Here is a 286436-nt window from a genome sequence, read left to right as displayed (position 1 = left end):
TCCTCTCAAAGTTATTGATGATTTTATTAGAGTCAGTCACTTGGACTAGGATTGACATGTTTAATGTAAGCACAGATTGCGCCAGAGACATTGGTGCAAATAAGGAATTGTACATACTGTATTCAAACTGATATTCTGAAAGTAGAATTGACTCGGACTTGTGTACACAGGTAAGCACTTGCTGCCCAGGACATAGCTGCAGAACTAAAGCACATGTTTGATGATGCCATTAATGTTGTCAGTTTTGTGAAAGACCTGCCACTGAATTCCTGGCTTTCTGCTTAAGTTTTGTGATGAGGGCTGTACACAGCACCTATTTCATACCACTAGTCCATCGATTTTAATGTGGAAAAAGTCTTAATTTTCCCGTTTGTTCCTTAAAAACATCAGGTTTTATTGCTGAAATCTCTAAACTTTGACCATATGCATTACTAAATGGATGTGTAAGCACATTCCAAATATATCTTTGCTAATTTGATCAGTCAGAATTTATCCTTGCAAATTAAGGTGTTATGTATTCTTTGTTCAAGAGAAATGAGCACAATGATCACAGAACTGAAGATGTGGGACTGGATGCCTTAGTTGCGATTAATTGATTTCCTTTCTGCCCCATTATGACTTCTTGGTCAGATTGAATGAAGACCTCAGTGTTACAAGCCATTACAGACCCTGCTCTGTGAAGAGCAAGGTCTGTAATGGTTTTGTGTTATTGTGGATGAAAGTTCCATTTGTTTTGTTACCTATGAATAAAAATACATTAGTACAACTTAGTGTTTTTATTTCTAAACTTTTTTTTTTTATGTCTTCAGAACAGTATTTTTGATAAGTTCGAAAGTGTCCGAACTACCCTGGTCCCAGTTAGTTCGGATTATGAAAGAAACGAAATTTTGGATTAACTCCAAAATTTTATTTCATCCGGTTAACTGTGCCCATATTTTCCTATATTAATAGAAGGTATTGCATTTTTTGGGCATAGCCTCATTCTGTGTAGCTATGAGTAAACAGAGTTTTTTCCTACTTAGTGCTTTGATCTCATACTGTGGAGGCAATCATCCGTGATTCACTTTAGTATTGCACCATGAAAAAGGCACTACTAAATGGAGAAGTATATTGCTTTTCATTTGAAGTGTGAATACTTTGATAGTTCTGCTGCCTTACAGAATAAACAAAAGATTACACATTGACAAAGCCTCTTCCTGTAACAAAAATATATAACAAGGTTTATGGCAGTATGTCTTCAGGGATTGAGTGGCATTCTTATAGAGTAGAGCATAGACAATCTGAATGAGCCAGCATTTATTTTTTTTTTATGCTGGTGCCATAAAATAATTACAGTAAGCGCCAGTTATTGTGATCACTTCTCCGAATTGGATTTTGATTCTATTAAACAGCAATTCTAATAAGTGAAAATCTGAGAAATATTTCCGCAGGCTATAAAAATGAAGAAAAAGCACAAATTTACACTTTTATTACCTTACCAATTAACAAAATTAAATGATACATGAAAATTGACAAATGGTCAACAAACTGAATTCTGTCCAACTCAACTAATCTTGCTGAAAAGAGAGAGAACTGGCAGCAAAGAAACAAAGTTCGAAAATAGTGCAGCAAAAAATAAGTAATTATCTTCGTTAAAGGCTTATACATAAGTGTTATTTATTGTGAATGAAAGTTCCATTTGTTTTGTACCTATGAATAAAAATACGTGAGTACAACTTACGTGTTTTTATTTTGAAACTTTTAGTCTCCAGAACAGTACTTTTCATAAGTTTGAAAATCCAAACCACTCCCAGTCCCAATTAGTTCACATTTTCGACACTGCACTGTACATCCAAGGTTTTGTTTTGTCCAGTTATAGCCAATATTTTTCTAAATTAATAGAAGGTATTACATGTATTGGGCATTGTGTCTTTCTATGTAGCTATGAGTAAACCAAGTTTTTTCATACTGTGGAGGCAATCTGCCAATCTGCCATGAGTTGCCTTGGTGTGGCACTGCTCGTACATGTTGGGAATAGTCGTGTACAAATTGGGTTTTCTACTTAGAGCAGCGATCTCATTGTAGAGGCACTTCACCATGAGTTTCCTTAGTATTGCACTAAGTAGAAAACCAGTTTTCTCATATCTGTGTATAAAAAGAGACTGCCCAATATGTACAGTGACGACATAGCTTTCATAGCTTGAGACTTTTGCTTAGTGTGCCCCCTTGCATCTCGAATATCATGGATATCTTGTCACTGGGTTGCTCAGGGCTTCACATTTGGAGTCTCATTGAAAGCCAGGTCTAGGTAGTGGCAAAAAACTGTACTTCTCCATTAGAGTAGTGCCTTTTATGTAGCGTACTGCAATACTTGAGGCAACTTGTAGCAAAGTGTCTCCACAAAATGAGATCAATTCACTAAGTAGCAAACACTGTTTACACTAACTGTGTACATAAAAGGCTCTTGCCATAGACATAACTAGAAAAACGTATTTATTTGTTCAATTTTGTGCCCATTAGCATTAGTAGAGGCATATGATGCAACATTCCCATTTCACCCATCCATTCCCCATTCAAATGCTTGTCTAGTTCTGCCTTGAACTCATTTCAGTTGTCAACCTCCACTACAACAGATGGAAGTTTGTTCCAGCAATCAACCACCTACTGGCTAAAGGCAAATTTCCACACATCTATTCTACAATTGTCTTTCCTCAATTTGAATTTATTTCCCCTCAGGGAGTAATCTGAACCAGAGGAAGAATCCCATTAGAATTGAGCTTGCTCACCCCATTCAGTGACTTATACACCTCAATCAGATCACCTCATAGGTGCCTAGTATCCAGACACTGCAATTTGCAGAACTTAAAGCTTTTCTTTGTAAAAGGACTGCTTCGTTCCCCCTCACCAATCTTGTTGCCCGTCTCTGTACTCGTTCCAGCAGCTCTACGTCCATCCTAAAACGAAGCCTCCAGACCTGTATGCAGTACTTAAGGTGTGGCCTGACCACTGTGTTATGCAAGGGGATAATCACCTCCTTATTCCTGCTAGCAAAATTTCTGTATATCATTGACAAGGCACCATGGGCTACTCTGGTAGCCACTCTCCACTGCTCAGAAAACTTCATATCTGACTGCACAATTACCCCCAGGCCCTTTTCATTCTCCACTTCCTCGAGTGTAGTATCACACAGTATGTTACTGCAGGGTTACTACTACCCATATGCAATACTTTACATTCGTCAATGATAAACTCCAGTTGCCACCTCTCAGCCCATATGCTTAACTTTTCTGGATCATGTTGCAGTAGTGTAGCATCATTAACAACCCTGCCAACCTTCATATAGTCTGCAAACTTCGACATTAACCCTGATGTACTTTCACCACTATCATTGAAAAATACAGAAAACAATAGTCCCAACACCAAACCTTGGGGGACTCCACTAATAACATTTGTGCATTTACGAGCAGTGTCCATTGATTACCTACTCTCTGTCTACTCCTACTCAACCATCCCTTTATCCATAGCAGCAACTTGCTTTTAATGCCAAAGTGCTCCAATTTGTACAGTAGTCTTCCTTTTGCATCAGAATCAAAAGCTTTCCTAAAATTCAAGTATATGATATCAAAATTATTTTTTTTGCATCCAGTTCCTTTGTGATCACATCGTAGTATTCAATCAAATTGGTCAGAAAGGACCTGTCATAAACATCCATGCTGTGTCGGAATTATTACTACAGTCTTGCCTAGATGATCCTGCAATGCTACTTTAGCCAGTGACTCCATTATTTTCCCTTGAACAGAAGTTAAACTAACAGGTCTGTAATTACTCGTGTCACCCTTCTTATTTATTATTATTATTAGCCATATAGTGCAAGGAATCCTGAGGCTTATACTGCACCAGCCAAAAAAAAAAATTCTGAATTACCCCAAGAGAGAGAAGTAGAAGGGAATCACCAAGGAAGAGAAGAATGATGATATCCAGCCCAGGACCCTGGGTGTGCCAAGCCAATGCTTTGAACCCCCTTTGCAAATTGCGGATATTTGCACATCTATAGTCTGTATGGACCTCCACTGAGTGCAAGGACGCTTTCATAATTATGACTACGGGTTTGCTTACTTCCTTTGCTGTCACCTTTAAAATAACTGGATAGATCTCATCCACCTCAGGTGCCTTTCTTATGTTCAACTTCAATTTCTCCTCCATTTTGCTCTTGGTTATTGCAGTCATTTAGCTCCCTGTTAGTCTGATAAACTTCTGGCCTCCTCTTCCCTAAAGAATTCCTCGCGTGTGAATGTAGATGCAAAATACTCATTCAGTTTGTCAGCTGGATCATCAACAGTCGAACCATCGATATCAATTGGACCAATCTGATTCATCCCTTTCCTTCTAGAGTTTACATTAGTAAAGAAGTCTTTGCTATTTTTCTTTGCATCCTTTGCCATAGATTTCTCGTAATTTGCCTTTGCTTGCCTAACCTGCTTTGTGTCTTGATTACAGACTAGCTTATATCTACCATAGTCTTCTTTATCACCTGATAATTTATATGTATCCCATGCATTTTTCTTCTCTGCCAGGAGTCTCATTAACTTCATCTGACATCCATTTGGGCCTAAACCTTGAACAGTATTTCTTAGTTGGGACAAAAAGTTTAGTAGCTTCCAAGATTGCATCCCATTTAGAATTTGCTGTTGGTAACATCATCAGTTGGTACCATTGTATAGAATTTCAAAACTGTCTGAAACCACTGTAGTCACCTTTACAAAAGCAAAAACCCTTCCTTTTACCTCTTTGAGTAAATCTTATATCTAGTTACATCTTTGAGTAAATCTCATGTCAGCACACTGATCACTGGCATCTAGTGGTTCCTTTACCTGCTGATTTTTAATGCATGAAGAATCACTGCTGATATCAGATCAAGAGTATTACTCCCTCCAGTTGCCTCTTGAACATGCTGCTGTAGAAAACAGTCATCCAGTATATTTACAAAAGCCTTGTTGGTGTGCGAGTGACCACCCCACTAGTTCCGTTCAATATCTGGGAAGTTAAAATCCCCCATATAAGACAATCTGATTTACTGGTGTAGTATTTCTCTGTACATCATTGTATTCATCAGAGTCATTAGGCCTATAACAAACTCCTATTCTTAATTTTGCTTTCCCAGTGCTTATGTCACACCGAACTGACTCAACATTGCACTGTCCACCCACGTTAACTGGATGCACTTCCTTAGATTTTTTTTGTTTCTTAACTAACAGCATAACGCCCTCCTCCCTTCCTATCCTTTCTGTGCACATTGTACTCCCCAAATTCCAATTCTGCATTCCTTATATCTATGTGATATGCTAAGCGTATCTACCTTTGATGTCTCGACTAGCATTCATGTACATGCACCTGTTCTTATTCTTAGTTATCCTAACACAGTCCATGTATTTATTTGTTCCATGATGACTCCCAGCAGTCCTGTACATCTCCAGCACCCTGCTTTCCAGGCTGCTGCTCATTCCAATAAAAGCAGTGCAAGAATCTCTTTCACCTCTGCCTGCGGCTACTGTTAATCTATTAGTCTGTGAATCTCTCCCAGCTACCAGTTTTCCGACCCACTTAACACGCCTCGATAGCATTAGCAAATATTTTTGCACCATTTCTATTTAAGTGTGTCCCATCCTTGTAGAGGTGATCCTCCTGTTAACAAGCAAAACTTTCAAATTTAACCCTAACTCACTACTTATATTTTCAACATTGACCTGTGCTTGTTAAGTAAGCCCGCAGATCTTCTGTTAATGTCATCGGTACCAACGTGCGAGGGTGTGTTCAGGAGGAAGCAGAGAGGAGATAAGCCCCATTACCTGTGCATATGTCTATTTAAAAAAAACAAAAACCTGGTTGTCATCCCCCCCCCCCACAATGATACCTGGATACTCCACTGCCAATGTGTACAACAATATCTGTTGTGTCCTTAAAAAACATGTTTTACAACATTGTAGAAAAATTCTACCCCATGAACCTTGCACAATCTCTCTAGGGCCGAATTGATTGATAAGGCTCTCATCATATGCTCCCTCCTATTGTGTGGGAAGAATTGCAGACTTTCAAATTTAATCCTAACTCCTACCTTTTTTACAACATTGACTTGTGCTTGTTAAGTAAGGCTGGAGATCTGCTCTTTAATTTCATTAGTACCAACATGCAAGAGCGTATTTGGGGGGGGAATATTCCCCCTTACCCATGCACATCAGTTCCTAGGTCCATCTAAAAAAACACTCAAAAACCTGGTCATGCCCCCTTACGATGATACCCAGATATGCCTTTGCCGACGTGTACAACAATATTACCTTTTGTGCCCTTAAGAATCACCGATAATAACTAGCTCTTGTGGAACCAGTGTATTTTGCCACTGTGTTGCTTGATGCACAAGAGAGCTGTAGTGCTGAGTTGGGCAGTGAGAGCTTGATGGGTCCGCCATTTTAATTTCTTCGAGGGGGATCCACCCTATTCTTAAAGCTCCCGTAGATGCCCATCAGCACTCACACTACTTTGTGCTTGTTGCTTTGCTGCTCTAGTCTGGGGCATGCTTTCCGTTTAAATACTATATAATTGATTAACAATGAAAATTAATAAGGTAAATAAATATCGAGAATACTACGCTAGGCTGATGCAGTGATAAGTATTATACTATCTGGTTTTCACATTATACCTTATGCTATACAGTAATGATCACAATGTTAAATTAGTTATATCCTTAGATATATGCCCAACAAGTGATGAAAACTTTCAAACTATTTATTTATCACAATTAAAACCCTACTATTCTTCTGGGCTACTGGTTACATTCTATGATATTCATGCCAAAACACCGATGCAATGAAAGACCTGACAAAAACTACCAAAACATGGCTAAGAAAATTTATTTAGGAGGCATCCTCTGTGTAGCAATAACTTGCACTGCAGTTAAAAGATAGAATTCAATCTGAAAATCAAAAACAAACACATTCAGGATCCTGCATTCTGCCACCTTTATTGGTAGTGGAAAACATTTAACAGTTATAAATAAAAAGACTTAAAATGAATTCAGCGAGGACTGCTAGCTAATTGCATTACAGTGTGGTCTCCATATTTGCGGGTGTGCCTAAACACGCAACCATTTACAATTAAAACAGAAAAGGGTTTTAATTGTTTTACAATAATGAGCAACAGCCATAGCCTAGTGGTCAGGCGCGCGGGTGCATAAGTACACGTGCCTTGAGTGACCGGGGTTCAAACCCGTGACTGCTGAATACGGTGCTGTTTCTTGTATTCTATCTATCTTGTGAACTCCTCTGACCATTTGGTCGTCCAGGAGTATAAACAGAAAATTTATTTATTTATTTTAGGCCCATGTTTTGAAAATACTGTACTAAAATTTATTATATAGTTAAGAACAAGGTATTCACCACAGGATTCAGTGGTAAGGGTCTCAGAGGCTCGAGAAGAAGCAGTGTTTGCTGATGTCGAGACTTCTGCCTTGAATCCTGGGCTGTCTTCTCTTCGAAAGCTATATAGGTGCGCTGAGGCATCTTCTCAGAATAATTCCATCTCGTTGGCATTGAAAACCTGTTCAGGTTTATATCCCTTCTCTATGAGCTTCTTGAGTTGTGCATGCTAGACCTTAGCAGCTTCGTGATCAGCTGAAGCAGACATGCCCGTAATCTTTACATTACAGAGTGAAGAATGCCTCTTGAATTTCTGGAACCAGCCTTTGCTGGCAATGAAAGTGGTTTCTGCATTGCTTCTGGTACAGGGGGCTTAAATCTGTTGTAAAGAACAAGGGCCTTAGCAGAAATCATACCAATGTTCACAGGCAGATTGTTGTTGTGCTGGTCTTCAATCCAAACGAACAGTGCATTCTCCATTTTAACATCACTATATCACCTACATAAGCCGCTTATTTAGCAGTAAGAATTCCACCACTTTGCACTGTCTCTCTGATCTCAGTTTTTTATTTCCTTATGTATTGTATGGTACTTTCGTTGATACCAAACATGCAGCCTACTGCCACATATGTGAGCCCTTGACATTTATCTAGAATCTGCACTTTCTCGTTCAAAGTCATTATTTTCTTGGCCCTTTTAGGCTTTTGTCCATCACTAGATGTACTTCATTTAGAATCCATGGGGGTATTCACATAAGCACAGTAATATTTTAAGCACAAGTATCCTAACACACACACAGGTAACAAGCACTTCCTGCACTTCATTTAGAATCCATGGGGGTATTCACATAATCACAGTAATATATTAAGCACAAGTAGCCTAACACAGACACACAGGTAACAAGCCTTCCTACTCGGATGTTGCTCACTGGATGAATGCTGTGAGCAGCAACCAAATTTTTAGTATGTAAATTTAGCAACTGCCAACATGAAAACACAAATCTGCAAATATGCAGAACTGACTACTTTGTTTTTCATTCCGTTTTTTCATATTCTCAAGAGAAACTTACTGTAACAGTTAACAACCAATGCAACAGATACAATGAAAATCCAGAACTCGTCAGTTTTTTGTTCAACTGTGTTGAGTGAGGTGGTAGATGTGCCATTCTCAGCAAGTGGTTAAAGGATTCATTTATATAATGCCTTAAGGACTAACAAAATCCTTAAGGCATTAAGGACTTTGTTAGTCCTTTGTGGTATAAAGATATATGTGCATATAACATTTTTTGCCTTCATTTTAGTTAAGGAAAATCGATATTTATAACAATGAAACTAAAGAATGAATAGTCCTATGTGACAGTAATTGAATAACCAGTCAGCAAAAAATTTGCCTTTCACAAATGTTATGAGGAAACAGATCACTATATTACGAAAGAAGGAAATTTTGCAATTATATACATAATATCAAATCCCTAACTCAAATATTTCTAGGTGAGGGCAAATACTTAAAGACCGATCTTCATATTTGATTAAAATTCTTCATATTTCCCCGCGTTTTAGAACCGCATCATGCTAACTAGGGAAACCACCCTATACTCTAGGAACCACCATCTTTAAGGGGCAGGTATTTTATTTCATGTAACAAAAACAGATTGATGGTATATTATTATCACTATTATTAAACTATTTAAAAAAAAGTACCAAAATTTATTTCTTGGAGACAGTTTATCATCGACAAACAGCTTACGGCGTATGTCCGTTATACATGAAAAGGCTGAAAATCCTTTCGTCTATGTCCAAAAATTTCAAAATAACTTCAAACTTCAGAAAAGAATAGCTCTCGAAGATCACTTGCAAATTACTTTCTGAGAAGTGTTTCCATAAAAGACGCATTGTTTTGGTTGAGCGTTCCCAACCTCATTCATTTGTAAGTTGATTCTTAGTACTGTTTGACATTAAAACAAAAAAAAAAAAAATTTATTCATGTGGAGCCAGATCTCTATTAGGCTCACCATCATCTGGATATCCTTTTCTACTGTCAGGTCATATGGAGTTTCACTCCAACAATTTATTTCCAGGTATTTATATGATTCCTAAGTTTCTGTGCGTTTTTGTCTTACGTCAGTATATTTTAAATTTTTACCTAAAGTTTCATCATAATGTGTTGTGGCTGCTTAAGAATTAAAGAAAAAAAAAGATAAAATTAAGGGAGGGGAAGGGACAATTTGAAAAGTCCAATGCTCCAAAAGTAGTATACAAAATGTTTTAGTTGAGAAACACCATGATAAATAAAATTCCATAACTTCCTCAAAATAGCTATTAACATTGACTGCATCATCTGGAAATCTGTTATAGTATGCTTAGAAACTATACTTGTACATAGATGCATTGTTAAATTTCATGTGCCCTGCTATGCAGCCAGTTTTAACTGTGTACATTCTTTTTGGTGTTAATACCACTGTGGATGTCACCACATCCACAGTGGAATTAACCACATCCACATTTGATGTGGGATTTACTTAAAAAGGTAACTACCATCAGGGGTAAAGGAAAAGGTTTTTGCTTCCGTAAAGGTGAGTACAGTGGTCTCAGACAGTTTTTAAATTCTGTACAGTGGAATCAACTGATGATGTTACCAACAGTAAATTCTAAGTGGGAAGCATTCAAGGAATTAATCATGGCAGCTACTAAACGTTCCATACCTATTAAGAAATATTGTTCAAGGTTTAGGCCTAAATGGTTATCAAATGAACTAATGAGACTTGTGACAGAGAAGAAAAATGCATGGGATGCATATAAATTATCAAGCGACTCTAGAAGCCTATGGCAGATATAAGCTAGTCTGTAATCGGGTCACAAAGGAGGTTAGGCAGGCAAAGGCAGATTACGAGAAATCTTTGGCAAAAGATGCTAAGAAAAACAGCAAGGATTTCTTTACTTATATAAACTCTAAAAGGAAGGGGATGAATCTGATTGGTCCACTTGACATTGATGGTTCGACTGTTGATGATCCTGCTCAGATAGCAAACAAACTGAATGAGTATTTTGCATCTACATTCACACGTGAGGAATTATTACGGTTTGAAAATGGAAGAAGGTTATCAAATTGTAGCAGTGTGCTTAATGATTTTGTAATAAACTGAGAGCAAAGTGGAGGAGAAATTGTTGAAGTTAAACATAAGAAAGGCACCTGGAGTGGATGGGATCTATCCAGTTATATTACAGGAGGCGGCAAAGCAACTAAGCAAACCCTTAGCCATAATTATGAGAGCATCCTTGGACTCGGGAGGTTCCCACGGACTGGAGATGTGCAAATGTATCCCCAATTCACAAAGGTGGATCGAAGGGTGACACGAGTAATTACAGACCAGTTAGTTTAACTTCAGTTCCGGGTAAAATAATGGAGTCACTGGTAAAAGATGCATTGCAGGATCATCTAGACAAGACTGCAGCAATAATTCAGACACAGCATGGGTTTGTTAAGGGAAAGTCTTGTCTGACAAATTTGATTGGTTATTATGATGTGGTCACAAAGGAACTGGATGCAAAAATAATTTTGATATCATATACTTGGATTTCAGGAAAGCTTTTGACACAGTTGCGCATGGAAGACTACTGTACAAATTGGAGCAGAATGGTATTAAGGATAAGTTGCTACAATGGATAAAAGGATGGTTAAGTGGGAGAAGACAGAGGGTGGTAATCAATGGGTGCTGCTCTTCGTGGACTAATGTTATTAGTGGAGTCCCACAGGGTTCGGTGTTGTGTCCACTGTTGTTTTGTATATTTATCAATGATATTGATGAAGGTATATCAGGCTTAATGTCGAAGTTTGCAGATGATACAAAGGTTGGCAGGGTTGTTAATGACAGTAATGGCAGTGTGCTACTGCAACAGGATCTAGATAATTTGGGCAGATGGGCTAAGAAGTGGCAACTGAAGTTTAACCTTGACAAATGCAAAGTACTGCATATGGGTAGAAGTAACCCCAGAGAAACGTACCAACTGTGTGGTACTACACTTAAGGTGGTAAAAAATGAAAAAGACCTGGGAGTAATTGTGCAGTCAGATATGAAGTTTTCTGAGCAATGCAGACAGGCTACTAGGGCAGGTCATGGGGTTTTGTCAATGATGTCAATAATAGGAATTTTGCTAGCAGGGAAAAGGAGGTGATTGTCCCTCTGTATAAGGCAATGGTCAGGCCACGTCTTGAGTACTGCATACAGGTCTGGAGGCCTCATTTTAGGAAGGATGTAGATTTGCTTGAGCGTGTACAGAGAAGAGCAACACGATTGGTGAGGGGAATGAAGGGATCCTCTTACCAAGAGAGGCTTAAGTTCTGCAAATTGCAGTGGCTGGAGACTAGGCACCTGTGCGGTGATCTGATTGAGGTCTATAAGGCCTTGAATGGGTTGAGCATGCTGAATTCTGATGTGATCCTTCCACTTGTTCAGATTAAGAACCTACGGGGGCATAAATTCAAATTGAGAAAGGACAGATGTAGAATAGATGTGTGGAAATTTGCCTTTAGCCAGCGGGTGGTTAATTGCTGGAACAAACTTCCATCTGTCGTTGTGGAAGTTGATAGGTTAAATAAATTTAAGGAGGAACTGGACAGGCATTTGGAGGGAATGGTGTGATTTTTTTTTTTTTGGCTGATGCTGCATAAGCTCCTACACTTGCTTTCTTGCATCACGTACCACTACTACTACTACTACTGCATTGGTATTAACACATTCAGGATAAGTTCCGTTTGTCAATATGCTGTAGCCTTTATGCATAAATCGTAATTGATATTTTAGTAATTTTTATACAATAGCAAGTTTAAGTATTGATATTAGATTGTATGTTCTACACCTTTGATCATTTTCAGTTGATTTCTGAAGATCTTTCTACCAGTGCAGAAGAAGAAAATGCATTACATTGAAGGAATACTTTCTTCACAGCCGGATATTTTTTAAATTTTATATCAGTGCCCAGGTCATTTAAAAAGTGCAGTATTTCCAGTTCTCCACTTGATGTCAATTTTTTCCTATTCTCTACATGATGATTTACATCTAACCCGAAATCAAAAAAGTCGTCATCTCTACTTTCTGTTGAAGAATGTATACTCTCTCTTTGGTTTGTATTGTGATTCCTGCAGCTGTAGTTTGCTTAAAAGAGAGTAAGTCAATTGTCTTTGTATAGGAGGGTCCACGCAGTCTAACCATTTATCCTTAAGACCAGGATAAGAAAATGCAACAAAAGCTGCATTTTCTACCTCGCACTTGAAAAACTGAAAAATCGTTAAATTGGCAATTGACACTATTAATTAAAAGATTTTGCAATTTCCTGCAAAATGCTAAAAGGCACGGTGTGAAAATTTCCATAGTATGTATTTTTTTCCCCTGAAAGATGTCCAGGACTTCTGCTAGTACCTATGTGCGTGTTCTGATATGTAATCGAATTCAAAGTCTCGAGGAATTTTGTAAAATTTAATGCTTTATGTAATCAAACAGTTCTTTCTCGAGTGCTTAAGATTTATTTAAGTGACGTGTAAGGAATTCTTTCTGGTCTGGAAAGAATAACTCAATACTCTCCAAAATTTCGTCTGATTTTAGGTGTCCTGCTGCTAATTACATTTCTTTATCACTTCCTTGTGTATGGCATGCAGTTGTGCTAAATTTCTTCACCTTGCATCACCCGAAGCAAGCTACACTATTAGGGTCACCCGGAAAGTTATTTCATCTACCCATGTGTGTTCTCTGGTAGGTTTGCATACTTTGCTGGAGAAAAACCCTAGGTTCCCGGGGGGGGGGGGGGGGACCTTGTTCTATGCCTGAGACGAAAGAAGTCCATAAAGGTTCCTCGTGTCATCGATGGGATTCGAACCTGGGCCTTTCCCACCCAGTGTGAGGAAGATACCAGACAGCTGAAGCATAATGATTTAAAGTGTTAGCACTACACCTTAGATGTCTAGGTAATATTTGTTACTATGAGTTGTTCACATCACTGCCACTGGCCGACTCGCCAGCATCAGTTGTGAAATATTTGTCTTCATCATTCAAAATTGTATTTTCTGAGAGGTTTAAAACTTCTTCAGATTTTTCCAAGTATTTGCTTTTTACCCCAAAATATTTAAATACTTTAAGGAAATTGCTTGCATTATTGGTGATTGTTGTTACGATTTTTATTGCATTTAGATCGAAATTAGAATGAATCTCATCTAAAAGGTCGGCAATTTGGTCAAAGAAATGTGTCCTGCAAAATCTACGACATGCTAGTGTAACTGATTTCCTTTCTAAATCTGCTGTAATCCAAGTGAGCAATTATACCTAAAAAGTTAACCAAGTGTCAGCTGTCATACAAAATTTACTTCAAGTTCCTGTTTCATTTGAGAAATATTGCAGTTGAATAAATCATCAATATGACATCTGAGATTGCGATGGCTAATAACCAGCTTTAGAAATATTTAAGTTCTCGAACATTTTTAAAAAAAGTACGAATCATCAACAATTCATGAATTTTGTAATGTTATCGTTAAAAGATTTTACAAATACTTATCTTCATATTCATTGATACTGTTTTCTTTTCACAGCAAAGTCACTTCTTTTATGTGCATTTTTGGCTTGCTTTATTCCTCATAATCTTGGAAAGCCTTAGTTCCATGCTGTCTCTGAAGGTGAGAAATAAAATTAGACGGGGAATTTGGGGAACTTTAATTTTTACTGTCTTCAGTTCGGACTTAATGTTGGACGCAGCAATCCTATTTTCTGCAGATGAACTTTCTTCAGCCAAAACTTTTAAAAAAACATGCCATCCACAATGGCTAATCAGAACTGTGAGTCACTTTCATATTCATTTCTAATGGATTTGTTTGTTCTCGAAGGTTCAGGTCTCACAGATGTTTCGAGGCTCAGAAGGCCTAATCGAGGCCTTTTGTGGTTACTTGATCGAGTAACACTGTCACTTTGGTCCATTGTATATATATAAAGAGTTTAATTCACATTTAAATAAATGTGAATTAAAAAACGCAACTAAGTCAACACAGAAATTATCACAAAGAAATAAATACTAAACATATCAAAAATAAATGCCACTTAAAAAAATAAAATTTTCCAACTTTATGCTATATGTATGTAATTTACATACAGCATCCCTTTACATAATGTAATTGTGTTTCAATGTCACTAACTACAGCCAGTCTTCGCATAACACAAGTTCGATTAACACGTGTTTCAGCTACTGCTATTTGAAAATAATTATACCACTTTTCACTTTACATGATGCAAATTACCAGTTAACATGACCTTTTTTTATATGATAGTTGAAAAAGATTTGAATACAGTGCATCAGACAGGCATATAAACAAGCGTTATCCACCTCAATGTGTTCCATCAAACATCAGAAGCAAACGTGTTACTTGTTTGTCTCCCGCTAATAAAGTCACATTCAGACTTGCCTTTAAAAGTTCTAATTTTTAAATGCAAAAAAATTTTTAATGAGCCAGATGAAAATGTTATCACAAAGAACATAACGGTAAAAGAACTAGATGAAATCTTTCGTATCGCAAAGAACCTCAAACATAAGGTTTGAGATTCTTTGCAAAATTTATTTTGCCAGGGCCTAGCGAAGATTGTTGTCCGGAAATTGATTGATATAAAAAAGAAAGCCAACACTATTATCACGAAAGAGCCTGGTGTACTGGGGTCCATGGTTTAGAAAAATATACCGTATAATCCAGTGAATATAATTTAATAACACAAATAGCGCTGTATATTTGTTGTGTTATTAAATTACATTCACTGGATTATACTGTATATTTTTCTAAAGCCAACACTTCAAATATTTCCTTAACAAATAGTATCTTTATTGTGTATTTTATGCAATAAACATTTAATTCTATAATTATTTTCATTATCTTTTACATGGTATACAGTTAAAAAGTTGTTTAAAAGGTATTTTTAAAATTCTCTATGGACATTCCTTGAAGTTCACTGACTAATAATTTTTCCTCTTGATTATTATATTTGATTAACGCATTTCCGTTTTGCACGATGTGCTTGCAGGACAAATTAATTGTGTTAATCGAGGCTAACCTGTACACTGTTAGCATTAGTAAAGGCACATGATGCAAGAAAGCAAGCTAATATGTAGCATCAGTCAAAAAAAACCTCATTTCACTCATCCACTTGCTCCAAATGTTTATCTAGTTTTGCCTTGAATCTATTTAAGCTATCAGCTTCTATGACAGATGAAGTTTGTTCCAGCAATCAACCACATGCTGGCTAAAGGCAAACTTCTGCACTTCTATCCTACAACTGTGTTCAATTTGAATTTATGCCCTCTCAGGCGGTGATTCTGAGCAAGAGGAAGAATCCCATCAGCCTTGAGCATGCTGAAACCATTCAAGGCTTTATACACGTCAGTCTTATCACCTCACAGGTGCCTAGTCTCCAGACGCAATTTACAAAACGTAAGCCCTTTGCAATAGCAACCCTTTGTTCCATTCACTAATCTTGCCCTTCTCTGTACTCGTTCCAGCAGCCTTAAAATGAGGCCTCCAAACCTGCAAACAGTACTCAAGGTGTGGCCTGACCATTGCCTTATACACTGCTGTGCAAAATTTAAAACCTAACACTATTGCTAAAGGTTACAACCACAAAATCTTTACTTAGGTACACTTTACTGATGAGAGTAGATTGAGTCACAGCAGCGATTCTGGATGTCAGCTAATCTGGCGAGAGGTTGGCACACAGTATCACCCCTGCAAACGTCACTTAAAGGGATCGATATGGCTGGCGAGGCGTTATCTTGGCTGGACGTACCCAACTCCAGATACTGGAAGGCGGTACTGTAACCGATGCACGCTACTGTACTGAGGTAATCCTTCCCATGTGCATCTGTTCCGAGGTGCAGTTGGCCCTGAGTTTGTGTTTATGGATGATAACGCCACACCCCATCGCATGCAGCTGTGATATGCTTTTGTTATTACTTCGCTGTAATAAGTTCTAAATATGAACCCTGCAATGTTTTACGGGAAAAGAAAACAACCGACTAGTGATAAAGAAAATAGTTCTGAGGATGTTTTTTTATGATGGCCAATATTCCGACAATGGCAGTGATGATGAATATGTACAGTCTAATGAAGAAAGCGAATCAAACAATTCTTTCTCTTCTTCAGAGTCATCTCTAGATGAAAATATACAGCTTAACCGCAATAATCCACAAAATGTGGCTACGTGGGGAGGCAATTTTCAAGAATCACCAAGAATTAATTTCACGGGAAATTCTGGTTTGAAAATATGTATTTCTCCAACCAATGGTATCGTGCAACCATTTGATATTTTTGAGCAGTTTATTGACGAGGAAATTATAAAACTAATGGTAATCAAAACAAATAAGTATGCACAGCAGGATTTAGCAGATATCCTCTTCGACGTACATCACATATGCAAAGATGGTCTGATGTAACAGAAGAAGAAATTAGATCATTTCTTGGCGTGATTTTTGCCACGGGCCTTGTTAGGTATCCAAATCTAGAAGAAAGATGAGTTATCATCCTTGCGCAAGTACAGTTAAGGTCATGCTATGGGCTACTTTTGGGCAAAGGGGCTCTTGTAAAACCCCCCAGTAAGCTCTATTGAAGTGCTTTGATTTTGGTAAGTAAATATAGAATTACTTATTTTTGAGATTTTTGGGGCGTCTCTTACTGGCTAGTTTTTATATTGTATTTGAAATATACAAACTGGTTAAGTTGACCACAGATACTATGTATTGCCTTTGTACGTAAGTATATGATTCGTGAAAAACTGATTCTAGGTCCTACAAACAATTTAAATTGAACTTATTTTTGACCTCAAATGTTAAATTTTTTTATAGATTTGTGCTTGAGGACTTTCTGGTTAATTGATTTACTGTATAAAGTTTTTCATCCCTAAATTTAGTAAATAACATGGTGTTTCAAAAATTATGGTCAATAATTTAAAGGTGAAAAGTACAAACTAAAATAAGCAAAAAAGTCCCAGTGAACATTGGGCTGCAAATGAACCGTTTTCGAGATAACGCAAATTTTCTGTTAAGATCCACCACTGATTATGGGAGCTCTAGCAAAAAGCTGTGAATCCTTTGCTAAGGGTGGTTTTATTAAACGTAAGATAATACAATTTGAATTTTTGGTTTTCACAGGATGTTCTTTCTAACACCCTTTCCTCAACATCAGGGTTTATGCTTCTGGGCCTGCCTGCTCATACTCCATGAGCAGGCAGGCCCAGAAGGCATTGATGTACCCTGATAAATGTGCGCCTGTTGGGCTGCCTTCAGTAGTGAAATGCTTCTTGGTACAAACGTGCAGCCTTGAGTGCACTGTTGTTGGCTTTACCATACATGAAGTGCATGACTGCATACTCTTCATTGTTGTAACCACTTTCCATGTTGACTATCCTTTGATGAGTACTAGTATGCCTGCTATGTCTCAGAGCATTGAGAGGGGAAAGAGAGAGAATGAGCATAACCTAACCTAAACAAACAAGTCAGTGGTGGATCCCAACTAAAAATGTGCAATATCTTGAAAACGATTCACTTAAGGAAACATGTTTACTTGGCTTTTTTCCCCATGTTCTAGTCTGTACAGTTCACCTTTCAATTATTTACCATCACATTTGAAACACCATGTATAGTGTTTAAAACCTGAAATATTGGAGATTGAAGTTTATCCTCTTCATTGGCTACAAAAAAAAAAAAATAATAATAACATTCCCCCAGAAGAGTTGGAGGCTGGGTTGCACTACTTACAGCAACCTTCTATTCAATTTGTAAATATTCTAGAGCAGTGGTTCCCAAACTACTGAGATCTATGGACCCTTTCATAAATCAAAACGTTTACGGACCCCTTACAAAATCCAAAAAACTTTGCGGACCTCTGTATGTAACATATGCATCTGGTGAGTATGGGCTTGGCACACTGAGTCCTGAGCTGAATATCATCATTCTTCTCTTTTTTTTGGTGATTTCCTTCTACTTCTCTCTCTCTCAGGGTAACTCGGGAATTATTATTATTATTTTTATTTTTTTGTTTTTTGGCTGGTGCAGCATAAGCCTTGGGCTTCCTTGCACCATATATCTAATAATAATAATAATATGGTCGACCAACGTTTTGTGGATCCCCTCGAACTGGTCGACGGACAGGGGTCCACGAACCCCAGTTTGGGAAACGCTGTTCCATTGCCAAAGGACCGGTCGTCAGATTGATTGTTGCCTGATGCACATGTAATGTTTAGTGGCCCTGATATTTTGGTTCATTAGTGCGATTATATTTGGATTTACTTGCGGATATTGGTCTCATCTTAACTGGCGCCTCCGTAGCCAGGTGGGAGCAGGAGCAGCAGTGCATAGCACACGCTTCTTGATTAGATCGGGGTTCGAGCTCGTGACGACCAAATGCGGAGGATGCGGAAAGGTCAGGGAATGACCACCACATATCCTGGAGCAATATGGAATTAGTTGCTAATGCTCATAAAAACCAAACAACAACATCATCTTGGAATGTCTGTATGTAAACATAAGATACACCTAGATTGCCCAAGGGGTTATCAAGATATCAACGTGTTTTGAAAACTGTCAAAACGAAAAATTGCTCTTCTAGACTTGCATGTAGTTACTATGTCCATAGGAATACATTATGCAGCCATTTTGACAAGTACTTGTATGGCTGTTACTGTGAGATAGAATTATTTTTCTTCTTGGGTTGGTAACAACACCCAGTTTGCTGTGAAAGTGATAAATTTAGGACAGTTGAGAAGACGAAATTTTCTTCATCTTACTAGATATACTGCCTTTGATTTAATTAAGTTTTTTGACTTCAAATTCGAAAAAACTATTTAATATCGTAAATACAAATTAAAATATGCTGGTTTAATGGCAGCCATGGCGTCTTCCTTCTAAGGTTTTTGGAGGGAAAATTGACCGGCCATATTGAGCACTACAGTTGAAGAAATAATATTGAAAATAATAATATATAATATTAAAATATGTGTTGTTTATTTGGTTTTTAGGAGCATTAGCAAGTAAGGGAATATGCGGTGGTCACGGGCTCGAACCCCGGTCTAATCAAGAAGCGTGTGTTACGCACTGCTGCTCCTGCCCACCTGGCTATGGAGGCGGCGGCCATTAAAATATATATTGTACACTATAAACTGATAGTGCAACCATAGAAGAGGGCGTTCACAAAATTGCTTTTAAACTTGTGACTATCTAAAATATTCGTTGGCATGGTTGTTGAGCCTAACCAATTCATAAATTGGCCATTTATCATACAGAAAATACCAAAAAAAAAATCTAAATTCTAATACTATTGAATCACCATGGATCCAGAACATTTGGATAAATCTGGAGATGTTTCCTTTACCAACCTCTTCACAGACTGCTGATGAAAGTGTTTCAGTGACATCAGTTAGTTCCTCTGTTCGTAAGGAACCCAGAGTATAATTATAAAGACCTACCACCAACTGTTGATAAGGTCTCTGTGAGATTGTCTGTTAACAATGATTCTCCATCACTTGATGAATCTATTCAGATTGCTGGCCAATTTCAATCCAGTTTAAATATTCGTGCCCATATGGAACAAGTGTTTACATTGAGGTCTGCTATTATTTCAGATGGGGATAGATTAACCAAACAAGTCACAACGGAGATCCAGGATACATGGTCTGCCATGCAGCAGATTCTTACCAATGTAATATTAGAAAATGAACGTTTAAAGGCCAAACTTGGAGAAAAGGAGTTCCAGTTAATAAACTACAGGAGACTTACAACAGATGTTCGGATTCTCATTCTTCATCTGCCTTGTCTTCTATGTCTTATGCTCAGGCAGCATAGCTGTATACTTCGACTTATAGCGTTGCAACTAAATAAGCAGTAGCTAGTAAGCCATCACAGCATCAACATGTGATCTTTATAAAGGCTCAGGAGGGCAGTACCTTGCAATAGCGAGGAGGTCAAGCAATAAATAAAAACCAAGTTGTCTACTTATATTAAAGATGTAAATATTAAGTACATGCGTAAAATTCGGGCAAATAGAGTTGATTGAGACGGCAACATCTCAAGACTTGGAAAACATTAAAAACTCTCTCTCTCTCTCTCTCTCTCTCTCAGGGTAACTCAGGAAATTTTTGGCTGGTGCAGCATAAGCCTCAGGCTTCCTTGCACCATATAGCTAATAATAATAACTACTAGATTATTACAAGAATGTGGGTTTAAGCCTGAAACGTCCAGGAAATTTCGCCCAACTGTGGTGATATACGATATTCATAAAGATGTCAAGATTGATGAAATAATAGAGGATATCTACCAAAAAGAATTTGAAGGACCTGGTTTTACACTGGAGATTAGTGATCAGGTTAAACCACGATTCTCAATGAAGCCGAAACCTAACAAGTCCAGTGTGAAGTGGATTTTTGAAGTTACAGGTACAAGACGTAAGATTTTTCTAACAGCACGTCGGATTTATTTGGGATTGACATCTCATACAGTTAAAGATTACACAATTGTTTTAAATGCCTGGGATATGGTTATTCGGCAAGAGTATGTACTCAAGAATCACAAACAAGTGGGTATTGTGGAAATACGGCATAATCTGATTGTCCGAGTGGTCAAATTGTAGGAAAAGAAACTGTGCACATTCTTTTAAAATACCAAGAATATCTAAAAGCCTTTGAAGCGATTCGTTCCAAGATCTTTTATGAATAATATAATAGAACACCTACAAGTAATGATTCAGGAACTATATAAATTTAAAATTAAATTGTCAGTGGTGTAAAGCAGTAACATTATCTGACTACGATCACTCAGGAGCACTTAATCCACGTTCTTGCTCTACAGGAGCCTTATTGTTATAAGGGGCTTCCCATCCGTTATCGTATTATCCAGGCTAATCCCACTACAGTTCGAACTGGCGCAAATGCTCAGTGCAGAATCTGGGTTGCAATTGCCATTTTGGATCCAGCCTTAACCGTTACAAAAATTTCTAGTCTTTGTACTATGCTGTGCGTGTTTGTTCGGAAGGTTGATTTAGCCAGATTCATGTAGCATCCCTGTATTGCAAGTGTTCTCAATATGGGGATTCTATACAGCCTTTTGTAGATTATTATTATTATTATTATTATAATAATAATAATAATAATAATAATAATAATAATCTACAAAATAATCTTGACAACTTTGCGATCAATTAACGACAAACACATCATCATAATGATGGATGCTAATGCTGAATCTACGCTCTAGAATATGCTCGTACAAATGAAGGTGAATTGCTGTAAGATATTTTGTCTCATTGATTAACTATCTTAAACACATAAGGCCATCCTCCAACGTGTGTGGCGCCATTAGGTCATTCGTACATTGATGTCACTCTGGCAACTGCTGCTTCCAGACTCAGCAATTGGAATTTGCATACAATCTGATCGGCTAGTGACCACAATGTTATAACATTTCACCTTGGCAGTGATGTCATTCAATCAAGATTGCATTCTACAGATGAAAATTATACGAAAAATGCAAATTGCCAAACCTTTGATATGCTACCTTAGGGAGTCTTTTACACAGAAACAGCTGAACTCTATGAAATCTTTACCTGTCGATGATCAGGTGGATTTTTTATAAACGAAAATCTTAATAGCTTGTAAAATGTCAATGCATTATAGAAAAGGGAAACCTTATCATGTCCCCTGTTCTATCTCAGTTGAAATCGTTGACCAGGCAAACAAGGCGAGAGTATCAAAGAGCGAAAAGAGATAACTGTTACAGAATAGGTATAAACAGGCAAGAAGGAAATAGCAGGAGATTTCTAAACAGAAGAAAGCCTCCTGGGAAAACTTGGTGAGTACTCAGGGAAATGCTGATCCCTGGGGACTTATCTATAAGCTGTTGAACAAGTTCCACCTGGAGAGGTATTTGCTTCGGTCAGAGAGGCAGATGATCAGGGTACTTTGTCTTGGGCACCCACACCTATTATCCATCAGGATAATGAGGATTGTGTTCATCCCACGCAAGCAGAATTCAAAACGAAAAACTGCCTATACCGGTTCTGACGAATCTCCTTTTTCAATAGAGGAGATTGACTGCTATCAAATCAATGCACTCTGGAAAATGCCCAGATAATGATGGCTTCGAGGTTGATGTGGTGATCAAACGGGTTTGGAAGATTGTTCCTGCTGTAATCCTTGCTTTATTTAACTCTTGCCTTTTGCAGGGCGTTTTTCCTAGGGCATGGAAGATTGCTAATTAGAAGATTTTACTAAGAAAACCAGAAAAGCCAGAGTCTGATCCGCCTATTGCTCCTTGTTTTGGGCAAGGCACTTGAGGTTATTGCTGGACGTGTTTTGATTGCTTACACTAAAAAAAAGACTTCCGTCTCCAGTGCAATATGGATTTACACGTGGCAAGGGTACGGAGGATGCAATTGCTTCTATTCTAGAATCACAGGCGGAGACTACAACTAAATATTTGCTTGGCCTCTTTGTGGACTTCAAAGGGGCCTTTGACACTTTGGTGGCAAAGTGTCCTGGAGAGGTTCTGAGAGGCCGAAGTGTCAAGAGCATTATACAATCTTTTGTCAAGATATTTCTCACATCGTTCCATAAATGTCTAGTGTATCTGTACAGGTCTCCATGAATGTTTCACCTGGATGTCGACAGGGGTCAATATTGGGGGCCCTATGTTGGAATCTAGTATTTGACACATGGCTTAACAGAAAATTTGAAGCCATCACCATGATTGCATATGCTGATGACCTTACCATTCCTGTGCAGGGAAACTCAAGGAGACATCTTTGGGAAGTTATGACCAATCGTGTACTGCAGGAACTTTCCACTTGGAAAGTTCCTGCAGTACGTGATAGGGGGCGCCCTCCACTGATCAAGTATCGAGGGCAATCCGGTAAGTATAATTCCACAACTAAGTATTTAGGTATCTATCTTAATGACACCTTAAGTTTTTTGCCTCATATAAGGTACACAAAGGAAAAATGTAAATCAATTCTAGCAAGATTACGATTAGTAACCAGAAAGGAGTGAGGTCTGAGAGGTACTTTCTCAGACTATATTACAATTGTCTTTTTGTCTATTATTACCTATGGTGCTGGTGCTTGGGGCTATAGAGCTACTAAGTGTGCTGTGATTAAACAGTTGTTACAGGCCCAGCGTGCTGCCCTTCTGATGATGTCTGGAGCATGTAGTACTACATCTACTGTGGCTTTACAGGTTCTGTTGGGAAAACTACCAGTACATGAGATCCAATATAGATATATGAATTATCGTCTGAAGAAAGCATGTCATTTCTTTGGAAGATGTGCAGCTTGATTTGAGTGCCTCTTTGGCTTCTGAAAGGAAAGACTGCATTCCATCTACATTGAAAAGTGGAAAAGAGATTGGAACACTTCAGATTTGGTAGTGTAACGAGAGAATTTTTACCTTTAGTTAGAGAGTTCAAGAAGAAAGAATTTTTATGGTTTTCTCCAGGATTGCACTGTGCATTCCAGCTATCGGGTAATGGCAGCATTAATAGTAAACTGTTTAAACTAGGACTGTCTCCACTGCACTGTCTGTGTAGGTCTGAAGAGAACGTGGGTCATATCTTATTTGATTGTCACTACTATTTGGACTACAGACAACCGCAACTTACTGCAGGAGAACACTTCACTAGTGAAAATAAACCTTTTAATTGTTCGATATCAGGTTGTATTTAATGCTCTTAATACATTTGCTACACGTGTCTTCAACAGGAGAGATGAACTTCGATCACTTAACTCAAGATTTGTTCTTGTGATACTTTGTACTTCAGGGTTGGTGTACAGAAAAGTGACTAACTACGAGATCTCACAGTGATTACTTGTATTAGATGTTATTGTTATGTATTAGAACTACCGAATTTCTACTGCCGCTGAAGATTCTACTTTTTGTTCTTTGGCAATGCTACTCCAGTGGATTATCCTTTTGGACTTGTATTGTTTGGTGTACTGTTGAAGTCAATTAAGACTTGATATTGATTGTATATAGTACATATTTGTTAATGATGAATCTTTCCATATTAATAATTTGATGGGGTGAAATTTGGTCCATGATAATTGGACTCTTTCCTCATCGAAGAAAAGAAAAGAATGTCTTGAGGAGCTTTCTCTGTTTACTGATCCTGATACCAGGATGGGACTTTTGGTAAGATGGCAGGCGCCCGTCACGATGACGGCAGAACACAGCACAACATTTAAACTCAAAACACTACACACACACATACGACCAGTTGTGATGCAAGCCTCACCACAAGAACTATAAAAGTGGCTAATGGGGGGAACCCTGGGGTCTGCAACAACTACACATAAATATTTAAATTAATACTTAATTGGCAAAAGACCTATCACTCTATTGCCCACCCTCAGTAGATTTCACTGAACCTGGAGTTTGCTCTCAACTTTCTGGACAGGAAATCTGTTCTCATTGTCTGCGATGTAAATGCCAAGTCATCGTTCTGGCACAGTACCATCTCTGATGCTCGAGGCCACTTGTTGGAGGACTTCATTGTCTCCCACTTTATAGTTCATAATCTACCACAGCAATATTTCATATATAGTAGCTCTATAGGAGAGTCCAACATCGATGTCAAAGTAACGACCAGTGATCTCAGTACCCGGATCTCTGACTGGAAGACAATCCCAGACTGGCCTCTCAGAGACCATAGTGATTACCTTCTACATGGGGACACACTCAGCCGCTCCCTCCAGGGGCCCTAGACAGCTTGCTCTTGTGAGGTTCTCAATCAAGGATGTCGATTAGCAGACGTTTGACTCAATTACCAGGGATTTTCCCTCACGCAATCCTAACCACCCTAATTCATCTGCTGCTAATGAATTGGTCGACATACTTCAGTAAGCACTAATGAAGGCCTTGTATAAGTCAGCAAGGAAAAATCCACCCGTTCCATTGTTTGCTCATGGTGGTGTAATGAGCTAGCAACGATGCGTAAGGAGGCTTACCGACCGCGACGATTTTATGAGCGCCATCATAACTGGTCCCCCTCTGAGGTGGCAAGATTACACAGTAGCTACATTGCCAAAACGGATGAATACACAAAAGCCATTGCCGCTAAGAAGAGAGCAACCTGGACTACATTTGTTAATGACTCAGGGCATTCCAATCTATGGGGCCTTCTTTATAAAATAGCGAGGGAGAAAACATTCATGCCTGATATCTTTGGCACAGTTACGACCGAAACTACAGAGACCTCGAACTGGGCTGACACAATTAATCAAATACTAGACAAATTGTTTCCTGGGGATGATTCTGCAGGGATCTACCACAGCATTCGGCTATATGAATGGCCAACAAAACCTATGACACTAAGGCAACTACCAACCCCTTCACCATTGATGAAGTGTCGGCAGTGATTAATAGGATCAATCCCAAAAAAATGCCCTGGGATGGACCTAATAGAATGTTTTTATTCTGCGCTTCTTTAAGCTTAGACTGCCGTACTTACAATTACTGAACAATAAATGCCTGCAAGATGGAATATTTTCCAAAATTTGGAAAGTAGTTCTCCTTCGGCTCATCAGGAAACTTGGTAAACCCCCGCTCCCTCAGACCTATTACCCTCCTGGCCAATCTCGGGAAAATACTGGAAAGAATCATGCAGTGCTCAGTGAACAAAACCTCTTCTGAGGAGACACTGTTTGACCTGGTCCTCCACAGAAAATTCTGCATCCAAATATGAACTGCCTATCTTTGTTGATTTCGATGGTGCCTTTGACACTGTCTGGTGGGAGGAGCATGCATTGGCCCACCTCTGCCAGGCTGTGCTCCCTCCATCTATATCAACTGTTTCGAAATTATTTCAGTGTGAGATAGTTAAATCCAACTTCGTGCGGGTAACCAGACCGACGGCTCGAGGGTGCCCACAGGATTCTGTCCTAGGGCTCCTTGTCTGGAATATGGTCCTCTACAGCTGGCTGACGAAGCCCTTGGATGATTGTAAAATAGTGGCTTTCGCAGATGATCTCACTATCGTTGTTCCCGATGGATCGCTAATATGGCTGCCGTTGTTACTGCCACGCTGAAACATCGCTCCGCGATTTATGGATAAAATTATGAGTTCTTAGTGCTTTTATTTCAGGAAAAGTGTATCCAGTGATTTATAAACTACAGTGGACTCTCTAGGTGAGGAACTTTTGCTTTGAGTATTTAACTGGAATTTTGCAAGTTACCAGCGTTTTTTATCTGTTTCCTTTGTTTGCCAGACCTACACTGGTCACCATGTGGCTGGCAGCAGGGATATAGAGAGGCACCGATTTTAACGGGGAGGCCACGTTGGTACCTTGTACTTGACTGGGGAGGGTGCCACGATCTGTGATATATCCGGAGCAAAAGCTGCTCCAACAACCTGTGCTTACAACTGTTTAAAAAGACAGTGAATTATGTTTTTAGTGACTCCCCCCCACCATAAACTTTCCATGATGTTGTGGAATCTTCTCTCACGTGCCTTTTTCAACATTTTAGATGTCACCATAATCTACGGTATCCGCAGGAAACCCCATACGGAGGTAATCCCACTGCTCTAGGGGAATTTTAACACTTGACTTCCCCCCTCCCTCAACGATTTGACCTTGGGGATAGCTCAAATCGTTGCCAAGGTATTGTGTGACAACCATACAACGCACGAACTTGTGTGACCCACCAAACTTCGTCTTTTTAAATCAGCTACAAGAATACATAAACAGAATCCCGCTAATCCGAATATTCCGATTTTCCGAAATGCCATCGGAAGACCCCAACCAAACAGAAGAAAACATCGGGAAAGAACCTGAACTCATCCTGATTGATGGCAATAGGGATAACACTGAGGAACAAAAGCCGGTCCCACTTTCAAAAAAAAAGAACAAGAAACCGGGCGTCCCGAAATTCGAACGGGAAACCAGGTCGCAATCTGACCCGAGCAAAAGTAATTTGGAACAACAAAACCAACTGACTGAGATGACTGAAGAAACGCAAACCCTAGACCCCACCTTACTCAGGTCTGCCCTGGAGGAAATTTTCGCAAAGCAGAACAATCGAGTGACAACAACAATTCGAGCAGACATTGTCTCACTGTGGACAAAACTGGAGACTATCCTGTACAAAACCCACATAGAGAACGAAAAAATAAACGCCACATTAGAGGCATACCTGCAAGGCGGGGCAAGAGAAATGCCACAGCGCGCCCCGACCTACACAGAAGCGCTGAGGAGCAAAACCACCACTGCAAACATAAATGAACCTGCCACCAAACCTGCAACAGTGTCCTCGAGAAGAACACTCCTACCAACACCCAACATAGTCATCCTAAAGTCAACAGGACAAGACGAACATACAAGCGAAGAAATAAAGAAGAAGGTAATGGAAAACCTGCGGAAAGACCTCGGAGCTACCCGAATTAAAGCAATAAGGAAAACGAGAAACCCAGGGATTGTAATAGAAACGGAGACCAAGGAAGAAGCGGAAATAATCATGTCCAATGCAAAGATCCCAACCTTGGGCCTTACTGCGGAAACCCTAAGAAGAAAAGGGCCATCTGTCATAATATTTGACGTGGACCAAGACATCACCCCCGAGACTCTAACCGGGGAAATCTATAGGAAAAACCTACAGAGAGGACTACCAGAGAGGGATGAAAAACTAATGGTAATGCCCAAGTATAAAACAAGGGCCAGAAGCAGCGGAAACTGTAACTGGGTAGTGGAGCTGGCCCCAGAGGCCTGGCAAGTCCTTCGGGAACAGCGATCAATTTATATAGAGTGGAGTAGCCACAGGTACAGAGAACACGTGGCTATAGTAAAGTGTTTTAGGTGCTGCAAATATGGGCACACGACACACACATGTAATCAAATGGAACTAACCTGCGGCCACTGCTCCGAAAAGGGACACAACTTTAGTAGCTGCCCAAACAAAACAAAAGACCCTGTATGCGTCAACTGCAAGCTACTAAGGCTAGATCATATGCATTCCATAAGAGATCCAAAAGGTCCGACATATCAAAAGTTCAAGTGTATATATCAACTCAGAACCGATTATGGGTACGCAACCTAAAAAATATAACGATGGAGTGCTAAAAATTCACCAAATAAATGCGCAACGTGCGAAAGCAGTAGTCGCCCAAGTATGCCTAAAAGCAGAAGAAGACAATGCTGATCTCATCCTTATTCAAGAGCCCTACACTCACATGAAGAAAGTTAGGGGATACCCGCTCAGGTTTAAAATAGTACAGAGTGACGAAGATACGCCGTGGGCAGCAATTATAGTCCGCAACCCAGAAATTACAGTAACCAAGATCCCGCAGTTATGCACGCCATGGGCAGCATGTGCTCATATAATCAGCTCTGTCGGCTGCCTATATGCAGTCTCTCTCTCTACTGCAGACCCGGCGTCGAGATTGACTTCGCCATTACATATCTCAAGGATGTCCAAACTACCCTAGCAGGACAGAGGATCATAATAGGTGCCGACGTCAACTGCCGATCCCCAGTCTGGCACAGCGCCACGCCGGACCGGCAAGGCACCAGAAACGGCCAAAGACTGGAAGAGTTCCTGGCTAACTCAATACTGACGGTTAAAAATCAACCTTTCTGCCTCCCAACCTTCTGTAATACACTTTGGGAGGCGACCATTGACATCACCCTAACCACAAGAAATATCGATTCCCACGTGACTGACTGGACGGTGCAAAATGCTTGGACCACGTCGGATCACCGTACCATCACCTACGGGATACAGAGAACCACAGCAAGAACCGCAACAGAAAGGACGATGCTAAACAGATTTGCAATCTCCAAAGCCAATTGGGAACTCTACCGAGAACAGCTTATTAGTAGAGCCCAACATGATAGAAGAGGGCAAACCAGACAGGATGGCCAAGAAATAAGAGAGGACCCAGACGAACTGCAACAAATAATAACAAACATTATAACCAAGGCAGCTGAAGTCGCCATAAAAAGAAAAACGCTTTCGAGCAAGACCATGCCCTGGTGGACCCCAGAGCTCCAACGACAAAGGAGATTAGTCCAACAAAAAAGGAAGGAATATCAGAGAGCACGGAGGTCGTGGCCGCCCGCTGAGGTCACTTACCTGCGCCGCCAATATACAGTACTGAGAAATACTTATACCGAGAGTATAAAGAAAAGTAAAAAGTCCTCCTGGGAACGTCTGGTCTCAACTGAAGGTAATGAGAATCCCTGGGGAGTGGTCTACAAGATCACAACAAATAAACTCCCCAGGGGGGAAATAACCACAGCAACTATAACGCCGCAACGCACCCTCACCACAACATGGGACGACTCAGTGGCCAACATTTTGAACATCATTATAAAAGACACACCGAATATACTCACGGAAGATCAACAAGCTATCATACAGGCAAACGAGACTTATAACACCCAACAAATGGAGCCGCCAATTACCATGGATGAGCTACAGGAAGCCGCAACACAAATGCGCAACAAGAAATGCCCTGGCCCTGACCTCCTGGACCCAGAACTCGTTAAGAGGGCGGTGGAGCACATACCGGAACCCCTGCTGCACCTCTTCAACTGCTGCCTCAGAGTGGGCCATTTCCCAACTAGCTGGAAAACAGCACATCTCAAGCTCATCCTGAAAAACCCAACTAAACCACCTGAACAACCAAACTCTTACCGTCCCATAGCGCTGCTATCAACACTAAGTAAACTCCTGGAGAGAATACTACATCGAAGAATACTCAGCCACTACAAAGAAGTTAACCTAGAGTCACCCAGACAATATGGGTTCAAACCCGGACTCTCCACGATTGAAGCAATTCGGAACCTCCTAGAAAGCGCAGCACAATGTAACGAAAAGTACTTCCTGGTAATTGCGGTCGACTTCGCCGGGGCGTTCGACACCCTCTGGTGGCCGAGCGTCCTGGGCAGACTCCGCAAGGCAAAAATCCCCATGAATTTATATAATTGCATTAGATCCTACCTCTCAGATAGAAAAATCAGGGTAATGGCACCGTTCCGGAGCCTGACAAGATCAGTCCGCAGGGACTGCCCGCAGGGATCTGTCCTGGGGCCGCTCCTGTGGAACATCGTTTTTGATGAATTCCTGGCACTCGACTTGGGTGATGTCAACGCACAAGCTTTCGCGGATGATCTCGTCCTAACGGTGGCAGCGAGCTCTAGATCACAGTTAGAAGCCCGTGCGAACCATGCACTGCAAGTACTCCAGGACTGGGCAAACCTGCATACACTGGAGATTTCCCCGACCAAAACGAACTCAATTCTACTGAGAGGAACACTCAACATCAGACGGCCGCCCCAGATAAAAGTAAGGGGAAGAACAATCAAACTAGCAAAACAGATGAAATACCTAGGCATTATCCTAGATTCCAACCTGTCCTTTAAACAACACCTCTTATATCTGAAGGAGAAGCTGAGAAAATATGCAGCACTAGTAGTCAGAGTAACACGCAGAGACTGGGGACTAAACAAAAGAACATTATCCCTCTACTATAAAGCGATTTTCGTTCCAGCAATTACTTATGGAGCCCCAATATGGTACACCAAAGCAAGAACCGCAGTAAATAAAAGAATCCTTGAAACAATACAGCGAAAAATACTCCTCACCATCACCAGGGCGTGTAACACGGTGAGTACCTATGCGCTGCAGGTCCTGGCGGGAACTCTCCCTCTGGACCTGGAGGTGGCGAGATGTGGGCTGATGTATTACCTGGCAAAGGGAACACCGACCACGTTTGATACTTTTACACTGGACCCTACAAACAACCACCGAACGGAAAAACAGAAAATCATGGAACACCTGAAAGAAACTTGGCAGAGAAGATGGCAAGAGACGACCAAGGGTGAAGTCACACGGAAATTTATACCCTACATAGACAAGACCTATCCAAAAGCCCCCAAGTGGTTCTACCCAGGACTGAACACCACCTTCCTCCTGACGGGCCATGGGCCCTTTAACGCAAAACTGAATGCATTCGGACTGACCGAGGACCCAACTTGCACCTGTGGTAATATGGAGACGTGGCAACATATCATGCACAAATGTGAATGCTATGAGGAACAAAGATCAGTACTCATCACCAGTATAAAGTTTGTACCAAAAGACAATGAGCATCACCTCCTGGATTCGGAAGACGAGTACACCGCGTTCAGCCGCTACGCCCAGGACATCTTTAACAGACGGAGAATGGAAATCGCTATCCGCAACAATATGGAAACATCTGAATAGAAGAACTCCACTGAAATTAACCAAGGAGGAGACATTCAAGACTACAGCATGAACATACCGCATGACTACAACCGATCAGAAGAAATTAGCAACAAAGATAACTCTCCATTCATGACCTGGTGCAAGTGGCCAGGACTGATGCTCTCTAAGAATATGACTACCTGAATTGACATCAAAACAGTACGACAAACTGACCAGAGTCATCACTCCTCTTCCTGACCCTATAAGACGAACACGAGACAAGTGAGACTGAACCAAGACTGTGACCTACCTGAAGTGACACTGAACTGAACATTCAAAAACCATGACTGTGACCGCAGCTACGCTGTTGCCTCGCCTGTTGGCGATCTGGGTTGGACACCTAGTCTGGCCCACTTTCTCTCCATATCCTGGCGGGGGGAGGGGCCGGGACCGTCCCCCCGTTTACTTCTCCTGGTGCGGCATGGGCATGCCGCACTGATATCTGGGGTCGTCTTCCCTATTGGCCTCATACTTCTGTCTTTCCCCTCCAGTCTTCAGTCTTTCCCCCACTCTCTCTATACATCACAGTGTAAGCCCCACACGACAAAAACTTAAATAAACTTCCAAATTATAACAGCCAAATCGTGCATAAATTCCGAAACTTAACCGCATTAGCGAACCACCCCTTAAAATCGCGTTATTATTATTATTATTATCATTTTTTTTTTTTTTTTTTTTTTAAGGCCCTAGCCACTGAAACTCAGGAAATTAGGTGACAGGGCCTGCCAGAGTAAATAATTATGCTGGGTGTACCTGGTCTGCCTCCACGGGGCTGAGTGTGGGCAACGTTGGGCCCCAGCAGGGGTCTAGCGGCTAAATGGCCAGAGGAACAACGATACACAACACAATACTTCCAAATCCCATACACTTTTAAATCTCTGGCCTTAACAGTGAACTGTTACACCCACAATGAAAGCAACGCGGAGATGGGGGAAACTCCTGGTGCCGTTTGACACGAACACACTTTACACTTTTATCGTTGTTCCCGGAAAATCCTGCTTTGATCTAGAGTGTAAAGCAAACTGTATCTGTCTAATCTCAAATCCTGGACGGTGCTCAACAAACTACGAATCAATCCGAATAAAACAAAAATGATGCTCTTCAAATCCAAGCTAGACCTCAAATTCCCACCACAAATTAAGATCTTTGGAAAGCAACTCCCGATCGTAACACAGACAAAAGTCCTGAAAGGTGATTATTGATCATAAGCTGAGTTTCCACCAACTTAAGGACCAAGGTAAAAGATTATCAGCGTCCATCATTAGAATTTCCAGATGTGACTGGGGGCTCTCATATAAAACTCTGTCCTTATACACCGGTGTACAAACTTCAAGGACCAATCAGGTTTTCAGCTGTAACTTCCCATAAGAGTGGCCTGGATATCGGAAAAGCATACCAAAGGAGCCTTGTGAGGTACAGAAATGATGAAGGAAACAACACCGACTCAACAACGGAAACAAAATGGTACAGAGGGACTTTATTCAAAAATGGCACCATAGCACTGGCTGCCATGATACAGATGCATCACTGCCAAAGATGGAACAAATGGAAGCGGTGGTCCTCAGTAGAAGATATGGCCACCGCTAATGTCGATGCAGGGTTTGCCCCCCTGTCCATACTTAGAAAAATGTTGTTGATTAATTCTTGTGTAACATCGTCCCTTCCTCTGTCAGTAGGAGATATAACCACCCCCTAATGTCGATGCAGGCTTGGCTTTGCACCCCCTGTTCATACTTAGAAAAATGTTGATTAATTCTTGCGTAACATCGTCCATCTTCAGCTGGTGAACATTTTCTGGTGGGTGTGGAAGTGCCGCTAGCGTCTTCCCAGAGCGTCTCATATGTGTTCGATGGGATTTAGACAAAGGGAACGAGCGCCAATCCATACGAACAATGTCCTCACTTTCCAAAATCATATCAACAGATGCAGTGCGATGAGGTGTGGCGTTATCATCCATAAACACAAACTCTGGGCCAATGGGACCTCAGAACAGACGCCCATGGGGAAGGATTACCTCAGTACAGTAGCATGCATCGGTTACAGTACCGCCTTACAGTATCTGCAGTTGTGTACGTCCATCCAAGATAACGCCTCCCCAGACAAGAACACCTCGACCGCCATATCGATCCATTGCAGTGGTGTTTGCGGGGTGATACCTTGTGCCAACCTCTCGCCAGATTAGCTGACGTCCAGAATTGCTGCTGAGACTGAATCTACTCTCATCAGTAAAGAGTACCTTAAGTAAAGATTTTATGATTGTAACCTTTAGAAATAGTTCTGGTCCTTAAGTTTTGCACACCAGTGTACTACAGAGCGGTCTTTTTGCCTATTGCGACATATGCGGCTGGAGCGTGGTTTCATAGATTGAAGCATGTTGACTTGGTTGTCTTCAATCTATGAAAAATGAGAGGCAAACTTAACTCCATCCATCGAAGCATGCTGTTGTCTACTCATAGAATTTGCCGGACAGTGTCCACAGCTGCCAATCAAGTGATTGCCGGAACATTACCATTGGATTTGTACGTCATCTATCGAGGTCTAAACTTCAGGATCAAGAAGAAAATTCCAACTAAAATCCTTGAAATTGAATGGATCTAAACAGCAATCCCAAAGCTGAAAGACTCAGGTGCTACAATGAACTAATAAACATTTGGCAGACAAGATGGAATACCTCTGTAACAGGCACAGTCACTAGAAAATTTCTTCCTTAGATCTCGTTTACTGCAACGGAAACTGTTAAGTTCTGGCTGGCGCTGACCTTGAAACCCTCCTTCTAGGTCAGTGGACATGGCTTCTCTCAACGAGAAGCTTTTTCAGCTAGGACTGTCTACAATAGATAACTCTTTCTGCGGAGAAAAGGAGAACTGGAAGCATCTCCTTCTTGAATGTCCACTGTACGAAGACATAAGAACTTACACATGCAAACATCAACCAGACCTCCTACTCCGAACACCAGAAAATCTCTCAGCACTGCAGACTTATGCTGCACAGGTCTTCGAGCGTAGTAGGCAAATCAATGCTGAAGCTTGTTTGTTTGTTTTAGGATTTTATGGCGCATTAGCATCTAAGGCTATAATGCGCCAAGTCAACATGCTGAAGCAAGACATGTTAGAAATACTCATGCACCGAGCTGAAAGTCCACAGTGAAATATTTTTATTTATTATTATTTTCCTGATTATTATTATTTTTTTTTTCGTCGCGTTCTGCCTGGAGTTAGTTAATCCGGCCAGCTTGTTTTTTTTTTTTTTTCAAACGCACCAAATTGTTTTTTTTTTTATTTCATTATTTATTTATTTTTTCTACTTAATTTGCCATTTAGATATGGCCTTATTGAAATTTCTCTATTTTTATTAATTACTCTTTTTTTTTAAAATAGTACCTTTAATTTATTTTTTTTAATCAGTACCACTAGTTATTATTATCTATTATTATTTTATAATTTTTTTCTTATTTTACTTTTTATGTGTTTATTTAATCTTTTTATTTATTTATTCTTTTTTGTTTATTTATGTAATCTTTTTATTTATTTATTCTTTTTTATTTGTTTATTTAATCTTTTTATTTATTTATCCTTTTTTATTTGTTTATTTATTTTATTATTATTTTTTCTTCATAACCAGCACCACAGGTGGTTTTCTTTGTTTTTTTTCTCTCCATCCCCTATGGAATGGGTCCCCAGAGGATTCTGTCCCACCTTCTGACAACACTAGGTGGATCAGCGTCTCTTTGAGACAAGGTATAAGGTATGTTCGTGTCAGACGGCACCTGGGATTTCTCCCATCTCCGCGTGTGTTTCACTGTATCGAGGACAGTACACTGTCAAGCCAGAGACTTGAAAGTGTGTGGGTCGTGTCTGTGCAGTGTGATATGTTGTGCCCATTGTTTATCCGGCTAATTGGCCGCCAGGCCCCTAGTGGGGCCTGTCTCTTTGAGACAGTGTGTTTTACTGGGACTGGCCCACCTTCCTGTGGTATGGACGAGTACCCAAATCATCTGTCCAGGTGACTGATGCTTCTGGTTACAAGAGGCCAGAACAGAACACACACAACGCACAAACCTACGTCACTCACATATCTGTAGCGATACTGTTCTTCACAGTGAAACGAGGCGGAGTTGAACAAACGTTCTAGGTGCCACCCATTACATATACACATGTCCACATCCATGTCCATTGCCAAAGGACCAGGTTGAGCTTAGCTCCTTAAATGTACATATTTTAGATAATTCTAGCAACTCACTTCAGTCAGATGAGTTTACTTCACTTGATTTCATCTTTGCACTAAAGAATTTGCTTGATGTGGCCAAAATTGGTGGAAAAGTCACTCCTGAAATGATTGCAGAAATGAATAAGATATTTAACTCCATGGAAAGAATGGTACTAGACGTTACCATGGAAGTTAGGACTAAACTTCAAACCAAAATAGAAGGCAAAACCACGCCTACAGATTTAACGGCAGCCAGTTATGCTAATGTTGCTGCCTCAAATGGTGACGGACAAGTGAAAGTTAATGCTGTCCCTGCGGGAATGCAAGAAATTGTCGTCAAACGGAACATACATGTGATCACTGTGGTGAGTTAGGACATCAAATTGACGACTGTACAAGAAAGGATTCCCGAACAGTTTCCCAAACTGCAGAGGAAGATGCGCGCAGATCACTCTTATCGATACATGAAATGACCTGTGTGGCCTGTATAAGGGCATAAGAATCAACCAAACTTAGGACCAGTTATGTACAGTGGCGGACAAAAAAACTGCATCACCTTAAAAAAAAAAAAAAAATTAACATTTGTACTGAAACGTATAAGATGTTGTTTGATTACAGTCATTTTGTTTGCCGCAAGATATGGTGAATAGGGGAAACCCTGGAGCCCGCCAAAAAAAATAATAAAATACTTTGACTTGTTTGCCGCAAGAGGGTTAGAACCTGACCCCTACTGTTCATGCGGTGAGGTTGAATCTTGGAAACGTCATCCTTGAATGCGGACTGTATACTTCAGACAGGCAGAAATTACTAAATAGGTTACCAAACCTCACAGAGAAAAATTTACCTCTCTTGGTTCAGAGGTGGGACATCTTTGCTTTGCTTCAGGAATTTTCGGCAAAACTTTTTTAAAAGAAGACAGGATTTAAGAAAACTATTACAGGATACCAATTAACAGAAGTGCTGCACATTTGACGACAGAATGCTTCGTGTACTGTCATCTTCATAGGATGTTTCTGGTTTATAGTGTGAGTTGATCTTCCGCTCCTGGATACCCAAATGCAGGCTTGCATTTATGGATGGACTCTAAGAGGAGATAATGTTAATGTTTTCTAAATGTTAATGTTTTCTAAGTGTTAATGTTAAGTTAATGTCATTCTAAGTGTATGTATGTATTTGCTATTTACATGTAAATAATTGTATAATGTTGCTTTTGTTTCAACAAGTATACATTGTTCCTAGTTGGAATTTTTTATTTATTATTAATTATTCTTTTTCGCTGGCCTTCAAATCTGGGCAGACTTGGGGGTGGGATTGCTGGCACCTACCAGTATAGCACTACATCCGGTAGGTGCGGGATTTGTGCATTACAGCACACAGAGAATGGTTGATCCAGGTGTTGGTTGTTCCCTGGTGGCGAAATGGCCTGACACAACATTCTTTTTTTCAGGCCTGTTTTGCAGAGGTTCTGAGCTATTACAGGAGTAATAGCTCAGAACCTCTGTAGTCGGCCGGTACCTGCTAAGAGCCAGGTACCGGCCGACTACAGAACAAATCTTAACATTTACACACCCAACACACTACATACAAATGGCCTGTTTTGGTGTGAGCCTCAACACAAGGAGTTCAATAGCGGCTAATGGACCCTGGGGTCTGCCACAACAACACATGAATATCCCCTGTTGCAAAGCAAAGATGAATTGTTTGTGTATGATACTGAGGAACAAAGGAAAATTAGGGTTGATAATTTTAGTTATGTAGGAAATAATTACATATAATTGTTCACTACTCAGGAGTTATTAATGATATGTTCTAAATTAAATGAAAATAAAACTCCAGGCATGGATATGATAGAAAATAATTGTACAACTAAGATGAATGAATATTATCCTGAGATATTGGTAGTTATGTATAATAAGTGTTTGTTGGAGGGTAGTTTTCCAGGGTTCTGGAAAATTGCCCTTCTAAAGTTTACGCATTAACCTGGTAATCCTGTTAGTGATTCTACAGGATATAGACCTATTTCGCTGTTGGCAAATTTGGGAAAAATTTTTGAGAAGTTAAGAGAGAGAGAGAGATAGAGAGAGATAATCTTTAATGCCCTTCACAGCCAAAAAGCCAGGGGTTTACATTTTTACAGCCTCCCGAAACTTCCGGGAAAACAGAACAATGAATTTACAAGCTCAGGTAATTTTACAAAATACAAGTTGTTACTTTTAAGATTAGAATATGTGTTTATTAAGTCTAAAATGGAATTTATAGGTCAGTTTGGATTTAGAAAAGGTCTTTCAACCAAAGATGCTATAGATACATTAGTGAGTTATAGTTCACAATCAAAAAGTAAATATGTTTTGGCATTATTTATAGATTTTGAAGGTGCATTTGACAAGGTGTGGTACGAGAGCATTTTATGCTCATTAAGAAAAGTAAATTGTCCTCAAATATTGTATCAAACATTAAGAAGTTATTTAAGTGGTAGGAGAGTTCAAGTGTATTTACAACATTTGAAATTTGGTAGATCTATTAATAGAGGCTGTCTGCAAGGATCGGTGCTCGGTCCGGTGTTTTGGAATTTGGTGTTAACTCAGGGGCTGGAGAAAGAAATTCCGCATTGTAAGTTGGTTGCGTATGCAGATGATTTAGTAATATGTACTGAGGGTAAATCCAGGTTAGTATTAGAGCAGACGATGGGAGTTGTAGTAAAAGATCTCAGTATGTGGGCAGGTGTAAATAAACTTGAGATCTCAGATAGTAAGACAGTAATGATGTTGCTGAAAGGCAAATTAGATAATGGAAGGCCACTGAAATTAATAATTAATGGAAAGCAAATACCTTTGAGATCTCAATTTAAATACTTAAGAATTTTACTAGATGACAAATTGTCATTTTTTCCCGCATCTTGATTATATAAGTAATAAGATCAAAAAATTTACATCAGCAATTATTAGAGTAACAAAAACTGTTTGGGGACTTGGTAAAAGGGTCTTGAGTTTATATTATAAGGCGGTATTTCTCCCAATTGTAGTATACGCTGTCTTTGTATGGTTTAAACGTGTAAATATTGTTAAGTTTAGACAAAAATTATCCCTACAGAGAGTAATATATATAAGAGCATGCAAGACCGTTTCAACAAATGCTTTACAGGTAATTGGAGGGGTATTGCCTTTAGATTTATATGCTATTTAAAGAGCATTTTGTTATTTCTTGAGAAAAAGGGTAAGAACAAGTTTTTGGGAGATAAATTTTACTTGTATGGATGATGTTAAAAAAGAAATGGAAGTGACCAGAAGTAGATTAGTAGAGATGTGGCAATATCGTTGGGAGCAGAGTTTAACGCAGAGTTAATTGCGGTTTAATCACAATGTCAAAAAATTAAGAAATGGTTTTATCCAAATATGGAAACATATTTAATTACGGGGCATGGGTCTTTGAACCAAAAGTTGTTTTATTTTGGGTTAGAAACTCATCCTAATTGTACATGCACATTGACGGTATCGTGGGACCATATTTTATATATGAGGACTACAGGAGGGAGTTAATGGCTCGTTGTGCCACACCTTGACAGAGGACAAGAGTACTTACGTATGTTTAGATAATAAAGACAATATTATATTAAGTTTATATTACATTAATATTATATTATAATAATGAAGATAATATATTACCTTCAATATATTTTCAGGCCTTACAAAATTTTGCAAGATTAGTTTTTAAGAAGAGAACTCTCTTTTCTGTGTTTTCAGTTCATAAATGCTGTACACTTTTTTTTCTTTTTCTCCCTGGCTTAATTTGGCCTTGTGGAGGGGAGAATTTTTATTTTATTTATTTTTGAATTTTTTATTGTTATTTACTTATTTTTATTTTATATATATATATATATATATTTTTCTTTTTTCTGGCAAATTACTAGAACGCGGGATACTGGCACTAATATAATTAGTATTGACTACTTGGTGCAGAATTGCAATGTGTTTTACCATAAATGGCAGGTTGTTTGTGTATGTTTTTTTTTTTCCTGGCTTACTTTGGCTATGTGGGGAGAAATTTAATAGAATTTTTTTTGTTTGTTTAATTATTTTTATTTTTTATTTTATTTATTTATTATTTTTTTTGCTGCACTCTGGTTTGGGTAGCCTGGGTGCGGGGGTATTGGCACAAACCTGTATAGCACTACCTCAGGTGGGTGCGGGATTGGTGCAAATTCGCCCAATAAGACCCAGGTTGGAAAACGTGCGTGTGACGGGTGCCAGGAAGCAGCTGCCCAGGTGTGACTGCTTTCTGGTGTAAGGTGGCCTGAACATAATGTTTAGGCCACCTGTAATATTCGTAGAGTACATGTTTGACTATAATTCTAGGTGGATTTGGACAAGTCTTGGGGCCAACCTAGAACAGAAACAAAGATGAAGAAAATGATGTCGCAAAGCAAATGTTAACTGTTTAGGTTATGGGCACTCTTCTGCATTTTGTTCTCATAAAACTGTGACTTGTGGGCATGTTGATTATTATTATTCTTATTAGTCATTTGGTGCAAGGAAGCCTGAGGCTTATGCTGCACCACCAAAAAAAAAAAAAAAAAAATTCCCGAGAGAGAGAGAGAGAGAGAGAATCACCAAGAAACAGAAAAATGATGATATCCAGCTCAGGACCCTGGGTTTGCCAAGCCCATACTCACCAGATGTGAGCCCCTGGTTTTTTACAAGGATTGCCAGAGTAAGGATCCGCCAGCAAATTGCATTAATTGTAAAAGACGTGGAAGGATAAGTGATCATGCTATTAGAAATCCCAAATGTCCTGAATTTCTCAGAGCTATGGGGGTTCTTCAAGTACGTGTATCTGTAATGAGTAGTTTAAATTCAGCAACTGTTAGTGTGATATTTCAGGAGTATATTTGAAATGTATACAACTAAATGGACAGAGAGCTCGCAATGTAATGGATGAAGCTAGGGTAGTCATGATTGAAAACCGTTTCGATATATTGTTTGCAGTAGTCTTATGTGGGAGTATTTGCTGGCTCATATAGGGTGACAGGTTTTCCAATAACTTGGCAATGTGATTCACACCAAGAGGGCCAAGCCTAAAACTTCAATAGTGATCTTAAATAAAAATTTAAATGTGACAGTGATTTTAGTCTCTGTACTGAGTTAGTTACATGTATTCATATTAATACAGCGGTTGTATTTTTATATAGTCTCAGCTTATTGTCCTCCAAGTGTGAGTATCGACTTTTTCATCCAACTATTGGATTGTTCTGGATTTTATTGCTGGAGGGAATGTTCTTCTAGCTACGGATGTTAATGCTAAATTCCATATGTGGTATAGTAACACTGCTGATACTAGGGGAGTTCAAATGGAGGAATTTATTCTGTCAGAATTTGAATATATTAAATTTACCTGACAAACCATACACTTTTAATAATGTTCATGGAAGCTCTAATATTGATATTACCTTGGCTTCTTACCAATTAAGTAGGAGGTTATTTCAATGGGATGTAATTACTGTACTAATTTTACTAGTAGTGATCATAGGTCAATTGTATTTTATATTAATTTGATGGCTGGACAGTTGGTTGAGACACATTTGCAGGAGTGCTCAAGGTTTAATTTCAGGAAAATTAATTGGGATTGATTTGATAGTATAATTAGGAGTGATATTACAAATGAAGTTAAACTCAGTTTCTATAAATTGAATGCACTTGAGTTAATTTTTTTCAATCAGTTATGCATAATACCATGAGCTTTGCTGCAAGAAGGAGACGAGATAGGGTATACAATGTACCATGGTGGTCTGATGAGTTACCTACATTAAGATCAGAGATGTTTAATCTGAGGAAACGGCATCAGAGATTGAGAAGTCGGGGTATGGCTGAGGCCCTTGTTAGTAGGGAATTTTTTAGAATTAAAAGGCAATAGTATCATAAGGCAATATATGTATTCTCATAAACTCAAGGGCATGGCAAGATTTAGTGATTGGGAATGACTTGTTTCTACATATTTAAAATATGCAGAAACAAGTTAAATATTAATAATCTGATAAGTACTGTCATAATGGATGATATGGAATCCTGTGATTGGCACACAACTATCAAGTCTATTACTGATCAGTTATTAGCTGACTGTGAAGCACAGGATACTGCGTATCAGGCTATGGTTAAGGGGAGAAACAGAGCGTATCAGGGTTCTAACGACACAGACGTGTTTAATTTAAGTGAGTTGATGGTGGTGTGCTCTAAGTTAAATATAAATAAGCCCCCCGGATTGGATAAAATTGAAAATAATTGTATTATTACAGCCGCACAGTTGGGTCCCGATGTGTCATTAAATGTATTTCATGGAAGTTTTCTTGAAGGGATTTTTCGCTTATTTTGGAAGGTTGCTTTATTGAAGTTGGTTCAGAAACCGGGAAAGCCTTTAACTGATCCCAGGGGGTTTCGTCCAATCTCATGACGAGCAAATTTAGGTAAAGTTTTTGAGAAATTAATAAATTTTGAATAGAAATTTCGACTTCAAGTTTCAGTATGGTTTTAAAAGGGGTTGCTCTACTGCGAACACCATCAATGATTCAGTGAATTTCAGTAAGCAATCTAATAGAAAGTATGTATTGGCCTTATTTATTTAGTAGGAGCATTCGATACTGTTTGGTTTGAAAGTGTTCTATTAGCATTAAGGTTATTAAAATGCCCGGATATGCTATATAAAATAATAAGCTATTTAAGTGAAAGGAAATTCATAGTAAGGTCCCAGCATTTGAAATATGAGAGAGTTATAAACCGCGGGATGTCCTCAGGGATCATCGTTGGGCCCGGTTTTTTGCAACTTAGTTTTAAACTTGTTGTTAGGCTTTGATAAGTCTGTCAAAGATAGCTTTTGCAGACGATTTGGTTTTGTTGGTAGAGGGTAAATTTAGACAAAAAATTGAACTTAAAATTGGAATAGTGGCGAACAGTCTTGCTCATTGGGCTTCGAATAACAAACTCAAGATTTCTCTTTCTAAAACAGTGATGATGCTTGCGAAAGGTAAACTTGATTACAATCCTCCAACGAAGGTAGTTATTGATAATAAACAGATACCTCTTGTTCCTCAGATTAAATATCTTGGAGTTGATTTGGATGATAAATTTACATTTACTGCTCATTTAGAATACTTAGCTAGTAAGGTTAAAAATTTTACAGCCTCTATTGTCAGAATTATAAGAAAAGATTGGGGGTTCAGTAGAAGAGTTCTTTTGTACTAGAAAGCTATATTTTTTGCCTATTGTGTCATATGCTTTATCTGTTTGGTTTTTGCATTAGCATTAATAGAGGCATACGATGCAAGAAAGCAAGCTTATGCATCATCAGCCATTTCACCCATCCGTTCGTTCAAAATACCTGTCCAGCGAAGCCTTACATTTATTTAGGCTATCAACTTCCACAACAAAAGATGGAAGTCTGTTCCACCAATCAACTACCCGCTGGCTAAAGGCAAACTTCCGCACATCTATCCTACAACTGTCTTTCCTCAATTTGAATTTATGCCCTCTCAGGTGATTATTCTGAGCAAGAGGGAGAATCCCAACAGCATTGAGCATGCTCAAACCATTCAAGGCTTTATACACCTCAATCAGATCACCTCGCAGGTGCCTAGTCTCCAGCCACTGTAATCTGCAAAACTTAAGCCTTTCTTTCTTCGTAAGAGCAACCCATCGTTCCATTTACTAATCTTGTTGCCCTTCTCTGTACTCGTTCCAGCAGCTCTACATCCTTCTTAAAATGAGACCTCCAGAACTGTATACAGTACTCAAGGTGTGGCCTGACCATTGCCTTATACAAGGGGATAATCACCTCCTTATCCCTGCTAGAAAAATTTCTGTATATCATTGACAAGACACCATGAGCTAGCTACTTTGTCTTGCAGACCGTCTGCACTGCTCAGAAAACTTCATATCTCCCTGCACAATTACCCCCAGGTCCTTTCCATTCTCATAACTATGGCTAAGGGTTTGCTTACTTCCTTTGCTGCCTCCTTTACTATAACTGGATAGATCCCATCTACCCCGGGTGCCTTTTTTATGTTTATCTTCAACAATTTCCCTTCCACTTTCCTCTGTTATTGCAAAATCATTTAGCTCACTGCCAGAGTTTAATTCACCTCTGGCATTCCCCTCCCTGAATAACTCCTCATGTGTGAATGTAGATGCAAAATACTCATTTAGTTTGTTAGCCACCCGTGCAGGATCATCAACAGTTGAACCATCAATATCCAGTGGACCAATCTGATTCATCCCTTTCCTTCTAGAGTTTACATAGGTAAAGAACTCTTTGCTGTTTTTCTTTGCATTCTTTGCAAAAGATTTCTCATAATCTCCCTTTGCCTGCCCAATCATCGCGAGTGAGTACTGTGAAATTTAGGAATAAGTTAAATTCACTACAAAGATTCACTGTTATTAATTATATTACGGGTGTGTAAAACGGTATCTACGAGAGCGCAATACTGGTTATTGCATTGGATTTGTTTATAATTTTTAGGGCATTTTATTTTACCAGGAAGTGTAGGCCAGTTACTATTATTGATATTCAGGTTGATCGAAAGATATCTAATAGGAATATTGTCAAAACTAATAGAAATTTAGCACGAAAGATGGAATTTCAGTGTGACCAGGAGGTTTATTCCTGATGTAACTTTTAATATAGATTATAAGAAAAATAAGTGGTTTTTATTTGAGAATGGAGACTTCTTACTTAATAATTGGTCACGATCCTTGAAGGGCAAGTTGTGCGAGCTAGGGATAGAGTCTGATCCGTATTGTGTTAGTCAGGCTTTATAGACTTGGGACCATGTGTTATTTGATTGTTCTGTTTACGATCGGATGAGAATTAATCTTGTAAATGTGGTGGTTAAAACAGAGGCAGAATTTATGCAGAGACAATGAACATAAATTATCTAGTTTTGAGTATTTTTAGACATTTCAGGAGTTTGCCAAAAGAGCTTTTCAGAAAAGGAGGCAGCTTAATGTTTTGATTGACAGTGATTAAGTGTACTGCACTTTTTTTTTTTTTCTATCTATGCTGTCTCAGCCTCCCCCCCTTTTTTTTTCTGGCATCTTATAATGCTAAGATGCGGGATTATTGCTGAATCAGCCTAGATGTTTTTTTTTTTTTTTTCCTGGCATCAAAAACTGATGATGCGGGATTTACTCCTGACTGCTTGCATACCTTTTTTTTTTTTGTGCTTCCTGGTGTGGGCAGCCAGGATGCGGGGAAGGTGACACCTATCGGTATTGCACTTCATCCGATGGGTGTGGAGTTCGTGAATTGTGCACAGACAGGAAAAGTTGACCCAGGCTTGGCTCTAGGAATGCGCACCAGGAAGCAATCGCCAATTTGGTGTTTGCTCTCCAGTGGCAGAGTGACTTTTTTGTTTTTTTGTGCTATTGGTAGATGTTCTGCTTGATACTGATCAGACGGTGGAGATGGACTTTAAGTTTAGGTGCCACCTTACATACATTAATATACTATGACGCAAAGCAAAAGTATTGCGTCAGATAACGCTTCTGTTGCATCAGACTAATTCAGGATACTAAATAGGCTACTAATGAGCGTATACACGCTAATTAGTATCCTGTTTTGCGGAAGTGTAAGCATGGCTACATATGTTCAGTTGGCATCAAGAAAACACAGTGTAGCTGTTGCTCTGTCCCAGGAAGAGCTTTCAACCAGGGGCGGCTCGTTGGTAGGCACTGCGGAACTGCAGTACCCCCAGATTTTTACATCTAAATATACAGTGAATGGAGTTATATGAAATTCTGCGAAGAACAATGCAACACAATGAATATTTTTATTAACAGCTCCCGCATATAGTATACTCTTTCTTTTTCCAATAATCATTTCAAAATAAAAGAATCAAAAACACGAAATCGTTTTCAACGTTGAAGTTTAACCGTAAGAGGAACTGTGCGCTACTTTGTTCTACATTTTGGTCCCAGTGGGCGAGTCAATGCCTAGTTGGCAGGTTGCCAATACACATTTTTCAGAGTGACAAAACAAGTCAAAGGAACTGCAGAGTGAGCAGTTCCTATTCGAACAGTGCACCAAACTAGTTATTAATCTATTTTCAACAAATAAAAATCGAAGAATGGATTTTATTTTTAAATAAAATTAAAGGTTACCCAAGTCTATTAATGGTAAGTGTCCAGTTAATGTTTTGTAGTATTTTTAACTTTCGCATTATTATTATATATGTCTACATGTCCTATTAGTAAAATAATAAGAGGAGTTTACCTCAATATAGTGCGTAGAACACTTCCGTATGATACTCTCCAGAAATTAAAACGGAAAAAACGAAAAAATCGACAACTTATCGGTACATTAGAGTAAAATATAAATAATTATATAATCAATTTACCACAATTCAAATCAATTTAAAACAATTAAAAATCAAATTAACGCAATTAAAAGAATCTAACGAAAATATTCAAAACGATTTTCCTTCTTGAAGCTGACACCGCTTTTCGACCGTATGTCGTGATCACAGGAATGAAAATTACCGAATCGGGTTAAACCTGGTACTTAAATAGAGATTATTTGTCTTCGCGCATGCACGTAAAGGTCCACGCATGGGAGATCAAATATGGCCGCCGAACATTAAAAGAATTCTGGTGTAATTTAATTTCAACGGTTTCTGAAATTAATAGTCGCGTATAATTACGTTGAACGTTAAGTATTTTGGCTTCGTTAAATAAAAAATATGTTTTTCGTTAATGGCATGAAAGGCTAATTCTGACGCTGCTGAACGAGAAGCACGAACTGAGGCTTCATGTTGATTTACACGAATATTAAGAGAAAATCGGGTCGACCCCTGATAAGACGAGTCGCAATCACCGCAAGAAATGTTGTATACCAGATCATTAATTTGTGTTGCGAACGCTGAAAGAACCGAGCGATTTTTCAGTATAGTGTGTAACTTCCGTATTGGCCTAGCTACAATTTTAAATTCGGTATCTTTAAAGAATCTGTTAAGCTGTTTGTGCCACTGTTCAACATATGGGGCAGAAATAAAGTATTTTTTTTGATATTACTATTGTTGATTGGTGTAGTATTTTGTATCCTATCCTTAGCTTGTACCCTAATTCGGTTTATTGTGGTAATGGTATAATATTATTATCAACGTAGAACATACTGAGTAGTACAGCTCTGATTCATACTGTCTACATGTCCTAGAACCAAGGCAATTTTGTAACTTTAAGAAGCAGCACTCTCATAATCAGAGGCACGAGTCGCCACTGCTTTCTATGCGTGCTATCGCTGATAAAATAGGCTGCCACCAGTCAACAGTATTCCAGTTGCTGAAATAAAAGCATGAAACCGGTGATGTGAAGAGAAGACCTGGATCAGGCTGTAAGAGAGTGACGCCTTTCCAAGATCGATATTTGAAACGGCTGTGCCTTCGTAATCGCCATGCTAGTGCTCCTCATATAAAACTGGACTTTGAGATGGCCTCTGGTATTGAAACAAGTGCACCAACTATCCAAAGACGGCTTTCGGAATGTGGTCTGCATGCCTATCGGCCGAAGAAATGAGGATTAACAACTTCCGTGGGCTAAAATGTATGTTTCATGGACAAAAGAGCAATGGGACACCAGCCATGCAGGTTGAATCGAAATTCAACCTGCATGACTCGGAGGGGAAGCGATATGTGAGAAGACGAAATTCGGAGGAATACCATCCAGATTTCTTAACACCGATTGTAAAGTTCCCCGTCGGTCAGATGGGCTGGGGATGCATAACAAGCAAAGGGGTGGGACGAATTAAGTTTATTAACGGGACGGTGAATGCTGAAACCTACACTGCTAATAACAGGTTTCAGGAGTGCCTGAAATCTGTTATTAGAGATCACCAGAGACATCCAAAACTGCATTTTTCGACAGGACTCAGCACCTTGCCACACAGCAAAATTGGTAAGTTTATGCTATTTAGATTTAACAAGTTTGTTTACTTGTGTCACAAGGCTTAAAACATACACTAATGTTTTCTCTCGTTTTTCTCCATTAAGGTGCAGTTATACCTCAGAAATGCTGGCATTACAGTGGTGGACTGGCCCGGCAACAGTTCAGTTTTGAACCCTATTGAAAATTGCTGGTACATAGTCATCTAAAATTGCTCAGAAGAAGCCAACAAGTAAGATTCTGCTGCAGGAGAGCATTGTAAGGGTGTGGTACCACGAAATTGGGCAACTGTATATCCAGTAGTTGATTAACCCTATGCTATATCTATTGCCAGGCTGTAATTGCAGCTCGAGGAGGAACAACAAAATATTGAGGACTTATTTTGCTGATTTACAGTATTATGTACTGTAAATCAGCAAAATGACAAGTGAAATGAAATGACAAGTTATGTTAACTTTGTCATTTCAGTTTGTACACGTAAATGCAATAAAATGTGTGTTTGGTTGTCATGATTTCCATTTGCATGATTTCTCATATTTCCATTAATTTCGCATTTTACCCTTTGGGAAGATATTTATGGCAATTAGGAACATCTGATGGAGTCCTTTTATTGGATTTCATTCAGAGATATACGTCCCATCTACCAAACGCATTTCAACAACGCAACCCACAATGCAGTGCAAAACACATTATTTGCAAATTCACAAGTGATGCATTTTTTTTGTCTGCCACTGTTTATACAGTGCATATCTGGAAACAATATTAGTGTAAAGGTCAAAGTGTAGCATTTAAATTTTCAGAGAAGTGATGATTTCTTCAAATCATCACTTCTCTGAATGAATAAAGGGTTTAACTTTTAGATCTAAAATTGTTCAATCTAATACTGAGATAACTGGGGTGGGAGGAAATGTGGTGGCTAGAGTCTGGGCAGCCTTTGCTGTTCTGGATCCTACCATCACTGTAACTAAAATCATGGGACTTTGCTGAAGTCATTCAGCATGTGCTTGCCTTGATAGATGTTTCAGGCAGATTTATTTTATTTCAACTTACTTTCAATGTAGCTAGTAACGACCTATTGAACCTTTCATAAACTATTTGGGGAATGCTCTTCATAGACTTGCTGGAAAGTGATAGTATGCATGGACTCTAACGCTTCTTCTAGGATGTGGAGCAGCCCAGTTTCTAACCCCAAAGGTAATCTGTTAGAGGAATTTATTCTAACCCTATGAAATACAGCAAGGCACCCACCAACCTTTGTTACAGCTAATGGACAATCATATATCGATATCAGTTTCGAACATGCCTCTTAGCATTAATAGAGGCATATGATGCAAAAAGCAGGCTTATACAGCATCAGCCAAAAAAAAAAAAAACCCTTCCCATTTTACTGATCCATTCATTCCAAATGTTTGTCTAGTTCTGCCTTGAACTAGATCCCACATCAGTACACTGTGATCACTGCCACCTAGTGGTTCCTTTATCTGCAAATTCTTAATACACGAATGATCACTGCTGATAACCAGATCAAGAGTATTACTTTCTCTGGTTGCCTCTCGAACATGCTGCTGCAGAAAACAATCATCCAATAAATCCACAAAAGTCTGACTAGTGTGTGAGTGACCAACCCACAAGTTCCAGTCAATATCTGGGAAGTTAAACTCCCCCATTACAAGACATTCCGATTTACTAGCCCACTATTTCTCTGTAAAATTGTTCATTGTACTCATTCGAGTCATTAGGTCTATAACATACCCCTACTCTTAATTTTGCTTTCGCAGTGCTTATTTCACACCAAACTGACTCAACAGTGCACTGTTCATCTATATCAACTGGATGCACTTTTGATTTTGTTTTTCTTAATTAACAGCATAACACCTCCTCCCTTTCTGTACACATTGTACTCCCCAAATTCCAGTTCAGCATTCCTTATATCTGTGTGACACCACTTCTCTGATATCCCAACAATATCCGCCTTTGATGTCTTGACCAACACTTCAAATTCATCAAATTTATTTACTATACTTCTAGCATTGGTATACATGCTCCTACTCCTATTCTTAGTTACCCTAACACATCCCATATACCAACCTATTTCAGGATGGCTGCCACCCATCCCTGAAACCCCCAACACCCCACGCTCCAAGTCGCTACTTATTCTAATAGAAGTTGTGCAAGAATCACTTTCACCTCTGCCTACGGCTACTGTTAAACTATTAGTCCTTGTATCCCCCCCCCAAGCTATCAGTTTTCTGACCCACCTAACACTGCCTCGATAGCATCAGCAAATATTCTTGCACCCTTTCTATTTAAGTGTATCCCATCCCTATAGAAGCAGTCTCTCCTGTTAACAAGTACAGTCCAGGCTGAAAAAAATTCTACCCCTTGAGCCTTGCACATTCTTTCCAGGGCCGAATTGATTGACACGGCTCTCATCATATACTCTCTTCTATCGTGTCTGGGCAGAATTGCAGACACTTTCAAATTCAACCCTAATTCTCGGCTTTTGTTCAACAGTGACCTGTACTTGTTAAGTAATTCTGCCGGTCTCCTACTCTTAATATTATTAGTCCCAACGTGTACAACTATATCACCTTTTGTGCCCTTAAAAGATGATATTCGCTCTACAACGTCATCAACCTTTGCCCCTGGCAGACATACCCTGGTCCTGTTCCACCTTTCTTTTTTACAAAGCATGTTCCCCGTTTCCCTGACAATAGAGTCACCAACAACTACTAGTTCCTTCGGGACCAGCGCATTCTGCCTTGGGGGTTGTCTCTGTGTCACGCGATGCCCAAGTGCAAGCTCTGGCGTCGATGTGGGCAGCTGAGAGCTTGATGGGCCCCTCAATTTAGTTTCTTCGAGGGCATCCACCCTGTCCTTCAAGCTCTCATATAGGCCCATAACAACACTGAGTTGTCGCCTTATTTCCTTACACTCCTTACATCGCGCACACACAAAGACATCCCCCATGGCAATATCAGGTTCCGTTCCAGAGAGTTCGCCAAACATTTTACAAGTCGCACATTTTTTTTAGGCTCTGATGTGTTGGAGAATCGCCCCCCGAATCACAGCACTCCTGTCATTTTGTGCCCGCTGCTTTGCTTCTCTAGTTTGGGGCATGATACTTTAAATTAATAAAATCAATAAATTAAATTAATTAAATGTCAATACTACGCTATCTAATAGAAACAGTGAAGCGTGTTACTCTAAATTATACGTTAGAGCTACCTAACTACCTCAATTAAAAATTTGAATTCCCTACCACTATATACAAAAACAATGGCTGCAAGATTTGAACAAAATAACGGTTTTACGTATATCTACAAAAACTGTTTATCTAAATTAAAATAAAAATAACCTGCGTAACTATAACTATAAGACTACGTATTAAGTACAATATAAAATAACAATTATGTAAATAAAAAGGCAAACACGTCGTTTTTTTTGGAGCCTGCAACTGACAGCTGTAATTTTTAAAGAGTCAGCGCCCTCTTTTGGTAGCAGTAGTAAAAGGCAAAGGAATGTGTTTTAATTTCAGAAAAGGAAATTACGATGCCTTAAGGTGCTACATGGCCTCTATTAACTGGGTAGATATCGCGCAGAGAATGAATACAATTGAACTGTGGTATGCTTTTAAAACAATCACATTATGAGTTCAGGGTTTACGTGTTTTTTTTCTTTTCAAGTATCAAGTGTCAACAAAATCAAAAATATAAACACTAAAATATGAATGTTAAACATTCGTAAATACCGCATTTCAAACCACGCGTGTAATTATACAATACAGTGAACCCTGCCTTACAATATTAATCCGTTACCATCGTATTGCAAAAATATCGTAATGTGAACCCAATAACACATGTTTTTTGGTAATTCATTCCACGACCCTGGAAGTTCAAATTTTTGCTATATAACTCATTAAAGGTCGTTTTTATAGTGTAAATTGTATTAATTACCAATTCAAATCATTAAACGCACTACACTTTCATTTTTATCATATGTGATAACCAATTTTGAACGACTTTGTGATATTTTTCTAAAGCACATTTCGGGAAGTCATGACTATAAAACAATTTGCACTTTCCGGTTTATTGGGCTTTTCTGTTACTGCAAGCAATTATAAATGAGCAGTAAACTCGATGTTATTGCATTTGTGAAAATACCGACAGCTGGAATTGTGTGGGTTTTTATGTTATTATGGTGAAATGTGTTTGACCTTTACTGAAACCTTCAATCATATAAAAAACAAATAAATTTTCAGAATCTTCTCTTCATTCCTTTTTTTTAAGCTTCGTAAACTTGTTACTCCATGCAAATCGTGTTAGTTGCAATTTGTGCATTTTGTTAAAAATGCACAAATTGCAACTAACACGATTTGAAGTATTTCTGAAGAAGACTCCTTGTGCAACAAACCAATGAGTGCCAAGCCAGTAATGAGTGATCGAGTGTGCATTTAGTCGATGATGATGAAGAAGAATAAACATTCTTTAACATCTGTAAGTCATAAATAATTTCTCTATTATTATAATTTGCTTGATTTACAGGATACGTTTTCATTTCTTTGGATAAATCAATCATTGTTTAAACAAACTAATTAGCTATCTAATTTCATTGTTGATAACGTAACCCCTATTTTTAACATAGGGTCTATGGGAAATAAATTCCCACTTTACGAGTACGCGCTAGGAACGAATTAACTCGTAAAGTAGAGCACTACCTGTATATATCAAAATTATTTTTGTATCTAGTTCCTTTATGAGTGCAGCAATGTATCCAATAAAATTGGCCAGATAAGATTTCTCCTTCACAAACCCATGTTGTGTCTGATGTATAACTGCACTCCTGTCTAGATGGTCTTACATTACTTTTTTTTACCAGTGACTTCATTATTTTCTGGGAAGAGAAGTTAAGCTAACAGGTAATTGCCTGTATCACCCGTTGTGAAGTGGGGATACATTTGCACATCTCCAGTCTGCAGGGACTTTCCCTGGATCCAAAGATGCTCTCATAATTATGGCTAATGGTTTGCTTACCTCCTTGGCTGCCTCCCTTAATATAACTGTATAGATCCCATCCATCCGAAGTGTCTTTTTATGTTTAACTGCAACAGTTTCTCTTCCATTTTCTTCTGTTCAAAATCATTTAGTGCCAGTTAGAGTTTGATAATCTTCTGGAATCCACTTTCCTAAAGAATTCCTCGACTGTGAATGTAAATGCAAAATATTTATTCAGTTTGTCAGCAACCTGAGCAGGATCATCAAAGTTGAACATTGATATCAAGTGGACAAATGTAATTCATCCCCTTTCTTCTAGTGTTTATATAAATAAAGAAGTCTGCTGTTTTTCTTTGCATCCTTCGGCAAAGATTTTCTATAAGCTGCCTTAGCTTGCCTAATCTCCTTTGTGACTTGATATATATATTCTTTCAATAATGTGCCAACCGATGGAGGATTATATGAGTGGATTATGAGTAGAATGGGAAAATTCATTTACGTAACAGAACGTAAAGTAGTTTCAATAATAATTTATATTAATGTTTTATATTAAAATTGTTTGTTATTTAAATATGGTATTGTTGGTCTTTATGCTCTGCTGACTAGACATTTCACCCCTCCCTTCTCCAGAACTTAAATTCAGAGAAATCAGCAGTCAGAACTGTTTTTTTGTTTGTCTATGGCTTCGATAGGGTGGAAGCCATTTTACACAAGATATTTGCATTATCTTGAGATTATCAAGTATGCAAAAATAAATACGGGTGACCACAGAACAATGCAGAGTCCATCTATGTTGATTTTTGTGAGTGGCAGTAAACTGAATAAATGAACAATTTATATTAGAAGTTCTAGGAGTGGTTTATTTACAAACAACAAAAAGCAGCAATCTGAAAGTTCCAGTTGCATCATTGCAGTTAGCTACTGTGATTTTTTTGTATTCTGGTATTACAGGCTTTGCTTTCTTTGCCATGGGTTTTGTAGGTAACATCTTATAATTTAGATTCATTTTGTCATTACTGTAGAGCTGTTATACAATAAATTTTTCTCAGTTTGTAAATAACCTTAAATATTCTGTAAAGTTTTCAACAGCATGCTAATCAGCAATCTCTCCCAGCTAATACCATGTTATTTTCTTTGACGTCCAAGCTATCTGTCACTTATAAAAGTTTCTGCATCTGAAAAGGCTTAGTACATCAATCTTGATGTATTAAGGCCTTTTCTTTGCTGCTGCTGCTACTGCTGTTTTGTGTAAACTGACAGGATTTCCATGTCACCTTGCTTGCAGAAACCATAGTCATAATGCATTGCCTAACTATCTTTAATTTTTTGTTTCTTAAGGTGGAGCAAGAACTTAACTACCCTTGTGAAAACAGAGTGCAAAATCCTTTTTGATTTTTTATCATTTTTTCCACCTTTACAGTTGTACTGTCCATGCCTAATTCAACAACAATTGTTTTAGAGACTTTTCTCAATTCTTTCTTGAGCGCTAAACTTGATTTTCATGGAAGCAACAACTCTCACCCATATTTCATTAATTTTAATTACAATTATTGTAATTAGAATAATAAACAATTTTACTGGTGCAACACACAACACCTCTCAGGAAGTACACCTTGGCAGGCAAACATGCAAGGTGTACTACCAGTTGCATGTATACTGGTATACTGCCCAGAGCAGTGTGCTGTGGGCTTCAGACAGTATGTTTTAAAGAAGGAGGGGGAAAGAGATCAGTTAATCCAGTGATTTGGTTAAGCAGGCTTTACTGTAAAAATAAAAGTAAATAATACTGCACGCTAAATTTAAACAAAGTGCGATTTTCTGGCTTCTAATAATGAAAATTGTGTGTTAATTATTACAGAATGTAAGACAGACTGAAAATGATTTTTTATTAATTTTAATTAAGAAGAATGACATTCCACAGTGGCATTAGACAAAAAAATAAAGTTAAAAGAATTCATGAAGAAATTGGGATATTTTAAAACGTACAAGAACATCATCATTCAAAGTCATCATTATTGAAAAATTTTGGCACAAAGGTGGTGAAGCCTATGTATGCCTCTCAATGTCCATATTAAAACTGGGAGAATATATTAATTCTTTCAGAATGGATGAAGAATTCAATGACATTGGTTTTCCCTCCAATGATATGCTGTACTGTCAAAGGTTCATCTAAGTTTGAAATGGATAATAAAAATATTGTGATCATTCAATAAGCACATGCTTAACTGTAATGGCAGTGATTACATTGAGGCAGATCATTTCCAGTAAGCAGGTAGAAGTGTGCGAGATGACAAGTATGTATGTGCAATATGTATGTGCAAGTATGTGCTCTTGCAAGGACAACATTCTGATGGTTTGGGCATGACACAGATATCCATATTTGTGGATCTTGCTTGATTTGCATGACTGTTATTGCATGCCATATTTGTTTTCACTGTCTATGATGAACTCCTCATAGATAGTGAAATAGCACATGTCAATAAACAGCACAGCAAGATGGGTCAATGTCATTACATCTATTAGATTTTTGGCTGCCTCATCAGCATACAGGTTTCTCTGCCTCTGGACAGCAGGACAATGGATGAGCTCTACAGGAGAGGAGAATGGTTTGGAGAGAATTGAGTTGCAGCCTGGCACACAATGTAGTAAACAATCGTTTGGTCCCAAGAAACAGTCTTGCTTTCACCACTCCATATTGAGCTGGGGCTGGTCAAACAATTTGTAAAAGCACTGGATACTCAAGGTTTACACCTTCAAGCATATACAATCTGTTTCCAAAATTGTCTGATGCAATTTTGGAACAGAAAATGAGGTGAAATATTTTTTGGTGACAAGTTAAGCATGTATTGGTTTCATAAGAACTGAAACAAAATGAACAACACTGAGTGAACACCAATAAATATTTCACCTCTCATTTTCTGTTCCAAAATTGCATAAGACAAGTTGAATGAAAATTAGAGGAAAATGGTATGCAGAAGGTTAATCAATCCTTACTACTTGCATTGTCTCTCTCTGAATTTTGTCAGACAGAATCTAGGCAATTTTAGTGAAGAACATGGGAAGAAATTCCAGCCGGACATACAGCCAATGGAGAAGAGATACCAAGGAAGGTGGGACGAAGCTATGATATCTACTGTGCAGTAACAACTGGTTCTTGGTTCAATATGATCAAACTGATCACAAAAGAATAAGATGTTCAAATTTACAATTTTAAGGAAAATTTTTTTTTTGTAAACTCAAGGAGGGTTTCTACTTTTTAATCTTAATTTTTTAGCTTGTTCTTTACTCATAGCAAAGATTAATATATTAATACTGTATTCTGCACAGGACTTGAGCATTATTTACAAACTGATATATACTATTGCATATTTACTTATTTTTTTGTTGCTGGACAAACCAATGGATTTTCATTTCCATGGAGGATATAGATCTGTTAGATCTATATCCTCCATGGAAATGAAAGGATAATCTTACCAGGAAAGATTGGAGTTCTGTAAATTGCAGTCTCTGGAAAGTAGGCATCTTTGGGTGACCTAAATTGAAATTGAAAAAGAATAGTTGCAGCTTAGATGCAGAAATTTGTATTCTCCACAGCATTTAGTGGAATACTATTCCACTAAATGCTGTGGAGGGAGGCAGTTGAGTAGGTTTAAGCAAAGTATGGTTCAAGTCCACGTAACTACTAAACACAGTGCTGTTTCTTGTATTGTCTCAATCTTTTGAACTCCTCTGACCATGTAGTCATCCCAGAGTATAAACAGAAATTTATACTTAGTGGTGTGCTGCTTGTTAAGCAATAGATTAATTAGTACATACATTGATGTTTTACTTTATGTGCATCATAAGTAAAGATACTCATGCATGAAGGTATAAAGAATGCTTTCAATAAGATAAGAGGCATCTTAATTAACATTATTAATGTAAGCTAAGCAAAATAATTGTAGAAACCATTGCTACATGGTACTAAATGGGCATTATGTACTTTATACCAACATCGAAACATGTTTGTCTGTTTATAAGAAGAACATGTTTCAATGTTTGCACATCATAAGAAGTAAGCTGTTTTACTTATTTTCCTGTTTTAGCTTCTGTGCAGGATGTATACTTACTAAAAAAAAAAAAAAAAAACACACACACATGCTGGAAAATAGTTTAGAATACAGATTTGTTTTCAAGTTAAACTCTTCGGGGAGGGGGGGGGGAGAAACACTTAATTTTTTCAATAAGACAAGAATCATATCAATATAATTTTCATATTTATTTCCAGATGGCTTTAAGCAAAAATTTTAATATATATGGAGCGAGGTTTTTGTAATCTATTGTGGTGTTCCAACTATTTGTTTTACTTTTTCTGCAAATGCAAGATACAAATGTATACTTAATTACTGTTGTAACGAGAATTATGCAAAGCAAACAATACTTCCAAACATGTTTCTGGTGAATTTTTGAAAAATAGATAATAAATATAAAATATACACAATACTCTCTCTCTCTCTCTCTTTTTTGTAAAGCTGTGAAGTAAGCAAGCAAACTAAGACAACAGTATAATACAAATAACAAATTCTTATATATTTATGAATTTCAATCTTCTCATTAATTAACCTTCAACAAACTTGGTTTGGAATCTTCTTTGTTTGGGAACACAAGATGCCATCCCAAAACCAGACGGTCAAAGCCACACGTATATAAATTACTTTGTAATAAACCTTGATCATCTGCCCATGTTACAGAGCATACCATTCTACGGTGGCCCTACAAAAGAAACAACTAAATTAATGATTCTGAATGTTATTTACAAATCTTGAATTCTTTCACATTAGTGTAACAAAATATAAAAATAATGCAAATTAATCATTTGGTGAAGGAAGTGGTGGAGGAAATGAAGCAGTATGTCACAAAGGCATTATTATATCATTTACAATTTGTGGAAAGGCCAATCTATAAAGAGCATTTTAAAAAATGCCTAAAACCAGAATAAATGAAAGCTGTTCAGGCATTTTATGCATCATATACTGCACTGATGATTATACTCTGTGCTTTTTTTTTGGACGGTACGCAACAGTACAGCGTACCAGCACCTTTATTAACAGTGACATGTGACATTTGGATGCAGTGCACTTCGAAATTCGTAATATTCCATAAATTTTTTTCACATGTTTACCTACTATTCAAATAAGCTTAAAATTATTTAACTAAATTTGCAGTTTTTACTGTCTATTGTTAAGATATTTTCTATATAAAATACAGATATACAGATATTTTCTGTATAACCTTTTTTATAATTCTAAATTACTCAGTCAGACCTCCGTTTAACGAAGTGTTTTTATAGCGAATTATCTTGAATTCCCCTTGGAAGTTACATTTAAAATAGTTTCCGTTGAGCAAAAAAAATTTTCATATAGTGAACGGATTAGGAGAGAATTAACTCTGTACGCACTGTTCGCATTTTTGGCCTTCAGGCAATTTAGGTAATTAGTGTTGCTGCACGAATTAAGAGAGCTAAAGCATTCTACAACTTAGTGGTACTTGGTAAAACCTATCCGACTATCTGTCCCACATACGGAGGAGTCGCTCTAGTCAAAAGTGAGCAGATCATTGGGAATACCAGGGGTATTCCCAATGGGCTCTGCCCACCTTCTACTGCAGTGGTGTCCAACCGTTTCCCATACAGGGGCCATATTCAAAAAAAATTCAAAGTTAGATTTCTTTAGTGTGTTACATTTTCCATATCTTGTTGCAAGTAAAAGTAAAATTGAAAATATTCGAAAATTTTATTAAGTACAATACACAATTACATTTACTGAACAAAACATTTGAGAATTTTTTTGATAATTAACAAAATTTAAAATGCTCTTTTAGTTCACTTTCCTTGGTTGGACACCTTTGTGAATCAACTGTAAGCACCCCGTTCGAGAATTATGAAAGTGATTTTCTTTTACCCCGGCAAATAATCATCTGTTGTTTCACGGAAGTGCATTATCCACTTTTTTCTGTAAATTTTCCTTATCTCTGTTTACATGATTACAGTAACTGAATATCCAAATGACACTGACATTTTGGACAGTTTCAAAAAAAAAAAAAATTCAAATTTAAGAACTAGTGCAATACCGATGATGAGAGATGGAAAACGAGGACTACAAAAGGTATTAATCCTTCTAAACATGAATTGTTGGCATTTGGTGAAAGTGAAGTTAGAAAATTGTCAGTTAGGTTACAGTTAAATGAAAGAGTTGCAATTCGTGGATACCTAATTGATAAGAAGGTTTCGGAAGAATTTGATGAACTCTCTGAGTAAGATTTCATCGAGTGAATGTGAATGACGATTTTCACAAATGAATTTGATCGCCAGCCCAACCAGTGCTTCGTTGATGACAAAAATAGTTTCTTCACTACTGTTTCTTAAAATTGTAGGCCCACCGCTGACCCACTTCTATCCAGCAAAATATGTCAATTCGTGGCTACTTCGGAAACGCATTCAGCAACTGACACACAAAGAGGAGGAGGAAAAGAAGTCGTCATAGGACAGGAGTCGGCAACCTGCGGCTCGTGAGCCGCATGCAGCTCTTTTAACATGTAACTGCAGTTCTTTAACTTTACAGCTCACATGAAGCACAATTTGAAATGGAGTCAGAGGACTTAAAAATCAAGGACATGTGCAGTGCAAGACTAAAAATGCCTTAAAACTGAAATTGAGGATTTAGAGAGGCAAAAGGCTATCCTTGCAATTCTACACAAATGAACGGTGATAGACGAGTTTAAAATGCTGACCAAATTGTGTTCGATGAGTGGAGTAGCTTACCGGACCCATATATAAATTTGAAAATATTTGCTTTTGGACTTCTCTTCAGTTTTTGGTTCGATGTATTTCTGCGAGCAAATATATCTGAACGTGAACTATATTAAAAATAAATCAAGAAACTGTCGTCTGAACAATGCGAGAATGTTTAAAGCGCAGCATGTTTAATTATGACATACTCATATGATATTGAGAAACTCACTCAAGAAGTTCGTCAGCAAAAGTCACAGTTTATATCTAATTGGATGTTTGTTACATTTTTTTCAGTATTAATAAATAATATTTCAAAAAATATATATATATATTATTCCATTTCTTAAAAAAACTCTCGCCTCCCCCCCAGCTTGAGCTGAGGTGCAGCTCTTCGGATCCCCCCCCCCCCCCCCCAATTAGATCAAAAATGGCTCTTCATTCAAAAAAGGTTGCCGCCGGCCCCTAGCATAAGGTGTCGGATGAGAACTTAATAAAAATTTGAAATATTCTATAAAAACTATTATGAAATTATTTTTACTTATGTTATTATTTTTTACTTATTTTACTCACATTTTACTTATTTTTTTATATACTGGAATAATAAATTTATGGTTAATGAGCTGCGTTAATATACTTAATTTGTTGTTCTTATTCTAAATACATTATTACCAAAGTAACAATATCAGGAGAAAAAAAAAATTTAGAGTACTTTTCATATCCTTTTAATTTTCAATTTTTCCTGATAGCAAAGAATGATTACTGGCACCTATTTTTTTTTTACAAAAAAAGCACTGATTATAGTTAATCCCTATGCACTACACATACTTGCCAACTTCTAAAATTTTGCAGGTCTTTTTAAAAATCAGAAACTGAAAATTTAATACTCAGCTTTCAGCCATAAGGGTAAGCCAAAAGCGTAGAATGCAGGTAACTGCTTACCGGAAACCAGCAGCAACATAAAGCGGAAGCTTCTAGGCTATGAACATATAGAAAGCAATTGACCAGTGCAAAACTGTACCCCACTGCATACCAAGAAGTTTCACTGTCAACTGCTTTCTATGTGTTCATAGCCAGTGAGAAGCTTCCGCTTTATGTCGCTGCTTGTTTCCGATAAGCAGCTACCTGCAGTCTACGTGTAGGCTGCAGGTAGAAACCAGACAATACAAAAGGTTTTGTGAAAACTGTATTTTAACAATAACACTAGCCAACACTATTTTTACCTCCAAAAACTTAAATGCTGTTTTTAACTATTTTTTATGCATAGATTTCAAAAATCACCATGGTAGTTTCACATCACGTCACAGTTATTAAATATAGAGGAAGTTGCGTTTTACCAAAATATGCCAATTTTGCATAATCTAGCCAGTAATGTATGACATACTGATTTATTTTTTTTTTAAACAGATATAAGTTAATTCTCTTAATTTTAGCAATCGATCCTGGCCTCAGTTTTCTTGTGATAAACATAATCAAGCTTCTACCTATAGTTCTTAGGTTCAAATTTCGATGTAACAATTTACAATTTGAAGAGAGCACACTTAAGGTTTTTAGTGTGCCAAGGTTTTCCAAGTATTAACTGATCGTGACATGTTCTCAGGGTTGTAAATCTATCCTCCAAACATATAATAGAACGTATAATTTTTTTTGCACCAGTATCACAAACTTGAATTATACGTATATATCCCTTTATTTTGACATTAAACGTTGGTACATCTTTCGATGTAGACATGATAGACTTTTTATGGTGATTTTGGGAATCAGCACATTTATTTCCTTTAGAATCTCATATTTTCATTGCATATTTTCATGACAAAAAATATTTTTTTGTTGGCTAGTGTAATTGTTGATATACTCTTTAATGTAAGTTACGTAATATCATCAAGGTTGTGCTAATTATATTAACAGAGAAATATAAAAAAAAACAAAAAACCCAGAAATACAGGTATTTTAATAGCTGTTATTTGCATGCATCATTTAAGACTGATCATATTCAATCAATTTCAGAAAATGATTGTAATATTACTACTGTTTATTCACAGATGCATCTGAAAAGCAAAAAACTCTTAAGTGAAACATTTTTGAATTCAAATGAGAATTTTATGAGCTTTAAATTGGATTATATATATTTTCGTGCCACAGGAGAGAATAAGTTGTTGTAGTAGTAGTGGCATGTGATGCAAGAAAGCAAGTATATGAACTTATGCAGCATCAGCCAAAAAAAAAAAAACACACCATTCCCTCCAAATGCCTGTCCAGTTCCTCCTTAAATTTATTTAACCTATCCACTTCCACAACGACAGATGGAAGTTTGTTCCAGCAATTAACCACCCGCTGGCTAAAGGCAAATTTCTACACATCTATTCTACATCTGTCTTTTCTTAATTTGAATTTATGCCCCCTTATGTTCGTAATCTGAACAAGTGGAACGATCCCATCAGAATTCAGCGTGCTCAACCCATTCAAGGTCTTATACACCTCAATCAGATCACCATGCAGGTGCCTAGTCTCCAGCCACTGCAATTTGCAGAACTTAAGCCTCTCTTGGTAAGAGGATCCCTTCATTCCCCTCACCAATCCTGTTGCCCTTCTCTGTACACGCTCAAGCAAATCTACATCCTTCCTAAAATGAGGCCACCAGACCTGTACGCAATACTCAAGGCATGGCCTGACCATTGCCTTATACAGAGGGACAATCACCTCCTTTTCCCTGCTAGCAAAATTCCTATATATCATTGACAAAACCCCATGACCTGTCCTGGCAGCCTGTCTGCATTGCTCAGAAAACTTCACATCTGACTGCACAATTACTCCCAGGTCTTTTTCATTTTCTACCACGTTAAGCGTAGTACCACACAGTTGGTACGTTTCTCTGGGGTTACTTTTACCCATATGCAGTACTTCAGTTGCCACTTCTTAGCCCATCTGCCCAAATTATCTAGATCCTGTTGCAGTAGCACACTGCCATTACTGTAATTAACAACCCTGCCAACCTTTGTATCATCTGCAAACTTCGACACTAAGCCTGATATACCTTCATCAATATTACTGATAAATATACAAACCAACAGAGGACCCAACACCGAACCCTATGGGACTCCACTAATAACATTAGTCCATGAAGAGCAGCACACATTAATTACCACCCTCTGTCTTCTCCCACTCAACCATCCTTTTATCCATTGTTGCAACTTACCCTTAATACCATTCTGCTCTAATTTGTACAATAGTCTTCCATGCGCAACAGTGTCAAAAGCTTTCCTGAAATCCAAAAATATACCAAAATTATTTTTTGCATCCAGTTCCTTTGTAACCACATCAAATTTGTCAGACAAGACTTTCCCTTAAGAAACCCATGCTGTGTCTGAATTATTGCTGCAGTCTTGTCTAGATAATCTTGCAATGCATCTTTAACCAGGACTCCATTATTTTACCCGGAACAGAAGTTAAACTAACTGGTCTGTAATTACTCACCCTTTGTGAATTGGGGATACATTTGCACATCTCCAGTCTGTGGGGACCTCCCTTGAATCCAAGAATGCTCTCATAATTATGGCCAAGGGTTTGCTTACTTCCTTTGCTGCCTCCTTTAATATAACTTGATAGATCCCATCCACCCCAGGTGCCTTTCTTATGTGTAACTTCAACAATTTCTCCTCCACTTCGCTCTCAGTTATTACAAAATCATTAAGCACCATGCTACAATTTGATAACCTTCTGCCATTTTCAAACCTTAATAACTCCTCATGTGTGAATGTAGATGCAAAATACTCATTCAGTTTGTTTGCTATCTGAGCAGGATCATCAACAGTCGAACCATCGATATCAAGTGGACCAATCATATTCATCCCCTTCCTTTTAGAGTTTATATAAGTAAAGAAATCCTTGCTGTTTTACTTAGCATCTTTTGCCAAAGATTTCTCGTAATCTGCCTTCGCCTGCCTAACCTCCTTTGAGACCCGATTACAGACTAGCTTATATCTGCGATGGGCTTCTAGAGTCGCTTGATAATTTATATGCATCCCATGCATTTTTCTTCTCTGTCACAAGTCTCATTAGTTCATCTGATAACCATTTAGGCCTAAACCTTGAACAATATTTCTTAATAGGTATGGAACGTTTAGTAGCTGCCATGATTAATTCCTTGAATGCTTCCGGCTTAGAATTTGCTGTTGGTAACATCATCGGTTAATCCCACTGTACAGAATTTAAAAACTGTCTGAGACCACTGTAGTCACCTTTACGGAAGCAAAAACCCTTTCCTTTACCTCTGATAGTAATTATATCTTTAAGTAAATCCCACATCAGTATACTGTGATCACTGCCACCTAATGGTTCCTTTATCTGCAAATTCTTAATACACAAATGATCACTGCTGATAACCAGATCAAGAGTATTACTCTCTATGGTTGCCTCTCGAACATGCTGCTGCAGAAAACAATCATCCAATAAATCCACAAAAGTCTTACTAGTGTGTGAGTGACCAACCCACAAGTTCCAGTCAATATCTGGGAAGTTAAAATCCTTCATTATAAGACATTCTGATTTACTAGCCCACTCTATTTCTCCGTACAATTGTTCTTCATTGTACTCATTCGAGTCATTAGGTCTATAACATACTCCTACTCTTATTTTTGCTTTCGCAGTGCTTATGTCATTGTTGTTGGATGTTTTACGGCACAATGGCAGCTAAAGGCCATTATGCACCAAACAATGGTAGGAGAGAGAATAAGCCAGGCTGTTATTAAATATGAGTAATGCTAATGCAGCTGAAGTAGTTTTCTGTCCATTACAGCAATTATTAAATACATAATATATAAATTTATGTGTAATATATTTCATCTGTTTTTTCCTCTCCTAAAACAGATTGTGATAGAAGTGTATTGGAAAATGATATCAAGTAGACTTCTATGAATTCGATATCATTATATCTTTCTAAAACGGTTGGTTTTAACCTTCCAATGACCAGGTGGGGGTCAGTATGTGACCCAACGCTACTTTTTTTTACAATTTTTTCTCAATTAATGTCTTAGAGGCTTCATTATTTTTTAGCAAAGTTTTTCACCTTTTTCTGATCTCTATGGGGTAATTGCTTGAAAAATTTAATTACCTAACTTAGAAAAAATAATTTCTTGATTGGGATCACGTAGTGACCCCACATGGCTGTCAATGTTATAACATTGTTAACCATTATAGAGTGCAATTATTCGTTTGTGCACATTTTGTACTGGTCTGAACATGCTTCAAAGCCTGCTAGGGCATGTTTCCTTTGTTGCTCACAGCATAATATTCTCACGTGCTTGATTTCGACAGTCCGTAGCTAGACGATTCCGCATAACTATCTCACTGAAGCCGAACTTGAAAAGTTAGTAACGAAGAGTTTGGGGATATTCCTAATGAACTGGAATTGTTAGAAGATGTGTTATTGGAAGACATTTCACAAAGCCAAAGGCAACAAATTAGCAGTTCATCCGATGAAGACAGTGAAAGTGATAATTCTGCACATGCTGGTAAAAAATTATCTGATGACGGCAGTGAAAATAATAATTCTGCAAATACAATTTCGACTACAGATGGCACTCAGTGGTTAAAAAATCAACCATCTTCAAGAAGACATCTTGAAGATGGTTGTAGGAAGAACACAGTGGTGTATAGACAAGTGATACTGTAGTGAGGTCCACCCTTTATAACACATCTTCACCATGCTTGTTCACAAAACAGTTTAAGTATCATTGAATGCATGTAAATGTTGTGACACCACACAAATGATGAAGTGCATTTTTTGCAACTTAGAGACAGCTTTTTTTTTTGAATGAAGAGTTTAAAAGTACTATGTATAATTTATTAATATTATTAAAAATTTAGAACATTATATATTCAATACTATTAGTGTAGATGCCATGTAGAACTTACATTGTGCACATTAAAGATAATACAGGTTTACAATTATTTGTCTGAAGAGCTTTCCTGCACTCAAGCTCCAATGTGTATAAATAAAATCTCTTTTGCATATATAGATCTCACTCACACACCTCATCATTGGAAAATAGTTATAAAAATATTAGTAGATAATAATCAAGGGTGAGAACTTTGTTTTAGAATGAGTGAAGTAAATCGTTTATTTTTGTTGACAGAAGAGGAATTTTATTTTGATTACCAAGATTTTGCTTGGACCCCACCATCCCAAAAGCCGTATCCCCCCCCCCTCTCAGCCAAAGTAGTTTTCGGTCCATCACAGAAATTAATATATACATAGTATATAAATTTATGCTTAATAGTTTCATCTCACTTTTTTTTTTCTGTTCTAAAAGATTTCTACCATCTTTCTTGCATAAACAAAAATAAACTGATTTTTTTTCAAATTTAATTTATAATGCCAATCTGCCAAATAGCAACATGTGGTTGTTTGTACATCACAATCTAATTACAGGACAGTAAAGAAAATTAATGAAATTCACAACAAACCATAACACTACTTTTAGGATATTACAATCTAAAAGTACAATAAAACTTAATGGAAATGTGTTTTAATGGATCTACAATTAAATTTTTGGAAAATAAAATATTGCACTGAAATTGCAAAGAAAATAAATTTTAATATAGCAATTTTTTTTGTTTTTTTTAACTTTTTGCTTAAGTAGCCATTACCGTATATTTATTAACCTATTAGACTATAGAAGTTGGTTGGTTGGGTTTTATTGGTGCATTAGCAACTAAAGCTATAATGTGCCAAAACCTGGTCATAAAAAAGTAAAACTTTCAGTGGCCTAATGAATTAGGTCACTAAGTCAAGGCATAAAAACAAGTATAAACTGTAAAAGACAAATATCAATAAACAAGTAACAATAACAAGGTAGATTTTTTAAATATGAGTAAAAAGTTTTACTGATTTAAGAAAGCTAAAAATAGCAAACATGTCACTGTCGGATAAAATCTGACTGAGTGTACACGGCTCAGTCAGATGGTTAAAAGTGGTAAAACGTATATTGCTAAAAACTGGACAGTCAATTAAAATTGTGTCTGATTGATAAAATTGTCACAGGATTCACACATAGGAGAATCATCAGCCCTCAGCAAATACGAAACTATGAAGCTATAGAAGTGAATTATATTTACCTGTCTGTTACTACGTGGAAGTCTAGCCAGGCGCACACCATTTAAGTCATACAATCTGACATGTCTATTATCATGGGGAATGGCTATGATGTGTTGCTGACTTGATACTGATAACCTGTTTTGGAAAAAAATTATGAACTGTAAATTAATATCAAATTTAGTTGCTCCTTAAGCTGTATCAATAATTGGTATTATTGATGCCATCCAAAGATAGCCAAACAGCTAAGAAGAAATGGGAAGACACCTATTTAATCTTATTAATGAAAAGAAAGACTAGTATTACACCGTGTATAAATGCTATGTATGTTTACGGCAATGGTTACAAGAGAACAAGTTCACCACCACAACTGCAATTTATTTTTTTTTTTCATTTTTTGATTATTAACTTGAAAATGGTTGTATCCACAGTTGGTGGTGCAGCAAAAATGGTGGTGGGTAACGTAACAGGTACCCAACTTTATTTTTAATTTCTGGAAAATATTTTTGGTTTTTGAATTATGCTTAACAATACTCATATTTCATCTGTTCTTAATGAATTGCAGTACTTATTGTATATGCTTTAAGATTAATAAAAAAATAAATATTAAAACATGTATTTTACACCTTTTTTTTTTTTTTTTCAAAAAAATAAAATAATTTTGTTTAAAATTGCAGAAAATGTTTAAAAATATGTAATGTCCATTTCCTAGTCTCTTCTATTTTCCTTTTTAAAAGACCATTAAGTGTGCAAAATTACATGCACATTTCTTATTATGTGTATAAATATCATTTAAAAAAAAAAAAAAACCATATATTCAATACTATTAGTTACATCCATTTTCAAGTTTATTTCAATTAGTGTGACTCACAGCATGTGAAATTTGAAACTATATATTGCTTTCTGAGTATAATAGCCATTTTCAGAGAATTTCTGGGTTTTTTTCGGTCTTTACTATGTGAAAGCAATAATAAATCTTTCAAAAACAACCTGGGTAAGACAGCAGATTTTTAGTGAAGTAATGGAAGAAGAAAAACAAGGAACCTGAAACTATAAACAAACAGCATTGGCAATTGTCTAGTATTCCTCTTCAAGCAAAAAGCAAAATAGTTGCAGACAGTGGCAGGTCACCTGGCAGTTCCTTGCACACAACTTCTGCATGAAAACCATAAAAAAATTACTTCAGAAACTACTGCAGTAAAAGTTTGACTGTATTTAGGTAGGTAGAAAAAATTTCATATTTTTAAAATCACTGATTAATGGTTAATGTGGGAATATTTTTAACCCACTACCAACCACTATGGTTAAAATTCATGGTAAAATCTGATAACAAAGGGACTTTAATAAGAGTTGGGAACACTATGCTTGAAACTTGCAATCACAGAAAATTGAAGATAAGCAGCTGGTGAAACAGAACTATGCAGAACTTCACCCCATATTCTCAGCCCCTTGGCTTCTGAAATGTTCTCCCACTCCCCACAGTTTCCAAAGTAGCATATATCAATAACACACATCACAACAATATCATAATTTGGAAAACTGCTGTTTACTCCCTAAGAGAAAAACTGCAACTAATAAGTAAATTCAGCTATCTTTTCAATAAGTTTGTAGACTTTGGTACTTTCTGTTCTTCTGAAAATTGTCAGAATATACTAGTTGTGGTGATATCACAAGAATATCATTATATACTTCACAAGAATAATAAATAACATTTAAATACAATTCTTATATTTAAATACCCTTTCATTAAAGATTCAGATCTCAATCATCTCATGATACGTTACAACTCATAAAATAAGGTTGATTCACACACGTGTGATCATCTAACAAAAGATTTATACTAGGCAAAGTGAAATGTCAAGTAATGATAAGTAAAATTCTGAAAAAGTGGTTATATATACTAGCACAATAGTGCTAGTATATAAAATGAACAGGTGCTGTGTCAAACACAGTAGCAAAATTTAATTTTGGAGCACTGGATTCATGACCCTTAGTCAGGACAGTAGATGAAACTTTCTTGCATTGCTCTAAGATCCCAAAGTAATGTATCTTTTCAACTTTCTAGTCCAGGAAAAAGTCACAATGAATTTCTTTAAATTCATTTAGTGTGATTATATGGAAAACAGAGCATTTTAAAACATGTTTTAAATAGAGTGGGGCTCTGAAAGTATGAGAAATGGTATATCCCAGGGCTTTCCAACTGGTGACATGTGGGCCACATCTAGTGCATGAAACAATTTTTGTGGCCTGTGAATGAAAACAAAATTTAATAAAAATTAGGTAATTCTGTAATCTGTGTTTTGAAGCTTTGTTTGGTAACATACAAAATACTTTCCTTAACATATTTTTCTTCCTTCATTCAGTATGTACAATTCCCAAAAGAAATATTTAACACTGCTACTCCCAGCATGTTAAATTAAATATTTTTTAATTAAATGTTTTTTTTCAAAATGAACAGTCGTTGATACTTAACCCTAATAAAACTAGTGACAACCAATATAGCATGACAAATATCTAATAATGCAAAGCAGGAAATAGTGCACAGATGCATAGTCTACAGCAGTCTGTGCTAGAATGAGATCCCCACTACCACCTTTTGTTAATGACTGGTAGGTGGCATTGGTAGTGGTCTATCTTCATGTGTTCAGTATTCGATAGCAGTTTTGTCTTCGTTGTGGTATGTTCTGTGAATTTTCCATGTGGTGCATTAATATTATATGTTTAAAGAACTGTTCATTTAATGGCCAATTAAATTAACCCAAAAATATGGATGTGCATAAAAAAAAAAAAAAAAGATTAACAGTGAAAATCGCTCATTTCAAGACCGATAGGAAAGTGAATACCTGTTTATTCTTCACAAAGGAAAGCCATAGTATTTGGAGTGTTTACAGACTGTTGCTGTATGTAAGGAATACAATTTAAAGCATCATTATCTTCCATTGTGTCGAAAACTGTATTCTTCCTGCACAGGCAATACTAGAATAGCACTGGTAAAAAAAAGCTGAAAAATTAACAGAACAAACAAACAAACAACATTTTTTTAATAAGATATCAAAATAACAAGCATCAGTAACTGCTTCATTTGCTGTCTCCCTAGAAACAGCAAAAGCAAAAAAGCTACTTTCTTATGGAGAATTAATTTTTTTTTTTTTTTTTTTTATGTGAACCCCAAACACGAGAGGTATTAGAACCTATAGTACTTAGTACCGTGCTTGGGTTGGAGGTTGAGAAGACGAAAGAAGATATTTGTTGACATTGGACTTGAACTTCTGTAGATTGTAATTTTCAGGAAATACGTATGAAGGAAGGTTGTTCCAGAAAACGGCAGTTGAATGAATAAATGAGGAAGATGAAAAGTTGGTTCTGTGGGTTTGAAGTTGGACAGTAAATGGATGTTGGCTGGTGGCGGCACATGTTCGGACTGTTTTGAAAGAGAGAGCGGGAATTATAGAAGCCAATTCAGAAGAACAGTGCCCATGGAAATATCTGTAGAAGAGGCATGCAGCAGAAACAGTACGTCTATGAGAAAGCGAGTGGAGAGACTCCGTTAGAGATGAATCATTAATTAACCTAACTGCCCTCTTCTGAATGGAATCAAGAAGCCTGAGAGAGGTTTTGGGGGCACCACCCCAAATGTGGGAACAATATTCCATGGCAGGGCGGATTTGCGATTTATACAGAGTGAGCAGCTGTTTGGAAGAAAAGTAACACTGAGAGCGAAAGAGAAAACCAAGTTTTTTAGATGCAGAGGAAGCAATATTTGTAATGTGCTTGTGCCAAGAGAGATTAGAAGTCAGGGTAATCCCCAAAAGAGATATATCCTTTTGCCTAGAAATTGGAGTGTCACTAAAGATAAGCATAGGAGCAGAAGAATCCTTTTTGCGAGATATAAGACAAGACTGAGTTTTAGAAGGGTTGAAATCAACTAAGTTGTCTTTGCCCCACTGGAGAATTACCTGAAGATCGGCATTTAAGGAATTGGTAGCAGATTTTCGAGAAGTTGAAGCTGATTGAGCAGGGCAAGGTTTCTCAAAATGGAAAGTTGAATGCAATGTGCTATCATCGGCAAAACTATGGATAGGATTTCCAGTCAATGGAAGAAGGTCATTGATATACAAGAGGAAAAGAGTGGGGGAAAGAACTGAACCTTGGGGGACACCGGCATTAGTGGAGAAGTTAGAAGACAGAGAGCCATCTACCATCACCCTCAGTGAACGATCAGAGAGAAAACTGGATAACCAATTACTAAAAACAGTTGGCAAACCATAAGATGGAAGCTTGTTTAGAAGACCTTTATGCCAAACACGATCGAAAGCCTTTGAGATGTCAAGAGCAACTGCTTGTGTTTCACCGAACCTTTCCATTGAAGTAGTCCATAAATGGGTAACATAAGCCAGAATATCACCAGTGGATCGACACCGACGGAATCCATACTGGCGATCGTTGATCAGACGGAAGGTTTCTAGGTAGTTTAAGAGTTGGCGGTTAATTGATTTCTCCATTACTTTAGAAAGAGTAGAAGTAATTGCAATGGGACGATAATTGGATGGGAGGGATTTGTCACCCTTTTTAGGAACTGGCTGGATATGAGCAAATTTCCAAGCAGAAGGAAAAACACCTTTGGAATAAGAAAGTGAAAAAAGGCGGCAAAGAATAGGAGTAAGTTCAGGAGCACAGATTTTGAGAACAAGTGGAGAAATACCATCAGGACCTGGAGCTTTCTTAGCATCAAGATTCATCAAAATCCTTCTGATATCCTTTTGACGGAAGACCACAGGAGGCATTGAATGGACCGTGTTGGGAATGGTGGGAGGTGTTTTACCAAGTTCATTAATACATGAGCTGGAAGAAAAATGGGATGCTAGCAGGTCAGCTTTATCCTTGGCTGAAGTGACAACAGAACCATCTGGTTTGGACAGAGGTGGAAGCAGAGATGGGCAAAATTTGCGGCCAATAGCTTTGGCAAGAGACCAGAATGCTCGGCTACCATTAGGGCAAGAAGCAAGTTTTCTACTCTTAGCCTGTTCAAACTCTAGTTTGGACTGATTAATAACTGCTTTACAATTGTTGCGAGCTTTGGTGTAGGCAGAAAATGAAACTGAAGAATTAGAAACAAGCCAATTACGATATGCAACATTCTTCTCTTGAACAGCCTTAGCACATTTATTGGAAAACCAAGGTTTAGATAAAGGACGAGATTTTAAAGTGGAGTGTGGGATAAAGGATTCCATTCCTGCAAGAATAATTTCACTGACACGATCTGAGCAAACGTTGATATCAGGAGTTTTGAAACAGTAATCTGACCAAGGAAAAGAAGAAAAGAAGTCTCGCAGGTCATCCCATTTTGCATTCTTGTAATGCCAAACAACACGAGGTTGGGAATAGCCATGAGATAAAGGTTCCATTGGAGAAGAGACAATCACCAAGTTGTGATCTGAAGTGCCTAAAGGACCTCTCACTTCGACCGTGTACTTAGAAGGGTTGTTTGTGAGAAAAAGATCAAGCGTATTGGCTGTATGATTCGGATTGTCCGGTATTCTTGTAGGTAAATGAACAATCTGTGCTAGGTCATTAGTAATTGCAAAAGCCTCAGCATCTTTACCTGCTGGGTCGGTGTGACTAGAAAACGGAAGCCAGCTGGAGTTGTGAACATTAAAATCACCAAGGAAAATTACCTCACTGTTAGGAAAGTTGGACTGGAGAAAGTCAAGTTGCAACGAGAGGAAGTCAAAGAGCTCCAAGTGATTAGTGGAGTTGGGAGAACGGTAGAGACAACAGATGAATTTGACACAATGAGGTAGAGAGATTTTAAGCCAGAGAAGATCAAAGAGAGGAGATTCCAAATTGCCAAGTCTCTGACAGGGAATATCAGAACGGACATATGCACAAGTACCACCTTTGAGGCGAAAGGAATCATACAGCGAATAATTTGGGCATCTGAGATGAACAGTAGTTGAATCAACCGATAACTGAGATTCTGTCAGAAAAAGTACATGGGGTTTGGCAGACTGCAAGTGGAAATGGACATCGTTGAGATTAGAATTGAGACCACGTATATTTGTGAAATGAATTAGGAAATCCTTGGGAGGTTTAGATCTTTTCGCAGATAAGCTTGTTCTATTAGTTTGACAATTCATGGTGTATTCAATAGTAAGAAAAAGTGGGTGGGACATGCTGTATGAAGTAATGAAATTTTTGGATATGGCGTACATGTGGGAAGAATATACCCAGATCCTTGACATAACGTGGCCTCGACAATGCTCCCCGCATACACACTACTCGGACTCCCTCCAGTCACTATCTGGCAGAGTAGAGGTAGCAAGATTATACACTAGCTGATCCGGAAGCCTCCTAGAGAGTTACCAATAGGTTCGGTCCGGTGTACTAACTAGCGGCCGGCTTGCGAAAACCGTTTTAGAGCTGTACCCTTGAAATGTAAGGAATATTGGATCTCGCCACAACGTTCATCATAACCTCAAGAGTCATCAATCATACTGCATGATGGAAGAGATAGGGAAGGGTTGACCGGAACTTAGCTCTAGAGACTAAACATGGGTTCCACCACTTCAAGCCTCCAATAAGCAAAGTGGTGGTATTTCACCGGTTGATGAGAGTCATCTACCACCTAGTACTGCCTGGTAACATAGAGGGGCGGCATTCCTCCATGTGGTGTGGGCGCCACACCTCGACCCCTGCTTACGTTGGTTCACACCTGGGTGGTCACCCACCATGTGCTTGTGCATGGAGGTTATACCCAGGATTACTAACAGTCCCACCATCGTGAAGGTGCAAACAGAGGATTTGGTTGTCACAGACCGTCCGGACTTCGCCGAAATTGGGTCCACTTGACTTGAGTGTCACCCGAATATCAGTTCCATCAGCGTTTTAGACTCCCAGGTAGCAAGTACAGCTTGTCTGGCATATCTGAGAGAATGTCTGTGACAACCTCAAGGACCATTTTCATGACAAATTAAAAAATTTGTCATGAAAATGGCTGAAACTTTTGGAAAAGAACAAATAGTTATTAAATTTCTAACCATTTTGCTCTCTCATCAGACATTAAGTAGATGTAATGTAGGGATAAATATGAATGTCAGTAAAAAATTTTTAAAAAATTATCAAGTGTAACTATTTTCTGTTACTTAAGATGAAAGCAAGGACATATCTGATATAAGCCAATTGCTTATTTTTATAAGGACTGCTGATGACAAATTTTAATTATTCTGAAGAGCTTTTAAAATTTGCATCATAGCAAAAGGAGAGAACATTTATACTGAATTAAAATGTGAATTATAGTGGAATATGGCAGTTTTGATAAATGCACTCTCATTATAACTGATGTTGCCAAATCCAAGACTGGTCAAAATATGGGACTTGCAGGATTGCTGCAAAAAGAAGGAATTAAATGTTGAATGTTGCATTTCACCAGGAAGCTTTGTGTGGAGCTTTGCTGAAATTAAGTGGCACAAGAGAAAGGGTTCTTAAAATTACCATTTTTATTCAGGGCAGAAATTCTTACACAGAAAATTAAAAATATTTTTGCATGAACTCAATGTTCAGTATACCGATATACTTTTACACAGCAGAATTTGCTGGTTAAGTTCAGAAAAATGCTTAAAAAAGTTTTTTTAAACTTTGAAAAGAAATTCATATTTTTTTTTAACAGAAATGGAATATGATGATGTTTTAAAGCAAGCCTTGTTGATGTCAATTTTGAAGTTCTCTTGCTTTCTTAATAGATATTACAAGTTATTCATATGACTTGAATAAATCCTGACAAGGAAAAGATCAAAACATTTGTCATCTTTATGGCAATAATGCTGGATTTAGAAGTGTAAACCACTAGTGTTAAAACTAAATTTGTAAAAAAAAATAATTTAATTTTTAATCTTGCAGAGTTTTTTGATGAAATGAAAATAGATAAAATTATAAATTCTGAATTATTTGTTACAAAGTTATAGGTTCCAACTGAAGATTTTAACAAAGGGTTTGCTCAATTTGATGTACTTAAACATAAGATTATTCAACAATCCATTTATAGTTGACATTGAAACAGAAAGCCCTGAATATCAAATAGAATTATGTGAGCTTCAGGCAGACCCATTCATTGTATTTAGTACAGAAACTGGAACGGAATTATTCAAACAAACACATCCCAACTTGAGAGATTTTAGACTACAAATAACATCTATGTTTGGTAGTACATATATCTGCAAGTGAGCATTTTCTGATACGAAATTTTTAAAATCACAATACAGGAACTGCACGAAGGACACCACACTTGAACATATACTTTGACTTGCAACAACAAACATCCAAGTAAATATAAAAGAACTTGTTGCCAAGCAGCTTCAACCACAATGCTCCTATTAAATTGATTTCAAAAAAGGATTTGTTAAAATTGTGCTGTCCCTATTGAGGTAGGCAGACCACTTGCCTCTTCAACATACATATGCTATGTCGTGCATGTACTTCGACTTCTTTTATTTACTTATTAAATATACGTATTTTGGTAATAGGTACATAAAATTAGGTATTAATATTATCTACTATTTTAAGACATAAATAAAGAAAGAATTTATGCCCTACCATGAATTGTTTTTATTATTTTTAGAAAATGACTTTTTTTTAATCATTATTTCCTGTGGTCCACAAAAGAATTTCAAGACAAAAATTGGTCCAGTGGCTTAAGTTGAATAGTGCTGGTATATCCTGTACTTTTGTCTGTGCTCCTTCATCAAGCCAATATAAGACTTGTCAGGGTGTTTTAGTGTGTTGCACCAGTTCACCACATATACACTACACCTGTGGTCAAACAACTATTTTTAGGCATGTTAGTACATATGCATAATGCATCTATTGTCTTAACCATATCTGTCTGTCTGTCCACATCTAACAACTCTACTACCAGTGGAAGATTTATGAAATTTTATATTTTGGCATTTTAAAATGATTTCAAGCAATTAAAATTTGTCAAGCCATTAAAATTGGACCAATACAAATGTGACAATTATTATTTCTTTGTCAGTCTGCCTACACGTAACTGAACTTCCAGTGAATGGATTTTCATAAAATTTTATTTTTCACTCTTTAGAAAGATTTGTTAACCCTCCCCAGATTTCATTAAAATCAAATTAGAAGAAATCCAACAGTGTGTGCTACGCACTGCCATTTCTGCCCACCTGGCTACGGAGGCACCACATCCAAAGTAACCAGAATACCATTACATAACTTAATAGTCAATTCCTAGTCCTAAGCACTGTTACACACACAACCTTTATCTTGACAATATATATTATTTAAACCAGCACACTTTAACAAAATACACCAATTTGTCATTTAAAAAAATGAAATATATACACCATAAAAACTGAACTGAAATAACTTTCCAGATGTGTGAACTAATTAAGTATACAGTTAAACCTCATCCACAGTATTGTACACATTTGGGAAAGAATTATTTGTTTCCAAAGTTTATATAAATTATTAGTGCATATAAATTATACTTAATTATAATATATATTACAATTATATATAAAAATTATACTAATAGTTTATATAAATTATTAGTGCAAAAATGCCTTATTGCAAAATGACATTTTTTAAGAATGCTATAATTTCACATAATTACCTATTTACAGGAGAATCTAGCCTGATAGTTGTGAGAGGAGAACGCATATTCTTGAGATCCCACACTTTGACAGTTCGATCATCACTCCCAGATACAACTTTGTCACCGCTGGTGAATGTAGCTGATGTAACAGAGCTGTATAAATATATACGATGCATTATCTGATAAATATGATATTCTCACAAATGAAATGTTTTTATATTGCAAGCAAGGTTTAAACACAACTCTTTCTATAAATATAGTCCCTTTCAATGTATCTTTTTACCCATAATTAACATAATTTAATCTTTTAATTTAATTTTAATTGTAATTTTTACTTCGCTTTGTATTCCATATGTTTTCAAGAATGGCCATTGGTGCCGGCATAGGCTATTATATATTGCTTGGGTTTGTTGTTACGTTGTTCGTCGTCTGCACGTTATTATCTGTAATCGTACTTCAATATAGATTCAGTATCTTACACATTAGCCTCCTCTAAATAGATAAATTACTTAGACTATATTAAATAATATACAGACTGATGTAATGTTCAATCTCTTATATAGATGGCATTAATCTGTTCTGGTTAATTTATTTACTTATACTATTATAATCATCTTATAATAATCCTATAATTTATTCTTAAATTCATATATACATTTTGCGTATCACGGAAAAAAAAAAAAAAATTTATATATATATATATATATATATAGTATAAATGAGAGTAGCAATAGCATTCAGATGATTAATTATGTTCAGATTTAAATGCATTGGGATATGAAAATACACCTTAAAGCTAAAATATAAAATTGTGAATTAGAAATTGAAATACATGTAAAGATGGTAGGTTGAGGTGTTTATTGCGCAAGATGCCAACATAAGTGAAGTAAAGTATTTTGTAATATTCTGCTTCCCGTCTTCTCGGTATTGATCTTTAAATCTTTTTCACCTTTCCTTGGCTTTTATATTAAAATAGTCATTTTTTCTTTGAACAACAAATTTCCTAATCTGTGCATCAATACTGATACAGTATAATTTAATGGTTTCCCCACCTCCTTTAAGCTTTGTAAATTCTTCTTTTCTTATATTTCTACTTTTCTTTATTTCATTTACTTTGGCATCCTACACAACCCACCATCTTTACATGTACTTCAATTTCTCATTCACTATTTTATAAACATACAGAAATAATTTGAATATAAATGAAGAATATGCCAGTTGTGAGGCAAGCCAAGTAAGTGGGGAATAGAAAATAAACCAGTACAACTATAGCAACAAACAAAGAGGTGGAGAGGAATAAATCAAGATAAAGGGTGTTGCAGAAGGAATGCACTCCAAAAATAATTTAGAAAGAATGCAAATCAATTCAAATTTAGCAGCATCTCCCTTGATGGCATCAGGTCTAAATTATGTGAAATATCACTATAAATGGAGACAGAAAACCAACCATATGACCAACAACAGGGTAAAACAAAAATAAAATATTGTTCACAAAGGCCAATAGCTGGGATACAAACTTTTATTCAATACCAAATCGGGCCACCTAACTTTTGAATACCAGCAAGTGGTGGTGCAGCATGGATGCTGCAATTTTAACCATTCATCTAGCAAAATATCGCATAGATGCAACAAAGTTGAAGGAAGAGAACTCTGTTGCCCAAATAGCTCACTCTCACATGTACAACACATTCTCAATAGGACTGAGATCAGGAGAATGTGGAGGGAGCTGTGGAAGATGGTGGAAATCCATGTAATATTCTCCAAGCCATTCTTGCATGATTCACTATTGCACTGTCATCCATAAAGTGGCCATCACCTTCAGGATAAAAGTAGCATTGCAGGGTGCAGAAGATCTGATACAACATTCTGGTACGGTTCGAGCCCGTCACCACCAAATATGGAAAGGTCAGGGAATGACAACCGCATATCCCAGAGCAATATGGCCTTAGTTGCTAATGCTCCTAAAAACCAAATAACAACAACAACTCCCTGGATGACATTTGATCTTCCACTAATATCAATGGACACAATCTGAACCAACAAGACATTCTCTATACCACAATACTACCTCCAGATGCTTGGGTTGTCTTCACAAGGCAAGCAGGGTCCATCGTCTTATGAGGTTCTTGCCACACACTTTGCCTACCATCAGTGTAAAACAGTGTATCGTGATTTGTCTGACCACAACTTTCTTCCACTGTTCAACCAAAATATTCTCGGCATCACTACAAGCAGGTTTTTCCACATTTCTCTGAAACAAGTGGCTTCTGAATGGGCAGGTGACTACCAATACCCAGTTTCTTCAATTCCCTGCATCACTGCAAGCGGGTTTTTCCATATTTCTCTGAAACAAGTGGCTTCTGAATGGGCAGGTGACTACCAATACCCAGTTTCTTCAATTCCGTGCATATGGTAGAGGTTGAAATAGGGCAGTTTTGGGCTTGGCTGAATTCTGATCTTATTTGCTGCACAATGGTTGTCCTATTTTACTGTACAATAATCCTTAAGAGTACGGTAACTTTGCTCTTAAAGTGCTGATTTTCTGCAACATTTATGCCTTTGAGATGTGGAAGAACTGCTCGTTTTCCAGCCATTAAAAACCTTTGAGATGGATGCTTTTGAGAAACCAGCTGTCTTTTGTTTCTTGAATCATGGCTGTCTGTTAAACGTGCACCCACAATAAGACCTTTTTCAAAGTCTGATAAATCATGCATTTTCCCCATTCCGGCTTCAGATTACTGCAATCGAACAGCCTGTGCAGTCTTTATACTCAACAAGGCTACATGTTACCATCACGTCACTCTTTTTTTTTTTTTTTTTTGCATCTATTTATATATAAAGGTTCCAGTTTTTTGGCCAGTATGTGTATTTTATTTTTGTTTCATCCCATTAGTCATGTTTTTGTCTCCGGTTATAGTGGTGTTTCACATAATTTTGACTTGGTGCCACCAAGGAAGAGCCACTAAATTTGAATTAATTGACATTCTTTATAAATTATTTTAGGTGCACATTCCTTCTGCAACACACTTTATCTCAATTTAATTTCCCTCCTTCATTTGTTGCTATAATTACATACTAGTTTTACTTTCTATTTGCCACTTGAATATGCCAGTTGTATGGCAAGCCTTCATTTATATTCAAAATTGTTTCTACAACTTTTTCCTGTTTTGATTTCCTTAATTACTTATTTAGTTAAAGTTCATTTTTATATATGCAGAAAACACAGAGAGAGAGAGAGAGAGAGAGAGAGAGAGAGAGGTCGTAAGCAATAAGTAAAACATTATTTCCTAACAATGTTGCATGTTTTTGTCATTTACTTAAATATCAACTATACAAGGTGGGATCAAATATACAAAGTAGGATCAGAAAGTTCAGAAACTGAACTAATGTTTGGGAAATGAAGCTTACCTGATATCTCTTTCAAAGTAGTCTCCTTAACATCGTACACACCACTTCCAATGGCTCTGCAAATTCTGGAAGCATTCTTGATAGGCTTTTTTTTTTTGCATTGTGTTCTGAACAGTTTCCCAAGTCATTAAAAGTCTGTGCTTTTCCAAGGGGGAGTTATGCCATTGTGTGGGGGGTAAATCTAGTATGGAAAGCACTGAGTGTGTAGGGATGTTGTCATATGTAAGTGCCAATTCCCAGTACAGTCAGTCCTCGTATAACACGTGTTCACACTACAGGAATTCGATCATACATGATTTATAAATAGGGGAACAATATCTTATATAACATGAACCGAATTCGCCTATGCACGATTTGCCTTTGTGTTTACAAGAAATGGCAGTCGAATGCAGAATCACCCCAACCGAACACAAACGATAGGAATGAAGAGACGATTCTGAAAATGTATTTATGTTTTTTATATCAGTGAAGGGTTTTGTTTTGCTTTTGTTTTAGTTAGTTGTTGGCGCATCGGCTTCTGTGGCCACAATGCACCTCCCAAGGTTTTTGCAGTACTCTGATCCAAGCCCGAGGCGGGATTCGAACCCGTGACCTTTGGGTTGTCAGGCAGGCAACTTTACCCACCCGGCCAGCCCGGTCGGCTCAGTGAAGGGGAAACACATTTCACCATAATAACGTAAAAACCAACACAATTCCAGCTATAGGTATTATCGCAAATGCAATTAGATCGAGTTTACTACCAGTTTATAACAGATTCCACTAGCAGAAACGCAACTGGAAATTGTTTTTATTGTTTTATGGTAGTAACCCCTAGAAATGGCGCCTCCGTAGCCAGGTGGGAAGGAGCAGCAGTGCATAGCACACGCTTCTTGATTAGACCGGGGGTTCGAGCCCGTCACCACCAAATACGGAGGATGCGGAAAGGTCAGGGAATGACCACTGCATATCCCGGAGCAATATGGCATTAGTTGCTAATGCTCCTAAAAACCAAATAACCAACCAATCCCTAGAAATGTGCTTTAGTAAAATGTGAGGTGTTAATCTCTGCCTTTACGGTGTTGTTTATTCAGTTGCTACACGCATGCAGCTTTGTTTATGTGTAACAAGCGTGCATCCTCGTTTTGTAATTGTGCTTTATTTCCTAAAAATGAGTAAAATACTTAAAAAGGTGTGAAAAGAAAGTGTCCTGGTGAAGATACTGCAGATTCAGAGAGAAAAAGAAAAGCAATATCGATAAACAGAGGCGGACTGGGTCAAAAATTCTTACCCGGGAAAATTTATAGTGGCCTCATATATATATATGAGGCCACTATAAAATGTTTATAGCCAAAATCACACCGGCCTCCGGCCCACCGGGGTTTCCCCGGGAAGGCTTATGGCCAGTCCACCTCTATCAATAGAGAAAAAATATGAAATTGTGAAACGCTTTGAGCGAAATGAAAGACCATGTGATACTGCACGTGACACGGACTGAAATGAGGCAACACCGAGAATTAGAAAGAATGCAGAGAAAATAAAAACAACTTTGATAGCAGGAACAACTCAAAGTGTAATTAAAATCCATTAGATTAAGACAAAAAGAATTGGAAGAGATGGAACAGCTGTCATCTGTTTGGATAGAAAATCAAACAAAAAACAAGTTTGCTTAGGATAGAAGCAAAAGCATTAGCAATATTTTATTACGTAATAGTCGTAATAAAATAAGTAAGTATTTTATTATGATTATTTATTGTGTTTGGTAATGTTTTGGTTACAAATGTATGTTCAATCTTGGGTGGTTGGCACCTAACCCTATTTCTCCCATAGGGCCTGTTGTTTATATTGCATGATTTTGCATTGCACGAGGATTTCTAGGAACACAACTATCATGCTATACGAGGACTGACTGTATTAATAATATAAACAGCCAGAAAGCCCACTTTTCTGGAAATTTTCTCCAAACAGTATCGTGCAATCATCATAGACCTGTTTTGTAATATTACTGGTTTTGCCCTGTGGATCAAAAAATACAGCAGGCATGATTTTTCACATCTTACTGAGACTGTCTTGCTTTTATTTGGGGGGGGGGGGGTCTTGGGGAAGAGGGAGTCTTTCGTAGAGGGTTAAGCTTTTGTTTCCGAGATATTCACCAGTAATTTCAGGAGAAGCAAAACACAGGTCAGCATCAGTACATTGACAAACATCCTGACATGTGACAACTTACTGCTCTCTCTGATTACACTACCCGACAATTTTTTTTCTGTCATACCTCTAGAATGGAAGTTGTTTATTCTGAACAAAATTAATGTCCTGATTATGAAAATATCAATCTTTTACTTCTGTCATGTCTACATCAAAAGATGTACGAATTTTTTAAATTCCCTGTTTTTATACAATATCAGCATACGTGGTTGTAATTATTACACAAAATATATGTTACTTAGAAATGTATCCCACTCAGTGATTTCCTTTTATACTCCAGATTGCTTTCCCATTTAAGGAACCAACAGTAATCCCCCATCATGGCAGAGTCCCAGTGACCTTGGTATCATTTTTCCATTGCAGATACATCCTGGTGGAAGCACTCTCCTTGTTCATCACTAGCATTAGCATTTAACATTAGTAGAGGCATTTGATGCAAGAAAGCAAGCTTAAGTAGCATCAGCCAAAAAAAAAAAAAAAAAAAACCACTTCCACTTCACCCCTCTGTTCGTTCAAAATACCTGTCCAGCTGAGCCTTAAACTTATTTAGGCTATCAACCTCCACCACAAGGGATGGGAGTCTGTTCCACCAACCAACCAGCCGCTGGCTAAAGGCAAATTTCCGCACATCTATCCTACATCTGTCTTTCCTCAATTTGAATTTATGCCCTCTCAGGTGATTATTCTGAGCTAAAGGAAGAATCCCATCAGCATTGAGCATGCTTAAACCATTCAAGGCTTTATACACCTCTATCAGATCACCTCGCTGGTGCTTAGTCTCCAGACACTGTAATTTGCAAAACTTAAGCCTTTCTTCGTAAGAGCACCCATTTGTTCCATTTACTAATCTCGTTGCCCTTCTCTGTACTCGTTCCAGCAGCTCTACATCCTTCTTGAAATGAGGCCTCCAGACCTGTATACAGTACTCTAGGTGTGGCCTGACCATTGCCTTATAACAATGGAATAATCACCTCCTTATCCCTGCTGGAAAAATTCCTGTATATCATTGACAATACTCCATAAGCTACTCTTGCAGCCCATCTGCACTGCTCAGAGAACTTCATATCTGCCTGCACAACCACACCCAAGTCCCTTTCATTCTCTAACACTGTCAGTGTAGTACCACAGAGTTGATACGTTGCTCTGGGGTTGCTGTTTCCCATGTGTAGTACTTTACATTTGTCAATGTTAAACTTCATTTGCCACCTCTCAGCCCATCTGCTCAACCTTTCCAGATCCTGTTGCAGCAGCATAGTGTCAGTAGTGTCCTTGACAACCCTGCCAACCTTTGTATCATCTGCAAACTTGGACATTAAGCTTGATATACCATCATCAATATCATTTATAAATACAGAAAACAATAATGGACCCAACACTGAGCCCTGAGGGACTCCATTAATAACATTAGTCCACGATGAGCAGTGTCCATTGATTACCACTCTCTGTCTTCTCCCCCTCAACCACCCCTTTATCCATAGCAGCAATTTGGCTCCAATGTCACACTGCTCCAATTTGTGTAGCAGTCTTCCATGTGCAACAGTATCAAAAGCCTTTCTAAGATCCAAGTATATAATATCAAAGTTATTCCCTGCATCCAGTTCTTTTGTGACTGCATCATAGTATCCAATCAAGTTGGTCAGGCAAGACTTCCCCTTAACAAAACCATGCTGTGTCTGAGCTATAACTGAAGTCTTGTCTAAATGATCCTGCAGTGCTTCTTTAACCAGTGCCTCCATTAATTTTCCTGGAACAGAAGTTAAACTCACAGGTCTATAATTACTTGTGTCAGCCTTTGATCCTCCTTTGTGAATTGGGGTCACATTTGCACATTTCCAGTCTATGGGTACCTCCCCTGAGTCCAAGGAAGCTCTCATAATTATGGCTAAGGGTTTGCTTACTTCCTTTGCTGCCTCCTTTAATATAACTGGATAGATCCCATCCACCCTGTGTGCCTTTCTTGTGTTTATCTTCAACAGTTTCTCCTCCACTTTACTCCCAGTTATTTCAAGATTCTGTAGCTTACTGCTAGAGTTGAATACACCTCTGGCATTCCTCTTGCTGAATAACTCCTCATGTGTGAATGTCGATGCAAAATATTCATTTAGTTTGTTAGCTACCTGAGCAGGATCATCAACAGTTGACCCATCAATATCAAGTGGACCAATCTGATTCATCCCCTTCCTTCTAGAGTTTACATAAGTAAAGAACTCTTTGCTGTTTTTCTTTGCATCCCTTGCCAAAGATTTTTCGTAATCTGCCTTTGCCTGTCTAACCTCCTTTGTAACTTGGTTGCATATCAACTTGTATCTATCATAGGCTTCTGTGTCATGTGTTAATTTGTAAGTATCCCATGCATTTTTCTTCTCTGCCATATGCCTCATTAGTTCATCTGACATCCATTTAGGCCTAAACCTTGAACAATATTTCTTAGTTGGTATGTAAAGCCTAGTAGCTTCCAAGATAAGTTCTTTGAATGCTTCCCACTTTGAATTTGCTGTTGGTAACATCATCAGTTGGTCCCACTGTATAGAATTTAAATACTGTCTCAGTCCATCGTAGTCGCCTTTACGGAAGCAATAACCCTTCCCTTTACCCCTAATAGTAGTTACCTCTTTGAGTAAATCCCACTTCAGCACACTGTGTTCACTGCCACCTAGTGGTTCATTTATCTGCAGATTCCTAATGCATGAAGAATCACTGCTGATAATCAAATCAAGAGTATTCCTCCCTCTAGTTGCCTCCCGAACATGCTGATGTAGAAAACAATCATCCAATAAATCCACAAAAGCCCTGCTAGTGCGTGAGTAACCAGCCCCCAAATTCCAGTCAATATCTGGGAAATTAAAATCTCCCATTATAAGACTCTCTGATTTACTGGCCCACTCTATTTCCCTGTACAGTTCCTTATTATACTCATCAGAGTCATTAGGCCTATAGCACACTCCTACTCTCAATTTTGATTTTGATCTCCCAATGCTTATGTCACACCAAACTGACTCAACACTGCACTGTCCAGCGATGTCGACTGGCTTCACTTCCTTGGTTTTTATGTGTTTCTTAACTAATAGCATAACCCCTCCCCCCTTCCTATCCTGTCTATCCTTTCTGTAGACGTTGTACTCCCCAAATTGCAGTTCTGCATCCCTTATATCTGTGTGACACCACGTCTCCGATATCCCAAAAATATCTGCCTTTGATGTTTTGAGCAATACCTCAAATTCATCAAATTTATTTACTAAACTCCTAGCATTGGTGTACACACAAGTATACCTGCACCTGTTTCTATTCTTAGCTACCCTAACACAACCCATGTGTTTACTTGTACCGCAATGGCTCCCAGCAGTCTCTGAAATACCATGCATCTTGTTTTTCAGGCTTCTGCTCATTCTAATAGAAGCAGTGCAAGAATCTCTTTCACCTCTGCCAGTGGCTACTGTCAATCTATTGGTCTTTGTCTCCCCCCAAGCTAGCAGTTTTCCGACCCACCTAACACTGCCTCGATAGCATCAGCAAATATTCTTGCACCCTTTCTATTTAAGTGTATCCCATCCCTGTAGAAGCAATCTCTCCCTGTAGAAGCAAAACTTAGCAGACTAACATCTGTTAAGTTCTCAGGAAAGAAATCCAGATGGGAATGAAGGAAATGCATTTTCAATGACATTCGGCACTCCATGTTCTTGTAACATTTCAGCAAGTTCATCACCAGTTGCTCATAGTTCTCTTTTCTCCTTCCAAGGAATCCGTGTACCACAGCCTTGAAAGATCATCCCGCACCCAGTTCAACATCATTCAAGTTTCTTTGAAATTCTTCATCTTTTAGGAGCTTTCTTATTTGAGGACCTATGAAAATTCCTTCCTTCAGTTTTGCATGAGATAAATTTGGAAACATTTTCAGTAAATAAGCAAATCCTTTACTTTCTTTATCCAGTGCCTTAGCAAAATTCTTAATCAGTTCAAGCTTAATGTATAAAGGGGGAAGAAAAACCTTTTGTAGATCAACCAATGGAACATAGTTTACATTGCTTTTGCCAGGAATATATTCATCTCTCTTGTCCCAGTGTTGTACGACGTAGTGTTTGGCTGTTGCACGACTATCCCACAAACACAGAAAACAACAGTATTTAGTGAAACCACCTTGCAACCCAACAAGCATCCAATCACTTTAAGACCACCACAAATATTCCAACTATAGTCATTGTAATGTACAGCAGCAAGAATCTGGGACATACTGTCATAAGTTTCTTTCAGGCCAACAGCATGAACAAGAGGAACTGATGGTAAAGTATTTCCATTATGAAGCAATACTGCTTTCAAACTTAGCTTTGACGCATCAATGAACAAATGCCATTCAGAGTTACTGTAATCAATGTTCAGTTCATGCATAAGACCAACAAAGTCTTTGCAGACCCACATGTTGTTTTCCATTAAAAATATCTTGAAAACTCTTCATTTCTCTTACGGTATATTGCAATGTTTGTACCTTTGGCGAGTAAGTTCCACTGTTGTGTTTGTACCTTTGGCGAGTAAGTTCCACTGTTGTAGTCTGGATCCGAGTAATTCAGCCTTCTCTTTGGGTAAGCCCAAGTCTCTGATCAAGTCGCTTAATTCTTCTTGTTCAATGTAGTGTGGGGCCTTTTCTTTTTCTGGCTCATAGTCCAAATCATGTGAAGTACATGGTTCTGTGACATCTGTTAAAACGATTTCTTCTGTACCTTCATCACTACTTCCAATACCCCAAGATTTTGGTGGCACAGGTACTGGCAGTTCTTTACTGTGTGGCACTGGCCTAATTGCTGATGGAATATTTGATGCAGTGCTTGCTCTTTTTGGAAATACCTTTTATTTTTGTCATGGTGAAATAGCAGTCATCAAAATGATTCTTGGGCTCGTGCCAAACCATAGGGATGGCAAAAGGTAATGCGCTCAGCTTGCCATATAACCACAGCCTTAATTTCGTTGTACAAGTAATACAACAGATATGTGGTAAACAACAACAATGAATATGCAATTTTTGTGACATTGTATATTTTATTCCTCTGAGTTTTTGAGGTTAAGTGTCCATAAACATAGCAGAAGTTGTCTGGGTGATTGATGCAAGGTCTGGTTTTGTCTTCTGCATTTTAACAATGCATTAACCTAAAATCAGTAAAAGCAATTGGTAAATTTGAACAGAAGGTGAATTCTTGTAGCGTAGTTTATCACACACTATATATTGAACAGTTGAATAGTGTAATAAAATTAATAAAACTGACTTGTCTGGAAAAGTGCATCAAAATCAAAATATACTATATTGCAAGAACAGTAATGATGTACTTGCTTAACTTTTAGCCCAATAAACAAAACCAACCAAAAGTTAATAAGTTTAAAAATTGTATTTCAAACAGTAATGATATCTTTGTACAGAATCCAGTTATCTTTATCTCAAAACTGAGACATGATAGGAAATTTTTATGATTGATTTTAAATTCTATAGGTAAAACTTGACCAGAAACAACCACTGATTTGCTGGAGGTAAAAATGGGTAGTGTTATCAATGAGGATGTGAGGCACAAACTTTGCTGAAATACTTTGCATTTGTAAACCTTGTTAAAATTGACTGATGTGTCCCATAAGAAATATCAGATTCATTAGCAACTTAGCTGAAAGTTAAATGTCAATTGCTCCTAATCAGATTGTGAACATCAGTGACTGAATGATTGATTTTTGAAGCTAAAGGATTTTAGAAGCTACAGTGAGCATCATCTTTGATGGACAAGTTTTTCTCTTTAAACTTTGAAAACCACTGAAGTATTCATACAAAAGCTCTTTGTCTGAAAGCTGTTCTTAACATATTTTGTGGGTTTTTGTTGCACTTTTCCCTAACTTGAGATAAAATTTGATGAAAATTCACTGTTCTTTTTCACTTGTTTTATAAAATGAAGCACACAAAAGGCTTTCTATTTGACAAGTGCTAATTCAGACTATCTACAGATAAATAGATGATTCATGCATTACCATCTATATGAGTCAAACATATTACAAATTGCAACTCAATACAATGCCTTAATTTTGAGATAAAGTCAGCCCCCTGATCTTTTCGATATTTTTCATAAACATTATAATAAAGTAACCTGGACATCATTTCTCTATCCAAAATTAAAAAAAAAAAAAAAAAATTAGACTAATACCTAAACCTAATCTAGCTAAAATTAAATATACTTTCACCTAGATATGCTTTGGTATTATATCAAAACCTCTAATAATTGTAATATACCATTAGAAGCCTACCAGTGTTGTTAATTACTATAACTAAGATGTATAGAGATATATCATATACATAATCCTAGTTATAATAATATCAGAATAATCAAATATTAGAATTGCAATCCCAGTTACTGACAAAGCTAATAATAACTTTACCCTTTCAAGTGATTTTATGCAGATTTACTAAGGAATGAATTAAAAACCTGATGTTAATCAAAACATAAGCAAAGAGGAAGTACATAAACATATCAAAATTAAAAATTATAAAAAGAATTTTTCTTATATATATATATATATATATATATATATATGGTATACTAAATTTCCTATCACATTTAGATTATTTATTGCAATAACAGCTATTCCAAATATACCGGGAAAAAGTTTTGAATCTTTACTTGACAAAATATATTTAATTATGACAAACTATAATTATAACACTTGGATCACTGGAAATAATAAGCCAGTAATTGATGCATTTGAAACATTATTAATATAGACATAACAGATTAATTTATGTATACAATGGTAAAAAAAATGCTTCTACAAAAATCAAGGAATTGCTATGGGCTTGTTCTACCAAACAACATGAGTTAACTTCTGCTGGCACAGTTTCAATGAAGATTATACTGATTAACTAGTACACAATAACAGAGTTATCTTTAGTTATGCTGTTGATCTAATTAATATCAATAGTGTAGAGTTTAGTAATTCACAATGACAGTCTCTAGAGCAGTGGTTCTTAACCATTTTTTTTGGGTCACAGACTCAAACCCCCTTTTAGATTTGATGAAAGCTAACCCCCTTCCTCAAAATTAATTTCTTTCACATTGAAAAAATTCAGTTTTTACAAAATTTGTCTCTCTTGCTCTCGTATTTTCATGTAATAATTTAATGGGTACTTCCTGAAAAAAAATAAATAATAAATAAATTTCAATGAGAAGGCTGCTACTGTTTAGCTTGAATAAGAAGTTAAAACTGTGGAATAGTCTTTGACATAGCGATGTGGATCATCTACTGGTTACACATCAACTTTGATTTCTTCATATATTAATTATGTAATAAAACTCTTATTCCACTTGAATAATTCAAAGTTAGTTTATTAATTGCTTATGACGTAACTACACCAAATCCATCAAGGGTTTTGAAAAATCAAAGGTGATGTTTCAGAACCCTTGCCAGATCCTATTATCTCACCAATACATGAGCTGAAACTAAATAGAATAAAAGGGACAAATTAATATACGAACATACAATGGTAGTGCTGAAGCCTGCTAAAAATTATAAAAGACACTGTTACACAAATAAAGAAATACAGTAAAATAATAATAATAAATTAATTGATTATTTTGAATCTAAAAAAACATACCTGATAATAGCTCCTTACTCCCTGGTTGCCAGACTAAGATTGTTGCATAAGGATGCAAAGTGCTGTGTTTAAGAAACATATCTGGGGCATAATTTCATTAAACTTGTGTATCTGCTGAATCAGCTACTGGCCAAACATCAACTTTGATTTATTTGTATTACACTGTAAATACATCCTATTTCGTTGCCTACCTAACATCGAGCAACCATAAATATTAAACAAAATTATAATAACTAGTCTGGAATGAAAAAATTAAATGAACACTCAAAAAGACTAAATTATAACCTTAAAATTCACAGTAACTCCCTGTAAACAAAAGAGATGTCCGTAACCATAATGGCAGGGTATTTTTCTTTTAATTCTTATCAACAAGAAACTACTGTGGACACAATAACATGATGACAAGGAGAGCTGTACATTACCTGACTGTGTTCTGCAGCATCCCATTCCACTCTATACTTATTCATTGTGAAACAATACCTTAATAACATAATGTGACATAAAAAAAAAAAAAAAATTCACAAAGACAATTCTCCAAGTAACAGAAATAAAACTGAAGTTTTTTTTTTTTTTTTTGCACCCAGTTCACGATTCATTGAAGCCCATCCATGGACCACAGGTTAAGAACCCCTGCACTAGAGTTAAGTTAATTAAAACTAATACTTCCAATTATCGTTGTAGTTCTGAAATTCTAAATTTGCTAAAAATATAATTACATGATAAAAGAATCAAAGTTTAACTTAGATAAATTTTACACACTAGGATTTTAATATATGTGGGTATTTTATAATGTATAAATTTACAAATTCTTCACTTAGCCAAAGTTTGCTCATGCAGAATGACTAGTAATATTATTACAATAATTAATGCAAAATTTTTTAAAAATGGTTTCCCTAAAAAAAGTTTGTAATACACCATTCAGGCAAATTGTTCAAGCAATATTAATAATATTAAAAATTTTAGTCTTAGTATCATATACATTACTTGTATTTATCTTAATTAGATTCACTTTAATCTATTAGTGTATGCAATTAAATATTTATTCACTATGATTTTTGATCATTTAGATCCACTTTTTCTTGTAACATTATCAAATATATTCATTTTACAGGCCATATATATTCATTTTATAACAGGCCATATATATTCATTTTACTACGTGAGACTATCTGCTACATCAAATAGTAAAGTGAACTGAAATATAAATGGGGTGTTACATGGCCTAACGATATAAAAGGTGTGTCTCGTGGCAATTAACGTGCTAAATATCACATTCCTAAAATCATGGGAAATGGGTATATCTTTAGGAGTTGTCCTCAGCACATGTGCTACCTTTTGCATGCATGATTATACACATAGCCTTTATAACAAGCAGGCTTAAACAAGTTTACCACTGAGAGATGGAATCTATACTCTTAATCAACCAGCATTATTAAATATTCCACATAATTAAATTCTAAAATTAGCATTTAGGTTACACATTACATACTCTTTTGGTCTTATAATTTTATAAGAAGTTTTTAATGCATTATATAATGATGAGAGACATTAAAATGTAATAGCTGGTGAGCTACTTTGTAATTTGTTTATTTTTATAGATTTCCTTTTGCAGTAATGTACCATTTTGTATAATATATCACTAAGTATTTTGATATAAGACTGAGGATGAACTGTGGCCTGACTTTTGAACTTGGAAACTATTTTGGAATCAATAAATGGAACTGAGCGACTAAGTAACCTTAAGCATACAGATAATAAATATAATATTTAATATATATATATATATAAATACAAGGTAGGGTCAAACAGTAAAGTAAATTTAGGCCGTAGAAATTATTATTGAAGTGGTAAAAAAGCCCCATCAAGAAGTAAGATATCTTAATGGTATAAGCACTTCAAAAATGGATGGTGATATCAATGAGGATAATACAAAATTGTGTAAGACTGCATTGTCACCTAACTTGTCCCTTGTGTCAGAAGAATTATTTAGGTTGACTGTTAAATAAGAATTGAAGAAAGACTTTCTAAGTAGAATACTGTATGGTAACTGCTAAGCTATATCTGATGTCTTAAACTTGAAAGATTAGATGACTTTTTTGTTCCCAAATTTTAAACTGCAGATCAGATAAAAACAAACGTTGAACTTTCAAAAGGAATTGGCCCAGATCTTGATCCAGTGTTTCTAAAAGCAGCAGGATATAAAATGTGGTATCTTTAGGATCCACAGAGAAACTGTCTGAGTTAAAGTCTATCCTGCTTCCCAGAAATAAAAATATTAGGATTGATTAAAAAACTAGAATTATGTTTTTAGTATAAAGGTGTAAGTCTATGAATTTTTACCAAGAGGCCATACTGTTAAAAAGACTATATACTCTTAGAAATCATTAAGTGCTTGAGAGATGTAATCAGAGGGAAAAGATCTGATCTGTCAAGCACTTAATGACCCACAGAGAAAATAAGTGGAGTGAATAAGGAGGATGTCATAAGGTAATGGCATACTGCAATTGCCTTTTGACATCCTCCTTATTCACTCAACTTTGTACCATGTGATCTTTATTTTATTCCCAAAATAAAAAAACTTATTCGACAATTTTCTGGTGAAGCAGAAAATATGGTATCTACAGCAAAAGTACTTATAAGAAATGTTTTTGCAATTACAGGATAATCTAATTAATAAAAGTTCAAGGGACCTAAATTTTTGGGTTTTGTGATAACAAGGTTTACCAAAATGCCAAGACTTGACTATTTTAGATGATACATATCTATTAATATTAACAGCCTCACCTTTTCCCTACAACTGGTCTTTTTTATAACTTTTAGCAGTGGGTTATAAGTTATGTGCTAAATTAGTGGGTTATGTATTAAATAACATTTATAAGACACTGTGAAAGTAGTCTTAAATGTCATTTTAAGAAAAGAAAAGAAAAGAAAAAAAAAAAAATCACATAGTGAGAGGTCAAGCAAGTAAGAAGGGGATACAGTAATACCAAAAGAATTTTGCTTAGTGAGTTTTTTTGCATGAGAAATGAGCAGTGTACAGGTGAGTTGTGTTTAAGAAACTCCCAGTCTTTCATTGTCCAATGTTATGAATGCTTTGTGAACCATCTCTCACACCCAGCACAACATCTGCACTGTATCTTTCCTTATTCAAAGTAATACAAAAGGTATTGTGGCTCTGCTTCAAAGACACATGGAAAGCCTTGGAATTAAACACAAAGTCCAAAAAAATGCACTGCATAAGCCACCAGTAAGCACTATGTGCTAAGGCTTCAAATTTGACGGACGTGATGTACGTAGTGGTAAGGGCAGTAAACTTGATCTTGTCTTGGGGATTAAACCATTGACAGTTTCAACAACTTTCGTCGGAAGCAGAGACTCAGTACGGGGACCTGCTCTACTTTTGTGATGTTTGTTGGCTCAGACGAGGCACAATGTTAGGAAGAGTATATGCTCTGAGGGAAAAAATAGCTACATTCCTTGAAAATAAAACTGTGAATGCCTCAGAATTTCGTGATCCCAAATGGCACTCACGTCTGTCATTTCTGATGGATTTAACATCCCATTTAAACAACCTGAACTTGCAGCTTCAGGAGAGAAATCTGCTGATACATAAGATATGTGGATACATCATTGCCTTTGAAACAAAATTACAACTGTGGGAATGCCAGCTTGAGAAATCAAACTAAGCTCATTTCCCTAAACTCAAGGAGTCCAAACCAACAGACGCCAACATATATGACTGTGATAGTGACTTGAGAAGCGAGCTTTCTTCCCATTTTGCTGACATTCGTTTGCACAAAGGTGATTTCAGGCTTTTTGCCTTAGAAGTGGATACTGTACCAAAAAATGTTCAAATGGAACTTAGTGAGATGCAGTGCAGTGATCTATTAAGATCCAAATTTCATGCAGAGGGCATATCTCTACTAGAGTTTTACAAGAAATATCTTCTTGAATCTGGGAAATATACCAACTTGACCGGTAGTACTTACAAGTGCGAGCAACTCTTTTCAAAAATGAAATACATGAAGAGCAAGTTAAGAACCCAACTGACTGATACCCATTTAGATGACATCCTGCATCTGGTCTCATCCAGCTTGTTGCCTAATGTTGAGAGACTACTGAGTAATAAGGTGCCTCCGTAGCAAGGTGGGCAGGAGCAGCAGTGTGTAGCACACGGTTCTTGATTAGACCGGGGTTCGAGCGTGTGCCCACCAAATACGGAAAGGTCAGGGAATGACTACCGCATATCCCCGGAGCAATATGACCTTAGTTGCTAACGCTCCTAAAAACCAAATAACAACAACATTGAGCAATAAACAGCATCAACTCTCATTATTTTATTTAAGTAATATTATGTCCTTAAGACATAATATTACTTAAATAAAATAAACATAATATGAAAGTATTCAATGAAAAAATGAAATTCACTGTAACCAGTTTGCTCATTCACAGACATGGCCCCAGGCCCCTATGCAGAAGAAGGGTGCCAACCCCTGCCTTAAGGGATGCATTTATAGGGCATGGTACCACCATGGCATCACTTTCCCTTTCTGCCTGTCTTGCCAAAATTTGCTTTTATTTTATATTAAAAACAAACATACAGTATGAAAAAAATCTAACAATGAGCAAAAGAGCACATGTCAATCTATAAAAATATAAATACATGATAACAATATAGCAAGTATGGAATAATCATTAAAACAACATAAAAATTATTAATCAAGTGATATTTATAATATTTGATGTAAAAACATGATTGAAACGTGATTTTTACTGCAGACACTGTAAAAATAGACTATTTCTTTTTTATTCAAGAGCTCAGCAATATAAACATTAGTTATTAAAGATTTTATTACTAATTAAACATTAGTAATAAAAATGTAACGATTGTAGCAAATGAGATGATTTCCAAATCTATGATTTACTCTGTTTTAGAGTCAGAGAAAATTTAAAGGTCATTTGCTGTTCTGAGATTGCTACAATTCACCACCTGTTCACTACAATGATAGTTAGTAAGCATCTTGGGTGACACATGCTGAGCAACCCTACATGTTCAAATCATCACTTAAAATTCCACGACGACTTCCATGTGAAATGTTCATAAAGTTTTTGTAAATTTATCAACAATTGAACAGCAGCTGAAATATACAAACTGTTTGCCTGTTTCAATTTTTTTTTTTTCCCCCGGTGCATAAACAGTTAAAGGTCTTATGGTCATCATCTACTAAACCTTCTATTATAAAAAATCCTTTCCATAAATCTGATGCATCATTTCCAATGTTTCAGAAACCAATTTTCAAAAGTATTGAGAAACATTTACATTTGTATGATGCTATAAATTTTACATTTTTCAGGCCCAGAAATAGTAAAAAAAAATAAATGCATTTTTCATAATATTTGTATACAAAATAAAGTAAGTAATGTGCAAAATAATATTTGAATATACAAAAAGATAAAAAGAAAAATTAAAAAAAAATTCTATATGTTAGGAACACGGTAATGGGAAATGCATTTAATAAGCATAAAACAGATTTTTTATATTATATTTAGTACTTATGACAGATATATATTCGGTTTAACAGTGAGATAAAAGGGATCGGTATTCTCTTCCCCAATATATGCCTTTGTATAAAAGTCTGAACTGTGATTCACTTAAATAGTATCATAGGATGATAAAGAACCGTTTATTTCATACTTTGCCAGCCATTCTATACAACTGTTTGTTTGTTATTCGGTTTTTAGGAGCATTAGCAACTAAGGCCATATTGCTTCGGGAATATGCGGTGGTCATTCCCTGACCTTTCCGCATCCTCTGTATTTGGTGGTGACGGGATCGAACCCGGGTCTAATCAAGAAGCGTGTGTTACATTCTATACAATGCCTGGATTCCACACTTTGTCAGTAACATATAAACTAATTCTCCTGTACACATATAAAAATAGTTACAAAATAATATTTTATATTTCTGTATACAGCAAAACCTCTCTGAAGTAGACACCACTAGATCAGATGAAGTATTCACTTTGCAGAGATCAGTGTAGCCAATTTCAGTAATTCAGAAAAATGAAATTCATTGTAACCGGTTGCTCACCCAGCTTTTTTTTTTATTAATTATCATTGTACATGTGTCTCAATTAATTAACTTTTTAATAAATAACTTTTAGTAGAAATGAATGGTTTTGTTTGGAGCACTTTATTTTGAAAATTTTCATTTTTATTATGGATGACACTAACCAGTTTTAGTCCATATTCATCATTTCTGTTTGCACAGAAATTATTTTTAATGTAATAGGAGATCCCTCCCCTTTAATACATCAAACTCTTCCCCTTTTAAATTTCTGCATACAACCCTGCCACAAACAGCAAAAAATTTCATTTCATAAAACAAATAGCATTCATTGATTGCCTAGGAAAATTTTGACTAGGATCCTAACGGAAAATCTGCAGACATGAAAAAACTTCATATGTAGCTACTTAAATGACAACCAATTCTCACTGCTAAGTGAAAGTGGTAAGTGACAGCATGAAAAATTGTCATCATCCTTCAGTCAAAAAAATATACACCACTGTCACTAAAGTAGTTATGAAGATAATGTTAAGCATCACAGTGTTTTTATCATATATACAGGAATATGGAATGTACAGGGTGTCTGCAAACCTCCTTTCAAAACTAAAAGTTATTACATAAATAGGATATATGTAAAAAAATCTGAAACCACTTACAAGTGATAGAGGATATCTCCAAGTTTTTATTTACCAATCAGAAAATGTGCATGCTACAGTTGATGACATAATTGCAAAACTGTAATCACTGAGAAATTTACTAACAAAATTCCATTCTCTTGGTTTTGTCATTGATCAGCAGCTTCTGTATGAGCTGTAACCTGTATGGTTTCATCCTCAGATGGCAATGTAACATTTTACACACTGCTAACCATGACATGTTAAGCTCACAAATGCCACATCATATGGATTTCACTGGGTTTCGCATAAAATTTTCTTGAACAAGTTCCACTGCATCCTCTTGTTTAGCTATAACTTCTGCTGGGGTGAATGCACAAACATGCATCTTTTATAAATTTTCTGTGCCACTGCATAACTGTGGGTCAACTTAGTGGTTTTTTTTAAGCTGTGTTCAAAATTTACCCATAACAGCAGTAGCAGATTTCAGCTCATTGAATCAAAGTACGTAATGTACCTTCTCGGGGTTGGCAAGTTCTGCTGTGATTACTGTTTTGCGATTATGATGCCATCTACTGCAGAGCACTTTTCCAGTTCGTGAATAAAACCTTGAAGATATCTTCTAACACCTGGAAGTGGTTTCAGATTTGTATCATGTACTCTATGTACGACAGCTCTATTTTCACACTTTTATCTCAGTTTGGAAATTTTATTTCCTTGCTAAGTGATGCACAACTGTCCAACTGCATCAGACAACCAAAATAAGTTTGTAAACATTCCTTACCAGCAGTAGTGAGTGTATTAATGACAAATTGTGCCATCTACTCTGAGTAATCCATGGTCATCACAAGTCTAATTAGTAATATACTGTAATGACCTTCACTTGCCTTTAGTGCAAATGCTTGTTGACCAACAAAAAAAAAAAAAAAAGTATGCATCAATTACTCTTGGAAGTGTCCCATTACTCTAGGGAGGTTGAAAATAATTGAGGTATCCTTATCTGTATTGTCCGTTTTAGAGAGTTCATCTAGCATGTAATTTCTAATACTTTTGGCCAGGACCAAGCCTGAATGTCCAAAACAAGAGGTGTTCATTAAGGGAGATTTCACTATGTGTGCATGTATGTAGCCGACTGGGCTAGCCAGGTGGGTAAAGTGCCTGCCTGGCAACCCAAAGGTCGTGGGTTCAAATCCCGCCTCAGGCTTGGATCAGAGTAGAAAATGCAAAAACTTTGGGAGGTGCATTGCATTATGCCACAGAAGCCGATGCGCCAACAATTAACAAAAAAAAAAAAAAAAAAAATGTATGTATGTACCGGGTGGCTATAAAATAAGGTTTTCCCTATTCAGGAGTCCCCATTTCAAAACAGTTAGAGATAGCGCTGTGAAAAATTAGTGGATATGTCATTTAGGGTATGGGGAAGTGATTTGTAGAATAAAAACAAATTAGTTCAAATTTCTGCTACCAGGGGAGAAATTAGCACTGTAAGCACGAGATGGAATACTTAACTTAGGATTACATTTTAATATCAGAACTTAGAAATCTACAGATATTGTTCTATGTGCTTTCCTTCACTTGAGATGACATTCTGAAAACAGAGGACTGCATGCGACAGTTTTGCATAGCATCTCATTGGGGATGTTGGCTACATGCTGTTTAATGCTTACTTTTAAATCAACAAACATCTGTATGCCGCCACAGTATACTCTGTCTTTCAGATATCCCCCCCATAGCCAGAATCATAGGGATTGAGATCTGCTGATCGGGCTGGCCAGAACTGCAGAAATGATGTAATCATTTCCGAATGTTGAACGGAGAAGTTCCTTCACTTGTTGACCAACGTGGGAAGGCACCATCTTGCATGAACAGTACAGTCTCCAAGCATTGCCTTTCTTGCAGAGTGGGAATAATGCAATCTCTTAGAAGAGTGCAGTACCATGCACTAGTTACTGTACACCTTATGGGGCCATGAGGTGTAGACTAAAGAAAAATGGTCCGATTATAAACTCTGCTGTGAATCAATACCATACTGTAACGTATAGACTTTGTAGTGGTCTTTCATGCACAGCAGATGGATGAGAAGTTCCCCATATTCAGCAGTTTTGTGCATTTACAGCACCACGAAGAGTGAAATGTGCCTCATCAGAACACAAGATCATTAAAGCTCACGTATCATCAAGTTCCATACGAGCCAGAAATCAGAGCAAAGTCTATTTGTTGTTGCTGAACACAAGACTTTAGTTCTTGCACTATGTGAATCTTGTACAGGAACCAGCGTAAAATTATTCGAAGCACTTTATGTACAGTAAACCAAGGAAGGTGTCTCTCGATACACCTCTGACACTACTGACGGGTAATGTTTTGCATTCTGACCTGGAGGCCACTGCCACTTCATCCACTACCTCTGTTCTGATATGTGGTTGTCCCCTGCCTGGAATTACACCTAACTCCCTGGTCGCTTCAAATTTCTTTATTAGTTTTCGAAGCCCCACTGATGTCAAAGGTACTTGAAGTTTCCGATATTCACGTAGTGCTGCATTAGGGTTACTATTATTCTGGTAGAACAGTTTTAATAAAAGAGTAAGTCCCTTTTTTTGTAAGAGCCATAATGGTTATTGATGGTGGCATTGACCTTTCTGCTTTTATCTAACAGGATGTCATTTGCATAAGCAGCGTGTTTTGAAGTAAATGACAACTTTTACATATGTACAGTGCCATTTTTTCTCCTGGTGGCAGAAATTTGAACAAACATTTTTTTCCTTCTACAAATCGCTTCCCCATACCCTAAATGACATACCCGCCGATTTTCACAGTGCTAACTCTAACTGTTTTGACACTAGGATCTCCTGAATAGGGAAACTTATTTTATAACTACCCAGTGTGTGTGTATTGAATTCCGGTTATTTCGGCCACCGGTTAATTGGGGCAGCCATTTATTTGGGACAAATCTTAAAGAACAGAACCCAATCAAGAAAATAGCCAGGGCTTACTTTGCTTAATTGGGACAACATGCCGTTTAATCGGGGAAGGAGACCACAGCACTCGAGATTACCCTACGATCGTCTCAGACCATACCATGTGGTTCGGTCGGATTTCTGGAGGTCACAACCATAAAACAATAAAAACAGTTAGCAGTCCTCTGTTTATTGAGCTTTTCTGTTAGTGCAATCTATATAAATGGATAGTAAACTCATCTTATTGAATTTGCGATAATACAGACAGCTGGAATTCTGTGGGTTATTATGGCAAAATGTGTTCACACTTCCATGAAATCTTCAATCACATAAAAAAATAAATTTTCAGAATCTTCTCTTCATTCCTATTTTTTAAGTTCGTAACTTGTTATTTCGTTCTCACTTGCGCGTATCGTGTTACTTGCGATCTGTGTGTGCCGTGTTCTTTGTTTTTGATTGCTCATCTTTTTTACTGTTTTAAATTTTAACCCTCACTCAGGTCAGGGCCATGCCAGGCCATTTTAGTACCGGAGGCAAGAATGGAAAATTGCACCCTACTGTTAATGATGGCAACATTGGCAATTATTTAATCCTTCTTTTGGCACCCCTTTCAGCTTTTAACCTGAGGCAGGAACCTCGTTTGCCTCACCCTCAGCACGGCGCTGCCAACCACAAATGTTAGTGAACAGAAATATCAACTTGTTAGTATGTACATATTACAGTACGTATTAATTAAGCTATGCACGCAAGCATAAATTTATTTTTATTCTGCTAACCTGTGGAAAATATTCTGATTTTCACGTGTCATTTAATTTTTTAATTGGTAAGGTAATAAAGTGTAAATTTGTGCTTGATATATATTTACTTTTATAGCCTGTGGATAATATTCCTCCTATTTTTGCTAATTAGAATCGCTGTTTAATAGAATTAAAATTCAATTCACAAACGTGATCACAATGACTGGCACTTACTACATATCGTATAGTGAACAGTACTTTACTATGGTGAGTCCATCATAATGTGATTTAATCGTACAGCTATATTTTTAACTATTTACGTAAAACTTCGCATAATTGGGGCAGCCGCTTAATTGGGCCAAAATGCACTATCCCGATGTGTCCCAAATAACCAGAATTGACTGTATATATATATATATATATATTTTTTTTTTTTTTTTTTTTTGAAAATGCATACTTTTAATGTTCCTAATAATCAATAATTCTAAAGACAGTGCATGGAGATAAAATATTTTAATGGAATGCCTATTTATTATAAATATAACAAATTCCTATTTTCAGGATCATAATACATCAAGCACTGGTCAATGAATAACGAATAATTTAGCTAGAAAGTTATAAACTGATATTTGCCTACTAAAATGTTAATTGATACATGCTAGTATTACAATCATGGGTATAGTTTTGAAATTTGTCATTTCATCCAAAGCACAGTTTGTGTAAAGTTGATGTTGAGAAAACTGCTCAATCATGACATATCCTTCTTATCCATTTTGTAATATATAGATGGCTAAAAATCAACAGAAAAAGATGGCAGTCGCTAAAAATCAACAGAAAAACCTGCAATGTAGGATGTAGTGAGACTTTCTATTTTATCTTCTTTGAAGTTAGGATCTACATAGAAGAATTGGGTTGTTCATGGTAAGCTATTAACAGACATGTATTTAAGAAATGTACTTAATATACAGGGTCCGGCAGAATGATCTGACTATTTTGTTTTGACTGCGAAAAAGAAATAAGTCATCATATTCAAACTTTTAATGTGTCATTGTATAGAGTAATTATTACAATTTTATTTACAATATTTTACTTCATCTTAAAAACTACATCATCCAAACATTTTCCCTCTTTTCTCACACTCATGTAGCCTCAATTCCTGTGGTATTGCTGTGGTCATTTCCTGTGGTATTGCTGCAATTTCTTGTTGGATAGCATCCTTGAGTTCATCAAGAGATGTCAATCTGCTTTTAAACACTTTATATTTTTGAGGTAGCCCCAAAGAAAGAAGTCACACAGGCCATGGAAGGTCACCATGACATGAAATGAGACGCCAGGGGAAGAATTCTCTGATAACATCCATAGAAGCTTTTGCCGTATGGGCAGTGGCACCATCTTGTTGGAACCAAACAGACTGATCTCCAAATTCATTGAGCTTTGGTCTTAAAAAGTCACACAACATTTGCACATATCGATTCAAAGTCACTGTCACGACATGATTGTCCTCCTCAAAAAAGTATGGGCCTATGATTCCGTAGCTTGAAATTGCACACCAAACAGTCACACGTTCACTGTGAAGTGGACATTGGTGAAGTTCCTGTGGGTTAGTGTCAGACCAATAATGAAAATTTTGCTTATTTACACATCCTGAGAGGTGAACACTAGCTTCATCACTGGAAAGAACAATGGCGTCAGCTTCAACGTTTGAGAATGGTCTCACAAGCTGCTCTGCAAGAAACAAATCATTTGCACTTAACTCCTGTACAACCATCAATTTGTACGGATGAAACTTCAGAGCTGCGTGTAAAATTTGCCTTGCACTTTGATCTGAAATCCCTAGCATGCTTTGCAACTGAACGACGTGGAGAACGCCTTTTTGGCTAAACTGACGGCTTCAATGTTTTCGGGCGTTCTTACACTACATTTTCATCCACGAGATTTCTTTTTCAAAGCCGAACCTGTATTTCTGAAATTATTTACCCACAGCAATATCGTATTCCTACTAGGAACACCCACGTTTCGATCTAAGTTTAAATGTTTTCGGAATAAATGCTGTGTTACAACAACAGAATCATTAATTTTGAAATATGTTTCAATAGCGAAAGCTTGGCATTCACCCGACCAAGCCACGTTTGCAATTGAAATGGTATATGTAGCACTAACCATTATCACTACCTCACCCCTCCACATGCAATAGTACCTATGTTACAACATTTACAAAACTGTCAGATCATTCTGCTGGACCCTGTATTAAGGCATTTAATATTTATATCTACAAAAGGTTGCATCAGGTACACCATCTCCTCCCCAATACCCACCAACCACTATATCATTGTTTATAAGGAAAAACAGATGGACATATCTTTTATAGGTACATAATTTGCTAATAATTTGCAATATAAGGACAGCCTGTACTTACATCACAGCCAAGAAATCTTAGCCAGAATATGCAATAATACATATGCTTAAAATAATCTTGATCAAGTGAATCTAAATATATTATTAAAATAAAAGAAAAAAAAAAAATCTGGGGAAGTAAAAAAAATGCATCCTCACTCAGTATGTCCTTGAAACACACTAACAGAATGGATAGCTTCTCGGAAATCCCACAATCGAAATGTTGTGTCTTTGGCAGATGTCACCACTAACCTCTGTGTTGGATGGGTACTTGTATTGGTTAGTTCCTGATCATGGCCTATTGAGAAAATTTTTTAAAATATGAACAATGGCTAGAGTGAAATTTTTGTAAGTACAACCAATATACTATTACAGTGAAGTCTTTTAATAATTTCACAAGTATGTGCATATGTACATAAGTCTATATTTTCTGTGTGAAAGTATGTACACATTATTCCCTAAGGTCATTTCATGTACCTTTCAAATAATGTCTATTTATATATGAATTGCCTTAATTTCTAATACATGCTGCCCTTCTTATCTGTGTTTAAAACTGATACTATTTTTAATAGATGGAAGTATGAAACAACTTTAAAAAAAATCTGAAGAAGACATCACACACCTGATTGTGGCTGTTTGTCTAATTTTGGTTCACAAAAGCTGTAATTGAAAATATTTCAGAATTTAGATCCAGAAGTTAATGCAATCAAATTAAGTGATAATAAATAAATGTAGAGGCTATTATTACTTAAAAAAAAAAAAAAAAAAAAAAAGCCTCCAGACCTGTATGCAGTACTCAAGCTGTGGCCTGACACATCATACAATGGAATAATCACCTCCTTATCTCTGCTAGTAAAATTCCTGTATATCATTGACAAAACCCCATGTCTTGTCCACTGGCAGCCTTTCTGCACTGCTTAGAGAATCTCATATTTGACTGCACAATTACCTTACCTCCAAGTCTTTTTCATTTTCCACTACCCTGGGTGTAGTACCACACAGTCTGTATGTTAATCTGGGATTACTGCTACCCATATGAAGTACACTGCAACTGTCAATTTGAAACCTCAATTGCATTTCTCAGCCCAACCACCTAATTTTTCTAGATCTTGTTGCAGTAGCATAGCAACTGCAACACTTATTCTGATATTTATTCTGACAAGAATAAATGATACGATGGTTGGCACAGTGCCAGCCATTGCATCATCTGCAAACTTAGCCATTAAGCCTAATATACCTTTATCAAAGTCATTAATAAATACAGAAAACAACAATGGGCCTAGCATTGAACCCTGGAGGACTACACTGATAACATTCGTCCACAATAAGCAGTGTCCATTAACAACAACTCTGTCTTCTCCCGCTCAACCATCCCTTTTTCCATAGCAATAACTTGCACTTAATGCCACACTGCTCCAATTTTTACAGCAGTGTATTATATGCAACAGTATCAAATGTTTTCTTGAAATCCAAGTATATGATATCAAAATTATTTTGTGCATCAAGTTTCTTTATTACTGCATCATAGTATCTAATAAAATTGGTCAGAAAAACTGCCCCTTGACAAACCCAAGGTGTGACTGAAGTATAACTGCACTCCTGTCTAGATGGTCCTGCATTACTGCATTAATCAGTGACTCCATTATTTTGCCTGGAAGAGAATTTAAGCTACCAGCTCTGTAATTACTCATGTCACTCTCTGATCCGACTTGGTGAATTTTGGATACATTCTCACATCTCCAGTCCACGGGCACTTCCGCTGAATCCAAGGATGCTCTCATAATTATGGCATTATTACTAAGGATCTGCTTTCCTCCTTTCCTGCCTCCCTTAATATAATTGGATAGATCCCATCCACCCTAGGAGTCTTCCTTATATTTAACTTTAGCAATTTCTCTTCCACTTTCCTCTCAGTTATTACAAAATCCTTTAGCCCCCTTTATACCAGTGGATACCAGAAGTTTGATAAACTTCTGGTATCCACTCCCTTACAGAATTCTTCGAATGTGAATGTAGATGCAAAGTATTTATTCAGCTTGTCAGAAACGTGAACAGGATTATTAACAGTTGAATCACTGATATCAAGTTGACCTATGTGATTCATCCCCTTCTTTCTAGTGTTCACATAAGAAAAGTCTTTGCTATTTTTCTTTGCATCCTTTGCCAAAGATTTCTCATAATATGCCTCAGTTTGGCTAACATCATTCGTAACTTGATGCAGAATAGCTTATATCTACTATAGGCTTTTGTATCACCTGATGATTATATGCATCCCGTGCATTTTTTCCCTCTGAACTAATTAGTATCATTAGTTCATCTGACATTAATAGAGGTCTAAGCCTTGAACGGTATTTCTTAGTTGGCATGAAAAGTCTAGTAGCTTCTATGATTATACCCCTTGAATGCTTCCCATTTAGAATTTTCTGATGGCAACATCATCAGTTGCCCAATTGTATAGAATTTAAAAACTGTCTGTCTGAGACCACTATAGTTGCCTTTACAACATTATTAGTGTAATTAACATATTTAAGTCTATAAATTTATGACAATATGAGATTTTATAGCATAATATTTATACTGACAAAAACTATTACAGTCAAACCTTCCCAAATCCAGCATCCTTGCAAGATCCTGAATGTTTTCATATTTTGAACAGTCATGATGTAGTCATAAAACAGCATACAAACTATTGCATGCATACGGCAACTGATTGTTTATTGTACTTCAAAAAGTACTTTTTTTTTTTTGAGTGAGAGAGAGAGAGAGAGAGAGAGAGAGAGAGAGAGAGAGAGAGAAACATAGTATACAATACATGAAAATGTACCAAAAAGTTACTATATTGAATATCCCAGACTAAAAGAAATTGCTTTGCTTTTCTTTGCTAGCAAACAAGCAAAGAAAAGCAAAGCAATGGCCTTATATGATACATAATTACCTCCTTGTCCCTGCTGACAAAATTCCTGTATATTACTGACAGAACCATATGAGCTGTCCAAGCAGCCTCCTGTCGTTGCTGTTCAGAGAATTTCATGTTGGACTGTACAATTACTCCTAGGTTTACCGTTGCTCATATGCAGTATCCTGCATTTATCAACATTAAACCTCAATTGCCACTTCTCAACTCATCTGGACAAATCATTAACCACCCTGCTAACCTTTGTATCATCTGCAAACTTAGATAACAGCTTGATATACCTTCATCAATATTGTTAATAAATATTGAAATCAGAAAGAAACCAGCACTGAAACTTTAGGCACTCCACTAATAACGTTGTTCCAAGAAAAGCAGTGTCCATTTACAATCCCTCTGTCTTCTCCCACTCAATTATCCCTTTATCCATAGCAGTAACTTTCCCTTAATGCCACGCTACTTCAATTTATACAGCAGTCTTCTTTGTGCAACAGTATCAAAGTACATGATATCAAAATTATTTATAGCATCCAGTTCCTCTGTCACTGCATCATAGTATCCAATTAAATTGGTCAGACAAGATCTTTCCTTAACAAACCCATGCTGTGACTGAAATATAATTGCATTCCTGTCTAGATGGTCTTGCATGACTTCTTTAATCAGTGACTCAATTATTTTTCTTGAAACAGAAGTTAAGCTAACAAGTCTGTAATTACTCGTCACCCTTTGATTCCCCTTTGTGAATTGGACAGACATCTGCAACAGCTCCAATCCACAGGGAACTCACTCAAATCCAAGGATGCTCTAGTAATTATGGCTAAAGGCTTACCTCTTTTGTTGCTGTTTGTGTTTGTTTTTGGTTTTTAGGAGCATTAGCAACTAAGGCCATATTGCTCTGGGATATGTGGTGGTCCTTCCCTGACCTTTCCACATCCTCCATATTTGGTGGTGACTGGCTTGAACTGCGGTCTAATCAAGAAGCGCGTGCTATGCACTGCTGCTCCTTCCCACCTGGCTACGGAGGCTCCCCTCTTTTGTTGCCTCTCTTAATATAATTGAATAGATCCCATCCACTCAAGGTGCCTTACTTACTTTTAGCTTCAGAAATTAAATAATTTTGCAATAGATAAATGATTTTGTATTAACTGAGATGAAAGTGGAAGAGAAATTGTTGAATTTAAACATAAGAAAGGGTTGCATTGAATCTATCCAATTATATTAAGGGAGGCAACAAAGAAGGTAAGCAAACCCTTAGCCATAATTATGAAAGCATCTTTGAATTCAGGGAAATCTCTGCAGACTGGAGTTGTACAAATGCATCCTCAATTCACAAGGGCGTTGGGGGGTGGATCAAAAGGTGACATAAGTAATTATGGACCTATTAGCTTAACTAACATTCTGGGAAAATAATGGAGTCTCTGGTTAAAGAAGTAATGCAGGATAATCTAGACAGGAATACACTTTTACTGCAATCACAGCATGAATTTGTTAAGAAGCAACTTTGACTGACTAATCTGATTGGATATTATAATAGAGTAACTGAGAGCATTTTTTTCAATTACTTGAAAAAAATAATTAAAATTATTTTTTTTCAAGTAATTGAAAAAAAATAATTTTAATATCGTACTAGGGGGCTTTGCCTGCCAACCCCCGCATACACTTTTCAACCTAAAATATAGAGGTAAGACTAGTAAGTCAAATCTTTTCTGTGTAAAAGACAACTGTCGATATCTAATCAGGAAATTACCTATGTAATTATTTATCTATGCATTTGTAGTGACATAATTGTCCCCCCCCCCACTTATACCACATGACCCATATACCCCTTCTCCCATTGACTATCCCACCATGCAGCATTCTCAAGGTGGAATAAATATTACTAATTATTTACTTGCGTTTACATAGGTCACTTAGGAAAAAGCCTTTTGCTTCGGGTTCCATAATGCATGAGGAATACTGTTGCGTCCAAAAGAGCAGGACTAAAATATTTACAAACTACATAAATATTTAAAACATTTACAAAACATTAAACTATTTACAAATATCCAAACTATATTGGGTACTTTCATCTGCTGACATTACAATGGACATCAAATGATGCCGGGCATGGTCATGTATTAGACAGGGAAGCATGTGCACAAGGTTGGTGAAAGTTATGGAGGCAGTTGTCTTTCAATGGAAAACAACAATGTAATTATTTATACGTACATTTGTAGTGACGTAATTGACCTGCCCTTTTCTCCCATTGTCTCAAATAAATATCACTAGGAGGAAAACTTTTTTAATGTACAGAGAGATACTCTGTTTCACACAGACTGCTGTACAAATTGGAACAGTGTGGCATTAAGGGCAAGTTACTGCTCTAGATAAAGGGATGGCTCAGTGGGAGAAGTCAGAGGTGTTATCAGTGGGCATTGCTTTGTGTGAACTAATGTTATTAGTGGAGTCCCCCAAATTTAAGTGTTGGGCACAATGTTGTTTTCTATATTTATTAATGATACTGATTAAGGTATTTCAGGCCTAATGTGCAGATGATACAAAGGTTGGCAGGATAGTTAATCACAGTAATGCCGGTATGTTACAGTAACAGGATCTGGCATTTCAATCCTTAATAACTCCTCATGTGTGAATGTAAATACAAAATACTCATTCAGTTTGTTTGTTATCTGAGTAGGATCATCAACAGTCGAACCATCGATATCAAATGGACCAATCTGATTCATCCCCTTACTTTTAGAGTTTATATAAGTAAAGAAATCAAATCCTTGCTGTTTTTCTTAACATCCTTTGCCAAAGATTTCTCGAAGTCTGCCTTCACCTGCCTAACTTCCTTTGTGACTTGATTAGACTCTGCTTATATTTGACATAGGTTTCTGTGTCGCCTGATAATTTATATGCATCCCATGCATTTTTTTTCTCTGCCACGAGTCTCATTAGTTCATTTGACCACCATTTAGGCCTAAACATTGAACAATATTTCTTAACAGGTATGAAACGTTTAGTAGCTCCCACGATTAATTCCTTGAATGCTTCCGACTTATAATTTGCTGTTGGTAACATTATCGGTTGATCCCACTGTACAGAATTTAAAAACTGTCTGAGACCACTGTAGTCACCTTTAAGGAAGCAAAAACCCTTTCCTTTACCTCTGATGGTAATTATATCTTTAAGTAAATCCCACATCAGTACACTGTGATCACTGCCACCTAGTGGTTCCTTTATCTGCAAATTCTTAATACACGAATGATCACTACTGATAACCAGATCAAGAGTATTACCCTCTCTGGTTGCTTTTTGGGGGAGATGTTTAGAATAGATTGCAGGAAGTTATTTTTTGCCAGCGAGTTATAAATTACTGGAATAAGTTACCTACATGGGTGGTAGAGGCTGTCAGTTTGGGGAAATTCAAAGGTCAGCTGGATAATTACCTATGGGAGAAGGAAAACACATAGGTTGTCTATTTCCTTTTCTCTTATTAATTATTATTTTTTAAATTTGCTTATTATTATTATTTATTTTATTATTTTTTTTTATTGGCTGGTGCAGCATAAGCCATAGGCTTCCTTGCGCCATGTGGTCATTGCTAATACTATGACAGCTAATGGATGGGTTTTGTCAATGATATACAGGAATTTTGCTAGCAAGGATAAGGAGGTGATTATCCCATTGTATAAGGTCAGGCCACAGCTTGAGTACTTCATACAGCTATGGAGGCCTCATTTTAAGAAGGATGTAGAGCTATTGGAACAGATACAGTGAAGGGCAATGAGATTAGTGAGGGGAACAAAGGGGTGCTCTTACCAAGAAAGGCTTCAGTCCTGCAAATTGTTGCATCTGGAAACCAGGCAACTGCGAAGTGATCTGATTGATGTGTTTAAGGCTTTGAATGGATTGAGCAAACTCGATGCTGATGGAATTCTTCCTCTTGGCCAAACTATGTACACAAAGGGGACACAAATTCAAATTGAGGAAGGACAGTTGCAGAATAGATGTATGGAAGTTTGCTTTTAGCCAGCAGGTAGTTGATTGCTAGAACAAATTTTCATCTGCTATTGTGGAAGCGGATAGCTTAAAAAAAATTCAAAGAACTACACAAATTATTGGAATGGAATAGATAAGTGTAATGGGAAGTTTTTTTTTGTTTTTTTTTGGCTGGTGCCAAGTTTGCTTTTTTTTTCACCATTTGCCACTACTACACTAATATTAATTTCTCCTTCCACTTTTTTCTCAGTTATCACAAAATCATTTAGCTTCCTATTAGAATCTGATATACTTCTGGCATTCTCATCTCTAAAAAATTCCTCATTTGTGAATGTAGATGCAAAATATCTATTCAGTATGTCAGCAACCCAAATAGGAACACAGGTAACTTTTATATTTCATAATTGTTTTAAAAAGAATCTATAATTTAGTGAACAAGTTAACTCATATTTATTCTAATAAAAATACTTGCCTACTAGTTGGGTAATAAGTTCCCCTGTTTGAATATCATAAACATTGGCAGTTCTATCCCAAGAAGCAGTTATTACCTGCTCTCCTCCAGCCAACCAATCTGCAGCAATAACTACACCAGAATGACCTTGCAATTCAATTACAGCTGTCTTTAGTAAAGATGCATTTAACATTTGGTCATAATCTAGTATGTACAATAAATGTAAAGAGAACAAATTAGAAGGTGTAAAAAATGAAAGTATTATAAGTAGTTATAATTCAGTGCTAACAAACCTCAACAAATTTAAAAATATATATATAATTTAAATTTTCTTATTTTTTTTTATAAAAGACAGCAAAAAAGTTAACTCTTGGCATTACTACCAAGCAGGTTTTTTTGAAAAGGTTTCAGCAAAATGGTAGTTCTGTTAGTGTTGTGCGAGTTTAATGTATGATTTGGGGGGGGGGTTATAAATATCAACAATTTTCAGTTTAGTAATGAAGTTTGAAGAAGATGGGCAAGACCACATATGACAAATGTAGTTCTTACATATTAATTTTTTAGCTGCTCAGGTAAGTTTACTTTCATCATCAGTTATATAAATTTGCAATTTACAGTTCTTCCAACATGCAGAAATGTGCAAATTTCAATACCATTTTTTATGCCATTTTACTTTCAGTTAAAATGTGTTCTATTTGAATGCCATTCTATTCTTAGGGCCCTCCACTTTTTTTTTTTTTTTTTTTTTTTAAATTCTTATATCAAGATATAATTTTCTTGAAAATTATAATTATACCATGATTTCCTGATACAAGAGCAATTTCAAAAAAAAATTTAAAAAAAAAATCATTTGGGTCTGCCAAGCCATCTAGATTCATAATACATTTTGAGCAACATTACTCTGTGTAATGTTGCTCAAACAGTATAAGTGAATTGTAATATAAATGTGTATTATATCTGTGTTTCAGAAAAGTGAGATGCAAATGCTATGCTGTCTCATGATGATCAGCATAATTATCACAATGTATCCTTTACTTTTTTTTACTGTACAGTGAAAATTAAACCTTTTTATTTGTTTCTGTCTTATTGGCTGGAGATAACTGAAGATATTAATTATAATGAATGGTTTTCATAGCCAATAAAGTATGTTTAGTAGAAATGGATCTCTGGATATCAAACAATAATCTTTCCAATATACAGAGCAGTTATAATTAATATGTGTTACTTTAGCTAACTGTAGATGAAAAACTGTTAATGGAGAAAGATTACATCTGGAATGGATACAGTTCACTGCATGCAGAAATAGAAAGTGAAAAAAAAAAAAATTTCCAAACTTTAATACCAAGAGCAATTGGCACTATGTGCACCAGATTGCAAATCTAATCTCCTCAAGTGAACATCATTGATATTTTTGATAGAATTTAAAAACTCAGATGGTGAATGTAGTCAAGAGATCTTGAAATGGTAATCAAACAGAAGAATCATTTAAGAGGAGGAGGACCACTTTCCCAAAATGGTCTGCACAAAAGGATGAGAAAATATGAAGAAATGGGCAACTTATATGTAGCTTGCTTTAGAGGATGTTCCCCATAATGGTAGCTGTTGACATTACTATTGCAAATTGCAGCATGAAGTCAATATTTGCCCATTAATACTAGGAAGTATCTCAACAGCTTAATATTCCACAATGAACTACATGTAAACTTCTTTGACATCCATATATCCATGTGGTGCAACAGCTAACATGAACTGATCCACATCAAGGAAACAACTTTGCTTTAAGGTTTCTTGCAAGGATATAACAAGCAGCCAAGAAACATCTGGACAGATGAAGCTAATTTCCAGTAAGAAGAGTGAATACCCATAATCATCAGATATGGAGATCAACAATGTGCTTCCCCACTGTCCATGTGCTACCATTTTGGTGTGGGTTTACATCAAATTTTGTAACTGGACCATTTTTCTTTAAGGAGGTTTGAGCTCATTGTCCAGAAATGTGCACAGGGATAGCCAAACATTACTGCAATCTCCATCATCACGTGATTCATGCAGGATGGGGCTACTCCTCCACACATTAGTGTGTGGAGGAGTCCCATCCTACTAACAAAATTCGGATGCTTCTTAACATATTTTCAATGATAATCACTTTAGGAACATTCAGCCGCTTAATCTCTTGACCGTAATCCTCATAACTTTTGGTTACTGTGATATCTCTCAAGAACAGGGTGTGTCGATGATATGTTCAATCTGTGGCTGACAAAGTAAAGCAGCATCACAAGGCATTTTGTTAACATTCCCCATTATATGCTTTAGGCAACAATTTACCATGCTATAAGCACTTCCAGCATAGTCGGCATAAATGCCCACCATAAAGAACGTCTCAATCTTCATATCTAACAGTTCATCCAAATAACACTCCATCAGTTATTTAATCTTTCTATCATTAACTCTTTTCCACCTATAGTCAGCTGAAGTGATGCACTTTAATTATAGCCATTCATATATTCAACCACCGGATAGTGGTTGAATATATGAATGGTTACAAATGACAATTTCTTGCTAGCAAGGATAAAGAGGTGATTATCCCATAGTATAAAGTCAGGCCACAGCTTGAGTACTTCATACAGCTATGGAGGCCTCATTTTAAGAAGGATGTAGAGCTGTTGGACGCTAGCATTTTTTTTTATATAATAAAAAATTCTTTTAGCATTTTTGTTGAATTGAAAAAAACTGTTTTATTAATTTTAACCTGACAGATTGTGTGCAGAGTCTCAAAGACCCTACAGAAATTTTAGCAATATCACTCACTTCATTTATTCTGTCTCAGCTGAAACTCCCAATACCTAAAAAAAAAAAAGTTCTTTGACTTCTCTATTGAAAATTCTAGAAATACCCATCATCGTGCAAAGAGGAAAAATGCAGAATCAAATATGAAATGCTACAAAGCCTTTTTAGGTTATTCCTAACGTAAATATGTAGCAGTTGCCTTCACTAAGGCTCTCTTCTGAATAAGGGCTACCTCATTTGGTGAATTATTAATGTGGTAGCCATTAGCGATTCGCTCAACTAAAGCAATTGCATGCTCCAACTTCGTTACATTGGGAATAGAAAAGAATTAGACTATAAATGTCTTTTTGGGTGCAAAGAAAACAGCATGCACTCCTCACAATGAATTGTTTTAAAAGAAAATTATTGTATATTCTTTCTTCAGTGCGTGTCTACTAACAAAATTTCAAGGAAATTGTGTTGGCAGCTGCATTATAAATTGCAAAAACTGGTGTCAAATAGAGAATATATTGCACACTGGAAAAAAAAAAAAAAAAAAAATTTACATAAAATAAAAAAATAAAAAATTTGAAAAAGATACTGCTACAGCATTTTTCCTGGATGTGTATTTGATCAAATTCTGAAAAGTAGTATCAAGTTGAAACCTTTACATCCAACTTACCTTGCATGCAACTGAGTGCTGCTCATAACTGATTGTTTTCATTTTTGAAAATTTTATTGTTACAAAATCTTTCTTTGATATATATTTGACTTAATAACAAAATATCAAGGAAAAATTATCTATTTGAAAGCTATGTTATAAACTTCCAAAAATGCATCAAATCAAAAATGAACCAGAATAAATAACTACTGTATTTATTAATAAGGTATTTTAATTTTGCCAAGTAGATAGTATTAATAACTAGGTAAAAAAAAATTTAAGAAATTTTCATGTCAATGCATTTATGAAACTGGGTTTTTAAAACTGGGATCCTTGAGATTGTAAAGTAGCTGTATCTATATGTTTGGAGGAGTAGAAACAGCAGGGGGAACAGCCTGACTGGGAGAAGATTCGGGAAAATATGAGAGGAGTATCTGGGTGGTCCTTTCCGTTTTTATTTATGTTGGAAAGATTGAAGAGAATTTTGAAGTTTTCAGGGTTGAAACTGAGGGCTTCAGAAACACTGTGGAATGTCACATCACTGGATGCAAGATTGCCGAGCTTGGTGTGGTTGTGTGGTTTTTTTGTGCATGCTTTCAGTTTCTTCTAGGATTGGTCGACATATGTTTGCACTTATTACCTTGGAACTTGACCTGGACCTTTTATTTCTTGACTAGCTTGATGAACTTCTCACCACCCAGGATGGTAGAGAAGGGTTACATGCCATAAAATGGCATGCCTCCCTTTCCACCATAAAAACCTTAGCCAGAAGGGAGAACAGGAGGTTCCCTCCATCCAGTATGACCCTGAAATGGCAGGCTTCTAGTTAGACTCTGACCAAGGACAAACCCTGGGCAATTAAGACATTTTTTTGGGAAACAACTCTTGTCTCCCTCTATTACTTATCACTCATCGTTTGTTCCTTCTTAGTATCAGTGTATTTCCTCAGTTTTTCAAGTGATGAAATCTGTTTGGTTTTTTTTTTTTTTAGGAGCATTAGCAACTAAGGCCATATTGCTCCGGGGATATGCGGTGGTCATTCCCTGACCTTTTCTGATCAAGAAGCAAGTGCTTCGCACTGCTGTTCCTGCCCACCTGGCTATGGAGACGCCGATGAAATCTGTTAATTAATCAGTCTGTATATATCATGTAACCTACAAATTATAATAAAGTAGCTGTAAGTAGTCTAATCTCAAACTGCTGATGAAACTCCCAAGACAGGGATATGCAACATATGGTCTATTAATACAATTTTTTTTAAAAATTTTGATTGTGCCTTTACGTATCTCTTACCAGGATACTATCACATAGAAGGCAGCAATATTGGATCCAGTCTATGTCACGAGGTGGGCTGACAACTGTACTAAGCTTCTGCCATTCTAGGGTCTTGGAAGGCAAGTCCTGATGGCGAGTGAAAAGGAAAGGAGGATAGGATTAGATGAGGGCAGAAGGGGGAAGGTAGTGGAAGACTTATCCCATAGGAAATGCTATTAAGAGAGTAGAGGGAGAATAGTAAGAGGGGATATAAAGTTTGGCATAGAGCAGGAGTAGAAAGGAGATGGTTACTTTGAGGTACGGATAGTGTGGGTAAGTCTATGCAGAGGGGGATGGAGTAGTATAGAGGCAGCCTTTGAAGGAATGAAATAAATCATACACCTTGAAGGTGTCAGCTAGGGTAGGTGCAGTCCCACTCACTGGGAGGGGGGGTCAGCAAAGGTTAGAAGTTAATGTGTTGTACATGGTAGTCCAAGCAGCTCAGTTCCAGATTACATCTAAGATAATAGAAAGATGTTCTTAGAATGGATATAATTTTTTAAAAAGGTGAAGAATGCAGTGTACATGCATGATATACTGTATTTGGGGGGGGGGGGGGTGAAGCACATAGAAGTCACCATCAGGCCCTAGTGCCAGAGGAATGAGAGTCACCAAGGCAAGTGGGATTGGGCAAAGGAACCAAAGAACAAAGAGAGAGATGGCAATTCCACATACACCATTCTAGGCTTGGAAGAGGAAGCCAAAAGGAAGAAAAGTCACTTCCCCTGAATCAATCTGCAGGGCCAAAAGGTAGAGGGAAGTTTTGGAAGAGCATCGCTGCAATGCTAGGAGACACCCAGAAAGATTATGAAAACAAAAAGGACATGCCTCCAATTGGACTTTGCCAGCACATGTGCAGAAAAGTGCATGGAGAACATCATGCACTTTTGTTTCAGGAAATTTATCTTCCTGATTCTGAGAGAGGGGAGATAAACCTAAGTTGGGATGGTCCACAGGTAAATCAAAATGGAGAATAGTGATAAATTAAGAACTTGAACCTGCAAAGTGTAATCTGCCTTTAATTTCTTAAAGGAATACAGATTATTCTCAAATGTATTTGGTACTTTCTGTATTTGAATGACGCTGAAGGCAGCAAAACAGGTAAATATTAGAAATTAAATTAGGCAGCATTCTGTTCTTTGAGAGCATCTTAATTGTGTAGGTGGATCAAGGATTATATTAGAAGGAAAAGTCAGGAGGTCTCTATTGTAGTTATTGCCATTTTTGAATATATTATTATTATTTTGTTTTTGATTTGTTTTAAAACACTGCTTTCGAAGATTTGAATGTGGTTGTTATCTATAAATAAATAGTGATATCCTCAAAAGCAGGATTTTAGAACAAATTAAAAAAAAATAATAATGATAAGACTCAGGAATGGAAATAATTGCAGTAAAGGATTTCTCACTATCTCTTCTAACATAATTCATGAAGCCCTTACACAGCTAGGACATTCTCAAAGAACAGTGTTGAGAATGTGGGTTAGCCTCTAATCACTTACGAGGTGCGTTCAATAAATGATCTACCTAAGATACTTTTAGAACCGCTGTTATATATTGGTGATACATTGTCACTTCTCCAATCCAAAGGAATCTCCTGAGAGTCCAAAAATGGCCTTGTAATTAACCTCAATAGTTCAATACACTCCCTCAAAACTACAGGGTATATGTCATCAACTCTGGGAGCCTTACTTGCCTTTATGCTCAAACGTTTTTCTAATAATCAATCATCTACAATTACGACATCACTAATTTCATATAGCTCAGTCTCACTTTCACAGCTTCTTCTCAGCATAAAGGTCTTTCATTAGTAAAGACAGATGCCAAGTACCTGCTCAATTCATCCACGTCAGCTGGGTTGTCTAAGACATTTTCACACCCAGTGCACAAGGGTCTAAACTGATTTGTTTTTTTCTTCCTTGTATTCACATACATGAAAAATTCCTTCTCCCTATTCTTTGCCCTCTTAGCCAATGCTTTCTCATACACAGCCTTGGCCTTCCTGACTTTATTTGTGGTGCTATTACAGATCAACTTGTACCTGTTGTTGGCTCCTGTACTTTTTACTGCTTTGTAACTGTCCCATGCTATATTTTTCTGCTCTATTTCACCAGTCATCCATTTCAGCATCCCCCCACCCCTGCAATATTTTCTTAAAGGTATGTATGCATTCATGGCTTCTATGATTTTTTCTTTAAAAGTATTCCATAATTCAAATGTATTTGTCATCCCTTGGTAAGCCACCTAGTTCACAGATGCCATATAGTGGCTTAAACTGTCAAAGTCCCCTCTTCTGAAGTTAAAATTCGTGAATTTACCAGTAATACAGGAAGCAATTAATGTTTAGTAAAAGGATTCTATTGATAGCTTTATATATATAAGGAGGTATTATTTATTTTATTTTTTTTTTTTTGAGATACTGATTGTAGACAATACACAAAATTATTTACATTCATGAATTTTAGCTCTCGGGAAATAAGTTATAACCAAAACTCCCATACAAATTAATAAAAGTGTACCCATCCTCTGTTAATCAGACTATGCAAATGTAATAATAAAATAGAATACGGATATGTAATGATAAAATTAGCTATTTTATCATTTTAATAGACTTGTCTTGTTGACATCTGATTCAAATTGGTTATACTTTTCCATATTCTCATGTTAATGGTCGATGAGTGCTCTTTCATTGGTTTGGATGGGAGCATGGGTTGTAACTTGTTTCCTGAGCACTACAATTCAATTCACATTATTATATTTAGAAATAATTCATATTCTTATATTTAGGAAGCTGTTAATTAAGTAAGTGTTTTTATCTGTCACAGTTAAGCATTGTTTTATTATGATTATTGTCTACCTGCATATATAACCATACCCTTCACTGAATAAATAAGAAAAAAAAAAAAAAAAAAAAAATACTATATCATTATTTACAGAGAGCATTGGTGGGAAAAGGTACCCGACAGGAACTGATTTTATTTCCCCCTGTTAAAATAATATTAAAAAAAAAAAAAAAAAAAGTGGTCTTTTAGATGTCAAATGATGATCTAAGGGTTTTATGTGGAGAACCTAATGTGAAGCTTGATTAAAAAAAATATATGATTCTTGCAATTTACATGCAAACAGGGATTTTTTTTATATTATTTGGAAATTTGTTTCCCATTAGTTTAATTATTACTGATTTACTCTTTCAGTTGTAATAAAATTCACTCAAAATTCAATTTTATTACTTGCAAGGCTTAACGTAGTCATTTGTTAAAAAAAAAAAGTTCCATTAATTTGAATAGTTTCAATAACTTATTTTGACATTAAAAGCATCAGCGGAAGAACCAGTGTGGAGTTATGATGGATGATTAGTCACAGGAATGACTAGGTTCATGATTATACAGTCATACCTCTGATAATGAAGCTCGAATATAACGAAGTCCACAATTTCAAGCCCCATTTAACATAAAAAAATATTCCAATTTAAGGCCAACGCCTGACAATCATCCGATTGGTGACTGACGGCGACTCGTTATGTACTCTCAAGCCGTGGATGTGTCTGTTATAACAGTTTTGTGCATCATTCACCTAATTAGTATTTGTTTACACTTCATAGGGTGTTTCAGTGTAGTGAACTGCAGCGATCCGTATCTGTCAGTTTTCTTGGTATGCCAGATCATGATTTTTAACTGTCCTCCATTTCGTTTACACAATTGACGTTGTTTCAGTGTGGCGCATTGCAATAATTGACATAGGTTCTTTGATAGCATTACATAACGTAGATTTTGTAAATTTTAACAGAAATATTTTTGTTTTAGTTAAAATGTCAGAATCAAAGAAAAGAAAAGAAAAGCAATTTCTTTGGAAACTAAACTAAATATCGTACGAAGTGTTGAAAGTGGCAAAAGAAAATCCGATGTGGCACATTCTTCAGGATTAGTGCAATCAACTTTAACAACCATACTAAGTCAATCAGAAAAAATAAAACAGTCTGCTCAGAATTGTACAGATGTTACAGCGGCAAAATTAATTCTAAATTTTAGAAAAAAATGGAGAAAATGTTAAGTTTGTGGATAGATGATATGTCACATTGTCATATGCCTTTAAGTCAAATGGTAATTCAAGAAAAAGCATTATTTTTGTTTAATCACCTGAAATCTAAACAAACTGAAGAAATTACGGAAACTTTTGGGGCTTCTCGTGGTTGGTTCCAGAAATTTAAAAAAACAGGCCAGGATTCATAGTGTAAAATTAACAGGAGACACTGCAAGTGCAGATGTTGAAGCTCCAAATAAGTTTCCAGAAAAACTAAAGGAAATAACTGAACGTGAAAATTTTCCACCAAATTTGGTGTTCAATGTTGACGAAAGCAGTTTGTTCTGGAAATGGCTACCAACAAAAAACTTCATTCCTATTGAAGAAAAATCAGTGCTGGGTTCAAAGCAGCCAAAGACCGTTTAACGTTACTCTTTGGATCAAATGCCTCTGGCGATTATAAATTAAAATTGTTATTAGTTTACCATTCAGAAAATCCGAGGGCGTTAAAAGGTAACATAAAAATGAATTTACCTGTAATATGGAAAACAAATAGCGTGGAGTTACCAAGGAGTTATTTACTGATTGGTTTGTTAACCACTTTTGTCCTGAAGTAAAATGGTATTGTCAAAAAAAACAACTTTGAAGAAAAAGCTCTTTTGTTGTTAGACAATGTTCGGGGACATCCTACTGATCTTAACACGTTGGACACATGCATTACTGTCAAAGTTGTGTTTCTTCCAGCAAACACAACTTTCTTGATTCAACCATTGGATCAGGGAGTAATAGCATCATTTAAAGCTTATTATCTGCGTCGAACATTAAGCAATTTAACCGAACTAGATGATAAAGAGGAAATGACAGTTAAAACTTTTTGGAAAAACTACACCATTAAAAATGCAACTGAAAACATTGGTAGTTCTTGGAAAGAAGGCACTAAGAAATGCTTAAATGGAGTTTGGCACAAAATATGGCCAGAAGTTGTACTAGAAGAAGAAAATAACATCCAAGAAATTAGAAATTAAGTTATCCAGTTGGCTAAATGAATAGGTTTCGAAAATGTTGATGAAGAGGATGTTAGAAATTTATCGAATGCAGAAGATGATAGTTTTTCAGTGGAAGATTTAGAAAACCTTGTTAGCAACGAAGACAAAGATAATGAAGACAAAGTTAAAGAAGTTCCTACCGAAAAAGTGTTAACAACCAAAGATTTAAAAAGGTGCTTAAATGACATTGAAAACGTTTTAAATTTTTTTAATGAAAATGATCCTGATTTAGGAAGAAGTGTTATTGTTAAGCGATCAGTGTTAAATGCAATAACTCTGTATAGGCAATTGTTAAATGAAAGAGAAAAAAAGCATAAACAATCAACTTTAGACTCATATTTTAAAATGTGATTTCACTTTGTATGTAGGTGGTAGATGACTTTCATCAACCGGTGAAATACCACTACTTTGCTTATTGGAGGCTTGAAGTGGTGAAACCCATGTTTAGTCTCTAGAGCAAAGTTTCCGGCATCCCCCTCCCCACATACTTTTCCTTTAACCCATGCATGGTATTAAGTACTATAGGTTTTAATACCTTTCGTGTTTGGGGTTTTCATAAAAAAAAAAAAAAAAAAAAAAAAGAAAAAAGTTGACTGTTTATTTAATAAAACTTATCTTTGTTCGAAAAAAACCTTTTCATTTTCTTTATGTAGGAACGTATCCCTATTCTGGCCATAGTATTTTTACCTCTGAAACGAAGTAATTTCGTGGAACGCATCGTATTCGTTAATCGAGGTATGCCTGTATACGAATAAAAAACAATGCACTGATTAAGAGTAGCAAATTATTAGTTTACTGGGCATTCCATAAAATTGTTACAATAGTTCCAGTTAAGTGGCCTGTCTCCATTTTTAAATATCTAATTCATTCTGGAATTCAATTTCAAGTCTAAAAACACATACAAATACCCTAACTTGTAGAATATCAACCACTTCCAAACAATCTTAAAAGGATGATAATGGAGCTCTCAAATTTAGCTTTCTCAAACTTGTAATACAAGAAAATTAATAGCCCAAGCTTTACATAATTTTTAAACAAACTTGGCAAAGAATCCAGCACATTTCAGTCTGCATTTTACAGTAAAATCTCGTTAATACAAACTCTGTTTATAAAGTACTCATTTATATGAAGCACAGACCAATCCCCTGTTAAAGGTTAGGTTTTTCTTTGTATATTTGTTTATTACAAAATTTGGTTAATATGTATTACAAAAAGTTTGTTTTCACCCCCAAAGAAATAAATATTGCTATTTTATGTTTAATACAAACCTTGGTACAGTTGCCCAATTACTGCCCTATTATTGCTTCTGGCCACCCAGTTCCCTGCTTCCCAAAGGATGGCAATGACTTGTTAGAATTTACTTTTTTGTAAAAAAAACCAGTTTATAGTAGCTACAACTTAAGTGCATTATGAAAGATGAGATGTTAAATTAACAAAAGAATAAAAACAGTTTTTCTAAGTTGTTTACTCCCTCGCTCTGCATGGGAAAAGGTAAGTTGCAATTGCTACGCCAGTTCATTGTTACACCAGTTCAAAGAGTCTTTCGCTACAGTATAATCTATTTTTGTGCCATTTTATCTGAGCTACTGTCTTTGCTTAAAAATTGTCTTTAAATTAATTTAAAGTTTGTTTATATTAAACCTCATCTAGCAGTGTTATGGCAACAAAATGTAAATGGAAGGAATTAAGCCTGGAAATGAAACTGAAAATTATACAAGAGGCTGATAGGATGGAACGAAGCAAAACAGACATTGCAAAGGAATACAACAACCCTTTACCTACTTTATCTACAATACTGAAAAACCAAAAAAAAAAAAAAAAAATTTGAAGTACACGATACTATAGCAGCAATAAAAAACAGGAAATGAATTTATGGTTCAAAACACGAGGAACTTGAAACAAAACTTTGAGTGGTACCAACAAATGCATGCATCTAATTTGCCAACAAAGTCTGATTTTGCAAGGAAAGGCAAATGCAGCAGTGTCTGGCTCCAAATGTTTAAAAACAGGAATAACTTGGTTTTGCGAAATGTTTACGGCGAGCCTAGATTTGTCAACCAAGAAAGGGCTACAGACTGGTTGTGTTCTCTACCATACATTCTTGAAAAATATGAGGCAAAGGATATTTTTAATCTTGACGACACAGGTTTATTTTATATTTTGCTGCCAAAGAAAACATTTGTTGTTTGAGGAGAGTCTTGTCACGGTGGAAAATTAAGTAAAAAGAGACTCTCTGTTCTGTTATGCTGCAATTCAGATGGCAGTACAAAACTATGCCCATTTGTGACTGGTAAGTTTTCCAAGCCAAGATGTTTTAAGAAGTTAACCAACTTTCCTATGGTAATGAGGCCAATAGAAGCACTTGGCTTACAGTCAAAATTTTTTCCTTGGTTATCAAAAGTGAACAGAAGAATGGCTTCAGAAAAATATAACATTTTGATGATTCTGGATTGTTGTACAGCAAGTTCTGCTAAGACACTTAAGTGGATAAATATGCAGCTGTTGTTTTTACCTCCCATTACCATTAGTTTTATGCAGCCACTAGATCAAGGCATTATTTATAACCTCCTGAGAGCATATAGAGCCTGCCTGATAATGTACTTGATCTGCAATGTAGGAGGAGGAAACAATTTGCAGCCAAATTGGAATGTCTTGGATGTTATTTGTAATCTTTTTATTACTTGGGACAGTACTGCATTAAGTATAATAATCAACTGCTTCAGAAAGAGTGGCTTCGAAGAGAATATCATCGAAAAACCTAGTACAGCAGATAAATGTGATAGCAACATTGAGGAATGGGGGAATTTGAAGGAGCATATGGATTTTGTTGGTGAATATGAAAAGTTTGTGAAAGTGGATGAAGTTTCTACCACAGCAATGCAACACAAGTAGAGCTGCTGAGGATAAAGCAAAATGATGTTTTTGTTACCAACAAAAGTGAAAGTGAAGAAGCACATACATGTGCAAACTCACTGCCATCTAAAAAAAAAAAAAAAATGCCCAAAATGCATTGAGCATAATAGAGAATGTGTTGGCATGCAGTAACATTGATAAAGAAACAACTGTTGCATTTAATAATGTCTGTGCTGTAGTTAAAAATGCATATAGGACAAAAACTGTGCAAAGAACATTGGACTCTTTCTTAGATTAATTTATCAAAAAGTTAAATGGTTTGTGTCTCCTTTTATAATATTAAGATTAATTCTTTTTACTGTGATACTAAAATATTGTATATATCAAAATATATACTGTACAACATTCTCATTTCATTTCCATTAATTACTTTTCTTAGTTTATCTTACAAATACAATAAAATCTTTAAAAAGTGTGTTATTCCTATTACTGTATTGTTAGAGAGGGCTTTTGTTTTTAATATTTTATTCATTTAAATTAATTTATATTTTTTATTAATTTTTGATATTATTACTTATTGTTAGATATATAGTATGTGGGGAAAAAAAAAAAAAAAAAGTAAAATTGATTCTTTTGGGGGACCTCATTACTACAAAAAAGTGAAAATTTTGGTCCCTCGAACTTTGTATTAATGAGATTCAACTGTATATACATAATTTTCTGTTAGATGTAGTTAGCTTGTATCTGCTTAAAAGAAGACACAGCAGAATGGTCAATGTAAGAGTACAGTAATGCATATGTTTGAGCACACATGACTGCTAAATATGGTAATGTACTTGTATTCTCTACCTTGTAAACTCTGCTAACCCTATAAGACAGTTTAGAGTATAAACAGATTTTTTTTTAAACTTTTACCAATTACAAAAGACAGTTATTTTTCTATTCTAAGTGTCCTGTCTGATAACAATTAAATAAAATATATATATATATATATATATATATATTGCAGTGATATCTAAACAAACAAACTATGGAAGTAACATGGTTTGAAGATGATTATCTCTCATTTTTAATGTATTTTACACGTTAATACACTGGTTTTGAAATTTAATCTTGAAGTTCTTAATTTAATTAATTCACCACATTAGCAGGAATTGGGAGATCTCATAGACAAATACAAAAATAGATAAATTACATACATTACCATCAGGGTATTCCTCTTTCTCAGGTATATCAACATCTTCCTCAGAGGAATGGCACTTCTTTTAAGAAAAAAGAAAAAGAATAATATTATGCATATTTCAATAATCCCATATTTATCGAATTAAAATCATCATCATTCCACTCAATTTGTTTAAATATACTGCAAACAATATCCAATACATTATGCATTGTATACAGTATGCACATATATTAAACCCAGTTGATGATAAACAAGTCTTCATATCCCAACTTTAAGAAGTCTGAATCTAGAAAACTTTTAATGCAGACAGCTTTCAGCCAAAATGAACTATAACAGCGTTCTATGAAATTTCTTTTAAATAACAATAATAAGCAATTAATATATTCCATGATGCAATGATAAAATTATACATCATTATGAAATGCATAAACAATATTTTAAAATAAATAATTTGATTTTTCACATATGCTAAGAAATAAATTAATTTTATTTTTGTCAGTTATAACCATATTTTAATACAAGACCTTGTTTTAAGCACCAGAAGGGGGGAAAAAAAAAAAGTGTAAATAATAACATTAACATTTGTAAAAAGGCCAAAATAACCGATTAATGCTACTAACAAAACCAAATATTGAATGCACATACAAAGCACAAGATTATTTCTTTACCTACTGTCCTAATGTGAAATTTACACTTGAAACTTACAGTAGTCTTTAAAATATAACTTTCTGCATTTCATTTTAAGTCAAAAATATTTAATATTTTATTTAACATAGATGATCTGAATTGCATTCTGCTCTTTCTCTCAAAATTAGAAACACTTTTTCTGAATTAGTGCAAGAAGCAGTGAGAATCAATAAAACAATAATAAATTTTATTTTTGGTGAAAGACATATACAAATAATATGAATCCATATTTATTTTAGATTTTTTTTTTTTTTTTTTAATTCATTGTATCTTGAGTGGGGAACTGAGCAAAAGCAGGCTGAATTAATTGAAAACAATCTATTTTCAGAAAGAAATTCAGATCCTTTTTTTTTTTTTTTTTTTTTTAGTTGTTGGCGCATCAGCTTCTATGGCCATATTGCACATCCCAAAGTTTTTGCATTTTACTGTGATCCAAGCCCAAGGCGAGAATCGAACTCGCGACCTTTGGGTTACCAGGCAGGCAATTTACCTACCTGGCTAGCCCGGTCGGCCAGATCCTCTTTAGGGATTCACTAAAGTCAATAACATTGTGAAACAAAAAACTTGTTTTTATTTATTTATTTATAAATATATATTATATATATATATATAATAATAAATAAATAAATAAAAACAAGTTTTTTGTTTCACAATGTATATATATATATATATATATATTTTTTTTTTTTTCAGTTTGCTATAGCTACCAAGTGAAGGCAACTATCTCCAAACTTGTTCTGATATGTCAGTGTTTGTTGATGCACAAAGTTTCAATGCATATGAAGCCTATTTTGGAATGACAGCAGATGATCAAGACAAGTCATTGCAAGTCATTTCTGTTACGGTAGTTGAAGGTCAACATTACAGGGATGCAATATAGTTGGGGAATGATGTTACGTAGTGAATTATTCTTTTAGTTGGGGAATGATGTTACGTAGTGAATTATTCTTTTAGTAACGATCACTCTTATACCACTTGAATAGTGCGATTTTTTTAGTTTATTATGTATTTGTAACAAAGATTAATGGTCTGTTCTATACAAAAGTTAAAGTGTTAATAAATTTGATATAATATTATTGATTAATATTATTCACATGGTATAAGAGTGGTCATTACTAAAAGTATGATTACAGGGATGGTTTCATGTTAGTCATAAGTATATGCTAGCTTGGGGGTAAACAGATTAAAAGGTTAACAGTGGCCGCAGGCAGAGGCAAAAGTGATTCTTGCACTGCTTCTATTAGAATGAGTAGCAGCATGGAAGGCAAGACAATGGAAATTTCCAGGACTGCTGGGAGTCACAGTGGAACAAATAAACACATGGGCTGTGTTAGGGTAACTAAGAGTAGAAACAGGTGCATGTTAGGAGTATAGTTAATAAATTTGATGAGCTTGAAGTGCTAGTCAAGACATCAAAGGCAAATATTGTTGGGATATCAGAGACGTGGTGTCACACAGATATAAGCAGTGCAGAATTGGAATTAGGGGAGTGCAATGTGTACAGAAAGGATAGACAGGACAGGAAGGGAGGGAGGAGGGGGTTATGTTGTTAGTTAAGAAACACAAAATCTAAGGAAGCGCATCCAATTGATGTTGGTGGACAATGCAATGTTGAGTCTGTTTGATGTGACAAACACTGGGAAAGGAAAAATGAGAGTAGGTGTGTGTTATAGGCCTAACAAACCTGACGAGTATAGTGAGCAATTATGCAGAGAAACAGAGTGGGCCAGTAAATCAGAATGTCTTATAATGGGGGATTTTAACTTTCCAGGTATTGACTGGAACTTGTGGATTGGTCACTCGTACACTAGCAAGACTTTTGTGGATTTATTGGATGACTGTTTTCTACAGAACATGTTCGAGAGGCAATCAGGAGTAATACTCCTGATCTGATTATTCATGCATTAAGAATTTGCAGATAAAGGAAGCACTGGGTGACAGTGCTTCCTTTATCTGCATCAGTCACAATGTACTGATGTGGGAATTACTTAAAGATGTAACTACCATCAAGGCTAAAGGAAGGGCTATTGTTTTTGCAAAGGTGACTACAGGGGTCTCAGAAAGTTTTTAAATTGTGTACAGTGGAATCAACGGGTGATGTTATCTATGTTGAATTCTAAATGGAAAGCCTTCAGGGACTTAATTTTGGAGGCTACTAGGCTTTTCATTCCAATTAAGAAATAATGTTCAAGGTTTAGGCCTAAATGGATGTCAGATGAACTAATGCATACAGACTTGGGAGTCTGTCTTCGACTGTAAACTGAGCTTCAACCCCCACATTGACAAGCTCATAGCAAAATTCTGTCAAATGCGCTGGACCACAAAACAACAACTGCTCCACGTTAGGGATCTGGATGTGACTCGTCGGTACATATACACCTCAGTATACTCCGTCGTACTGTATGCCTCAGAAATTTGGGGGTCCGCGGCCCCTACCAACATCAAGCGCGTGTACTCAGCCGAATACTGGCTCCTTCGTTGGATCATGCAAAAACATCGTCGTCCACTCCAGCAAAGGACAACTGCGATGGCGACGTCACTTCACTTTGCCCGACTTCCAGATCTTGTATTTGAAAAACACCTTGTTGTCACTGTCAAGATGACAACCGGAATGGTCTCGGAGCCAAGCATCTGTGAACTGTGTGGCTGGAGGATCCCTCTACCCGGACTGAGGTCAGCTCCCACGCTCAGAGCTCACTATAACAGACTAGCACTCAGTGACCGCTTTCTCCCCAGGGAGATGCTCCCCACAATCCTTTCAATTGACAACGACCTCTGTAGGTTTGTGAAGGATCAGAGGTACCGAAAACAGATCCTTAAGAGCCTGACCTTGGCCAGGCAAAGTGCACATTGATAAGGGCAGAATAATAATGCCCAATATATTGTAAATAATGTTCAAAGCACGATGTCTTTATGAATATGTTGTAAATAAAGTCAAGAATATCTTTATGAATATAAATATCAATATAACATAATGTAAATCTGAATATCTTTATTATTTCATTGTAAATATTGTGAAAAGCATAATATCCTGTAAATAATCTGACACTGATTCTATTTTATTGTTGGCTCTGGGGGATGAGCCCAAACTTCGATGTGGGGCCCGTCTTCCCAAGGCTATTACTATCCACCATCCAATGTAAAACCCCTGGCATTGCTGCTGTGAAGAGTCTATTGTATATACCACGTTTGTATACAATAAAGATTATATATATATATAATGAAGCTCGTGGCAGAGTAAAAAAGTGTATGGGATGCATATGAAGTATCAGGTGACACAGAAGCCTATGGCAGATTATGAGAAATCCTAGGCAAAGGATGCAAAGAAAAACAGCAAAGAGTTCTTTACTTATGTAAACTCTAGAAGGTAAGGGATGAATCAGATTGGACCACTTAACATAGATGGGTTTGACTATTGATAATCATGCTCAGGTAGCTGATAAACTGAATGAGTATTTTGCGTCTACATTTACACATGAGGAGTTATTCAATGAGGGGAGTGCCAAAAAAAAAAAGCACCTGTGGTGGATGGGATCTATCCAGTTATATTAAAGGAGGCAGCAAAGGAAGTAAGCAAACCCTTAGCCATAATTATGAGAGCTTCCTTGGACTCAGGGAGGTCCCCATGGACTGGAGATGTGCAAATGTGACCCCAATCCACAAAGGATGATCAAAGGAAGACACAAGTAACTACTGACCTGTTAGTTTAACTTGTGTTCCGGGAAAAATAATGGATTCACTGGTTAAAGAAGCATTTCAGGATCATCTAGACAAGATTGCAGTAATAGTTAAGACACAGTATGGATTTGTTAAAGGGAGGTCTTGTCTGACCAATCTGATTGGATACTAAGATGTGGTCACAAAAGAACTGAATGCCAAAAATAATTTTGATATCATATACTTGGATTTCAGAAAAGCTTTTGATACTGTTGCACATGGAAGACTGCTGAACAAATTGGAGGATATGGCATTAAGGGTAAGTTGCTACAATGGATAAAGGGATGGTTGGGTGGGAGACGACAGAGAGTGGTAATCGATGGACACTGCTCTTCGTGGACAAATGTTATTAGTGGAGTTGCCCAGGGTTTGATGCTGGGAGCATTGTTGTTTTGTGTATTTATCAATGATATTGATGAAGGTATATATCAGGCTTAATGTCCAAGTTTGCCGATGATACAAAGATTGGCAGGGTTGTTAATGACAGTAAAGATAGTATGCTACTGCAACAGGATCTAGAAAAGTTAAGCAGATGGGATGAGAAGTGGCAACTGAAGTTTAACATTGACAAATGCAAAGTACTACATATGGGTTGCAGGAACTCAAGAGAAACTTACCAACTGTGCAGCATTTCTAGGAAGCAGAGAATGAAAATGACTTGGTGATAATTGTTCAGTCAGATATGAAGTTCTTTGAGCAGTGCAGACAGGATGTCAAAGCAGCTCAAGGAATCTTTTCAATGATATATAGGAATTTTGCTAGTAGGGATAAGGAGGTAATTATACCCTTATAAGGCAACGGTCAGGGCACACAATGAGTACTGCGTACAGGTCTGAAGGCCTCATTTTAGGAAGGGTGTAGAGTTGCTAGAACAATTACAGAGAAGGGCACCAAGATTGGTAAGAGGAACAAAGGGTTGCTCTTACAAAGAAAGGCTTAAGTTCTGCAAATTGCAGTGTTTGGAGATTATGCACCTGTGAGGTGATCTGATTGAGGTGTATAAGGCCTTGAATTGTTCGAGCAGGCTCAATGCTGATGGGATTCCTCGGCTTGCTCAGATTAAGAACATGAGGGGGCATAGATTCAAACTGAGGAAAGACAGTTGTAGAATAGATGTGCAGAAGTCTGTTCCAGCAATCAACACCCCACTGGTTAAAGTTTGCCTTTAGCCAGGGGTAGTTGATTGCTGGAACAGACTTCCATCTGTTGTTGTGGAAGGTAATAGCTTAAATAAATTTAAGGCTGAACTAGACAAACTTTTTGGAGTGACCGGATGGTTGAAATGGAAAGGGTTTTTTTTTTTTTTTTTTTGCTGATGCTGCATAAGCTTGCTTTCTTGCATCATATATGTCAACTAATGCTAATTATGTGCTTTCCCCTGATTCTGCTGTTCCATCTTCATGCACTTTCTTACAGCTTGAATTAATAAGATTTTCCATCAGAAACACTAACTGGAATGCTTATAACTCTTCCACTGTTCTGGACACTGACGGAACAGAAACTTGCTTCTTTTGTAACCTCACCCATTTTCATCTAGTGAACTATATTCAAAATGTTATAATAAAAGCGTCATATAAATAAATCTTGTAGAAAAAAAGAGGGTTAATCAGAAGACATGTTCATGGTGGATGCAGGAGTTATCCCAGTTGAGAAGACAAGTTCATCGAGCCTGTGGGTATTACCAAAGCCATAGAGATTGGCCCCAAAGATGACATTAATCATTTTTGCCAGCAGTATTCTTCATTGAGGAAAAGCTAAGTGAAGACCATTGCCTCTGAAAAGCATGAAATGTGGACGAATTTAGTGCACACCTCTGGAAATGCTAACCCTTGAGGTTTTCTATTCAAGATTTTTAGAGGAATGACCTTTGATTCTAAAATCTTTGGCTTATTGTGGCTGACTATGTGGAAACACTGAACTGGCATGATTCGGCAAATGTGATCTTAGATACTCTTTTTCCATTGGATGGTCCTACCACAGACTTTGCTGTTCGTTCTAAAATTCAATCAGATAATGAATTTTATGTGCCATCAATTACCACCGAACCTTTTATAGTGGATGAACTTCAGTCTGTCTCTCAAAAAAGTTAATGTACAGAATAACCAGGACTAGATCTTGTAGAAAACATTTTTATTAATCGAGTAGCGAAATTAAAACCTGATGTTCTTCTTAACTTATTCAACAGATGCCTTCAGGAAGAAACTTTTCCGGAAATTTAGAAGGTCACTCGTTAAGTTGATCAGAAAGCTGGATAAGCTTTCTGGAGCTTCTAGATTGTACAGGCTGATTGCTCTGCTGGCCAATTTAGATAAATTGCTAGAGTGACTAATGGCCATTAGATTGAATAACCTACTGGTATAACAGGATCTGATTTCAAGGAGGCTATATGGGCTTTGTCCCGGATATTCCTGCGAGGATGCTCTTGTGGACTTTGTCTCTTCAGTTCAAAACTCAGTACATAAACATACCCTGGCTGTTTTCATCGACTTCGACTCCCTTTGGTGGGAGAGCATCATCGAGCTATCAGCTAGGTGTTCCAACCACCTTTACTTTTCAATCCATAATTACTTTGCCAATAGAACTATAATAGTCGAGGCAAAACATAGCCAACTAGTAAGATCAGTATCTATAGGGTGCCCACACAGCTGTATATTGGGTCCTTTTACATGGAACTGCAGCAGTGGATCAGCCGATCTTTCAATAACACCAAAATAATACCGTATGTGAACGACCTCACCATTTTGTTACCATTGTGGTAACTCTAGTGCCGCTCTTGAAACTACTGCAAATTTTGTCCTCCGGGATCTTAACGATTGGACTGTTACCAATAAGTTTAAAATCAGCTTGTCAAAAACAAAGATGATGATTCTTGGCTCAAAGTTGGATATCTCTTGTACTCCGTTTGTCAAGAACAAGAATATTAGTCTGCTCATAGTTAAAGAGAACAAGCTTCTAGGAAAGGCAATTGATTCCAGTCTCAATTTTATTCCTCACTTGACAAACTTATCATCTAAAATACGTAGCAATTGTTAGTCTCTCTAGAAAAACTTCACGAATCTATAGGCCTGACGTAGCCCAGTGGTCAGGAGCGAGAGTGCATAGCACGCGTTCCTTGAGTGTACCGGGGTTCAAGCCCGTAACTACTAAATACAATAAATATTTGTATTGACAATTTATTGTAAACTCTACTGACTTGGTTGTCGTGCCGGAGTATAAACTGAAAATTAATTTTTTTATTACAATGCAGTTTTCCTTCACCTGGTCACGTATGCTGCTGGTGTGTGATTTCACAGGGCACAGCTCAATCACTTCATCTAAACATGTCTCTTCGCATCTTGCATCTATAGTTAAGGCGTACAGGATGGTCTTGACGCATGTTCTGCAGGTACTGACCGGAACATTACCTTTAGACTTGCAAGTTATTTACAGAGGATTTTATACAGACTGAAAAAACAGATTGAGACTGAATTTTTGGGAATAACCATCAACCTTCAAGATGATACTAAAAGAGAAAGGAGACTGTAGAACAAGTTAGTTAATATCTGGCAGTCCCGATGGGATACAGCTCCCATTGGCACAATAACAAGAAAATTTATACCAGAAGTCTCATTTCTCCTGGATAAACATGTTCAATTGTGGTTCTGCATGGATATTTGCAGATCTTACCTATTGGATTGATGAACCAGAGCCTTTTTAGGTTCAATTTATCTCAACCAAACCTCTGTTCTTGTGGATCACCAGAGAGTTGGGATCACATCTTGTTTCATTGCTTCCCCGTATGATCTTAGACTTCCTCTTCATGCAGTTACTAATTTTCAACCAGGACAGAAGTTGTTTCTGCTTCAAAGCTCGGAGTCATATCAGATTCATCAGGCTTTCACTCTAGGCTTATTTCTGTGAAGGCATTCAGTATCGTCAGATTTCAACAGGATACAGCACAACAGCCCTGTTGATAACTGTTGAATGTGTAAACCCAAATCAAATCATCAAGAAGTATAATTGTTCCTCTGGATTAGGCTCCCAGACAAAATAAATTTTTTGTGTGTGTGTGTGTGTGTGTGTTTTTATTTATTTATTTTTTATTTATCTTTTTATTTATTTTTTATCCATTTCTTTTATTTTTTTACTCTTATTTTCTTCCATTTTATTATTTCATTTTTATTCATTTCTTTTACATTTTATTTTCCATATCCAGCACCATGAGTGGTTTTTTCCCCTCTGGAATGGGGTCCCAGAGGATCCTGGCCCACCTTCTGGCAACACTAGGTGTTGCCGAGTCTCTTTTGAGATGGTCCGTGCTTTACATGGACTGGCCCACCTTCCTGTGGTGTGGACAAGTACTCAGAATCACCTCTCCAAAAGACTGATGCTTCTGGGTAGCCAAGTGGCCAGAACAGAACACACACACACACACACAAACCTACACTAATCATTTTTCTGGCCCTTTTATATTAGTACTATTCTTCACAGAGAGTACTTTTATAGTGGTACTATTCTTCTCTGCCTCTTAGCTTCCTAAGAGGCCGAGTTGAACTGATGTTCTAGGAGCAGCTATTTACATATGCACATGTCCACATCCACCCTAACTAAGAAATACTGGTCAAGGCTCAGACCTAATTGGAGGTCAGATGAACTAATGAGACTCGTGACAGAGAAAAAAAAATTCACTGGAAGCATATAAATTATCACAATACAGAAGCCTATGATAGATATAAACCAGTCTGCAATCAAGTCACAAAGGAGATTAGGCAAGCAAAGGCAGATTACGAGAAATCTTTGGCAAAGGATGGAAAGAAAAAAAAAAAAAGTAAAGACTTCTTTACTTACGTAAACTCTAGAAGGAAGGGGATGAATCAGATTGGTCCACTTGATATCGATGGTTCAACTGTTGATGATCCTGCTCAAGTAGCTAACAAACTGAACGAGTATTTTGTACCAACATTTACACATAAAAGTTATTCAGGGAGGGAAATGCCAGCAGTGTATTAAACTGTAACAGAATGCTTAATGACTTTGTAATAACTGAGAGCAAAGTGGAGGAGAACTTGAAGTTAAACATACGGCACCTGAGGTGGATGGGATCTATTCAGTTATAATAAAGGAGGCAGCAAACACTTAGCCATAATTATAGAAGCTTCCTTGGACTCAGGGGAGCTCCCCACGGACTGGAGATGTGCAAATGTATCCCCAATTCACAAAGGGGGATCGAAAGGTGATATGAGTAATTACAGACCTATTAATTTAACTTCTGTTCCAGGGAAAATAATGGAGTCGCTGGTTAAAGAAGCAATGCAGGATCATCTAGACAAGACTGCAATTATAGTTCAGACACAGCATGGGTTTGTTAAGGGATGGTCTTGTCTGACAAATTTTAATGAATACTATGATGTAGTTACAAAGGAACTGGAGCAAAGATTAATTTTTATATCATATGCTTGAATTTCAGGAAAGCTTTTGATACTGTTGCACATGGAAGACTACTGTACAAATTGGAGCAGTATGGCATTAAGGACAAGTTGCTACAATGAATAAAAGGGCGGTTGAGTGGTAATCAATGGACACTGCTCTTCATGGACTAATGTTATTAGTGGAGTTCTCCAGGGGTCAGTGTTGGGCCCATTGTTCTTTTCTGTATTTATCAGTGATATTGATGAAGGTATCTCAGGCTTAATGTCCAAGTTTGCAGATGATGTGAAGGTTGGTAGAAATGTTAATGACAGTAAGGATGGTAATGCTACTGCAACATGATCTAGAAAGGTTATGTAGATGGGCTGAGAGGGGGCAACTGAAGTTTAATATTGACAAATGTAAAGTACTGCATACAGGTAGCAGTAACCCCAGAATAACGTACCAACTGGGAGTTACTACACTAAGAGTAGAGGAGAATGAAATGAAAAAGACCTGGGGTAATTGTGCAGCCAGATATGAAGTTTTCTGAGGAGTGTAGACTGGCTGCGAGAGTAGCTCATTGGGGTCTTGTCAATGATATATAGGAATTTTGCTAGCATTGATAAGGAGGTGATTATCCCCTTGTATGAGGCAATGATCAGGCCACACCTTGAGTACTGCATATAGGTCTGGAGGCCTCATTTTAGGAAAGATGTTGAGTCATTAGAACAAGTACAGAGAAGGGCAACAAGATTTGTGAGGGGAACAAAGGGTTGCTGTTACCAAGATAGGCTTAAGTTCTGTAAATTGCAGCATCTGGAGACTTGGCACCAGTGAAGTATCTGATTGAGGTGTATACGCCTTGAATGGTTTGAGCAAGCACACTGCTGATAGGACAAATTCAAATCGAGGAAAGACAGATGTAGAATAGATGTGTGGAAATTTGCCTTTAGCCAGCAGGTGGTTGATTGCTCAAACTTCCATCTGTCATTGTGGAAGTTGACAGCTTAAATAAATTCAAGGCTTAACTAGACAAGACAAACATTTGGAGTGAATGGATGTGTGAAATGGGAAGGGTACTTATTTTTTTTTTGTTTTTGGCTGATGCTATATAACCTTGCTTTCCTGCATCATATGCCTCTACTCGGGGCTGCACCAGGATATATAGCTGCCATGGTGCAAACTTCTTATGAGCAAGGATGGTTGCAGAATAGATGTGCAGAAGCTTGCCTTTAGCCAGCAGGTACAGTCGGTCCCCAGTATCCGAGTATTCATTATCTGAGTCCCTGCAGTTACAAGGATTGTGTGAACAAAGTTCCATTTGTTGCTGTGGAAGTGGATAGCTTAAATAAATTCATGGAAGAACTAAAACTATTGGAGGGAATGGGCAGGTGAAGTGGGAAGTTTTTTTCTATATAAGCTTGCATTATTTGCCACTACTAATACTACCTTCCCTTTCATAATTTGCATTAGTTTGTCTCATCAACTGATGAACTTGATGAATAAAGAAACATTTGCTTCATTAATTTTATCCACTTTATCTTGTATACATCACAGTGCAGTATGATTTATACTACACTGATGTATATGTGATAAAATTTTGTGGGCGGGGGAAGCACATTGCATGAGATTCAGATAAGCTGTATACAGGGAAAGCACACCTAGCTTCATAATTTGGCATGGTCTTGGAAGATCCATTTTCCGTCCCAATCCAACATACACAATGTTCGTGCTCCTTCCAGTCAAGCTGGCAGCAGAGCAGAGACAGAAAAAATATTCACTAGCTGATCCAGATGCCTACTAGACTAACAACAAGTTCACTTCAGAGGACTATCTAATAGGTGGCAAGTGAAAACAGTTTTAATATATAATGTTTGGAGAACGTGCAGTATTGCCATAGTGCTGTCATAACCTCAAAAGATGTGACTCATATTGCATGACATCTTGAAAATAACAAAAATATGTTAACTGAGACCTTTCAGTATATACATAAATGAATGAATAGGAAATATTGGTACTTGCATTTAGTTCCCCAACAGTTGGAGAATAAGTTGCTCTCCAAACATGTGCACTCTGATCACCAGATGATGTAACTACTAAATCCTGGGACGGATGGAATCGAACAGAATTTACAGATCCTTTGTGACCTACATACTGCATAAGACAAGATCCAGTTTGTATATCCCATATTCGAGCTGTATGATCTAGAAAATAAATTTAAAAAGTAGTAGTTGCTTCAAAAGAACAATTAAGCAAAAGTTCATTTTCTACAAAGAAAATATTTCATATTTTAAGAGCATGAATAGGTAAATATTACACCTATTACAGGAGAGTATGAATAATTTCATTATACAGCAGACTTTCAGAATAACAGCGCCTTCGAGGTGCCGTTATTTTGATTTTTCAGTTATCTAGAAAGTTTTATTTTTAATATATTTAATACAGAAATAATGAGACCAAATAAAAAATAGAGAAATTAAGAATGCAATTTTGTTAACTGCACATAAAAAACAAACATGTTGAAGATCCAACGTTATATTCTGCCATCAATACACTGCTGCTTATGCCCCATTCTATTTTCTTTATTATATCAAGTTTAGTCTGCACGGGTAGCACAGTGGCATTGTCCTCCCCGCACTGGGTGGAAAAGGCCTGGCTGGGTTCAGGTCCCAAAGTTTTCGGGTGACCCTAATGTAATAGTTTGGATTATATCAAGTTTGCCACTAAGAGTTAATGCTGTTGTTCTTTTCTTCTCTGTATGAGGTTTATTAACTTTAGGAGTCAAAGTGAGGGGTTTTAATTTAAAATAAATGTAAAACAGCGGTATAATCTGTGATACAGAAATTGGGTGACTTGCTGTTTTCTTTTTCGCCACACTGCAAGACATCTGTGCTGTATGTAAACATCCGATCTCAAATGTACCGTTATTTCGACAGGCCACTGTATCAATTCCCCCCCCCCCTAACTACTGCTTAATATTATTTTAGAAGGAACATTATTTATTCAAATAAGTTTTGCTGCAGTTTTCTAATATAGAGAGGCAGTAATTTCACATAATTTTACTTAAATATAGACTTTAAAAAATAATATATAAATTAAATGACAAAGGCATTCTACAAACATACTTGCACAAATTAATGTGGACCGTGATACTTTTTCAAAAAAGATTTAATGTTGTAATTTCAGAATTCAAGCACAAAAACCAAAGAAATACAAATTAATATTGTGGCCTCCTTTATAACCATCTTTACTTGTTTTGACATGAAATATTTTGAAAGTTTCATTTTTTTTTGATGAAAACACCTTTATCACAGCACAAATCATCTTCTCTTACACTGTACAGGCCATTCATTTTTTTGAGCCTATCCTTATGGATAGACCAGAGTTTCAAAGGGACTAAGGTCAGGTAGTGTCCACACCATTCCAAGCACTTTGTTTCCTCTAAAAAATTGCAAGACTTTTTTTTGGATGAATGGCAGGGAGCAAGGCCCTGCTGAAGAATGGCATTCCTAGTTGCAACTAGATTATTCAAATCTCACAACACTTCTGTTGCTACAATTGTTATGCATTCATAACTACTGATCAATCCATCTATAGGCACAAGGGATTCTGTACCTTGATACAAAGAACCATAAAACATTTTTTTAATAAGGTATTTATTAGTTTGCTGCATGTACACTTTCTCCATCTGACCTCTTTATATGTGAAAGTCTCATACCTGCACCTAAAATTGGCTCTCATCAGAAAAGAAAACATTTTTGTTTTACAACTTTTTTTAACCACAGCTTGAATCAAAAGTTGGTTTTTGATTGGCTGTATGACTCTTAGGCCAACCTATCTGAAGCAGAGTACTGAATCATATTTTTGCATCAGTTCCATCAGAACTTGGGAGTCTGCGGACAAGGCTAGTGGGGGCCATATGTGTTCAAAGCTGCTAAGTGGATTTTCTTATTTATTGATTTGAAATTGTTTTTCTATAAATTTTGATTTAAATTTAGTAGTATATATTTTAATTTGGTGTACAGGTAACTCTCGTATAACACAGCAGTTAGATTCCTATAAAATCTCGTGTAGTGCGTACCGTGTTATATGGGACTAAGAACCAGTACAAAAAGGATTACATTCCAAAAGCTAGAGAAAAATACACCATTTCATTAACAAAATGTTAACAAACATACACCATTCTAGATTTCGCATATCTTCTGCTCTCTCTAAAAATTCAGTAATCTGGGTTTGTTTGCTTGATAGATCTTTGTAAATTTCATCATATGGAACTAAACAATGCCCCTGCCCATTGTGCGCTTGTGAACTTTGGGCTCCTTTCAGTCAAAGAATCTGCATTCAAAAAATGAGATCCTAATTGCTCGGCAAACTTTATGCTTTCCCGTATGCTGTTTATTGTAAAATTTGGAACTTCAGAATTTTCATCTGCGCTATCATCCTCTGAATTGATTTGTTTTACCTTGGATGCCATTTCCACCACATCCGCTTCACCAGCATCTTTTTCTACCAGTACTTCTTGAACGTCTTCAGTAGCCATAACATCAAAACCTGATCCTCTACTGACTTAGCAAGTTCTATTATCACACCAATTCCGTTTTCTGCCGGGTAAACCATATTTCTTGAATGAACTGACTCTGGCCATACATTTTGCCAACACTCATTTAATGCTGACGGTTTTACTTCTTTGAGCTATAAAGCTATAATTCGATACACTCACAATTGAAAAATGTTTCCATGCCTCAGTTACTTCAGACAATTTTTTCCAAAATCAATTGTAACGATTTTCTGATATAATGAATTTTAAAGGTAGATGTAATGCCTCGATCTAATGGATGAATTAAAGAAGTTGTATTAGGTGGTAAGAACGTTATTTCAATGTCTGGATAACTTAAAATCTTTTGGATGGCCTGGGACATTATTCAATAGTAATAAACATTTAAAATCTAGATTTTTCCACAAGATCAACAAGCATAAGTTCAATAGCACAGAACTTAACATGGGGATTTCCCAATAATATTTTTTTCCTCAACAACTGGCAAATCAACAGCGGGGATTCACAAAAGACTGAAATGTTGAAAAATTGCATCCAACATAATAGCAGGGCTTTTTCCTGCTCAAAATTACCGTATTATGCAAGGTCTGATGCAATTCTCTAACCGTGTTAAAGTGAAACCACATTATATACACTGGTGTTCAAAGAAAGTGCATCACCCCTTAAAATTGTAATTGTCGTCCAAATAACATAAGTTTATGGCAATATTTCTTACAGATTGCATCAGATAAGATTGACATGCATAGGTGATGACATAATATTGTATCAGCTGTTACTTTCAGCTATACAAGCATGCTCTGCAAGAGTTGCAGTCATTCCTTGACTGTGTCAGGATGGCGAGTTATGTACGGTTGACGCCACAAAGAAAGAATGCTATTGTTGCTTTACATGAGGAAGGATGTTCTTCCCGTCACATTGCTTATAGAGTGTCTTGTAAACAGTCGACGGTGAGATTTCTTTCCAAACTTAAGAATACTGGTTCTCATGATAGGAAAAAAAGGAACCGGATGCAAATGAGTCTACGCCAAAACAGGACGGAGTTTTGAAACACTTATGCTTTAAAAACCATAAAGCTTCTTCGTCTGAGCTGAAAAGAGAATGGGAAGAACTTACAGGAGTGGTAACAAGTGCAGTTACAGTCAGAAGAAGCGTCTTCAAAAATGGACTTTTAGCCTTCATCCTAAGAAGAAGCCCCTCCTCACACAAAAAATGAAAAAGGCCCGATTAATTTGGTGTAGGGAGAATGTCAAATGGACCCCTGAGCAGTGGAAGTCAGTTATTTTCTCGGATGAGAAGAAATTCAACCTGCATGGCTCTGATGGGAGACAAACGATTCACCGTAGACATGGTGAAGAATACCTCCAGACTGTATGGTGTTTACAGTGAAATTCCCTACCAGCCAAATGATATGGGAGTGCATTTCGTATCGCGGGGTAGATCACCTGCAGTTTATAAAAGGTTCCATAAATACCAATGGATACCTGGCTATATTCGAAAGCAAATTGCTGCCAACCATTAGAGACCATTTCAACTTGCCAAGTAACTGCATCTTTCAGGATGACTCTGCTCCTTGTCATCAGGCAAAATGTGAGTAGGCACTTCTGTAGTTACTTTAACTTCATTTCTGCATTAGCGGTTTGACAGTAATGTATTTACATTTGTTACAGGTGAAAAAATTATTGGAAGAATGGTCCATTACAACTCTTAGCTGGCCAGGAAACAGACTGAACTGAATCCTATAGAGAACTGTTGGCATTGTTTGGAATCTGCAGTTGCCAGAAAGAAACCAAAGACCCTTCGTGAACTTCAGGAAGTAATAATTCGTGTTTGGAATCACAAACTATCAGTTGATTATCTTCAGAAATTTATCTTGTCAATGCCTTGACGGTGTGCTGTTGCTGTTTGTTTATTATTTGGATTTTAGGAGCATTAGCAACTAAGGCCATATTGCTCCGGGATATGCAGTGGTCATTCCCTGACCTTTCCGCATCCTCCGTATTTGGTGGTGACGGACTCGAACCCCAGTCTAATCAAGAAGCATGTGCTATGCACTGCTGCTCCTTTCCACCTGGCTACGGAGGAACCTATATGCTGCTGTCATCAGGCCAGAGGTGGTTCAACTAAATATTAGTTTGCACCTGGTGAACTTTTATTTTGTTTTCCATTTAAAATGATAAACTGAAGCAAACTGAGGGCTTCTGATAACATTTCAGCCATAATTGTCGTGTTTACCAAAACTGTTTTATAAAGGTTGCAAATGGAATATATCATTTTGGAATATTTTGTGAGCACCTGTCAAATATTACTTATCTATGCCTTAACTATTAATAAATATCTTTTACTTACATTTCTATTTGTGATGCTAGTCATTAATGTAACATACCATCACAAAAAAAAGGGTTAGAAATGTGAAATTCTTAGGTGATGCACTTTCTTTGAACACCAGTGTTAGTACCGTATTATGTGAGGATTGCTGCAATTTATCAATTGTTAGAGTGAAAGTGTTGTTGAAGTACCATGTTATACAGGGGTTGCCTGTATTTATTCTTTACTAGGCCTTGTAATTGCATAAAAATCCACAGTCTACTTCTGCCGTCATTGTATCGATAGTAGCTTTCGAATTCTGCCACCACTGTTTTCTTATCGATATAGCAGATACTAGAAGTTTCTATGTAACTTGTAGCAGCATAATCAGTATCAGCAGAGGATTATAAACTATAAATTTTAGCACTACTTATGTATTTTAATAATTTAACTTGTCATGTTGGCTGTAACGTATGACAGCAATATTTGTAGGGCTTTTAGAATTGATGATTTGGCATAGATATAATATCGCAAATAGCTAGCCTGTGAGAATTTTACTATCTGTTGCCACATAGGTGGCAACAGATAGTAAAATTTATTATCTATTATAACTACTTAGATTTTATTAACATTACATTTCAATGTAATACATATAACCAATTAGATTTCACAAACGTAACGTGATAACTTAAACTAGATAGGAGATACAAAATTCATAAAACATTAACTAGGGGTAGAAGATAAAACTGATACTGAAATATATCTGCATAGTGTCATTACTGCATTGAAATACAAGTTTAGCATAATATTTTTAATTGTATTGAAATTGAATCAAAATCATGCTTCTGACTACAGCAACAAAGCAGAAGACTCAAGGTAGAGAAACTGCTGTAGCTCGGGGGAGAAACTGAAGGGGTAATTGTCCTCTGAATCACAGCCTTTTGAAATGTATTGCTTTGATGTATAATACTTGTCTGAGCATGCACTCACTTGTTTGTACAGTCCACTCAACCACAGAGCCTATATAAGTGGCACATCCCTTATGCAGTCATAGTACACCTGTAAAAACCGTTGTGAGCTCTCACGGCGTGTTAGTTTTCTTTTAGTATGGCAACCAGAAAGTGTATAAACAGTCCCGACATATTTTGTCACATACATGGTATTTCTGTTCCTGTAAAGCAGATTCGAAATATTACCGATTTTGTAAAAAAAATCGTATTATGCATACTTTGACATAAAACTAGGGGATCAGGATAAATCGTGGGCACTGCACAAAGTATGGCATACATGTGTCGAACATCTTAGAAAATGGAGTCAAGGAAAAAAAGGGTGTGCATGCCATTTGCTATTCCTATGGTGTGGTACAAGCCATGGCAAATGTTACTTTGGTGTATGTGACATTAAAGGTTACAATTCAAAAAATAAAAAGGACATCAAATATCCAGTTCTACTGTCAACCATAAGACTGGTTCCGCATGGACCTGATCTGCCTGTAAAATAAAACCTCCACCAGAAACTTTCGAGTCCACATCTTGTTGTTGTTGTTATTTGGTTTTTAGGAGCATTAGCAACTAAGGCCATATTGCTCTGGGGATATGCGGTGGTTATTCCCTGACCTTTCCGTATCCTCCATATTTGGTGGTCACGGGCTCGAACCCCAGTCTAATCAAGAAGTGCGTGCTACGCGCTGCTGCTCATGCCCACAGAGGTGCCCCACATCTTCTTCCACCGAAGCAGAAGCTAAAGAGGTTAGTGAAGAGGAATGTTATCAACCAGAAAATATTTTAACGCCACAGCAATTCACGCAAGTCTAACTGAATGATTTAGTAAGGGACTTAGGTCTTCCAAAGTATGCTGCTGAAATTCTGGGATCCAGACTTCAAGCGAAGAACTTACTTGCTCCAGGTACATCATTTTCCTGGTACAGAAATCGTGAAAGGGAGTTTATACAGTATTTTTCACAAGAAGGTCCTCTCGTATATTGCAGTGATATCGCTGGTTTAATAAGTGCCTTAGGAGCTCCATCATATGTTCCTAGTCAATGGAGACTATTTATAGACTAAGACTAGTTTAAAAGGTGTTCTCTTGTATAATGGAGATAAGTACACATCTGTTGCTCATTCAGTCTACTTAAAAGAAACTTATAACAATCTAAAGTTGCTTCTGGAGAAAATTAAATATCAAGATTACGAATGGCAACTATGTGGAGACTTAAGTGTTATGTATGTTGTTGGGGCAACAGGGTAGGTACACTAAAATGCCATGCTTTATTTGTGAATGGGATAGCAGAGCTAAACCTTACACCAGGGTCAAAAAGAATATTGTGCACGAAAGTTTGGTGAAGCCAGATAAAATACTTTTACCTCCACTGCATATCAAGTTAGGCATAATGAAGCAATTTGTTAAAGCACTGAATAAGGATGGCAACTGCTTTAAGTAACTTTGCAGTAAATTTCTTGGTTTATCTGATGCAAAACTTAAGGAGGGTATCTTCATTGGTCCCCAAATTAGAAAATTGGCTTTAGGCTGTCAGTTTGAAACTACTATGACTAACATTGAAAGGGAAGCCTGGATTGCTTTTAAAAGCACCATGGAAAATTTTCTAGGAAATCATAAATCACAGGATTATGAGAAAATTGTTCAAAATATGCTTGAAAAGCTTCGCAATTTAGGTTGCAATATGAGCATCAAAATTCACTTTTTGCATGCCCATCTTGATTTTTCCCCCGAAAATCTTGCACAGTTGAGAACGAAGAACAAGGGGAGAGATTCCATCAGGACATAATGGAGCAGAGGTACCAGGGAAGGTGGAATACAAGCATGATGGCCAACTACTGCTGGTGTTTAAAAAGAGAGAAACCTAGCACTGTACATAAAAGAAAAACGATTAAAGGTTCTTTTCAAACAAAGAGACAAAGGTCTGATTAATGAAAGTTTCAGAATTTTGATTAATACTTGTTAGTATTTACGTATTTTTTGATATATGAAAATGTAATTCATTCAATTTGTCATTACTAAATATAATAAAGTTATATACTTTCATAAAAAACAATACTTTTTTATTTGTTAAATTGTGATGTATCTGGATGTGATAGAAAAAAATCCAAGTGATCTGAAATCACAGCAACACATTTCGGCAGTAGGACCTATTGAAATTCAAACCCCAGTGAACAAACTTAAAATTGTAAACTAGTTGCACATGGAAGACTGCTGCACAAATTGGAGCAGTGTGGCATTGAAGGCAAATTGCTGGTAAGGATAAACAGACGGTTGAGTGGGCGAAGACAGAGCGTTAATCAATAGACACTGCTCTTCGTGGACTAATGTTGTTAGTGGAGTACCCCAGGGTCCACTGTTGCATCCCTTGTCGTTTTCTGTATTTATAAATGATATGGATGATGGTATATCAGGCTTAATGTCCAAGTTTGCAGACGATACAAAGGTCGGCAGGGTTGTTAATGACACTAATGACAGTACACTGCTGCAACAGGATAAAGAAAAGTTGAGCAGATGGGTTGAGAGGTGGCAAATGAAGTTTAACATTGACAAATGTTAAGTACTGCATATGGGAAGCAGTAACCCCAGAGTAATGTATGAACTGTGTGGTAATACACTGACAGTGGTAGAGAGTGAAAAGGACCTGGGGTAATTGTGCAGTCAGATATGAAGTTTTCTGAGCAGTGCAGACAGTCTGCAAGAGTAGTTCATGGTGTCTTGTCAAGTTAATGATATACAGGAATTTTTCTAGCAGGGATAAGGAGGTGATTGTCCCCTTGTATAAGGCAATGGTTAGACCACACCTTGAGTACTGTATAACAGGTATGGAGGCCTCATTTTAAGAAGGATGTAGAGCTGTTGGAACGAGTACAGAGAAGGGCAACAAGATTAGTGAATGGAACAAAGGGTTGCTCTTACGAAGAAAGGCTTAAATTTTGCAAATCATTGTGTCTGGAGACTAGGCCCCTGCGAGGTGATCTGATTGAGATGTATAAAGCTTTGAATGGTTTGAGCAAGCTCAATGCTGATGGGATTCTTCTTCTTGCTCAGAATAATCGCCTGAGAGGGCACAAATTCAAATTAAGGAAAGACAGTTGTAGGATAGATGTGCAGATGTTTGTCTTTAGCCAGTAGGTGGTTGATTGCTGGAACAAACTTCCATCTGTCATTGTAGAAGTTGATAGCTTAAACAGATTCAAGGCAGAACTAGACAAACATTTAGAGCAAGTGAATGGGTGAAATGAGAAGGGGATGTGTGTTTTTTTTTTTTCTTCGTGGCTGATGCTATATAAGCTTGCTTTCTTGCATATGTGCCCTTGCTAATGTGAAGACTTCATCCAGACTTGTCAAGAAAGTCAATTTTTGGACTGTATTGCTACTGGGATGTGTTGGGTGTTTCAGTATAACCTATAGACAAAGCATCAAGCATGCAGTGGACTTCAAAATCATCACCAAGGCCCAAAAAGTTTTGTTTACATTAGTCCAAGATCAAGATGCTGCTGCTGATCATGTTTTTCTACAAACAGGGTGCAAGTCACAAGTAATTTGTACCTGAAGAGGATAGAGTCATTGTTATTTTCTAAACACAAGTGTTTCAAGGACTACTGAAATGCATTCTCCAAGTGAGGCCAGAATTTCAAGAGAAAAGAGGCTGGTTCTTGCTGCACAACGCTGCCCCTGCCCACTGTGTGCTTGTCAAGACAATTCTGATAAAACATGGCATTATACAGATCAAATATCTACCCTACTCAACTAATCCGGCACCAGCAGAACTCTTCCTCTTTCCCAAGGTGAAAACTACCCTCAACAGGAATGATATTTCAGAATGTTGAGGTCTCTTTGGTTGCACTCACTGACTCTTTTCAGAAACTTTTAAGGACAGCATAATAAGTGCATTCAATCAGGTGGTGATTACTTTGAATTAAAATAAAACCATTTTTGAGCTCCTTCACTCTGTGTTCTTTTTATTGCACTAGTCTGGGAACTTTATTGCCATACCTCATAAATTTTATGAATCTGAAGTACTGCCGAAGTCATCAAATGCAGATATTGTTGGGATATCAGAGACGTGGTGTCACTGAGATAAGGATTCAGAATTTGAATATGAGGAATATAATGTGTACAGAAAGGGAGGTAGTGGGGGGGGGGGTTATGCATATAATTCAAAAGCACATAAAATCTAAGGCAATGCATCCAGTAGCCATGGGTGGCCAGTGCAACATTAAATCAGTGTGGTGTGACATAAGCACTGGGATCATTCTTCTTTCTTTCTTTTTCTCTCTCTCTCTCTCTCAGGGTAACTCAATTTTTTTTTGGCTGGTGCAGCATAACCCTTAGGCTTCCTTGTACCATTTTGCTAATAATAGAACAAAATGAGAGTAGGCGTGTGTTATAGGATTAATGACAGTAATGAGTATAACAAACAACTGTGACAAAGCAGAGGAGCCAATAATTTCCAGATATTGAGTGGGCCATGTGAGTTGTCACTCACACAGTAGCAAAACTTGTGTATTTATTAGATGAATGTTTTCTAAACCAGAAAGTCAGAGAGGCTACGAAAGAAAGCAATACTGTTGATCTGATTATTAGCAGTGACCCTTCATGCATTAAGAATTTGCAGATAAGATGCCAAATGGTCTCTGACAGTTTTTAAATTCTATGCAGAGAGACCAGCCAATGAAATTACCAAAAACAAATTCAAAATGGGAAGCATTCAAGAAGGTAATCATGGAAGCTATTAGACTTCCTATAATAACCAAGAGATTTCTAATCAATACATTATATTCCTAAAAGAATCAATGATTAGTGAATTTGTATAAAATATATTCAGTAGTGTATACTGCTATTGCGAGTTGCAGTTTTGGGAACATTTTTGGAAATAGTAATTTCTGCGAGGAGGAGGAGGAGGTGTGTGTGTGTGTGTGTGTGTGTGTGTGTGTGTGTGTGTGTGTGTGTGTGTGTGTGTGTGTTGAATGAATTTCTTTTCCAATGAAATCAAAATCTTCATTTGTTCTTGAAGGACAGGAATGTCAGATCTAGCACAAACAGTTAAACAAAAATAACGTTGAGTTTAAAAGTGATATTTGCCATTAAAAATCTCTCCCTCATCCACCTGTAACTGCTTTGTATGTATATATGTAAATAACAACAAATCCACTTTAAATACATGACTCCATGTCTTAAAGAAACTTTCCAAGTAATAAATTTACCTGCAGAAGCTGTTGCTAGTATAGGCTGCCCATGTTTACAGTAACTCACTTCCCATACTCCATCACGGTGTCCTCTAAACTCAGTAACTAATCTACACCCAACTGCAGGTGTTTTAAATGTAGACACAATTCTGCTGGTTGATGCTTTCAATTTATATGTGCTTTTAATTTTTTGAGATAAATGGCTGGCTGTAAAGAAAATATATCTGTTAAGTCAACAATTTTCAAAATAAATATTCTGAAATATTTAATGCTTACAATCCACAAAATAAAAATTACCTGAAGAAAAGTTACACTGAGAAATACCCATAAACAAATGACCAGAAAAGATCCAGCAAAAATCAACATGATATATCAATTACTATTATGAACACAAATTAGATCTCAGACAGAACAGAACAGAACATAGATCTATTAGTATTCAAGTCATTTCTGCTGGTTATCTGCACACGTTAGCAGTTAATATGAAAAAAATAATACGAGTGCAGTTAATACTTTTGATACTTTTACTCCTATAATAAAAAGGGATACTTGTAATTTCACCCAAGTCCCTTGAAAAATTGTATAATGAATTCGGTGACCAGTAAATACACATGAAAAAAGCCCACACGAAAATTCCACACAGAAAAAACCCCCACTGTCATAAATGCTCACAAGAAAAATGCTCATTATTTTTAGTTTACAAAAAACAAATTATTTCATATTTCAAAATAAAACAAAATATTGAATTCATATATTTTATTTCTACTTCTATACGAAGTATTTTAATATAACTTTTGATATAAAACTTTTGCTTTTAATATAAAATAGAATATTTGGATGTAAATGTTTGTAAGGGAAATTACAGGAAATAAAATGTTCTGGTTTTATTGCAACTAAAGCTTTTTATTTTATTTATAAAAATAAATTATATTTTCTCTGTTTTACAAAGTGAACAGTCAACACTTTCGTTTTTTATCAACAAACAACTAATTCAGACATATTTCAGCGATTTATTAATTTTTAAGGATTTGAATAGAATTTTCATTACTGTAAAGTATTTCAGTTTGTCTTCTACCTGCTCATATTCTGCACAAATGTGGAAACAAAGTCATGAGTACATCATATTTTCTCTTTTTTAACCTCTAGACAACCTGCCTGTGCATTAGCCAGTATCAATTTGTGGCAAGCCAAGTCCCTCTTCAGTCCATCAAACAAAAACCACACGTTGAGATGACTGCAGTGGAATAGGGAATTAAGTGCATTGTGAAAACCCTCACAGCAGTTTGTAGTTTTAGGCGACCATTCAAGAACTGCAGCTTGATGATTCCATATTCTTATTGGAAACTGGGGATCTCTACCTGATGCACCCTCAATGTATGTGGAAAAGAAGTACGTGAGTACCTCATTATAGCTATCTTCATCTGGAAATGTGGTGGCAAGCTCATCAAAGACACTCCTCACATTATGGACTGGGACAAAGGTTAATGCAGCAAGAGACTTCAGCTTGAGCTTTATATCAGTTTCAAATTCAGTCTTCAAGTCAAAATTGCTGAGTTTCCTGATGTGACTCTCACACAGATGGAAATAGCACCCTTTGACCTCAGCGTGTGGAAAGGCAATACTCACCACATTCATTCGGTCAATGATATACAGGAATTTTTCTAGCAGGGATAAGGAGGTGATTATTCAATTGTATAAGGCAATGGTCAGGCCACACCTTGAGTACTGTCTGGAGGCCTCATTTCAAGAAGGATGTAGAGCTGCTGGAACGAGTACAGAGAAGGACAAGATTAGTGAATGGAACAAAGGGTTGCTTTTACGAAGAAAGGCTTAAGTTTTGCAAATTACAGTGTCTGGAGACTAGGCACTGGCGAGGTGATCTGATAGAGGTGTATAAAGCCTTGAATGGTTTGAGCATGCTCAATGCTGATGGGATTCTTCTTCTTGCTCAGAATAATCACCTGAGAGGGCATAAATTCAAATTGAGGAAAGACAGATGTAGGATAGACGTGCAGAAATTTGCCTTTAGCCAGCGGGTAGTTGATTGGTGGAACAGACTTCCATCCCTTGTTGTGGAAGTTGATAGCCTAAATAAATTTAAGGTTCAGCTGGACAGGTATTTCGAATGAACAGAGGGGTGAAATGGGAGTGGTTTTTTTTTTTTTTTTTGGCTGATGCTGCATAAGCTTGCTTTCTTGTATCATATGCCTCTGCTAATGCAAGCCTTCTCAAAATCCACTAAAACCTTTTGAGGCACCAGATTTGGAACTAACATCTTCATGATTTCAAACATGCTATTATAAATATCCCAGTTCTTTTTCTGTAACAAAATGTAAATACATGGCAGATATGATTTGCCCACCTTGTCATGCCACGTATTCAGTTGGTAAAACATGTTTGGAACTTTATCAAACGTGCCATCTCCATAAATTGTATCTTTGTTCAATTCAACCAAGAGTTCTTTATCACATAAAACCAGAATTCTGTCTGAATCATCCACACCTGAATCATGAAGTATCAATTTACGGTACTTCTCAGGAATGTCAAAATTTATTATTGTTGGATTAGGCAAATGCCCGTCTTTTCTGTGATTGAGAAGATTTCTCGCAAGGGATGATTGTTTGGGTATATAGGCCAGTACATCGTTACTCAACTCTGACAACGCATTCCCCACCACACTGCGAGGAGTAGAACTAACTACTCTCATGTATTCCATCATTTTGCTTCTGGCAAAGTTGGCTTCTGCTTTTTGAGGACAGGAACCATGACAATGTGCAGCGCTTACGGACTCATTTCAAAAAGAGTAGGGGAACAGCAAATGCCAATTCAGAAGAGCAATGTGCATAGAAATATCTATAGTGAAAGCAAGCAAAATTTGTAACTAAACATCCATAAGATAAAGAAGTGGGGAGATTAATCTGACTGCCTCTTTTGAACAGAATCAAGGAGAGAGGATTTTCAGGCACGCCACCCCAGATGACAAAACAATATTCCATGGTAGGGTGGATTTAGATTTGTAAAGAGAAAGTAGTTGCTTAGAAAAGTTACACTGAGACAACAAAAGAAAACCCAGTTTTTTTTATGCAGAGGAAACAATATTTGTGACATGCCTGTGACAAGAAAGATTAGCATTGAGAAATATGTATCCCTAATAGAAATATGTGATCTCGTCTAGAAATCTGAATCCGAAAATGAGCACAGAAACAGTACTCTTTTTGGTGAAAAAGAAGACAGGACTGGGTGCTTGGAGGATCAAAGTTAATTAAGTTTGCTTCATCCCAAAGGAGAATTATATGAAGATCAGCATTTAAGGAATTGGTGATGGATATTCCAGACATTAAAGATGTTTGTGGAGTGCAAAGTTTCTCAAACTGGAATGTGTAATGTATCATGCTGTCATCAGAAAAAGTATAGATAGGATTTCTAGTCACTGGAAGAAAGTCATTAATATACACAAGGAGAAGTGTGAGTAAAAGAACTGAACCTTAGGGAACACCAGCATTAGTGGATCATACTCAAAGGCAGAGAGTCATCTACCACTGCCTATAGCAGTCAGAGAGAAAACAGAAGATGGGCATTTAGAAGCCCTACACAAAGATAGACATTTAGAAGTCCTTAATGCCAAACATGATCAGGAATGTCAAGCGCAACTGCTTGAAAGTTTCAAAAACTTTATCATGTCGGTTCAAATATAAGTAACATAAGCCAATATATCACCAGTGGATCAGCATCGAATGAATCCAAATTGGAGACCACTAATCAGATGGAAGGTTGAGACAGCTTAAGAGTTGCTGGAATTCTCCATTACCTCAGAAACAGTAGAGGTAAGTGCAATAGAGCAATAATTAGACCAGAAGAATTTGTCATACTTTTCAGGAACTGTTAGGATATTAGCAAAACTCATAATCAGAAGGAAAAACATCAGTGTGGAATAAGGAAGCGTTAAAAAAACAAAAAAAAGTTCTCACATCAAGAGGGCAAAGAATGGGGACAAGGAGTTTTTCAGGGAGGAAGAGGGCAAGTCAGATGTGTGTGGGAGAGTCTTGGACAGCCCAGCTGGTGTTGCAGATGAATTGAATGGGTGCTTTGCATCTGTCTTTACTGATGAGGGACCCTTCACGATGAGAGGAGGCTGTGAGGGTGGGGCTGAGCCATATGAAATTAGTGAGTGATGTTGAAATTATAGATGAGTGTTTATTGGAAACATTTTTGAGCATAAAGGCCAGTAGGGCTCCCAGAGTTAAAGGCACATACCCTGTGGTTTTGAGGGAGAGCATGAGGGAGGGTATTGAGCCATTAAGGTTAGTTATGAGGACACCTTTGGACTCACAGGAGATTCCTTTGAATTGGATGGGTGCCAATTAGGGCTTGCATAAAACCGAGTTTAACCGAAGATTACTCTTAAAACCGATTTTCTCAGATTTAGGGAAAATAATTAAAAATTTATAACACATGTATTTATTTTATCTTGGGTAGATTGTACAAATTGTAATCAAATCTTTTAAACAAAATCTATCACCTCTTATAGTAAAAAAAAATAAAAAAATTAAAATGCTCCAAAAAAATAACCAGCTTGAGATTAATACAAAATTACAAATTGTATTCAAATCTTTTGAATAAAAACTATCTTCTCGTATAGTAAACAAAAAAATAATAATCCCTATAATAATAATAATAAATAAATAAAAATAATGTGAAAAAAAACAGCTTGGGGAAATTACTATTTATTGCTCAGCTTCTTCCTGAAAACGATGCTTTAAAAAACACAGTATATTAAGCATTTTTCCTGATAGACTTGACCTTATTTTTGTGTTAAAGAGACCAGTGATCAAAACACTCTCTCAGATTGGACACTTGGTTTAATGGTCAGCAGTGCTCTATAAACTTTCTCCAGTTTTTCACTTCTACTGCTAGTTGCCTCCAAAATTTTAAATTCTTTGCTGATTTCCAATTCACTCAGATATTTTGAAGGCTCTTCAGTTAGTCTCTTTATTACACTATCATACTCTCGCATGAGTGTATCTCCAACATCAGAACTAGTCGAGTCTGTTTTCTTCTAAAAGAAGAGTTCGTTTATTTTCAGTTTCTTCTTCAACGCTAAGACTCCTTCGGAATGTTTTGCAAATAATCTCTGATAAATCTCTTCAGCATGCTTTTTCAAAACTTGCTTACTCGGAAAATCAAAAGTTCTTGAACCTGAATCTTCTTTCCTAAACTTTTTTGGGGTTGTGTAGATAGCTCAGCAAAGCCACAGTTTGACAATTTCGTCTTGCATTGTAATGCTGCAAAAGGCTTTGGTGAAACTTTAAAGCAAATGGGTTTTCTGCTGTATCAAGTTTAGCAAGCAGAAATTCTATTGAAGACTCTGCTTTAAGTATCTTCTGAGGTTATAGCCTTCAGAATCATTTCAACTGGTCGCAAAGTTTCACATAGCAATTCAAGTGTTTTCCAGTCATCGTCAGAGATAGTTTCAGTTGACAGTACTGCACATAGAGAATTTGTAATGCAATTTTTCAATTTCAAATATCTCTCAATCATGTAGAATGTGCTATCCCATCTAGTCTTGCAATCTAATATAAGTTTATATTCTTTCCCATTAAATTTTGCTTTAACAAAATTTTATATGTCATTTTTGGTAGGAGATTTTCGAAAAAGCTTGCAAATTTTTCTGACTTTGTTAATAGTTTGTGCAATATTGGCCATTGGATTGAAGAAATAAATGAGCTCATCGGTAAAGTCGGTTTGATAAAGCATGCCTTGCTATCTTTCTTCAACTTCTTCATCATCACTACTTTCTTCATTATTTTCATTTTCTTCATTGTCTTTGGGAGACTCAGAGACTGTGGCACCATAATTGATTACTTTTTCATAAAGTACATCTATAATTGACAGATGTATACAATGGGCTATATATTGTTGATGATTAGGCATAATTTGCTTGCCAAACTTAATAATCATTGCTGCTCCATCGGTGGTGCAGGCAACAATATCCTCATCCAAGTTCGAACCAAATTCCTTCAAGTGTTCATTCACAATTTGCTCAGTTCTTCTGCTATCAAGTGAACCATTAATCTCAAATAAGACCTAACAACCAATGATTGTCTTTTGAATGCACATTTATATTCATATACCTTTTATTTTGTATAGACGTATATTCGTCTAGAGTCAATGAATACCGTGCACCCAAAACCAATGAATTTTTGAAATGCTGAATGAGGAGTTCTTTCTTAGTTTTATAATAATTCAGAACCACATTTTTAATTCCCTTCACTGAGGCTGGCGGTAATTTATCGTATTTATTTCTCTGAAGGTGAAGGCTTGATTGTATAAACTCACTCTTGGCAATTGAATTAAAAGAAAATCCATCAAAAGCAGCTAATTTTGAAATCTCTTCTTCCATAGATTTTTTTAATGATAAAAGTTTTCTAATGTTTTTACCATTTTTATGAGAGGTTCACTGTTATCTTGTTTAATGTCAATCTGATGCATTTTCTTTAAATGCAACATCAAAGATGATGTAGATCCTCCAGACGACTTTATTATCTTCTGACATTTCGAACATTGTACTTCATCTTTGCTTTTTCGAGCAAAATAATTCCATACATTTGATTTCATCTTAGACATATTAAGAGTAATAAATATTAATTAGTGGGAATTTATATCACCGACAATAAAAATACTGAAGATAACAAAGGCACAATACTATGTATCACTCCCGCAAGCACTGAATGAAGAGTCTAAACAAGGCAAGTTTAAAAATTTTCACGAAAGAAATTTTTTATTTATTTACTTGCAATTTTTTTTCCCCCAATTAAATTATTGTATTTTCAAAATTACATAAAAGCTAAATTTGGTGAAGCTGCTTTTTGGAGAACATTTGATCGCAAATTTAACAGGAATAAAGAAGCAAAAAAACTTTCTACGATTGAAATTTGATGCAATAGTCAGTGAATCTTTTTCTAGTGGGTAACAATCAATAAGGCGCGTTCCATAACTTGCCTGGCGAACAAGATAGATGGAATGGAGAAATGTTGAGCATTTTCTTTTACGCTATCACTCCGACTCACTCAGTCGTAAATGAGTACACCTGCATCGTGCCATGATACAGTTGGGAAGATAAAAGGTACCCCTCCTAGATTTGGGCCACTTGCCCATGAGATTCGTACCTAAACATAAAATAAAATAAAAAAACATGTTTAAAACAAAGCAGTTGAACGATCCAGACAAACGAACGAAAAAAAGAAAATGTTCGAGGGCTAACTAAGAAAATATTCGAATCCGGTTTTAGAAGCTCGGTTTCGGTTTTAACAACTCAATATGAAAACCGGTTTGCAAGCCCTAGTGCCAATGTATCACAAATATAAAAAGCTTCCAAGAGTGAAGTTGTAATATGGACTGGTAGTCTGACTTCAGTGGTGGGGCAAGTTTTGAGGACAATGATTGAGAGTGCAGTCCAGGGACATTTGGATGGATATGGCATTCTGAACAATGCACAGCATGGTTTTGATGAGGGTGAATCATGCATAACTAACTTAGTGGGCTATTTTGGCATAGTTGCTCATGAGCTTGATTTAGGGAATAATTTCAACACAGTTTATTTGTATTTTGGCAAGCCATTTAACTCGGTCCCTCGTGAGAGGTTGCTTGAACAGGTTGGGATTATTGGTGGGATTCTGGGATGGATTGCTGGGTGGCCGCAAGGCAGAAGATTCTGATCGGTGGATATCCTTCAGATTGGTGTGGCATCAGGAGTGGGGTCGCTCAGGGATTGGTTCTTGGACCACTGTTGTTCCTCATTTTCATAGATGACATCGATGAGGGGATAGTGGGCATGATGTCAAAATTGGCAAAGTCATTGGTGATCGATCCTGGGCAGCACTCCCAGGATGACTTAGACAGACTTTGGAGGTGGCTGGCAGCTATGTTTGGTGCTGCTGAAAATTTCTGCATATAACGGAGAGTCCCACGAACTGCCCTAGCAGCCTGTGTGCACTACTCAGATAACTTCATGTCTACTGTACAATCATCCACTGGTCTTTTTCTTTCTCCACCATACTCAGTATGGTACCAATCAGTTTAATGTTATTTTGAGATTACTTCCATCCATAAGTAGTACCTCGCATTTGTCAATGTTAAATCTCAATTGCCACTTCTCAGCCCATCTGCCTAATTTTTCTCAATTTTGTTGCAGTAGCATATCCTAATACTTGTCATTAACCATCCAGCCAACTTTTGTATCTACATATATTTATTAGTGCACTATCATTAATAAATAATGGAAATAGTAAGGGACACAGCACTGAACTCTGACAGACTCCTCTAATAACATTCATCCAAGAAGAATAGTGCCCATTAATGACCACTGTCTTCTGCCACTCAACCAGCCATAGCAGTAACTTGCTCACAATGTCACAATTCCAGGTTTCTTAATCAATGAAGATACTGCTGATAATCAGATCAAGAGAGCTGCTTTCGTTTGTTACCTCTCGAACATGCTGATGTAGTAAATAGTCATCCAATAAATACAGAAAAGTCCTGCTACTGCATTTTGGGTGACCAACCAATAAGTTCCAAATATCTAGAGTTAAAATACCCCACAAGACATTCTGATTTACTGGCTCACTATTTGTTTGCATAGCTTTTCTTTACACTCATCACAGTTTATTGGCATATAAACACACATGCTCTCATTTTTGCATTCCCAGTGTATTTTATGTCAAGACCTAAATGACTGAACACTGTGTATTCCAACTCATGTCAAATGAGTGGACTGCCTTAGATTCTAGGTGCCTCTTTCTCCTCCTCCCTTCCTGTCCAATTACACATACGTACTCACTACATTTGCATTCCACAACCCCGTGTGAGAGTGACACCATGTATCTGATATCACTATGTCTGCATTTGATGATTGAACCAATACTTCAGATTCATCAAAACTGTTTAACATACTCCTTGCATTAGTGTAGAATGCAAACATACATGCACTTGCTTTTGCGCCTAGTAATTCTAACACACCCCATTGTCTTTCCTTGTCTTATGAGGAATCGGACAGGCATTACAATCCCTGACACTTTGCTTCCAGGTTACTGCACATCGCAATAGAAAAGATGCAAGAAGCAATTTCACTCTGCTCGCGGCTACTGTTAATCTATCAGTTTTCCAAACCCACCTAACAGCTAAGGTGAACGCTAAGCTTTTATATATATTTGGTAGTTTTATTGACTTAATTGTTATGCTAAATTATTTTCTATAAGTAGCTTTATAGTCCTAGTCAAGCTCCTTGATTTATTTGAATTTAGATTTAAATTGTACAAATTGGAGCAGAATGGTATTAAGGGTAAGTTGCTACAATGGATAAAAGGATGGTTAAGTGGGAGAAGACAGAGGGTGGTAATTATTGGGTGCTGCTCTTCATGGACTAATGTTATTAGTGGAGTCCCACAGGGTTCTGTGTTGGGTCCACTGTTGTTTTGTATATTTATCAATGATATATCTTTATCAATGCGGAAAGGTTGGCAGGGTTGTTAATGACAGTAATAACAGTGTGCTACTGCAACAGGATCTAGATAATTTGGGCAGATGGGCTAAGAAGTGGCAACTGAAGTTTAACCTTGATAAATGCAAAGTACTGCATATGGGTAGAAGTAACCCCAGAGAAATGTACCAACTGTGTGGTACTACACTTAACGTGGTAGAAAATGAAAGACCTGGGAGTAATTGTGTAGTCAGATGTGAAGTTTTCTGAGCAATGCAGACATGCTGCCAGGGCAGGTCATGGGGTTTTGTCAATGATATATAGGAATTTTGCTAGCAGGGAAAAGGAGGTGATTGTCCCTCTGTATAAGGCAATGGTCAGGCCACGCCTTGAGTACTGCGTACAGGTCTGGAGTCCTCATTTTAGGAAGGATGTCGATTTGCTTGAGTGTGTACAGAGAAGGGCAACAAGATTGGTGAGGAGAATGAAGGGATCCTCTTACCAAGAGAAGCTAAAGTTCTGAAAATTGCTTATACACCTCAATCAGATCACCTGCATGGTGATCTGATTGAGGTGTATAAGTCCTTGAATGGGTTGATGCTGAATTCTGATGGGATCCTTCCACTTGTTCAGATTACGAACCTAAGGGGGCATAAATTCAAATTAAGAAAACACAGATGAAGAATAGATGTGCGGAAATTTGCCTTTAGCCAGCGGGTGGTTAATTGCTGGAACAAACTTCCATCTGTCGTTGTGGAAGTTGATAGGCTGAATAAATTTAAGGAGGAACTGGACAGGCTTTTGGAGGGAATGGTGTGATTTTTATTTTTTTTATTTTTTTTTTGGCTGATTCCACTACTACTACCACTACTACTACTACACCTGCAGTAGTGTGTACAGTGGCAATGCAGCCGGTTCTAAGTCTAAGATAGGGATTTTGAAAGTTAATACTTAGTGTCCACAGACACTATTGTTTGCAACTTGCTGCCATTGTTATACGATACAGAATAGCATAACATAAATCCCGAACTTCATAGTGTAAGGTGTAACGTAAAACTAAACAGCGAAATACATAGCACTATATTAGAGATCTGTTAGATTAGTATAGTATTATCGATTAATTGGTAAAATTTATTAATCTTATTAAAATTTCATTTTTAATTAAATTAAACAGAATCATGACCCCAGAATAGAGCAGCAAAGTAGCAGTAGTACTGTGGCTCGTGGGAAAAATGAAGGTGGTGATTCTCCAATGCATCACAGTCTAAAAAAAATGTACGTAATGTGAAATGTTTGCAGACCTAGACATATCTAGAACAGGACAAGATCTAGCCAAGGAGGATGTCTTTGTGTGTGTGCTAGTTGCAGAGACTGAAGAAATTAGTCGCCAAGTTAGTGCACTGATGGGTGCTTATGACAGTTTGAGGTGTAGGGTATATGCCCACAGAGAAATTAAAATGATGGGCCCATGAAGCTCTCAGCTGCCCAACTCAATGTCAGAGCTCACTACTGTGCATCAGGCAACACAGCGGCAATCTCCAAGGCAGAATGCGCTGGTCCCACAGGAAGTAGCTATTGTTGGTAATTCCATTATCGGGGAGACAGGGAATATATTATGCAAAAATGATAGGTGGAACAGCACCAGGGTATGTCTACCAGGGGCAAAAGTTGATGATGTTGTAGGGCAAATATCATCTTTTAAGGGCACAAAGGTGATATTGTTGTATACGTTGGCACTCATGACCTTAAGAGTAGGAGATTTGCAGATTTACTTAACAAGTACAGGTCAATGCTGAAAAAATGTCGCCAGTTAGGGTTAAATTTGGAAGTGTCTGCAATTCTGCCCAGACACGCTAGGAGAGAGTATGTGATGAGAGCCTTGTCAATAAATTTGGCCCTGGACAGATTGTGCAAGGCTCACGGTGTAGAATATTTTTCAGCATGGTCTGTGCTTGCTAACAGGAGAGACTTGCTTCTACAGGGATGGGATACCTTTCAATAGAAAGGGTACAAGAATATTTGCTGATGCTATCGAGGCAATGTTAGGTGGGTCGGAAAACTGCTAGCTTGGAGGGGATTCACAGACTAAAAGAAACAGTAGTCGCAGGCAGAGGCAAAAGTGTGTGCTAGTTGCAGTGCTGTCTTCCACTGCTTCCATTAGAATGAGCACCAGCCTGTAAAGCAAGGCGCTGGGGATTTCAAGAGCTGCTGGAAGTCATCATGGATCAAGTGACATGGGTTGTTTTAGGGAAACTAAGAGTAAGTACAAGTGGATGTATACTTGCATGTACACCAATGCTACAAGTATAGTAAATAAATTTGATGCATTTTAAGTGCTGATCAAGGCATCAAAAGGCAGATATTGTAGGGATATCAGAGACATGGTGTCAAACAGATATAAGCAGGAAAGAATCTGAATTTGGGGAGTGCAATGTGTACAGAAAAGAAAGAAAAGGTACGAGGGGTTATGCTGTTAGTTAAGAAACAAAATCTAAGGAAGTGCATCTAGTTGACATGGGTGGACAGTGCAATGTTGAGTCTGTTTGGTGTAACATAAACACTGGGAAAGGAATATGAGAGTAGGAGTGTGACATAGGCCTAATGACTCTGATGAGTACAATGAACAGTTGTGTAAAGAAATAAAATAGGCCAGTAAATCAGAATGTCTTGTAATTAGCATATGATGAAAGAAAGCAAACTTATGCAGCATCATCCAAAAAAAAACAATCCCAATTCACCCCTTCGTTCGTTGCAAATACCTAACCAGCCAGCCTTAAATTTATTTAGGCAATCAACTTCCACAACAAATATTGGAAGTGTGTTCCACCAATGATCTACCCGCTGGCTAAAGGCAAACTTCTGCACATCGATCCTACATCTGTCTTTCCTCAATTTGAATTTATGCGTCTCAGGTGATTATTCTGAGCAAGAATCCCATCAGCATCGAGTATGCTCACACCTTTCAACGCTTTATATACCTCAATCAGATCACCTCGCAAATGCCCAGTCTCCAGCCACTATAATTTGCAAAACTTAAGCCTTTCTTCGTAAGAGCAACCCTTAGTTCCATTCACTAATCTTGTTGCCCTTCTCTGTATTTGTTCCAACAGCTCTACATCCTTCTTAAAATGAGGCATCCAGACATGTATACAGTACTCAAGGTGTGGCCTGACCATTGCCTTATACAAAGGGATAATCACCTCCTTATCCCTGCTAGAAAAATTCCTGTATATCATTGACAAGACACCATGCAGTGCAGATGGTCTTGCAGACTGTCTGCACTGCTCAGAAAACTTCATATCTGCCTGCACAATTACCCACAGATCTTTTTTGTTCTCTACCACTGTCAGTGTAGTACCACAGAGTTGATATGCTACTCTGGCGTTACTGCTTCCCATATGTAGTTCTTTACATTTGTCAATGTTAAACTTCATTTGCCACCTCTTAGCCCATCTGCTCAACTTTTCTAGACCCTGCTGCAGCAGTGTACTGTCATTAGTGTCCTTAACAACGCTGCCAACCTTCGTATCATCTGCAAACTTGGACATTAAGCTTGATATACCATCATCAATATCATTTATAAATAGAGAAAACAATGGACCCAACACTGAGGGACTCCACTAATAACATTAGTCCATGGTGAGAATGGGCTTGACACACCCAGGGTCCTGAGCTAGATATCATCATTCTTCTCTTTCTTGATGATTCCTTTCTACTTCTCTCTCTCTCTCTCAGGGTAACTCGGGAATTTTTTTTTTGCTGGTTCAGCATAAGCTTCAGGCTTCCTTGAACCATACGGCTAATAATAATAATAATAATAATAATAATGAGCAGTGACCACTGATTACCATTTTCTGTCTTCTCCCACTCAACCATCCCTTCATCCATAGCAGAAATTTGCCTCCAATGCCACAATGCTCTATTTTTGTTGAGCAGTCTTCCATGTGCAACAGTATTAAAAGCCTTTCTAAGATCCAAATATATGATATCAAAGTTATTCTCTGCATCCAGTTCCTTTGTAACCACATTATAGTATCCAATCAAATTGGTCAGGCAAGACTTTCCTTTAACGAAACCATGCTGTGTCCGAGCTATAACTCAAGTTTTGTCTACATGATCCTGCACTGCTTATTTAACCAGTACGTCCATTAATTTTCCTGGAACAGAAGTTAAACTAACAGGCCTATAATTACTTGTGTCGCCCTTTGATCGTCCTTTGTGAATTGGGGTCACATTTGCAGATCTCCAGTCCCTGGGTACCTCTCCCCCGAGTCTAAAAAAGCTCTCAGAATTATGGCTAAAGGTTTGATTACTTCCTTTGCTCCCTCCTTTAATATAACTGGATAGATTCCATCCACCCCGGGTGCATTTTTTATGTTTATCTTCAACAATTTCTATACCACTTTCCTCTCAGTTCTTACAAAATCATCTAGCTCACTGCCAGAGTTCAATTCACCTCTGGCATTGCTCTCCTTGAATAACTCCTCATGTGTGAATGTAGATGCAAAATACTCAGTTTGTTAGCCACCTAAGCAGGATCATCAACAGTTGAATCATCAATATCCAGTGGACCAATCTCATTTATCTCTTTGCTTCTAGAGTTTACATAGGTAAAGAACTCTTTGCTGTTTTTTTTTTTGCATCCTTTGCCAAACATTTCTCATTATTTGCCTTTGCCTGCCTAATCTCCTTTGTGACTTGGTTACAGACCAGCTTATATCTATCATAGGCTTCCATGTCACCCATTAATTTATATGCATCCCATGAATTTTTCTTTTCTCCCATATGTCTCATTAGTTCATCTGACATCCATTTAGGCCTAAACCTTGAACAATATTTCTTAGTTGGTATGTGAAGCCTAGTAGCTTCCAAGATAAATTCTTTGAATGCTTCCCATTTTGAATTTGCTGTTGGTCCCACTGTATAGAATTTAAATACTGTCTCAGACCACCGTAGTCGCCTTTACAAAAGCAAAAACCTTTTCCTTTACCCCTGATGGTATTTACCTCTTTGAGTAAATCTCACTTCAGCACACTGATCACTGCCACCCAGTGGTTCCTTTATCAGCAGATTCTTAATGCATGAAGAATCACTAATGATAATCAGATCAAGAGTATGCTCCCTCTAGTTGCTTCCCGAACATGCTGATGTAGAAAACAATAATCCAATAAAGCCTTGCTAGTGTGTGAGTGACCAACCCACAAATTCCAGTCAATATCTGAGAAATTAAAATCCCCCATTATAAGACTCTGATTTACTGGCCCACTCTATTTCCCTGTATAGTTTCTTATTATACTCAGAGTCATTTGGCCTATAACACACTCCTACTCTCAATTTTGATCTCCCAATGCTTATGTCACACCAAACTGACTCGACACTGCACTGTCAGCAATGTCGACCAGTTTCACTTCCTTGGATTTGGTGTGTTTCTTAACTAATAGCATAACAAATTCCAGTTCTGCATTCCTTATATCTGCATGACACCACGTCTCTGATATCCCAACAATATCTGCCTTTGATGTTTTGAGCAATACCTCAAATTCATCAAATTTATTTACCAAACTCCTAGCATTGGTGTATACGCAAGTATACCTGCACCTGTTCCTATTCTTAGCTACCCTAATACAACCCATGTGTTGACTCCCAGGAGTCTCTGAAATACCCTGCATCTTGTTTTCCAGGCTGCTGCTCATTCCAATAGAAGCAGTGCAAACATCTCTTTCACCTCTGCCAGTGGCTACTGTAAATCTATTAGTCCTTGATTCCCCCCCCCCCAAAGCTAGCAGTTTTCTGACCCACCTAACACTGGCTCGATAGCATCAGCAAATATTCTTGCACCCTTTCTATTTAAGTGTATCCCATCCCCGTAGAAGCAGTCTCTCCTGTTAACAAGTACAGACCAGATTGAAAAAAAAATTGGGGATTTTAGCTTTCCAGATATTGACTGGAACTTGTGGGTTGATCACTCACACGCTAGCAAGATGTTTGTACATTTATTGGAGGATTGTTTTCTACAAGATGTTCGAGGGGCAACCAGAGGGAGTAATACTCTTTATCTGATTATCAGCAGTGATTTTTCATGCATTAAGAATTTGCAGATAAAGACTAGGTGATAGTGACCACAATGTACTGAAGTGGGATTTACTTAAAGATGCAACTACCATCTAGGGTAAAGGGAAGGGTTTTTGCTTTCGTAAAGGTGACTACAGTTGTCTCAGACAGTTTTTAAATCCTACACAGTGGGATCAACTGATGATGTTACCAACAGTGAATTCCAAATGGTAAGCCTTCAGGGACTTAATCTTGGAGGCTACTAGGCTTTTCATATCAACTAAGAAATACTGTTCAAGCCTAAATGGATGTCAGATGAATTAATGAGGCTCGCAGCAGAGAAGAAAAATGCATGGGATGCGTATAAATTTTCAGCCAGCACAGAAGCCTACGGCAGATATAAACTAATCTGTAATCATGTCACAAAGGAGGTTAGGCAGGCAAAGGCAGATTATAAGAAATCTTTGGCAAAGGATGCAAAGAAAAATAGCAATGAGTTCTTTACTTATGGAAACTCTAGAAGGTAGGGGATGAATCAGATTGGTCCACTTAACATAGATGATTCAACTATTGATGATTCAACTATTGATGATCTTGCTCAAGCAGCTGATAAATTGAACGAGTATTTTGAATTTACATTCACACATGAGGAGTTATTCAAGGAGGGAATTGCCAGAAATTTATCAAACTCTAACAGGGAGCTAAGTGATTTTGTAATAACTGAGAGCAAAGCGGAGGAGAAATTGTTGAAGTTATATATAAAAAAGGCAACTGGGGTGGATGGAATCTATCCAGTTATACTGAAGGAGGCAGCAAGGGAAGTTAGCAAACCCTTAGCCATAATTATGAGATCATCCTTAGATTCAGGAGAGGTCCCCATGGACTGCAGATGTGCAAATGTATCCCCAATTCACAAACTGGGTTCAAAGGGTGACAAAAATAATTATAGCCCTGTTAGCTTACCTTCTGTTCCAGAGAAAATAATGGAGTCACTGGTTAAAGAGGATTTTTTTTTTTTTTTTTTGATTTGGTAGTTGTTGGCGCATCGGCTTCTGTGGCCATATTGCACCTCCCAAGGTTTTTGCAGTACTTTGACCCAAGCCCGAGGCGGGAATCGAACCCGCGACCTTTGGGTTGCCGGGCAGGTACTTTACCCACTCGGCTAGCCCGGTCGGCCGGTTAAAGAGGTGATAGAGTATTACCCAGACAAGACTGCAGTAATAGTTCAGACACAGCACGGGTTTGTTAAGGGGAAGTCTTTGTCTGACCAATTTGATTGAATACTACGATATGGTCACAAAGGAACTTGATGAAAAATATTTTGATATCATATACTTGGCTTTTAGGAAAGCTTTTGATACTGCTGCACATGGAAGACTGCTGTACAGATTGGAGAGGTATGGCATTAAGGGTAAGTTGCTACAATGGATAAAGGGATGGTTGAGTGACAGATGACACACAGTTGTAATAAATTGACACTGCTCTTTGTGGACAAATGTTATTAGTGTAGTTCCCCAGGGTTCAGTGTTATGCCCATTGTTGTTTTGTGTATTTATGAATGATATCAATGAAGGTATATCAGGCTTAATGTCCAAGTTTGCAGATGACACAACAGTTGGCAGGGTTGTTAACGACAGCCCAGACAGTATGCTACATCAACAGGAAGGATCTAGAAAAGTTGGACAAATGGGCTGAGAAGTGGCAAATGAAGTTTAACATTGACAAATGCAAAGTACTGCATATGGGTAGCAATAACCCAAGAGTAATGTACCAAGTATGTGTTACTACACTCAGGGAGGTGGAGAATGAGAAAAAAAAAAACAGTGAGGGTAATTGTACAGTCAGATATGAGGTTCTCTGGGCAGTGCAATCAGGCTGCAAGAGCAGGTCATGCAGTTTTGTCAATGATATACAAGGAGATGATTATCCCTTTGTATAAGGCAATGGTCAGGCCACACCTTGAGTACTACGTACTTTGTATTTTAGGAAGGGAAGGGCAACAAGATTGGTGAGAGGAACAAAGAGGTGAGCTTATGAAGAAAGGTTTAAGTTCTGCAACTTGCAGCATCTGCAGACTAGGCACCTGAGAAGTGATCTTTTTGAGGTATAAGGTCTTGAATGGTTTGAGCAGGCTCAATCCTGACGGGATACTTCCCCTTGCTCAAACTAAGGTGAGGGGTCATAGATTCAAATTGAGGAAAGACGGTTGTTGAACAGATGTGTGGAGGTTTGCCTTTAGCCAGCGGGAACAGACTTCCATCAGTAGTTGAAGTTGATAGCTTAAATAAATTTCAGGCTAAATTATACAAACATTTGGAGTGTGCAGATAGATAGGGGTTTTTTTTTTTCTTTGGCTGATGCTGTATAAGCTTTCTTTCTTGCATCATATGCCTCAACTAATGCTAAAACAGTGCCTTGATAGCATTTGCAAATATTCTTGTACTTCTATTTAATTGTATCTCATCACTGCAAAAACAACAAACAAAGTCTCTCCTATTAACAAGCACAGACCATGTAGAGAAAAATTCTACTCTGTGAGCCTTGCACAGTCTTTGCAGGGCTGAATTGATTGAGATGGCTCTTATCATATATTCACTCCTATCATGTCATGTCTTGAAAGAATTGCAGACACTTCTGAATTTAATCTCAACTCATGACATTTTCTCAAAATTACTCTATACCTGCTAAGTATCTTCAGATTTATTATTCTTAATGTCATTATTATCAACAAGTACAACAATATCAATCTTTAGTGCCTTTAACTCGGCAGTAGTGGTGGTAATCTGACAGTTGACACTCGAAAATAATGATCTGCATTGACAATTAATCAATTATTAAAAATTTTTTATACCATCCTAAATGTAGTCAAACTTCTTATTGCAATAGTTAATAAAGCACATTTTTATGGTTTTTGTGCAGAAATCTTTCACGAGAACTTGTCAGGTTAAAGACAATAACTGGATGAGATCTATCCAGTTACATTAAAGGAGGCGGCAGAGGAAGTAAGCAAACCCTTAGCCATATTTATGAGAGCATCCTTGGACTCAGAGGAGGTCCCCACGGACTGGAAATGTGCAAATGTATCCCCAATTCACAAAGAGGATTGAAGGGTGACACGAATAATTACAGACCAGTTAGTTTAACTTCTGTTCCAGGTAAAATAATGGAGTCACTGGTTAAAGATGCATTGCAGGATCATCTAGACAAGACTGCAGCAATAATTCAGATACAGCATGGCTTTGTTAAGGGAAAATCTTGTCTGACAAATTTGATTGGGTATTATGATGTGGTTACAAAGGAACTGAATGCAAAATATAATTTGGTATCATATACTTGGATTTCAGGAAAGCTTTTGACCCTGTTGCACATGGACTATACAAATTGGAGCAGAATGGTTTTAAGGCTAAGTTGCTACAATGGATAAAAGGATGGTTCAGTGGGAAAAGACAGAGGGCGGTAATCAATGGGTGCTGCTCTTCGTGGACTAATGTTATTAATAGAGTCCCACAGGATTTGGTGCTGGGTCCACTGTTTTTTTGTATATTTATCACTGATATTGATGAAGGTATATCAGTCTTAGTGTTGATGTTACAGATGATAAAAAGGTTGGCAGGGTTGTTAATAAGAGTGATGGCAGTGTGCTACTGCAACAGGATCTATAAAATTTGGGCAGATGGGCTGAGAAGTGGCAACTGAAGTTCAAACATTAACAAATGCAAAGTACTGCATATGGGTAGAATAAACCCCAGAGAAACGTACCAACTGTGTGGTACTACACTTAAGGTGGTAGAAAATGAAAAAGACCTCGGAGTAATTTTGTAGTCAGATATGAAGTTTTCTGAGCAATCCAGACAGGCTGCCAGGACAGATCATTGGGTTTTGTCAATGATATACAGGAATTTTTCTAGCAGGGAAAAGGAGGTGATTGTCCCTCTGTATAAGGACATGGTCAGGCTACAACTTGAGTACTGCGTACAGGTCTGGAGGCCTCATTTTAGGAAGGATGTAGATTTGCTTGAACGTGTACAGAGAAGGGCAACAAGATTGGTGAGGGGAATGAAGGGATCCTCCTACCAAGGGAGGCTTAAGTTCTCCAAATTGCAGAGGCTGGAGACTAGGCACTTGCGAGGTGATCTGATTGAGGTGTATAAGGCCTTAAATGGGTTGAGCACGCTGAATTCTCATGGGATTCTTCCACTTGTTCAGATTATGAACCTAAGGGGGCATAAATTCAAATTGAGGAAAGACAGATGTAAAATAAATGTGTAGAAATTTGCTTTTAGCCGGTGGGTGGTTAATTGCTTTTTTTTTTTTTTTTTAATATGAAAACCCCGAACACAAGAGGTATTAGTACCTATAGTACTTGGTACTGTGCTTGGGTTGGAGGTTGCGAAGACGAAAGAAGCTATTTGTTGACATTAGACTTGAAATTCTATAGACTGCAATTTTCATAAAATATATATGAAGGAAGGTTGTTCCCCAAAATGGCAGTTGAATGAATAAACGAGGAAGATGAAAAGTTGGTTCTGCGTGTTTCAAGTTGGACAATAAATAGCTCTTTACTAGTGATGGCACATGTTCGGACTGATTAATAACTGCTTTACAACTGTTGCGAGCTTTAGTGTAGGCAGAAAATCTGTGCAAGGTCATTAGTAATTGCAAAAACCTCAGCATCTCGACCAGCTGGAGTTGTGAACATTAAAATCACCAAGGAAAATTACCTCCTGTTAGGAAAGTTGGACACGAGAAAGTCAAGTTACAAAGAGTCGAAGTCAAAGAGCTCCAAGTGATTAGTGGAGTTGGGAGAACGATAGAGACAACAGATGAATTTGACACAATGAGGTAGAGAGATTTTAAGCCAAAGAAGATCGAAGAGAGGAGATTCCAAATTACCAAGTCTCTGACAGGGAATATCAGAATGGACATATGCACAAATACCACCTTTGAGACGAAAGGAATCATACAGCGAATAATATGGGCAACTGAGATGAGCAGTAGTTGAATCAACCGATAACTGAGATTCTGTCAGAAAAAGTACATGGGGTTTGGCAGACTGCAAGTGGAAATGGACATAGTCGAGATTAGAATTGAGACCACGTATATTTGTGAAATGATCTAGGAAGTGTTTGGGAAGTTTAGATCTTTTCACAGATAAGCTTGCTCTATTAGTTTAACAATTCATGGTGTATTCAAAAGTAAGAAACGGTGTGGAGGGGGGAATGCTGCGTGAAGTAATGAAATTTTTGGATATGGTGTATACGTGGTAAGAATACACCCAGATCCTTGACATAACGTGGCCTCGACAATGCTCCCTGCATACACACACTACTCGGACTTCCTCCAGTCACTATCTGGCAGAGTAGAGGCAGCAAGATTATACACTAGCTGATCTGGAAGCCTCCTAAAGAGTTACCAATAGGTTTGGTCCGGTGTACTAACTAGCGGCCGGCCTGCGAACACCGATTTAGAGCTGTACCCTCGAAATGTAAGGAAGATTGGATCTCGCCATGTTTATCATAACCACAAAATTCATCAGTCATAACTGCATGATGGAAGTGGGGAAGGGTTGATCGGAACTTAGCTCTGGAGACTAAATATGGGTTACACCATTTCAAGCCTCTAATAAGCAAAGTAGTGGTATTGCAACGGTTGATGAGAGTCATCTACCACCTAGTATTGCCTGGTAACACAGGAGTGGCATTCCTCAATGTGGTGTGGGCGCCACACCTCGACTCCTGCTTACGTCGGTTCACCCCTGGGTGGTCACCCACAGTGCTTGTGCATGAAGGTTATACCCAAGATTACTAACAGTCCCACCATCATGAAAGTACAAGCAGCGGATTTGGCTGTCACAGACTGTCCGAGCTTCACCAAAATTGGGTCCACTTGACTTGAATGTCACCTGAATATCAGTTCCATCAGCATTTTAGACTCTGAGGTAGCAAGCACAGCTTGTCTGGCATATCTAAGAGAATGTCTGTGACAACCTCAAGGACTAAACCTACTGGAACGAACTTCCATCTGTCGTTGTGGAAGTTGATAAGGTAAATAGATTTAAGGAGGAACTGGACAAACATTTAGAGGGAATTGTTTAGTAAATTTTTTTTTTAACAGAGTAAAAATGATAACACAACACCTGATATTCTCATCAGACTGTTGCTACACTGTGGGAAGCAAGGTATGTAGTTTCAAATTTTGTATGATGTGCAGCACCCCAAATTTGAAATACCTGAAAACAGAAATAACAAATTGTATCAAATATACTGGATGTACATAAAGTCCTTAAGCCTTTTGGAAAGAGCAATAAAATCTAGGAGGTAGATGACTCTCATGAACCGGTGCAATACCACCACTTTGCTTACTGGAGGCTTGAAATGGTGGAACCCATGTTAGTCTCCAGAGCCAAGTTCCGGTCAAACCTTTCCCTTCTCTTCTATTATGCAGTATGACTGATGTCTGAGGTTATGATGGACATCATGCCAAGATCCAAACTTCCTTCTTACATTTCGAGGGTACAGCTCTAATACAGTGTTCGCAGGCTGGCCAGTAGTTATTACACCGGACTGAACCTATTGGTAACTCTCTAGGAGGCTTCTGGATTAGCTAGTGTATAATCTTGCGACCTCTACTCTGCCAGATAGTGACTGGAGGGAGTCCGAGTAGTGTGTATGCGGGGGGGGGGGGACATTGTTAACCCCGCTATGTTAACGCTATGGGCATATTCTTACCATGTGTATGCCATATCCAAAAATTTCACTACTTTATACAGCATGTCCCACCCCTCACTTTTCTTACTATTGAATACACCATGAATTGTCAAACTAATAGAGTAAGCTTATATGCAAAAAGATCTAAACCTCCCAAACTCTTCCTTGTTCATTTCACAAATATACGTGGTGTCAATTCTAATCTCAACAATGTCCATTTCCACTTGCAGTCTGCCAAACCCCATCAGAGGGGTGAAGTGGAAGTGGGTTTTTTTTTTTTTTTTTTTGGCTGATGCTGCATAAGCTTGCTTTCTTGCATCAAATGCCTCTACTAATGCTAATGCTAATGTACTTTTTCTGACAGAATCACAGCTACCGGTTGATTCAACTACTGCTCATCTCAGTTGCCCAAATTATTCACTGTATGATTCCTTCATCTCAAAGGTGGTATTTGTACTTATGTCTGTTCCGATATTCCTTGGAGCTTTTTGATTTCCTCTCTTTTCAACTTGACTTTCTCCAGTCCAACTTTCTTAACAGTGAGATAATTTTCCGTGGTGATATTAATGTTCACAACTCCAGCTGGCTTCCATTCCCTAGACACACACAGACCCAGCTGGTCAACGTGCTGAGGCTTTTGCAAATATTAATTACCTCGCACAGATTGTTCATTTACCTACCAGAATACCGGACAATCCTAACCATACAGCGAACATCCTTGATCTTTTTCTCACAAACAACCCTTCTAAGTACACGGTCGAGTGAGTGGTCCTTTAGACACCTCAGATCACAGCTTGGTGGTCGTCTCTTCTCCAATGGAGCCTTTATTCCCAACTTCGTGTTGTTTGGCATTACAAGAATGCAAAATGAGATGACCTGCGATATTTATTTTCTTCTTTTCCTTGGTCGGATTGCTGTTTCAAAACTTCTGATGTCAATGTTTGCTCAGATCGTGTCGGAGAAATTATTCTTAAAGGAATTGAATCATTTATTCTAAAAATCTCTTCCTTTACCTAAACCTTGGTTTTCCAATAAATGTGCTAAGGCTGTTCAAGAGAAGAATGTTGTGTATCGTAATTAGCTTGTTTCCAATTCTTCAGTTTCATTTTTTGCCTACATCAAAGCTCGCAACAATTGTAAAGCGGTTATTAATCAGTTCAAACTAGATTTTGAACAGTCTAAGAGTAGAAAACTTGCTTCTTGCCCTAATGGTAGCCGAGCATTCTGGTCTCTTGCCAAAGCGACTGGCAGCAACTTTTGCCCATCTCCGCTCCCACCTCTGTCAAAACCAGATGGTTCTGTTGTCATTTCAGCCAAGGATAAAGCTGACCTGCTAGCATCCCATTTTTCTTCCAACTTGTGTACTAATAATCTTGGTAAAACACCTCCCACCATTCCCAACATGCTCCATTCAAAGTCTTCCATCAAAAGGATGTCAGAAGGATTTTGACAAATCTTGATGCTAAGAAAGCTCCAGGTCCTGATGGTATTTCTCCCCTTGTTCTCAAAACCTGTGCTCGTGAACTTACTCCTGTTCTTTTCACTTTCTTATTCCAAAGGTGTTTTTCCTTTTGCTTGGAAATTTACTCATATCCAGTCAGTTCTTAAAAAAAGCTGACAAATCTCTCCCATTTCAATTACTTCTACTCTTTCTAAAGTAATGGAGAAATCAATCGACTCCTAGATTCCTTCCGTCTGATGAACAATTGCCAGTATGGATTCCATGAGTGTCGATCCACTGGTGATACTCTGGCTTATGTTGCCCATTTATGGACAAATTCAATGGAAAAGTTCGGTGAAACACAAGCAGTTACTCTCGACATCAAAGGCTTTCAATTGTGTTTGGCCTAAAGGTCTTCTAAACACGCTTCCATCTTTTGGTTTGCCAACTGTTTTTTGTAATTGGTTATCTACTTCTCTTTCTGACCGCTCACTGAGGGTGATGGTAGATGGCTCTCTGTCTTCTAACTTCTCCACTAATGCTGGTGTCCCCCAAGGTTCAGTTCTTTCCCCCACTCTTTTCCTCTTGTATATTAATGACCTTCTTCCATTGACTGGAAATCCTATCCATAGTTTAGCCGACGATAGCACATTGCATTCCACTTTCCAGTTTGAGAAACCTTGTCCTGCTTAATCAACTTCAACTTCTCGAATATCCACTACCAGTTTCTTAAATGCCAATTCTCCAGTGGGGCAAAGACAACTTAATTGATTTCAATCCTTCTAAAACTCAGTCCTGTCTTATCTTGCAAAAAAGGATTCTTCTGCTCCTATGCTTATCTTTGGTGACACTTCGATATCTAGGCAAGATGATATATCTCTTTTGGGGATTACCCTGACTTCTAACCACTCTTGGCACTAGCACATTACAAATATTTCTTCCTGTTTTAAAAAAAAAAAAAAAACACACACACACCTTGGTTTTCTCTTTCGCTCTCTGCGTTACTTTTCTTCCAAACAGCTGTTCACTCTGTACAAATCGCAAATCTGCCCTACCATGGAATATTGTTCCCATATTTGTGGTGGTGCCCTCAAAACCTTTCTCAGGCTTCTAGATTCCATTCAGAAGAGGGTAGTTAGGTTAATTCATGACTCATCTCTAACAGTCTCTCTATTTGCTGTCTCATAGACGTACTGTTTCTGTTTGTTTATTATTTGGTTTTTAGGAGCATTAGCAACTAAGGCCATATTGCTCCGGGGACATGCGGTGGTCATTCCCTGACCTTTCCGCATCCTCTGTATTTGGTGGTCACGGGCTCGAACCCCGGTCTATTCAAGAAGCATGTGCTACGCACTGCTGTCCTGCCCACGGAGGCGCCACTGTTTCTGCTGCATGCCTTTTCTACAGATACTTCCATAGGCACTGTTCTTCTGAATTGGCTTCTATAATTCCCACTCTCTCTCTCTTTCAAAACAGTCCAAACATGTGCCATCTCCAGCCAGCATCCAGTATATTGTCCAACTTCAAACTCACAGAACCAACTTTTCTTCTTCCTCATTTATTCATTCAACTGTAATTTTGTGGAACAACCTTCCTTCATATATATTTCCTGAAAATTACAGTCTACAGAAGTTCAAGTCTAATGTCTTCTTTCATCTTCTCAACCTCCAACCCAAGCATGGTATTAAATACTATAGGTTCTAATACCTCTAGTGTATGGGGTTTTTGTAAAAAAAAAAAAAAAAAAAAAAAACACCTTAGGTTATATACAAGATAAAAACAATCTATAAAATGCCTTGGAATGAAAATTTATTCTAATTTCTAGAGTATGTAATAATCCTAAGATTGTTAAGATTCAATATAGCTTCCATCATTATTGATACAAAGTGTAGTACCATTTTGCAATTCCATAAACACATTCTCCAGCTGTGTTTCAATTATGGCATTAATTGAATGTGTGATCCTGGTAGAAAGGTCACTTAAAGAGCCAGGTTGTGAGGAATAAACCACACTTTTAACATGCCCCACATGGAAAAAAAATTGGGGGAAAAATCAGGTGAGCAAGTTGGTCAAGCAACTGACCCACCTCTGCCAATCCATCTGTTTGCGAAGACTGTTTAAAAATTGTTGAACATTCTGAGCAAAGTGGCAAGGTGCTCCATCTTGCTGGAAAACTGCATTAGCTTCAATTCTTAACTGTCTTAGTTTAGGAATAAAAAAATCCTGCAGCACTTCAAGATAGCTATCACCATTAACCACTGTTTTTCAAAAAAGAAAGGACCAATTATGCACGTTTTTCGCAGGACATACCAAATATTAACTTTAGGGAAAGCTCTTTCATGTTTCCAGACTTCTTGTGGTTTCTCTATTCCCCAAAATATGACAGTTATATTGACTAACCTTGCCACTAATGTGAAAAGTTGCTTCATCATTAAACATTACTGTCAAGAAATAAGATTTTCAACGTTTTCATTGAAATTGTGACAGAAAGATAACCTTGCATGTAGTCCTCTTCCATCAACATTTAATGAACTTCAATCTTGTCAGGTTGCTTGTGCAATTTTACTCTAAGAATTTTGTGCACAGTTTCCTTGGGAACACCAAGTTCCAGAGATGTTTGTCTTGGTGATTTTTTTGGACTGTTGAAAAGCTTCATTTAAATTGGGCCTTCCAATTGGTGGCTTATCATTTATGAAATCAGCTTCTTTAAACTCCTTCATCCAGTTTGAAAATTCATTTCTATGCAGTGCTTCTTTTATGAAAGATTTAGCAAATTTTCTTCTAACCACTGATATGGAGTTAAACTATGCTAGCCAAAGGAGGCAGTTCTCCTTCCCTTCTATTCACATCATCTCTTCTAGGATAGATTATCTGAAAAAATTAAAAAACAAGATTAAAGTAAATTAAATAATTATTTCTGTGCATAAAAACTAGAATAAATTACATTTCAAATGCACTTTACAGATTGTTTTTATCTCTATACAACCTAAGTTATTGAAGTTTTAAAGAGTACAAGGTCTTATGAACATCCTGTCTGTTTTAATTTTTTAAAAATTAAACCCAAGTCCACAAAGAGCAGTGTCCATTGATTACCACTTTGTCTGCCACTCGGCCATCCTTTTTCCACAGCAGCAACTTGTCCTTAATGCCAAACTGCTCCAATCTATACAGCATTCTTTTACGTGCTTATCAAAAAGCTTTCCTGAAACCAAGTATACGATTTCAAAATTATTTTTTGCATCTTGTTGCTTTGTGACAATATTGTAGTATCTTCAAACTTAGACATTCAGCTGATATACCTTTATTAATATCACTAATAAATATAGAAAGCAACAATGGGCCCAGCACCAAACCCTGTGGGATGACACTAATAACATTAGTTCATGAAAAGCAGCATCCATTGACAACCACTGTGCCATCTCCCTCACAACCATCCATTTATCCACAGCAGTTACTTGCCCATAGTGGCACACTGTTCCAAATTGTATGGTATTTTTTTTTTTTTTTTTAATGTGCAACAGTATCAAAAGCTTTCCTGAATCAAAGTATATGATACCAATAATTATTTACTAAATCCAGTTCCTTTGTAATTGCATCAGCTTATCCAATGTGGCCAGACAATTTCACTCCTCAACAAATTCATACTTGTCTGTCTTAATTATGGCTAAAGGTTTGCATACCTCCTTTGCTGCTTCTCTTAATATAATTGGACAGACCCCATCCACCCTAGGTGTCTTTTTTTATGTTAAAAAAAAATAATAAATAAATAAAAAAAATAAAAATAAAAAAAGTCTCTTTCACTTTCCTCTGTTATCACAAAATTATTTAGCTACTTGTTAGAATCAAACTTCTGACTTCCCATTCCCTAAAGAATTGTGTGAGTGTAAATGCAAAATTCAGTATTCAGGATCACCAACAGTTAAACTATAGATATCAAGTGATCAATGTGATTCATCGCTTCCTTCTATATTTTACATAATTAATACAGACTGCTGTTTTTCTTTGCATCCTTTGCCAAAAAAGTCTCAATCTATCTTAGCTTGCCTAACCTTCTTTGTGGCTAATTGCAACACTAGTTTACATCTACTATAGGATTCTGTATCACCTCATAATTTATATGCATCCCATGCATTTTGCATTTTTATTTTCTGCCAGGAGTCTCATTAGTTAATCTGACATCCATTTAGGCCTAGGCCTTGAACAGTATTTCTTAGTTGGCATGAAAAGCTTAGTAGCTTTTATGATTATTTCCCCAAATGCATCCTATTTAGAATTTGTTGTTGGTAACAGCATCAATTCATCTGACTATATAGAATTTAAAAAAAAGCCTGAGACTAGCATAGTCACCTTCTAAAAAGCAAAGGCTCTTTACCCTTGATGATAGTTATATCTTTAAGTAAATCCCACATCAATACAATGATCACTGCAACCTAGTGGTTCCTTTATCTGCAGATTCTTAATGCATGAAGAATCACTGCTGATAATCAGATCAAGAGTATTACTCCCTCTGGTTGCCTTTCAAACATGCTACTGTAGAAAACAATCATGCAATAAATCTACAAAAGTCTTGCTAGTGTGTGAGTGACCAATCCACAAGTTCAAATCTATATCTTGGAAGTTAAAATCCCCCATTATAACACAATCTGATTTACTGGTCCACTATTTCTTTGCACAGCTGTTAATTATGCTCATCACAGTCATTAGGCCTATATCACACGCATACTCTCATTTTTTTCCCCGACTGCTTGTGTCAACCGAAACTGACTGAACATTGTATTCACCACCCATTTCAACTATACACACTGGCTTAGATTTAATATGCTTCTTACTAAGGGCACAACCCAACCCCTCCTGTCCTGTCTGTAGACACCATAATCCCCATATTCAAATTCTCCATCTGACATCCTAAATGGATGTCAGATGACACCCTAAATCTTTATACCTGAGCGACACCACGTCTCTGACATCACCAAAATGTCTACATTTGATGACTTATTCAGCACTTAAAATTCATCAAATTTATTTACTATGATCCTAGAATCATGCATGTGTACATGCATGTATACATGCACTTGTTCTTACTCTTAGTTACCCTAAACACAGCCCATGTGTGTTAATTTCATGAGGATCCCAGCAGGACTTGATATCCTCAACACATTGTTTATCGGGCTGTTGCATTTTCAATAGAAGCAATAGGAGGAAAGCTTGTGTTATAGGCCTAATGACTGTGATGAGTATAATGAAGAACTGTACAGACATATAGAGTAGGTCAATAAATCAGAATGTCTTATAATCAGGCCCAGCACAGAACCCTGTGAGACTCCACTAATAACATTAGTCCAATAACAGCAGTGCCATTTACAACCACTCTTCTCCCACTCAACCATCCCTTTATCCACAGCAGTAACTTGCTCCTAAAATGATACACTACTCTAATTTGTATAGCAGTCTTATGTGGAACAGTATCAAAAGCAAAATCTAAGTATAAGGTATCAAATTTATTTTTTGCATCTAATACAGGTAACCTTCATATAACACAGTAGTCAGGTTCCTATAAAATCTCTCGTAGTGCGAAACCGTGTTATATGGGACTAAGACTCAGTTCAAAAGTGGGGAGTTACGTTCCAAAAGATAACAAAAATATACCATTTCTTTTATAACTGTTGGAAACTTCTTATTACGGAATGTCTTATTACGGGCGATTTTAATTTGCTTCTAATTGATTGGAGCAAACGGGAAGGGAACTCCAGATGGGGGACAAAATTTTTAAATCAACTAAATGATTGCTATTTGTATCAACATGTCAGGGAAAGTACTAGGAAAAAGAATACTCAAGACCTCATCATTGCCCATGAACCAGATGATATAATAGGGCTGACAGTACAGGAACCAGTAGCAGAAACTGATCACAGAGTTCTACAGTAGATGATGAAGAGAGAGGTAGCAGTAGTTAAAGGCAAAGGAATGGGTTATAATTTCAGGGAAGGAAATTACGACAGCTTAAGATGCTATATTTGGTTTTTAGGAGCATTAGCAACTAAGGCCATATTGCTTCGGGATATGCGGTGGTCATTCCCTGACCTTTCCACATTCTCCGTATTTGGTGGTGACGGGCTCGAACCCAGGTCTAATCAAGACGCGTGTGCTAAGCACTGCTGCTCCTTCCCACCTGGCTACGGAGGCGCCATACTTAAGATGCTAAATGGCCTCTATTAACTAGGTAGATATTTCACAGAGAGTAAATACAATTGAATTATGGTATACCTTTAAAACATTAATCAAAAAAGCCTTGAATGCCTATGTACCATTAAAAAAAAAAAAAAAAAAACTCCACGACGAGGATTCCAAGTTGAATGAATGATGAAGTTGCTAGATTACTTGAGCAGAAAAAAAAAAAAAAAACAGCATGAAAAGTTACAGAGCAATAAAAAGTACTGAAGCCTATAACAGCTACAAATTGATCTGTAATAGTGCCACAGAAAAGGTCAGGCTGGCAAAGGCAGATTATGAGAAATCGCTGGCAAAAAGAGCAAAAAAGGAGGATAAGGAATTCTTCACATATATAAATGCACAGAGAAGGACAGACCAGATCGGTCCCTTATGTAATGGACATGGGATAGCATTAGATACCCCAGCTGAAATTATAGATGAACTCAACAGTTACTTTGCATTGATATTTGCAGAAGAAAAACCCTTCGCATCAACGAGAAATTAAGGGAGTGAAGTGTAAGAAAATGTAATTAATGATGTTGAAATTTCACGTTTATTTAATGAAAAAACTTTCGAGCCTACAGGCCAGTAAGGCTCCTGGGGTTGATAGCATTTACCCTGTAATCTTAAGGGAGGCAGCAAGTGAGTGCATGGAACCATTGAGGCTAATTATGAGAGCATCAATTGACTCGGGAGTGATTCAGTTGGACTGGAAAAGTGCCAATGTACCTCCAATATATATAAGGCCAGTTCTAAGACAGAAGTGGGAAATTACTGGCTGGTTAGTCTAACTTCAGTAGTAGGGAAAATCATGGAGACAATGATCAAGGATGGAATTAAGAATCATTTAGATAGAAATGGAATTCTGAAGAATACTCAACATGGTTTTGTAAAGGGAAAATCATGTTTAACTAATATGGTTAGCTATTTTGACAGGGTCACTCGAGTGCTGGATTTAGGGAATAATTTCGACATTGTTCGTTTGGATTTCAGCAAAGCATATGACTCAGTCCCACATGAGCGGTTACTTTATAAGCTGGAACAGGTTGGAATCACAGGGAAAATCCTTAGATGGATAGCTGGATGGCTTCAGAGCAGGAGGCAGAGGGTTGTGATAAATGGTTATTCCTCAGATTTGGTTGACATAAGAAGTGGGGTTCCCCAAGGATCAGTATTAGGACCACCGTTGTTTTGGATTTTCATAAATGACATTGATGAAGGGATAGTGATAGTAGTAGTAGTGGCATGTAATGCAAGAAAGCAAGTATATGAGCTTATGCAGCATCAGCCAAAAAAAAAAAAAAAAAAAATTACAAAACAATCCCCTCTACATATTTGTTTCTCCTTAAATTTATTTTAACCACCTGCTGGCTAAGGGCAAATTTCCGCACATCTATTCTACATCTGTCTTTCCTCAATTTGAATATATGCTCCCTTCAGAATTCAGCGTGCTCAACCCATTCAATGCCTTATACACCTCAAACAGATCACCGCGCAGGTGCCTAGTCTCCAGCCACTGCAATTTGCAGAACTTAAGCCTCTCTTGGTAAGAGGATCCCTTCATTGCCCTCACCAATCCTTGTTGCCCTTCTCTGTACACGCTCAAGCAAATCGACATCCTTCCTAAAATGAGGCCTCCAGACCTGTACGCAGTACTCAAGGCGTGGCCTGACCATTGCCTTATACAGAGGGACAACACCTCCTTTTCCCTGCTAGCAAAATTCCTATATATCATTGACAAAACCCCATGACTTGCCCTGGCAGCCTGTCTGCTTTTTTTTTTTTTTTTTTTGATAGTTGTTGGCGCATAGGCTTCTGTGGCCATAATGCATCTCCTAAGGTTTTTGCAGTACTTTGATCCAAGCCCGAGGCGGGAATCGAACCCGCGACCTTTGGGTTGCCAGGCAGGCACTTTACCCACCCGGCTAGCCCGGTCGGCAGCGGCCTGTCTGCATTGCTCAGAAAACTTCATATCTGACTGCTCAATTACTACCAGGTCTTTTTCATTTTCTACCACCTTAAGTGTAGTACCACACAGTTGGTACTTTTCTCTCAGGTTACTTCTACCCACATGCAGTACTTTGCATTTGTCAAGGTTAAACTTCAGTTGCCACTTCTTAGCCCATCTGCCCAAATTATCTAGATCCCATTGCAGTGGCACACTGCCATTACTGTCATTAATAACCCTGCCAACCTTTGTATCATCTGCAAACTTGACACTAAGCCTGATATATCTTCATCAATAACTGATAAATATACAAAACAACAGTGGACCCAACACTGAACCCTGTGGGACTCCACTAATAACATTAGTCCACAAAGAGCAGCACCCATTGATTAACACTCTGTCTTCTCCCACTTAACCATCCTTTTATCTATTGTAGCAACTTACCCTTAATACCATTCTGCTCCAATTTGTACAATAGTCTTGAATGCGCAACAGTGTCAAAAACTTTCCTGAAATCCAAATATATGATATCAAAATTATTTTTTGCATCCAGTTCCTTTGTAACCACATCATAATAACCAATCAAATTTGTCAGACAAGACTTTCCCTTAAGAAACCCATGCTGTGTCTGAATTATTGCTGCAGTCTTGTCTAGATGATCCTGCAATGCATCTTTAACCAGTGACTCCATTATTTTACATGGAACAGAAGTTAAACTAACAGGTCTGTAATTACTTGTGTCACCCTTCGATCCCCTTTGTGAATTGGGGATACATTTGCACATCTCCAGTCTGTGGGAACCTCCCCTGAGTCCAAGGATGCTCTCATAATTATGGCTAAGGATTTGCTTAGTTGCTTTGCTGCCTCCTTTAATATAACTGGATAGATCCCATCCATGCCAGCTGCTTTTCTTACGTTTAACTGCTTTTTCTTATGTTTAGAACACATGATTTCTAAATTTGCAGTTGATGTAAAGATTGGTAGAGTAGTTAATGATCACCACCAAGCAGAGCTTCTTCAGAGTGTCCTAGATAGACTTCAGGATGTTTGTTATTTGGTTTTTAGGAGCATTAGCAACTAAGGACATATTACTCCGGGGATATGTGGTGGTCATTCCCTGACCTTTCCACATCCTCTGTATTTGGTGGTCACAGGCTCGAACATCTGTCTAATCAAAAAGCATGTGATACGGAGGCACCTAGACTTCAGAAATGGTCATAAAAATGGCAGCTATGCTTTAATCCAACAAAGTACAAGGTATTTCACCTGGGAAACAGTAACCCCAAAATATACACTTGGTGGAATTGAATTAAAGCCAGTAGTGGAGGAAAGGGACTTGGGTATTATGATACGGTGTCAGACATGAAATTCTCCAAGGATTGTAGACTGGTTGCAAGGAAGGCCCGTGGTGTCCTATTGATGATTTATCAAACAATTGTTAGTAGAGATAAGCACGTCATAATCCCATTACATAAGGCTATCTTTAGACCACACTTGGAATACTGTGTTCAAGTATGGAGCCCACACCTAAAGAAAGACACTGTGCTTCTTGAAAGGGTCAAAAGATGGGTAACTCGCATGATGAGATCGGCAAAAGGGCATCCATATGAGGAAAGACTTCAAATATATGGGTTGCAGAGCTTGGAAAATTAGAGGAGACTTGATTGAGGTGTTTAAGGCTCTGAGAGGCATAAGCAAACTGAATAAGGAAGAAATTTTCACAGTTATAAATGATTGAAGAACAAGGGGCCATAATTTCAAGTTACAGGGGGGAGATGTTTAGAATGAATTGCAGGAAGTTTAATTTCAGCCAGCTGTTTGTTTGTTATTTGTCTTTTAGGAGCATTAGCAACTAAGGCCATATTGCTCCGGGGATATGCGGTGGTCATTCCCTGACCTTTCGCATCCTCCGTATTTGGTGGCTCACGGGCTCGAACCCCGGTCTAATCAAGAAGCGTGCTTCTTGATTAGACTGCTGCTCCTGCCCACCTGGCTATGAAGGCGTCATTTCAGCCAGCATGTTATAAATTACTGGAATAAGTTACCTACATGGCTGGTAGAGGCTGACAGTTTGGGGAAATTCAAAAGTCAGCTGGTCACCTACAGGAGGAGGGGAAACACATAGGTTGTCTATTTCCTTTTCTCTTATTAATTTTATTATTTCATTTTTATTTATTTATTTTTATTATTATTTTATTATTTTTTTTTTCGTTATTTATTTATTTTTTTTATTCTTTTTTTGGCTGGTGCAGCATAAGCCATAGGCTTCCTTGCAGCATGTGACTAATACTAAATAACTTAATTTTTATTAAAAATAGTAATAACCAACAACCTTCACTAACCGTGATACATATAGGTCAGATAACGTATGTTCATTTAATTTTCTTCCTCTTCATCGCTCCTAAACATAAAATCAAACGAGAATGTTTTTTCTGTTTCAGAATATTCATCTTCTGAACTTCCTTCTGGAGCATCTAGTTTGTGTATCTTCTGCTCTTTTTAAAAAATCAAAAATCTAGGTTTGTTTGCTTTTGATTGATAGATCTTTGTAAATTGCATGGTATGGAGCTAAGCATTTTTGAACCTCCCTTTTGATCTTTGTGTTCCTTTCAGTCGAAGGACCTGCATTCAAAAAATAAGATTCTAATTGCTCGGCTAAGTTTATGCTTTCCAGTGTAAAATCTGGAACTTCAGAATTTATCTGTACTATCATCCTCTGAAATGATTTGGTGTTTTACCTCCTATGCCATTCCCAGCAAATCTGCTTCGCCAGTCTCTTTTTATACCAGTAATTCTCGAACATCTTCAGTAGTCATATCATCAAAACCTTCCCCTCCTGGTAGACTTAGCAAATTTTACTGTAGCACTGATTCCGTTTACTGCTGGTTTGACCATATTTCCTGAATGAAGCTCTGGCCATACATTTTTCCATAACACATTTAATGTTGAATGTTTTACTTCTTTCAGCAATAAAGCTATGATTCCAATACAGTCCAGAATTGAAAAATTGTCTCCATCACTTCAATAGATTCAGAATCAATTTTTTCCAAAATCAGCTGTAACGATTTTGGAAAAATCGTTACAGTGGATTTAAGAAGTTCTGAATTAAAGAAGTTCTATTAGGAACATTTGGATAGCCTGGCAAAACTTTCAAACCTATATTTTTCTGCTTTAAATAGTTTTCCACAGTTGACATAAAATAATTTAGAAACCATTCTTTAAATAAACCAGCAGTTACCGAATCTTTTTTATTTGCTTTCCAATATACCGGTAGCATGTTTTCATTGCACGAGGATTAGAGGATCTATACACTAAAATAGGTTTTATCACATAATCTCCTGATGCATTACTGTACAAAAGTAACATTACACGATCTTTTTTTATGCCTGGTGCAGTTTTCTCTGTTTTGAAATAAACAGTTCTATTGGACATTTTTTTACAACAAAGGCCTATCTGATCAGCATTGAAAACTTGATGTGCTGTATATCTGTGCTCTACGATAATTTTTTGAAATTCCTCTGCATACTTCTTGGCAACTTCATTACTAGCCGATTCACTTTCCCCTTTAATTCTCATATATAATGAGAAGCAGTATTTAAATTGCTCAAACCAACCTTTATTGGCAACAAACTCTGAGTTAACAAAAGATTCACCACTTTCTTTTAAATAATTATAAATTTTTTGTGCCTTTTGTTTAATCACACTGTCATCTAATGGGATGTTTTTTACTGCTATCGTCAATCCAAATACTGAGTGCTTTCTCTATTTTCTCAAAGGCACTGGGGAACGAGCTGTCATATTTGCGGAAATGAAAGTTCCTACAGCAACAGCAGTTTTAATTTTTTGTTCATTTTTCTTTATGGTCCAGATTGTTGCTTCATTTAAATTTAAACTTTTTGCAATGTACGATACCTTTCCCCCTTTTTTAAGATGATCCAAAATTTGGATCTTTCATTCTAGAGAAATAAAGTTTCTTTTGAGTGGTGCTTTTTTACTTTCCAGAGGTATAATTAAGGCTGGAATTTAATTTGCATTACTCCAAAATGGTTCTTAAGAACACAGTTAAGTAATATATACTAGGAAAAATTTATAAACAATTAAATAATAACTTTACAAAAAACTTAAGTAATGGACTGCACGCTTTGAAGTCACAATTTTTTTATGGTCTCAAAAAAGAACAAGTTCAACAGCACAGAATTTGACTTTTTTTTTTTTTTTTTTTTTTAATGAAAACCCCAAACGCAAGAGGTATTAGAACCTATAGTACTTAGTACAGTACTTGGGTTGGAGGTTGAGAAGATGAAAGAAGATATTTGTTGACATTAGACTTTAACTTCTGTAGACTGCAATTTTGGAAATACGTATGAAGGAAGGTTGTTCCACAAAACGGCAGTTGAATGAATAAACAAGGAAGATGAAAAGTTGGTTCTGTGAGTTTGAAGTTGGACGGTAAATGCACGTTGGCTGGTGATGGCACATGTTCGGACTGTTTTGAAAGAGAGAGCAGGAATTATAGAAGCCAATTCAGAAGAACAGTGCCCATGGAAGTATCTGCAGAAAAGGCATGCAGCAGAAACAATACATCTATGAAACAGAAAGTGGAGAGACTCTGTTAGAGATGAGTCATTAATTAAACTAACTGCCCTCTTCTGAATGGAATCTAGAAGCCTGAGAGAGGTTTTGGGGGTACCACCCCAGATGTGGGAACAATATTCCATGGTAGGGCGGATTGCAATTTGTACAGAGCAAACAGCTGTTTTGAAAAAAAAGTAATGCCAAGAGCGAAAGAGAATACCCAAGTTTTTTAAATGCAGAGGAAGCAATATTTGTGATGTGCTTGTGCCAAGAGAGATTAGAAGTCAGGGTAATCTCCAAAAGAGATATCATTTTGCCTAGAAATCAGAGTGTCACCAAAGATAAGCATCCTTTTGACGAATCCTTTTTGCAAGATATAAGACAAGACCGAGTTTTAGAAGGATTGAAATCAACTAAGCTGTCTTTGCCCCACTGAAGAATTACCTGGAGATCGGCATTTAAGGAATTGGTAGCAGATATTCGAGAAGTTGAAGCTGATTGAGCAGGGCAAGGTTTCTCAAAATGGAAAGTGGAATGCAATGTGCTATCATTGTCAAAACTATGGATAGGATTTCCAGTCAATGGAAGAAGGTCAGAATTTAGAAGACAGAGAGCCATCTACCAACAACCTTCAGTGGGCGATGAGAGAAAAAACTGGATAATCAATTACAAAAAAAAAAAACAGTTGGCAAACCACAAGTGGAAGCTTGTTTAGAAGACCTTTATGCCAAACACGATCGAAAGCCTTTGGAGATGTCAAGAACAACTGCTTGTGTTTCCCCAAACTTTTTCATTCAATTTGTCCATAAATGGGTAACATAAGCCAGAATATCACCAGTGGGTTGAAACTGGCGGAATCCATACTGGCAATCATTGATCAGACGGAAAGTTTCTAGGTAGTTTAAGAGTTGGTGGTTAATTGATTTCTCCATTAGTTTAGAAAGAGTAGAAGTAATTGCAATGGGACGATGATTGGATGGGAGGGACTTGTCACCCTTTTTGGGAACTGGCTGAATATGAGCAAATTTCCAAGCAGAAGGAAAAACAACTTTGGAATAAGAAAGTGAAAAAAAAAAGGTGGCAAACAACAGGAGTAAGTTCAGGAGCACAAGTTTTGAGAACAAGTGGAGAAATACCATCAGGACCTGGAGCTTTCTTACCATTGAGATTTGTCAAAATCCTTCTGACGAAAGACCACAGGAGACATTGAATGGAGCGTCTTGGGAATGGTAGGAGGTGTTTTACCAAGATCATTAATACAAGAGTTGGAAGGAAAATGGGATGCTAACATGAAAATGGGATGTTAGCTTTATCCTTGGCTGCAGTGACAACAGAACCATCTCGTTTTGACAGAGGTGGGAGCAAAGATGGGGCAAAAATGGGAGCAAAGATGGGGAAAAAGTTGCAGCCAATAGCTTTGGCAAGGACCAGAATGCTCTGCTACCATTAGGGCAAGAAGAAAGTTTTCTACTCTTAGCCTGTTCAAAATCTAGTTTGGACTGATTAATAACTGCTTTACAATTGTTGCGAGTTTGGTGTAGGCAGAAAATGAAACTGAAGAATTAGAAATAAGCCTATTTCGATAAGCAACGTTCTTCTCTTGAACAGCCTTAGCACATTTATTGGAAAACCAAGGTTTAGACAAAGGATGAGATTTTAAAGTGGAGTGTGGAATAAAGGATTCCATTCCTACAAGAATAATTTCACTGACTCGATCTGAGCAAACGTTGACATCAGAAGTTTTGAAACAGTAATCTGACCAAGGAAAAGAAATCTCGCAGGTCATTCCATTTTACATTCTTATAATGCTAAACAATACGAGGTTGGGAATAGCCATGAGATAAAGGCTCCATTGGAGAAGAGACAATCACCAAGTTGTGATCTGAGGTGCCTAAAGGACCATTTACTTCGACCGTGTACTTAGAAAGGTTGTTTGTGAAAAAAAGATCAAGCGTGTTGGCTGTAAGTTTAGGATTGTCCAGTATTCTTGTAGTTAATTTAATAATCTGTGCAAGGTCATTAGTAACTGCAAAAGCCTGAGCATCTCTACCAGTTGGGTCGGTGCGACTAGAAAACGGAAGCCAGCTGGAGTTGCGGACATTAAAATCACCAAGGAAAATTACCTCACTGTTAGGAAAGTTGGACTGGAGAAAGTCAAGTTGCAAAGAGAGGAAGTCAAAGAGCTCCAAGTAATTAGTGGAGTTGGGAGAATGGTAGAGACAACAGATGAATTTGACACAATGAGGTAGAGAGATTTTAAGCCAGAGAAGATCAAAAAGAGGAGATTCCAAATTACCAAGTCTCTGACAAGGAATATCGGAACGGACATATGCACAAGTACCACCTTTGAGGCGAAAGGAATCATACAGCAAATAATTTGGGCAACTTAATGAATTCCCAACAAAATACGGGGATTTTGCAATAAATTTTTTTTTTTTTTGCAAAACTACTAGCGAGTCAATAGCAGGGATTCACAAAAAAGAATAGAAATGTTGAAAAAATTACATCCAACATAATAGCATGCTTTTCCCTGCACAAAAGCTGAAAATACTGTGTGATGCGAGGCTTACTGCAATTCTCTGTGTTATATAAATAACTGTGTGATGTGAGGATTGCTGCAATTTGTCAATCGTGTTAGAACAAAACCGTGTTGTAGAAGTACTGTGTTATATAGGGGTTACCTATATATTTGTTATTGCTCCATACAGTAGTATCCAGCAAAATATGTCGGAATAACTCATTCCTTAACAAATCCATAATATAACTGCATTCCTGGCTAGATGGCCCTGCATTACTTCTTTATCCAGTGATGCCATTATTTCTCATGGAACAGGAGTAAACCGTACATGTCTGTAATTATTCACTTAAACTCTTTGATATGCCGTACCCTTGTGAAAAGGGAGATACAGTCACACATCTCCGACCGATAACAGAACTTCCCTCTGAATCCAAAGCAAAACAGGTCAGCAAATTTTTTGTGACCTGTTTTGCTACCTCTCTCAATATAATTTGATAGATCCCACTTCCCCAGGTGCTTTATGTTTTGCTTCAATAATTTCTCTTCCACTTTTCTCTCAGTTATCGCAATCATTTAGCTACCTGTAATTTAATATACTTCTGGCATCGTCATTCCTAAACAATTCCTCATGTGTGAACACAGAAGGGAAATATCTATTCAGGTAGTCGGCAACCAGAGTAAGATTATTCACTGTTCCACCATTCACATCCAGCACATCAACATGATTCATCTCTTTCCTTTTAGTGTTTACATAAATAAAACACCTTTGCTACTTTTTTTTTTTTTTTTTTTTTTATCAGAGACTTCTCATAATTTGCCTTAGCTTTCCTAACCTTTTTCTGACTTGACTGCAGATAGTTTACATCTACTGTGGGTTTCTGCATATCCTGATAATTTATAAGCAACTCTTATATTTTTCTCCTCTGCCAGTAGTGTCATCATCTGACATCCATTTAGGTTTAAACCTTGAAAAGCCTATTAGACTCTACAATTATTTCCCCAACTACTTCCCATTTATAATTCGCTGTTGTTAACAGCATCAGTTGCTCCCACTGAATAGGTTTTAAGAACTGACTGAGACTGTTGTAGACACCCTTATGAAAATAAAACTCTTTACCTCTGATAGTGGTTATGTCTTTAATTAAATGCTACATTAATATATTATGATCACTGCCACCAAGTGGTTTCTTTATCTGGTGATTCTTAATGCATGAAGAGTCACTGCAGGAGTGACTCTTCATGCATTAATGAAAGAAATGTTGTTGATCTGATAATCAGATCTTGTTGTCTCTCTAATATGCTGCTGTAGAAAACATTCATCCAATAAATCTAGAAAATTTCTGCTACTGACTGATTGCCCAACCCACTAGTTCCAGTAATCATCTGGAAAGTTAAAATCTCATTATAAGATATTCTGATTTGTCAATCCTTTCTATTTGTCTGTATAGTTGTTCATCATACATATCAATATTTTGGTCCAGAATATATTACTATTCTCAAATTTGTTTACTCTGTGCTTATGCCACACCAAACTAACCCTACATTGCACTAGCCACCTGCATTAACTTTGTGTGCTGCCTTAGATTCTATGCACTTTTTTTTTTTTTTTATCAAGAGCATAAAACTCCTTCCCCTCTCCTGTTCTGTATGCACCGTACTCCCCTATTCAAATTCCATATCCCTTGTGTCTGAGTGGGTCTTGTAATTCCAATTCCATTACCAATATCCCTACAATGTTTGCAAATAATGACTTAATCGATACTGCAAATTAATCAAATTTGTTTATTACAAATACAAAATTCTAGCATCAGTGGACAAGCAACCATACATGTTCTCCTGTTTTTTGCTCTCAACAGCCCTAACATTGTCCATGTATCTGCTTTTCCCCATTAGGACCTGGAGTGGGCCTTGTAATTCCTGATTCCCTGCTGCTGCATGTCCCAATAGAAGCAGTGCACCTCTGCCTGTGGCTGCTATTAATCTTTAGTCTCTAAGCCCCACCAGCTAGTAGTTTTCCAACTCACCTAACATTCCCCAATAGCATCAGAAAACATTTTTTCACTCCTTCTATTTAAGTGTATCCTATCCCTGTAAGTCTTTCCTATTAACAAGCACAGACCATGCTGAGAAAAATTCTATCCTATGAGCCTTGCAGTCTCTCTCCAGTGCTGAATTGATTGATAATTTGTCTGTTTGTTAAGTAAAGATCAGTTTGAAAAGTACATGCATAAAAAAAATAATAATAATACCATAATACAAAGTTTATCACTACTGTGGAAGTCAACTCCACCATCTCAAATAATCATTATTCGCATTAGAATTTGGCCGGATGCGCTTGACCTCTTGAGTCAAAAGAACAAGTGTGCAGAATGATAACAATTAAATAGTATAATAGTAAAAAGTATAATGTTTCTGTTCATCATTGAAATAAGTAATTGAAACTCCTCTGACCTAGTAGTTGTGCTGGAGTATAAACAGAATAGCGGTGTACAAACAAAGTGTAATATGTTACTACTTAATATTTGTAATACTTGGTATGACACAAGAGTGCACACGCACGCACGCACGACACCCTAAATTGGAATTGAGTATAAACTGACCAAAAGGGCAAACTTTCTGTAATGATTACACTGAATTGAATTCCATGTTTAAAATTACAAAAAAATTAATAAATTACCAGTGATTGATTCTCTTTTTCCTTTCGTACTTCCCTTTCCATGAGAAGCTTCACTACCATCAGTATATTCTGATGTCAGCACTCTTTCCACAGTTGGTGTACTATTTGCTTCTCTTTCTAACTGTTCATTAAGGGTATCTATTTTTTCCTTTACTACAAAATTCAAAATTAAAAAATCAGAACAATATCAAATATTTTAAGAAAAAATTATGAGTTCAATTCGTAATTTTAGAATTATCTATGTTAAAATTTAACATTTCTAAATATTGCATAAAAAATTTGTGAAGAAACATATTTCATTTAGAAACATCTATTAAAAAAAAAAAACACAATGGCACAGAATCATTGAAATGAATCTGTGTCATATTGTGCACTGAATACTACAGCTGTCGACTTTTAACTTTCTCCCATCACTACACAAGCTTATCAAAACTACAGTATACACTTCTACAAACCTGTATATTCACCCAGAATTCTTTGGTAGCAAATCCTAAAATGTCAATATTCATAATAACTGCACAAACACCAACTGTTATTAAAAATATATAAATAGTGTTATGTTATATTAAAATAATGATGTAGATAAATTAAATAAATAGAATGATATAATTCCATCGGATAAAACTGATAAAAAGGTAACTGTCTGTACAATAAAATATGAAATTTTAAACTGCAAAATAATTATTCACAATAAAACACCGTAGCTTTCAGAGGCATCTGCCTCCTTTTTCAACAGTGAGGTTTATCGTACAGCACATCCTTAAATATCAGCAGGCTCATGGTTCTCAGCACTGCCCATGCTCCTGTAGAAACTCACGTGCTGAGAACCATGAGCCTGCTGATATTTAAGGATGTGCCGTACGATAAACCTCACTGTTGAAAAAGGAGGCAGATGCCTTTAAAAGCTACGGTGTTTTAGCACTTTTATCATCTTGTGTTTTATCTACATTGTTTTATTGTAAATAATTATTTTGCAGTTTAAAATTTCATATTTTATTGTACAGACAGCTAACATTTTATCAGTTTTATCCGGTGGAATTATATCATTCTATTTATTTCATTTATCTACATCATTATTTTAATATAACATAACACTATTTATATATTTTTAATAAATAACAGTTGGTGTATGATTGTGCAGTTATTATGAATATGAATATTGCCAACCCCAGAGGCCTATTTGAAGATCTAAAATGTCAATTTTGGTTTTGCTACCAAGCAACTAAAATTTATTCTCACTGCTCCACAAATAGTAGCTTGCTTTGTTTGTGTCCACTGAAATGGGATGAAAAGTATAATACGCCAAGAATGGCAAACCAATAGCATACATTCCACAAGCAACACACACACACACACACACACACACACACAGTTTATTATAAAAGTATTTTATTTTATATGAAGGCAACTTTATTGTGCAGTATATATAAATTTAATTGCATAAATTTAATCAGCAACCGAATCAACTGGATGTAGCAGACATAAAGAGGGGACACACCTTTTTGGATGTTCATGCATTTTAAAATCGAATAATTTTTGTAAAGTTAACTTCTGAAATTTAAGTTATTTTCTGTAATATTTTTTAAAATTTAATGTCTTACATTTCATAAAGTTAATTCCTGCAAGATATTTTCTTTATTTTTTTTTTTAAAGAAAAAAGATTTAATTCTTTAAAAAATTTAAACTTTTAACTTTCAATAGCAGCTTAATTTTTGTTATCTGCTTAATTTCCGTAATATTTTTTAATTTATATATCTAACTAACTATTGAAATTGTTTGTAAAGTTAACAATTCTGCAATTCTTTATATAGAAATGAACACACAAATTCAAATAAATATGATTAATAACTAAGGTTATTGAAATTTATAGGTTACACTAAGACAAATTCCAGATTTGTTTGTTAATTCCAACAGTCAACTTTCTGGAACAACCTCTTTGGGTTGTTCCAAAATATTGACCATTGGCTCTTTGGGCTTCATTTTTAAAAACCTAACAATACTGAGATTTGGGCAAGAAATTTTGCAACTAGGATGCCTGGTTCTATTCTATGCTAGTTGCACAAAACAAATCATTGCACTGCATAAAGTATTTTCCATATATTAGGACACACTTTGAAAGTCCTGAATGGAAAATGCTTTTCCACATTACAAGTGTACTGTGAAGGCTACGGAATTCATAGTGAAGAGAAGCATTTTAAATGTGATATTTTAGCGAAACTTATCTTTCTTTATCACTTATCTACTTTTTCTTTCTTGGCTGGTGCCAAAAAGCCAGCAAAAGCTTGCGGCGTTTCGTTGCACTATACAGCCAAGTGGTCAGGAACAGGAGTGCAGTAGCACATGCTCTTTGAGTAAACTGGTGTTCAAACCCCTGACTTCTAAATACGGCCGATCTGCCAACCCACCTGGACCAGTGTGTCCATTTCCCTCAACATGAATTGTCTAGGAGGCTTCCATCCTGCAGTGTATTGATAATGGCTGCAGTTTACCTTATTTATCCTGTACGGATAGGGAGGTCATAATCCCAAGGCAACTGTATGACCACATTTGGAATATTGTGTCAAAGCATAGAGATCTCATCTGAAAAAAAAAAAAGACGTTGAAAGAAGTGTATAATTAGTCTATTTCCTTATCTACTTTTTCTTTTTTGGCTAGTGCAGTAAAAACTTGTGGTTTCCTTGTACTATATAGCTAACACTAATACTAAAACAAGCATCCTAGTTGCACCTTTTCTGCCCAGAACTAAGTGTCATTATGTCTCGAAAAATGGAGCCTAAAGAGGATCCAAAATGCTGACTGTTGTGTGCTTCAATTAATTTAATTCTAGTAATTTGTCTTGGTGTAACCTTAAATTTATAAATGTTAATTGCTGAAGTAGGGTTAATTATTCTTTTATTAGCTTAACAATTTTCTTAAATTTCAATAAAATAATTAGTTAATCATGAATTAAGAAAGCCTATATTTATTTAGCATTAAGAATTTAATTTTCCCTCACGTCTTTCACACGTAATTCTGTAATATTTTGTAAATGAAATTGTTACTTTAGTACTGGTTGCCACAAGATCCATTTCATGGAGATAACAAATTAGCATTAGCATTAGTAGAGGCATATGATGCAAGAAAGCAAGCTTATTCAGCATCAGCCAAAAAAAAAAAAAAAACCCACTTCCACTTCACCCCTCGGTTCGTTCAAAATACCTGTCCAGCTGAGCCTTAAACTTATTTAGGCTATCAACCTCCACTACAAGGGATGGAAGTCTGTTCCACCAACCAACCACCCGCTGGCCAAAGGCAAATTTCCGCACATCTATCCGACATCCGTCCTTCCTCAATTTGAATTTATGCCCTCTGAGGTGATTATTCTGAGCAAGATGAAGAATCCCATTGGCATTGAGCATGCTCAAACCATTCAAAGCCTTATACACCTCTATCAGATCACCTCGCCGGTGCCTAGTCTCCAGACTCTGTAATTTGCAAAACTTAAGCCTTTCTTCATATCGTAAGAGCAACCCTTTGTTCCATTCACTAATCTTGTTGCCCTTCTCTGTACCTGTTCCAGCAGCTCTACATCCTTCTTGAAATGAGGCCTCCAGACCTGTATACAGTACTCAAGATGTGGCCTAACCATTGCCTTATACAAGGGAATAATCACCTCCTTATCCCTGCTAGAAAAATTCCTGTATATCATTGACAAGACACCATGAGCTACTCTTGCAGCTCGTCTGCACTGCTCAGAGAACTTCATATCTGCCTGCACAATTACCCCCAGGTCCTTTTCATTCTCCACCACTGTCAGTGTAGTACCACAGAGTTGATACGTTGCTCTGGGGTTACTGTTTCCCATATGTAGTACTTTACATTTGTTAATGTTGTTAAACTTCATTTGCCACCTCTCAGCCCATCTGTTCAACCTTTCCAGATCCTGTTGCAGCAGCATAGCGTCAGTAGTGTCCTTAACAACTCTGCCAACCTTTGTATCATCTGCAAACTTGGACATTAAACTTGATATCCCATCATCAATATCATTCATAAACACCAAAAACAACAACGGACCCAACACTGAACGCTGAGGAACTCCACTGATAACATTAGTCCACGTTGAGCAGTGTCCATTGATTACCACTCTCTGTCTTCTGCCACTCAACCATCCCCTTATCCATAGCAGCAATTTGCCTCTAATGCCACACTGCTCCAATTTGTGCAGCAGTCTTCCATGTGCAACAGTATCAAAAGCCTTTCTAAGATCCAAATATATAATATCAAAGTTATTCCCTGCATCCAGTTCTTTTGTGACTACATCATAGTATCCAATCAAATTGGTCAGGCAAGACCTGCCCTTAACAAAACCATGCTGCATCTGAGCTATAACTGAATTCTTGTCTAGATGATCCTGCAGTGCTTCTTTAACCAGTGCCTCCATTAATTTACCTAGAACAGAAGTTAAACTAACAGGTCTATAATTACTTGTGTCAGCCTTTGATCCTCCTTTGTGAATTGGGGTTACATTTGCACATCTCCAGTCTATGGGTACCTCCACTGAGTCCAAAGAAGCTCTCATAATTATGGCTAGGGGTTTGCTTACTTCCTTTGCTGCCTCCTTTAATATAACTGGATAGATCCCATCCACCCCAGGTGCCTTTTTTATGTTTATCCTCAACAATCTCTCCTCCACTTTCCTCTCAGTTATTACAAAATCATCCAGCTTACTGCCAATGTTTACTTTACCTACATCATTCTCCTTCCTGAATAACTCCTCATGCGTGAATGTAGATGCAAAATACTCGTTTAGATTGTTAGCCACCTGAGCAGGATCCTCAACTGTTGAACCATCAATATCCAGTGGACCAATCTGATTCATCCCTTTCCTTCTTGAGTTTAAATATGTATAGAACTCTTTTCTGTTTTTCTTTGCATCCTTTGCCAAGGATTTTTCGTAGTCTGCCTTTGCCTGCCTAATCTCCTTTGTGACTTGGTTACAGACCAACTTATATCTATCATAGGCTTCCATGTCACCCATTAATTTGTATGTATCCCATGCATTTTTCTTCTCTGCCACATGTCTCATTAGTTCATCTGACAACCATTTAGGCCTAAACCTTGAACAATATTTCTTAGTTGGTATGTAAAGCCTGGTAGCCTCCAATATTAGTTCCTTGAATGCTTCCCATTTTGAGTTTGCTGTTGGTAATGTCATCAGTTGGTCCCACTGTATAGAATTTAAATACTGTCTCAGTCCATCATAGTCGCCTTTACGAAAACAAAAACCCTTCCCTTTACCTCTGATGGTAGTTACCTCCTTGAGTAAATCCCACTTCAACACACTGTGATCACTGCCACCTAGTGGTTCATTTATCTGCAGATTCTTAATGCATGAAGAATCACTACTGATAATCAGATCAAGAGTATTGCTCCCTCTTCTTGCCTCACGAACATGCTGATGTAGAAAACAATCATCCAATAAATCCACAAAAGCCTTGCTAGTGTGCGAGTGACCAACCCACAAATTCCAGACAAGAATGGTCATGGGCAATTTTCTTGTGTGCCATGAATACATTACTTATATGTCTTGCAACATGTATTCCAAGGTCAGTCTAGTACATAATTGTAGTTCAACTGACGATTGTTTTGTGCGTGCAAGATGTAAGGTATGTAACAACTTAAAACTTGGTGTATTGCTAGATGAAATTGAATCACTGAAGAAGCAAGTAGATACCCTAAAGAAAAATAAAACTTGGGGCTTGTCAATCAGGATTTCAGCATCTAGTGGCCTACTACTCCTGATTCAAGCTTCAAGGGAGAACAGTCAAGTTCGAACCTTCTAATTGAAATAATATAAATTCTATTTTCAGGTAAAGGTTTTTTTTTTTTTTTTTTGAAATAAGGACAGGTGGACTAGAACCAGGGTATGTCTCCCAGGAGTTAAAATTTAAGTGCTACCAACAGGATTTTATTTTATTTTTTGGAAACTAATGTGGAAACTAATGACAATTATACACCAACTGACGATTTGGATGATTTGTTGAATAAATATAAAACCATGCTGAAAAATGCTGAGTTAGGTCAGAGTGAGTGAGTGTGTGCAGACTATTATGAAATATTGGAATAGATGTAAAAGGTATGTCAGATCAGATTAATGCCATCAATCGTAGATTTAACATTACGTCAGTCTGTAATTGTGGTTTGTGGTTTGGATTTTATTGGTGCATTAGCATCTAAGGCTATAATGCGCCAAAACCAGGTAATATATAAAAATTTAAAAATTTATCCTTTCAGTGACCTAAGTAGTTAGGCCACCATGTCCAGATATATAATAAAAAGCTTATCAATAAAAGAAATAACAATAACGTATAAATTTTAAATACGAGTAAAAACCTTTATTGATTTAAAAAAGCTAAAAACAGCAGACACATTGTCATTGTCAGATAAAATCTGACTGAGTGTATATGGCTCAGTCAGATGATTAAAAGCGGTAAAACGGATATTGCTAAAATCTGAACATTCGATTAAAAGGTGTCTAATTGATAAAATTGTGCCACAAGACTCACACATAGGAGGGTCATCAGCCCTCAGCAAAAAAGAATGTGTCAGATGACTATGTCCTATGCGGGTCCGGGCAAGAACAACTTCCTCCTTACGATTCCTGCGCAGACTAGACTGCCACGGTTCAATTACAGGCTTTATTTGATATAATTTATTCGCAGTCTGTCTATTCCATGAATTCTGCCATTGGGAGTGTATCTTTTCATTATTATTTTATTATTTGCCTGTAGTCTGTATAGGGGACTGACAGGCAGCGATTATTACTGGGAATTGCTGATTTGGCTGCGGTGTCAGCCAAATCATTTCCCCAGTCTGTAATTAATTACTATTGTAAGAGTATAATTGGCACAATTGGTAATATAAAATAGAATTTTACATTTTATATTTTTATTTTATTGCCAATTATATGTTTATTTCTAGGGTATAGCAATGTAAACCAACACAGGCTATCTTAGTTTTTATAGGTTCTTTTGGCCTTATGGTCCGCTGAGTACTTTTATGCCAATGTTTTAATACACTTTGAGTACCTATACAGTACCAATTATATCCTTACAATAGTAATTACATATACTGTACTTATATTTTATTCTCTTCCCTCCCTGTTGGTTTGATTGTTACGTATAATTTCACAATTTTCGCTCTTCTGTCTTGCCATGCTGCTGGAATTTTTATTTCAATCATTATTCTCACTTAAGTTTATATATATATATATGTAGGTAAAAGGTATCTATTTTGTAGAGACAATACATTTGAAAAACAGGTGGTGCAAGAGTTTTTACCAGTATAATTGAGGAGACCTTAAGATCTCAGGAAAAACTACTTGGAGGGGAGCGGGGGAAAATTTTTCTACAACCATATTTTTTTTGCTATATGGAAAAAAATTCTAAACAATGTAGATACATTATAAGCACAAATTAAAGGAAGATTATTAGTATTAATAGTGGCAAATGATGAAGGAAAACAAGTTTATATAGCATTAGCCAAAAAAAAAAAAAAAAAAAAAAAGAAAAACCTTCTCACTTCCTCTATCCATTCCCTCCAATAGTCTGTTTAGTTCTGCCTTGAATTTATTCAATCTATCAACTTCCACAACAGATGGAAGTTTGTTACAGCAATAAACCACTTGCTGGCTAAAGGCAAACTTCTGTAGATCTATCCTGTAACTGTCCTTACTCAATTTGAATTTGTGCTCCCTGGCGTGCATGGTCTAAGCAAGAGGAAGAAACCCATCAACACTGAGCTTGCTCAATTCATTCAAAGGCACCTGCACAGGTGCCAAGTCACTAGATGCTGCAATTTGCAGAACTGAAGCCTTTCTTGGAAAGAGCACCCTTTTGTTCCACTCACCAATCTAGTTTCCCTTCTCTGTATTCATTCTAGTAGCTCTACATCCTTGCTAAAATGAGGTCTCCAGACCTGTATGCATTACTCATAAGATATACCATGACCACTGCCTTATACGATGGGATAATTACCTGCTTATCACTGCTAGCAAAATTCCTTTATATCATTTATATCAGACAAAACCCCATCAGCTATACTGGCAGCCTCTCTGCGCTGCTCAGATCACTTCATATCAGATTGCACAATTACCCTTTTCATTTTCTGCAACCCTGAGTATAATACTACACATTTGATACAATACTCTGGGTTTACTTCTACCCATATGCAGTACCTTGCATTTGTCAATGTTCAACTTTAACTGCCATTTTTCACCTCATCTGAAGAAGTTTTCTAAAGCTTGTTGCAGCAGCATACCTTCATTACTGTCATTAACCACTCTGCCAATCTTTGTATTTGCCTGACATTAAGCCTGAAATACCCTCATCAATGTCATTAATAAATGCAAAAAACAATGGGCCCAGCACAGAACCATGGGATATTCCACTAATAAAATTAGTCCATGAAGAGCAGTGTCCATCGAAAACCACTGTCTCCTCCCACTCAACCATTCCTTTATCCATAGCAGTAACTTTCCCTTAACGCCACACTGCTCCAATATGTACAGCAGTTTTTTTACATGCAACAATATCAAAAGCTTTCCTGAAATCCAAGTGTATGAAATCAAAATTATTTTTTGCATTCAGTTCCTTTGTCACTGCACCATAGTCACCAATCAAACTGGTCAGGCAAGATAAGATACCCCCTTAACAAACCCATGCTGTGATTTAATTGTACCTGCACTCCTGTCTAGATGGACCTGCATTACTTCTTTAACCACTGACCCCATTATTTTTACCCTAACACAGAAGTTAAGCTAACAGGTCTTTAATTAATCAATCGCCCTTTGATTCCCTCTATGTGAATTGGGGATACATTTCCATCCCATGGATATATCACAGGGATCTGTGATAAAATATACAAATAAACATTCAGAATGTATTAGCATAGGCACATGATGCAAGAAAGCAAGCTTATATAGCATCAATCAAAAAAAAAAAAAAAAAAACACCTTATTTCGCCCATCCACTTGCTCCAAATGTTTGTCATGTTCTGCCTTGAATCTATTTAAGCTATCAACTTCTACAACAACAGATGGAAGTTTGTTCCACCTATCCGCTACTATCAACTACCCGCTGGCTAAAGGCAAACTTCCACACATCTATCCTACAACCGTCTATCCTCAATTTGAATTTATGCCTCTCAGGTGATTATTCTGAGCAAGAGGAAGAATCCCATCAGCATTGAGCATGTCAAACCATTCAAGGCTTTATACACCTCAATCAGATCACCTCGCAGGTGCCTAGTCTCCAGACACTGTAATCTGCAAAACTTAAGCCTTTCTTCGTAAGAGCAACCTTTTGTTCACTAACATTGTTGCCTCCTTCTCTGTACTCATTCCAACAGCTTTACATCCTTCTTAAAATGAAGCCTCCAGACCTGTATACAGTACTCAAGGTGTGGTCTGACCATTGCCTTATACAAAGGGATAATCACCTCCTTATCCCTGCTAGAAAAATTCCTGTATATCATTGACAAGACAAGACAGTATGATAGAATTGTCACCATGAAATGTAACATCTATATTTAAATTTCTTTCTATGCACTGCATGCTGTTATGCTTGTTTGCAAATGTCTGATCACATCATGTTTCTCATCATTTGAAATATCATATTTACATATAGTACAGAAAGGAAAACCTGTTACCTTTTTCTGATTTTTACAGTACACAGAAAATCTTGTTTAAGTGTCTTCTGAAATTTTGCATTTCTTTGAGATTTTACTGAAGGACATTATTAATTAGCTTTGCACAACGCAAGTAGAAAGAAATGACTGCGCATACAGAACAATGCTATCATCATTCACATTTGCATTTTGCAAATTAGACTATCAGAGTACACCTGATAATCAATCATTAAAGAAAATAACCAGAAATTTGCAAAATTAGAGGGGGGGGGGGAACTAACTAGTTTTATTATTTTGTTGTGAAAAGAAAAAACAGAAAACCTGAGTGGTTTTCAAAAATACTAACTCTTTGTCACGAACTATATTACGATGGTGAAACAGAGAAGGGTTAAATCAAATAAAAGCACCAGTAAGAACACCAGTATTAGCGGAGAATTTAGAAGATAGAGCGATCTGCTGTCATCTGCAAACTGGATACCCAATTACAAAAAAACAGTTCTCAAACCACAAAATGGAAGCTTATTTAGAAGACCTTTATGCCAAACATGATCAAATGCCTTTGAAATGCAAGAGCAACTGCTTGATTTTCACCAAACATTTCTTAAATTTGTTTATAGATGGGTAACATAAGCCAGAATATCACTGATGGATCGACGCTGAAGGAATCCATATTAGCGATCATCGATCAGGTAAAAGGTTTCTAGATATTTTAAGAGTTCACAGTTAATTGATTTCTCCGTTACTTTAGAAAGAGTAGAAGTCAATACAATGAGATGATAACTTGATGGAAGGGATTTGTCACCCTTTTTAGGAATTGGCTGGGATAAGAGCAAATTTCCAAGCAGAAGGAAAAGACCTTTGGAATAAAAAAGTGAGAAAAAGCTGACACGGAACAGGAAAAAGTTCAAAAGCACAGGTTTTGAGAACAAGTGGACAAATACCATCAGGATCTAGAGCTTTCTTAACATCTTCAAAATCCTTCTGAGATCCTTTTGACAAAAGACCACAGAAGGCACTGAATGGAGTGTACAGTCAGTCCTCGTATAACGTGTTTACACTACATGAATTCGATCATACACGATTTATAAATAGGGGAACGATATCTTATATAACGCGAACCGAATTCTCTTATGCATGATTTGCCTTTGTTTTTACAAGAAATGGCAGTCGAACGTGGAATCACCCCAAGTGAAGGCAACACGATAGGAATGAAGAGAAGATTCTGAAAATGTATTTATGTTTTTTATATCAGTGAAGGGGAAACACATTTCATCATATTAACGTAAAAACCAACACAATTCCACCTATCGGTATAATCGCAAATTCGATTAGATCGAGTTTACTACCAGTTTATAACAGATTCCACTAGCAGAAACGCAACTGGAAATTGTTTTTATTGTTTTATGGTAGTAACCCCTAGAAATGTGCTTTAGTAAAATGTATCTCTGCCTTTACAGTGTTGTTTATTCAGTTGCTACAGCTTTGTTTATGTGTATCAAGCGTGCCTCCTCGTTTTGTAATTGTGCTTTATTCCCTAAATGAGTAAAATACTTAAAAGGTGTGAAAAGGAAGCGTCCTGGTGAAGACACTGCAGATTCAGAGAGAAAAAGAAAAGCAATTATCGATAAACAAGGCGGCCTGGGTCAAAAATTCTTACCCTGGAAAATTTGTAGCGGCCTCATTAGCATTTATGGCCAAAATCACACCGACCTCCGGCCCACCGGGGTTTCCCCGGTAAGGCTTATGGCCAGTCCGCCTCTGAAACACTTGAGCGAAATGAAAGACCATGTGATATTGCACGTGATACAGACCTAAATGAGGCAATGCCGAGAATTACAAAGAATGCAGAGAAAATAAAAACAACTTTTGTAGCAGGAACAACTCAAAGTGTAATTAAAATCCATTAGATTAAGACACAAAGAATTGGAAGAGATGGAACGGCTGTCATCTGTTTGGATAGAAAATCAAACAAAAAACAAGTTTGCTTACGATAGAAGCAAAAGCATTAGCAATATTTTATTACGTAATAGTCGGAATTGGCTGGGATAAGAGCAAATTTCCAAGCAGAAGGAAAAGACCTTTGGAATAAAAGTGAGAAAAAGGTGACACGGAACAGGAATAAGTTCAAAAGCACAGGTTTTGAGAACAAGTGGACAAATACCATTATTTATTGTGTTTAGTAATGTTTTGGTTACAAATGTGTGTTCAATCTTGGGTGGTCGGCACCTAACCCTATTTTTCCCATAGGGCCTGTTGTTTACATTGCACAATTTTGCATTGCACGAGGGTTTCTAGGAACACAACTATCGTGCTATACAAGGACTGACTGTACTGGGAATAGTATGAGGTGGTTTACCAAGATCATCAATACAAGGGTTAGAAGAAAAGTAGCATGCCGGCAGGTCATCATTATCTTTGGCTGAAGTGGCAGTAGAACCATCTGGTTTTGATAGAGGTGGGAATAGAGATGGGCAAAAGTTGCAGCCAATAGCTTTGGCAAGAGACCAGAATGCTCAACTACCATTTGGACAAGAGGCAAGTTTTCTAATCAGGTTTTGATAGCCTGCTCAATATCGAGTTTGGACCTGATTAAAGAAACTCCTTTATAATTGTTCTGAGCTTTGGTGTAGGCAGAAAATAAACCTGCCAATTTGGATACAGGCCAATTGTGATATACAACATTCTTACCTTGAACAGCCTTAGTACATTTATTGGAAAACCAAGGTTTAGATAAAGGATGAAATTTTAAGGTAAGAGTGTGGAAGAAAGAATTTCATCCCTACAAGAATAATTTCACTGACACAATCTAAGCAAACGAATGTTGACATCAGAAGACTTGAAACAGTAATCTGACCAAGGAAAAGAAGAAAGAAAAGAAACCTTGAGGATCATCCCATTTTGTATTATTGTAATGTAATTCAAAATATTGTATTATTGTAATTAAAAAAAAAAAAAAAAAAAATGAGTTTGAGAATGGCCCCAAGAGAAAGGCTCCTTTGGAAATGAGATCATCACAAAGTTGTGATCTGAATTGCCTAGAGGACCACTCACCTTGGCCGTGTACTTAGAATTGTCGTTTGTGAGAAAAAGATGAAGTGTGTTGGCTGTATGGTTTGGAATGTCTCGTATTCTGGAAGGTAAATGAACAATCTGTGCAAGGCCATCAGTAATTGCAAAAGCCTCATCATCTTAACCAGATGGGTCCGGGGTGACTAGAAAATGGAAACCAGCTGGAGTTGTGAACATTAAAATCACCAAGGAAAATTACCTCACCCTTAGAAAAGTTAGACTGGAGAAAGTCAAGTTTCAAAGAGAGGAAATCAAATACAGTGGAACTTCTCTATTACGAACTTCTATTTAACGAATTTCTCTATATTACGAATTTTTTCGCAAAACATTGCACCTTGAAACGAAATTACATGTAAAATTAACTCCACATAGCAAAGTGTTAGTTTCTCTATAACGAATTTTTAAAAAAATTAGTAAAAGCATTTTTGAAGATTTTCAAGCATTTACTGATAAACAGCCGCTCTTTCCTTCGGAAATTGCGCATTAGCATCTGAAATTAAATAATCATCCTTTTATTGAACACATGTGGCCATTGCCGCCCGTAGGAGGGTCTTTGTTTCATTTTTGTTACAGTTATTAAACCAAATCGGTTTTCTTAAAAGTGGTCGTAAACTTTACAATAAATAGGGTAGATTTGTAAATTGATGTTGGCTCAGGGGAAAACGAAATTCACTGCGGTAAACCTTTAGAATGCTGCGGCGGCAATACATAGAATGCTACCATAGTCGGTTTTTAGTAACGCCTACTGAGTGACATTCGCTTCTCACCTCAATTGTACCAAGTGACCTTCCTGTCAATCATTATACGATATGTCCATTCTCATCTAACTGGACTCCCAGTAGATGGTTTTCATGATTTTTTTTAATTTCGTTCGTCATCAATCACATAGGCTATATGCTCTTGTATTTTTTTTTTTTTTTTTTTTTTCTGAAAAGTAACATACAGCATACATTAATCATAAATTTTCTTTCATGTATATATGAATGAAAGCAGAATAAAAGAAATTCACAGTCGTATATTTCTTCAAAGTGATTGATAGGAAAGGTCACGTGATACTGTTGAATTGGCAAGCGAACGTCACTGAGTAGGCGGTACTAACAATTCACTATAATTATGGCCAAAGCAGCGAAGTTTGCGGTGTATGTATCAGCAAGAGCTGCAGTAGAGTAATTTTTACAATTGTGGAAACAATGTTGAAGAGAAAATGTTTAAGTATTAATGATAAAGGAAAGATTGTTATGATATTGACCAGGGTCTTAAGAAAAAAGATGTTGTGGAGAAATATGGCATACCTGCAAGCAGCTTATCTAGGATTTTAAAAAAATTGAGAATCAATTTCAAATGCAATTGAAGGAGGAGCAGACAAGAAGCGAATTAAGTTGTGTATATACGAAGATGTTGATAAAGCTGTTCTAAAATGGGTGCAAATGATACGTGAAAAGAATATCGCAATATCAGGCCTAATAATTAAGCAAGAAGCTCTGAAATTTGCACAGTCCCTTGGACATACAGAATTTAATGCGAGCACTGGGTGGCTAGATAAATTTAAGAAGCGCCACAGAATTCCGGAAAAGGTTATTTGTGGAGAAAGTGTTAATGTAAGCGAAGAATATTGCAACAGTTGGAGGAACAATACCTTAAAGAAGATTTTGGAAGAATATGAGCGTATTTAAGGATGTTTTTAATGCTGACGAAATGGGTTTACTCTTGAAATGTTTACCAAATAGAACACTTGCTTTTAAGGATGATAAATATTTTGGCGGAAAACAAAACAAAGAAAGAATCACTGTGCTAGTTAGAGCAAATATAACAGGAAGTAAAAAATTAAGACTTTTAGTAAAATCTTTTAGGAAAATCAAAAAATCCAAGATGTTTTACAGGCACAAAATCTTTGGAAGTTGACTACACCTTTAATAAAAAAAAGCATGAATGACAAGTGATATTTTTGAAGAATGGATATTAAAACTAGACAAGCGTATAGCAAAAGAAAAAAGGAAAATCGTGTTGGTAACTGACAACTGTCCAGCACATCCTGCCAATATTTCTGCCAAATTTAAAAAGTGCGAAGTTGTTTTTACCACCAAATGTAACGTCAAAACACCAGCCAATGGACCAAGGCATTATTAAAAATTTTAAATTTCATTATCGAAAGAGAATAATAATGAAGATTGTCAATGCGTCAATCAATATAATGAAGATTGTCAATGCATCAATCAATTGTCAATAGAAACTTGGAGGTTACAATTAACCTTAGAGATTGCATCTCTGAACTGGTAAAAGTTTGGATAAACGATGTCACCGAATACACTATTCAAAATTGTTTTTCGAAAGCAGGATTTGCATTGAATACAGAAGTCGAACAACAACTGGACGAACAAGATGAACTGCCCCTTTCACAACTGAAAAACTTTTGGACATTAGAATTGTCCGGAAACATCGAAAATGAAATAACACTGGATAGTTATGTTTATGTAGATCAAGATCTGACTACGGCAGAACATCCAAATGAAGATGAAATACTGCTGTACAGTGTTAGATGCGACGATGATCACGAAGAAATTAATGATGATGCTGAAGATGCATCAGAACAACCCACAGAAAAGCCAACTCGCGAAGAAATGATGAACGCTTTTAAAACGGTTCATATGGGCTACAGTTTTGTGAAAATGTTCCTGATAATGTTTTTAATGCTCTGAACAAATGTGAGGTTTTCTTTGAGAATCAGACATTTTTTAATCGTACTGTGCAAACAAAAATTACAGATTTTTTTTTAAATTTGTAATATTTACCGGCGAAAATTGTGTAAACGTAATTTAAATAAGTGTTTTTGAAATAAAATACATTAAAAATAAATGTAGATTCGTTTTCATTTTCTAATTAGATAATTTCTAATAAAAAAGATATTCTCTGTATAACGAAATTTTTCTATAACGAATTTTTTTGCTGAATTTATCGAATTCGTTATAGGGAAGTTTCACTGTATTTCCAAATGATTAGTGGAGTTGGGAGAATGATAGAGGTAACAGAAGAATCTGACAGAATGTGGTAGAGAGATTTTAAGCAAGAGATCGAAAAGAGGAGATTCCAAATTACTACATCTCTGACAGATATTCAATAGTAAGAAAATACGGAGAGGACATGCTGTATGAAGTAATGGAATTTCTGGATATGGTGTACACATGTCAAGAAAATAACCAGCTCCTTAACATAAAGTGGGCTCGACAATGCCTCCCACATACACACTACCCGGACTCGCTCCAGTCATTATCTGGCAGAGTAGAGGCTGCAAGATTATACACTAGCCGATCTGAAAGCCTCCTAGAGAGTTACCAATATGTTCGGTCCGGCGGCCTATCCAGCAGCCAGCCTGTGAACACAGTTTTAGAGCTGTACCATCAAATTGTAAGGAAGATTGGATCTCGCCAGAATGTCCATAACCTCAAAAGACAACAATCACACTGCATGATGGAAGAGACTTTCCAAAAACTTTTCCAACCTTTCCAAAAAACTTAAATCCGAGTAACAATCATATACTCCCTCATCAGAGCACAAAGTGCATTCACCTCTGGTTTTGGTGCATTATAGCCTTAGTTGCTAATGTGTCAGTAAAATCCAAACCAATCAACCAACATTCACCTTGGTCCTATTATTCGTAAGCTCAACATAAGCATGTGGTTTCTTGCATCACAGATTCTAACATTTTGTTTATTACTACTCCATTCAAATGAAAAATGCACTCACTTCTGTTTGTTATTGTTATTTGGGTTTTAGGAGCATTAGCAAATAAGGCCGTATTGCTCCAGGGATATGCAATGGTCATTCCCTGACCTTTCCGCATCCTCCGTATTTGGTAGTCATGGGCTCGAACCCCAGTCTAATCAAGAAGTGTGTGCTACACACTGCTGCTCCTGCCCACCTGGCTACGGAGGCACCCACTCATTTCTGAAGTTGACTGTTGGCAAAATCTTCCTTGTTCACTTGACAAAATTCTGATACATAAGTCATTACAGTTCCTTTTGTCATCATTATTGCCTCTGACAGCTTACAGCACTTACAGCTTGTAGTTTTAAGCTGAGCAGTTTTCCAAAGGTTCATCGGGGCTGGGGTACTAAAAAATGGCAACTAACTTGCTATATTGATTTTCTAGGATTTGGAATGAAAGTTGCACTCAAGTTTTCTACAATTACATCATTGATAAAGTCTTCAATTTTTGTACCAGGTAGCAGAGAGTAACCTGAAGAAAATTATTGTGCCATTCATAAAAGAAAGTATCTGCTGGTTTAGCTATTTTCCACATAATTTGTGAAAACTTTGTTGATCTTGCATTGCAGACTTTGATTGTTCCAAGAGAAAAATGAAATACATTTAATTATACTCTACTGAAAATTAACTTTTGTTGTTTAAATTACACATAGACAATGCCAGTAAGACTCATATAGTAGTCATCAGTAAAACCTTCAAAACCTGTAAACAGCTCAGCTTACATTCAGCTCTTGGTATGTTTTACTATATTCAAAATGCACAAAGTTACAAGCTTAAAGTAACTTAAGCTTAATGAGAGAAATTTTAGCTGCAGGTTTGAAATCTCTCAAAATTAGCCATAACCATATACTTTTATATATATCAAATACAGAAAAAAAAAATAGTTTGACGACATTTTTTCTTGAACACATTTCTGTTATGTCAAAAAAATTCCAGTGTAGAGCGAGGATTCTGATTGCACCATCAGAAGTTAACTGCTGGCTAACAAGAAACCAACATACTTAGCAAAGCATTTTTTTTAATCCAGGTATATATACACACACACACACACACACCTGGATTAAAAAAATATATAGATATATATATATATATATATCTTTAGTTTCAGCTTAAATAAGTCTTTTACTACACAAATTAATTTTGTCATTTCTACACAGCAAAAAAGTCTGGGTGCAATAACATTTCAGCATTGGCTATCCAGCTTCCATACCACTATAATTGTTCCAATTAAAATATTACATCAGTGACAAAATCAAAAATCCTTAACACTTAAAAAAACACACCATCAGAGATACAGATTAAAAAATGAGTGTATATTACATACTTACAAGCTATGTTTTCGGCATAAATAGCTTCAAATTCTTTTTCAATCTGGCTAAAAAGGTCATATAGCCTGCCTCTGTCAATATATAAACAATACACACTTTATATAGTAATTAAAAGTTTATTACAAACAAATCACAAACATTAAAAAAAAAATGAGAAATCATTTTTATGTCATGGGATAAGAATAAATAAACATGAATTTCATTTGGCTTCCACACTGCACATTCTCATATGAAATGCAACAGTAACCTACCAATATGCTGTTATTATAGTTCATGCTCAAAATGCAATGTTTCATTACCTGTGTGTAAAAAACTGATGTTTGTAACTTAAGCAAAAATGATGTGCAAAACCCACTGATAGATAATTCAATACCAGAGTATTCCCTGGTTATAGTGCAAGTATAAGAGGACCTGTAGACACCATCATTATAATGCACTGCTGCATAAAAGAGGTCACACTACCATGCAATGTATAATATCTAATGCTGGTTCTTAATTTAATTGTTGTCTAGATTACGTTAAAGGTAACAAAAAATACTGTGATGATAGAGAGCAACATCTATGTCTATATAATACATAAATAAAATATAAGATGAATTAAAGAATAAATTAACATGCAAAAACTGGAAATTAGTAAGTATATACCAAATACAAATAACAGAGTATAGAAATTACAGTAATGTCATGAAATTAAAATTATAAAAAAAATAAATAAAAAAACATTAACATTATAATATTTAATATTAAAAATAGAAAGAACATCTTTTTAAGTAACTCACCTCACTGTCTGTTGGGTTAAATGATCATAAAAAGATAGATAAAAAAATTAACTTATGAGCTATAAGTTAGTTTAAAAATCACCTTATTCATCCTGAAATTCATTTCAGTTGATGCATGTCTATTTTTAAAATTGAAAAAAAAAAAAAAAAAAAAAAAAACTAATTAAAACTGAACTTAATTTGCTTAACAGTGAAATCTGAGAGTTACTTCTTTAAAGACAGTTCTTGATCACAAGATCAAGAAGTATGTCTTGTGAAAAGATGATAGAGGGAGTTATTTCTTCAAAGAAGTAACTCCTTCCAGATTTCATCATTAAGCAAATCAAGTTCAGTTTATCATCAGTTTTATTTAGGTTTAAAAAACAGGCATACTTTGATTGGAATGGATTTTCATGATGAATAAGGTTGGTTTTTAAATAAACTTAAACAGTAACTAGCAGCCATTGGGCTATAATTAATGACGGCATTTTAATATTTTTTGTAATGAGTTTTCTTTAAGTTACTTTCTTTAAGAAAGAAAGTAACTTAAACATGTCAAAAGAAAGTAAAGGTAATAATAGTTCATTTTTTTCTTTAAAGTTTGTAAAATTAGTTTTAAAAAAATGCAAATTCAAAATTTTCAAAGATGCTAATTGCAAAAGTTTTACCATTTCCACAATGTGGAAACTTCCAAACCCTGTTTTGCATCATTTTCAAGTGGAACATCAGCAGGTTCAATGTAGTCAGCTTCTCATTCTTGGTCACCACTTTGGTAGATCATTTGCAATATTTTCATCAGAATACTTGGCACACAATTTCATCCTTGTCAACATCCAACCAGTGTTCAATCTGAAGTTATGATATCTGAATCTCTGAGATCATCTCTTATCTCAAGGACTTAAGATTTACCTGTGACAGAAATCCACATTATCACTAGTCAATTTCTGTTGTTTCAATACGCTTAAGTATGCTGCCCAAATTTTCCAACTGCTAATTGTTGCCAGCACACGTTCACACAGTACACCTCGCATGACTACCATACCAGGCATCCTTTAATTTTATACTATCGTTTTTCAACTGAAGAAAGGCAACCTATGCCTGAAAGCTATCAATGTATATTTATTTTATCTGTCTTCAATTTTAATAAACCGTTCTAAGAAGTGTAAAAACTTTGAGAAAATGTAGAAGAAATGCTAATGAAACATTAAGAGGAGAGATCTAATAGACCAAAAGAGACTATGACTAGGAAGACGGACAGAAAACGTTGAAGAGAGAGAAGCAAGATAGGAAATGAGAAGACGGGCGAAATAGCGCAGGACTAATCAAATAGAAGTACCGGACGTGAATAATCAACAAGCTGTAATTAATATGGAAGAGCATGACATAGGAAATGTGTGTTAAAACTGAGTATTGCAATTCAAGATATTGGGGATCCGAGTTAAACATATCAAATAAATACACTAAATGCTGTCATGATGGAAAGGTTTCACTTGATCCACTGTCCAAGACACCTACTCTATTACAAGAGCTGCTTACAGGCAATACACGTGAAGCAAATAACTACAGAGAACATATACGAGAATACAACTCAGCAATGGCATTCACATCAATGGGTGCAGAGATTAAATCACTGCCTGGAAATGGTCCATACTGCTTTAGAATACAAGGCCAAATTTACCATTTGGTCTCACCGCTATATTCAAACAAGGCAAATAAGCCAGGATATGGACAACTTTATATTTTCGATTCTGCTGAAGCAATAACAAAACGGCTTAAAAAAAAAACAAAACAATCCAACCAAGAGTGTACGGCCGAAATAATGCAACAATTGGACGAGATGGTGAAGAGACGATATAATGCACCTACATCCAAAACGGAGGTTGCTGCAATATTTGTTGGAGAAGACGGGGAACCACCTGAAAATTGAGACATATGTATACACCGATGAGCCAAAACATTATGACCACCTAATATGATGTTGGTCCTCCACGTGCAGCCAAAACAACTCATACCCGGCAAGGCATGGACGCTACAAGATTTTTTAAATGTGTCTTGTGGTATCTGGTACCAACATTTAACTAGCAGATACTTTAATTCCTGTAATGTCCATGGTTGAGATGCTGCAGATCGGAGTTGCTGTTCCAACATAAACTACAGATGCTCTATGGGATTGATGTCTGGAGAGTTGGAGGCCAGGCAATACCTGGAAGTTTTCCTCATGTTCCACGAAACAGTCTCGAACCATCCGGACAATGTGGCACGGTGCATTATCCTGCTGAAATACGGCACTGCCAGAAAGGAAGACTGTTGCCATGAAAGGGTGTACCTGGTCAGCAATGATGTTTAGGTAGGTGGTAGATGTCAGTGTACCCAGCACATGGATGACTGGACCCAGGGTATCCCAGCAAAACATTGCCCAAAGCATAGCACCGCCGCCACTAGCTTGTTTTTGTCCCACAGTGCATCCAGGCCCCATCACTTCCCCAGGTAAAAGATGCACAAGTACCCGGCCATCCACATTGTGCAACAGAAAACGTGATTCATTGGACCAGACGACCTTCTTTCCAATCACTCAAGGTCCAGTTTCGATGCTCGTGTGCCCATTGTAGGCGCTGTTGCCAGTGAACTGTGGTTAGCATGGGCACTCTGAGTGGCCTGCGGCTACGCAGTCCCATTTTAAGCAGGGTTCGATGTACTGTGTGTTGCGGCACATTACTCCCATCACAAGCATTCCAATTAGCGGCGAGTTGCACCACAGTTACCCTTCTGTTGACACGTACCATCCGGGAGAGCCTTAGCTTACCTCAAGCATCGATGAGCTTTGGTCATCCAACGCCTCAATGGCAGTTCGTGGGTTCCCCTCCTCAGGCCACTTTCGGTAGGTACTAACCCCAGCTGACAGTGAGCATCCCACCAGCCACGCCATTTCGAATATGCTCTGACTCAGTCATCTGGCCATTACAATTTGGTCTTCGTCAAACTCGCTCAAGTCCACTGCCTTTCCCATCTGAAGAACAAGAGTAACACTGATTAATGGAGCTCAGAATCAGGTGTTTTTTTATACAGTGTCCCGACCCACGCACGTGTTGTAGTTCACCTGCAGTTGCTTCGATTTTCATAACGACTCACTGGTGTATATCTCACAGGTGACTGCCGTAGAGAGAGATATCACCGTAAACAAGAATGGTGAAGACTGAAGGATCTAGATTAAACTATTTATGCCATAATCAGAGGGATGGTGTATGTTATGCTGGGTACATCTAGTTTCACTTTATCATCTCTAGGTATACATAGTCATTAGATAACCAAAAGCAGCAATTCTTTAAGTTCCAGACATTTCTTTATTAATTTTTGACAAATCAGTGGAATAAAAAACTCTTGTGAAACCATTCACAAAAGAGGTGCCTAGTCATCCAGGCATTTTGTTCTCTATTGGTGGCGGTTTCTTTTTTCTTTTTTTTTTTTTTTAAATACCAATGTCTCCTAATTTTTTTCAATGCAAAAAGGTGACAGCCTATGGGCACTAGGTTTAAAAATAGCAGTGTAATCCAATCCATGAAAGTAGATTTAATTCTACTTTCTCAAAAGCAGACTTTACGTCAAAGGATTTGCTCGGTAGCAACCAATAATAAAAGTTTCATTATAATTATACAAGTGTTCATCACAGTAGTCTTTTTGATTTATTATTCTTTACAATTCTTTTGGAAATTTTAATACATTTTCACTATACAAGATTTTAATCCCCCCCCATATAATTATTTCATGAATTCTGTGATGCTTTCCCAATTTCAAAGCCACCTCGCTGTAGCATGGAATTCCCCTTTACAATTTAAATACGAAAACTTCTCTGCTTGCATCTTGCCCTGAAATTGGTAAACCTAAACTCCTCTTCATGGACAAGCCATGTGTACAAGCAATCATCAATAGTTCTGTTCTTTAGAAACTTGTTTTCTTCCTCTTTATGCTAAAAGCATCATCTAATTTATCCAAGAAAAAGTTCCCTTATTAAAAACTTCACCATGCCTCATACATTGGGAATAACCACACTTTATTGACCAATGTTACAAGAAATACACAACTGAGGGGGGAAAAAAAAAAAAAAAAAGACTAATTTAAGGAGGGAAGGATGGGAATCCATGTTACATGCAATGGCACTGTAATTGGGTAGAATTATGCTGACCATCCCAGACAACTGTTTTACTATTATTAAAGATAGGGGGTGTGAAAAATCCAATTCAGATCCAGATGTCGCCTCCAAAAGTAAACAGATGGGATTAAAGCAAAAAATTGTAGGAATACATGTCCAACATTTTATGATATTAATTTAGTTCAGTATAGAAGTGTGTTGAATAATCATTCAAAAGTTAATCTTTTTTGATACAGTGGTTTACAACAAAACAACTTCCATCCACCTCTACTAAAAGAACTTCCATCCAAATCCAAACCTAATAAGAAAGGATTAAAGCAAAAAATTGTGAGAATGTGCTCACTACGTTATGCTAATTTAGTTCAATATAAAAGTTCACCTTCTTGATACAGTAGGTTACAATGAAAAAGCTTCCACTGACCTCTACTAAAACATGAATTATCAACTCAATCACCAGAGTCAAATCATACAACAATCAATGACAGTAATACCCATCTGCACAAAAATAACAGATAATTTCATGTTATGACATTGTTTCTTTTTAAACACAGAAAGGGAATAAAAACGTTTGTTCATTCAACTTAAAGAAAATAATAATGGCAGACAAAGTTTGTAAACCAAGTTTGTCTTCCTCTCCATCCTCAATAATCAAAATAACAGATCTCTAATATCACTAAAGGAACTGTTATTTTTAAAAATAACATGTGCTACGTTAAAAATATTTTCCACATGAGTATTTTTGATCCATTTTATTCATTTTATGCATATTAGTATCAACAAACACCACCACAATAATTTCCTGAAAAGCAAACTGAAAATAGACTAATAAAATTTCTGTTTGCAATTTGATTGAAACCAAATTTATCACATGGAGTATCTTCACCTATCAGGATGCTGAAGTATAACCTAATAGTCCCACATTAGATTTTACTTCAGGAATTAATTTTATCCACCATTTGATATAAGCATGCCTATTAATAACTTATTTGTTTACAGTCTGATCCAAGTCATATTTACATTATTTTATTGGGAGGGGGGAGTTAGGAATTCATCCTGATGGGAGTATTTTTTTGATCTGCTATCTAAAAACAGGTTGGACACCACTCAAAAAACATGTCCAATCTTTTCTAAACAGAAAAGTCTATTCAAACAAAATGTAATCTATTAGAAATTCTTATAATTTGCATATTGAAACAAAATTTACAATTGACTTGACAAAATTACATATGACTAGACAAAAAAAAATTGTATGGTTACTAAACTCATCATCTTTTGAATTAGTGTTATTGATAAACTGGAAATAACTTTGACTCAGAACTTGATTCGCTAAAAGAAATTGATTGCTGAATCAATATTATCAACAGCTTCTTTTTTAGTTCTATTTTATTATAACACTAAAGGGTTTTTTTTTTTAAACACAAAGTGAACATGTTAATTGTTATACAAATATTCAAAGTGAACATTTCTGCTAGAGTGATAGCAACATACATTTAAGTACTCCTTCAGTATAGTTTTACTTTTGATATACATCAATGAGTTTATCAAAACTGGAGTTATGGCCAAATGAAATCCAATAACATGTATGCACTCAGTGCAGTTAGCATTAGTAGAGGCATATGATACAAGAAAGCAAGCTTATCCAGCAAAAGTAAAAAAAAAAAATAAATAAATAAATATGCAGTTTTGTACAAAGTGCACTATGTATATTCTTTCATGAAGTCTTTGGATGCATACACTTGATGAAAATTAATATTTTTAAAATAACATTTAAAAAAGAATAACTTGGCGACTGAAGAAAATGAAAATATACAGCTCTTATTAGTAGTTATAAATACTTTTTATAATAAGAGTAGTAATATGTAGCATTCACCACATATTACTACTTTTATAAGTAGTAATATTTATAAGTAGTATTCACCACAACCACTGGACTATTTCTTGTAGCCTTCTAACATAATTTTGATATTAATAGGGAACTAATACAAGAACAAGAAAGCATGCATCAGCCAAAAAAAAAAAAAAAAAAAAAAAAAACAATCCTTCCTATATCACCTGACCATAACTAATAACAGTCTGTCTGGTTCTCCCTTGAATTTATTCAAATTATGCACTTCTACAACAGATGGAGTTGTTCCAACAGGGACAAAAATAGATGTAGTAGAGCGCACAACATCCTTTAAGTGCACAAAAGGTGATACTGTTGTACGTACTACACATTTACACCTATAATATTAAGAGCAGGAGATCTGAAAACTTACTTAACAAGTATAGGGCAGTGGAAAAAGCCAGGAGTTCGGATTTAAATTTCAGTGTCTGCAATTCTGCCCAGACGCGATAGAAGAGAATATATGTTTAGAGCCTTGTCAATCAATTTGGCCCTGGAGAGACTGTGCAAAGTTCAGGGTACAGAATTTTTCTCAGCGTGGTATGTGCTTGTTAACAGGAGAGAATGTTTTTACAGGGATGGGATACACTTAAACATAACGGGTGCAAGAATATTTGATGATGCTATCAAGGCAGTATCAGTGATTTGAAATAATGTTAACTTGAGGAGGACACACACTAACAGTTTAACAAGGGCCGCATGCAGAGGTGAAAGTGATTCATGCACTGCTTCTATCGGAACAGCCTGGAAAACAAGATGTCAGGATTTCAATCTCCGCTACAGGTCATCATGAAACAAATAAATCATGGGCTATGTTATGGTAACTAAGAGAAAGAACAAACATATGTATACTTGCATGTATACTAATGCTAGGAACACAGTATATAAATTTGATGAATCATTGTAGGTGCCACTATAGATGAATTTGAAGTAGTGATTAATCAACAAATGCAGACACTGTAGGGATATCAGAGACTGTGTCACTCAGACATAGGGATCCAGAACTTGAATAAAGGGAGTACAATGAGTACAGAAAGGGCAGACAGGAGGGGGGTATGCTCTTAGTTAAGCATGTTAAATCTAAGGCAGTGCATCCAGTTGACATGAGTGACAAGTACAATGTAACAGTTTAGTGTGACATAAGCACAGGAGAATAAAAATGAAAGTAGGTGTGTTATAGCCTAATGACTATGAGGAGTGTGATGAACAACTACACATAGAAATAAAGTGGGCCAGTAAATCAGAATGTCTTATAATAGAGGATTTTAACTTTCCAGATATTGACTAGAACTTGTGAGTAGGTAACCCACACAAACTGTTTTCAGTTGGATAACTGTTTTCAACATCAGGTTAGAGGCAAAAAGAGGAAGCAATACTCCATCAGATTATCAGCAGTAATTCTGATGCATTAAGAACTTGTAGGTAAAAGACCCAACAGGTGGCAGTGATCACAGTGTACTGATGTGGGATTTACATAAAGACCTAATTAATGTCAAGAGTAAAGAGAGGAGTTTTGCTTTCATAAGGATGGTTACATGGGGTTCAAACAGTGTTTCAATTCAATGCAGTGGAACCAACTAATGATGTTACGAACAGTAAATTTTAAATGAGAGGCATTCAGGGAAGTAATCATAGAGGCTCCTAAGATTTTCATACCAAATAAGAAATACTGTTCAAGGCTTATACCTAAATGGATGCCAGATAAAGGTGACAGGTGAGACTTGTGGCATAGAAGAAAAATGCATGAGATGCATATAAATTGTTATGCTGATACAAAATCCTATGGTATGATACATATAAACTGTCTGTAATCAAGTCATAAAGGAGTTATTATGCTATGATTATGAAGTCTCTGGCAAAGGATTCATAGAAAGCAGCAAACATTTCACTTATAGTAACAGGAGAAGGAAGAAGTTGCATAACATTTGTCCACTAGATATGAATGGCTTAACTGTTGATAATTCTGCTCAGGTTGCTGACAAACTGAATAGGTACTTTGCATCTAAATTCACAGATGAGGAATTCTTTAGGAAAGAGGGCTCAGATGTTATCAAACTCTTAACAGGGAGCTAAATGATTTTGTGATAACTTAGAGGAAAATGGCACAGAAATTGATTACACTAAACATACAAAAGAAGACGCAGGTGGAAGGGAAGCATCTCTGGATTCAGGGGAAGTCTCTATGGACTAGAAATGTGCAATTCACAAAGATGGATCAAAAAGGTGACGAGTAATTAAAAGACCTGTAAGGTTCTGTAATTACTGGAACAGAATACACATCTGTTCCAGAGAAAAAAAATTAAATCATGTGTACCCTGCATGCACAAAAGATGTTTCATGTGAAAACATCCATGGTTTGGAAGAGGTTAGTGAAATCCATTTGTAGAATAATATGACATCACAATCACACTTCCTGCATGAGATTACATAGGCACAATCATAAGGAAGTACAATTCTGATGTCATAATCATACTAGCTTATGATTGTGCTGATGTAACGGAAATGCATCTATACCATCATTTAGAATGTGACGTCATTTGCATCATTTCTGTCTCACGTTTTCATTACATTCCGTTGTTAGGTGCCACTACAGATGTTTTCACATCAATAATGGAGTCACTGGTTAAAGAAATAATGCAGGACCAGCTAAACAGGAATGCAATTATATTTCAGTCACAGCATGGATTTGTCATAGTGCAATCTTTTCTGACCAATCCGAATGGATACTACAAAGCAATAACAGAGGAACTCTATGAAGAAAAAATATTTTTGATATTATTTACTTAGATTTCAAGAAAGCTTTCGATAACACTACACCTAAAAGACTGCTGTAGAAATTGGAGTAGTGTGGCACTATAGACAAGTTACTGTTCTGGATAAATAGATAGTTGAGGTTGAGTGAGAGAAGGCAGGGGTAGTTATTAATAGACTCTGCTCTTTATGGACTAATGTTATTAGTGAATTTCCGAAGGGTTCAACTGTTGGGCTCATTATTGTTTTCTATATTTATTAATTATATTTATGAAGATATATCAGGCTTAATAAGTTGGCAAATGATACAAAGGTTGGTAGGGTGGTTAATGACAGTAATCAAGGTAAGCTACTTCAACAAGACCTAGAAAAATTATGCAGATGGACTGAGAAATATGGCAGTTGAAATTTAACACTATAACAAATGCAAGATACTGCATTTGGGTAACAGTGATCCCAGAATAACATACCAGCTATGGGGTACCACACTCAGGGTAATGGAAAATGAAAAAGACCTGGTGGTAATTTTGCAGTCAGATATGAGGTTCCTTCAGCAGTGTAGGCAGGCTGCCAGGACAGTTCATGGAATTTTGTCAATTACATTCAGAAACTGTAACAGGGATAAAGAAGTGATTATTCCACTGAACAAAGCAGTGGTTAGACTGGATCTGGAGTACTACATACAGGTTGGGAGGCCTCATTTTAGGAAGGATGCAGATCTGCTGGAACAAGTGCAGAGTAGGGCAATGAGAATGGTGAAAGAAACAAAACAGCGATCTTACCAAGAAAGGCTTCAACTCTACAAACTCCAGCATTTGCAGTTAGGCACCTGCGATGAGATGTTTAATGGTTTTGAATGGATTGAGCAAGCTCAATGCTTATGGTATTCGTCCCTCTTGCTCAGGCTACACAAACGAAGGGGCATAAATTCAAACTGAAGATTTTTGTGTTTTGTTATTTGGTTTTTAGGAGCATTAGCAACTAAGGCCATATTGCTCCGGGGATATGCAGTGGTCATTCCCTGACCTTTCCGCATCCTCCGTATTTGGTGGTCACGGGCTCTAATCCCAGTATAATCAAGAAGCATGTGTTACGCACTGCTGCTCCTGCCCACCTGGCTACAGAGGTGCCTCAAACTGAAGAAGGATGTTTGCAGGACAGATATGAGGATGTTTGCTTTCAGCCAACAGGTAGTTGATTGTTAAAGCAAACTTCCAACTCATCCAAATAAGAACTAGACAAATTACTGTAGGAAATATGCAGCTGCTGTGAAAAGTTTTTTTTTTTTTTTGATTGATGTGTGCTGTCTTACATCATTTCCTACTACTAAAACTAAACAAGCACCTGCTACCTGAAGGCAAATTTCCACACATCCTCCCTGCAACTATCCTTCCTTGGTTTGAATTTATCAACCCCTCATGCATGTATAGTCTGAAAATGAGAAAGGATTTTATCTACATTGAGCTTACTCAATCCATTAAAAGCCTTAAACCTGTCAATCATATTTCCTCGCAGGTGTCTAGTCTCCACATGCTGCAGTTTCCAGAACTAAAGCTTTTCCTGGTAAGAATACTCATTTGTTCGACTCACTAACCTCGTTGCTGTTATCTGCACCCATTCCAAAGATCCATGTACTTGTTAAAACAAGTGCGCTCCCCTAGACCTGTATTGCATTCCTCAAGATGTGGCCTGACCAGTGTACCTCAATACAATAGGATAATCACCTCCTTATCCATGCTGGCAAAATTCCTGTATATCATTAACAAAACCCCATGAGCTGTTCCAGCAGCCTGTCTGCACTGCTTGGAGTGCAGTGCAGACAGGCTGCACTGCTTGGAGAACTTACATGTCTGATTGCTAACCCCCAGGTCTTTTTCATTCCCCACTACCCAAAGTATGGTACCACACAGTGTGGAGCCACACTCAGATACATTATGCAGATTAACATACGTCCCTCAGATTAAGTTAATGTGCTAAGTCACACAGATTTTAGTTGGTATATGAATATTAAAACTTCAATATTAAAAAAAAAAAAAAAAACTCCAATATTAAACTTGAATTGCCAAGTGGTGAGAAGTTTCTGCCCATCTGCCTGATTAATTTGTCTAGACCTTGTTGCAATAGCATACTCAGATTATGTCATTAATCACTCTGCCAACTTTTGAATCATCTGCAAAGTTAGACATTAAGCTTGATATGCCTTTATTAATATCACTAATAAATACAGAAAAAAACAATGTGCCAACAGTGAACCCTAGGGGCCTCCACTAATAAGATTATTCCAAGAAGAGCAGTGTCCATTGATAACCACTGTCTTTTCCTACTCAGTCACCTCTTTAAAGCAGTAACTATCACAGAGCTAATTTGTAGAGCAGTCTTTTATGTAGAACAGTGTCAAAGGTTTTATTGAAATCTAAATATACTATACCAAAATTATTACTTGCATCCAGTTTTTTTTTGATAGTGAGTCATAGGTTGCTAATCAGATAGGTCAGGTAGGATTCAACCCCCACCCCAACAAACTCACTGTGATTTCCATAAAATTGCATTATTACATTCAAACTAACAGGCCTGTAATTACTCATGTAACTTCCCTTGAATCCAGGGATGTTCTTATAGTCATGGCTAAATGTTTACTTACATCTTTTGCTGTCTCCCTTAACACAACTGGATATATCCTAAGTGCCTTTTTTTTAATGTTTAACAATTTCTCTTCCACTTTCCTCTCAGTTATCTCAAAATCAATCATCTCCCTGTTAGAATTTGACATACTTCTGGCATCCCCAGAAATACCTATTCCATATATAAACAAAATACCTATTCCATTTGTCAGCAATCTGAGCAAGATCATCTACATTTAAGCCATTCATATCTAGTGGATCAATGTGATCCAACCCCTTCCTTCTAGTGTTTACATAAGTAGTAGAGACATGTGATGCAAGAAAGCAAGCAAATCAGCTTATGTAGCATCAGCCAAAAAAAAAAAAAAAAAAATTTCACATATCCATTCCCTCTAAACGTTTGTCCAATTTCTCCCTGAATTTATTTAAGCTATCAACTTCCACAATGACAGATGGAAGTATGTTCCAGCAATAAACTACCAGCTAAAGGCAAATTTCATCACATCTATTATTAATAGCTATATGGTGCAAGGAAGCCCAAGATTTATGCTCCACCAGGCAAAAAAAAAAAAAAATTCAAGTTACCCTGAGAGAGAGTCAAAAGTAGAAGGGAATCGTCAAGAAAGAGAAGAACAATGATATCCAGCTCAGGACCCTGGGTGTGCCAGGTGCATACTCACCAGATGAACTGTTTTTCCTCGGTTTGAATTTATTTTAGTTTATTTTTTGTTAGTTGTTGGCACATCAGCTTCTGTGGCCATAATGCACCTCCCAAAGTTTTTGCATTTTGCTCTGATTCAAGCCCGAGGCGGGAATCGAACCCGCGACCTTTGGGTTGGCAGGCAGGCACTTGGCCCACCTGGCTAGCCTGGTCGGCTGTTTGAATTTATGTCTCTTCAGGTTCGTAATCTGAGCAAGAGGAAAAATTCCATCAGAATTGAGCCTGCTCAACCCATTCAAGGCCTTATACATCTCAATCAGATCACCTCGCAGGTGCCTAGTCTCCAGACTCTGCAATTTGCAGAACTTGAGCTTTACTTGGTAAGAGGCCTGCTTTGTTCCTCTCACCAATCTTGTTGCTGTTCTTTGAAAGACTTCTCGTACTCTGCCTTAGATTGTCCCACCTCCTTGGTGAATTAATTGCAGACCAGTTTACATCTATTGTATGCATTGTATCACCTAATCATTTATATGCATCCCACGCATTTTTCTTCGCTGCTACAAGTCATCAGTTCATCCATTTAGGTGCAAGATTTGAACAGTATTTCTTAGTTGGTATAAAAAGCCTGACAGCTTCTACAATTGACTCCTGTATGCTTCCCATTTGGAATTTGCTATTGTTAACTCATCAGTTTCTCCCATTTCACAGTATTTAAAAACTGTCTAAGACCATTGCAGTCATGTTTACAAAAGCAATGGCACTTCCCTCTACCCTTGACAGCAGTTACGTCTTTAAGCAAAATACAGAATATTAAATACAGAAAACAACAATGGGTCCAACACCGAACTGTGGGGAACTCCACTAATAACATTAGTTCAAGAACACCATCCACTGATTACCACTCTGTTTTCTCCCACTCAATCATCCTTTTATCCATTGTAGCAACTTGCCTTTAATGCCATACTACTTCAATTTATACAGTAGCCTTCCATGTGCAACAGTATCAAAAGCTTTCCTATAATCCAAGTATATGATATCAAAATTATTTTTGCATCCAATTCGTGACTACATCATAGTATCCAATCAATTTTGTCAGACAAGATTTTCCCTTAACAATCCCATGCTGTATCTGAACTATAACTGCAGCCTTGTCTAGATGATCCTGCACTACTTCTTTAACCAGTGATTCCATTATTTTCCCTAGAACAGAAGTTAAACTAACAGGTTTGTAATTACTCCTATCACCCCTTGATCCCCCTTTGTGAATTGGGGGCACATTTGCACATCTCAGTCCATGGTGACCTCTCCTGAGTCCAAGGAAGCTTTCATAATTATGGCTTACAGTTTGCTTACTTCCTTTAATATAACTGGATAGATCTCATCTACCCCAGGTGCCTTTATTATGTTCAATTTCAACAATTTCTCCTCCACTTTGCTCTCAGTAGTTACAAAGTCATTTAGTTCCCAGCCAGAGTTTGATAAGCTTCTGGCCTCCACTTCCCTACAGACTTCATCATATGTGAATGTAGATGCAAAATACTCATTCAGTTTGTCAGCTACCTCAACAGGTTCATCAACAAACGAACAGTCGATGTCAAGTGGACCAATCTGATTAATCCTCTTCCTTCAAGAGTTTAGAGACTATCTTATATCTACCATAGGCATCTGCATCTCCTGATCATTAGCATTAGCATTAGTAGAGGCATTTGATGCAAGAAAGCAAGCTTATGCAGCATCAGCCAAAAAAAAAAAAAAAAAAAACCCCACTTCCACTTCACCCCTCTGTTCGTTCAAAATACCTGTCCAGCTGAGCCTTAAACTTATTTAGGCTATCAACCTCCACTACAAGGGATGGAAGTCTGTTCCACCAACCAACCACCCGCTGGCTAAAGGCAAATTTCCGCACGTCTATCCTACATCTGTCTTTCCTCAATTTGAATTTATGCCCTCTCAGGTGATTATTCTGAGCTAGAGGAAGAATCCCATCAGCATTGAGCATGCTCAAACCATTCAAGGCTTTATACACCTCTATCAGATCACCTCGCTGGTGCCTAGTCTCCAGACACTGTAATTTCCAAAACTTAAGCCTTTCTTCGTAAGAGCACCCCTTTGTTCCATTCACTAATCTTGTTGCCCTTCTCTGTACTCGTTCCAGCAGCTCTACATCCTTCTTGAAATGAGGCCTCCAGACCTGTATACAGTACTCTAGGTGTGGCCTGACCATTGCCTTATACAAGGGAATAATCACCTCCTTATCCCTGCTGGAAAAATTCCTGTATATCATTGACAATACTCCATGAGCTACTCTTGCAGCCCGTCTGCACTGCTCAGAGAACTTCATATCTGCCTGCACAACCACACCCAAGTCCCTTTCATTCTCTACCACTGTCAGTGTAGTACCACAGAGTTGATACGTTGCTCTGGGGTTGCTGTTTCCCATGTGTAGTACTTTACATTTGTCAATGTTAAACTTCATTTGCCACCTCTCAGCCCATCTGCTCAACCTTTCCAGATCCTGTTGCAGCAGCATAGTGTCAGTAGTGTCTTTGACAACCCTGCCAACCTTTGTATCGTCTGCAAACTTGGACATTAAGCTTGCTATACCATCATCAATATCATTTATAAATACAGAAAACAATAATGGAACCAACACTGAGCCCTGAGGGACTCCACTAATAACATTAGTCCACGATGAGCAGTGTCCATTGATTACCACTCTCTGTCTTCTCCCCCTCAACCACCCCTTTATCCATAGCAGCAATTTGCCTCCAATGTCACACTGCTCCAATTTGTGTAGCAGTCTTCCATGTGCAACAGTATCAAAAGCCTTTCTAAGATCCAAGTATATAATATCAAAGCTATTCCCTGCATCCAGTTCTTTTGTGACTGCATCATAATATCCAATCAAATTGGTCAGGCAAGACTTCCCCTTAACAAAACCATGCTGTGTCTGAGCTATAACTGAAGTCTTGTCTAAATGATCCTGCAGTGCTTCTTTAACCAGTGCCTCCATTAATTTTCCTGGAACAGAAGTTAAGCTCACAGGTCTATAATTACTTGTGTCAGCCTTTGATCCTCCTTTGTGAATTGGGGTCACATTTGCACATTTCCAGTCTATGGGTACCTCCCCTGAGTCCAATGAAGCTCTCATAATTATGGCTAAGGGTTTGCTTACTTCCTTTGCTGCCTCCTTTAATATAACTGGATAGATCCCATCCACCCCAGGTGCCTTTCTTGTGTTTATCTTCAACAGTTTCTCCTCCACTTTACTCCCAGTTATTTCAAGATTCTGTAGCTTACTGCTAGAGTTGAATACACCTCTGGCATTCCTCTCGCTGAATAACTCCTCATGTGTGAATGTCGATGCAAAATATTCATTTAGTTTGTTAGCTACCTGAGCAGGGTCATCAACAGTTGACCCATCAATATCAAGTGGACCAATCTGATTCATCCCCTTCCTTCTAGAGTTTAGATAAGTAAAGAACTCTTTGCTGTTTTTCTTTGCATCCCTTGCGAAGGATTTCTCGTAATCTGCCTTCGCCTGCCTAACCTCCTTTGTAACTTGGTTGCATATCAACTTGTATCAACTTTTTTTTTTTTTTTTTTTTTTTTGATTTGGTAGTTGTTGGCGCATCGGCTTCTGTGGCCATATTGCACCTCCCAAGGTTTTTGCAGTACTTTGATCCAAGCCCGAGGCGGGAATCGAACCCGCGACCTTTGGGTTGCCGGGCAGGTACTTTACCCACTCGGCTAGCCCGGTCGGCCAAGTAGGAATGGGTTAGATGACTATGACCTATGCGGAGCCGAGCAAGAACAACTTCCTCTCTTCGGACCCTGCGTAGACTGGACTGCCATTGTGTAATTTCAGGCTTAATGCGATGTAATTTATTTGTGGCCTGTCCGTGCCAAGAATCTTGCCATTGGGAGAGTAAACTAGAACGTATTATTTGCCTGTAGTCTGTATAGGGGACTGACAGGCAATGATTATCCAGGGAAATGGTTGATTTGGCAGCGGTATCAGCTAATTCATTTCCCCGGATCCCAATGTGGCTTGGGATCCAGCAAAAGCGAATATCAATTTCTAATTCCACGAGAGAAAAAAGAATCTTCCGGATCCTGGACAGGATCGGATGAGGGTTATACCTCACCGATACTAGAGCCTGTAATACGCTCAATGAATCACAATAAATCACATACCTCTAGTATGTCGCGATTTTTAATGTAATCTAGGGCTGATTGTATTGCATGCAACTCTGCAGTATAAATGCTAGTTTCTTGTGGGATCTTATAGGATAATGTTTTGTGAGGGAACACAACAGCAGATCCCACATGACATTCTAACTTTGAGCCATCTGTGTAGATTGGCAGAAAGTCAGAATACTGCTGTCTATGTGATGCAAAGAGTTGCTGGTAGACAGATGGCGGTGTAGTAGCCTTCTCCCAGATCTTAAGGGAGAAGTCGCAATTTGGAAAATAAGCATGCCAGGGTGGAAAGTGGATTTTAGGAGCATTAGCAATTAAGGCATATTGCTCCGAGATATGCAGTGGTCATTCTCTGACCTTTCCGCATCCTCCGTATTTAGTGGTGATGGACTCTAACCCCGGTCTAATCAAGAAGCGTGTGCTATGCACTGCTGCTCCTTTCCACCTGGCTACGGAGGTGCCTCTGATAATCAGATCAAGAGTATTACTCCCTCTGATTGCCTCTCGAACATGCTGCAGTAGAAAACAATCATCCAATAAATCATGCTAGCGACCAACTCACAAGTTCCAATCTATATCTAGGAAGTTAAAATTGCCCATTATAAGACAATCTGATTTACTGGCCCACTCTTATTTCTCTGTATAGTTGTTCATTGTACTCATCAGAGTCAATAGGCCTATAACACACTACTCTCAACTTGGTTTTCCCAGTGCTAATGTCACACCAAACTAACTCAACACTGTACTGTCTACCCATGTCAACTGGATGTCCTGCCTTAGATTTTATATGTTTCTTAACTAACAGCATCATTCCTCCTCCCTGCTATCCTTTCTGTACACATTGTACTCCCCAAATTCCAATTCTGCATTCCTTATCTCTGTGTGACACCATGTCTCTGATATCACAACAACATCAGCCTTTGATGTCTTCACCAGCACCTCAAATTCATCAAATTTATTTTTTATACTCCTAGCATCAGTGTACATGCAAGTATACATGCACCTGCTCTTACTCAATCCATGTACAGTCAGTCCTCGTATAGCACGATAGTTCTGTTCCCAGAAACCCTCGTGCAATGCAAAATTGTGCAATATAAACAACAGGCCCTATGGGAAAAATAGGGTTAGGTGCCGACCACCCAAGATTGAACACACATTGGTAACCAGAACATTACCAAACACAATAAATAATCGTAATAAAATACTTACGTATTTTATAACGATTAAAATACGTAATAAAAATAATATTATAATTTATTATTATATTTTATTATTTATTATATTATAATAAATTATAATATAATAATAAATTATAATTTACGAATAAAATACTTATTTTATTACGACTATTACGTAATAAAATGTTGCCAATGCTTTTGCTTCTATCGTAAGCAAACTTGTTTTTTGTTTGATTTTCTACCAAACAGATGACAGCCGTTCCATCTCTTCCAATTCTTTGTGTCTTAATCTAATGGATTTTAATTACACTTTGAGTTGTTCCTGCTATAAAAGTTGTTTTTATTTTCTCTGCATTCTTTGTAATTCTCGGCGTTGCCTCATTTAGGTCTGTAGCACGTTTAATATCACATGGTCTTCCATTTCGCTCAAAGCGTTTCACAATTTCATATTTTTTCTCTATCGGCAGAGGCGGACTGGCCATAAGCCTTACCGGGGAAACCCCGGTGGGCCGGAGGCCAGTGTGATTTTGGCCATAAACCATAGTATGAGGCCACCATTTTAAATTTCCCGGGTAAGAATTTTTGACGCAGCCTGTACTTGTTTATCAATATTGCTTTTCTTTTTCTCTCTGAATCTGCAGTGTTTTCACCAGGATGCTTTCTTTTCACTCCTTTTAAGTATTTTACTCATTTTTAGGGAATAAAGCACAATTACAAAACGAGGAGGCACGCTTGATACACATAAACAAAGCTGCGCGCATGTAGCAACTGAATAAACAACACCGTAAAGGCAGAGATACACTATTAACACCTCACATTTTACTAAAGCACATTTCTAGGGGTTACTACCATAAAACAATAAAAACAATTTCCAGTTGCGTTCCTGCTAGTGGAATCTGTTATAAACTGGAAGTAAACTCGATCTAATTGCATTTGCGATTATACCGATTGCTGGAATTGTGTTAGTTTTTACGTTATTATGGTGAAATGTGTTTCCCATTCACTGATATAAAACACAAATACATTTTCAGAATCTTCTCTTCATTCCTATCGAGTTGCATTCGGTTGGGGTGATTCTGCGTTCGACTGCCATTTCTTGTAAACACAAAGGCGAATCGTGCATAAGCAAATTCGGTTTGTGTTATATAAGATATCGTTCCCCTATTTATAAATCGTGTATGATCGAATTCGTGTAGTGTAAACACGTGTTATACGAGGACTGACTGCATTTACTTCTTCCATGACTTCCAGAAGTCCTTAAAATCCCCATGCTTTCCAGGCTGCTGCTCATTCAAGAAGCAGTGCAAGAATCACTTTCACCTCTGCATGTGGCTACTGTTAATATAAAAAAAAAAGTAAAGTGCAGCTATTATCAACCCACTGCAGGATGGAAGCTTCCTCAACAATTCATGCTGAGGGAAACGGACCATAATCTGCCACGCTGGTCCAGTGCAGGTTGGCAGATAGACCGTATTCAGCAGTCAGGGGCTTGAACCCCAGTCTACTCACAGTGTCACACTGACACTGTTAATATATTAGTCTGCAAATCCCCTAGGGCAGAATTTATTCACAAGGCTCTCATCATATACTCCCTCCTATCATGGGTGGGCAGGATTGCAGACACTTCCAAATTTAACCCTAACTCACGACTTTTTCAATATTGACCTGTACTTGTTAAGTAAGTCCACAGTTCTCTTACTCTTAATGTCATTAGTGCAATGTGTACAACAATATCACCCTTTGTGACCTTAAAAGATGATATCTGCTCTACAAAGTTAAACTTTTGCTCCTGGCAGACCAACTCTGGTCCAATTCCATCTATCCGTTTTGCATAATATATATCTCCTGTCCCCCTGACAACAGTCACCGACAATAACTAGCTCCTGTAGGACCAGCGCATTCTGCCCTGAAGGTTGCTACTGTGTTGTCTGATGCACAAGAGTGAGCCCTGGCATTGAGTTGAGCAGCTGAAATTTTGTGGGCCCCCATTTCAATTCCTTTGAGGGTATCTACCCTACTTGTCAAACTCTCATAGATGTCCATGGGAATACTGAGTTGGCACCTAATTTCTTGACACTATGTGCACTTAGCACACACAAACATCCTCCTTGGCTAGATCATGTACAGAAAGATCTGCAAACATTTCACAAGTTGCACATTTTCTTAAGACTGATGCGTTGTAGAATCACCCCCTTATGTCCTCCGCCAAGCCACAGCACTCTCGCTACTTTGTGCACGTTGCTTTGCTGCTCTAGTCTGGGGCATGATTTCTGTTTAAATATGAAGTAATTAATTAACAATGAAATTTAATAAGGTTAATAAAGTTAATTGATTAATTTACTATACTATACAAAACTATACAATACTATACTAAGCTAATGCAGTAATACGTATTCTGCTACAGAGTTTTACCTTAGCTATCAAGTTTGAGATATACGCTATCAAGTTCGAGATATACGCTATCAAGTTACGCTATACTGTAACGATTACAATGCTAAATTAGTTATATCCTTAGCTAAATTCATAAGATATATGCCCAAAAAGTGATTAAAACCTTCAAAATACTTATTTATTACAATTAAAACCCTACTCTTCTTCTTCTGCGCTAATGCTTACGTTACAATATTGCTGCCAAAACACCGATACAATAGCGGTATGAGTAGCGAGTTTTAACTTACAAAATCACTAGCTAAATTTAAAATAAGCTAATGAACACTACTAAGTCCATTTAATCTATTTGTAAAGCACTAATTAATATGTTAACTAATCAAAAATACAAAAAATTTCAAAGAAAACTTATGTTTGCAGCAGCTCCAGAAGTCCACATCTTCATATCTAACCCCAGATTTATTATGAGAACATCCCTGGATTCAGAGAAGATTGCACTTTTTCAATCTGTAGCATTGAAGAAGTGCAAATAACTCTTAGAAGAGATTTGCACGTGTACAATGAGATGACACTGTTTTTTTTTTGTAGGTTTTGCTATTTCAACTTAATGACCGCATGTTTTTGTTTTGGTTTTTAGGAGCATTAGCAACTAAGGCCATATTGCTCCGGGATATGCGGTGGTCATTTCCTGACCTTTCCGCATCCTCCGTATTTGGTGGTGACGGGCTCGAACCCCGGTCTAATCAAGAAGCGTGTGCTATGCACTGCTGCTCCTTCCCACCTGGCTACGAAGGCGCCCGCTTAATGACCGCATGTTGCCATTTGTGTCCTAGTGTGTATGAATGGTTTTGTGTTGTGATTGTTGTGTGGAATGTTGTAGGGAAGTGATCATGAAATCATCAGCTGGAAGGTGAAGATGGATGTTGCAGTAGTTAAAAGTAAACACATGGGTTTTAACATCAGAAGAGGGGACTTTGACGGTTTAAGGCACTATATGGCATCTGTGAATTAGGCAGATTGCCGAGGGATAGCAAATATATATTTGAATTATAAAATACTTTTAAAGCAAAAATCTCAGAAGTCATGAATGCATACACACCTTTAAGAAAATATTGCAGGAGGAGGATGCTGAAATGGATGACTGCAGAGCTGGCTGGTCAAATAGAGAAGAAAGCACAGGACAGTTACAGAGTGATGAAAAGTACTGAAGCTTACAACAGGTACAAGTTGATCTGTAATTTTAACACAAATAAGGTCAGGGAGGCCAAGGCTGTGTATGACAAAGCATTGGCTAAAAGAGCAAAGAATGGGGAGGAGGAATTTTTCATGTATGTGAATACAACAAAGAAAGCTAATCAGATCGGACCAGTCTGCACTGGGTGTGGAGAAACTTGTAGATAATGCAGCTGATGTTGCAAATGAATTGAATAGGTACTTTACATTAGTCTTTAATGGCAAAAGACCCTTCATGCTGAGAAGAGACTGTGCAAGTGAGGCTGAGCCATATGAAATTAGTGATGTCGTAATTGCAGATGACTGATTATTAGAAAAATTTGAGCATAAAGGCAAGTAAGGCTTCCAGAGTTGATGGCATATACTGGTAGTTGTGAGGGAGTGCGAGAGACTGTATTGAACCATTGAGATTAGTTATGAGGGCATCTTTGGACTCATGGAAATTCCATTGGATTAGAGAAGTGCCAATGTATCACCAATGCATAAAAACAGTTCCAAGGGTGAAGTTGATAACTACAGACCGGTTAGTGTGACTTCTGTGGTAAGAAAAATCTTAGAGGGAATGATTAAGAGTGCAATCCAAGGACATTTAGATAGATATGGCATTCTGAAGGACACACACAACATGGCTTTGTAAGGGAAAAATAATGTTTAACTAACTTAGTAGGCTATTTTGACACAGTTACTCATGAGCTGGATTTAAAGAACAATTTCGGCACAGTTTATTTGGATTTTAGCAAAACATTTCACTCTGTCCCTCATGAGAGGTTACCGTATAAGCTTGAACAGGTTGGAATTACTGATGGATTGCTAGGTGGCTGCAGGGCAGAAGGTTGAGATTAATGGATATTCTTCAAATTAGTGTAACATCAGAAGAGGGGTCCCTCAAGGATCGGTTTTTAGACCACTGTTGTTTCTCATTTTCAAAAAGGACATTGACAAAGGGAAAGAAGACATGTCAAAATTTTCAGATGACAAAGTTGGAAGAGTTGTTAATGATTAGTGCCATGCAACACTCCTTCAGGATGACCTGAACAGACTTCAAGGATGGTCAGAGAAGTAGCAGCTATATTTTAATGCTGCTAAACACAAAGTTTAGCAGTATTAAAATACTTGGGTAACAGCAACCCCCAAATAAATTATACACTTGGTGGCATTGAATAAAAATCAGTGGAGGAGGAAAAGGATCTGGTAGTTACAATATGGGAAGATATGAAATTATATGCTTTTACAGTGTTCAGATGAATATTGCTTGTTTACATTATTCAGATGAAGTTTTCTGAGCAGTGTAAACAGGCAGCCAGGAAAGCCTGTGGTGTCCTGTCAATGATTTATCGAACATAATCTTGTAAAGATAGGGAGATCATAATCTTACTATACAAGGTAATTTTAAGACCACATCTAAAAAAAAGACATTGATCTTCTTGAAATAAGGAAGACATATGAGGAAGACTGATTATGTACGCTAGAGCTTGGCAACCAGACACCTCAGAGGTGACCTGATTGAGGTTTAAAATGCTCTGAGAGGGATTAGTAAAATGAATGAAGGTTTGAATTTCACTGTTAAAAAATTCCAGAACTAGGGGCCATAAATTCAAATTATAGGGGTTAAGGTTTAGATTAGATTGTATTTTCTTACAGCCAGCAAGTCATTGATTGTTGGAACAAGTTCCCCTCGCACATAGTTAAGGCTAACAATTTGAATAAATTGAAAGGTCAACTGGATAGTTATCTGTGAGGGCAGTGAAGCATATAATTTTTATATTTCTTATCTACTTAGGTTTTTTTTTTTTTTTGCCATTGCAACAAAAGCCTGTGGCTTCCTTACACTATAGGGCAAATACTATTTCTATTACTAACAGTATTCGCCAATTTTTCAAATTGTGTGCTTTGTGGTGTGCCAAATTTTAAAAAAATGGAAGTGAATAATAATATCTAATATAATTATTTTTAAAATATTTTTAACTATTTATACACATAAGCAGAATTTAGTTGATTTGGTGTTTTTAACAGTGCATTAGCAACTAAGGTTATACTGCACCAATATCTGATAATAAAGTATAATACGATTTCAGTATATTTTTAAAAGTAGATAATAAAAATATACAAGAATAACAATAAATAAATATACACTGGTGTTCAAAGAAAGTGCATCACCTAGGAATTTCACATTTCTAACCCTTTTTCACAATGGTATGTTACATTAATGACTACGTCACAAATAGAAATATAAACAAAAGATATTTATTAATAATTAAGGCAAAGATAAGTAATATTTGACAGGTGCTCTCAAAATATTACAAAACGAGCATTTGCAACCTTCATACAACAGTTTTGGTAAACACGACAATTATGGCTGAAAATGTTATCAGAAGCCCTCAATTTGCTTCAGTTTATCATTTTAAATGGAAAACAAAATGAAAAGTTCACCAGGTGCAAACTAATATTTAGTTGAACTGCCTCTGGCCCTGATGACAGTAGCACACCATTGAGGCACTGACAAGATCAATTTCTGAAGATAATCAACTGATAGTTTGTGGTTCCAAACACGAATTATGACTTCCCGAAGTTCACGAAGTGTCTTCGGTTTCTTTCTGGCAACTGCAGATTCCACACCATGCCAACAGTTGTCTATAGGATTCAGGTCTGGGCTGTTTCCTGGCCAGATGACTGCCCTTATCCGGGTGAAAGATGGGCATACCCGTCACTAGGTAGGTATCTCATGATTTCTGTCCACCCAATGTATAAGCTAATAATTTTATAAATTTCCAAAGAGCTGACAAATGGTCATTATCTGATAAAATTTGACTGATGTAGAAAGTTCAGTCAGATAGGTAAAAGTGGTAACACATTGTTTTTGTTTACTGGTAAAATTACCAGAGTCCAGTATGATATGTTGTTCAGTTAAAATGGTGTCAGAACTCACACAGGAGGGCCATCAGCCCCCAACAGAAAGGAATATGTGAGTTTCCTGTATCTTATGTGGATACAAGCAGGAACACCTTCCTCTGATTTCTGCACAGACTGGACTGCCATATTTCAATCACAGGCATAATCTAATAAAGTTTGTTGGTAGTCTGTCCATGCCACAAATCTTGCCATTGGGAATTTAGCATATTATATATTATTTGTCACAAGTAACCTCATTCATCGGGAGAAGGGCAAAATCATTTCCCCCTTCTCCCGATGAAGATTTGCCCTGATCCCAATTTAGTTGAGGATCCAGCAGAAGTGAATGAAGAAATCTGATTCCAAAATGCAATTTAGTCTATTCTGTATCTAAGATGGAACAGGATGAGGTTGTACCTTATCAATGATAGAGCCTGCAATAAGCCAACAGAATCAGTATAATACAATACACAGTGGTGGTAGGTTTCTACGTGATCCAAGGGTAGCTCTATACCATAGACCTCTACAGTAAATATACCACATTCACAGGGATGTTGCTCAGATATCGTAGTGTCTGGAAAGGTAATGGCAGATCCCACAGACGGTTCTGACTTTGAACCATCTGTGTATACTGGCAAGGAGTCCAAATGTTCAGCTCAGTGTGCAGTACAGTTTCAGGTAGATAGTGCCAGTATTCCCAGAGATATTAAGGGAGAATTTACAGGCTGGTACACAATCATACCAGAGTTGCAAGGAAGTACACAGTTCATGCACTTACAAATGCAGACAGGAGTAACTCCATTAGGCCTGACAATAGGGGCACTGTATATTCCCAAAATATCACCAAATTTTGTTTAAAATGTTAGTACTGAGGTGTTTTTAATTTAATTGCAAAATTTCAATAAAATATAATTTATCACATGATATATTAGTGTGACATTATTAGTTCTTTCTCATATAATGAATAATCATGTAGCACCTCTTCCAATCAACAACTTAAAAAATTTTTTTTTTTTTTTTTTTTTTGCAACAAGGTAGTACATTGCCACTGCACTGAAGCTGATTTCGTTTCTGATGTGAAGTAGTACACCACTGATGTTATATAGCAAGTTATTTCCTTCATGCATTCTTATGTTTTCAGTTAATACTGCAAAGCCCTACTGGATGAAGGCTAAGTCAATAAATATTGTGCACAACTCAATATGACATCTCCAGTTGGCAAGCAATCTCATGTAGTGTTGCATTCCTGTTATTCTGTAAAAATTTGTCAATTCAGACTGTATGCACCTCTTCCTCTATTTGATGTAACTGACCTGACACTGCATTAAACATCAATGATTTGATAGTATCACACACACTATACAGTTTACCCATTTATGACATGATACTGATGTTTCCCAAAAACTTCAGCGTTTTGTTGATTAATTTTCCACAAATGAAGTGTGCTTTATCCACAAAAACTAAACAACTCTATAATGCTCTACATGGAATCAAATTTCCAGTCTAGATGCCATTTTAAAATGTCACCAGGGATGACTGATGACCATCTAGAGCAATGAACTTATGTTACAATGAAGGGCAACTACATTGGTGAGGGGGAAAAAGTGGTGCTCTTAATAAGAAAGGCTTCAGTTCTGCAAATTGCAGCATGTGGAGATTAGGCACCTGCAAGGTGAGCTGACTGAGGTGTTTAAGGCTTTGAACGGATTGAGCAAGCTCAATGCTGATGGGATTCTTCCTCTTGCTCAGACTACACACAAGAGTGCACAAATTCAAATTGAGAAAGGACGGTTGCAGAATGGATGTGCAGAAGTTTGCCTTTGGCCAGCAGGTGGCTAATTGCTGGAACAAATTTCCATCAATTGTAGTGGAAGCTGATAGTTTAAATGAAATCAAAGAAGACCTAGACAAACTAGTGGAGGGAATGAATAGGTGAAATGGGAAGTTTCATTTTCACTTTTTTTGGCTGGTGCTGTATAAGCTTGCTTCCTGGCATCATTTGAGCAATGGTAATTATTCGATTTTAAGGACACACATACAATTTCAAAATTGCACAGAACATATTCTATGGATAAAAATAAGAAAAATGTTATTATAAACATATGTAACAGAAGTCTGTATTTCTGAGATATTAAATATTAATCATCAATTATAAACCGTGTATAAAAAGCAAAACATTTTTATGTTCAAATTTATATCATAGATATACACTGGTGTGCAAAACCTTAAGGACCAACACTATTTCTAAAGGTTACAACCACAAATCTTTACTTAAGGTACTCTTTACTGATGAGAATAGATTCAGTCTCAGCAGCGATTCTGAACGTCAGCTAATCTGGAGAGAGGTTGGCACATGGTATCACCCCGCAGACATCACTGAAAGGGATCGATATGGCAGTCGAGGTGTTCTCGTCTGGGGAGGCATTATCTTGGATGGACATACACAACTACAGATACTGGAAGGCAGTACTGTAACCAGTGCATGCTACTGTACTGTGGTAATCCTTCCCTATGTGCATCTGTTCCAAGGTGCACATTGGCCCTGAGTTCGTGTCTATGGATGATAACGCCACACCTCATTGCACTGCAGCTGTTGATATGCTTTTGGAAAGTGAGGACATTGCTCATACGGATTGGCCTGCCCATTCCCTCAATCTAAATCCCATCGAACACATATGGGACACTCTGGGGAGACACCTAGCGGCATGTCCACACCAACCAGAAAATGTTCACCTGCTGAAGGTGGTGCTGACAGAGGAATGGATGATGTTACTGCAAAAACTTAACAACATTGTTCTAAGCATGGACAGGCAGTGCAAAGCCTGCATCGACATTAGGGGTAGCCATATCTCCTATTGAAGACCACCTCTTTCCTTTGTTCCATTTTTGGCAGTGATGCATCTGTATCGTGGCAGCTAGTGCTATGTTGCCATTTTTGAATGAAGTCCCTCTGTACCATTTTGTTTCCGTTGTTGTGTCTGTTGTTTCCTTCATTATTTCTGTACCTCACAAGGTTCCTTTGGTATGCTTTTCCCATATATAGGCCACTCCTACGAGAAGCTACAGGTGAAAATCTGACTGCTCCTTAAATTTTGCACACCAGTGTATGACTATATAAAACAAACTTTAAATAGTACATAACATTCAGTTTTGTACTGTTTAATGACTAACAGTAACAATAACTAAAAACTATATACCTGACTACAATATTACAAATGTTATCTCACTGCAATTGTTTTATAAAGAAGAAAACACCCTATACAGTCAGTCCACGTATAGTTGTGTTCCTAGAAACCCTCATGCAATGCAATATCGTGCAATATAAACAACAGGCCCTATGGAAAAAATAGGGTTGGGTGCCGACCACCCAAGATTGAACATACATTTGTAACCAAAACATTACCAAACACAATAAATTATCATAATAAGATACTTACGTATTTTATTACGACTATTAAGTAATAAAATATTGCTAATGCTTTTGCTTCTATTGTAAGCAAACTTGTTTTTTTGTTTGATTTTCTATCCAAACAGATGACAGCCGTTCCATCTCTTCCAATTCTTTGTCTTAATCTAATGGATTTTAATTACACTTTGAGTTGTTCCTGATATGAAAGTTGTTTTTATTTTCTCTGCATTCTTTCTAATTCTCGGCGTTGCCTCATTTAGGCCTGTAGCACATACAATATCAAATGGTCTTTCATTTTGCTCAAAGCATTTCACAATTTCATATTTTTTCTCTGTCGACAGAGGTGGACTGGCCATAAGCCTTACCGGGGAAACCCCGGTGGGCCGGAGCCCAGCGTGATTTTGGCTATAAACACTAGTATGAGACGACTACAAATTTTCCAGGATAAGAATTTTTGATCCAGTCCGCCTCTGTTTATTGATATTGCTTTTAAAAAATAATAAATTTTCTGTTTATACTGTGGGAGAACCAAACGGTCAGAGGAGTTCACAAGATAGACAGAATACAAGAAACAGCACCATACTCAGCAGTCACGAGCTTGAACCCCAGTCACTCAAGGCACGTATACTTATGCACCAGCGCACATGACCACTCTGCTACGGCAGCCTTTCTTTTTCTCTCTGAATCTGTAGTGTCTTCACCAAGATGCTTCCTTTTCACACCTTTTAAGTATTTTACTCATTTTTAGGGAATAAAGCACAATTATAAAATGAGGGAGCACACTTGATACACATAAACAAAGCTGTGCGTATGTAGCAACTGAATAAACACTGTAAAGGCAGAGACACTATGAAAACCTCACTAGCTCACATTTTACTAAAGCACATTTCTGGGGGTTACTACCATAAAACAATTTCCAGTTGCGTTTCTGCTAGTGGAATCTGTTATAAACTATTAGTAAACTCTATCTAATTGCATTTACGATAATACCAATAGCTGAAATTGGGTGGGTTTTTATGTTATTATGGTGAAATGTGTTTCCCCTTCACTGATATAAAAAACATAAATAAATACATTTTCAGAATCTTCTCTTCATTCCTATCTTGTTGCATTCAGTTGGGGTGATTCCGCATTCGACTGTCATTTCTTGACAACACAAAGGCGAATCATGCATAAGCGAATTTGGTTTGTGTTATATACGATATCGTTCGACTATTTATAAATCATGTATGATCGAATTAGTGTAAACACGTGTTATACGAGGACTGACTGTATATCATTAACAGTACAAACTGAACCTTCCTTGCAGTGCAAAGCCTGCATCGACATTAGGGGTGGCCATATCTCCTATTGAAGACCACCTCTTCCCTTTGTTCCATCTTTAGCAGCAATGCATCTGTATCATGGCAGCCAGTGCTATGTTGCCATTTTTGATTAAAGTCCCTCTGTACATTTTTGTTTCTATTGTTGTGTCAGTGATGTTTCCTTCATCATTTCTGTACCTCACAAGGTTCCTTTCGTATGCCTTTCCCATATACAGGCCACTCCTATGAGAAGCTACACTGACACTATTTTTTTATATTATTTTTTGTAATTTATAAAAAAAAATTCCTATATTAAAAAATTCATTTTGTTACCTAAAAGGTGCAGGCAATAGAGTTTTGCACACCAGTGTATGCCTATATAAAACAAACTTTAAATGGTACATAACATTCAGTTTTGTACTGTTTAATGACTAACAGTAACAATAACTAAAAACCTGACTACAATATTAAAAAATGTTATCTCACTGCAATTGTTTTATAAAGAAGAAAACACCCTATATATCATTAACAGTACGACCTGAACCTTCCTTGCCACCAGCTTACAGAGCAAGGAAAATTTCACATCTGCATATATCAATAACACCTAAACTTTTTCTCAACCTGGAGCACCTTTAATTTTGGGATCCCTAGTACAGAATTCTCCAAGTTATTCTGAGTTTTTCAACTTGCAAACCTTTCAAATCAGCCAGCAAACACACACTTCTACAGACATAACACACAAATTATCAAGCTTACACTAAGGACCATCAGTAACCAACACAAAACAAATAAGTCTCCTAGTGTGCAAGTCTAAATATTTTTTTGGTTTGTTTCCCCCCCCCACCAAATGTAAAACATCGGTCAAAAACCTGCTGAATCATTGACATAATACAGAGGAAACGATAGTCCTCAAATTATTGAATTTATTTCTAATGCTATATTAAATACTTAAAAGTAATCATTAGAATTATACCAGACCCCAAGAAAGAATACACATACTGTGTATATTATTTTTTGTAATTTATAAAAAAAAAATTCCTATATTAAAAAATTAATTTCCTTACCTAAAAGGTGCAGGCAATATAGTTTCTCCATCATCTACTCGATTGTATGGTAACTGTAATTCAGTGTCTCCATGACTTAGTACACGTGCCAAATTTTTTATTCTTTTGTTCTTGGATGGTTTATTTCCAGGCCCATCTTGCGGCATGATGAGAGCTTACAAGCTACAATAATAATTTGAGATGTTCACTGAGGATAATTACCATTAGTGTATATCTGTTGAAAGTTAAAGAATGACAATGAAAGCATAATACATGTACTATTATTTTACTGTCATTTTTATAATAAGAGTGTTTTTCTGCAATGCTTTAATGCTTCAAAAGATTCTGACAATTAAATTAGCATGGTTTTAAAAAACAAACCTTACATCCTAACAGTCTGGTGTTAAAACAAGGTGAATAAGAAATGAAATAAAAAATAAAAAATTTATTGCTAAATTAATTTAGTTTTCTCTTAATTTTTAGTTTTTTATCAGCATAACTTAATTTGCAAGAATATTTGCTGATGATTTCCAGGCAGTGTTAGATGAGTTGGAAAACTGCTAGCTTGGGGGGGGGGATACACAGACAAAAAGGTTAACAGTGGCCACAGGAATAGGCAAAAGTGATTCTTGTACTGCTCATTCTAATAGAAGCAGTACAAGAATCACTTTTGCCTATTCCAGCCTTGAAAGCAAGGAAATGGAGATTTCCAGGACTGCTGGGAGTCACAGTGGAACAAATAAATACATGGGCTGTGATAGGGTAACTAAGAGTAGAAACAGGTGCATTTATACTTGGATGTACACCAATGCTAGGAGTATTTTTTTTATTTTATTTTATTTTTTATGAAAATCCAAAACACGAGGTATTGGAACCTATAGTACTTAGTAAAGTGCTTGGGCTGGAGGCTGAGAAGACTAAAGAAGATATTTGTTGACATTAGACTTGAACTTCTGTAGACTGTAATTTTCAGGAAATACATATGAAGGAAGGTTGTTCCAGGAATTGGCAGTTGAATGAATAAACGAGGACGATGAAAAGTTGGTTCTGTGAGTTTGAAGTTGGGCAGTAAATGGACATAGGCTGGTGGCAGCACGTGTTCGGACTGTTTTGAAAGAGAAAGTGAGAGTTATAGAAGCCAATTAAGAAGAACAGTGCCCATGGAAATATCTGTAGTAAAGGCATGCAGCAGAAACAGTAAATCTATGGGACAGAGAGGGGAGAGACTCTGTCAGAGACAAGTCTCCGACAGTTTAACTATTATTTAATTAATTAATTAAATTAACTTAACTGCCCTCTTCTGAATGGAATCTAGAAGCATGAGAGAGGTTTTGGGGCACCACCCGAGAGGTGGGAACAATATTCCATGGTAGGGCGGATTTGCGATTTGTGCAGAACGAATAGCTGTTTGGAAGAAAAGTAACGCCAAGAGCGAAAGAGAAAACCAAGTTTTTTAGGTGCAGAGGAAGCAATATTTCTAATATGCTTGTGCCAAGAGAGATTAGAAGTCAGGGTAATCCCCAAAAGAGATATTTCATTTTGCTCAGAAATCAGAGTGTCACCAAAGATAAGCATAGGAGCAGAAGAATAATTTTTGCAAGATATAAGACAGGACTGAGTTTTAGAAAGACTGAAATCAACTAAGTTGTCTTTGCCTTGCTGGAGAATTACCTGGAGATCGGCATTTAAGGAATTAGTATCGGATATTCGAGAAGTTGAAGCTGATTGAGCATGGCAAGGGTTTTCAAAATGGAAAGTGGAATGCAATGTGCTATCATCGGCAAAACTATGGATAGGATTTCCAGTCAATGGAAGGAGGTCATTAATATACAAGAGGAAAAGAGTGGGGAAGAACTGAACCTTGGGGGACACTGGCATTAGTGGAGAAGTTAGAAGACAGAGAGCCATATACCATCACCCTCAGTGAGCGATCAGAGAAAAAAAATGGATAACCAATTACTAAAAACAGTTGGCAAACCATAAGATGAAAACTTGTTTAGAAGACCTTTATGCCAAACACGATCAAAACCCTTTCAGATGTCAAGAGCAACTACTTGTGTTTCACCAAACCTTTCCATTGAATTAGTCATTAAATGGGTAACAAGCCAGAATATCACCAGCAGATCGACACTGACGGAATCCATACTGGCAATCGTTGAGCAGACGGAAGGTGTCTAGGTAGTTTAAGAGTTGGCGGTTAATTGATTTCTCCATTACTTTAGAAAGAGTAGAAGTAATTGCAATGGGACAATAATTCAGTGGGAGGGATTTGTCGCCCTTTTTAGGAACTGGCTGGATATGAGCAAATTTCTAAGCCGAAGGAAAAACACCTTTGGAATAAGAAAGCGAAAAAAGACAGCAAAGTATAAGAGTAAGTTCAGGAGCACAGGCTTTGAGAATAAATGGAGAAATACCACTTGTATTTGCTTTCTTAGCATCAAGATTTGTCAAAATCCTTCTAACATCCTTTTGACGGAAGACCACAGGAGGTATTGAATGGAGTGTATTGGGAATGGTGGGAGGTGTTTTACCAAGATCATTAATACATGAGTTGGAAGAAAAATGGGATGCTAGCAGGTCAGCTTTATCCTTCGCTGAAGTGATTACAGAACGATCTGGTTTTGATAGAGGTGGGAGTGGAGATGGGCAAAAGTTGCGGCCAATAGCTTTGGCAAGAGACAACAATGCTCGGCTACCATTAGGGCAAGAAGCAAGTTTTCTACTCTTAGGCTGTTCAAAATGTAGTTTAGACTGATTAATAACTGCTTTTCAATTGTTGCAAGCAGAAAATGAAACTGAAGAATTGGAAACAAGCCAATTACAATATGCAACGTTCTTCTCTTGAACAGCCTTAGCACATTTATTGGAAAACTGAGGTTTAGATAAAGGACATGATTTTAGAGTGGAGTGTGGGATAAAGGATTCCATTCCTACAAGAATAATTTCACTGACTCGATCTGAGCAAACATTGACATCAGAAGTTTTGAAACAGTAGTCCAACCAAGAAAAAGAAGAAAAGAAATTTTGCATGTCATTCCATTTTGCATTCTTGTAATGCCACACAACACAACACAAAGCTGAGAATAGCCATGAGATAAAGGCTTCATTGGAGAAGAGACAATAACCAAGTTGTGATCTGAGGTGTCTAAAGGACCACTCACTTCGACCATGTACTTAGAAGGGTTGTTTGTCAGAAAAAGATCAAGCATGTTCGCTGAATGGTTAGCATTATCCGGTATTCTTGTAGGTTAATGGACAATCTGTGCAAGGTCATTAGTAATTGCAAAAAAACCCTCAACATCTTGACCAGTTGGGTCAGTGTGACTAGAAAACAGAAGCCAGCTGGAGTTGTGAACATTAAAATCACCAAGGAAAATTACCTCACTGTTAGGAAAGTTGGACTGGAGAAAGTCAAGTTGCAAAGAGACGAAGTCAAAGAGCTCCAAGTGATTAATGAAATTGGAAGAACGGTAGAGACAACAGATGAATTTGACACAGTGAGGTAGAGAGATTTTAAGCCACAGAAGATCGAAGAGAGGAGATTCTAAATTACCAATTCTCTAACACAGAATATCGGAACAGACATATGCAGAAGTACCACCTTTGGGGCGAAAGGAATCATACAGTGAATAATTTGGGCAACTGAGTTGAGCAGTAGTTGAATTAATCGATAACAAAGATTCTGTAAGAAAAAGTACGTGGGGTTTGGCAGACTGCAAGTGGAAATGGACATTGAGATTAGAATTGAGACCACGTATATTTGTGAAATGAACTAGGAAGTGTTTGGGAGGTTTAGTCTTTTCGCAGATAAGCTTACTTGTATTAGTTTGACAATTCATGGTGTATTCAATAGTAAGAAAAAGTGAGGGGGGGGCATGCTGTATGAAGTAATGAAATTTTTGGATATAGCGTATATGGCAGAGTAGAGGTATGGTAAGAATATACCCAGATCCTTGACATAACATGGCCTCGATAATGCCCCCCACATACACACTACTCTGACTCTCTCCAGTCACTATCTGGCAGAAAAGAGGTAGCAAGGTTATACACTAGCTGATCCGGAAGCCTCCTAAAGTTCAATAGTAAGAAAAATGGGAGGGTGACATGCTGTATGAATTAATGAAATTTTTGGATACAGCGTACTCATGGTAAAAATATACCCAGATCCTTTACATAACGTGGCCTCGACAATGCCTCCGGTGTACTAACTAGCAGCTGATCTGCGAACACCGTTTTAGAGCTGTATCCTCAAAATGTAAGGAAGATTGGATCTCGCCATAATGTCCATCATAAACTCAAGTCATCAGTCATACTGCACGATGGAAGAGATGGGGAAGGGTTGACTGGAACTTAGCTCTGGAGACTAAACATGGGTTCCTCCAGTTCAAGCCCCCAATAAGCAAAGTGGTGGTATTGCACCGGCTGATGAGTCATCTACCACCTAGCCAATTAATAACACCCCTAACTTCTCCCATTGAACCATCCCTTTATCTACAGCAGTAACTTGCCCTTAATACCACAATGCTCCAATATGTAATTCAATCTTTTATTATATAATATTGTTGTAAATACATGATAGTTTTTTATTTTTTCTTCCAGTTCCTGTGTTACTGCATCATTGTATCCAATCAAACTAGTCAGACAAGATTTCCCCTTAACAAATCCATGCTATGACAGAAGTATAACTGTACTCCTGTCTAATTGGTTCTGCATTACTTCTTTAACCAATGACTCCATGGAACAGAAGTTAAGCTAACAGTTCTGTAATTAGCTCATGTTACCCTTTGATCCCCATTTGTGAATTGGAGATACATATGCAAATCTAGTCCACAGAGACCTCCCATGAATACAAAGATGCTGTCATAATTACGGCTAATGGTTTCCTTACCTCTATTGCTGCCTCCCTTAATATAATTGGATAGATTAGTAACAATGTTAGATTTGTCTGATTTTACAGATATTTTGGGTTTGATTACAGAAATTGTCTTTCCAACATGTTGAAAAAAATTAATTTGAAATTAATGTATTGCCAACTGATGAAATTTGTGCTAACCAACATTTAAAAGAACATCATGTTTCAAAGGGAACTTGAGCACCATGTAGTCTCATGCAGCCATAAAATACTTCCTCACTGAGCAAAAGAACATAATCTTCTCTTGATTTAAGACTTTCCACGACTTTGACTGCAGAAATGCCTACAACATCACTGTCAGTATCTTCCTTCTGAATTAGTCTGCAATGGTAATCAGTTTACAAAATGGTAAAATAAATTTGTGCATAACATTCTTCAACATAACTATGCATAATAACCTTAGTACATAAATGTGAGATATGCTAGAATGAACAGCTGTCTGGATTTTCAAACAATCCAATTGAATCTGAGAAAGAATCACTTTCACCTCTGCCTATGGTTTATCTATTAGATAGTGTATCCCACCAAAGGCAGCAATTTTCAACTCATCTAGCACTGTATAACTTTTAAAAGAAACAAGTAAACCACTACATGAATAGACTTTCTGAAAAGTGAGGATATTGCCTGGAACTATTAGCTTGCATGACATGTTTGGGATTGCTTTCTCTGTAGCTACTCCAGAAGCTCTACATCCTTCCTAAACTGAGGCCTCAATACCTGCAGGCAGTACTCAAGATGTGGTCTGACTATTGCCTTATACAGTGGAACAATCATCCCCTTATCCTGCTAGAAAAATTCCTGTATAGCATTTAAAAACCCAATGAGCTGTTCTGGCAGCCTGCTGTAATGCACAGAGAACTTATATCTGGCTGCACAACTATCCTCAGCTCTTTTTCATTTTCCATTACCCTTATTGTAGTACCACACAGTTTGTACGTTAATGAGGCCTGAGTTTAGTGATAGCCATAATCAGTACTTTACATTTGTCAATGTTAAACCTCAATTGCCATTTCTCAGCCTAACTGCCTAATTTCTCTAGTTCTTGTTGCAGTAGCATATCATCATTACTGCCCAGCCAACCTTCGTATCATCTGCAAACTTAGAAATTAAGCCGGACATACCTTCATTAAAAAATATAGGAAACCACAATGGGTCCAGCACCGAACCCATTGTTGATAACATTAGTCCATGAAGAGCAGTGTCCGTTGATAACTCTGTTCTCCAACTCAACAATCCTTTTATCCAAAACGGTTACTTTCCCTTACTGCCACACTGCTCCAATTCGTACAGCAGTCTATTTTATTTTCTGAAGAAAACTCCAAAGATTAGCATTAGTAGAGGCATATGATACAAGAAAGCAAGCTTATGCAGCATCAGCCAAAAAAAAAAAAAAACTTCCACTTCACCCCTCCGTTCATTCAAAATACCTGTCCAGCTGAGCCTTAAATTTATTTAGGCTTTCAACTTCCACAACAAGGGATGGAAGTCTATTCCAGCAACCAACTACCAGCTGGCTAAAGGCAAATTTTCGCACATCTATCCTACATCTGTCTTTCCTCAATTTGAATTTATGCCCTCTCAAGTGATTATTCTGAGCAAGAGGCAGAATCCCATCAACATTGAGCATGCTCAAACCATTCAAGGCTTTATACACCTCAATCAGATCACCTCACTGGTGCCTAGTCTCCAGACACTGGAATTTGCAAAACTTAAGCCTTTCTTCGTAAGAGCAACCCTTCGTTCCATTCACTAATCTTGTTGCCCTTCTCTGTACTCGTTCCAGCAGCTCTACATCCTTCTTGAAATGAGGCCTCCAGACCTGTATACAGTACTCAAGGTGTGGCCTGACCATTGCCTTATACAAGGGAATAATCACCTCTTTATCCCTGCTAGAAAAATTCCTGTATATCATTAATAAGACACCATTAGCTACTCTTGCAGCCCGTATGCACTGCTCAGAGAACTTCATATCTGCCTGCACAATTACATCAGGTCCTTTTCATTCTCTACCACTGTCAGTGTAGTACCACAGAGTTGATACGTTGTTCTGGGGTTGCTGTTTTCCATATGTAGTACTTCACATTTGTCAACGTTAAACTTCATTTGCCACCTCTCAGCCCATCTGCTCAACCTTTCCAGATCCTGTTGCAGCAGCATAATGTCAGTAGTATCCTTAACAACCCTGCCAACCTTTGTATCGTCTGCAAACTTGGACATTAAGCTTGATATACCATCATCAATATTATTTATAAATACAGAAAACAATAATGGACCCAACACTGAACTCTGAGGGCCTCCACTAATAACATTAGTCCACAATGAGCAGTGTCCACTGCTTACCACTCTCTGTCTTCTCCCCCTCAACCACCCCTTAATCCACAGCAGCAATTTGCCTCCAATGCCACACTGCTCCAATTTGTGCAGCAGTTTTCCATGTGCAACAGTATCAAAAGCCTTTCTAAGATACAAGTATATAATATCAAAGTTATTCCCTGCATCCAGTTCTTTTGTGACTGCATCATAGTATCCAATCAAATTGGTCAGGTAAGACTTCCCGTTAACAAAACCATGCTGTGTCCGAGCTATAACTGAAGTCTTGTCTAAATGATCTTTCAGTGCTTCTTTAACCAGTGCTTCCATTAATTTTCCTGGAACAGAAGTTAAACTCACAGGTCTATAATTACTTGTGTCAGCCTTTGATCCTCCTTTGTGAATTGGAGTCACATTTGCACATCTCCAATCCATGGGTACTTCCCCTGAATCCAAGGAAGCTCTCATGATTATGGCTAAGGGTTTGCTTACTTCCTTTGCTGCCTCCTTTAATATAACTGGATAGATTCCATCCACCGCAGGTGCTTTTCTTGTCTTTATCTTCAACAATTTCTCCTCCACTTTACTCTCAGTTATTACAAGATTATCTAGCTTACTGCCAGAGTTGAATACACCTCTGGCATTCCCCTCGCTGAATAACTTCTCATGTGTGAACGTCGATGCAAAATATTCATTGAGTTTGTTAGCTACCTGAGCAGGATCATCAACATTTGAACCATCAATATCAAATGGACCAATCTGATTCATCCCCTTCCTTCTAGAGTTTACATAAGTAAAGAACTCTTTGCTGTTTTTCTTTGCATCCCTTGCCAAAGATTTCTCATAATCTGCCTTCGCCTGCCTAATCTCCTTTGTAACTTGGTTACAGATCAACTTATATCTATCATAGGCTTCTGTGTCACGTGTTAATTTATATGTATCCCATGCATTTTTCTTCTCTGCCATATGCCTCATTAGTTCATCTGACATCCATTTAGGCCTAAACCTTGAACAATATTTCTTAGTTGGTATGTAAAGCCTAGTAGCTTCCAAGATAAGTTCTTTGAATGTTTCCCATTTTGAATTTGCTGTTGGTAACATCATCAGTTGGTCCCACTGTATAGAATTTAAATACAGTCGCGGACCATCGTAGTCGCCTTTACGGAAGCAATAACCCTTCCCTTTACCCCTGATGGTAGTTACCTCTTTGAGTAAATCTCACTTCACCACACTGTGATCACTGCCACCTAGTGGTTCATTTATCTTCAGATTCTTAATGCACGAAGAATCACTACTGATAATCAAATCAAGAGTATTACTCCCTCTAGTTGCCTCCCGAACATGCTGATGTAGAAAACAATTATCCAATAAATCCCCAAAAGTCTTGCTAGTGTGTGAGTGACCAACACACAAATTCCAGTCAATATCTGGGAAATTAAAATCCACAATTATAAGACTATGATTTACTGGCCCACTCTATTTCCCTGTACAGTTTCTTATTATACTCAGAGTCATTAGGCCTATAACACACTCCTACTCTCAATTTTGATCTCCCAATGCTTATGTCACACCAAACTGACTCGACACTGCACTGTCCAGCGATGTCGACTGGCTTCACTTCCTTGGATTTTGTGTGTTTCTTAACTAATAGCATAACCCCTCCTCCCTTCCTATCCTGTCTGTAGACGTTGTACTCCCAAAATTCCAGTTCTGCATTCCTTATATCTGTGTGACACCACGTCTCTGATATCTCAACAATATCCGCCTTTGATGCTTTGAGCAATACCTCAAATTCATCAAATTTATTTACCAAACTCCTAGCATTGGTGTACACGCAAGTATACATGCACCTGTTATTTTTCTTAGCTACCCTAACACAACCCATGTGTTTACTTGTACCACAATGACTCCCAGCAGTCTCTGAAATATCCTGCATCTTGTTTTCCAGGCTTCTCATTCCAATAGAAGCAGTGCAAGAATCACTTTCACCTCTGCCAGTGGCTACTGCTAATCTATTAGTCCTTGTATCCCCCCACCCACCTAACACTGCCTCAATAGCATCAGCAAATATTCGTACACCGTTTCTATTTAAGTGTATCCCATCCCTGTAGAAGCAGTCCCTTCTACAGGGATGGGATACACTTCTACAGGGATGGGATATACAGTCAGCCTGGTCTATACTTGTTAACAAGTATAGACCAGGCTGAAAAAAATTCTACAACTAAACATAAGAGGTATTAGAACCTATTGTACTTACTATCATGCACGAGTTGAAAATTAAGAAGGTGAAAGAAGATACTTGTTAATATTAAACTTTTTAACTACTGCAGATTGTAATTTTCAGTAAACACTTATAAAGGATGGTTGTTCGGAGGCAGACTGTATCAAAAATTCCTAACGGGAAACTTATAGTGGCCTCATACTAGTGTTAATGGCCATATGCTTTATGGCCAAAATCACACTGGCCTCCAGTCCACTGGGGATTCCCCAGTAAGTCTTATGGCCAGTCCACCCATGGTTGTTCCACAAAAAACAAAAGTTGAATGAATAAATGAGGAAGAAGAAAAGTTGGTTCTGTGAGTTTGAAGCTGGACAGTAAAAGGATGTTGGCTGGTTGCAGCAAGTGTTTGGACTGCTTTGGAAGAAAGGGGGAGAATTACAGAAGCCAATTCAGAAGAACAGCATCCATGGAAGTATCTACAGAAAGGGTATGCAGCAGAAAGAGAACATCTATTAGACAGAGTGGAGAGACTGTTAGACATGAGTCATTAATTAACCTAACTACCCTCTTTTGAATGGAATCTAGAAGCCTGAGAGAGGTTTTGGGATCAGACGTGGGAACAATATTCTTCCATGGTAGGGTGAAGCTATTAGTAATACTGAGAGTGAAAGAGAAAACCCAGTTCTTAAGATAGAGGAAGCAATATTTGTAATGTGCTTATGCTAAGAGAGATTAGAAGTCAGGGTAATCCAAAACAGAAATATGATCTTGCCTAGAAATCAGAGTGTCATCGAAGGTAAGCATAAGAGCAGAAGAATTCTTTTTTTGTGAGATATAAGACAGGACTGAGGTTTAGAAGGATTAAAATCTAAGTTATCTTTGCTCCACTGGAGAATTACCTGGTTTTCTTGGTTTGGTATAGGGTTTACTGGCGAAACAGCAACCTAGGCTATAATGCTTCAACCACGATAAATGAGTAGACATATTAAAAGTACAGAAACAAAAGGTTAAAATATCACAGTTACCCGGGAATATTGGTCACTATATCAGAAAAATATTTGTACAAAAATATGTATAAGAGCAGTCAACAAGGTATAAACAATATATAAAATGCAATAAAAGTATGTTAAAAAGATGTAAATAAATTTATCAGTTTTAAATAGTTAAAAAACAGCTGACATGTGATCATTGTCAGAGAATATCTGAATGTGTATAGGGCTCAGTCAGATGGTTAAAAGCGTTAAAATATATACATCGTTCATGTTTAAAATGTGGAAATTCAGTTAAAATGTATCTAATAGTTAAAATGGTGTCACAATACTCACACATAGGAGGGTTGTCAGAACTCAGTAGAAAAGAGTGCATCAGACAACTATGTGATATCCAGAGGCAAGCTAGAACAACTTCCTCTCTACTACTCCTGCGCAGACTAGACTGTCATCTTTGGATTACAGGCTTGATTTGATACAACTTGTTTGGGGACTGTCTGTGCCATAATTGTTGCCACTGGGTGTGTAATGCATTTCTTAACACTTGCCTGTAAGTCTGTATAGAGGACTAGTGGGCTGTGACTGCTGTGGGATTGTGCTGATCTGGCTGCAGCATCTGCCAGATCATTTCCTTTGATCCCAATGTGGCTTGGGATCCAGCATATGATGGAACCATAAGATGGAAGCTTGTTTAGAAGACCGTTATGCCAAACACGATCGAAAGCCTTTGAGATGTCAAGAGCAACTACTTGTGTTTCACCGAACCTTTCCATTGAATTAGTCCATAAATGGGTAACATAAGCCAGAATATCACCAGTGGATCGACACTGACGGAATCCATACTGGCGATCGTTGATCAGATGGAAGGTTTCTAGGTAGTTTAAGAGTTGGTGGTTAAAATGATTTCTCCATTACTTTAGAAAGAATAGAAGTAATTGAAATGGAACGATAATTGGACGGCGGGATTTGTCACCCTTTTTAGGAACTCTCTATATATGAGCAAATTTCCAAGCAGACAGAAAAACATGTTTGGAATAAGAAAGTGAAAAAAGGCAGCAAAGAATAGGAGTAAGTTCAGGAGCACAGGTTTTGAGAACAAGTGGAGAAATACCACTTGTATTTGCTCTCTTAGCATCAAGATTCGTCAAAATTCTTCTGACATCCTTTTGACAGAAGACCACAGGAGGCATTGAGGAGCGTGTTGGGAATGGTGGGAGGTGTTTTACCAAGATCATTAATATATGAGTTGGGAGAAAAATGGGATGCTAGCAGGTCAGCTTTATCCTTGGCTGAAGTGACAACAGAACCATCTGGTTTTGACATAGGTGGGAGCAGAGATGGGAAAAAGTTGCAGCCAATAGCTTTGGCAAGGGACCAGAATGCTCGGCTACCATTAGGGCAAGAAACAAGTTTTCTACTCTTAACCTGTTCAAACTCTAGTTTGGACTGATTAATAACTGCTTTACAATTGTTGCGAGCTTTAGTGTAGGCAGAAAATGAAACTGAAGAATTAGAAACAAGCTAATTACGATATGCAACATTCTTCTCTTGAACAGCCTTAGCACATTTAATGGAAAACCAAGGTTTAGATAAAGGACACGATCTTAAAGTGGAGTGTGGGATAAAGGATTCCATTCCTGCAAGAATAATTTCACTGACACGATCTGAGCAAACGTTGACATCAGAAGTTTTGAAACAGTAATTCGACCAAGGAAAAGAAATCTCGCAGGTCATTCCATTTTACATTCTTATAATGCTAAACAATACGAGGTTGGGAATAGCCATGAGATAAAGGCTCCATTGGAGAAGAGACAATCACCAAGTTGTGATCTGAAGTGCCGAAAGGACCTCTCACTTCGACTGTGTACTTAGAAGGGTTGTTTGTGAGAAAAAGATCAAGTGTGTTGGCTGTATGATTAGGATTGTCCGGTATTGTTGTAGGTAAATGAACAATCTGTGCAAGGTCATTAGTAATTGCAAAAGCCTCAGCATCTTGACCAGCTGGGTCGGTGTGACTAGAAAATGGAAGCCTGAGTTGTGAACATTAAAATCACCAAGAAAAATGACCTCACTGTTAGGAAAGTTTGACTGGAGAAAGTCAAGTTGCAAAGAGAGGAAGTCAAAAAGCTCCAAGTGATTAGTGGAGATGGGAGAATGGTAGAGACAACAGATGAATTTGACACAATGAGTTAAGAGAGATTTTTAAGCCAGAGAAGATCGAAATGAGGAGATTCCAAATTACCAAGTCTCTGACAAGGAATATCGGAATGGACATATGCACAAGTACCACCTTTGAGACGAAAGGAATTATACAGCGAATAATTTGGGCATCTGAGATGAGCAGTTGTTGAATCAACCGATAACTGAGATTCTGTCAGAAAAAGTACATGGGATTTGGCAGACCGCAAGTGGAAATGGACATCGTTAAGATTAGAATTGAGACCATGTATATTTGTGAAATGAATTAGGAAGTGCTTGGGAGGTTTAGATCTTTTCACAGATAAGCTTGCTCTATTAGTTTGACAATTCATAGTGTATTCAATAGTAAGAAAAAGTTCCGGGGACATGCTGTATGAAGTAATGAAATTTTTGGATATGGCATACACATGGTAAGAATATACCCAGATCCTTGACATAACGTAGCCTCGACAATGCTCCCCGCATACACACTACTTGGACTCCCTCCAGTCACTATCTAGCAGAGTAGAGGTAGCAAGATTATACACTAGCTGATCTGGAAGCCTCCTAGAGAGTTACCAATAGGTTCGGTCCGGTGTACTAACTAGCGGCAGGCCTGCGAACACCGTTTTAGAGCTGTACCCTCGAAATGTAAGGAATAATGGATCTCGCCACGATGTTCATCATAACCTCAAAAGTCATCAATCATGCTGCATGATGGAAGAGATGGGGAAGGGTTGACAGGGAATATCAGAATGGACATATGCACAAGTACCACCTTCAAAGAGAAAGGAACCATACAGCATATAATTTAGACAACTGAGATGGGCAGTGGTTGAATCAACAGATAACTGGGTTTCTGTCAGAAAAAGTACATGGGGTTTGGCAGACTGTAAGTGTAAATGAACATCACTGAAATTAGAACTGAGACCACATATTTGTGAAATGCACAATGAAGAGTTTGGGAGGTTTAGATCTTTTGCAGATAAGTTTGTTTTAATATTTTGACAATTCATATTCAGATATATTCAGAAGTAAGAAAAAGGTGTCAAGGATGTGGCAAGATATATTATATAATGAAATTTTTGGATATGGTGTGTACACATAGTAAGAATATACCTAACTTCATGACAACCTGGCCTCGACAATTTCCCCCCCCCCCCCCCCCGCACATACACACTTTCTCTAGTCACCAACTGGCAGAGTAGAAGCAGCAAGATTTTACACTAGCAGATCTGGAAGCCTTCTAGAGAGTTACCAATAGGTTTTTTCCAATGGACTATCTAGCAGCCAGCCTGCAAACACCATTTTAGAGCTGCACCCTTGAAATATAAGGAAGATTGGATCACACCATTATGTCCATCATAACCTCAAAAGACATCAATCATACTGCGAAATGAAAGAGATGGGGTTTTTGCCAGATCTTTGCTCACGACTAAACATGAGTTCCACCACTTCAAGCTTCCAGTAAGAAAGTGGTAGAACTGCACCAGTTGAGAGTCATCTACCAACTAGTATTGCCTGATAAAACAGAATGGCTGTATTCCTCCGTGTGGTGTGGGCACCACACCTTGACCACTGCTTACATTGATTTGCACCTTAGTGTTCACCTTCAGTATGCTATGTACCATATTTCAGGACCAGCACATGAGTTTATACCCAGGGTTACCAACAGTCCCACCGTCATGAAGGTGCAAGCAGAGGTTTTGGGTGTTACAGACCGACCGGTATTTTGCTGAAATTAGGTACACTTGACTTCAGAGTCACCCAAATACCAGTTGTATCAGCGTTTTAGACTCCCAGTAGCATGCTCAGCTTGGCGTATCTGAGAGAATGTCTGTGACAGCCTCAAGGACCAATTATATGAAATCCAAGTTTTCATGAAATCCAAGTATATATGATATGAAAATTATTTTTTGTATTCAGTTCCTTTGTTACTGCACCATAGTATCTAATCAAATTGGTCAAACATAGTATCTCCCCTTAAGAAACCCATGCTGTAACTGAAGTGCACTCCTGTCTAGATGGTCCTGCATTATTTCTTTCACAAGCAGCTCCATTATTTTCCCTGGAACAGAAGTTAAGTTAACAGGTCTGTAATTATTCATGTCACCCTTTGATCCCCATTTTTGAATTGGGGATACATATACAAATCTCCAGTCCACAGGGACCTCCCATTAATCCAAATATGCTCTCATAATTATAGCTAAGGGTTTGCTTACCTCCACTGCTGCCTCCCTTAATATAATTGGAAAGACCCCATCCACCCCAGGTGCTTTTTTATGTTTAACTTCAAATTTCTTTTCCGCTTTCCTCCTTTATTACAGAATCATTTAATGAGCAGAATCATCCAAAGTTAAACCATCGATATCAAGTTGACCAACATGATTCATCCTTTCCTTCTAGTGTTTACCTGAGTAAAGAAGTTTTTGCTTTTTTTCTTTGTATCCTTTACCAAAGAGTTCTTATAATCTGCCTGAGTGAGTCCAACCCATAAGTTTCAGTCAATATCCGGTTAGATAAAATCCTCTATTAAATGACATTAAAATTATCATTGGCAAATGATACAAGAAAGCAAGCTTATACAGCATCAGCCAAAAAAAACACACACACCTCCTATTTTACCTATTCATTCCCTCCAACCGTCTGTCTAGTTCTTCCTTGAATTAATTTAAGCTATCAACTTCCACAACAACAGATGGAAGTTTGTTCCAACAATCAAATACCCATTAGCTAAAGGCATCCAGTTCCTTTGTTACTACATCATAGTATATAATCAATATTCAGATTCTGCAACCATCCTCAATTTGAATTTGAGCCTGCCTTGTGTGTGGTCTGATCAAGAGGAAGAATCCCATCAGCACTGAGCTTGTTCAATCCATTCAAAGTTTTAACACCTCAATCAGATCACCTTACAGGTGCCTGGTCTCAAGATGCTGCAATTTGCAGAACGGAAGTCTTTCTTGGTAAAAGCACCCTTTGTTCCATGACCAATCTTGCTCTTCTCTATACTTGTTCCAGAATTTCCACATCCCTCCTAAAATGAGGCCTCCAGACCTGTATGCAGTACTCAAGATGTGGCCTGACCATTGCTTTATACAATGGGATAATCAACTCCTCCCAGCTAGCAAAATTCCTATATATCAATTAACAAAACCCCATAAGCTGTCCTGGCAGCCTGTCTGCGCTGTCAGAGAACTTCATATCTGACTGCACAATTATTCCCCACAATTGCCCTTCATATCTGACTACACAATTATATTACAGTTACCAGGGAATATTGGTCACTATATCAGAAAAAGATTTGTACAAAAATATGTATAAGAGTAGTCAACAAGGTATAAACAATATATAAAATGTAATAAAAGTATATGTTAAAAAGATGTAAATAAGTTTATCAGTTTTAAATAGTTAAAAACAGCTGACATGTGATCATTGTCAGAGAGTATCTGAATGAGCATATAGGGCTCAGTCAGATGATTAAAAGCGTTAAAATATATACATCGTTCATGTCTAAAACATTGACATTCAGTTAAAATGTGTCTAATAGTTAAAATGGTGTTACAATACTCACACATAGGAGGATTGTCAGCCCTCAGCAGAAAAGAGTGCATAATTGCCTTGATTTCAGCCTAACCCTTTTCTACTACCCTGAGTGCAGTACTACCCAGTTGGTACATTACTCTGGGGTTACTTCTACCCACATTCAGTACTTGGCATTTATCAATGTTAAACTTCAATTGCCATCTCTCAGTGCATCTGCCTAACTTCTCTAGCTAACTTCTTAGCTGAAGGCAAACTGACACATATGCTTCAAACATCTTTTCTTAGTTAAATTGTGCTGGCTCATGGGCATAGTCTGAACAAGGCAAAGAATCCCATCATGCACTCACTCAATCCATTGAAAACCTAAATCAGATCACCTTGCAGGTACCTTGTCTCAAGATAATGCAATTTGCAGTACTGAAGCCTGTCTTGGTAAGCCTATCCTTTAAATCTCTTTACCAATCTTGTTGCCCTTCTCTGCAACCGTGCCAGCAAATCTACTTTCTTCCAAAAACGAGACCACTAGACCTGTATACAGAATTTAAGATGCAGCCTAACCATTAATCTGCTCCCGGTGCCTTTTTAATGTCCATCCTGAACAATTTCTTCTCCACTTTCCTTTCAGTTATCATGAAGTCATTTAGCTCCTCATTAAAGTTTGATACATTTCTATCATTCCCCATCCCTAAAGTATTCCTCATGTGTGAATGTAGATGCAAAATACTCATTCAATTTGTCTGTAACCTGAACAGGGTCATCAACAGTTAATCCAGAGCCATAGTGGCCCAATGTGATTCAACCCCTTCCTTCTACTGTCAATATGAGCATAGAAGTAGTTGCTGTTTTTCTTTGCATTCTTTGCCAGAGACTTCTCATAATCTGCCTTAACTTGCCTAACCTCCTTTGTGCCTTGATTCTTCTTCTTCCTTCTTTGGTCCTCAGCTGGCAGCTGGGGGAGGCAGTTGGCCACGCAACCAGTATGCTGCTGTAGGTGACGCAGGGTTTCGAACTTGCTCTGTGATGTTCTTCCATACCTTACGATCCATGGCGTCAGTCCTGGCCTGGTTAAGGTCGAGACATCGGCTCTTCAAGTCATTTTCCACTTGCTTGGCCCACGTTTTCCTAGGCGCGGTCCGTTGGATGCTCCATTGGGTGGGTCATTGTCTCCAAAGGAGTGGTGTGGATGGTATTCTGTTCGTGCCCATTCTACATACGTGGCCAAACCATCTAAGCCTTCGCTTCTGGATTTGGTCGGCAATGGTTGGTTGCTGTTGGCATCTGGCGCGGATGGTATCATTAGTGATGCGGTCGCGAAGAGAGATGCCCAAGATCTGCCGCAGGCATCGCATTTGGAATACCTCAAGTTTGTTCAAATCTAACTTGAGACAAATCCATGTTTCCAATCCGTAAAGAAGAATGGGCAGGGTCAAAGTCCGGAAGAGTCGGATTTTAGTCTTTGTGGAAATGTTGGTCCTCTTCCACAGACACCATTTGAGCGAGGCGAACGCAGTGGCCGCCTGTCCAATTCTGCTGTGGATTTCCATGGTGGATGCAACTTTCTTCTCCTGGACCAGCGACCCAAGGTATTTAAAGTCCTGCACTTGCTCGATCTGGACGCCTTCGAGATAGATGGTGGCTTGCGACCCATCTGTTGTCAGGGCCTTTGTCTTACCAGCATTGATCTTCAAACCGTATGGCCGGGCAATGCGGGCAATGTCGTAGAGGATGTCCGTGGCTTCAGCGTCGTTACCGGCAAGGATAGCACTATCATCAGCAAACATCAGGTCAGTCACATAGTGATCCTTGTCATATTGTATGCCCTGTCTGTTTCTGAATGCTTGCCTCATAATGGCGTCGACCACGATGTTGAAAAGCAACGGGGAGGCTACATCCCCTTGGCAGACTCCAGTTTGGATGGTAAATTCCTCAGATAAATCGTTCTGGATGCGCACCTGGCTGGTTAAACTGTTGTATGCAGTTTGGAGGAGTGTGATGACTTTTCGAGGTACATGTTCAACCTCTAGTAGTTTCCATAAGGCAGGCCGGTGGACACAGTCGAAAGCAGACTTAAAGTCAATGAAAACAATGACGGTTCGCTGTCCACACCGGATCCTCTCCTCCATCAGCTGACGAATGGCAAAGATTTGATCACAGCATCCTCGCCCGGGTCTAAATCCTGCCTGTTCTTCTCGACTGGTTTGCTCGCGATGTTTTTGCAGTCTTGACTGGATGATCTTCATAAAGACCTTTCCGATGATGGAAAGGAGGCTGATGCCACGGTAGTTCTTGCAACCTTGATTACAGACTAATCAAGGCACAGTAGTGCCTTGATTACAGACTAATTGATATCTACCATAGGCTGTCTGTATCAACTAATAATTTATATGCATCACATGCACTTTTCTTCTCTGCCATGTGTCTCAATAATTCATCTGATATCCATTTAGGTCTAAGCCGTGAACAGTATTTCTTTTGTGTGAAAATTCTAATGGCTTCTTTGATTACTTCCCTGAATACATCCTATTTATAATTTGCTGTTGGTAACATTCATCAGTTGGTCCCACTGCAGTCACCCTGATGAAAGCAAAAGCCTTTCCTTTTACCCCTGGCAGTAATTATCTTTAATTAAATTCCACATTAGTTGAAGATAAAAGTAAAAAGCTAAAAGTAAATAATGCACCTGGGGCTGATAAAGTCTATCCAGATGTATTTTTAAAAAAGCAACAAAAAATGTAAGGAAACCATAGCCATAATTAAGAGAGCATCCAGGATTCAGGGAATTTTCCTGTGGTTTGGAAGGGTGCAACATGTTTACTCTTCACAGATAGGGATCAAAGGGTGATATGAGCAATTATAGTTCTGTACCTCTATTCTGAGAAAGTAATGGAGTCAGTGGTTAAAAGAAGTATTGCAGGATCATCTTAATGGGAAATGAATTATACAGAAATCATAGCATGTTTTTTTTTTTTTTTTTGGTCTGGGGGGGGGGGGGAATTCTAACTTATCTGATTAGCTAGCTACAATGGAGTAACAAAAAAACTGGATACTAATAATAATTCTGACATTAGTAGAGGCATTTGATGCAAGAAAGCAAGCTTATGCAGCATCAGCCAAAAAAAAAAAAAAAAAAAACCCACTTCCACTTCACCCCTCAGTTCGTTCAAAATACCTGTCCAGCTGAGCCTTAAACTTATTTAGGCTATCAACCTCCACCACAAGGGATGGAAGTCTGTTCCACCAACCAACCACCCGCTGGCTAAAGGCAAATTTCCGCACGTCTATCCTACATCTGTCTTTCCTCAATTTGAATTTATGCCCTCGCAGGTGATTTTTCTGAGCTAGAGGAAGAATCCCATCAGCATTGAGCATGCTTAAACCATTCAAGGCTTTATACACCTCTATCAGATCACCTCGCTGGTGCCTAGTCTCCAGACACTGTAATTTGCAAAACTTGAGCCTTTCTTCGTAAGAGCACCCCTTTGTTCCATTCACTAATCTTGTTGCCCTTCTCTGTACTCGTTCCAGCAGCTCTACATCCTTCTTGAAATGAGGCCTCCAGACCTGTATACAGTACTCTAGGTGTGGCCTGACCATTGCCTTATACAATGGAACAATCACCTCCCTATCCCTGCTGGAAAAAGTCCTGTATATCATTGACAATACTCCATGAGCTACTCTTGCAGCCCGTCTGCACTGCTCAGAGAACTTCTTATCTGCCTGCACAACCACCCCAAGTCCCTTTCATTCTCTACCACTGTCAGTGTAGTACCACAGAGTTGATACGTTGCTCTGGGGTTGCTGTTTCCCATGTGTAGTACTTTACATTTGTCAATGTTAAACTTCATTTGCCACCTCTCAGCCCATCTGCTCAACCTTTCCAGATCCTGTTGCAGCAGCATAGTGTCAGTAGTGTCCTTGACAACCCTGCCAACCTTTGTATCGTCTGCAAACTTGGACATTAAGCTTGATATACCATCATCAATATCATTTATAAATACAGAAAACAATAATGGACCCAACACTGAGCCCTGAGGGACTCCACTAATAACATTAGTCCACAATGAGCAGTGTCCATTGATTACCACTCTCTGTCTTCTCCCCCTCAACCACCCCTTTATCCATAGCAGCAATTTGCCTCCAATGTCACACTGCTCCAATTTGTGTAGCAGTCTTCCATGTGCAACAGTATCAAAAGCCTTTCTAAGATCCAAGTATATAATGTCAAAGTTATTCCCTGCATCCAGTTCTTTTGTGACTGCATCATATTATCCAATCAAATTGGTCAGGCAAGACTTCCCCTTAACAAAATCATGCTGTGTCTGAGCTATAACTGAAGTCTTGTCTAAATGATCCTGCAGTGCTTCTTTAACCAGTGCCTCCATTAATTTTCCTGGAACAGAAATTAAACTCACAGGTCTATAATTACTTGTGTCAGCCTTTGATCCTCCTTTGTGAATTGGGGTCACATTTGCACATTTCCAGTCTATGAGTACCTCCCCTGAGTCCAAAGAAGCTCTCATAATTATGGCTAAGGGTTTGCTTACTTCCTTTGCTGCCTCCTTTAATATAACTGGATAGATCTCATCCACCCCGGGTGCCTTTCTTGTGTTTATCTTCAACAGTTTCTCCTCCACTTTACTCCCAGTTATTTCAAGATTCTGTAGCTTACTTCTAGAGTTGAATACATCTCTGGCATTCCCCTCGCTGAATAACTCCTCATGTGTGAATTTCGATGCAAAATATTCATTTAGTTTGTTAGCTACCTGAGCAGGTTCATCAACAGTTGACCCATCAATATCAAGCGGACCAATCTGATTCATCCCTTTCCTTCTAGAGTTTACATAAGTAAAGAACTCTTTGCTGTTTTTCTTTGCATCCCTTGCCAAGGATTTCTCGTAATCTGCCTTCGCCTGCCTAACCTCCTTTGTAACTTGGTTGCATATCAACTTGTATCTATCATAGGCTTCTGTGTCATGTGTTAATTTGTAAGTATCCCATGCATTTTTCTTCTCTGCCATATGCCTCATTAGTTCATCTGACATCCATTTTGGCCTAAACCTTGAACAATATTTCTTAGTTGGTATGTAAAGCCTAGTAGCTTCCAAGATAAGTTCTTTGAATGCTTCCCATTTTGAATTTGCTGTTGGTAACATCATCAGTTGGTCCCACTGTATAGAACTTAAATACTGTCTCAGTCCATCGTAGTTGCCTTTACGGAAGCAATAACCCTTCCCTTTACCCCTAATGGTAGTTACCTCTTTGAATAAATCCCACTTCAGCACACTGTGATCACTGCCACCTAGTGGTTCATTTATCTGCAGATTCTTAATGCATGAAGAATCAGTGCTGATAATCAAATCAAGAGTATTACTCCCTCTAGTTGCCTCCCGAACATGCTGATGTAGAAAACAATCATCCAATAAATCCACAAAAGCCCTGCTAGTGTGTGAGTAACCAGCTCCCAAATTCCAGTCAATATCTGGGCAAGGACACTTTTTAGCAAAAAATTTAGCAAGGAAACTGTAAACACAAAAATAATTACTTTTGAAGGTGCGGCATACATGAAATGGTTATAATGCTGCCATGTAAAATAAACAAAGTAAAGAAAATTACAAGAGAGAGGTTTTGTTTCTTCATGAGGGAGACTGTTGTGGGCAAGTATTTTAACAAACAGGAAGGAGTGAAAAATTTAAGTATTGTATTGGATTGGTTGAGAGTCCTCTGGGAGGCATTCCAAACTTCAGAGTTAAAAAAAAAAAAAAAAAAAAGGGGGGTTTGGATGAGTTTTTGGAGTGAGAGTTGAAGTAAGGCGTTTTTTTTTGGGGAGTTTTTTGTTCAGAACCTGTGGACGTGAGATGGAGAAGAGAGAGAGAGAGAGAGAGAGAGAGAGAGAGAGAGAGAGAAAGGCAGAGAGGAGGTGAGGACATGATGAGTTTGGATTAGAGGTGAGATGTGAGAAAAAGGAGAGGAAAAAAAAAAAGAAAAACAAGAGAAAGAGAGAGTGGTGGAGAGTTGGGATTTTTTTTGGAAGTGAGAATGAGTGGAGATCATGTTCTTCAGTATAAAGTAAAAGTGGATAGTATCCAGTAGTCCATTGGTCGGAGTGTCTAGCAACGTAATCACATGCTGTATTTCTAAAGAAATTTCATGTAGGAATCTAGAGATGTGTGGAAGGGAATCTGTGGAAGAGAGACAGACCAGTTGTCAGTTGATCAGCATGTCTAGCAACAAAATTGCATGGTGTATTTCTGTGCATTTCTGAAGTTTAAGATGTGTAAGACGCTACAAGCGCATCTAGATCCAGTCCCATTGAGAGTGAGCCAGGTATGCAGATATGGGAGTAGAGAAATCTACGTGAGGAGTGTCCAGTCCAAGAGCCCCAGAAGGAGAGATAGACTGCCAGAAAGATTTGAAATGGATGTGAGAAACCTGTTTGCCATGGAGGAAACCAGAGTGCCAAACAATTGAAGTAGCAACCCAATTCTGGAATGTATGTATGTTCCAGTTCTATTTAAAGCCTGAACTCATAGACATATAAACTAAAAACTCTTTGAGAAATTATTTGATAGTTTCTTTCAAAGGAAATCCTTTTTGTAATGTACAATTAAGTTATTAAGTTGGGTTGGATAACAGATAAAGTTAATGACCATGAAATGATGTAAGGGTATTAAAATGGTAAAGAAGAAAAAAAAAATACAAGGGAATTAATAATAGAATAAATCTTAGGCATAGTAGGATGAGAATGTGGTAACCTATATTATTATCCCAGACATGCATTAACATATGATAATATAACAGATAAGATTCTAGGTAATGTGTTAATGGTGTTAATGTATAAAAGAAAGAAAAAATTTTATTGAGAAACCTTGAAAGAAAAATGGGAACCCCATCCTGCATCAGAACAGGGAAGTAACAAAGATGTTTGTGGGTGAGGTTGTAGCGACTACTACTGATGTAAGTGATGAAAATTAGTAACCGATTTGATAGGTGATTTGATGGAAATAGGTGGATTGTAGCAAGTACTGCTGATATAAGGGGTTAAATAGTAATTGATTTGATATGTGTTGAAAGATAGGTGATTTGATAGAAATAAGTGAATTGTAGTAAGTACTACTGATGTAAGTGATGAAAAGAGTAATAGATTTGATAGACATTATAGACATTGGTGATCTGTAGTAAGAAAGAGACAACTGATGTAAAGTAATGTGTGTAAACCTGTAAAGTAAGAAAAGCACACTTTCCTAAAGTTGGAATTTATAAATTGTGCATGAGAGATTACCAATAAGGAAAAAGAAAAGGAAGGGTTGTGTTAACCAATATAAATTACACATGAGGAATATTTGATGTGTGTGAGATGGTGAATTGTCTTGTATCATAGTTCCCATATATGTAAATTCAAATTGAAATGTATATATAAAAATTTTGTTTATACAAAGTCTCATAAAACAATTTATGTAAAATTTGTTTATATAAGGCTCATTAAAATTTTGTTATTTATGTAAATATTTTGTGTCGTCTTTAATGCTCTGCTTTACACACCCTAGAATTTGGGATTTTCTGAAAGTTGCAGTTTGTGTCCACCAGTGACTTCAGTAGGATGGAAGTCAAACAACAAAAAATATATTAAAGAAAAAAATAAATATAAATTAAATAATAAAATAAATGGGCATGTACAGTATATTGTAGCCGAGGCACTGGATATTATGTTTGCCGCCACACATTGGTTAGAGGAAGAAATGGGAAATGTGGTAGACGCACAGAAATGAAAATGTTCTTGGTTCGTGCATACAAGTTGTCACTTTTTCCTCCTTTTGTTAAAAATCATGAATTATTACTATTCACTAACGTGTCTGAAATGTATCGTACTGTGTACATTACCTAACTTGTTAGTATGAAATTAATTTATTGCTAGAAAATAAGTCTATTTGATTTTGATATTCTACAGAATTTCCATAAGTCATTACCAAGCTTATAAGAATTAATTATGATAATCGTGCAGTCATAAAAAAAAAATTTCTAACTGCATTGATTAACATAATTGACTTACAAGTTAATCTACAAGTTTCAACACTGCACGCTGGTACCGGCAGGGCTATAGTAGTCTGTGAAAATGGAAGATGGCATTATTGTGAATATGAAGCAATTGCAAGTTATTTTTATTATTAATACTGGCAAATTATACAAGGAAGCAAGCTTATACAGCATCAATCAAAAAAAACTCACTACACACTTCATCTGTCCCCTCTAATTATTGTATCTAATAATTCATATCACTCTAATAATGTATCTAATTCTTCCTTAAATTTATTAAAACTACCCAATACCAGATGGTAGTTCGTGGCATGTTATTCTGGGATTACTGCTGCCCATATGCGATATTTTGCATTTACCAATATTAAATTTCAACTGCCACTTCTAAATCCAATTTGCCTAATTTTTCTAGGTCTTGCTACAGTAGCATTCCTATGGGTGGTTGAGGTTCACAGTTAGGGGAATTTCAAAGCTCAGCTGCATAGACACCCATGTGAGGACAGAATCAAATAAGGGAGGAAAAGGGGGTTTATTTTTTAATTTTTATTTATTTTTTGGCAGGTGCAGCTAAATCCTATGGCTCAATTGCACCATATGGATATATAGTTAAAAAAAAAAAAAGTACATCTCCCTTGTGTTCAGATACAATACCAACAATGCAGAATCCTCTGATAATATCTTGCCAGACACAAAAAAGTTAAGCGAATTAGAAGGCAGAAGAAATTGTTCAAGAGGGTACAAAAAAAAAGTCAGGAGAGCACAGGCCATGTTCTATATTTGATGCTACTCTAGGTGTTGGTTCCTTTTCACTGCAAGCCATACCAGTCATATGACTAATTCTCTTCTGCAGTAGTGATGTTATAGGCTCAAATACAGTTTCCTGTGCTGTTCTGGAAGACATGGTTTTGTTGATTACTATGATGTGCTGAGTTAATCAGGTGGCTCAGTATCTACTGCCAGATCCATCATGGTTGCTACAGAGAGAGAGAGCTATCCTGGAAGAGGAATGGACCCTGCCAGTGTTTGTATCAATTGTTTTTCAGTAATTCTTTGAATGTGAAATGCTTCATGAACGTCCCTTCTCTTTTGATGGTATGGAAATTCAACACTTCGGGATCTGAGATAAAGTAAGTGTGGTCCTCGAAGATGGCATGATGTGCACATCACTTGGATGATGTCTCACTGTTTCGCATGTTGGATTATTCATAAATCTGAGTTGAGTTTTCAAAGCACTTGCCCAACATACTATTTCTTTCCAAGGCAGGCTTGCCTGTAGATCAGTGGTTCCCAACCTTTTCTGACTCGCAAACCCCTTTCAACATAATATTTATATCGTGAACCACCAAAGTTTGTCTGACATGTGATTGACCAGTACATTACATATCGGCACATTCACACCCAATCTCCCCCCACTAACATCATCGCGCATGCTCACTATATAAGGGCACGTGACCCAAAAAACAACTAAATATAAATTTTGAACCGAACCACATAAATTAATATTAACAAACAAATTAATATTAACACCGTCACAAACATTTTAGTGCAAACCCCCAGGAACACTTTCACAAACTCCCAGGGGTTTGCGAACCACTACTGTAGATCATATCTCCCATCTGTTGAAGGAAGGAGTTAATTGTTCCCAGCTTTTGTTTCCTTTAAACAGAAATTTGAGACATTGATAATAATACAGTACTTATACATTAGTATTATGCTTCTTTGCCAATCTATGGAGAGTTTCCCTTACACAACATGAAAAGAGAGAATGAACTGGAGTCACTATTGGATAACTTCTTCACAGAGACTGCATCAGTCTGAGCAATTTACATCCTGGGGAGAAAGCGGTGTTATATAAAAACTTCAATAATTCTCTTAATAGTTTTGTTAATCACGTTTACAGGATGTATTGGTTATGGTTCAGTATGTATCTGATATTATTATTCAGTTCTTGTTCTGTCAAGAACTGAATAATGTCAGGTGTGAAGACTAAGTACTCTGAGGGTCATGCTTTTTATTATACCTGTCTTGACTGATGAGGGATGATTGAAGTGATAACTTAAAATGTAATCCATAGGTTTTCTGAATACAGAAGTACTGGGTTTGTGGATGATGCAATCATATGACAAAGAATGGAAGGGTTTTTGTTTCCTCTCTTTCTTTTAAAAATGTAAAATTTTTGTCTAGGTTATTAATATGGTTATAAAAGGTGATGAATTCTTAATTGTGGCTCCAAATTAGGAAATTATTATCCACAAATCTTAACCATAATTTAGTGTGGGAGAAATGTGTGGGTGTGAGAGAGGAATCAATCCCTAAATGGTTGTTTCCCCATGTACTCATATACATCATATAAAAATGGAAAGAAAGAGTTTTATTTGGGCCCGATTTTTTAAATGGTGCATCCTCAACAATGGAAAAGTAGGCTTGTCTTAATGTCAACTCCAGAGCTTCTTTTACATCATTAATTTCGAGGGAACGCCTTAGTCAAGAGGCAGCACGATTTGGATTTTACTGATGAGGGAAGTGATATAAGTAAAACTGACAGCGTCCTGGAGAGGGACCTCTCTATTCATTTACTGAACATCAAAGCTACCAGCATTTCTTTGTCTTGGGCCTGAAGTTGTCAGATTGTGTTAATGAAATATGAAAAATTTTTAGGGGACAAGTTTTTTTTTGGGGGGGGGGGGTTGGCAAAAGAAAGTAGTCCCCAGCAATTTCGATACCTTGTACCCAGAGTGCCAACTTCTGCTTATGATCAGCATGGAAGAAAGGAAATTTTAATATTAGCAAAGATATAAGGGGCATACATCTTTGCCAATAATGGCATCAACCCTTGGCTACTCAACATGATTGGTTATTGCATACCTGCCTCTGATTACGACAGATTATTTATTTGATTTTCCAACCACTGATTACAATGGATACTAGTATTAACATTACTTGTTAGTACTAGTATTGACAACATGATGCAAGGATGCAAAGCTTATAAAGCACCAGCAAAAAAAAAAAACTTAATTTTCCCATTTCTTCTATCGCCTTATACAACTGGATAATAACTTATTTTTCCCTGCTGGACAAGGCCCTGTATATCATTGACAGAACCCTATGGGCTGTTCTACCAGCTTGATTGCACTGCTCAGAAAATTTCATTATAGGCTGTACAATTACACGTAGATCTTTTTTCTTACTCCGCTACTTCGAGTTTTGGTACTAACCGGATAGTATATTATTCTGGAATTACTACTAACCAAACACAGCACCTTGCATTTTATCACTGTTAAATCCCGATTACCATCTTCCCATCTGCAAAGTTTATCTAGATCTTCTGGAAGTAGCATTTCCTGATCACTGTCATTAATCACTGTAATCAAATGAACTAATGAGACTCGTGGCAGAGAAGAAAATGCATGGGATGCACATAATATTATCAGGCGACACAGAAGCCTATGGCAGATATAAGCTAGTCTGTAATCAAGTCACAAAGGAGGTTAGGCAGGTGAAGGCAGATCACGAGAAATCTTTGGCAAAGGATGCTAAGAAAAACAGCAAGAATTTCTTTACTTATATAAACTCTAAAAGGAACGGGATGAATCTGATTGGTACACTTGATATCGATGGTTCGACTGTTGATGATCCTGCTCAGATAGCAAACAAACTGAATGAGTATTTTGCATCTACATTCACACATGAGTTATTAAGGTTTGAAAATGCCAGAAGGTTATTAAATTGTAGCAGGGTGCTTAATGATTTTGTAATAACTGACTCCACGGACTGGAGACGTGCAAATGTATCCCCAATTCACAAAGGGGGATCAAAGGGTGACACGAGTAATTAAAGACCAGTTAGTTTAACTTCTGTTCTGGGTAAAATAATGAAGTCACTGGTTAAAGATGTATTGCAGGATCATCTAGCCAAGACTGCAGCAATAATTCAGACAGAGCATGGTTTGTTAAGAGAAAGTCTTGTCTGACAAATCTGATTGGTTATTATGATGTGGTTACAAAGGAACTGGATGCAAAAAATAATTTTGATATCATTTATTTGGATTTCAGGAAAGCTTCTGACACTGTTTCACATGGAAGACTACTGTACAAATTGGAGCAGAATGATATTAAGGGTAAATTGCTACAATGGATAAAAGAATGCTCGAGTGGGAGAAGACAGAGGGTGGTAATCAATGGGCGCTGCTCTTCGTGGACTGATGTTATTAGTGGAGTCCCACAGGGTTCAGAGTTGTTTTGTATATTTATCAATGATATTGATGAAGGTATATCAGGCTTAGTGTAAAAGTTTGCAGATGATACAAAGGTTGGCAGGGTTTTTAATGACAGTAATGGCAGTGTGCTACTGCAACAGGACCTAGAAAATTTGGGCAGATGGGCTAAGAAGTGGCAACTGAAGTTTAACCTTGACAAATGCAAAGTACTGCATATGGGTAGAAGTAAACCCAGAGAAACGTACTAACTGTGTGGTACTACACTTAAAGTGGTAGAAAATGAAAAAGACCTGGGAGTAATTGTGCAGTCAGATATGAAGTTTTCTGAGCAATGTGGACAGGCTGCCAGGGCAGGTCATGGGGATTTTGTCAACGATATATATAGGAATTCTGCTAGCAGGGAAAAGGAGGTGATTGTCCTTCTGTTTAAGGCAATGGTCAGGCCACGCTTTGAGTTCTGCATACAGGTCTGGAGGCCTCATTTTAGGAAGGATGTAGATTTGCTTGAGCATGTACAGAGAAGAACAAAAAGATTGGTGAGGGGAATGAAGGGATCCTCTTACCAAGAGAGGCTTAAGTTCAGCAAATTGCAGTGGCTGGAGACTAGGCACCAGCACGGTGATCTGATTGAGGTTTTTAAGGCCTTGAATGGGTTGAGTATGCTGAATGGGATTCTTCCTCTTGTTCAGATTACAAACCTAAGGGGACATAAATCCAAATTAAGGAAAGACAGAGGTAGAATAGATATGCGGAAATTTGCCTTTAGCCAGTGGGTGGTTAATTGCTGGAACAAACTTCCATCTGTCGTGGAAGTTGATAGGTTAAATAAATTAGAGGAAGAATTTAGAGGGAATGGTTGTGTGAAATTTTTTAGAGGGAATTGTTGTGTGAAATTTTTTTTTTTTTTTTTTTTTGGCTGATGCTGCATAAGCTCATATACTTGCTTTCTTGCATCACATGCCATTACCACTACCACCACCCATTCCTGTAGCATCACAAAACTTACACATCAAACTTGAAATAACTACATCACTGTTATTAACAAACAGTAAAAGGCCAAACACCAACTCCAAAGGAAACCAAATCATCACATTAGTCCATGAAGAGCAGTGGCCATTTATAACTACCGTGTCTTATTACTTAACCATTCCTTTTTCCATAGCAGTAGCCCTAACGTTCCATTGCTCCAATTTACATAACAATAGTACATGTAGTGCAATATCAAAATCTTTCCTAAAATCTAAGTATATGATCTAAAAATTATTCTTTGGATCCAGCTCTTTTATAACAAACTCATTAACTAATCAGACTATTGAGGAATGATCTCCCTTTAACAAATCCGTCATGCAATTACCTTACGGCTGAGTCCTATTAAGATGATCATTCTTCTTGCATTACTTTTTTAACAATTTATTCAATTACTTTCCCTGGCACAGAGGTTAAACTTACAGGTCTTTAATTTAAAGAAATGCAAAACATTTGTTAACAGTAGAAGTAAAAGGAATAATTTTTTTTTTTGCATTCTTAGCCAAAGACTTCATAAATCTGCCTTAGCTTGCCTAACTCACCAAGTAACTTGATTACACACTAGTTTGAGGTTCACACTAGTGTGAACCTCAAACTACTGTGAATCTGTATCCCTGACAACTTAATCATCCTGTGCATGTTTCTTCTTTGTCACTAAGCTCTATTTCATCTCACTTACATTTTAGTCTAAATCTTGAATAATATCTCTTAGTTGGTATAAAACACTCAGTGGCCTCTGATTACTTCTCTAAACACTTTCCATATGGCATTTACATTACTCAACAACTGTTGTTCCCAATGAAAAGAGTTAAAAAAAAAGTATATTATTTTATTTTTATTTATTATATTTATTATATAAATATAATAAACAATATATAATAAATATAATAAACAAATGATCTAGAGCAAAACTGGTCTTTAATCAAGGAGATGGCTTGTAGAGCTGCATCGATGGCTCTGGGTAAGAGTGAAAAAATTAGGTGGAAGCCTTGGATCACAGATATTTTACTGCAGAAAATGGATGAGAGGAGGAGACTGAAAGGCCAAAAAAATGATGATGATCAAAGGAACTGTCATAGATTGAAGAATGAAACTGATAGGGAATGTAGGAAGGCTAAAGAACATTGGTGGAAAGAACTGTCAAAAGATTGAAATGCTCGAAAAAGGGGGGGTTGGCTTGGCACATAGAAAAATCAGAGTTAACGAGAAAGAGTAGCAGAATCCAAAAGACAGCAAAAGAATGCAGGATGAAAAGGGAATGACAGTACTGAACTTCGAAGAAAAAAGAAAAGATGGAGGAGATATGTTGAACTTTATGACGATTCAAGCACGTGCACATGGAGGAATATAGCACTAGAAGAACAAGAAAACATGGAGGAGGAAATATCTAAAGATGAATTCAACACAGCCTTAGAATCCCTTAGCAATAACAAAGCACCAGGAATTGATAACATACCTGCAGAGCTTTTAAAATACAGTGGAGAAAAATCTGAAGAAAGACTTATTTGAACTGATAAACATAATATACAGGAATGAGCATTGGCCGGAGGAATTCTGCACATCAATCATAATCCCCATACCCAAGAAGATGACACCAACAGTATGCCAAGACTACAGGACTATAAGTCTTTAGCATCAGCATTAGTAGAGGCATTTGATGCAAGAAAGCAAGCTTATGCAGCATCAGCCACAAAAAAAAAAAAAAAAAAAACCCCACTTCCACTTCACCCCTCTGTTCGTTCAAAATACCTGTCCAGCTGAGCCTTAAACTTATTTAGCTGGCTAAAGGCAAATTTCCGCACTTCTATCCTACATCTGTCTTTCCTCAATTTGAATTTATGCCCTCTCAGGTGATTATTCTGAGCTAGAGGAAGAATCCCATCAGCATTGAGCATGCTTAAACCATTCAAGGCTTTATACACCTCTATCAGATCACCTCGCTGGTGCCTAGTCTTATTAACCATACATCCAAATTCTGCTGAAAGTTATCAAAGTTCGTATGGAGAGTCATATTGAATAATTTCTGTTTGGCTCATTGTGGTTTCCGCAGATGCAGATCGATGACAGATGCTACTGGAATGTTGAGTGTTGGGAGAGAAAATGTATAACATGGGAAGAAACCTCTATACATGTTTTGTGGATTACGAGAAGGCATTTGATAGAGTAATCTGGAGAGAACTGTTCTCATTACTTGAGAAAATTGGATGCAAGAAGAAGATTATTGCACTGATCTATGACTTATATAGAATACAAAATGCGGTGATAAGAGTGAGGGGAGAACTGACAGAAAAAGCTAAAGTTAAAAAGGGAGTAAGACATAGATGCTTACTTTCACCTGGTTTGTGCAATGCTTTTGCTAAAGTGATAATTAAGGAGATGCTTGGGAATAATAAGTGGGGGGTTAAAATAGGTGAAAAGTACATACAGACTGCAGACAATCAGGCAATACTAGCAGGCTGCCCTACTACGCTGCAAAAAATGATCAAAAGACTAATAAGAAAGCACTGGAGTATGGAATGAAGATAAAATGTGATCAAAATAAAAGAAATGGTGATTGATAAAAGGTTAATTCCCTTCCGAATCGAGATTGATTGAGTAATAGAACAGGTAGAGCACTATAGGTATCTGGGACAGTTATTTGCATAGGACATTTCATGTCAAACTAAGATTCAATCCAGAATTGCAAAACAATCTTTCAAGAATAAACTGTTGTTGATTACACAGAAGAAGATGCCGCAGAAAATTAGGAAGAAGATAATAATAACATATATCCGGTCAGTGCCACTATACGCAGCAGAGACATGGATTCTAACAAAGAGACTGTTGTTGTTACTGTTGTTTTAGGAGCATTAGCAACTAAGGCCATATTGCTCCGGGATATGCGGTGGTCATTCCCTGACCTTTCCGCATCCTCCGTATTTGGTGGTGATGGGCTTGAACCCTGGTCTAATCAAGAAGCGTGTGCTACGCACTGCTGCTCCTTCCCACCTGGCTACGGAGGCGCCAACAACAAAGAGAAAAAAACAAATGAGACCTTCGAGATGTGGTGCTGGCGCAGGATGGAAAAAATTAAATGGACTGAAAAAGTGTCAAATGTGGAAGTATTAAGACGTGTCCAAGAACAAAGGAAAATTCTAGGTAAAATAAGATCAACTATACTCAAATGGGTGGGCCACATGATTTGACATGGTGGTTTGCTTCTGGATGCCATGGAGGGGACTGTGGAGAAAACGCCCTAGTGGAAAACTAAAAAATACATTCATCAGGATGTTGCTGTATGAAGCAGGATTTCGAAATTTTGAGGAACTAAAAGAAATGACACAGGACAAACAAAGATGGTGACAGCTTATTAGAGGAAATGACCAGTCACAAGACTGAATTACTGATGATAATATTTATATATTTTTGAAGTACTGTATATTATTACTTAAAAAAGTATTTATGCAAAGAAATAACAATTGTTATTTCTTTAAATAAATTCAGATCAATATGCTATGACCACTACCATCTAAAATTTCCTTTATATAAAGATTCTTCCTTAATACAAAATGAGTCACTGTTGATAACCAGATCAAGTCTTTCCCTTGTTACCTCTCAAATATGTTGGTGTAGAAGGAAGTCATCTAGCTAATCAAGACATGTCTAGGCACTGTGAGCTGAACCTACTAGTTCCAACTGATATCAAGAAAGACAAATCCTCCAATGATAACCCATTCTAATTTGCTTGCTCACTCTGACTTAACAGCTGTATATTATACTCACACCAATCACATTTCACCAAGAAGACTGATTCTCACTTTTGTTTTCACTGACTCAATATTACACTGTCAACTATCTACTGGTTGTACTGTCAAGTCCATGCATCTTAACTAAAAGTATCAAATTTTGCACTCCCAATATCAAAGTGACACCATGTTTCTGTTTTACCAGTAATGTCAGCATTTTACTACTGAACCATCACTTCAAACTCAAATTAATTTACTATACTCCTAGCATTAGTGTATACATCAACTAAATGTATTCCTGTTTATGTTTTTAGTTACACGAATCAGCCATGCATGTGCAAAGGCAAATTGACTGAAAGCCCAAATCATAAACTCCCTCCTATCATGTCATGCCAAAATTCCAAACACTTTCAAATTTAACCTTTTTCTCAACATCACCTCATATAAGTAATGACAAATGATGCCAGGAAGCAACCTTATACAGCATAAACAAAACAACTAACCACCTAATCTACCAATCCCTTCTAATAATTTCTTTAATTATTTTCTTAAAATTTATTCAAACCACTCACTTCCACAACACCAGATGGAAATATATTTGTTCCAGCAATCAATTACTCTCTGGCTGAAAGCAATTTTAAACACATTTAGTCTGCATCCATCCTTTTTCAATTTAAATTTATGCCTCCTAATGTGTGTTGTCCAAGAAGGAGTAAGGATGCCATCAGCATTCAATTACTCAATTCATAACTCCTAAGATATAAGGGATGCAGAACATTCAATTATTCAATTCACAACTCCTAAGATATAAGGGATGCAGAACTGGAATTTGGGGAGTACAACGTCTACAGAAAGGATAGACAGGATAGGAAGGGGGGAGGGGTTATGCTATTAGTTAAGAAACACATAAAAACCAAGGAAGAGAAGCCAGTCGACATCGCCGGACAGTGCAGTGTTGAGTCAGTTTGGTGTGACATAAGCATTGGGAGATCAAAATTGAGAGTAGGAGTGTGCTACAGGCCTAATGACTCTGATGAGTATAATAAGAAACTGTACAGGGAAATAGAGTGGGCCAGTAAATCAGAGAGTCTTATAATGGGAGATTTTAATTTCCCAGATATTGACTGGAATTTGGGGGCTGGTCACTCACACACTAGCAGGGCTTTTGTGGATTTATTGGATGATTGTTTTCTACATCAGCATGTTCGGGAGGCAACTAGAGGGAGTAATACTCTTGATTTGATTATCAGCACTGATTCTTCATGCATTAAGAATCTGCAGATAAATGAACCACTAGGTGGCAGTGATCACAGTGTGCTGAAGTGGGATTTACTCAAAGAGGTAACTACCATTAGGGGTAAAGGGAAGGGTTATTGCTTCCGTAAAGGCGACTACGATGGACTGAGACAGTATTTAAATTCTATACAGTGGGACCAACTGATGATGTTACCAACAGCAAATGCAAAATGGGAAGCATTCAAAGAATTAATCTTGGAAGATACTAGGCTTTAAATACCAACTAAGAAATATTGTTCAAGGTTTAGGCCAAAATGGATGTCAGATGAACTAATGAGGCATACGGCAGAGAAGAAAATTGCATGGGATACTTACAAATTAACACATGACACAGAAGCCTATGATAGATACAAGTTGATATGCAACCAAGTTACAAAGGAGGTTAGGCAGGCGAAGGCAGATTACGAGAAATCCTTGGCAAGGGATGCAAAGAAAAACAGCAAAGAGTTCTTTACTTATGTAAACTCTAGAAGGAAGGGGATGAATCAGATTGGTCCACTTGATATTGATGGGTCAACTGTTGATGACCCTGCTCAGGTAGCTAACAAACTAAATGAATATTTTGCATCGACATTCACACATGAGGAGTTATTCAGCGAGGGGAATGCCAGAGGTGTATTCAACTCTAGCAGTAAGCTACAGAATCTTGAAATAACTGGGAGTAAAGTGGAGGAGAAACTGTTGAAGATAAACACAAGAAAAGCACCCGGGGTGGATGGGATCTATCCAGTTATATTAAAGGAGGCAGCAAAGGAAGTAAGCAAAGCCTTAGCCATAATTATGAGAGCTTCCTTGGACTCAGGGGAGGTACCCATAGACTGGAAATGTGCAAATGTGACCCCAATTCACAAAGGAGGATCAAAGGCTGACACAAGTAATTATAGACCTGTGAGCTTAACTTCTGTTCCAGGAAAATTAATGGAGGCACTGGTTAAAGAAGCACTGCAGGATCATTTAGACAAGACTTCAGTTATAGCTCAGACACAGCATGGTTTTGTTAAGGGGAAGTCTTGCCTGACCAATTTGATTGGATATTATGATGCAGTCACAAAAGAACTGGATGCAGGGAATAGCTTTGATATTATATACTTGGATCTTAGAAAGGATTTTGATACTGTTGCACATGGAAGACTGCTACACAAATTGGAGCAGTGTGACATTGGAGGCAAATTGCTGCTATGGATAAAGGGGTGGTTGAGGGGGAGAAGACAGAGAGTGGTAATCAATGGACACTGCTCATCGTGGACTAATGTTATTAGTGCAGTCCCTCAGGGCTCAGTGTTGGTTCCATTATTGTTTTCTGTATTTATAAATGATATTGATGATGGTATAGCAAGCTTAATGTCCAAGTTTGCAGACGATACAAAGGTTGGCAGGGTTGTCAAAGACACTACTGACACTATGCTGCTGCAACAGGATCTGGAAAGGTTGAGCAGATGGGCTGAGAGGTGGCAAATGAAACTTAACATTGACAAATGTAAAGTACTACACATGGGAAACAGCAACCCCAGAGCAACGTATCAACTCTGTGGTACTACACTGACAGTGGTAGAGAATGAAAAGGACCTGATGTAATTTTGCAGGCAGATATGAAGTTCTCTGAGCAGTGCATATGGGCTGCAAGAGTAGCTCATGGTGTCTTATTAATGATATACAGGAATTTTTCTAGCAGGGATAAGGAGGTGATTATTTCCTTGTATAAGGAAATGGTCAGACCACACCTTGAGTACTGTATACAGGTCTGCAGGCCTCATTTCAAGAAGGATGTAGAGCTGCTGGAATGAGTACAGAGAAGGGCAACAAGATTAGTGAAGGGAACAAAGGGTTGCTCTTATGAAGAAAGAGCTTAAGTTTTGGAAATTACAGTGTTTGGAGACTAGGCACCAGCAAGGTGATCTGATAGAGGTGTATAAAGCCTTGAATGATTTGAGCATGCTCAATGCTGATGGGATTCTTTCTCTTGCTCATTATAATCACCTGAAAGGTCATAAATTCAAATTGAGGAAAGACAGATGTAGGATAGACGTGCGGAAATTTGCCTTTAGCCAGCAGGTGGTTGGCTGGTGGAACAGACTTCCATCCCTTGTCGTGGAAATTGATAGCCTAAATAAGTGTAAGGCTCAGCTGGACAGGTATTTCGAACGAACAGAGAGGTGAAGTGGTTTTTTTTTTTTTTTTTTGGCTGATGCTGCATAAGCTTGCTTTCGTGCATCAAATGCCTATACTAATGCTAATGTGTCATCTGACATTCTGCACCCCTTTGAGATGTTTTTTCTATAGTTTCTGGTATTGATTACCTGATCTTGGATGGCCAGTATGAATCCTTCAGTCTCGGGGAAGAGCGTCCCGCTTGTGATCTACGCATTGGAAGCAATGTTATCGATGCGATCTTGATGGAGATCATTGTAGTGTCTGCCACGGAGTGTCTTCTTTGCCCATCTTTCTAGCTTTGTTTCTTGTGCCATCTGTGTGGAAGGGGGCTCCTCGCTTAGGTTGAGTGGGGTATACAATTTATCTGTCTTCCTTACGGCCTGGTGGAGTGGTTCTGTGTTGTTCTCGAAGTAATCCTTCAGGTTAACTATCCCCGTTTTCTGTTGCTCTATCAGATCACTTCCTCCCTCTGTCCAAGCTATTGTTAGTCTCTCCATTGCTGACTTCGGGTGGTGTTGGCAGCTCTTGGTCATCACTGTCCTTCTCTTTCGCATGATATCTCTAGCTCAGTGTTAGTCCAATCTGTGACCCCAAAGGAGTATGTTAGAACTGGAGCTGCATAGGTGTTTATTGCTTTAACTGTGTTTCCTCCATTCAATTTTGCTTTCAGCAGGCTTCAGAGTCTCCGATGATATTTTTCAGTCAGGCACTTCTTGATTTCCTTGTGCTCTAACTGCTGAGCCTGCATCATTCCTAGGTATTTGTAGGTCTCTCTCCTTCTGTCATAGCTTTGATCTCTTTACCAGTCAGAAGCTGGTAGTTTTGGCCGACTAATTTTCCCTGGTGCAGTGCATGGGTCTTGCATTTGTCGAGGGTATTATTATTATTATTATTATTATTAGCAACCATATAGTGCAAAGAAGCCTGAGGCTTATGCTGCACCAGCCAAAAAACAAAAAAATTTCTGAATTACCCCGAGAGAGAGAGAGAGAGAGAGAGAAGTAGACGGGAATCAAAAAGAAGAATGATGATATCCAGCTCAGGACGCTGGGTGTGCCAAGCCCATACTCACCAGATGTGAGCCCATGGGGTTTAAAGTAAACTGCAGCCATTATCAATCCACTGCAGGATGGAAGCCTCCTCAACAATTCATGTTGAGGGAAATGGACCATAATCTGCCATGTTGCTCCAGTGTAGGTTGGCAGATCGACCATATTTAGCAGTAATAAGATTGAACCCCAGTCTACTCAAAGAGTGTACGATACTGCACTCCTGCTCACTCTGCTTACAGAGGCATCTAAAACCCAGTTTCTGGGGGGGGGGACCTTGCTATCTACGCCTGAGACCAATTAACTCAGCGACTGAGTGAAAAAAGCCCATTAAAATTCCTCATGTGATCGACAGGATTCGAACCGGAGGCCTTTTCCACCCGGTGTGGGGAGGAGGGTGACGATACCACTGTGCTACCTGGATATAGTTTACCCCAGGGGTACTCACGTCTGGTTAGCATGGGTTGGCACACCCAGGGTCCTGAGCTGGATATCATCATTCTACACACACACCACCGTAACCAGGTGGGCAGGAGCAGCAGTGCATAGCACACGCTTCTTGATTAGACCGGGGGTTCGAGCCCGTGATCCACCAAATACAGAGGATGCGGAAATGTCAGGGAATGACCACTGCATATCCCCAGAGCAATATGGCCTTAGTTGCTAATGCTCCTAAAAACCAATAACACACACACACACACACACGATAATTCAGAAATTTTTTTTTGGCTGGTGCAGCATAAGCCTCAGGTTTCCTGCACCATATGGCTAATAATAATAAATTTCAGCACCCTAGATGCTTAATTTACTTTTAGTATCAACAATTTCTTTTCCACTTTCTTCTCAGTTACTTTAAAATGATTTAGCTCGCATAGATAACTTGGTATACCACATTATAATTATGTAATTCCCATCTGCTATTCCCATACTACGAGGGCCATTGAATGAAGAATGACCATAACTTTTTTTTTTACAACATGCCTTTATTAATCATCCATATTTTGATGGTACTTTTCAAAGTAGTCCCTATTTGATTGAGATGCACTGATGCCAATGTTTCTGCCATTCTTTAAAAAATGGTGGTTAACATACATTTGAAAATTACCTCAATATCTTTAGAACTTCTGACAACTGGAACCATTTTCCTCGCAGCTCCTTTAATAATTTCGACAGATACTCATTGAAAATATGTTCAAAAACTCAGGTATATACTTAAAGTTCTCAATATCCTCAGTTTTCAATTGTAGGTTAACGATAAAAACCCAATACCTATAGTCAGTTTAATCATCTTTTCCATCTATTTTATCTATTTATTTTTGTAGTTTTTTTATAGAACATTCAGGAGATTTCTACAACATTTCAGAATGTTCCAGAACATTCTAGAATAGTGTTACATGCAGAAGAAAAGGTCAGGATGTTTCTGTAAGGTTCTAGAATTTAACTAAGTTCTCTAGAAACATTGTTAGCCTTCTAGAAACTTCTCCACTGGTATATATACAAGTGGGTTCCGCACTAACAAAACATTTTCATATTTCAAAAAGTGTGTGTTTCAGAGAGCGAGTGGTGAACAAAATGAACAAGTGTTTTAGTGAATTGGTGTTTGTAAACAAGTGTGTGCATAACTGTAAATTTAAATCGTGCACTGTGCTTAAATTAGAAATAAAAACCTACAGTTTCTTAATTGTGTTCTTAGGTGCACGTACCACCACCATACATGAAATATGTTGCATTCTTGCCGAAATAAGCCTAATAGCTTTTTCTACATTTGGAGAGAAGTGATATTAAAATCACAGCGGAAGCCACTGTTACAACTTGTGAGAAAAGCCTATCAACTCTATTTTCGATGTAAGGTTGGAGATCAAGATAAAATATGGGTTCTAATGATTTCCTGTAGCTCATGTTCAAGGCTAATAACAGGCTGGCTTAAGAAGTAATCATAAATTGATACCTTTTGCTGTTCCGGTGATATGGCAGGAACCTCAAGACCACAAAAACAATTGTTATTTTTGTATGACCAACATTTCTGGTTTTTCTGGGAAATCCAAGCATAAAGTAGAGTATCCCAACATACTTTCTGCTCTAAGGCCAGTTCCTCACAATGATACAATGCCAGTGCGAAAGCCACCAGAAACTTATGGACTTGATTCTGATTCAGGATCAGAAGAGGAGTCTGCAGAAGATGCAGAACCTAGAACAAGTACAGATCCAGACTTTTCAACTAATCACTCAGGCAGAATTGAATGATTTGGTCATTATTTGGACCTCTCCAAAATCAAGGCTCAATTACTAAGATCATGACTTCAGTAGTTCATTACTAAGATCATGACTTTCATCAACCGGTGAAATACCACCACTTTGCTTATTGGAGGCTTGAAGTGGTGAAACCCATGTTTAGTCTCTAGAGCAAAGTTTCCGGCATCCCCCTCCCTTCTCCCCATACTTCTCCAACCCATGCACGGTACTAAGTACTATAGGTTTTGATACCTTTCGTGTTTGGGGTTCTCATAAAAAAAAAAAAAAAAAAAAAAAAAAGTGGAATCTTCTTGAAAAGGGTGTCGAGGTGTCTTTTTATAAGAGGCAATCTAACATAACCTATTACTCGATGAATGGTGCTTTGGTTTATTGTAACACTGTCCAGGAATTTACGAAAGAGTTACATCTGGAGCACAACCCCGAGTAGTGGAGGCTTTTCATTGATTCATCCAAGATCAGTTTGAAAGCAGTCCATAATGGAAATAAGTATCCTTCTATACCATTGGCCCATGCAATTCACGTGAAGGAAATATACAAGAACCTACAGATACTATTGTAAAAAATATGCTATCAAGAATACAAATGGAATATCTGTGCTGACCTAAAAGTGGCAGCTTTGCTGAGTGGGTTGTAAGGTGGATACACTAAATATTGGTGCTTTTTATGCAAGTGGGCCAGCCAAGCGAAGGACTGCCACTACAGGGCAAAAATGGCCAGACCTACAAGGTAAAATGGCCATTCAGAAATACACTAGGCCAGAAAAATGTAGCACATCCTCTATTGGTGGATAAGTCAAAAATATATTTACCTCCACTGCACATCAAGCTAGGTTTGATAAAAATATTTGTGAAAACAATGGACGAGAAGAGAGAAAGACAATAGAATCATTAATTAGTCTTTCCATTAATTAATGCTTTAATCAACTGAAATCAATGACATTTCTTTTAATGTATCTTCTTCCTAGATTTCGTGTCAACAAAGTTATTAATAATTTCTGACAAATCCAATTTTGCTACTGTGTCATTTTCGATAGAATTTCCAGCAAATTCAACCCTGTCTCTGCCATGGATGATTGCAGGTATGTTTTAATTAACTTTAGGTTACCAAGACTTCTCTCGCCACTTACCACAGTTATAGGAATGGTTAGCATAATTTGCAATGCAATTCACAAGATTCCTAACATATCTTGCATTTTGTTTGAATTTATAAATTTCAAAATACTTCAAGCATTATCAGGTACATTTTCAGGCAAAAGTACAAGCAACCCCTGAATTTATTGGCATAACTCTTCACCATTTACATCACATTCAATGATATCACTAAGTAGGCCAGACGTAACTGGGTGGTCAGGAGTGCGAGTGCAGTAGCACACACTGAGTGGATCGTGGTTCAACCCTGTGACTACTAAATACGATTAACATTTGTGTTGATTGATTTATTGTAAAAACTCTACTGACCTGGTGGTCGTGCTGGAGTATAAACAAGAACATATATTTTATTTCAAGTTTTTTGCACCTTTTTAATAATTCACCACGGCCCATATCTTTTTTGATATTGTACAAAAAAAACCCAATTATCATAGAACTCTTCCATTTGTTGAAATCTTTCTGTCAGGGACATGGCTGCATTGTCTAATATTACATTAAAAACATTGTTTGAAATCTTTTTTCTTCACTTTCTTGTAGTGATTGGCCAATAAAATCATTAAGCTGGGCAAATTGAACATTTCTAAATTCACATTTTACATTTAATCTTTCTGCCAAACATTTTACTGATTTCAAGGTTTCTACATAACCAGAGTTCCTGCATTTCTTTAAAATTCTGTACAATTCTTTATAAGCATGGCTATAGTGTCCATGTCAAGGCCCTGCACTGATCTGCTTACCATATTGAGAGATGAATCAAATAGTCATATGGCACCCACGGCAACCACCCAGGTCGCCAGGTGCTCAGGCTGTTACTGCTCCTATCATAATTTTAAATTTGTGCTTAATCTCCTTATAGGAGGTTAGGCAGGCGAAGGCAGATTACGAGAAATCTTTGGCAAAGGATGCTAAGAAAAACAGCAAGGATTTCTTTACTTATGTAAACTCTAAAAGGAAGGGGATGAATCTGATTGGTCCACTTGATATTGATGGTTCGACCATTGATGATCCTGCTCAGATAGCAAACAAACTGAATGAGTATTTTGCATCTACATTCACACACGAGGAGTTATTAAGATTTGAAAATGCCATAAGGTTATCAAATTGTAACAGGGTGCTTAATGATTTTGTAATAACTGAGAACAAAGTGGAGGAGAAATTGTTGAAATTAAACATAAGAAAGGCACCTGGTGTGAATGGGATCTATCCAATTATATTAAAGGAGGCGACAAAAGAAGTAAGAACACCCTAAGCCATAATTATGAGAGCATCCTTGGACTCAGGGGAGGTCCCCACGGACTGGAAATGAGCAAATGTGTCCCCAATTCACAAAGGGCGATCGAAGGGTGAAAAGAGTAATTACAGACCAGTTAGTTTAACTTCTGTTCGGGGTAAAATAATGGAGTCACTGGTTAAAGATGCATTGCAGTATCATCTAGACAAGACTGCAGCAATAATTCAGACACAGCATGGGTTTGTTAAGGGAAAGTCTTGTCTGACAAATTTGATTGGTTGTTATGATGTGGTTACAAAGGAACTGGATGCAAAAATAATTTTGATATCATATACTTGGATTTCAGAAAAGCTTTTGACACTGTTGCGCATGGAAGACTACTGTACAAATTGGAGCAGAATGGTTTAAGGGTAAGTTGCTACAATGGATAAAAGGATTGTTGAGTGGGAGAAGACAGAGAGTGGTAATCAATGGGTGCTGCTCTTCGTGGACTAATGTTATTAGTGGAGTCCCAGAGGGTTCGGTGTTGGGTCACTGCTGTTTGTTTTGAATATTTATCAATGATACTGATGACGGTATATCAGGCTTAGTATCGAAGTTTGCAGATGATACAAAGGTTGGCAGGGTTGTTAATGACAGTAATGGCAGTGTGTTACTGCAACAGGATCTAGAAAATTTGGGCAGATGGGCTGAGAAGTGGCAACTGAAGTTTAACATTGAAAAATGCAAAGTACTGCATATGGGTAGAAGTAATCCCAGAGAAACATACCAACTGTGTGGTACTACACTTAAGAAGGTAGAAAATGAAAGACCTGGGAGTAATTGTGCAGTCAGATATGAAGTTTTCTGAGCAATGCAGACAGGCTGCCAGGGCTGGTCATGGGGTGTTGTCAATGATATACAGGAATTTTGTTAGCAGGGAAAAGGAAGTGATTGTCCCTCTGTATAAGGCAATGGTCAGGCCACGCCTTGAGTACTGCATGCAGGGGGGGGGGGTCTGGAGGCCTCATTTTAGGAAGGATGTAGATTTGCTTGAGCATGCACAGAGAATGGCAACAAGATTGGTGAGGGGAATGATGGGATCCTCTTAACAGGAGAGGCTTAAGTTCTGCAAATTGCAGCGGCTGGAGACTAGGCACCTGCGAGGTGATCTGATTGAGGTGTATAAAGCATTGAATGGGTTGAGCATGCTGAATTCTGATGGAATTCTTCCACTTGTTCAGATTACGAACCTAAGGGGGCATAAAATGAAATTGAGGAAGGCCAGATGTAGAATAGATGTGCGGAAATTTGCCTTTAGCCAGCAGGTGGTTAATTGCTAGAACAAACTTCCATCTGTCGTTGTGGAAGCTGATAGGTTAAATAAATTTAAGGAAGAACTGGGCAAATATTTAGAGGGGATTGTTTTGTAATTTATTTTTTTTTGGCTGATGCTGCATAAGCTGATACGCCTGCTTTCTTGCATCACATGCCACTACTACTCTTTGCAGTGGAAACATGCAAAGGCATCCCCTTTGGAGACATCATCTTCCACTAAAAAACAAACACTTACGCTTCATACAAACAAGTAGAGCATAAATTCCGATAGTCCTGAATCACAGGAGGTCTTCCTTCAGCAGTTCTCTTCCAGGCAAGAGCGATCTTACTACTTTTAGCTCTTTTCTTTGCTACCTGTTAAATAATGCCTCAGATTACATATTGTTAGTACCAACATGTAAAACAATACCACCTTTTGAGCCCTTAACGATGATAGCTGTTCTACAGTATCACTACTTTCCTATTTCCACCTATACTTCACTAAAAATAATCACCTTTTTGGAGCCAATGCTGAGCACCCATGGTGATCCGGTCCCACAGTGAGGTCAGATTCTAACATTAAAAGGTTGGCAGCTGAATGCTTGATCAGTCTCCTAATTTAATCCTTTGGATCCAAATGACCATTTTCTCTCACACTGAATTCATCCAACAAAACAAAATATTCAATTATATTTATGTCCCAAAGCGAGTCACAATTTTTTCATTAGAGAAAACGTTTCCAAAGTTGATTTGATTTGTATTATTTATTGATTTAAGCTTTACCTTGGGGGGGGGGGGATTTCTAGTTGGCATGCAAAGTAGAGGTTAATATATCTAATATCCGGAAATATCGGTTATCCGAAATAGGTCAGACGCAGACCAAATAATCTCATACTGAACTGATAACGGAAATTTGTATTTGGAACGACACGTAAAAAAGTAATCTCCGATACAATTTGTTTCCAAAAGTGCAATTATCTTGCTGGTGGTGGGACGGAGTGGGATAAATATGCACCGATATGACATTCTGAAGCAAAAACATTTGTAAATGTTACGAAAATTTTCAGAAAATTTCGCCATCCAAATTACTGGTGTGATTTTTTTTTTTTTTCTCTCTCTCTCTGTCATCCAGTCTGGTAATAACTGCATGTATAAAATGAGTGCCGTTATTTTTTTGAGCGAGTGATATAAACAGTATCACGTTGAAATTATGTTAACTTAAAAATAAATAATATATATATACACGCTCACAGAAAAATGAATTCGTGCATAGTAAATAAGCATAACAAAATAGGGGCATTTATAATTTTATATGGTTACATCGCCTCTGAAAATTTTTAAAGTAAAGTATAAACTTACCAGTTTATGCAATAAATTAAAACAGAAGCTTCAACTTATGCACTGCTAGTTGCAAGGAATGTTCAGAAACAATGTGACACGTATGTTTTCTTTCCTCATTTATTTCAAATTTCATCCATTTTATAAAACTGTATTAAATTGCGTATTATCCCTCTGTTGAATGTTTCTACTGATTTGGTATGATTTCAAAAATTTGGGTGTTTTTTTTTTGTTTTTTTTTTTGTGTTTTTTGTTCACAATAGCACACTTTAACACATCAAACCGCACTTTAATTTTTATAAAAAAATACACCGACAAATTACTTAAGAAAATCGGCCACACGTGTGACAGACCAGAACGCCAAATATATGTTTAACGAATAAGGTAACACTAAATCTCCACTTCTACGATAAAACTGCACGAAAGCCATTGAACCGAACACAATCTATTTCACTCTCTACTACGAACAGCATCTAGAATTTGTAAGAGTAGTAACATATTCTGTAGTACATACATACAATGTTTACAACAACTTGCCTATAAAGCAAATCGTAATTCCTATTGGCCAACAGTAAATCGCTTCCAATCTGTCAGCCATCGCGACAACGCTGCCATTTGCAGAAAATCCTACCTTCCTCACAAGCACAGAGTAGTAACATGTTACAACCGAACGCCACTTTGAGGTTTTCGCTTTCCTATATATATATATATATATATATATATTCACTGACCTACAAATTCAAACTTCTTTTGAATTTTTTTCTTGTAAACTATGTTTCCATGAAGGAGTTTACCTATGCTTGGTTATTGCACAAACCAAGGTAGTTTTAATTATATCTCATGTTGTCAATACCTTCACAACGAGTTTCCATTGTATTTCACTACCTCGAATAACTAACGCTTCACCTATGAACAAGACTAATGTTACTTATTATCGGCGGTTAACACCATCCGTACCCCACTGTTTCGAAGCTTATTGGCTTCTCATCGGTGGATGGGCAGAAACCCTGTTATTGCAATAGTGATAACCCAGTTAAGTAGTATAACTCTACGATATCAGAAATGCCTGATGGTGTGTGTGTGTGTGTGTGTGGTTTAACCTAAGATTTATTTCTTGGCTAAATAACTAAATGTATAAAGCCGGATGTGAAAGTATTCACATTACGAGATATAATTAAAACTACCGCTAGGGGAAATTGACGTCATTACCAGTTCTAGCTGAGAATTACAAGCTCCAATAAAGCATAAGAGTTTTGCCATTTTATTTACTTAATTGTCATATTATATCGTACTTTATAAGTAGCTCTATACTTCAGGATACGCTTGTTATTTTTATTTTAAATTTAGACAGAGATTTTCTATGTTACTCCTTAATATACGAAGAACATTTTTTTCGTTCGAATCAGGCCGCCATTGTTATAGTATAGATTGAGAGGTAGGGAATTCAAAATTTAATTGTGGTAAATAGGTAGCTCTAACGTAAAACTAGATAGCGCAATACGTATCACACCATTTAGGAATCTATTAGATAATCTAATATTGATAATCAAGTCATTAAATTTAATAATCTTATTAATTTTCGTTCGTAATTAATAGAATTCAATATCATTTGAATTCTATTAATTCAAAGAAAAGCAGCAAAGCAAAAGGCACAAAGTAGCAGGAGTAATGTCAGTCCGAGAACTGAGGGGGGGGGACCATTCTTCGTCACAACAAAGCCTAATAAATCTGCAACTTTTGAAATTTTTGGGGTATTATCTAGAAAAGACATGATCTAACCAAAGAGGATGTCTTTGTGTGTGTGCAGAGTGCAGAGGGCGTAAAGAAATTCGGAGCCAAGTCTGCATTCTAATGGGCGTTTATGAGAGTTAGCATTAGCATTAGCATTAGTAGAGGCATATGATGCAAGAAAGCAAGCTTATTCAGCATCAGCCAAAAAAAAAAAAAAAACCCTCTCCCATTTCACCCCTCCGTTCGTTCGAAATACCTGTCCAGTTGAGCTTTAAATTTGTTTAGGCTATCAACTTCAACAACAAGTGATGGAAGTCGGTTCCACCAACCAACCACCCGCTGGCCAAAGGCAAATTTCCGCACATCTATCCGACATCCGTCCTTCCTCAATTTGAATTTATGCCCTCTGAGGTGATTATTCTGAGAAAGATGAAGAATCCCATTGGCATTGAGCATGCTCAAACCATTCAAAGCCTTATACATCTCTATCAGATCACCTCGCCGGTGCCTAGTCTCCAGACTCTGTAATTTGCAAAACTTAAGCCTTTCTTCGTAAGAGCAACCCTTTGTTCCATTTACTAATCTTGTTGCCCTTCTCTGTACCCGTTCCAGCAGCTCTACATCCTTCTTGAAATGAGGCCTCCAGACCTGTATACAGAACTCAAGATGTGGCCTAACCATTGCCTTATACAAGGGAATAATCACCTCCTTATCCCTGCTAGAAAAATTCCTGTATATCATTGACAAGACACCATGAGCTACTCTTGCAGCTCGTCTGCACTGCTCAGAGAACTTCATATCTGCCTGCACAATTACCCCCAGGTCCTTTTCATTCTCCACCACTGTCAGTGTAGTACCGCAGAGTTGATACATTGCTCTGGGGTTACTGTTACCCATATGTAGTACTTTACATTTGTCAATGTTAAACTTCATTTGCCACCTCTCAGCCCATCTGTTCAACCTTTCCAGATCCTGTTGCAGCAGCATAGCGTCAGTAGTGTCCTTAACGACCCTGCCAACCTTTGTATCATCTGCAAACTTAGACATTAAACTTGATATCCCATCATCAATATCATTCATAAACACCGAAAACAACAATGGACCCAACACTGAACCTTGAGGAACTCCACTAATAACATTAGTCCACGTTGAGCAGTGTCCATTGATTACCACTCTCTGTCTTCTGCCACTCAACCATCCCCTTATCCATAGCAGCAATTTGCCTCCAATGCCACACTGCTCCAATTTGTGCAGCAGTCTTCCATGTGCAACAGTATCAAAAGCCTTTCTAAGATCCAAATATATAATATCAAAGTTATTCCCTGCATCCAGTTCTTTTGTGACTACATCATAGTATCCAATCAAATTGGTCAGGCAAGACCTGCCCTTAACAAAACAATGCTGCGTCTGAGCTATAACTGAATTCTTGTCTAGATGATCCTGCAGTGCTTCTTTACCCAGTGCCTCCATTAATTTACCTGGAACAGAAGTTAAACTAACAGGTCTATAATTACTTGTGTCAGCCTTTGATCCTCCTTTGTGAATTGGGGTTACATTTGCACTTCTCCAGTCTATGGGTACCTCCCCTGAGTCCAAAGAAGCTCTCATAATTATGGCTAGGGGTTTGCATACTTCCTTTGCTGCCTCCTTTAATATAACTGGATAGATCCCATCCACCCCAGGTGCCTTTTTTATGTCTACCCTCAACAATCTCTCCTCCACTTTCCTCTCAGTTATTACAAAATCATCCAGCTCACTGCCAATGTTTACTTTACCTACATCATTCTCCTTCCTGAATAACTCCTCATGCGTGAATGTAGATGCAAAATACTCGTTTAGATTGTTAGCCACCTGAGCAGGATCCTCAACTGTTGAACCATCAATATCCAGTGGACCAATCTGATTCATCCCTTTCCTTCTCGAGTTCAAGTATGTAAAGAACTCCTTTCTGTTTTTCTTTGCATCCTTTGCAAGGATTTTTCGTAGTCTGCCTTTGCCTGCCTAATCTCCTTTGTGACTTGGTTACAGACCAACTTATATCTATCATAGGCTTCCATGTCACCCATTAATTTGTATGTATCCCATGCATTTTTCTTCTCTGCCACATGTCTCATTAGTCCATCTGACAACCATTTAGGAGTTTCAAGAGTCAGATAGATAAACGTGAAGGTATTAAAATGGGGGTTCCGTCAAGCTCTTCACTGCCAACTCAACACCGAAGTGCATCAGACAATACAGCAGCAACCTCCAATGCAGAATGCGCTAGTCCAACAGAAGCTATTGTCGGTGGCTTGATTGTCAGGGAGAGGATTAATATATTGTGTAAAAAAAGGATTCCCTCAGAAACTGGGGTTTTTCGTCCAGCAAAACAGGCAAATCGACAATAGAACACACACGATTTAAAAAAACGGGTTTATGCCATTGATTTACGGGAAACCTTAATATATTTTTTTTTTTTTTTGTGTAAAAAAGGATAGGACCAGGATATTTCTGCAAGGGTCAAACTTAATGATGTAGAGCAGATACCATCTTTTAAGGGTACAAAGGGTGATATTGTTATACACATTCACACTAATGACATTAAGAGTAAGAGATCTGTAAATTTACTTAATAAGTACAAATCAAATTACTATATTAGGGTTACCCGTAAATGATTACATTAACCCGTATTCGTGTCTGTAAATTGCGTGTGTTCTCTAGTCGATATGCCTGTTTTGCTGGACGAAAAAAGCCCAGTTTCTGAGGGAAAAAACCTTGCTATCTGCGCCTGAGACCGACTAACTCAGCCACGGAGTGAAAAAGTCCACTAAAGTTCCTTGCGTCATCGACGGGATTCGAACCCGGGCCTTTTCCACCCAGTGTGGGGAGGACGGTGACGATACCACTGTGCTACACACGCAGACACTTAATAAGTACATAGTGTGACAGTGTTTTTTGACAGGCGGCACTGGTGCTTTCGCACAACTCCGCATTTGAATCTCTTGTGAAGAAAGACAGTACTGTCAAGGCCAGATAGCATGTGTTAATGTATGTTCATGTTTGCTTAGTGCGGGTTATGTTGTTCATCTGGCCGCTTAGCCTAGGGTCTGTGGAACACCACAGACTGCCAGTTACCGTCACTGGCACTGGGAGCCGGACCAGGTAAGTGGGAGGAGAATTCTGGCAGGCCGACCCTGGGATTAGCCTGAGCTTCCCACGGAGGGCCAAAAAAAAATTAATAAATAAATAAAATAAAATAAATAATAATAAAAATAAATAATAATAAAAATAAAAAATAAATAAATAATAATAAATAAATAAAAAAATATATATATAAAAAATAAATAAAGAAAGAAAAAAAGAAATATACATATATATATATATATATATATATATATATTTTTTTTTTTTTTTGAAATGGGAGAAGGTGTGAGAGATTGAGGAGAAGAAAGAAGGTAAGCAGAAGAAAGAGGGCGAGGTAGGGTGGGCCACCCCAAAGGGGAGCCCACACTACCTCAGGAAGAAGAGAAAAGATTGTGAGGTCAAGTGACCTACAAAGTCAGGTTGCCCAATAGCATGACCCTGCTTTTGATAAGTCAAATGTCAGTCCCACTCTGAGAGGAGTATTTATGTGAGTTCCTACACAAGTAGGAAAATCAGTATT

At 37.4% G+C, this 286436-nt stretch overlaps 1 protein-coding gene across 2 annotated transcripts; it reads right to left on the bottom strand.

Annotated features, from left to right (window-relative positions):
* Nucleotides 1–57090: 57090 nt before the first annotated feature.
* On the bottom strand, nucleotides 57091–281695 carry Wdr37 (WD repeat domain 37). 2 transcript variants are annotated; one of them, XM_090389396.1, is made up of 13 exons: nucleotides 281084–281695; nucleotides 236168–236329; nucleotides 205677–205747; nucleotides 187852–188004; nucleotides 146268–146456; nucleotides 135240–135406; nucleotides 130640–130657; nucleotides 123432–123489; nucleotides 109590–109772; nucleotides 102385–102523; nucleotides 76277–76411; nucleotides 66669–66783; nucleotides 57091–57538 (listed from the first exon to the last, which is right to left on the bottom strand). In XM_090389396.1, the coding sequence occupies exons 2-13, from the start codon at nucleotides 236311–236313 to the stop codon at nucleotides 57380–57382; spliced, it is 1533 nt and encodes a 510-aa protein (XP_090245522.1). In that variant the 5' UTR covers nucleotides 236314–236329; nucleotides 281084–281695; the 3' UTR covers nucleotides 57091–57379. The 2 variants fall into 2 exon arrangements, with proteins under 2 accessions (XP_090245522.1, XP_090245521.1); XM_090389395.1 differs by lacking the exon at nucleotides 130640–130657 and having other exon boundaries at nucleotides 135225–135406.
* Nucleotides 281696–286436: the final 4741 nt, after the last annotated feature.

This window comes from Mastigoproctus giganteus, unplaced genomic scaffold (genome assembly GCF_048544385.1).
Source record: "Mastigoproctus giganteus isolate SK-2022 unplaced genomic scaffold, ASM4854438v1 scaffold_15, whole genome shotgun sequence".
Lineage (NCBI taxonomy): Eukaryota > Metazoa > Arthropoda > Arachnida > Uropygi > Thelyphonidae > Mastigoproctus > Mastigoproctus giganteus.
The sequence above is the reverse complement of the archived record's forward strand: the minus strand, read 5'-3'. Positions and strand labels throughout refer to the sequence as shown.

What these genes read in the sequence shown, in the direction of transcription:
- Wdr37 (XM_090389396.1), bottom strand. Translation starts at nt 236,313, where the DNA reads ATGCCGCAAGATGGGCCTGGAAATAAACCATCCAAGAACAAAAGAATA. An exon ending in ACTTATTACCCAACTAGTAG is followed by an intron (nt 102,524 to 109,589) that starts GCAAGTATTTTT and finishes TTTTCTCAATAG; the next exon opens with GCCATGATCAGGAACTAACC. An exon ending in TTCCACGTAGTAACAGACAG is followed by an intron (nt 57,539 to 66,668) that starts GTAAATATAATT and finishes TTTCTTTTGTAG; the next exon opens with GGCCACCGTAGAATGGTATG.